Genomic DNA, 236,339 nt, shown 5'->3' with positions numbered 1-236,339 from the left:
AAAATAATGCACTTTATTGTTGACACATAAACATAATGATCCTATATTTACCCTTTCATTTCTGTGGCAACACCCTGACCAAGAGCTATAAATAAAACTCTGGACTCTAGGTGTGATCATGACAGCAACCAAAAGGAGAGAAGCAGGGAAGAGTGAAAGAAAAGATCCACAAAGAATGATAGCAGCACAGAGGAGGAGGAGGAAGACTGACACTGATGAGGAAGGTGTCCAGAACCTTTCAAGGTGGAACATTCATGCCGTTGTGGTTTCAAGAACAAAGTCCAATGATACTGAGAGGCACTATCCCCTAAGAGGTCAATAAAATAGTTAAATCTTTTTCAGAAAATGAATGTAAAGTGAAAAAAAGGAACCCTGTATCTAAAGATATCGATGAAAGCTCTGAAGAAATCTGAATGTGTAGAATCAAAAGATAATTAAGATAAATAAATACTTTTTAGTTTAGTCTGACCCATCTTAGGGTTCAGTTTAAAGACATTAAAATGAAGCAAATTCTCATCATTAGATTGACTCAATTCCTTGTGGGAAAGACAAATATGAGAAATATTGTTGTTGCTTTCTGGTACTTTAACAGATATATAAAAGTATTTTAATGGAATATGTATAGTTATTCGGTTTTTGAAATAATCGAGATGATTAGCTAATGATTAATTGAAACAATGAATCAATTCATATGATAATTTGTGGTTGACGATACAATTCGTAGTCGATCTTAATTCATTTTGAACGATCCAATTTGAACCGATTCATTCATCGATCCAGGACATCTTCAGCCAGTGTGACTCAGAGATAAATACCTGGGTATACTGAACAGTGAAAGTAACGTTTTTTCAGATTCCTTGCAGGCATGAAAAGAAAAAAACTGAACAATATTAGAACAGTCTACCACACTGAAAGGTCATGTCTTTACAAAATTCAAAGCGTTTCCACACATTGGACTGGATTGATGGACTGATCATTTTTTGCTGCATCATGTGTGTTTGTTGTGATGTACTGGTTTTTTTTTTTACGTTATAGTAACATAAACCTACTGTGTCTCAATCCAAAGAGTATTTTTCATTGTTGATTGTAATTGATTAATTTAATCTTGAAATGGTTTCATGGATCAATCCGATTAACAACTTTCTCAGACAGATCAGTCTGGTTGGATTGTTAGAATTTAAATCAATTTAGCAATTAAGACGAGACGACTGTTGTTGTGAATTTGGGCTATACAAATAATAAAATAATAATGAGGTCAATGAATTGTTACACCCCTAACGTAGAGAACTATAAATGTTGTTTAAAGATGCAATGATTACAAAAAAGTGTTACAGCTCAGAACCTTAGAGCATCTAAGGAATAAAAACATCCTCCGCTTTATTCACGAAGGAAATTTTTCATGAATTGTGATGTCAAATATTTTATTTTGGGGCCCACTTTATGGAACTAAGAGCCTTTTCAAACTGATATGAGATAATATTCTTTCGCTAAAGTTCAGCTTCGGATGAGAACTGTATCAACGAACAAATTATTAAAGAAGTTTCATGACAAACATATAGAAAATAATTTAAAAAAGGCCAAATCCAAATCAAGGAAGACTGGATTGGATATGTGTGTGTATATATGTGTTTGCTGTGGCATTCCTGGCCAATCAGAAGTCAGGTCCTGACTGTAAAATGGGCATTGAACATGACACCCTGCCCTGGGTGATTTGCAGGCTGTTGCCATGGTATTTATCAGTGAGAAATCTTTCCGTCATGTCAGATCCACCGTATATCTGTCAGGCCCAGGTTTGAACACCCTACGTTTAAATAAACATCTGAATAGAAAATTATGATTTAAATTAGCAATTAAATTTGTTTACTAGTTTGGATCAAATGGCTTAGACATTTTCAGACCACATGAAAACAAAAAAATCTGTGTGCAGCGGTGCAAAGGAGACAAGAGCCCTTATAAAAAGTGATGTTCACCCCTGTTTCATCCTCCACTACAAGCTGCTCTGCCTCCTCTGGTCTGATGAATATTTGATGGGAATTTGCTGCTTCATCTACATGCTTTAACAACTGGGTTGTGTACTACTGCAACACTGTTGGAGTCTCTCCTGCACCAGCCATTCACTCGCCCCACACGTACTCACACCAGTAATGAGAAAAAAGCTAACAATGTATAAGACCTGTGCGTTTTTTTCTCTCGTTTTTTCAGCATTCATTTTGTTTAATAAATACATGAAAAATTAAAAAAGGGAAATTTATGGAGCGGCTCTTTTATTTGTCCAGGTGCAGTTTTGCCGTCCAAACAACAGCACCTGTTATTAGAAGCATCCTCCCCATCTGCTGGTGCGTCTGCAGAAGCTGTCGGGAACAACAGGGCGGTGCGTGTATAGAAAATGCTTTTTGACATTGCAAATCTTTGATGTACAGCAAGAACCCTGAATGATGTGGTTATCGACACACTCCGGGCTGTGTTCAAGGTTGGGAAGGAAACAGCATCTTACTATTCTTTCACAACCAATAAGCCAAAAAGGGAATTACCTGTATGCAAAAGAAAAGAGATGGTAATGGAAGGAAAAGTGCAGACATATCAGAAAGATTTTATATATGCGTTACTTTAAAGTGACTAAAATAATAGAAGGACCTTTTTTTCTTATTTAATATATTTATCTGAAATATAATATGAAGGGAAAATGTTAAGGTTGGAGTAAAAAAAAAAAAAAAAACTCCAGACAAAAAAAGCTGAGAGAAATAAAAAAAAGAAACAGAGAGGAAACATGAAAAAGTGAAATATTTTTCTATTGCAAAAGAAGGAGTTTATTTTATCCCTTTTCCCCTAAGCCTAAAAGAATTGGCAACTCTTTTTGTTACAAAAAATGATAGATCAAGTCAGTATAGTGTTTTACAAACTAATACATTTAATTTATAAATACAGAACATGGTAAAAAAAAATTACATAAAGGGAATTGTCTGTTTTAAAAATGTAGTTCTTAGTGAGTGCTTGTTTAAATTCTAACTGATAAAAAAATATTAGAACAAAAATCAATGGGGCCAGACCAAAGATACGGATCTTTTCACAATGCTCCATCATTTTCCTTCATGTATGGAAGCATGAGCATGTTGAAAAGCAACTGAAGGTCTTATTGTAAAAGTAACTTTTTTAACATACTTTCAACCTGAAATAAAATGAATGAACGAATGAATGAATGAATGAACGAATGAATGAATGAATGAATGAATGAATGAATGAATGAATGAATGAATGAATGAATAAATGAATGAATGAATGAATGAATGAATGAATGAATGAATGAATGAATGAATGAATGAAACATTAATTCCATAGCTCTTTACAAAGCCATCATGGTGCTAAAGTGATTTACCATAAAAAAAGAGATTAAAAGAAAATTTTACTAAGTGTATCAAGAGCAAATATTTAAAATAAATGCAAAAACTTACAACAAGGAATAAAATAAAAACAGATAAGACAGATAAGAATTCAATAAAATGGGATAAAAAACTGCAGACTTTTAAAAGCCAATGTAAAAAAATACTTTTTAGGTTCAAACTTTTTAGGTCTGGTATTATGCGCAGTTCTGCTAAAATATTATATCATAGAAATAGTACGGTAACTCCAGTGTTTCTTTCGTGACCCTAGCTATGAAGCAGACACTGGTTGAATGACCTTAAAAGTCTGGAGTTTCTGCGAACAATTAAAAGCCCTGTTCAGTAAACGGGGGCAGGACCAGAACCACGGAGAGCCTTAAAACAAGCAGTAAAAGTATAAATTGCAGCTGCATTCTGAACTGGCAAAAAATGGTTAAGTTTTCACTGAGTGACATCAAAGTGCAGAGAGTTATAATAATCTATCCGAGAGGCAATCCGGACATGGATCACTGTTTTGCAATCACTACGGCTCATGGAAGGTCAAGCTTTGGTGTAAGCGTAAGTGATAAAAGCTCATTTTGACAACTTTGTCAATTTTAAAACAACTGTCAAAGATAACCCCTGTATAATACAATTCTAAATCAGTAATGCATCTTTATGCATCTTTATGCAGATTCTCAAAATGTCTCAAAAGCAACATGAAGTCCATTCATTCATTTTGGGTTCACAAGGTTGCTGGAGCCTATCCCAGGCCATACAGGGCAAAGGGGGGGTACACCCTGGATGGCTCAATCCATCACAAGACCATGAAATCAACACATTTTGTAAAATATTAACTTTAATAACACTTACAAATACTGTTGTAACAACAAATAATTATAACACAAAGCAGTGTATCTGCTATCTGTATCTTTATGAGCGATCTAGACTGAGTTTCATTGCACAGTTCCACAAAGACGTCCTGCCTTTTGCTGCAGAGCAACAGAATACTATCGGTACATGCTTTAGGAGCAAAGTTAAGGTACTTCAGTTATATTTCTTTCAGTTTTTTAGTTGAATGAACAATAAACAGTAAACAATGAAACAAATTTAGAATTAGACAGATACCAAATCACCCTCAGCTGATGTTTTTCATTCAGATATTCATGGATTTTTTTTTTTTTTAACTTTAGTGTAAATTTTTGCCTGAAGCCTGTAAAGTTTGGACACTTTAAGTTAAAGCTATTCTGGAGCCCTGCTGCACTGATTTCAGTTTGAAAGCACGTATTTCATACATGTTTTTTTTTCTTTATTTCAACAGATACAAATTTCAATATTAAAAAGAAGAGACTTTATAGACTTTACTGAGCTTTGTTGAACAAAACTTTTAGCATTTCAAAAACGTGAACCTTTTCTGGGAATGAAGCTAAAAGTTTAGTTCCTTTTTTCAGAATCTGGAGATGTCATTGACCTGTGTGTTTAAAATAGTGAGACCGTTTATTGTTGAAGTCATCAACTCTGTTCAGTGGGTAAGTGGTGGAGCCGATGGCCCCTTCCATTCCCTCACTGACAGTTTCCTTCCCAGCATCACCATTGTTTGGACAGACTGTGAAAGAGGAAATGGTACAGGACTGAGAACTGAGGGGTCCCCTAGAACATAAAGTCTGCTGTGGAAGGGAACGTCTTGACCCACCACTTTCTCCCCCTCCTTATGTATAGATGACCAGTAGCTCTGAAATTTTGGGCATTCCCAGAGCATGTGTTGAGTACCTGTAGCATCCTCACACTTCCAACAGGTAGATGTTTTTGACAATCCCACGTTATCCCAGGTTTTCTTGAGGGATAAAGTGTTGGTGTCAGAAATTGTCAAAAGCATCATCTAATAAGCCACAGCTTCTTATCCATGTCTGAATGCCGCTTTGATGTCCTCTAAAATGCAGCAACTTGATGAGTCTGTAGTGACGGAACCGAAAGTTGTTACTGACAAGTGCCGTAACCACAGATATCTCCAGAAGTCTTCGATTTTTTTTTTAAATGTTTAATTAATGTGACACAGAAGAAGACATTTGCGCTGTTCTTTTCAGGCTGTCTAAACTGAAATTTTGCTCTCTAATCAGTTCAAAAACATACAAAAAAAGGCACTTCTGTCTCTAAATTGTAGTTCTAGCTTTAGTTTCTTATAATTGAGTTTGTAGTCAGGGAAAGTTGAGGTTTATGACAGCTGTAACATTGTTCATGTCATGTTTTCTGTTCTGGTTTTGTTTTTCTTCCCCTCCAGCCATTTTTACTGGGTTTCGTCTGCTTGATGTCCACAGCTGTCTTAGATTACTTACTGTATTTAAAACCACAGAATAATTAAATGTCTGGTTTTTTGGGTCATCTGTTGTTATAGTTTTTGGTTCCTCCTTGGTCCAGAGTTTGACCGAGCTTGCGTTTAGTTGTTTAAATTTTTTTGCTAAAGTTTTTCAAAGCCCTGCTTCTGCCGTCAGTTCATTTTAGTATTTAGCAGTGTGAAGGAAAATGCAATGACATCAACAAATAAAAAGCCACAATCGTCCTTTTACAAAGCACATCGTAAAAGCTTTTCTAAATCACCCGGATCAAACAAGTAATAGGAATTCACTGGTCATACAGTAGAGCAAAAAGGTCTTGTCGATTTTTGCAAGTTGTCCCACGGAAAAGAGGTCTGTGTACAAACCCCCTGTAGTTCTGGGCTGTTTCTTCACCGGTCTCAAAAACATTTGTTTTCCACCAGGTGAGATCTTGCATGGAGCCCCAGGTGGAGGTAGATTGTCAGTGATCTTTTATTTCTTCCATTTTCTACAGCCAGTTCCAGGAGGAATTTCAGACTTTAATAGACTCTGATGGAGAACTCATTCATAACACAGTGGTGATAAGCAAACTAAACGTACCTGTTAAACCATTAAAACCACCCTGACACGTAAATGCCATCAATTGTTCCCTGATTCACCATCACAGCTCACAGTGCACCAATTAACATGACTGTTTCAGGTTGTCACACTGTGCTTGTGAGTTTCTTTGTTGTTGCTACTATGACTTCCCCTGTTATATTGGGATCTCCATGGCTGTGCAGACACACTCCTCATACTGATTGGTTCTTAAGAAGACTGTTGTCTTGGAGCTCCTCTTGTTCAATGAGCTGCAGCTACCATGCATGGACCTATCCTGGGTTCTCATCCTCCAAAACCTCCAGATGTCATTAATATCCCAGGTCTCAATCATCATGATCATGATCTAAGTGACGTGTCCAGTAAGTCTTCCTGCTGAATCTCTCCCTCCACATCGTCCATACGATTGTGCCATAAACCTCCTTCCAGGTTGGAAACTCATACTGATAAAGTTGGTAGTTTAAATTCATACAGTTGTACTGCGACAACAGAAGGTGAGGCCATTTTGTTTCTGTCATATGAGACATTTTGGTTTGAATTACAGTGCTTTGGTTTTGTTGACATTAAAATTAGCATGCTCTTTGCTCATCTTGATATGTTGCTTTTGTAAATATTGCCCCGTTTAGGCTTTCACAAGTTATCTTGTGAAAGAAGCACCAATTAGACTCAGTATACTTCCAACCCAATTGTGAGGCTGTAATGTCTTTCTTAAACGGTCTTTCCTATCCCAAATCCTGATTACACAACTGGACCACACAGCAGAACTTAATTAATAGCAAAAAAATAAAAAATGTTGTCTTTGCTGCCATCTTGAGGTTCTATTTTTTCTTCTTTTTTCTTGGTTGTTTTTATTTTATTTTAAGCATATTTGAGAATCATAGGCTGGTATTAGTATAGAAACTATCGTAATGCACCTGCATAATTAATTTGGATGTGACTATTAGTAATGTATGAAAATAAAAAAGGTTTTTCCACCAAAGTTCCAACTTACAAAAATTAGTTTTAGATTTCTTTATTTACCTTGCAAACTATTAAGCCTCAGCAATTATTAAGGACTGTTTCTAAATTTTTGCACTCTAAATAGAATGATATGTCTTTAGAATCTCAATTCAAAAAAATAGTAAAAAGTAGCAACTAAAAAGATTGATAGATTCAGAAATGCATGTGAGAATGAAGAAATTGCTTCTGTTGTTATGTCAGTAATCCAGCCCCCAAATAAATTAAAACGCAAATTAAGATTTAATAATTGAATAAATACACAAATTAATAGATAAATAAATAAATAAATAAATAAGATTATTTCCTTCATGTTATGTTTGTTTAAAAACCACACACCAACAAATGTTTTGCTCAGGTGTGAAGAATAAGAATAATAAGGAGATAGACATAGCAGTGAAAAGTCTCTACAATCATAAGAACATCTTGTTGTTGTTTCCCTTTTGGCTTTTCCCATCAGGGGTCACCACAGCGAATGAGTTGCATGGTAAACTTGGCAATGTTTTATGCTGGATGCCCTTCCCGACACAACCCTCTCAAGGCAGCTGGGCTTGGGACTGGTGCAGGGGTGGAGAGGAGAACAGGGAGCAGCCCGGAGTCGAACCCTGGTTTCACGGACGGAAGGCGCCGCAAAACAGCACGAGCTAAACCGGCTCGCGACAATCATAATAACATCTTAACGTGTTTAAAAAAATATTATAAGAACAGATTAAAGACTTTAAAAAAATATATGTTACCAAACTAAGACACAAATATGGTGAGATAGCTGAGTGGTAAAGACGATGACATTTGCAAACAGAGGTTCAGGTTCAAGACCAGTGTTGTAGAATTTTGTAATTCTTTGTTAGCAGCGTGTCCTAAGAGTTCCTTAAGAAGTCTCCAGCTTGTTCAGAACGCAGCACCTCGATTGTTAGCGGGAACTAGAAGAAGAGATCCCACTTGATTTTAGAACCAAGTTCAAGATCCTCCTGCTAACCTATAAGGCCTTACATGGTATATATTACATACCTCTCATTGCCTTACTAAACAGAACACTTCGCAAAATGCAGCACTGCTTGTGGTTCCTAGAATTAGTAAAAGTACAGTTGGAGGTAGAGCGTTTAGCCACCAAGCCCCTGTTTTATAGAATGAACTCTCAGCTCATGTAAGAGAGGCCGACACAGTTTCTACATTCAAAGTTAGGCTCCAACATTCCTTTTTGGACAGGCTTATTGTCAGACTAGCTAGTGTTCAGAGATTATTTACCTTACTCTTAATATGTTTCTTGCCTGCATCTTAACCCATCTTCAACATGACTCGACATGACTCGACATGACCCGACTTGACTCTTGCACCACACACACTTCAAGGGACGATTTGATCAACTGACAAGACCCCCCCCCAAGCCTAGCCCTGACCTGATCCCTCAGCTTAACCCTCACCAGAAGCCAGGGAAACTATGGTGCACAGGGGTTCTGTCCTCTTTTCTCGTCTACTTCTACTCTCCATCTCTCCACTTTTTTTTCATAATTTATTCATCATTTAGTTCTCCATGCCTCTGTCTGGTGCAGTGCGATTCATGTACTGTCCCTCTTTCCCACTCCCGTCCGGTGGAGTGGGAGTGCTTCCAGATTCCAGTTGGCTCGCCCGTGCTCCTGTACCTGACCGTGTACCTTGTCTCTACTACAGCTCCTACACTTGGCTGTGGATCCTGTGTCTGGCTCATCTCGAGCCCCCAGCCATCCCCCAACTCCATCTGGATGAAGCTCATCTTTTGGACTTTAAATGTGTAGTTTTAGAGTTAGATGTGTTAATTCTTCTCTATGAGTTCTGGCATTGCCTGTCCGTCATGGGGAGGATCCCTCCTTCATGTTGGCACCCCTGAGGTTTCTTTGTTTTTTCCAGAATCCATCTTTTTTAAGGATTTTTTCCTTACAACGAAGAGGGATCTAAGGAGAGGGGTGTCCAGTTTTAGTTTATTTAGTTCAGTTTAGAATCTTTCTATTGAATTGTGTGTTCATGATCCTTTTGATTTTATGTTTTACCCTACATCTATCTGCACAAAGCCCATCGGGACGACTGTTGTTGTGATTTTGGGCTATACAAATAAAATTGAATTGAATTGAAATATTGCCTGTTCAGCAATAACGGTTGAGAATTAAATCCTTTGTTTATTTATTTATTTTTACAGCTGTTTTCTTTTAAATACCATGTAGTTACACCCTCCAGTCCGCTAGGGAGCGGTAATGCTCAGCTGAGCCGGCTGCCAACCAACGAAACACCTCCGGGGAAGAACATTTCCACCGACACTTGTTTTGAACGACGCATCACGCAAGCTGCTCTTACACAAGCGTCTGCGCAGGGAAAGAGGTAGTTATTCCTGATTTTTGACTTTATGCCTCATTTTTTGGCTTTTGCATTATAAAAGTGCAGCATATGTTATCAAGCTAGCTGCTGCAAACAGTTTAGTGATATTGGTCAACGGCTATTTAGGTTTAGGACACTTTAGTGCTAGTAGTACTACTAGTAGTTGGAGTTTGAACCGATTAACTGCTGGCTAGACAGTAAATATACAAGACAGATAGAGCTTGTGATGATGTAAATAAAAAAAATGTTCGGATCATCATCATGTGTACTGTGGATGATGATCGGATCGCACAAAAATGTGAACGGTAACGGTCGATAATACAAACCGATCACCAGATAAGTTTCATATTCATTCCCGGTGTGAACTGAGTCACGTCCTTTTCTCATAAATGAAACTCACACAGACACAAAATAAAAAATAAAAACTGCGAGAGCCGAATTTAGGCCCTTGAGCCTGGTCATAATTGTTATTGTGAAGGACCATCAGGCATCTGGTCAGGGACCTCTGACGAACTGATTTTTATTTTTCCTAAAAGAGAAAATAAATTGTAGAAATTCCACCTGTTTATATTGGATCAGATTTTGGCTCATTTACATGGAAATTCATTAGAATAAGGTGGAGAAATGATCAGCATTGGATTCTAAAAAATATTTTAATATTTAGTGTACTTAAGTTAAAAATAAAGAAATAAAAAAGTCTGATAACATGTATCAAAGACTAACAGATACTAACAGCTGCAGATACAACAAACAAAATGATGCATGCTGGGGAAAAAAAGGCAACATTAAATGTTCCAATGGAAAAATACAACAAAACTATAGTGGAAGGGGAACTGAAGATTTACTCAGAAAAAGTAATTTTATAACAATGCACAACTCAAAGCAGAAACCCAAACTAAAAATAGTGTTTATTTGTTGCCATTTGAAGGTCTGAAGAACTAAAGTGACAAAACAAACAACAAACAGTATTTGTGTTTCTATGGCAGAAACAAGCATTTCTATGAATATTTTCTCTAAATTTTTATAAAAATCTGCATAGATCACACTATCTTTGGTAACAACTTTTCAAATCTACAAACCTAAACAGTCAACGTTTTAGTTATTTATAGAAATGCATTTTTTACATCACAAATATATAATAAAACAGAGAAATTTCTTGCATATATTCTTGAAAGATAGAAGGATGTTAGAGTTGTTCAGGATGGTGAGTTGTGCTTTAGTTGTGGAGGTGGGCCTGCACTACAAGGATCAGCTCTGAGCGCCTTCTTATTCGCTGCAGTGATGGACAGACTGACAGATGATGTCAGACAAGAATCTCTGTGGACCATGATGTTTGGAGAGGGCACTGGGATCTGTAGTGAGAGCAAGGAGCAGTCCATTGTGCTGGAATGGAGAGGAATAAAGTGCAGTTGTAGCAAGAAAGAGTGTGAGAGAATCTCAAGTGGAGTGATGAGATTACAGGGGGGGTGAGGAAGGTGGAGGACAACAGTCAAGAGCAGGGTTCTGCAAGCTGAGGCTCTGGAGACGTGTGTGGCTTTTTTACCTATCATTTGTGGCTGTCAAGTTTGAAAAAACTAAGACGATAGTCATTTTAGAACGTAAGGTATACTCATTTAACATGTTTGAATTTAGTCATTACACTAAATCAAAATTCTTTACTAGGAAAATTCTAATATCAAAAGTTTGGTAAAATATTTGACCTTCTGTAAGTTTTTTTTATTATTATATTGGAATAAGTTTCAATCACATATCTTGCTATCTGTAGGGGCTTACTCAAAATAATTATTTGTTAATGCTTCATAATATTTTCTATGTACGGTAATTATAGCCCAATTTTTTAATTCAGGTAACAGCAGCAGTAAGTAGGCACCAAGTAGGGAAAATGCCATCTTTATCTTGTGTTGTTTAAAACTTTGCATTGGAGTACATAAGCTACAGCAAGGTGATCCCTCCCATTTTGCACAGGATGTCTAATTTAAAATAGAACTAATATGACTCAATTTTGGAATTTTAGATTTGGACAACCCTACAAAAGTGGCTAACACACCATATAGTGCACTATGTACTGAACATTTTGGACATGACCTACTATTTCAAAATCCAGGGCCCTAAAAATTTCCCAGAAGTCTCTGCCAGTCTGCATCAATGCTCACTAGATTGGGTAATATAGACAACAATGCATTGTGTTGGAACAATTTTGCGTATGAAGTTATAGTTTATAAACCATCCAAATTTTTATTTTCAGAACATAGTGGGTTTATAAATAATATGTATTAGGTTTTTACTTCAGGAAATCAGTGACGCCATGTGTGCAGTTTAGAAAGAAAAGCGTTTAAAATTCAGGGCACTGGTTAGCCCCGCACAATATCATTTTTTAGTAGTTTGGTAGTAGGGAGAGATTTCAGACATATCCATGGTTCACATGGAAGTGTAGCTTTTTACGCTGGAACGTTTAACAGCCTTACTCATCTTTACTTTTTGTTTTCAGAGAAATAACTTTTGAGGATTCTGTCATGGATTCCCTGCATCCGGGCAAAAAGCCTAACTTTAATCGAGAGCCGAAGCGCAACCAGATTCCATTGCGCTCTCCCCGTCAAAAAGACGCCTATGCCCGGCTCCTTAGCCAGCATCGCACTGGCAAGTTCAGTGCGTTTTTAGAGGAGTATGCCAAGGACTCTGTGCTCAGAAAGGAGGGGGTCGCAGTGCTTGAAGATCAGAGTGGGAGCGTGACTGTACCGCCACAAAAAGTGGAGCATGTACCTCGCGATTACTCAGATTCCACTGACTTCTCGCCTCCCTTTGTGAAAACCAAAGAGTCCTTGTCTTTATACATGAAGAAACTGACCACTAGCATCGCTCAGGAGAGTGAAAGAAAACCAGGTGTCCCTGACGTGCAGCGACATGGACAGAGAAGGGACACGGCCACCAGCCAGGATGCAGATATTGAGTCTGGGGAGGAGCTCGGCTCTGTAAAACCCTCCCACACAAAAAAGCACCAGAAGCAGCAAAAGAAAAATAAAGAGTCAAACAGAGATGCTGCACTGAAGGAGGTTCAGCTCGCTGGTCCGAAAATGCCGTCTCCTAAAAAAGACTTTGCTGGTGTGCAGGAGCAGGACATGGGGAAGAAGCACAAGAGAAAAACGCAGCAGGAGCCCAACCAGGAGAGAATCCAAGAGGGAACTTTAAAATCTGGAGCTGATCCTCAGGCAGCAATGTTCAAAGACAAAACTCCTCAGAATCCCAGAGGTGAGTCATGGCATTTTTTGCTCTTTAAAAAACCTTAATATAAAATTCTTCAAAGGGTGTCTCTTTATTTGAGAGCTTTTACTAGAGATATCTAAGGTTGGAGTGCAAAAATGTCAAGAAAAATTAACCAGATCACACTGGGGGGCTGGCGCTGTAAACAGACCCGGAACCCTCAATTTATGCCATGAATTGAGCGTCGGAGCGGCTTTCGACATGGTGAATTCATTTTGTGCCATAACATTATCCCATAGCTCTCAGTAGGGTGAGTTTTGGTTGATAAAATGAGCGGATATGGGGCAGGAGTGGCTCTGAGCGCTCACTTCTGCCGTGAGCCGCACTCGATGAGGAGCTGTCACGCTGCAGGTGTTCCTTCCCCGGAGGGGAATCCACAAGCGATGCGAGGCCGGAAAGTTTCAACTCTGTCTCCAGATTTTATCTAGGCATATGATAAAAAAAAAAGGGAGTTGGAGTTTAATTAAAGCAACAATACAAAGTTTAGATCGATACTGGTTCAGAGTTCCGGTCTTCCATTTCTCACTCTGTAACTTTTCCGTCACATATGTTATTTATGCTTCGGGTCTAATTACCGGGTTTTATGATGGAGGAAATTGGGCTGTTTTTCCTCATTCTCATTTGATCATCAAACTCACACTACTGAGAGCTATAGGATAATATTATGGGACAAAGTGAATCCACCATGTCGAATGGCGCTCAGACGCTCAACTTATGGCATAAAATCACATTGAAGCTTTAGGTGAGCCGGCTCGCAGGTCTCAGCTCACGGTTGTCAGTTGTGACTCAAATTTCCACCAGATTTGAGACGCATCTCAAGCGTTCGTCAGTTTTTGATCCTTCGATGTCGGCTCTTCCTATCATTGTGAAGCAGAATTCCCCAAGCGTTGGATTGTTCACCCACTAATAGGGAACGTGAGCTGGGTTTAGAGCGTCGTGAGACAGGTTAGTTTTACCCTACTGATGATGACCCATAGATGTACCTGCGTGGTTCAACGTACCTGTGTGGTTACCTCAACATTCTGTGAGTTGCAGGAGTTACAACCCACAATTGCCCATGTGAGCATGTAACCCTGTTTAGGCTGTTTTAAACCTTCTTTTTTTTTAACTCTTGCCTCCTTTTTAGTAGGGAAAAATATAAATTTTAGCTCCAATAAAAATGTCAGTTGTTGAAGTAGGACCAGTACGGTCAAGAGCTTAGCTACAGCCTCACCTTCCCGTCAAAAAACCCACCCAGTTACTACAACTTAAAAATATCGTTCATATTTCAGATCTCCCCCAAAAAACATGTTTTATTTGCCTTTTAAATTACTCTCTGAAATCTTTTTCACCTTCCATTACCAACTTTTTCCAGCTGACAAGTGTAAGAGCAAAAGAGGACGAGGATTAAAGAAGCAAGTCTTTGAACCCTACATGACGTTGGAGGATGTTTCCCACGGTCTCAAACGAGGAGAACTCATTCAGGTGGGAACTTAAGTTAACTTAAGAAAGGGTTATTATAGTTTGAATGGGACTGTGGTGGCACGCCTCGCCTGATCTTATTAAATCATCTCTACGGTCCTTTTAAAATGTCTTATATTGAAAAATAAAACGTCCTGCTTCTGCGTTTCTATGGCTTCCTATTTATTAAAGGTCCTAGCGAACCTTAGTTAGCTTTCCCTTAACGAAAAGTTTGACACTTCTTATTTTTTGATCAAAATGTGAAACAAATAACCTTTTGCCCTAAAGAAAAACGGATAAACGGGTATTTGAGTTACAAATAATAGCTGTTATTAATCTATAATCTTTTAGCTGTTATTTTCCTTCACGTTCATTTAAACGTTTGTCTAATAGGTAAATTTTGTATTTATAAGCTACTATAACTGGCATAACTACTCAGACATGGACAGCTAAATCAAGTTTGATTCTATCTCTTTGACTGAGTTTATTTCAAAGCTAACCAGTAATCTTTTTAATCTGAAAAATACAAAACATTGACTTTTTTTCTTTTCTTCATAGGGTCAGCTAAGAATTAATCCCAAGAAGTACCATGAAGCTTTCATCCCATCTCCTGTAAATCTGCATCTCTTCTTGGATTGAAACAAGACTGAATATATCTGGATATAAGTCCTTCTAATCTTGACCTGTATAAGAAAGTTTGACAGAAAACAACCCACTTTTTTTTCTAGGATGACAAGTGGGATATTTTTCTGGAGGGGGTTGAGGCCCGTAACAGAGCCCTGAACGGTGACATAGTGGTGGTGGAACTTCTGCCTCAAGAGCAGTGGAAGGTAATCACTTACGCCCATCTTTCACAGAACTCTAAAAGTCTAGAATACGAGTGACAATGGTCTGTTTAGGTGGTAAAATCAGATGCAGACTGCGATGGAGCCAGTGAGTCAGAAACCTCAGTGGAAACGACTCGGAACAAGACCCGGGTCCCGAATCCCGATCCCCCCTCGGACAGCGATTGTAATGAGCTTGTCGACAGATGTCAAAAAGTAGCTCTCGTGGACACAGGTAGAGTGAAAGGACTGTAACTGTGTCACATAAAGCAAAGATTTCTCATTGTTATATTGCCTTTCATGTGATGAAAGCAGGAAAACCTCAGGAGGGTTCTTCAACACCACAGACTAATGAAAAAACACTTCAGAAAACGGCTAAGGTGAGCTTTTAAAAACGGTTTCTTCACTCAAGCTTTAACACAAAATGTTCCGTTTTTGAACTCGGTGTCACACAGCCGCTACATACATTTTGCAATTTTTCCACGTATGAAATTTCGGTCTTTCGGGATTCATGCGTGAGATACGACATTTAAAAGTGTTTTTTGCGTTTGTCGATGTGGGCAGATGTCTCTCGAGGGTTTCAGCATACGGGTCTTTGCTTGAAATCAGTTGAGAATTACACAGTTGCCATATTTTGTGTAGTTTATACCCAATTATTACATACATCTTACACAATTGTGCATTATTTTTGCAAGATGCATAAGCAAATTTGTGGCTTTCCACGACCATTCCATGTATGTCTAACGTACTTTTCACATATGTACCACCGATGGGTGGCCCTGCTGCAGCGGTAGGGCGGTCGACCCATGATCATAAGATTGCAGGTTCGATTCCCGCCTTGCGCGCCCATTTGCGAAGTGTCCTTGGGCAAGACACTGAACCCCAACTTGACTCTGGTGGTAGGCAGGCGCCTGTGTTTGGCAGCGGAGCGGCCACCAGTGTGTGAATGTGTGAGTGAATGTGAATGGGCCTGTGACTGTAAAGCGCTTTGTCCTTGTAGGTAGAAAAGCGCAATTTAAGTATACGCCATTTACCATACGCGAATGTATAATTTGTATATCACGTATTGGGTGCACATATCACGCTAAAGTTGCATGATCACCACTAAATTACAGATAAACAGCTCAATAATCACACACGGTTCATGTTTTATGTTGATTTATATGTCTTTTGTGTGGTTTATTCATACTTCTTCTGTGGTTTTAATGTGGCTCATTTGTGATACATCTGTGAACTTTTCATGTAAAGACCACAAGTTTTTTCACGTACATTCACATATGACCAATTTACATCAGTGCAAAACGCACAAAATGTTCGTAGTAGCAGTGTGACCCGACCCGACACAGTTATGTGTTTGATTTTTTTCACAACATTTTTTATTTTTTAAGGTGGTTTACATTGTTGAGAAGAAACACTCCCGTGCTGTGACCGGCTCCCTGAAGTTCTTTCCGGACAAACCTTTTGCCTTGTTCTCTCCTGTGGACCATCGGGTTCCTCGCATCAACGTCCCTCTTTCAGACTGTCCCGAAGACTTTAACATCCGTCCAGAGGTCTACGCCAACACCCTGTTCATCTGTCGGATCACTGACTGGACAGCCGACAACGCCTTCGCACAAGGGTAAATAAAAACGCTAAAAACTTTACTGTCAGTTTTGGTGTCTGTGCTAAATGGTATTTTTTTTCTTTTCTTTTTTTTTTCAGGCGACTTGCTAAGACGCTTGGCCAAGCAGGAGAAATCGAGCCAGAGACGGAGGGAATCCTGACCGAGCACAGCGTGGACTTCTCTGACTTCACACCGGAGGTGTTGGAATGCCTTCCTCAGCCACGTCCCTGGTGCATCCCACCTGAGGAGCTGGAGAAGAGGAAAGACCTGAGGTGAGGACTTTAACTAAAACACCTGGCAAAGTCTTTTGAATGCCCCTCAGTAAATCTTGATGAGTTTCACAAAGCTGTCTCCCACTTTAAGGAGGGACTGCATCTTCACGATTGACCCTGCGACTGCCAGAGACCTGGATGATGCTCTGTCCTGTAAACTGCTCCCAGATGGTGAGATGAAGACATTTTTACAGAATACTGATCAGGGATGGTAATGAAAGATTATATGGAGCTACGTCTTTGCAAACATCCGTATAAATAATTGAATCGCCTTTTTCAAAAACACAGCTGATTTAGTAATCAGATGGAAAACCTTTGAGGCCTGAAGTTCAACCATTTGGTCATTCATATGCCAGTGTTTCCATTCCCCTCACGGTGTCCTGATCTGTTCGGAGGTAACACACAGACCTCTGGAGAGTAGCTCCACCCTGTGTTTTATTACACCCGGGACATGGATTGCTCTTAGAGATAGCAGTGAGAGCTGTTCCACATCATCAGCCATTGGGACTCCGTCTGCCCTCTCTCCACATATCTGACTCAGAGATGCTGTCCTCAGGCAGGAGAGATGGAAAATGTTTCAAAACAGTAACACAACCAAGAACTCTAGAGCTTGTAAGCATTTGATTTCCACGGTAACACCTGGTGAAATGGAGAAAGGGAGACACCACCCACTATATCACAGGTGTCAAGCTCCGGGCCCCAAGGGGCCGGTGTCCTGCATGATTTCTAACCAACCTGCCATTGAAGCTCCTTATTTGCTAAACACACCTGGTCCAGGTAATCAACAGCAGATGAGGCAGGATTTCTGAAAAACCAGCAGAAGGTCGGCCCTCGAGGCCTGGAGTTTGACACCCCTGCACTCCTGGAGTTTGACAACCCTGCACTATATCGACCACTACATCTGCAGACGGCCAAACAGAAATACCACCAGGGAGGGTGTCATTGGGCAGAGTCAGCGACGCTGTCTGAAGCACAGGGCTTTAAGTTTAGGCTATTCTCTTCCTGTGTTATCATGAAACCAAGGGCTGTCAAGTAAGATGTGAGCAGCTTCATGCATCAGAAGCTCAAAGAGCCAGAAGTCTATATATTATGCCAAACTCATATCTCAGAGACACTATGATGGATTTTGGTCTTTTTAACAAATATTAGTGGGCTTAACAAAAAGCCAAATATCAGAACCACATATTTATGTTATTCGCCTGAAAGGGAATTGTAGTTGCATACTTTCCACAAGGAAGGTAAATGTAATTAGATGTTCTTATGTAAGGACTGAAAAGTATCTTGAGCTCCTGTGGCTTTGCTCTTGAAGCACCAGCAGGAGTACATTTTAGTTTAGCTGGGTTTTTTTGCTGTTGTATCTCTCTTTACCACTAGATGGAGATGTTTGCTGTGAAGTAAATGTCAAGATTTTCAAACTCCCAGGCAAACTGACAAAACTTTTTTTGAAGTATTTTTTCTGAACTTATTCTGACGTCTTATTTTTCCAAAGGTAATTTTGAGGTAGGAGTGCACATTGCAGATGTAAGCTATTTTGTGAAAGAAGACACCGCTCTGGATGAAGCTGCTAGCCAACGAGCAACCAGTGTGTACCTGGTTCAGCAGGTGAGCATTTTAGGATTTGTCTGTTTGACAAAACATTTCACCTTTTGTGTAAATTGTGCATTTGTGTTGTTCTGTTCAGGTGGTTCCAATGCTGCCTCGACTGTTGTGTGAGGAGCTGTGCAGTCTGAACCCCGACTTCGACAGACTCACCTTCTCTGTGATCTGGAAACTCACACCTGAGGGAAAGGCATGTTCTCATGAAACTAAAGGCTCCACCCAATAAATATAATAATAAACATTATGTATTTTATTCAAAAAGGGACTTTCAAAACTCCACACAAGAGATTATAATAACATATTTATAAATAAAAAAAAGATAGAGGTGAATAAATTATGACATAGTAACGAATCACAGTTCAGAAAAGTTTGTCCTTATAACAGGGATTTCAGGTGTGCTTTAATGAGGAGAGGATTCAGTGCTTCGGATGAAGGGCCGGGGTTCCAGAGTTTTGTTCTCTGTGGTGCTGAGATGGACAGAAAACACAGTGAAGTAGATGGAGGACAAGGGTCTGAGAAAATGAGTGGATAGGAAGGTAAACATATGGGAGTGAAGGAAGTCAAACATACATGGACGAGAGAGGTGGTGAATAGTCCAAAAAGCATAGAAGAAGATTTTAAATTGAATTGTGAACTGAACATGGAGCCTGTGACGTTTTTCAGGATGTGGTGAAAATATAGAGATTTGGTGACAATGCAGGCAGCAGAGTCTTGGATCAACTGGAGTTTTTGGAGGAAATTTTGTTAAGGAGCAAAGACAAAAGTGTTGCAGTAATCGGTACAGAAAGTAATAAGGCTGTAGACAAAATGAAGTGAAGACAAGACCGAAAACAGTCCGTATTCTAATTGTGTGCTTACAGGTGTAGCTATTGGATTGGTATGGTCCCGTCAAAGATGACACCCAGAATCTTATTCTGAAGGGGGGAAAGGCTGTGAAAGACTCTACACTGACAGAGAAAATTTTCATCTTTAAAGAATGTGGATTCCACCCTGAAAGGAGTTCAGTTTTATCCGTATTCAATTTGAAAAATTCAGATTAAACTGGGATTTCATCTTGAATAGTTGGTGAGAAAAGAGAAAGAGGGGATTAGGTGTTGTTACGGAGGAAAAGTTCATCTGTATTGGAGCTCCCATTCAAAGCTTTGGGGTACACCTAAACTGAAATATTAAATAGAAGCTTCTACTTTGTAATGCTTGAAAAAAAAAATTTTTAAAGCTTCTTTCAAGGGAGATTTCTGAAGAAAAAAAAAACAAAAAAACACTTTCCTTTGTCTCGTTTGTCTAATCTACCTGCCCTTCTTTCAGATTCTTAGCGAGTGGTTTGGCCGCTCAGTCATTCGCTCTTGCGCAAAATTGAGCTACGACCACGCTCAGAGTATGATTGAGGCTCCGGAGAAGCTATTCTCTCCTAATGAGCTGCAGCTTGACAACCCTGAACACCCCATTGACGAGATTCACGAAGCCGTCCTCAGACTGCACTCCATTGCCCAGAACCTACGGCGTCAGCGCATCTCAACGGGGACCCTCAAACTGGATCAGGTCAGCGCTGTTATCTCCTGCTTGTTTTGTGTGCCCAAAACTGTTGATTAGTTTTCATTCATTCCAAAAAAGATTTTCAGAGTTAAATTATTTTCTTTTCCACTTTTGTTGTCTTTTTCAGTTTAGTTCAAATCCACAGATGTGTTAGTCCTTTAATAATAATAATACTTTTAACCTTATAGATTGTTTTGTGTTTTTAATCCAAAAAGTTCAGCTGTCATCTGTGTTTTATGTTCATTTATGTTTGATTCCAGGATCTTTCATATATCTTTTTATTTACATGCCTGCATAATTCAACTTTTATAAACCGTTTTTTCTTCAGGGCGTAAATGGTCATTTGAAGTCAGAAAATGATCAATGATGTACTAAAAGAATTACTACAAAAAGATTTTTTTGTAATGAAGGAAAGAAGATACAAATAAATGTAATGCTGAGGTTTTTAGTGACTTGATTTCACAGAGGCGTAGCTTTGCCAAATCTACGCCTCAACACCACCTCCTCCAAGCTCAAAAACCTGTTGTTGTTTTTTTCTAAATCGTGGTGTTTCCATTAGGCAAATTTATCATCGCAAATTCATAGTCAGTGAAAACGTGCAGACGTATTATTTATTGACTTTAAATTTAAATACGAATATTTTTATTCTGTTGAGTTTTTCAGTTAAAAAAAAGTTCAAAATGGAAATTATGTTTGTCATATTATATATTTCAGATTTTCTTTTTGCTTTTATTTTTTAGGTGAAGCTTTCTTTCAACATTAACAAAGAGAGCATGATGCCAAACAGCTGTAGCGTGTATGAATACAAAGACAGTAACAGGTGAGCAAAATTCTTTCTTCAGTCAGCAGCTGTAAAAAAAAAATGTTTTTTTTTCACTCATAAAACATGTCTGCCCTTTTTAATGCAAATTGCTCCTATGAATTTCCAGGTTGGTAGAGGAGTTCATGTTGTTGGCTAACATCGCCACAGCACACCACATTCATCGCAAATTCCCCGACTTGGCCCTGCTCCGGCGTCACCCTCCACCCAAAACTAAGATGATGGAGGAACTTAAGGAGATGTGCAGCCAGCTGGGGATCGACATTGACTTGAGCTCTCCTGGAGCGTTGCAGGTATGATTACAAATACAGATTCACCAGTGAAGTTATAAATATAAAAAGAACTCTTCCACAATCTAAAAAGCAAAATTACAATATTTATGTCATTTTTTTACTGTGACGTGCAGGAGAGTCTGAACAACCTTACTGGTAAGGATGAGTACTCTGCCGCCCGAAAAGCGGTGCTGACACACCTGTGCTCCAGACCCATGCAGGTCAGTACTAAGTCTGCGTTTCTACTGTAATCCTTTCTTTCCTTTTTTTTTTTTTTTTTTTTTTTTTTTGGGGGGGGGGGGGGGGGGGAAGTAAATGTTTTCTATTCGTGTTTATTTGTCGTTTCTTTTGTTTCCCAGATGGCGCTTTACTTCTGTTCAGGCATGTTGAAGAACGAACAACTTTTCAAACACTATGCCCTAAACATTCCTCTCTACACGCATTTCACCTCCCCTATCAGACGTTATGCTGACATCATAGTGCACCGGCTGCTGGCATCTTCACTCAGTATGTGTCTCAAAAATGGACCAAAAGCTAGTCTTTATCTTTCAGAAGAATGGAAAGATTTTTTCTTTGATAAAGTATAAAAAAATAAGATCGTGTCAGACCTCAGGATGAGTTTGTTTAACATCTGGTCAAGGCTGAACTTCATGTTGCTGTATGTGCTTTGATTACTCCAAACTTATGTTAATGCCATCGTTTGTGTGCAGAGTGCGGGCCACATTTACAGCTGTCAGCGCAGGAAGTGGAAAAGCAGGCGTTGCACTGCAACAACAAGAAGATGTTGGCCAAGAGAGTCTGGGAGCTCAGCTCTGAGCTCTTCTTTGGACTGCTTGTGAGGGTGAGCAAACTGACTGTACTATTTTAAAGGGCCTATATCAGGGGTGGGCAAACCTTTTGACTCGCGGGCCACATAGGGTTCTAAAATTGGATAGAAGGGCCGGACCAGGAGCAGATGTGTGGAGTGAGAAAAAAAATAACATGGAATCTGGGTGAAAACATTTGGATTGAAAATTATATTTTAAAACAGAAAATTTTAGAGTTTTTAGTTTAAAACTTCTGTTCTTATTTTAGAGCCAAGGGCACCAACGGCTTGATGTACCTCGTGTAAAATTTAGAGAAATCCTGCCTTTATGTTGTGTTTGAATGATCAGAAGAATGAAAAACAACAAATCTTTCAACACCACATGGATGCTAGAGCGGGGGTCCCCAAACCTTTTCTTGTGAGGGCCAAATACGTCATTTTCTTTAAAACTTTAAACTTCTTTTGTCTTTCCTTTATTGTGAAGCCATTTGGTACCTTAAAAGAGTTTTGTAAGTGCTATATGAATAAAGTTTAATTCAATGATGATTGATGAAATAAAAAAAAATTAGACCAATTAACTCTTTATGATTTTCAAAGACAAAAAGTCAGGAAAAGAATACTGATACATTAAAAAAAAAAATTTTTTTTAATAAATAGTTGATCCTTTCCCGTCATAGTCCCGCTGAGACTTTGAGACTATGTCTTCTGCTGCAGCTAAGCATATATCAGTGTGACCTTTTCACCAGTACAGATTTCCCTCATTTATTGCAGGAGTTATAAGTTACGTTCTAAAAATAACCAGTGATCGGTGAAATCCACAGAGTAGGATTACAGACGTTTTATGGTAGTAAAACTCCTCACTGCACACTTTTCTCACACAGACATGAACATTTTCACACTATTCTCTTGTTTAAATCCTCGAAGTTCAAACATTCATTGAAATTAAGTCCTAGATTTTAGAAGTAAAAACAAAGATCTGTTCGCAATCAAAGATTTCTGTAGATCTGAAGAGCTTAGTGTTTCTGTACAGGAGACACGGCGGAGGAGATTGATTGACAGGTTCTCCAGCGAATCAGGACACAGAACAGTGCGCTGTTTTAAAAAAAAAAGCAGCATAATCGCTATAAAACAATGAGCTAAACCGGGAAAGATGAACTGCGACGTAGAAAGGGAAGACCGTCTTCTGTTCTATTTGACAGGGATTTTAGAGGGTTTCAGGCTGGAGCACAGACTGCAGAACTGTGGAATAAAATGTCACGTTCTATGCGGGTCTCGATCGTGTGGCCAGATTAAAAAAACATGGGACTCTGATATTGTTCAGTGGACCGGACCAAATATGGAGCCGGATACGGCCCGCGGGCCGTAGTTTGCCCACCCCAGGCCTATATCATGCAAATTCAACTCTGAGCTTAATTCCTCACTATAAACAACCACAAAGTGGTTTTTTTGATCCATTCAGGCATTTCTGAATATTCCTCTAGAAACCTGCGCTTTAGCACCTGTCCCTACTAATCCACAAAAACGAGTGGGTTGTTCCTGTTAGGGGCTGTAAGGAACGGCCCCTACCAGAAAGAGTCTGCGCTGCCACCACCGCCCCGAGGATAACTCACACGCCCACGTTTTCCGCAGAGCTAGCGGTGATCCGCAAAAAAGCTTTTCTTTTATTTGTACAAAATGCACATCCATCTTTACAAAATTTCACTAGAAAATTCATCATTTCAAGATGTTTGTTTTCGTGGGTGAGACGCAGACACACTGCTGAGGCAGACTCTTGTTGACTTCATGAAACGGGCGGAACCCCCACGGAGCGAAAGTTGGTATCTCAGAGATCGAGTCGTCTTACTTTCAGTTAGGAAAAAATGAACTGTGAAAATAACTCATATTTCATTTAAAAAACTACTGGATTCTCGCCCCACATCCGACTTATTCTTGACACAGGTCAAGTCACCTGGTCCCGTCACTTAATTAAAGCAGCTGCGCCGACTGCTAAATAACCTAAGTGTCTTTTTGCAGAACAGACCACCTAGAACAAACAGAAAAAGAACCTTTGGCTTGAAAAATCTGAAATTAACAGACAGAAACCAGGAGTCTTTTATTTAAAACATGGATTTATTGCTCCAGTGTTTCTCCCACACCCTAATAATATTGCATAATATTCAGCAACAGACTGTCCAATGCTGCGTGGATGCTGCTAATAAAGTCGCTCAAATGGTGGATTTGCATTTATTATATTTACCAAATGTCAGTTTTAACGAGTATTTTTTGTATTTATCCAACACACCTTAAAAGTCGAACGAAGCTGAAGCTGTCGTTTGATTTTTTTTTTAGCTTCTACTTTGACAAGCGTGGTTTAAGGGAAAATGTATCTCACACTTTAATGGTTCCTACACAAAATCTAGCACACAAACAAATATTAAAGCAGCTGCAGATATTTTTAAAGAGGATGAAGATAAACTTTACCTGCAAAGATTCTGGGAAACTGGAAGCTAAAAAAAAAGCAGACGCCGACTTCAGCCTCGTACTGAGTGGTTTGTGAAAATAGTCTGACCTTAAATCGGTTTGCGGTCTGTTAAAAGTGTGGACCACTGATCTAGAACACTCTGCCTTTGTATTGAAGTAAAAAATTAAGTAACTGAAGTCTGAGTATTTTATGAGTGCTGCTCTTGGCAGGAGTCTGGCCCGCTGGACTCGGCAGCCATGGTGATGAGGGTGCTGGATCAGTCCTTCGATGTGCTGGTCATCAAGTATGGCGTGCAGAAACGTGTCTACTGCAAGGTCAGCTCCAACTGTTTCACTGGTATTCCAGATTGTTATTAGATGATTTATGAACATTTTTTTGTTCACAAAAACGACCCCCAAAATGCCACTAATCTGAAGTCTAATACATAGGCTTTCAAATGTGTTTAGAAAAAGTTTGTTTCTAAAGTGTTGTTTTCTGCTCATGCAGGCCACTAAGGGCCTGCAGTCGTTCAGATATCATCAGGTGGGGAAGAAGTCTGAGCTCACTCTGGTTTGGTTACCAGAAAATCAAGATGGTCCCCCTTTTGAGCAGGTGAGAAATTTTAAAGCCTCAGCAGTTCCTGTTTTATCACAAATGTACACATATTAGTTGGTTTTTTTTTATATGAAGTTGTATGTTTTAAAAGTACCGGTAATTGTTTTATTTTTTGTCTTTTCCTATTGAAAGGTCATTTCGATCTTCTCGCTGGTGGAGGTGCAGCTGACATCCGAGGGTTCCCCTCTGAAATACACTGCTCTGCTCAAGAGACCGCAGACCAACGGGGCCTAGAAAGCCCTTCAACTTCAAACTGCGTTTTATTTTTAAAACTAAAAGAAATTTCAGCCTGACACAACTTGTGTGAAGTTTTTTTTTTAATCATTATTGACCTGATGAGGTCAGCTTTACATGGACATGGTAAAAGACTAATGTGTTAAAAAAAGGATATTCTAACGTCTTTTTAGTTTAAAGCTCCTCAAATCAAATTAGAAAATGACTACTGGTAAAATGCAGCCAAATTTGTGTTTCTATTTGTTGTGACAAAACATTAGGTGTTAAAATGATAAGATATTTGTAGATTATTAATCATATACGTATATATAGTCTGAGTAGTTTAGACAAAACATTTACCATCTTTCTTCAAAGCTTTTCCTTAGAATACTTGAATATTCTTTTGAAGTAAGGAGCACAGGCGAATAACAGTGATCAGTTTCTTCCTTTGACAGCCTCACAGAGGCTCACAGGATTTAAAATATCAACATCTGAATATTTCCTGGCCGTGTTTATGTAGTAAAACTTGTGATTTCCTCGTATGAAGTGTTGAGCATCAAAGCTGCTGTCGTGACGTGTACCTCACTGTATTTTCTTGATTTGCCCTTTAAATGAGGCTCATTCACCTACAGTTAGTGTTTTAGCAACATTATTTTTAACCACACTGAGGGAAAACCTGCCCTTGAACTGCTACTTTAAAGTTAATGGCCTTTATTCAAATGAGTGTCAATTTTATTGAGTCCTTTCTCTGCTGCTTTGTTCACACTTTTGTTGATGCGCTTTGTGTGGAACTGTAATTTATATTTATAAATTGACTTTTCTTTTCATAATTGCATAAAAAAATGATTTACTTGACTTTCTTTGCCTGTTTCTGTCCACCAGTCTGATTTTAGTGAAATATTGTCAGTTTTTTGTAGATGAACTGCCAACTTTGTACTATTGTCATTAACTTTCTCCTTTTATATTTTGTTTTGAGGTTATCATAATTAAAAACAAAATGCCACTTACAGTTCTCCTCATCAATTAACATGCAGAATTTGTTAAATTGTGATCATTCCTTAATAAAAACGCACATAATCAGGCAAACTTTCTTTTTTGGTTGGGATTAACCTTTGTTTAATTTTAAAACTATATCCTTTACTCTGAACATTATTGTCTATAATCCATCTAAATACCACCGAGTACCCAGAGAATTCTTTTTAAAAATTTAAATACAAATAAATTTTATTTTAAAGCACCTTTCATGTAAAGAAAACAGCTCAAGGTGCTGTACATAAATGACAAACAAGAATGCAAAAACACCAATCGCCATTTATGCAATAAAATAATTAAATAAGCCCCTCATATGAAAATACACGAGAACGAGCACAAGTAAAAGAGAAATGACTTTAAAAAAGAAAAACTGTTTGGGTGACGGTTAACCTGGTGACCGCCTGCGACTGGTCTGCAGTGAGTTGATTGGCACTGGAGAGGAGGGTCTCTTTTTCGGTGAGTGCATCAGCGAGTTTTACTAATTCATCCTTGAGCTTGGAGACGGTTTCATTCATTTGGTCACAGCGGCAATTTCGACGAGCCGTAGACACCGCCATGAGTGCTGAGAAATGAGGGAGGCCTTCACTTCTCTTTTAAGTTTTTTATTTTAGCAATTTGCTAATTTTATGCCTTTTTTGTTTGGAAAAGACATACATAAAATATGTTAAAGTTATATTTAAATGTCAAAGGGGTTTAATTTGACCTCAATAGGACTTAAGAGTTAAAAAAAAAATACACATTTGAATAGAGAAGGAACTTGGAATGATTCATGAAAATGTGAGGCATCAACCACTGCTGGGTGGAGTCCTGTTTAAGCTGCCCTTTTGTTTTGGTGAAAGGTTTTCCGTTTAGAACGTTTACAACAATAAATATTCAGACAGGTCACAAGCGGATCCCATCAACATTTACAGCCTTTTTGTTTCATCTTAATTTTGGTACTTTTGTCTAAAGAAGGCAAATTCAATTGTAGGATCATACATGACTTGGTTTGACCTTTAACCTAAAATAAATCTTGAATACCAAAACATGATAAGGACAACTGTATAAATACCTTGTATAGCTGGGGGTCAAGTTCTTATGATTTTACTTGTCATTCTAGATGGATCCTGAAGTTGACATGCGCTTTTAGTACATTTTCATGCTTCTTTTTCCTAATGACTGTGTTGGTGGAGTCACACTGGCTGAAGGGAAGGCAATACAAAGTCTAATCCACCTTAGATTAGAAGGCGAACTATGCGCTGCTGATGATTTACCCGGCTACAGTGGCACTGCCCTTTTGTGTTTAGTTTATAAAGCTGAGAAACAGATAAGCTCAGTTTTTATTGTCGACGAGTTTCAATATTATTACTAAACCATTTATTAAACAATTGAGGCTGACCAGAATCATGCAGCACTTCATCAGGTCTGCTAATATTTATATCCTCCTTGCGTCTTTATGAGGGCTGCAATTAGGTCAGAGTTCAGTGACTTTTCATTGGGGGAATTTAATCCCAATGCATGGTTGTTTCCTGTTTTACCCAGAAGCACATGCAGCATCAGCGATGACAAGTTTGAGCTCTCCACTTTGACCACTTTGTAGAAAAATACCTTATCACAGCTGGACATATTGACGCAAATGACTAATCAGTAATGGCAGCCTGCTGCCCTACACAATAGCTGCCGCCTTACAGTCATCAACACAATTTGTGCCTTAAAAAAAAGACCTCAAGGCCTGAAAACTCTTCAGAACCACAGCACAACTACCAAAGAATTGAGGCGTTTGTGAGGACGATGCATTGCTCTGATTTAATCTCATATGTCTATCTTTATTGCTGCTGAGGGGAGATGCTCTGTTGCCTTTTCACGAGTTTACACAGGCAAGGTCCAAAGGCGGCGCATAAATTTATTACAGCATTCTATGACCCTGGAAAATACACGTCAAGGTTGTTTATGCAAAGCCTGATTCAACATAACTACACAACTTCTTTTCTTTTTTTCCATCTTGCGCCACTGTCACGCCTTAAATTGATAGAAATTGGGGTTATTGTGCTGTAAGAAAGGGTGGGATGAGCATCCCGAAAAGGGCACTTCCTTAAAGGAAAGATGATTATTCACCTCTGTAGGTTTCATTTCCTTTCTGTCAGCCAGTCCAAAGTCAAAGCACCATAAAATCTCTGTGAACCAAAAAAAAGTATCATATTGTCCTTCGTCATAGAGATTTGAAACGACAGTAAGAGCAGGACGTTTAATGAGAAGAAACACACAACTGCTGGGTATTCGGCCTAAACTTATCCACCTGTTTGTTACATTTGAATCGCAGTGGAATTTACATCTCTTTTGGTAATTTTAATGTATATGGACTTCTTTTTCAGAGAGTTGGAAGCAAAGTAATCGGTCATGCTAAGGAAGGTGAGTTTCTGTACACCGGTGAGAGCTTTTATTTGGTAAATGGGCAGGTTTTTTTCATACATTTTTATAATTGCTGTTGTACTGAGATATAATTTCTTCAGCGGTTATTCCAGCATTTATTTAGGTGATTTGTTCCATATTAGACTGTATTTCCTTACATTAGAACCTTGAATGGGAAAAGACCCATTTGGTCCAGTTTCTCACAGACCAGCGAGAGCCTTTAAGTCCCTCTTTACAGTTTAAAAAAATACATTTTATTTATTTTTTGTGACCATTAGGCTATTCATTCATAAAATATAGCTTTTAAATATTTACAATAACTCAATTGTAACAGTGTTTTATTATTTTACATATATTTTTGAACTGCTTCTACATTTGACAGCAACACACTGAAGTTCCTTTCAAAATAAAATACAACCTGTGTCAAAGCAGAGGTTGAATGCAGATTAAAATAAATACAAAACTTAAGAAAGCTGAGTCAATCGTGGTATTTTCTAGCATTCTCCTTTAATAATCGAATATAAACACGACAGCATTGGTGTGAATTGCAGTGTTTAAAATATATATACTTTAAGAACCTCTGACAGTAGTTTACACTTTTTACCACAAATTTGCTCGTTTATCTGACATATTATAAGTCTAAACATAAATGTCAAAGCTTGATGAACTAAAACAAATTAACCAGAACAACAAACTCATTATTTATTCATATCATTGGCATTTTTGGCTGTAGCCAAAGAGTCCCAATGGAGGGATTAAAGAGCCACATGTGGCTCCGGAGCCCCAGGTTGCAAACCCCTGCACTAGAAGCAGGAATGAGTCCTTCTTTAAAAACTCAAATGTTCTTCTTTGTACAAAAATAAGAAGAGAAAGTTCTTCTAACAGGATTCTGATGAGAATGGGGCATCTGCTCTGTCTTTAGGGGGAGTGGGTGTGGGTGAACTCCACCATCGGAGTCCCCATTGGAGCCAGAGTCAAAGAAACACCTTCAGGCCAGCGGTTCTTAGTGGACGACGATGGAAAAGTAAACATCCTCAACCTTTGCAGGAAACACAAACTTATTTTTTTCAGGAGCTGGTTCACCTTACATCTCCTGCTCCTGTCTCTTCCAGGAGCAGCGTCTGTCCCCAGAGGAGGAGGCCTCTCTTAAAATCATGCACCCAACATCGGTGGAGGGGGTAGATGACATGATTTCACTCGGTGACATGACAGAAGCTGGCCTACTGAGAAACCTGCTGCTCAGACACAAGCGAGGCCTCATCTATGTAAGCCATACCTCGACTGCTGACACCCCTGTCATGGTTATGCAAAAAAACAGCTGTCAGAGTGATTTTACGGTGACAGGAGAAGCCTCACCAGAGCACTTCTCAGAATTCAATTTGATTTAAGTCCCAGTTTAAGTCCAGACTAAAATAAATGTCGTTGAATAAACTTTGATATACGTCCAAATGAAAAGGATTTCAAAGTTTTATTGACAAAGAGTTGTTGTCACACGTAGTAATTTTTTACTGGGCATTCTGGGAAGTATTATGGTAGTCGTAAAAAATCCAACATATAAAATTTCAACAAGCTTGTTTTTGGACCCTTATATTGATTTATTTATTTATTTTGACAGTGGAGTATTTTATCACAAATTGTAAGGCCAAATTTGTTGATGTTTTATACCCCATAAATGTAAAAATGTCATCCATGAGGTTTTGAAGTAGTTGTTAATATTGTTCATTAGCTATCCCATCTGGTTTTTATTAAATAAACTTAGATTAGGGCTGATTTAACCCCGTAACCCCTAATGATGTAAATTTAGAAATGGAAATAAATTCATGCATCAATGAGTTAAAAAAAATAAATTTCATCTGAAGTTGAAAAGGTTTAACAGATTATTCAAAATCATGAATTTATTTTCTTTTGAAGTAATTTCTCATATTTTAGGCAAAAATAAGTTTTAAGTTAGTTTTTGCCAAAACAATTTTACATTTATCAATGAAAATTCCATCTTTGATCAGTTCAAGGCTCTGGATGGGTCAAAACTGTCTTTTAATCCCAAGATATTATTGTGTGTACTGCAAAAACGGAATCTCTAAGAAAGTCAAAAGACCATTGTTTTACACAAAAATGAAAAATTAAATCATTAATTTAATAAATTATTTTCTGTCTCGCAAGAGAAATAATCTTAACAAGTATGTTTTTCAATAGAAAAATAATCTTAGTTTAATTAAACATGTCTTAGTGACTAGAATTATTTTCGTGAAATGCACGTTTTTGCTAAGACTGTTTTTCTTACCCTAATGCTAGTTTTTTGTTTGTTTGTTTAAAAAACATTTTTCAAATGTTAAGAATTTTAGACTTATTCATAAGGGGGCTGTTTTTGCAGTGTAAATAGGAAAAATAATTTAAAAGTTTTATCCAACTCTGTTGAATCCTAAAATGAATCAAATGTATTCATTTATTTTCTGGTTTTCTAGACTTTTGTTGGCTCAGTGTTGGTGGCAGTGAATCCATACCAGGAATTTCCTATTTATACAGCCGAGCAGGTAAGTTAGTTTGTAATAATCTCTTTGCCTATTTTTCATAACTGGCTCAGTCTCTGGACAAATGTCACGTCCTGCTTTTAGGTGAAGTTGTATCACGGCAGAAAGCTGGGAGAACTCCCCCCGCATATTTTTGCCATTGCTGAGTCCTGCTACTTCAACATGAGGCGTAATCTCAGAAGCCAGTGCTGCATCATCAGGTCAGCGCCTCTCACGCAGTGTCCAAGTCAACTAGTTTGCAGGCGTTCAGACTTTTCAATTGTTTTTCTTTCCCAGCGGGGAGTCTGGTGCAGGAAAGACCGAGAGCACCAAACTGATCCTGCAGTACTTGACAGCTATCAGCGGTAAGCTGTCTCTGCAAGAGATAGAGAAGCAGATACTGGAGTCCAACCCAATTCTCGAAGGTATAACATCATGCACATCTATTATTACTTTTACTTTAAAAAAGAAAATAAAAATCTTTTTCTTTTTTTTTTTAGCTTTTGGAAATTCCAAAACAATTCGTAATGACAACTCCAGCCGCTTTGGAAAATATCTGGAGATTTTCTTCAACAAAAATGGAGTCATTGAGGGCGCTCGCATTGAGCAGTATCTTCTAGAGAAGTCCCGTGTGTGCCATCAGGTGAGGCAGCTCCACCCAAGCAAAAGCCAGCTCTTATCTCCACTTAGTGAAGCTGTTGTACTATTCCAATGCAAACCAATAAAACCCCAAGTTATGCGTGTTACAAGTTTACCCAGCAAAGTTAGTGTTATCTTTGGCTGCTGTTACTCTGTGTTACTTGTGAAACATTACAAATACAGTCATCTGCAAATGCAGGCCCCAGAGGAGCGAAACTACCACATCTTCTACTGCATACTGGCAGGCCTCACAGCAGAGGAGAAGAAAAATCTCAACCTCGGAAAAGCCACAGACTACGCCTTCCTCACTAAGGTGGCGAAAGTCATTCAAGCACTTAAACAGGTTCTACTCCAATTTTCTTTTAATGACCTGCATTCTGTGTGCTCTGCTGACCCCAGGGTGACTGCATTGTATGCGAGGGCAGGGATGACGCTAAAGACTTTGACCGCATCCGTTCGGCCTTGAAAATCCTGACTTTCTCCGAAAACCAGTTTCAGGACATTCTAAAGCTTCTTGCAGCCATGTTGCACTTGGGAAATGTCACCTTTGATGGTGAGTGTTCACAAACTGCATGGATCGTTATATTTTAAATTAATATAACAATTGTAAAACTTCTGATTATAATAAATGTGTAAAAAAAAAACTGTTATTAATGCTAATATATCCTTATATCAAACATGATTTTCAAGGAAGGCGTTAATTTTTTGTTTTGAAAGATGATTTCAGGTTTTAGTTCCTTTCTCTTCACAAAGATTTCCCGCATTGCTTCCAAAATAAAATACCTCATCAAAAAATACAAATTTTCCGTCTTTACCTTCTTCCTATCAGGCACCGTCCAAAATAACCTGGAAACCAGTGAAGTCTGCAAGTCGAAACACTTTAGCAGCACAGCTTCCCTGCTGGGGGTGGGTGTCCTTTTACAGTTATGCAATCTTAATGCTATATTTTATTGATTTCCTTCAATCTTCATTGTTTGCACCTGTGTGGGTGTTGCAGGTGAAGAAGTCCACCCTGGAGAAGAGTTTGACCCAACGCTCCATCGAGGCCAACAAAGAAAGAGTCACCAAACCACTGAGTTCTCAACAAGCAGCTGCCTGCCGAGACGCTGTCGTCAAGGTAACTCGATCAATCCAGTGATAGTAAAACAGTGTTTCCTCATTGGATTTTGACCCAGAAATTTCCTGTAAATGTTATTGCTTGATGCCATAAAACCTCCCTCTGATGGGATTTAATTTCTTTTATAAAGACACAGTTAAACGGTTCTTTCGGATTCAGCTATAAATGTCACCTCTTTTCAAGGCAATCTTCAATAAACTGTTTAAATGGATTGTGGAGAACATCAACAACGTCATCTACAAACGGCTGGCCAACAACCCCAAGTCGTCTTATCTCTCCATTGGCCTGCTTGATATCTTCGGCTTTGAAAACTTTGAAGTAAACAGGTGAGGGGGATTTCTCTGCACACGCTCAAACCAAACTGCTCTTGCAGTCAGCCAGCTGATAGAAAGTGTGCGTGTGATTTGTTGTTTCCCAGCTTTGAGCAGCTTTGCATCAACTATGCCAACGAGAAGCTTCAACAGTTCTTTGTGGGCCACATCTTCAAGCTGGAGCAGGAGGAGTACATGAAAGAAGGCATAGTGTGGAACAACATCAAATTCAGCGACAACCAGAACGTCCTCGACCTTCTGGCCGACAAGCCGTGCAACGTGTTTGCCCTGATTGATGAAGAGAGCCAGTTTCCTAAGGTATGGCCAATTTAAATAAGTTTCAATTTTATTATCATTGAAGTCCACAGTGGCTCTGAAGTGCAAATTCCATTGACAAATCACCCAACGCAAAAATATTAAAGATCAAAGACTAAATACATTTAAAAAATCAAAACAATATTCCAAAAACCAAAGCACAATTTAAAAAAAACCCAAAATGAAATAATAATTAAATGTTTGTGAAAACAAAAGTAATTTACAGAAATACAATTGAAATGTTGAAAAATAAAACCCAATAAGTCACCAGAAAAAGTAGGTACTATGGGAGATCGCTGATTGGATGACGACATTAGGTGTCGCTTTATGCCAGATAAGTTTTGGTTAAATTGACGGAGAAACATTATCATCTGATCAGTGATGTCCCAAAGTACCTACCCTTTCTAATATTTCCTTTCTAAAATATTTCCTTTTTTTGTCTGATTTTTTTTTCTTTTCTCACGGAAGCTGGAAGAGGTAGAGACATTACTGATTGGATGATGCTGTTTGCCATCATTTTAACTGAAAGTTATTTAGTACAAAGCGAGACTGGATATGACTCTGTACTAATCATAAAAGTTGTGGACATTGAAGACACATTTGAAAAAATTTAAGTGTCAAAAATCAAACGTCATTATCCAATCAGTGATGTCCCTGTAGTACCTACCTTTTCCAGTGTTTTCTTTTGTTTTTGTTGCATTTTTTACGTTTCTTTTTTATTTCTGGACATTTGGTTTTCCAAAATGTGGCATTTGTATTTTGTTTAATTTTTTGGAAACATTTTGGTTTCTGGAATGTTAATATTTTTAAATGAAATGTTTTTTTATCTTTATTTATTTTTTTGCTTTTTTGATCGTCGTTGTGATCTTTAGTATGTTTTTACATTGAGCAATTTGTTGGTTGATTTACACTTCAGGGCCACCGTAGATGTCAATGAAAGCTGGAATTATTTCTAATTATCATTTATTTTATTTATTTATTTTACCTTTATTTATCCAGGCAAGACAGATTAAGAGAAAAATTCTTATTTTGAACTGTGGCCTGGCACAAAACTACACCTTTGAGAGAAATAATAATTCAAATAATTCAATAATAAGCATTTTTACAATGGACTATTTAAGTGATCATGAATTTACTTTAAATATTTTTCAGTGTAACCCTTTGTATTGAACCTTCTGCAAAGCCAAAAACTCCCTTTAAATTGTTACATTTCTGCTCGGATTTCACTTGTATCGCCACAGGGTACAGACCTCACCTTTCTTACCAAGTTGAACCAGCATCACAGAAGAGAAAAAACTTACGTTGCTTCCCAAAGTCAACACGACACCAACTTTGGGGTTAACCACTTTGCAGGGGTGGTCCACTACGACACCAAAGGTACACAAACAAACCAAACGTCATTCACATCTGATGTGATGCTTTTGCCCGTTCCAATGTACTACTTTCCTTTTCTCTTTTATTTAGGGTTCCTTGAAAAAAACAGAGATGCCATCAGTTATGACATCAAACACATGATTGAAGCATCCACCAATAAGTCACTGAGACAGCTTTTCCAGACGGAGCTCTCGCCTAAAGGAAACAACGTCCTCAAAAACAACAAGGTTCTCATGACACCCATTAGCTCTCTCAGGGTAAGAAAGATCGTTGTGGACAAAAGGGTATTTAGAGTATTCCAGTTTTATTCACTTTCTCACTCATAATAATTGTTTTGCAAGTGCTGAGATACAAAGAAATGAAAACAATCAGTTCTTTTTGTAAATTTACAGCTAAGAGATCATTTCCAAAAATAATATAATATTGGTATAGAATAATGAACGGATGCGGTCCAAATGAAGAATAATGATTGTTAAGCAGAATTGGGCACCAATACTTCGTGCAACAAACCTAAAGTATTTAAAAACAGACGTACTCACAGTGGCAGGTGGAGCTCACTGACTGTGGATAGAGAACTGGATAGAGCTGGATAGAGCAAGTGAGACGTCAGCCATAGAAAATGACTTATTCCGGTTTAAACCAAATAAAGTAAATCCAGTTGCCATTTGTCCGTCGACAGGTCGGAACCAGATGTCCTCAGTAAGTTGTGATTGGTCCATGTCGCTCTTAGGCTACATTTCTGTGGCAACCACACACATCCTGAGTGAGCATGTTAGAATGCCGCACCCACTAAAAGCGGGCTCAGGAGAATCAATCAAACGCTTTGAACGTTTAATGCGAGGCCACATACTTTGATTGAGGCATCTGATTGCTCAGTTTATAACTAAAGTAACTTAGCAAGACAGGTTATTCTGTAATAGCTGTTTATTTCTCTAGAAGTTTAGTGAACCAGCAGCTACTTCCTGTTTGGAACGCGAAGGGGGAGGGGTCAATCAGTCCAGTTTTCTGTATACAGTCAATGGTGAAGGTACCACCTTTTATATGGGGCGGGAGGGGGGGCAGAAGACTTAGGAAGGTGGCAAATGAGAACAGCAAAGTGAAACACTATTGCAACTGAGAGGATCAAAAATATGTATTTAAAGAAGTATGAATAATTCTTAAAGAAGCCTGTATTAATGATTTCTAAATCCTTGTCAATAATGATACTATTATTGACTCAAAATTGGGGGCGGGTGCTTTTTTGCTTAAAGGGCAGCGGCCCCCGCCCATTTTCTCCCATAGATCCGCCCGTGTAAACACAGTTGGTATGAACAGTTTAGTATTTCCTTCTATTAGTCATTGACCCTGTTTTAATTCAAATACGATTTATTCAACACATATGTTAGCAAATCCTTATTCACAGAGATACATATCCTATTTGGCTTATATTTCCAAAAATATTTTTACAGCAAATTGGCTAATTTAACTTAAATAGGTCCATTAAGATTTTCAATGACTAAAAAGATCTCACTTGGTCAAAAGACCACAGATGTTCAGCTGCAGAGCTTGTGTCTCTCTTTTAGTGTGTGGCAGCAGGGGTTATTTCCTTCTTTAAGGGTATCTGAATTTTTTTTTTCTCAAAAGAATTGACTTGAGAGATGAACTACTCTTTGAATGTACGTACAGCGCTCTCTGGCTTTCCAGAAATGAAAAACCGCCTCTTGGATTCTTACATTTTCCTTGATGTGTATTCCAGCCGTGAGCAGATGGTAATGACTGCGCTTTCAGTGTCATCATGAATCATTTATAAAGGAGATCCATGCTGATAAAACACCAAACCCCTGATAGAAAGACAAGTTATGTAACATCCACTCAGCATCTTCAGGATAAATATGAATTATGCAATACTTTCTCTGTCTCTTATCAGCGTTATAAACACTTAGTGTCAGTATGTATCCTCTTTATTTATTTTGACTTTTTTTTCTTCTGCGTTATGATTTTTGTTTATTTTGTGAAAGTTTCATTAGAGTTCTGCATTTTCTTCACATTCAAAAAAGACACTTTTAGTATGAAATAGACTATTTTTAAGGTTTTCTTAGGTTTGACACTAAAAAAAACATCTTATTTGAGTATTTGAGCATGGGGTTTGACCTTTTTTCTTACAGTGCAGTAAAAGATAGGTGAGTTTTAATCATAACTTCTTTCTTCTATTTGTCATTCAGGCCCAGAATAATAAAAGTAAACAAATTCCAACACTGTGCGGCCAGTTTCGTCAGTCTCTGGACTCCCTCATGAAGGCTCTGTCCATCTGCCAGCCTTTCTTCATCCGCTGCTTCAAGTCCAACAACGACAAAAAGTCTGAGGTGAAACTTCTGCAGCACAGGCGGCTGCTGTGGCTTTTCAGCAGCCACACAAACTATGAGTTATGTATGAGTTAAAGAGCTCATCCATAATGACAACTCTGCAGGAGTCTGCCCCACTCAATTTGTTCTTTTTTTTATTATTTTCTTTTAACTGAAGGGAAACAAAAATAGTTTAGCCTCACAGCTAAATAGTTTTTCACTGTTAAGGTGCTGGAAAAAGCTTCAAGGTCTAAAGAGTACTTTTTTGTTTTGAGGGTAAAAGAATAGTACATGACACGTTACTGAAGCAATTTTTAACCATTACATTTGGAAAAAAAGTTTCACTTTTTCTGTAAAATGCAGTATGTCAGCAGTCGCCCTTCCAGTTCCCCTCAGATCCTGGTGTCTGCTCCCCAAAAATCGTACATATTTTTAGTACATAAAAAATAAAAATAAAACTGGTAAAATGCTCAGTAAATCAAAACAGCAAATATTTAACTTTATGTTTTACATCTGTTACTGATTTTAAACAAATTAACATTTTTAAGCATGGGTCATCATTTAAAATTATAATTATTTAAATGACCCGAGCTGTAATCACGTCTATAATAATATCTACGCTTTTATATGAATATTTTTTACTGCTTACGCAGTTTACTTTTTTTTGGAGTATTTTTATTGCATTTTACTGTTTGGCATTAAACAAAAAGATGTCATCCAGACCAAAAATAGAAATTAGCCAGAGGGCTTTAATCTGAATTTTTATCTACAGTAAATACCTATTGAAACATACTCCTCTTCATGTTTAAGATCAGAGACCTATTTTGGACCTATTTTGGACCACAGGTGAGCAGACACTGAGCAGCTCTGGTGTTCTTTTCCAGGTGTTTGACAGAGAACTGTGCGTAAGGCAGCTGAGATACTCCGGCATGATAGACACCATCCGCATCAGAAAGCTGGGATATCCTGTCCGGCACTCCTATGAGGCCTTCCTGAAACGCTACAGGGTGCTCCTGAAGACCGCCATCTGTGACCCCAAAACTGTTAAGTCAAACTATATTTTAGAAAATGGGTGATTTTGTAACATGTTGTATTAGGAGGATTTTAGATGTTAAATACACGCTTTTATTTTGTCCCTGCAGAGTAAAGCTGCTACATGCTGCGAAGCCATCTGCAAGGCTGTGATTGGAGGAAAGGACGAATGGAAAATGGGCAGGACTCAAATTTTCCTGAGGGTACCATCTTTGACTATTGATATCATTCTACAGAAAAAAATGAAAAAAACTAACTAAACAAAAAAAAATGTTCTAATGTGAACCAGGACACCCATGATGCCGTTCTGGAACGGCGGCGGGAGGAGGAACTTAGCAGGGTTGCCGTGGTGATCCAGAGGGTCATGCTGGGACACAAAGACAGGTGAAGCTTTATAAACTAACACAGATAAGTGAGCAGATATTTTATTAGGCACCAATTAATATCCCTTTATCTCTTTTACTTTTTAATATACCATACTGTGACTGTAGATAAAAGTGTTATGTTGGCAAGTGCGTTGCTACAACAAACTGGGTGTTACACAAAAGATGGTTAAAGCGAAATTATGCTCGCTTTCAGAAAGTGCTTTGTGAAGAAGAGGAGGGCGGCTGTGGTGTTACAGAAGAACTGGAAGGGTTACAGGCAGAGGAAAGAGCTGAAAATGGTCTGATGCTTGACTTAATCTCCTAAAATTTCAGAAGTTTTATCTGGCACAACTGTAATTATTGCACACTTTTGTTTCACTTAGCTTTTGAACGGTTTTGGCCGTCTTGTGGCAATTGTCCGCGGTCGTAAGCTCCGGCGTCAGTACCAGAGACAGCAAGCAGCAGCTCTCACCATCCAGAGCCAGGTACGTGTTCCAGAAAACACACTTTTTATAATTTCCCCTAAATATAAAACTTTTTTTGCTCTTTAAAATGAAAAAAAACTTAACACTCCAAAATTGTGTTTAAACTGCTTTCTTGGATGTAGGTACGAGGCTACATAACAAGGAAGGACCTGAAGCAAAAGAGAGCTGTAAACAATGAAATCATTGCAGTCAATGCAGCCATTCTGCTTCAGGCTCACACCAGAGGACTTCTGGCAAGAAGAGCCTACAAAAAAATCAGGGAAGATGCGAAAATTGAAAGTCCTGATGCTGGGGTGAGAAGTCATTTGAGTATTTCACCTCTTTAAGAAGTCAACTTTTCCATCCTCACTTTACATTTCTTTGCCCTATAAAACTTATTACAGGCCCACAATTTACCAGATGAGACAGATGAAGAGGATTTAATTGGATTGCAGCTTCAGCAGCGATTGGAGGAAGTAGCTGCACAGCAAGCGGCTGAAAAATCGGAATCTGAGTCTGAGGAATCAGAGTCAGAGGTCAACAATTCTAAACTGGACCCTTCATCCTCAGATGAAAAATCTTCAGAGTCTGAGGTGAGGCCAGGAGCATGCTCAGTTAACATCCCCGCATCTTTCTTTAAACTAATGTCATCCAAATTCTTTTTCAGAGGAGCTCTCCTGAGCCGAAAGAGATCCCAGAGCAGAAAGATTCTGCCCCAGACACTAAGTCAAGAACTTCAGAAGAAGAAGAGGAAGAGGATGAGTTTGACGACGAGACGGATCCCTTTTCATTCTACAACTTTAGTGTCCGTTACTTCCAGCACAATGCCGACCACAAGCACACCTCTCAGAGGCTCAAGAAGCCGCTCCTGATGCACGAGGACGAGGGAGACGCTCTGGTACGTCCCTGGACTCGGCTCCTTCACTGTCCATGCCCGCCACGTCTCATTTCTTGTGTACTGTCCTTCACGCAGGCGTGTCTGACTGTGTCGTGGATTATTTTACGTTTCATGGGAGACATTCCTGAAGGTAGACATGCAGACACTGTATCTCAGCTGTCAAGCACCATCAACAGTGCGACCAACAGGCGTGGCCGAAGGCTGAGCAGCCTGGTGGGATTAGACCAGGTAAAAAAAAGTCAATAAAAAAAAAGAAAAGAAAACACTACAACAACAGAACTCTTACAGTCCTTTTTTATCTCAATTTTAAACAGAAAATACTAAGGAGGAACAAGAAAAAGCTGGGAGGTGGAGCCAGGAAGCCTTCAGCTATTCCTGAAGAGGTGGTGACAACTTTTCATTGAACCAGTACGTGATTTTGTGAGGAGCATTGTACGGGAACTGATTTTATCTGTGTTGTCTTAACCAGCCAGAGAACCTGCCAGAAGAAGAGGACCTTTTGGTCGGAGAAGGAACAACTTTGGATCGACCGCTTACAGCTCTGGAGAAGTTGCATATAATCGCTGGATATGGTCTGACAAGAAAAGACATCAGGTAGAGATGGAAAAGAGAAATCCTGTTAATGAAATATCCAACAGCAATGAAAATGCCCTCTTTTTTGTGTTTTTCCAAAGGGATGAGATTTACTGTCAGATCTGCAAGCAGCTGGTGAACAACAGGGACCGGAACAGCCGGGAACAAGGCTGGAGGCTGCTCGCCCTCTGCCTGGGGATCTTCCCTCCAACAGACCTTTTCATGAAGGTGAGTAAGAAGCCACACGTGTCATATAACCCCGGCTTTTATCACAAAATGCTGTTAAAAGACTATAAAAGCTTATTCTATGTTCAGCTGACTTGTCCATTTTTCAGAAAGATAAGAGTGAGCGAATTCGCTGAAAATGACCCCTCATATCAGAGGGGAGGCCAGGGGGATTAAGAACCGCAATTCACTTTGTTTAGGGCCAAAGATAAAACAAAGTTAGAAAAACTGTGTGGATGATTACGGATGGTCTATGTGCGGATTTTAGGTTCTTAAAAAAGTTTAAAAAATCCTTCAGGTTGATTATAAAGTAAAGACATGAGTCTGGTCCTTCTTTTTTCCCTTTAAAGCAACCCTCACATGGATCCTCCTATAAGTTTAACCTTAGTCAATAATCATTGTATTTATTTAATATAATGTGACTTAAGTGTGTATTTCATGCATAACTGTAAAAATCTATATTTAGGATTATGAATAATAAACTGCTCAGAGGATGGCATCTTCTCATATTTTCGTTTATTTGTATTTATTTTTAATCAATCCATTTCGTTCCTTCTGAAATAATTTTTGATACCTCTGTGTGATTTCTTGTTGTCTTTTTTACAATTAACACTTAAAATGAACCAATAAATAAAATAAAATAAAAATGTTCGGCAAAAATTAGAGTAAAAGAACTATTTTTGTTTTTTATTGTATAGAAACAAACGCATTAAAGACTTAAAATTTTTCTTTGGGGCATTTTGGAAGGCTTCTAGATTTGTATATGATAAAAGAAACATTAATATTATTATCATTTAGGCTCCCTTAACAAAAAGTTGATTTTTGAAAGGGTTATTTTGGAATTCTTCCCACTGGGGATTTAAAAAAAACATATATTTGAAAATATGTGAGTCTTACTGAGCTATTATCAATGAAATACAGAGAAAGAAATTACACAGAAAGATGAAAATCTGAAACGTCAAGGCCTGTGGGATACTTTGCTATACTTTTAGCAGAAATTGTAAACAAACTTTAATTTAAAAAAAGAGATTGCAAAATTACATTTTATTTTTTGGATTATCATCTTTTTTGTGGGGTTTTAATATGTTACAGTTTACACTCTCTATATTATGTCAATGATTCTGTTTATGTTCGTTTCTTTATACTACAAAAGAAAAAAAATCTGTAAATACATGGGTATGTATTTGACCGTTTGGGCCACATCCTGCCCACATTCAGATTCCCACACAGGCTGGTATAACAAAATCAACAATACGTGGCACTTTCTAAAAATTGTGTGTACAATTTCTTGCTTGTGATTGGCTAAATTCCGCTATTACTTTCCAGTTCAAAAAAGTAAAAACTCAAAAGGAAATTTGACAGTGAGAGCCAATGCTCGTAACATCTGGAGATTAGGGGACATTTCATATTGAGAGACAGTTGAAGCCAGTTTTAAATTGTTTTTATTTGCCTGTAGCGAACATACAGATACAATCTGACACCTCACAGTCACTAATTATTTTAGAGGACCGGTCAATGACATGAACGAGATCACGGAGCCTTAAGGGACAGTCATTTGTACTTCTCAATAAGTGCAGTCCACATGATTTACATTTAGAAGTTTACAGTAAGAATTTAATCATGAATAATATGTTAAATTTCAAGAAAATTTCCTGTTTTCATCTGTTGATGAAAGTTTATCTTTATTCTAGACAGACTTTCTGGTCTTAAAATGCAAAATTCACAGTAATTATGTCTTTTAGATGTATTACTACGAAGACCTGAAAAATATCCCATTGTCATAAAATTTTCATTATGGTTTATTTGCATTTGGTGTTATTAGGGGTTCAATGAAAGATAGACAAATGGTGGACCTCACCAAACCTTGTCCGCTTTGCAAAAAGTTTGGACACCCCTGATTTAAAGGATCCTATTTTGCATCAACTGTATTATATTTATTGAAACTTTTCTTAGAAAGACAAATTTTAGCGTAAACAATGTAATTCTCATGATGTTATTTGATTGATGTTGAAGTTAAGAAAAAAGGCTTTTGGTTTTGTTTTTAATGGTGGGATTGAGGTTTTTTTTCCAGACAAAAATGTGGAGTTTGCTCCGCAACTGTGGGATCACAAAACTGCACAGTTGATTTAAAAAAAAAAAAAACTTGCCCAAAAAGCTAAACTGATCTGGAATTAGGAATTTCTCAATGTTCCATATATTAATAAGTTAGTCTTAGAGTTGTAATTCCAGGACAGCTGTGACAAAAACAGCCTATTTTCTTGTACAGCAATGCTTGCTTCACTTTGTGGTGCTCCCTTCTGTCTCTCAGTATTTAGAGAAGTTTCTTCAAAGAGGCCAGCAGGATTACAAGGTGTACTGCACCAAGCGCCTGCAGCGCATTGTGGCCAATGGAGAGCGAAGAGAGTTGCCCTGTTGGATGGAGCTGCAGGTAAAACCTCCTGTCAAATAAAGCATTTTACTGGAGGAAAAATAACCTGATTCTCCAATGATCCGTGATTTTGCTCTCTACTTCCTGTCCTGACAGGCGTCTGTGAAGAAGGAGCTTATAAATGTTTCTGTGACGCTAACAGATGGTCGAATTATAAGTATGGAGATTGATTCAGCCTCCACTTCTGCTGAAGTCTGCCAATCTTTGGCTGAAGAAATTGGACTGAAAGACACATTTGGCTTCTCCCTGTACATCAGCTTCTTTGACAAGGTGGCCTTTCATTTCAGTTTTCTTGAGCTTTTCTGCTCAAGTTCCGTCCAGAGAAGCTGCCATGCATATGTTCTCTGTTCCTGTCCTCAGATGTGGTCCCTGAGCAGCTGTGGGAAGCACGTGTTGGATGCAGTGTCTGTGTGCGAGCAGGAGATGAGGAGGCAGGGCGGCGAGGAGAAGGACACTCCCTGGATGCTTTCCTTGCGGAAGGAAATTTTCTCCCCCTGGCACAACTGCTCTCTAGACCCCATCAGCACAGATCTGATCTACAAGCAGGTCATCAAGGGGGTTAAGTCTGGAGATTACACCTGTGAAAAGGTGGGGCCCTTTATTCACACTCCATTCATTAATTATCCCCTAAATACAGTTTTTTAGTGTGGAACAATAAATGCAAACAGACACATCCAGTTAGAATTTCTGAACTGATCCATTCCAAATCTTTCAGATGAAGAAGTTTAATTTGAAAAGGAAAAAAACTGAAATTGAAATTATGGCAGAACATGTGTCGTTCTGTATTGAAGCTGAAGGAAACCACAAACATATTCTTTTTGTTTTAAAAGTGCTTCATGGCAGTGAAACATACAGTAAAGATATTCACTTGTATTCCTTTTACGTTGTGAAGGTGTGCGAACCTGGCTGACCTGCTCTACCTCATAACAACTGTTTTATCAAGTTCTTAAGTAACATGCATACATTAAGAACAAGTGACCCTTTTTTCTTTGATTTTCCTGCATGTCAACCCAATAATGGCTCCACCTCTCACTCTCAAGTTGAGGTCCTAGTGTCAGCAGTCTTCCTCTTATTCAAAAACTCCTCCTGAAAGAAAAGGAATAAAACCGTCGTGGAGTAACTAAGTGTTTCTTGACAGAAGTCTATATGTATATGTCTCCTCTTCCCTGATTTGTCATAAGAACGAGTGAATATAATCAGCTTTAGCTAACCAATCAGGAAACAGATAAAGGAGAGGTCAGACGTCACAGAAAAAAACATTGATGACTGTGTCCAAATTCGAGGGCTGCATCCTTCAATGGCCGTGGCCTTCCCGGGCAATGTTGGCTGGGTCCTTCATCAAGCGGGTAGGTCGGATGTTAACGCCTTTAGATAATTCCAGCCGTTACATCGGCGAAGGTTCTGTCGCCTAGCAACTGTTAGTCCCGAACTGAGAGGAGTAGTGAACCAGGCAGGCAGCTCAAAATTTTCCTGGCTTATTTGATCCAATTTTAATCATGGATATGTAATTCTGAGTATAATTATCTCCTACTGCGGGTCCAGCTTCACAGTCCAAAATTGTTGTCAGAAAATCTCTGGGTTCTGCCACAATGCATCTTGGGATATGGACAGCATGGAAGGATACATCAGACCAATCCTTGAAATCGGGAAAAAGAAGCCCGCACTCGTTGGCCGTATTTGAAGCAGTCGTTGAATTTGGGCGGCACTTGTCGCTGCGTTGTGACGCAAGCAGCCTACAAATGCAGCCCAAGAAGAACGCAGCCCTTGAATTTGGCCACAGCCAATGTTTAAGTACTTAAAGACTGAAACACAGCTGAGAAGAGTGATGCTATGTACACAATGGGCATGTGTTGCTAATTCAGGAACGTACTTAACGGGCATATTGAACATGCTTTTAGCGTACGGTGTTCACACAGGTCTGTTGCTACCAGATACGTTGAAGCCTTGCAAATCTCATAAATCTTGCTCCAGACTTTTTCTTTCATATCTCTATTCCAATAAATGACAGACTTGGTGTCACATAATTCCGCCCAGGCACAAACCACAACTATTAGTTTCTCTTCGATGATTAATTTTCAAACAGTTGGCACCTTTGTGAATTAAAAGGGACGTCACTACCAAATCCGACTCCCTGATTCGTCAAAGATCAACTTGTTTAACTTGCACCTGCGTTCAAATGCCACGTGTTTTTTTATGTGGAGCCCAAAACTGCCTTAAAAAGCTGCGCAGCCTCACCTGAATGTGAGAGTTTTCAGCCCAAAAAAGCATATACATGAACTTGCATAGGCTTTTCATTGGAAGTGGATGCATGTAAGTAGTGTTAGATTGCAAAAAAGTTTGTTGGGGAGTATCATGAAAAATTCTTGAGAAGCTTGAAAAACTTGAGAGCCAATGACAATATAGTTAAATTTTAAATTCAAACTTGAATATATATTTAACAAAATATATTTTAAAAAATGCATAGCTGGGTTCTTCAAACATCTTGAGAAAAGGTTTGAGAAGTCGTAAATAGGGCTCAGACTAAAACTAGGCTTAAAAATAGACCTCTGCACATTGTGCGGGGATGTTTTTTCTTTTTAGGGGGAAAGAGGACTTTCTGTTTGCACATTTTCACCTGGTTTGCATAACATTTTTGGTGCATAAAGTTCTTACACAGTAATGAGGCCTAAGTGCTAAACACACCCATTTCCCATTCGAAAAATAAAATGTAATGTTGCACAATAAAATTACGAGATTTAAAGTCATAAATTTACAGTTATGACTTTTTTTCTTGTAAATTTACAACATAAAGTCGAATTTAAAAATATATATATTTTGTTTGTAAACTGGTCCTAAAATTCTGTCATACTAAAACTATTAAGACTAAGACTATTAAAATGCAGAGAATATTTTTTTCAAATTTTACTGTACAAGTGTTCCGATAATGCAAAACAATTAAAAGTCAACGATCAAACAACACAGGTGAATAAATGTCTGCATGAGGTCTGATAAAGCTCTTCTTGTTTTCTCAGGAGGATGAATATGTTTTAATAGCGGCGATGGACTGTTACATCCGGTTCAGCTCAGATCCCACTAAAGAAAAAGTCCAGAGGGTGGTTCAGGACTGCATTCCCACCACCCTTATTGAGAACAAATCCATGGCCAAATGGGTCCAGCTCATCACAGCAAAGGTCTCTGGGGTAAGTTACAATATAGGCCGGTGAATATGTGGTAGTGATCTCTGCAAGGCATGTTACAACAATCATTTCAGAAGCAAAGGAACTTTTTATGGAATCCTTTTTCTTAGGAAACATTTGCTCGTCAAAACCCAAGTTCAGAAGAAGTTAAAGGAGGGGTGGTGGACATTGCCCGGGAAAAATGGCCACTGGAATTTTCAAAGTTCTACGAAGTTACCATGACGTCAGGTCGGTTGCCCGAACGTCATTCAGGAGTTTTTGACCAACACTAGTAATACTGTATTATAAGAATCATTCACAAACGTTCTGCTGTATTTTCATGTAAAGTAACAGGCGCTACTAACACACTCCTAATTATATCCACAGGACCTCCTTTGCCAAAAAGTCGGTTTGTAATGGCTGTCAACTCAAGTGGCATCTTTTTCATGGAAAGAAAAGACAGGACATTCTTGGACATTTCCTACATAGAAGTAAAGAAAGTCGAGATGGCAACGTATGCTTCTTTTCTTTCTGTTTATTCTTTTTTTCTTCAAAATGTCAGGTTTTCGAACCATTCTCTGTTTGCTTTTGCATCAACTTTGGGTGTATGTGGTCTGCTTAGGGATAGTGTCCAGTCTGTAAATTTGAGCACAATCAGAGGAGAGTTTGTGCTGAAGTCAATAGAAGCAGACGACATGAAGGAACTGCTGGAAAATAATTTGGAAGGGCTCCGGAAGCTCTCTGTGTATGCAGTGGCTCAGCAGGACGTCAGTAAACCAGGTAAGAGTTTTTATCCACTAATCTTGTTGTTACGGTGGCCCTGAAGTACAAATCTCATCAACAAGTCACTCAACCCAAGAACATGTAAAAGATCACAACGACAACAAAAAAAAGCAAAAATCAATCATGTAATGTTTTGGTTTTATTCAATTCAATCCAGTTCAATATTATTTATATAGCAGCCCAATGTTGACAGCAATATTCATCTCAATGGCCTTCATACCGGTAATTGTGTAATAAACATGAATCATAAAGAACATAAAGTCCTAGAATTCAATAGCTGATTGCTAAACTAAACTAAACTAAACAGTCTAAGCTAAACTAGGCATCCCTGCCCATAGACCCTCCTTCGCAGTAAGGAAAAACTCCTAAAAAAAAGAACGGATTCCGGAAAAAATAAGAAACCTCAGGGGTGTCCACATGAAGGAGGGATCCTCCCCCAGGACAGACAGGTGATGTACCAGAACTCTTAGAGAGAATTAGCTCATCTAACTCTACAACTATTTATTTAAGTAGTCCAGTAGATGGGCTTCATCCAGATGAGTTTATTATTATTTGTTTAGCTTTTGTCAATGTGATGTTTTTGCGATGAGATTTGTACTTCAGGGCCTCCGTCAATATGCAACTGTTTAATAGGTTTGGATCACTTCAATTTTTTTTGTTTTAATAATTTTTTCTTATTGAAAACTCACATGAATATTACTTTTAATGTAAAATTGTAGCAAAAAAACAGGATATGATTATACTTACATAAAAGATAGTGCAGAAAGTTAGTTCATTTCTTCAAAAAAATATTTTTTTTAATTCATTTTATCCTAATTCGTTTGGGCAACAATATGTCAAATATCACATTATGTGTGTTTATTGCAAAACAGATGAATGTTAAAGTGATCATAAAGTTTTAAGTGGTATTTATGCACTAACTCGGTTAACTAGCAGAGGATAAACATCTTTTTTAAGGTTATTTTTTACTGAACTAAAAACCTTTCAAACTCTAGAAATACCCAATGTAGATTGGCCATAAATTCATCATGCTATCTCATCTTCATGGATACACTGATATACACTCACTGTCTACTCTAACTCCTGTGTTTAATTTCATTTGTGTTTCAAAATAAAGAAATGGAATTGAAATTGAATTGAAAAATACATTTAGCTCCATTCTTCTCAACAGTAGCTGGGTTCCATCGACTATAAAACTGCACAAATCGGATTTAATAATAATAAGAATTGATACTTTATTTATCCCACAATGGCGAAAATCTTCTCCGCATTTTGACCCATCCCCTGGGGGGAGCAGTGAGCTGCAGACTAGCCGCGCTCGGGGGGGCGACAGCTGGCTGGGGAGAACGGGGATCGATCCGCTAACCCTTTGGTTGTTAGACGACCTGCTCTACCGCCTGAGCTACACTACGATAATAAATTCACATAATTCACAACAATTTCGAGAGAAAAAAAATCGCGTTTATCGAAAAAACATTTTTGCGTTTGGAAGAGGTGGTTTTTGAGCCGTCTCGAAATTGACATATTTCGCAAAACGGCAGTGGAAACCCTTTTTCTGAATTAAATGAGTCAGGTGACCGTCAACATTGGGCACTACACAGCAGGCACTACAAGAAGACTTATCACCTGTGTTGGTTTTGTGTTTATTCACATAATTTTGATTCAGTGCAGTGTAATAACGAAATTGTGCTTTTTCAATATTTCTAGAATTTCTATTAAGTTTTCCGCATATGTAGCTGTGGGCTCCTCGGCCCAACACAAATTTTCCTCACGGGACAATAAAATACTTATTGATTGATTGAGTATTTGTTGAAATGTTATTTTCCTGATCAGAAGTTCGACTAACATAAAAAGAAAGGAAAACATTCAAACCTTTCTTTTCATTTGTGTTCCTCTTTCTGCGGATCCAGGGGACCCAATGTATCTGGTATGCAAACGAGGTGACTTGCTGTTGGTGAAAAAGGGTGAAAGTAACTCAGCCAGACAGGGTTGGATCCAAGCAGTCAACAAACGAAGCAATACTTCTGGTTCTGTCAAAGAAGACAACATCCAGTTTTTGCCAACTTTAACCGAACCCACAGAAGAAATGCTGGTAGAGCTACTTTTACTTTCCAAATGAACTTGTTTTTCAATATTAGAAATATTGGTTTGAAACTTCAAAAAATTCCAAACTTGAACTTTCAAATATTTTTTATTGCTTTAAGATGATAAATCTTCCTTTTTCAGAACCTCCTGAGTCCAAAACAGAAGAAAATGTCTATTGTGAACAACACCCTTCAGGGAGAAGAGACCGTCGCTCCTGTATCTTTGAAAGAATTTGCTCTGGAGAACTTCAGGTAAGATTATTTTGAAATTAAAATGTTGCAGAGAATTATGCTCTGGTGCCTGGAGGCTGTGAATGAGTTTGTGTTTCCTCTTGCACTTAGATCTGTCAGCAAGGACGGAGGTCGGCACAATTCGGGCAAAGGGGCCAACAAAGAGAAGCTCTGGGTTTCCAGCAAAGAGCCTCTCAAACAGCCACTGTTAAAAATGTTGCTCAACAACCAAGAACTCAGCAACCTGGCCTGCAATGCCTTCACTGATATCCTTTATTTGTTACTGGTGTGAATTCAGTTAGACTAGGTTTGAAAAAGTGAGAAAATGTAAGAGTTTAGTCAATTAAACAGATTCTGTGTTTTGTTTTAAAGAGGTCAGCCCTTTAAGAGACTGATTTCACTGACACAGTTTGTTGAACCCTTGACTTAGTCTACCCATCCTAAAGTACATGGGCGATTACCCCATCAAACATGCTCGAAGTCCAATAGAGCTGACTGAGCAGATCTTCGGTCCAGCCACTCAGAACATAGAGCTGCAGGATGAAATCTACTGCCAGATTATGAAACAGATGACTGGCAATGGCAGCAGGTACTCTTCAAGCTCTACCACTGGACCGTAGACCATAAAAAGCTTAGAAATCAACTTTGCAATTAACCATTTATCCCTGTTGTGTTCTCAGGCTGAGCATGGAGCGCGGATGGCAGCTGATGTGGCTGTGCACAGGCTTGTTCCCACCCAGTCTAAACTTGAGGAACCACACCAAGCGCTTCCTTGAATCTCGACCCAGAGACCCGCTGGCTGCTGTCAGCCTGCAGAGGATACAAGAGATCTGCAGGTCAGGCCAGAGATAGGAATAATTCTAACTTTTCCAACATGAAGCTGCACTATATTTGGTTAATAGTGGCACTTAAAGGACAGTGAAGAAATGCCAGATTTTTCCTTCCCCATGTAGTTGCTGACCATTGCACGCAGACTCTAGAAGTCCTGTACTACAGTATTTACTGTAATCTTTCAACTATACTTAAGCTCTCTAATATTTTAGAAACTCATGACAGCAATGTTAATGTCCCATTCCAATCATCTTTTGTACTATTTTCAAAGTGGTCTTTTAATTATGATTATGCAGCCAAAATAAAAAACCTGTGATTTTTTAGGACATCGTTTCTGCAGAGCAGCAGTAGTTCATTAGAAATTCTCCTTTGGGGCGAGACAGTAGGCGTGGAGTAAGCCCTCCACTATTTACTGGCATCTATTTGGTTAGACCCTCTCCCACTAGTTTACAGCCCCTCACAACCCCAGCCTAACATTAACGGAGCAACAAAAATGGTGAGGAATATTGGAGCTATCCAGTTTTAAGCCAGGTGCTAGCTGAAACAAGGAAAACAAAGACGTACATGGATCTAGTCACCTACAAGTGAATACATCAGACGGGAGCAGACCAGGGAACTTGTGGCACGCCCAGCATATTTTCTACGTAACAAAAACGGAAATTTTTTTGTCTGCTTCGGATTCACAATGACTTTAATAAAGGAATATTCAGTAGAGCAATTTTAACCTTAATTTTCTTTATATTTGTCTTCCATCATCAGAAAAATGCAATAAGAACATATATGTAATATAAAACACAAAAAAACACGATTTCAGTGGCATGGGTCTCTAAGCGGAAATTAATCCTTTCTCAATTTCAAGATTTTGTATATCAGCACAAAACCCAGTGTAAAAGGTTGATATTTTTAATTAATGCAGCTTTAAAATATTTTTCTATTATTATTAATTTGAAATGAATTGTGTGGTGTGGATTTGCTGATCATGTAAATCCCTTATTTTTCCCTTTTTAGCTCCTTTTTCATTGCTACATAATTCAACAGTTGCAAAACCTACCCAGATCATTACTCTTCCACCCCCATGCATAGTATATGAACTTGACTCTATGCAAATGCCAGTTTGCAAATTTCCCTAATGTTAGACGGCGAAGTGTGACCAGATAGGACCAACATGAACTCACCTGTGTGAAGAACTTTGAAATTTGTTCAGATAAAAACTTTGCAAAACAAAGTTTCAATACTTTGATTTTATGGAAACCTTTTCAAACGAATCATATTCATCCTGAATTTTGTAGGTTGCAGTGTTACTAAAATGTCATATTTTCACAAATTGTTGTGAAATCAGGCAGACAGAGAACTGGATACTCTGGAATAGAGATTTGGATTGATGTTTTTTGTTTAATTACAGTCTTAGCGCTTTACATTTAACAAAATATTCACTTTTTTCTCTTGAGTTGTACCTCTACACTCTGTGTGGTCTCTTGTTTGGGTTTTTCCTAATTTGCATGTTTTGGTTCCTTCAGTAAGGAGCCCAGGAAGCTTCCTCCCCATCAAGCAGAAGTGGACGCCATTCAGCAGAACAGTACTGTGATCTTTTACAAAGTCCACTTCCCAAATAACACGGATGACGTGAGTGGTCTCTCTGATAGATAAGTGTGTGGACGTTTTGTTAGAATGTCTTCAATGAACTAAAAGATTATTGTTAAAATAGAATTGTCAATATGAATTCCTAAAAGTGAGGCAATATAACTGCTTTAGTGAAAATAGTTGTTTAAATGTTTTCCGCTTTTATTTACAACAGCTTTTAATATAGACCTAATGGAGTATTCATCTTATTTTTTGCATTTGTTACTAATATAACTGCTATATAGATGTATTCATTCATTCATCATCTTCCGTTTATCCCTTATGGGGTCACGGGGCTGCTGGAGCCTATCCAGGCCACTTAGGGGCGAAAGCAGGGTACACCCTAGACAGGTTGCCAGTCTGTCGCAGGGCCACATATCACACACCCATTCACGCTCACACTCACACTCACGCCTATGGTCAATTTAGAGTTGCCAATTGACCTATGGAGCATGTTTTTGGACAGTGGGAGGAAGCCGGAGGCCCCGGAGAGAACCCACGCATGGGGGTTGGGGGCACGAAGAGAACATGCAAACTTTTAACTTTATTTACTATTTATTTGCATTAAAGACTGACGTTGCATGGATGCATTTGTCAATAATATAACCTTCATATGAAGTTTTATTTTAAAACGGATTTTTACACTGGTGTTTGGAGATTTTCTCCAGCTGAATGAACTAAGATGCAGACATGCTACATTTGCTCTCATAATATCTCCATTTTGTTTTTAATCATAAATCAATTGTGCATTGGTTTGCACATCTACATTACACATTTTGTTTACTTGAAATTTCTTAAGATTAGCTAGGATAATAGACAAATTGGCAACACCTATAAAAATGTCCTGGGCACACTGGTGTTTGCATTTAAAGCTTATTGTTGCAAACCAAATATTTCAAGTTAACACTCAGTCATCTCGTCGCTGTTCCACAGATATTTGAAGTGACTTCCACAACCACAATCAAAGACCTTCGTATAAGCATTGCCTCTCAGCTGGGACTAAACTCCGCTGATGGATACGGCCTGTACATGAAAACAACTCAGAAGGTTTGGACAGATTTCTATAAAAAAGGACAATCTGTGTTTCTTGATTGAGATGTTATTCTTTGTACATTAATGTCTGATATGAAGGAGCGTTTTTGGCCAACGACACGAGAAATAGAATTAACAAATCCATACTACATTGTGTAATAACTCTGGTCCTGTGCTAGATTGTGAGCCTGGAGGAGCAGAAGTATTTCTTTGACAATCTAAGGCAGCCATTTGAAGCACCTAAAAAAGGGAAAAAAACTAAAGAAGGTAAACAATCTTACTGCTTCCGCAGAAATATTTGGTGGTGCAAAAGTTAAAATTAAAATCTTGTTTCTTAGCCACGGTGGCAAACATTCCATGCCTGGTAATCTTTAAGCGGAAGCTCTGGTTCAACGTGATGCCAGGGAAAGATTTGGTCGCTGACCTCACTTTCCATTTTCCACAGGTAACCCATCCTTTGGATTGTGCTACGTTTTATTTCCATTTCAAATGCATGATTATAAATGTTGTGTTTGAATCCATGTAGGCCATGCCCAAATACCTGCGAGGATACCACAATTGCACCAAAGAGGAGATGTTTAATTTGGGTGGCCTGCTGTTCAGAGCTTTAGTAGACTCTGACAGATCGCAGTTTGTTATGATCCCCAGAATGCTGAAAGATCTGGTCCCCGCTGACCAGATATCAACCATGTCTCCTGAAGAGTGGAAGAAGGTAGAGGAAAAGCCCTCCAAAAACCTGACAGAAACCAACCAAACAGTTTTCATCCTTTAATCTTTATTTTTTAATTTGCAGAACATTATTGCATCATACAACAAGCAGAGTGGCATCACAGTGCAAGAAGCCAAAGTTGCATTCCTGCAAAGCATCTCAAGCTGGCCAACCTTTGGATCGGCTTTCTTTGAAGTTAAAGTGAGTGACTGACATGAAACCATATTTGAAAGGTTTATGAGAACGAAACAATTGATCATCTTGTTATGTTTGCAGCAAACATGTGACAATTCCTATCCAAGTCCACTTTGGATTGCTATCAGTAAGCAGGGTGTCAGCTTGATAGATCCAGTTTCAAAGGTAAGTCTAAAAAGAAATCCATTACTGGCAGTAGCTTTCATTTATCCGTGTCTTTGTAACTGCTGACATGCAGTTACAATTAGCTTGTTGTTATTGGCAATGACTGGCTATCAAAGTTTAATGCAACCCAATTAAACCTTTTAGGAGCTGCTGATGTTGCACCAATTTAGTCGGATTACAGAATACGGACATAAAGGCAACACCTTCCAGATGACCATCCGTACCCTGGTGCAGGGCATCAACTTTGTCTGTGAATCTCCAATGGTAGGAAGGGTGGCAGGAGGCGGGGTGTCTTTCAAATGCATTTTTTATTCTTGTTTTTTTCTTGTTTTTTATTCTTGTTTTCTGTTAAATAAGACATTTGTGAGTAATGTTTTTAAATGGTCTCCAATACTTTTTTTAGGCGTACGCAATAGAAGACCTCATCAGATCCTACGTCAAGATGTATGAAGGACAGAAGCAAGTGGTACGGCCGAAAAACAACCTGTTTTTTAGAGGCTTCAGTGGCAAAATAAGGGACTAAGCCATTCTAATTTATATCCCTGAAATGTCCAAAAAACACAGATGCACACTTAAAGGATGAAATGAAACCGCACATATACCTTATATGACTTGTGTTGTCTAATATTATGTGTGTTTTACATTTTGTTGTCTTGATTATTGTTTTTATTTCTGAAATGTCCGAGTAAATTTGTGTGCTACTTATCTCTATTAATAAACTTTACTACGGTCAACTCCTTGTTGTTGTTTTTTCCATAAAAATGTGCAAACCATATCACGTTTTTATGAGCCGCTACCATCTGAAATTTTGCGTTTTAAAAAGCAAGTTAGATTTGCAAAATATACTTCACCTCAGCATTTTATCTTGTTAATTAAACTGTGATAATTGTTTAAGTTTGACAAAGGGGGCGAAGAACAACAACAAAAAAAAGCTGCAAAATGGGTATGAGATCAGGGGAGCCTTACTGAGGTCTGTCTGGTCTCTGTATGACCGGTCAATCTTTGTTCCAGTACTCACCTATGGCCTTGAGCTCTGGGTTATGACAGAAAGAATGAGCTTTCCTTTTTTTTTTTTTTTTTTTTAGAGAAAACACTACGAAAAATTTCAATAATGCTTTTTTTAATGTAATCTCTTGATATGTGTGAATGTAGCACTCACAATTTCACACAATTAAATGAATTAAACCTACAGTTTTAACTAAATTTGAAAAAAAGAAAATCAAAAGTGCTTTAATGCAATACGGAAAATAGATTTGGATTTTTATAGATTCCATCATTTGATGCTTCTTCACTGAAAGTGCTGTGTCCTCAGCAGATTGCTGTAATATTAACTGGCAAATGCTAGCAACTGTGCGCTCGTACCACTCCATTTGAAAACTTTTATTTTTATATTTATATATTACATAAGGAACCATTACGGTCCTTGGCTGCAGTCGTGCATCTTAGCTGGAGGTAGTTGTGAAAATGTCAGCCAGCACTTCAAGATTTTCCATCAGGCATTTGATGTTTCTGAACTGTCCCGACTCTTTTTGAGCATCCGCCCCCCCCCCCCCTTCTCTTCATGCCTTTCCTCCGAGTGAACCTCTGAATTTGTGTGCAAAATGACATCACAAGCTCAGTGTTTGTATGCGGATGGTGTATAGTGGTGTCTGCCGCTTCTTCAATTTTCCTTATAGCCTGTCAAGACTATTGCTTTGTTACCATGGAAACGTGTGCCCAAAAAAATTCAGGTTACCATGGGCAGGTGCACATGAGGTCTGTCTCCATGTTGCAACATTGCTGCAAGGGAAGATGAGATTTGACAAGGAAACCATGTTACTTTATGTTTTCCATAACTTTCTATGTGCATCCCTATAATTTTGATCACAGCAGCATCGATTGCATGCATGCGAGATGCAGGCTCTATTTCATTTATTTAAAGCAACGTTTGTGCTGCCTCATTGTTTTTCAAGAGATATTTTTTGATGCACTGCACCAAATTCTGAACTAAAGACCTGAAACCCCAACCCACATCACTATCCTCCCACCTGTACCCAGTCTTGTAACCTTTATTCTAAGGAAAAAACAAAACACAAACCCACATGAGAACTCATGCAAGCACTGTAAAAAATAAACTGCTATAATAGCAAATTAGTTAAGCAATCAAATTATCCTTATTTGGGTCATTCCAAAGGACATTTGGGCTTCAAACTTAGCAAAACATAAACCTTCACTTTTCAAATTTTCTGCTATCTATGCAACAATAATGGGTAATAAACTGTTGACCAGATACCAACCATGTCTCCTGAAGAGACATGACTGATTGATCTGTTCAGCTCACAGATCAATTGTGCAATTTTTGTTACACTACATATTTGATGATTACAGGACTTGGTGCAACCTTGTTGCAAGTTTTGCAGTTAACAGGGTTGCAACTGTACTAATATTAGCTTTCTTTCTGGAAGCTAGTTTTTTAGCTGTTACTGATGACCAAAATGACTGATATGAAGAAGTTAAAATAGTAATTGTCTTAGATTATGTGGGTAACAAAGTTACATATACTGAGACATTCAATCTAGACTATGTTGTAAAAATATGAAAAATAGAAGAGGAGATACCTTTGCTCTATCATTTCTTTTGGAAAACTGCACATCATGTGATTTTCTGCTAGATCCTTCTTCTACCATCCTAAAATGGTCATGGTAACAGGGTTGCATGCATGTTGTGTGAGACACATGTTCCATGGATCATAATTATATGGAATATTTTGTTCGTTAAAATAAATGTTCCCGCGGTTACAAAATACACCAATGAAACAATCCATACCAAAAAAGGATTATTTTTAATTTTTATCTTATTTAAATATCAATTAAAGCCCAAATGTAAATAGAAAAATATCTGAGTGCAGAATGGATTTAGTGAGGACAACACATTCAACCGTTATTTTTTTGTGGAATGAACTTTTTTCCGTATTGCACAAAAAAACAAGTGCTGTAAGTTTACAAAAGTTTTAAAAAGCACATTTGAAGTAGTAGAATAAATTAAAATAGCGTCTTTTAGACTTTTTTCCAAAAATGTTTGATGAATAATCTACCCTTAATCTAGACAGAAAATGGTAAAATATTAAAGAAATTAACTATAGAAAAATTCATTACAAGAAAATAGCAAAAAATCATCCTGACTAAATTATTTTAAAGCAAAACTGCATTATACACATCTGTTTCAGATCCAAACGGAATCACCCTTATGTAAACAATCAACTGTTAATATTGCAGAATAGTTAATCGATCAAATTGTCTTAGTGTATTAAAATCCTTTATAAATAAGTACGTCAGTGATCGCTTTTTTTTACTGAAATAAAAATAAATTTCAAAAAAGCAATATTCCATCATCAAGTAAAGCCTAATAAGATAAATAAACAATCCAGTGCAGAAAAGATTTTGTGAGGTCGAAACATTTCATTTTTGTGCAATTAGTTTTTGTACAAAAATCCGTTAAAAATGAATGTTTAAAAAAATGAAAAGAAAAAAATGTGCACATAAATAAAATTAAATGGGGACAAAATAAAATATAGTAGCATAAAATAATTTTTAAGTCTTCTATTTATACAGTAACAGTCCCACATATTTGCCGAATCATCTGTCTTTATAGAAAATAGTAAAATATTACAGAAACTTTCAACTATAGAACAGAATCATTACAAAAAATGGCTAAAAACTGAATTATTTTAAAGCGAAACTGCGTATTACAAGTCTGTTTCCCGTCCAAAATATGTTTTGATTAAGTAAACATTACAGATCTCGTCTGTATTGGAGTAATTATGTCTATTCCATCCTCGTGCAATTCAGAACTTTCGGCCATGTTTTCGGGTGATAGTTGTTTTTCAACCCAACAAGAAGCTGTTCTCAGGTCGTCGCTAAGTGGTGCCTTCCGGTGAACCTCAAACTAGTTGGAAAGAGGGTGAAATGATCCCAGATCAGTGTCTGTTTCGGTGTCAGGCCACCCCTCCTCGCTGCTAGGTGCGCGCCAGCCTCGCGATAGCCTCGCCTACTAACCAGAATCAAAGCTCCTCTCGCGAATTGGATGCTGACAGGCGCGATCTGCGGTCATCATGCAAAGGTTACATTGGATCTGTTTCAAGAAGACGCTCCTCCGTCGGAAACGCTCGGGTCGCAAAATGCGGGACGTCTAGCGGTGCGAGAGCGGACTCGCCACCGGTTTCCGGGCCTCTTTGGCTGCAGCAGGTGTCAAACGATGGGCACATTTTCGGGAGTGTGTACGCTGGCTCCTCTCGGCCGTAAAGTGGCTTCATGAGTGTCCAAAGTAACAGTGGAAGTGGTGGTGGAAGTTTGGAGGCGACGCCATCTTGGTCGCAGCTCTCCTCGTCCCCAACGTTTTCTCAACAACATCTAACGGCGACCGCAAAGAGCAAGGAAGGTACACGAGCTCACCCCCCGAAAAGTCTGTCCTTTTTTTTTTTTTTTTTTTTTTCAAAACATATTTATATTTTTGGTCGTGTTTGTTCATGTAAAAGGGGGTGAAAAAATGGATGTCAAGTTCACTGATGCCATGAATTGGAAGCCAAACGTCAGCTGTCAGTTCAGTTTACGGCCAGTCTAAGTAGCAGCAAGCTAAGTCGGGTTTGCACAAAGGCTGTGCTAGCTTGTTGTTCTGTTTGTGTGACTCTCGGGTTGCACGTACCACAACCTTAATACTAGTGTGTGTTTTTAGTAGTTCGCCTTCTGACATCGTTAGATAAACGTCGATGGGTACACACCCGCGTTACAAACTTGAAAGTAGGCCCTGTAGAAGTCCTGAAGTCTTTTACTTTTATGATGGAACGTGACGTAACCACACAGATAAAATAGCAGCAATTGGTCCTGACGTTTAAGTTATCCACTACTTAAACTGATCCTAATAAGAGTGGTTAGTCTGTCATCTCTTGATTTTTAAATAAAGTTTGTTTATTCTGACGTGCATTGTGCTTTTTTTTCAAGCCCCTGTGCCATGGGCTGTGTTAAGATGACAGCCAGGAAATGTCCAATAATGAAACAAACACTTGCAGCTGCAGTCAGCAGGGAGCAGAGTGCTCTATGGAAACTGGTTGTTCTAGAACAAGCCCCAGTTTATTCAGCACGTATGACTAATGGTCTGCATGACACGTGCATTTTGGGAGATCAGATTTAAGGTGAATTATTGTGCCCTGCTTGGAGGAGTGACAGTTGCACCATTTTAATGTGAAAAGCAGGCCTCTGCGTAGCCTGTACAACCCGTTTAAAACACTGGAGGGGGGCCTCTGTAGCATCCTGCCAGTGTTTTTCCCCTCACCGATGCTGCATTTTAAATATATTTTGAACCACTTTTTTTTTTTTAGCTGTTCTATCTTGTAGTCCTAGAATACTAGAGGGCTGTGATGACAAATGGGCGAGTCTGAAGGTTTTTGTGTGGACAATTCAGGAGGCTCACCTCCCTTAACCTTACCCCTTTTCTACCTGACTCCCCTAGTTAGTACTCTGACCCCATACCTGCTTTTAAGTTATCTTCTGGTCAGGAGATGACAGATTTTATTTTCCTGTTGATCCTTTTATCTGTTAGGTAATCATGACTGCTTGAGTGTCTTATGTTACAATTACTCTCTGTCCTCATTGCAGCCCCCATGGAGGAGCTGCACAGCTTGGACCCCAGGAGACAGGAGCTGCTGGAGGCCAGGTTTACAGGAGCTGTCAGCGGCAACACAGTAGGCAGCACGGGGAGCACCAGCGGAGGTGCTAAGGTAACAGTCACCCAGAAAAAACGATTCCCTAAGAGATGCCAAATGTTCAATAAAAAGAGGGCACCCTCCAACAGGGTGGTAACAACCGTCTTCCTTTAAAGACCCACTCCAGTGAAGATTGTGGGTTTTATTTCACATGTTCTTGTGACATTGTTCTCACGATGGAGGACAAAATTGCATTTCTGGATATTTGTTGTGAATCAGGAACAGATGAAAAAAAATACCAATTGAAAAAGCTTGTAGCGGTGCCGTCGGGCTACAAGCTCCCTGCTCTGCCCCATTCTATGCAGACAAATAGATTCATCTAAGTCTTCATTTTCCTCATCCTCGCTGAATCTGGCTCAAAATTGTACGGCTGGAGAGTTCCAATATTGCTCGCCATTTTTGTTGCACCGCTAATGCTAGGTTGTAAGCTAGCGGGAGAACACGTAACCAGACGGATGATGGGAAATGGGGGGGCCACACCAATAGTTTCGCCCACAACTCAGAGGTGGAATTCTAATGAACTACTACCGCTCCACAGAAACTGTCTTAGAAAACGACAACGTCTATTTATTTATTTTTTGCTAAAAACTGCAAAACCTCACTGGGTACACGTTGAAAGTAGATCAAAAGATGATCGGAGTGGGTCTTTAATGTGTTCGTGTTTAATTTTGGATAAATATATATACATTTAGGAATTGGGACTTAACAACATGGATATTTGTAACAAGATATGTACATTTCAGACTAAAGATATCAAGAGTATGCTGGCTTGCTAATAAAACTGCTAAACTAATTATGGAGTATCAGCTTTTGTCTGAAACAGATGTGTCAGAGTGATGACTTTCATATCCCAAGAGGGGGGGAAAAAAGCCCTGCTTCCCATCACTGAAAAAACAGGTTAAAGGTTCTTGTCTTCCTAAAAAGGACTAGTGAGTTCCTGGAAATGTACATGTGTTGGAGAGGAGCCAAGTGACACACCTCATAAGAGAAGGGCTGCATTCCTGACAGACGTGGCAGCCTGGAGGGCCCGGCCTCATATGATGCTTTCACCATTGTTTGAATTTCACAGGGTCACTGACCTTGCTTACCTGCGCCGAAGCTCCTGTTGTGCCTGTTCAGTCATATGTTTGAACTGTCCTGTGTGTTCAGGGCTTGGCCAATGAATCCTCCAACCACAGCTATGGAAGTCTGGGCTCATCAAGTGATAAGGAGTCCGAGGTAAGAAAAAAGAAGAAAACAATGCACCCGATCTTGATTGTTCAGCTAATTCACAGCTCTCTTTTCTTTGGACAAAATCTTGTGGCCCTGTCCCTCCCACTGCTTCCACCTTTCCCCACTTTTGTCTTTCTAGAACTCCGATCTGAAAAGAGGGAGCTCCCCTGCCTACTCAGTATGTACCTTCTTCCTACTGCTCTGTCCTGCTGAACACAAGCCTCGCTTTCTGCTTTGTTAGGTAACACAAGGGATTTATGCGTGTTCTTTCACTCCTCTCCTTTCATATTGATTCACAGACCCCAGAGAAGAAGCACTCTGAATCGTCCAGGGGGAGGAAGAGGAAAGCGGACACCTATTCTGAGAGTAGTCAAGGTATGTTTGGCAATGCAGCAGGATACGGGTAAAATGTCAACGTCTTGCTCTGTGATTATTAACATATCTCTTATTTTTAAAGGAAAGACTTCCACACGTGGACCCAAAATCAGCGACTATTTTGATGTGAGTTCTGATAGATTTACTTTTGTAATGGTGCTCAATTGGAATTAGAGCCCTAAGTCTATTTGTTTGCAAAGTTTCAGGGTGGAAATGGTTCCAGTCCAGTCAGAGGCCTTCCATCTTCTCGCCGCTCGCCACAGAGCTCGCACTCGGCTCCAGGTTCGATGGTGAGTGAGGGTTGACTCCCAAGTTGAAGCCCGTTCTAAAGAAGCACTCCACGATGCGTCTTTGGCTCAAGTGCGGCGTTTCTGTGAAGTAAAGTTCTCTTACTGGAAGCAGCAACAAACAGGATCTTTATATGTCGCTTTTCCACCTAAATCAAGGCCCAAAGCGCCTTACAGTCGCAGTCCTATTCACACACTGACGCCCCACTGCTTGGCCATGTGGAGGAATGTGGGGTCTAGTTGCCCAAAGACACTTGGACACACGCAAGGCGGGAACCGAACCTGCAGTCCTCTGATCAGGCGTCGATCCCTCCACCACTGCACTCAGCTTTTATGAGCTGATGGAAGAGGAGCAAAAACACGCTTCAGAGGTTTATTGGTTACTCTAAATTGTCCATAGGTGTGTATGTGAGTGTGCATGGGTGTGTGATTGTGGCCCTGCGACAGACTGGCGACCTGTCCATGGTGTCCCCTGCCCCATGACCCCGAAAGGGAATAAACAGATTAGAAGATGAATGAATGGAAGATGACCACATCAGATCATGCCTTTCTGTTGCCTTAATGCAGCGCTCCATTTCTCACTCTTGCCTCCGATGTTTGTTTGCTCATGTTAGATATATGAGTCATGCTGTTTCCAAACACAGAAGTCCCTCTTGTCTCCCATGAACGGTGTATCTATCTGCCTGACGTGGTTTTAACAGTTTTTCTTTTCTCTGTAGATTCAGCAGAATAGCTCCTCCCCCACCAGTCTGAGTTTTGGGGAGCACAACCTTAAAGCCTCCTTGAGCAAATGTATTCAGGTATTTGATTCATCTAACGAAGGCCAAAGTAACACCCCAACCAACCAAACAAACTCACTCCTAATATCCCGTCTCCGTCTTCTCCCAGACGGAGCTGACGGGGCTAAAGCTCGCCGCCCTGGAGAGCAACAAGAGTCTGGACCTGGAAAAGAAGGAAGGCAGGATAGATGACCTGCTCAGGGTGAGTTCTGTTCCCGTTTCCTTTAGTGGTGCCAAAACCCAGACAACATTTCATGCTTTTTCTTTTTTTTTTGTTGCTTTGAAACAGGCCAATTGTGACCTGAGAAGGCAGATTGATGAACAGCAGAAACTGTTGGAGAAATATAAGGAGAGACTCAACAAGTGCATCACAATGAGCAAGAAACTGCTCATAGAGAAGGTCTGTGCCTGCTCTAAGGGTCTTAGGGACTTTTATTAACTCGTGTGATACAGAATTTATAATGTTAGTGTCATATTTTAAGATGAACGTCAAATAGGTTTTCACATCTGCTTTGTTGTGGTTTAACAATTCAGGTTGGGGGTGCTTCGGTTACAGCATTTTTTCTTAACGTTCAATTTTCTGATTCTTATTAGTGGACTGTTTATTTGTTCGACAGAGCAACCAGGAGAAGCTTTCGTGTCGTGAGAAAAGCATGCAAGACCGTCTGCGCCTCGGTCACTTCACCACAGTCAGACATGGCGCCTCCTACACAGAGCAGTGGACTGACGGATATGCATTCCAAAACCTGATCAAGTGAGAATCACTGCAGTGTTTATTTGATCTTTTAGTTCATGTATGAGGCAGCCAAAGGTGCAAAGCGAGCTGGAAGCTGCTTGTCATATAGTTTTTACTTCCGGGTCTGCTTTTTCTGCCATGCAGGCAACAGGAAAGCATTAACCAGCAGAGGGAGGATATTGAGCGACAGAGGAAGCTCCTCGCCAAGAGGAAGCCTCCCAACCCAGCGGCCCCCTCCCTCTCTGTGGCCTCAACATCCGAGCCCAAGCAGCGCAAAGCCAAGGTGGTCAACGGCAACGATTCAGATCCCTTCCTGAAGCCCTCCTTGCCCCAGCTGTGAGTAACTTAAAGAAGACGTTTACTAGCTGGACTTTGTTTTTGCTCAATCTGGAAACTTTTGACTTTTGACAGCCTGACCCTGGCGGAGTACCACGAGCAGGAAGAAATCTTCAAGCTTCGTCTCGGACACTTAAAGAAGGTCAGCGGCTGAAGAGTTGCCCCCCGCATGCAGGTCGAAACGTTTTGGCTGTGAAAGCTCAATTGAAACAATGTCCACTTGTGTGATCCAGGAGGAGGCAGAGATCCAGGCAGAGCTGGAGAGGCTGGAGCGGGTGAGAAACCTTCACATCCGAGAGCTGAAGAGGATAAACAATGAGGACAGTTCAGCGTAAGCGCACACACCTTCATCCTCACCTGCAGCTCAGTCTAGTCGTGACAGTGTAATGACTTCAATACAGTACAATAGTTTTATTGGGTGTTGTGTTTATACCATTGATCGTAAATTAGAGCTGGACTGAGTGACTCCTCCCCCGTCCTGTTCCGAACAGGAAGTACCAAGAAGCCAAAATCTCAGACTTGTCTAGAGAAATAACCAGCTAATACTCAGTCTTTATGTTAGTCAGAATAATAATATTTGCTCTGATGCATGTTTTTAACATGTTCTTGTTCATCTATTATTTTTTTTCATACTTATTCTGTTGTGCAAGTTATGGTAGTTATAAACTGACCAATCAGATGCCTTGATAAGAATATATGGTGCCCACTGGCTCCCATGTCAAGCGTTTGAAACGTTTGACAGATTTTATGGAGTAGGGGTGTCCCCTTCCGACAAGCTCACTCCTGATTGGTGAGAGTGGTTGCCATAGAAACGTCGACTCAGACCAACTCGGACGACATCTGTCTCCAATATTGCAGCATCCATATTACAAAAAATGGAGTCTGAATTCACGTAATTTGGTTGGAGCTGGAAGCAAACCGACACACTCGCTCCCAGATAGAGAGGTGGGACATTTGGACACTCGGAACAAGTCCATTTGACTTTTTGATTAGAACAAAACGAGCTGACAGCAGAACTATAAAGTTCTAAATGACTCTACAGAGGATTCAAACTGATTTAATAGATTTCAAAATACCACAAACACAAATAGAACACAAAACTGCTGCTTGGCTATTATGAAACAGATGTAAAAAAAAAAAACATCTTTATGTTGATTAGCCTACACAAGATGGGATGTAAATTTATTAAATGTATTGATTGTTTTTCTTTAACCATCCTTTTTAATCTATGATTTATCATTTAAAAATAGAAAATTGAACTAATTCTTTACTGCGCGACTTTTATTTAATCACTTCAAGAAAATGGCAGTGACATTGTGCTCTATGACTCATTTGTCTGATCAGTATTTGATAATTACTAACGCATAATCAACATATAGTAAACTTAGAGCTAAGTACTCTTTGATAGTAAAAACCTCAAGAACTTAAATAAATGTGTCCTTTTTTCTCCTCTATTACCAGTTCAATAACTTTAAGGCTAATCATGAAACACATCTGGTTGACAAAAATAACTTGGTGTGGATAAAAATAACTTAATTCATATTTATATTTATAAAATTGGTCAAACCTTTGGGCTAATTTCCAGGAAGTCATCTGTTCTGTACGTTCCAAAACAAATCATTTTATTATTTTAGTTTTTTTGAATGAAAGGCCAAATTCCTCATTTGTGAGATTTGGTGTAGAAAATTCCATATAAAGTATTTACATGTTTTTGTGTGCATTTGTAAAATGATTGCACGCATTAATGGGAGCCCAAAGGTACTGTCAAAATAGTTCTTTTTGACATTTTACGTTGTTTCCTTCTTCTTTATTCTGACATATGTTGATATGAAGTGTTGGTACAGGAAATCTAATGTTCTATGACACATAAAACACATTTTGTGAAAGTCCAATAATCAACTCTAATGAGGTTCTTTAATAGTTGAATTTATCCTCTACACAGTTTCAAAGACCACCCCACGCTGAACGAGAGGTACCTGCTGCTGCACTTGCTGGGCAGGGGCGGCTTCAGTGAAGTCTACAAGGTATCATCGTCTGTCCGAGGGATTTTTATATATTTATGTTTCCGCCCACAATTTTTCCTCCTGTATTCCTAACTGAATCCTTGTCGCCGTTTGCAGGCTTTTGACCTGTTTGAGCAGCGCTACGCCGCTGTGAAAATCCACCAGCTCAACAAGAACTGGAGAGAGGAGAAAAAGGAGAACTACCACAAGTAGGTCTAATCTACATAAAACCCCATCCCATTGTGTCTTTGGATCCACTAAGAACAAAGATTTTCAAAGATCCATTTGTCTCCTCAATCCATAATTTATTTTTCAGTTTCAGTTTAGCAAGAAGCTTTCTTAATCATTGTGAAGTATAGAAGTCATTTGCTGTAGTTGATGCTGTCAGTTTTCTGGCTTTGCTCCTGCGGAAATGTCCAACTATGCAGCTGAAGATGCTGGAATCATGTCCACAAAGTCTGGGAGCTTCCTGCACTCCGTCCTTCAGGCTGCAGGGACAGAACCAACTTAACTGCTACAAGATAATTAAGCGTTTTGGGGGGAACGGAGAAGATGGCGCGCCTCTGAGATTCATTAGCCAGCTGCTTGGTCTCATCTTTTACTTCGGAGGCGTCTTTTTGCTGTCAGTTTCGGAGCGTTGGCGTGTGGCGGTGCTGCCGTCGCCGCTGGTGGTAGGAAACTGTTGCCTGAAAGTCCTGCTGAGGTCCTGAAACCCTTTTTTGTTTGTAATTAAATGATTTCAAAGATGAGTATCGGCGCTCAGGAGGCCTCAGGTTGATGATATAAAACATGGCATCAGGAAATGTTTGAAGTCAGTTTAGGAAAAAAAAACCTTTCTTCTAAGGTTCCATGTCATCTTTCCCAAACAAACTTAACTGGATTGCTACTTTTCCTTCCAGGCACGCGTGCAGGGAGTACCGGATACACAAGCAGCTGGATCATCCCAGAATAGTCAAACTCTACGACTATTTCTCCCTCGACACGGACACGTGAGTCACCTCTGACCTGGATCGTTACGATCTCTCTCACATCCAGAGGATGCTCGCCTCACAGCGGCGAGTTAAAAAGCCTGATATGAAATGGCTCCCTGCGCCTTAGTCCAGGAAGAGAGCGGAGCGTTTATGTTCTGTCTGGAGGTATTGTTGCATCGTAATCAGATGGGAAAGAATGCATGATTCATTGTTGGCATGTCCTGACAATGAAAATTTGAATTGATGTGTTGAATGTTTACTTTCATTTTATTTTTTCAGCCCCAGCGGTAAAATCAATTGGATCTAGAGCTTTAAATACGTTAGGACTTGAACAGTTTTTTTTCTTCAGTAAACTGCTAACTAAAGCTGACGCCATGCATCCTGGGCACCAGACAGGCTTCACACTGACTTGTAACCTACATAAGGAGGGAGGGGGAGTCGCTGTCATCCAGGTTTTCTCGCCATGAAGAGACGGGCGCCTGAATTGTTTTTTTGCCGCTGTCAGGTTCTGCACCGTGCTGGAGTTCTGCGAAGGGAACGATTTGGACTTCTACCTGAAACAGAACAAGCTGATGTCAGAGAAGGAGGCCCGCTCCATTGTAATGCAGATCGTCAGCGCCCTGCGCTACCTCAACGAAATCAAACCCCCCATCATCCACTACGACCTCAAACCTGGTATGCTCTCATTAAAAAAAAAAACACCAAAAAAACCCACCATCCTCAGGTTTTTAAGTTTGCTGGAATCTCACTTGTTGTTTATCACAGGTAACATCTTATTAGTTGATGGCACAGCATGCGGTGAAATCAAAATCACGGATTTTGGCCTTTCCAAGATAATGGATGATGACAACTATGGTGTGGATGGGATGGACCTCACGTCACAGGGTGCAGGCACCTACTGGTGAGACACCAAAGTGCACCTTTTTACCCGTAAACCGCGGCGATGTTGCTGGTTTAACACGTTGTTTGACTTACCAGAGAACTTCTGCAGTTTATGCGACAAGCTATAATTAACATAAATCGCTGCGATTTATGTTAATTGCGTAAACAATTGAAGAGTTATGGCAGTCGACAGAATGTCAACACTATGTTTTGTTAAAAGGTTAATCCTTTATATTTGATGAAATGTAACCTAAGACACATATGTGAAAGTGAACCGCAGTCATCTCATACGCACGTATATCCAGGTACCTTCCTCCAGAGTGTTTTGTTGTTGGGAAGGAACCACCCAAGATCTCCAACAAGGTGGATGTCTGGTCAGTTGGAGTGATTTTCTTCCAATGCCTCTACGGACGCAAGGTACGCCAAAAGCTCCATGTGTGACGCAGCCCGTGTGCGAGCGCTGACAGCCCGGCATGAGGGATGACCCCTTTTATTTTGTGTGTGTTTTATTGTGTCTGCAGCCGTTTGGTCACAATCAGTCCCAGCAGGACATCCTGCAGGAAAACACCATCCTCAAAGCCACCGAAGTTCAGTTTCCAGCCAAACCGCAGGCCAGCACAGAGGCCAAGGTAACGCACTGCAATGGCTGTGAAGGTTTTTTTGATTTGGTGACAGATGTGTAGCAGTTTGCACCACAATTCACCGCAGTATCTAAAAGATTCAACTAACGATTGGTAACGATGGGTATTTAGAAAATCACCAACCAACTTCTGACACACCCAAAAGACCCTCAAGTTCACCTTTTTAACACCAAACTCTGCAGTTTGTAGGTAAAATGTATTTAAACTGCACTTTTCCCAAGAAAGTGAAAGTGATTTCCAATGCGAGTCAAAACAACTAAAACAGGAAAAAGTGAATAGAAAAACACATTAAAGACAAAAACATGAAGTTAAAGTCCTGCCAACCTAAAAACCCTTATTTAGAAAATAAAGACGTCCGTGGATCTATTTGCCTGCAAGTGGATGCATCTGATTGGAGGAGGAGCAGGGAGCTCGCAGCCCGCCGTTACTTTCTTGCCGCACTGCATATGCCATCTATCATGAGAAAAAGGCCACAAGAAGATGTTAAAAACATCATTTTCATTGCAGTGGGCCTTTTGTAAAAACTGCAATTGAGATTTTGGTGTTTAAAAGCAACAATACCCTTCAAAAATAAGTCAGTTACCAAGTTTTCAAGTACAGTAGTAAAAGCAATTAGGAAAGAAAAAGCCCACATGATCAGAATACCCCTACCATGCTTAACACTTGCTTGCTTGCTTATTTGACTATAAGGCTGTAGTTTGTTACATTTTTTAAATGTTTAATCAACATTTTTTAAGGAATCTTAAAGCCTTTTTCCTGTGTTTTTTAATTTTGTAAAGATTCTCCCTCAAAAAAGAAAAACATTCTAGATGTTGTGTTTCCTTCGGCTCCACAGGCGTTCATCCGGCGCTGTCTGGCGTATCGTAAGGAGGACCGCTACGACGTTCACCAACTGTGCTCGGACTCCTATCTCCTCCCTCACATGAGACGTTCGAACTCCTCCGGGTCCCTGCAGCCCCCGGCCCCATCAATCCCCAACTACTGACCGACGGGACGGGACCTTCTGGTCGACCTGAAGGAAAAGGTTGCTGTAATCGGCGGGATGACAGATGGCAATCCGAGCCCCGAGCTTCTCCTAAGATGGATATTTTGGCTACAGAAAGATTGGAAAAAAAGAAAGAAGCTCTGCGTTGATCAGAGCTCCGGCCTCAGACTTCAGAGGGGGGTAATAGTGTGGAAAAGGACGTAGAAAGAGTATTTGTTTGGAGGAAAAATATGAAAGCAAGTGGATTTGCTTCTGGACTAAATGAACCTCATAGACTTACAGCAGTGTGGTACCTCCTAGATTGGTCTGCAAACCCCGCCCCCTTGTAGCTCCACATGCATCTTCACGAGCACGTATGCCGTAATATAACTATTAGCTGACTAGCAGTTGTGTCAACATAAGCCTACTTTTCCAGTCTTGTTGCTTGTGAGAGCGGGTGCAGCGGTCGTGTCAAAGTTTACCCCGGCAACGGCGATTTTCATTTTGACAAATAGGACTTTTTAAAGTTTGCACTCTAAACCCAGATGACGCTCAGAGTCCTCTCGAAAGAACCACCGCATGGCCTCACTCGTCACAATCGGGTCCAGATCCGGGCGTCTTTCCGCCTCGCAGTTCAGGTAAAAGAGGCGGATGTTCCATGGTGGTGTGTTGATGTAGATGTCCATGCTTCCCTGCTGGACTACTTAACATTAGGCTCTTTTGAAAAACAAACAAACAAAAAAAAATCTGTATCTATATGTTACTGAATGGCAAAGCAGAGTTCATTGGACATTTCATGTGCAGGAAACACGACTAACTAGCAGATATATAACAATAATCCAGCTTTTTATGCCTCCAAGTGTCCGTTTGCTCCATTCATTGGTTTCCTCCTAAAAGCCATTCTCAGTGTTGCTGCTATAAACGTTGCTTTTAGTTTGTAACATGTGCATGACCTCCTCCCTGCATATGTGCATATTTGAACTGTGTTCAGCTGCAACCAACTTCATAAATGTCTGATGGGGGGGCTCTTTTGTTGTTTTTTGTTTACTTAAGCATAAAAGCCCGACAAATCTGATGTATCGAGCTAATTCCCAGAATTCTCCTCCTGCTCACAGAAGAGGACACGCTCCAGATCGGCTGTGTTATCCACTTCAGCTGGAATTCATGATATATTCAAGTGTTGTCATTGTGTAAATAAAACACTTATCTGCTCCATGATGTGATATTTGGTCTCGTTTTATACGCTGGAACCACTTTTTGTTGAAAAGCAACATGCAGGTAAGAGGTAAGGGAGACCTGAACGGACATTTTTTTATAGATTGTTTCATCCCACGTCTCCATTTGCTCAAAAGACAGGTGAGTGTTGAACTCGCAACCTGCACAATTAACTGGAAAGCAAGAGTCATGAATAAGGCAAGCTGTGGAAGGGGGGACAGCTTAGACAACCCCACCCCTACATTGGCGTGTTCTCCCTACCATGACAAAGGTGGAAAGATTTCATGTAATCCATGGACACCAGTGAAGATCACAAATCATTGAAGAAAAAAGCTTCAGAGCACTGTCTAGTGGGTCTAGATGACCCAACTTCCAATGTTAAACCGTTTTTAAATGTCTTAACGGTCTTGCGCCTTCTTATTTATCAGATCTTTTAGTAAGATATGAACCCTCGCGGAGCCTGAGATCCTCTGGCACTGGTCTGTTGACCATTCCAACTGCAAAAACTAAAACCTACGGAGAGGCTGCATTTCAGCACTATGGCCCCCGTTTGTGGAACAGTCTGCCGGAGGACCTGAGAGCCGCAGAGAGCATTGATGCTTTTAAGAAAAGGCTTAAGACCCATCTTTTTAACCTGGCTTTTAGCTAATTTTTTACTACTTTTATTTATTTATCTATACATTTTATCTTGTTTTATGAACTTGAACCTGATTTTTAACGCATTATTTTAATCAACTTTATTTTAATGTTTTATTGTTTTTATCAATATGTTTACTTGTTTATTCTCATTTTTATTCAATTTTATTTCCGGTGCTTCCTCAGCTGGATCCTCTCCCTCTGGGTCGGCTACTGTTCAGGCACTGCAGCTCTGGATGGGGACCTGCATCACCGCTTAGCTGTGGTGGAGCGGTCCCCGCCTGTGATGCTGCATTTGGCTGTCTATGCGGCTGTTCACGGAGGGGGAGGTTCCAATTATTAGCGTTTCCAGCATCCTGTTTTTGTGCTCAGCCTATTTCTCATTGTCCTTTGCTATCACTTAGGGGGTGGGAGGTGTGAAAGGAGTGGGGGGCTAGGTACGGGGAGGGGGGCCCTATTTATTTATTTATTAATTTTTATTTTATTTTTAATTCGTCGATACTTGTTTTTATATTTTGTTGTGTTTTAATGTAAAGCACTTTGTGTTATATTTTTATATGAAAAGTGCTTTATAAATAAAGTTTGATTGATTGATTGATAAAGTGCCTAGGATAGCACAAGGGTTAGAGCAGGGTTGCCCAAATCCAGGCCTCGAGGGCCAGTGTGCAATATGTTTTCCAACCTTCCTACAATTGAAGCTCCTTATTGGCTAAACACACCTGATTCAGGTAATCAACAGCAGATAATATAGCACATGAATAAACAGGAAGCCGGCCCCCCGAAGCCTGGATTTGGGCACCCCTGTTTTAGAGTGTCTGATAAAAAGTTGTGCTCAGTTTATACTTAGCCCTGTTGTTGTAAAGGTTCAGTTCCTGCTTCCCCTTGGCACAAAAGGGTTTTGAGAATTGTATGTACTTTCAACAGAACTGACTTAGGAACAAAAGGAATTAGTACTTTTAAAGGTAAAAATGGTCCTCGGGTCTGAAGACATCCATCATTCCATGTCAACATGTCTTTTTTTTCTTAGAAGTTGATCACGAAGATCTTCAAGGTTTAAAAAAAAAAATAATTATAAGCACAGCTCACTAAAGTCAACTGATTCCATATTTTTGGCGACACAAACCGATCGGCCCCAACCATGATACCACCTCTCGCAAATATTTGGCATTTTTCTTTCTTAAAAATGCCTGAAACCAAAAGAAAAAGAACAGCACAGACAGAACATAGACTCAGGTAAAATTCATTTGGCTTTTATTGCTCGCACTTTGCATTCTGGAGAGATTTTTTTTCCGGAGGTTTGTACACAAACACTTCACGGCCAAACTGAAACTCCTCCGCCCGCTTTGTTTCAGCTACGCAAGAGTGCCCCCCCACACACATTCACCCATGTACAGCAGGTCTGCATTGGTGTAACAACTCGGCCTTCAGTTGGTTTTAATGTGGGTTACAGCTCTGAACAGATGGGGGGGGGGGGTGGAGGACTGATAACAAAAGAAAGAAAAAAAAGTGGTGCAAAATAATGCAATGCTTTCACTGGGTGGAGATAAACTGATGCTTGAACTGAACATGTTTAATCAGTTCACTGGTTACAAGTGAAAAAAAAAATACACCTTTGAGATTGGCAATTCAAAAAAAACCCAGTATTTTTGTTTACATATATACTTTAATTACAGCAGTACAAACGTCTCCTTGCTTTGCTGATCCACTCTGACGTAGACAATTCAGTAAAAGGATTTTATTTTCCTGCCCTATAAACAAAGTTCAATAAAGTTCGATCAGAAATGGGGAATTGTGGCGCCAGAGGTGCTAAGCAAACTACAAACTGAGGACTAGGTCATTCCTGCAGCATCTGAATGCCTGTCAGACATCGCAATCATCCTCTTCATATCATCCACAAACTTCTTCGAGCATGGATGCTTCAAACTGTCTGAACTGTCTTCTCTTTCTGGCTAAATAAATAAAATAAAAAAAACAGCAAAGGAAGGTGGAGGAACCAAAAAAACAAAAAAGAAAGCCGGGTGTAGAACAGTCTACTGTGAGAGTTCGCCCCTCACCACGTTAGGACGACACTAATGCTTCCACAGGGGCTGGCGGTTCTGCGCCGCTGGCTTCTGTAAGGTCCGTGGTGACGGCTCGGTTCACTGCAGAGGCGAACGTGACTGTGACCGGCGCTGGGGGGGCCATGGAAGCAGGGTTGGGGGAAAAGTGAGTCGCGCCCTGAGAGAGCAGAGGAGGCATATGGGAGGGCAGCATGTTGGGCAGAGAGCCAAGTGGGGGCAGACCTGGAAGGTTCAGAGGTGGAAGAGGAGCCAGAGATGGAGCTAGAAGACACGCACAGATCACAAGGATTTATGGAAGTTCATTCATCCTTTCCAACCATTTCACTACTGTTACTGATCAGGTTTGCTTCTCACAGCAGTTCACACTGGTCAAGCAGGGCGGGGCTTCTTGTTCTTTTTCTACTGTTTAGTAGCATATATTTGTTGGAAGAGGCTTGATTCAAAACATTACAGAGGTGCAAAGCTTGCCTCAGACTTCGTTTCACAGCTCTACTCTGTTATATACAAGACTTAGTGTCATAAAATTCCATCCGTCATAAAAACCACAATTAATTGTGTCTCCTCTATGATTAATTTTTAAATGGTTCTGTTAATTAAAAGAGACGCCATCCATGCATCACTACCAAATCCGAGTCCCTGATTGGTCAAAGTTCATCTGGTTTAACTTTCAACGCACTTTCAATAGCCACCCACATAGTACACAAAACCCTGAAAACTGTCTGAAAAATGTGTGCGTGAACACGGGAGTTTTGGACGCGGAAGCCCATAAGGTGCATTCTGCACGTTTACATAGCCTGGAACGCTATGTAAAAGTCCCCCTTTTTTGTTTTTCATGACCTTGCTGTTTTTGATGTGGACAAGGTCAGCCTATCCGTGGAACATGGCGTCTCCTTTGTGATTTGAAGCCCTCATGGCGGTTAACCTGGTTCACAGGAGACATTCTAGGAATTTAACTCCAGGAGGGAACAGATTTGTGAAGGCCCTTACTTCAAGTGCTTTAGTTTCCCACATTGTTAAGCATTAGTCTGACAGTGTTTGAAGCCGTGCCTTGAAATACTTCACATGTCATCAATCAGCTTATTACCGCCAGAATACCCTCACTTCTAATTCCTTCATTTCACTGGAAATGCCTATGCATGCTACGATGAGCCGCGGAGATTTTTTTCTCTTTTTTTATGACTGCATCATCTGGTTGGAGCAGGGTCCTACCTGTCGTCCCTCCACCTGGTAACGTACCGCCTGCTAGTGACACTGCGCTGAGGTCTGGGAGTGGCAGGTTCAGGTTGGGAATGTTAGGGAGTGGAGGTAATCCACCTGGGAGGGGCATCAAACCTAAAAATGCACAACACTCACAATTTATCTTCATCTGACCTGCTGCGGTCTAATCTACTAAAATCAGGAAGAACAGTAAAGGAGAATAGACCCACCCGCTAGCGTTGTGGATGGACTGAAGGTGGTGGCGGCAGGATTCAGTGGAGCGACGGCGCTGAAGGTGGATGGGAGGAGAGGGACCGTGGGCAACCCTGAAAAGACAGAAAGCAATGTTTGTGTCCGAATGAAAGTATTTCCAACCAAAATGAGACCAAAAGAACGACCACTGCCCAACCAGCGGCTGTCTCAAAAGGGGCACCTGTCTGCAGCTCACTGGGCATAGGGGGCAGGGCTGAGCTTATTGACAGACCAGAGAGTGAGTTTTCCAGCCCAGACGGAATCGCAGGTGCAGAGGAGGGAGTGGTCACGGCTGTAAGTTGCACCTGAAGGAAGAAAACGTAAATAAAATGTAACACTGAAAAAAAAAGAATCCTCTCTGTCCGTTTCACAAACGGTGAAGACTACGATCAACCGACTCAAATGATCTCAGTAAATGTCAATGAAAAGTCAAAACCTTAACATTTTCCATTACATGGACTGTTTCCCATCAATAATACCCGTTTACGCAAAATCTTAGGGTTAAATCTGAAATCAATGCAGAGTTAAATAAAGTCCCAGTTTTCAGAGTTTCCTGACCTCAGTGAATCCATCCTTCAATGGACTGATGGGCTCACTCTGAGGACTTCCAGGGAAGCTGATCTTCTTCCCTTCCTCAAAAGGTCTGGTGGGAATCCTGTGGAGGTAGCCGTATCCAATCCCACATCCAAGACTGGAGGGGGGGGGGGGGGGGGGGGGGGCATAACATGTTAATCTGAGCTGAAGATCCTTTTGGATCTTTTTGTTGGTAATTGAATAACACTTAGGCAGTTTTACTTCCACATTACAGTGCTATAAAGAGAGAAAATAAACACACATAAAAACTTTACGTACTGAAGACGAGTCACTCAATGACCATTTTTTTATAGCACATGAATGTCATAATTTTCAAAAAGGTATAAACACAGGGCCGAGATCAGAAAATAATCCATTCTTGTTCATACAAACTGAAAATATGCTGTTTTTGTTGTAATTCAAGAAAATCGATCCAATAAAAGCGTGCCACAAAACCTTCCAAATGATCAACTACCATATTTTTCTGACTATGAATTGCTTCGCAGTATAAATTGCAGACACCAAAAAATGCATAATAAAGAAGAAAACATTCTATACAAGTTGCGCTTTTAGGAGAAACGTATTCAACAAAATACGGGTATGTTTCGAGAGGCGAATCTTAATAACGGAATAGATAAACAAAAATAGACGCTTCACTACCATCACCAAATGTAGCTTTGTGAAACACAGGAGGAATTAAGTTAACCATAGCATTAAGAACTTGCTTACAAGATAACTAAACTCTTTAAATCACTTTAACTCATTAAATCCAATTAATTCTTCATCGTCTGTGTCGCTTTTGAACAACTGCACCCAGGCTGAAAATAATGAAAATATGAGCCTTTTTTTTTTTTTAAATCACATACAAGTCGCATCTGAGCATAAGTTGCACCCCCGGCCAAACTATGCAAAAATAAATAAATAAATAAAACAATAAACAAAACTTATTCTATGAAAAATAGAGTATTCATTACCTTCCCTCTCCTCCCCAGGCACTGTTGGGTGTAATGACCACTTCCCTGCAGTTGTCAGTGTCTGTGTTGTAGACGTAGAGCTTCAAGCCTTTTCCCTCGTGGGTTTCTATCAGAGAGAAGAGGTCCTCCGACTGCAAATACATGACAACGACTTAGTAAGGTCGGCACAACACGACAGACACGGAGGGGCGACTAATCGCTGCTGGTGTGGTACCTCGTTCATGACCGTGTCAGCTCCAATGATGTAGTCTGTGTGTGGCCGCAGGCCTGCAAGGGCTGCTGGGGAGTTATTTTCCACTTCCTGTTCACGGGGGGGGGGGGGGGGGGGGGGGGGGTGTATAAAAGTGGTGTCATGTAAACAGAGATGAAACCATAAATATGGGTGTCTTAGTCCACATACCAGCACATGCCAAACATTTTCATTGGCTCCTTCAAAGCTGCAAAAGCGAATCGATACTCCAAGCAAGCCCTGCCCCCCCCACATGTTGCTGGGGGTCACTGTGCATTCACGCAGCTCCAAGGTCTTGGCGGAGTAAACCAGCATCTTGACCGGTTTCTCCACACTGGCTTTGAGCAAGTCCTTCAGAGTGTCATTGTCCTTGTTCTGTAGAGTTAAGAACAATGATGAGAACGAGCGAGCCTTAAACCCTTATCTTCAGTCTGGATCTGCTTTCTTACCAGTCTGGTGTTATTGATGGAGACGATAAAATCAAAAAAAGGCTCCAGTCCTGCCCGGTGACCCGGCGAATTCTCCTGAACCTAAAAACAAACAAACAACAGAAATGTGTGAGAGGCTCTAACTCAAACAGCCATTTCTGCTCCCAAAAATTATTAGAGCTATGAAATAAAACTGTTAGTGTCAAATATTGTAATTGGATGTTGTAGTGCCCCATAAAGTCCCACTCCAATCATCTTTTGATCTATTTCAATAGTTTTCCAAGTCGTCTTTTTTTATGATAATGCAGTTTTTAGCCAAAATAAAAAAAATCTGTGTTGTTTTCAAGGACATAATTGCTGCAGAGTGGAAAGAGTACATTAGAAATTTGCCTCTGACTTGTGGATAGAATAACCCTGCCTTATTTTCCATCATCCCTTTGTTGACACTCATTCCTACTAGCTTACACCCCCAACATACTATTACCGGCGCAACAAAAATGGCGAGAAATATTGGAGCTATCAAGCCATACAGTTTTGAGCATGATGCGGCTCGGACTAGACAACAAGGAAGTATTTTGATCCATTTGTCTACAAACGGAAGCATTGGAATGGAGAGGAGCAGGGAGCTTGTGGGCCACCGTCACTGTTACTGTTACAAGGTTTTTCCAACAGCATTTTTTTTCCCCTGCTCCTGATCCAGGATTCGAACATAAAAAATACTCAGATATGCATTTTTTAGTTTCATTTTTTTAGTTTATGTCATCCATCAAAAGAAAAATGCCACAAGAACCTGTTAACACCATTTTATGGAGTGAGTCTTTAGGTTAAGATGCTAAGGAATTGAGTAGAGACAGGTTATTCATCCAACAAGAGGATGGGAGCAGTCTTAGCTTTACCATTGAGGAATGACAGTCAACTTTACTATTCACTTGGGAATCACAGCAGAAACCTATGACAGTAACAAAGCTAACTTTTAGAAACCCAAACGTTTGTTTGGCAAAATAATTCAGAGATAACAAGATACACAGCAACAGTGTCCGATAATGCAAGTAAGGCAGCTGTCATTCTGCGGGCTGAAGCTAACGCAGCCTTTAGCTAACTCCACCACTTAACCCTAAATGTCCACTATAAAATAAGGTACAAATAAATAAAGGGCGACTTGGAGCTGAAATGTCCGTAGCTAAGCAATATTTTTTCTTCTATAAGAGTGTGTTTTCCTATAAGAAACCGTGCTGCTACTCATCCCCGGCCTCTTGTCAACACACTGACTGAACTGGGAATACTACGCTTACGGGATGCTAAGCTAACACCAGGCCGTTGGGGTTTAAAAACTCACCCGGAGGACGTGGTAACCCTCTGAACCTCCTCCCGGTATCTCCACGCTTTGAGAACCCCCCATGTTTGTGCTGCTCGACAACTGCTAAAGGCTTTCCAGCTGACTGTTACCCTGCAAGACTAAAGATGCCCCGTCTACTTCCACACACCGGGTACACGTCGCCAAATGACGTGGGGCGCATGCGCTGTTACGTGGCAGGAAATGACAACCCCGAATCGATACGTTCAATGTCAGTCGGATTTCTGATAACGTCAACAAATTCACTTTTATCTCCAACACAATGTCATAAAAATAATAAAATACTACCAAATCTATCATACATGACTTCCATCAACCTATATGTCAACAAATATATTTTGTAGATTTAATGTTACTTTTAGAAGATTGAATCACTGACTCTGTAACTGATTTAGCAAAGCGGAATATAATTACCTGCTGGTCCAGTTATACAGACACACTTTGATTTCAAAATGAATGGATTATGCAATGAACTCAGCTACCATAACAATAGTCTAAAATACAAATCATTTCCCATACATTTTGTACATTTAATATAATCAAATAATAAACTCAAACACAAACAAGGACTATTCTATAACATTTTTATTAAACAGGACAAATGTGACATAATCTTTAATGCTGCAAGCATATCTGCAATTTACTTATTCTTCCACTAGTTTTTTATTCTACAAAGTAAACATAAAGTGGAGAGATTGCATTTCTGTTTTTCTATACAGATGTAAACCACGTAATAAAACTTGACCCTTTGGCCTCATTTGTGACAGTCACAAGCGCCATCTAGGGGTCAAATGATAAACCTGCAACTTTTCCAATGAAAACTTTCTTAGTTTTTTGGTACCTTTTTTTTGTGCCTAATAACAATCATATTTTGCTCATTTTGTCAATATGAGCAAACTTTCATCATGTTAAATATTGATTGCTTGTTTTAGGGGATGAAACTATTTACATAATTGCTGTATGGTTAATAAAAGTGGGAAATACATGGTTCAACGTTTAGAAAAAGACAGTGTTGTATTAGGCCAGACTATGGAAGCATTTCTGGTTTTGAATTTTATTTTAAATTATGCTACACACACACAGTTATGACATGAAGAGCCTATTTGAAATGTTTTCCTTAACAACTGTGCCATCACCAAATAGCCAGCAAATTCTAATACCAAGAAATTCAAATACATTTCCAATATACAGTATCTGACTTTTAATTTAATTCACAAACAGTTTATCAAATTTCTTTTAAAAAAATTTTTTTGGCATTAACTAAAAAAGTGCTTTCATAAAAAATATTGCACAAGCAAGAAAGACATCAGAGTTTAAATAGTTTTGCAACTATGTTTGTTTGAAAAATAAAAAGGACTGCATTTGTGGTTTGTCATACCTACAGCAATAGGATTGGATATGTCAGAACAACAAAAGATCAATATTTCTAAGACCTTTACAACCACTTACATGAAATATGTAAGTGCGTTTTGGCTTGTTCATCTTTTGTAACAATATGAGACGGGGTCTGAGTAACTTCATGTAACTTAATTCTGTGATGGGGCTTTTATTGCATGTGAAATTAAACATTTTTACATTAGTTTGCTAATTATAGTCATATAAACTTTCCACAATTGGACAGCGTCATTCTTCTTTTTTTCAATCCCGATAAATGAAGTGGTGATTCGCTGTAGTATTCATTTTAACACTCGTTCGCATTTCAGATTGACATTTGGCAGAACAGAAAGAAAGTCTGGGTTTAATCTGAACTCATAACTTTATAAATATCAGCATGATCCCCCCAAAAAACAGCTGTGCAGACACAAACATGAAACACAGCTGGCGATGCAGCTATCTCTTTTCCCGCTCACGCATGCGCTCACATTCGCTTAGAGACATGCTTATTTCACTCCATCAGTCATCTCACGGGCAACAGTTTCAAAAACACAGAATCATTATTCCAACGTTCTCATGTCACTATGGCAAACTTATTTATGTAATTTTTCCACCTACGGCGTGCATTTCTTTAAATAAACTCATTGTGGGAAGAGATTGTTACTCAAACCCAATTTTTTTTTTTTTTAATCAAGCAGGTTGCCGACCCCTGGTATACTCCCTGAGCGTTTGTTTCCCAGTGGTGACATGACACATGTTTGCCCATAGGAAACAAGGGCGGAGCTGTGGGCCAATCCAACTGCTCCCTGTGCCCTCTTGGAAAAAGTTGTTGACTACATCCTGGGCCAGTAACTGACCCCCCACCCCCCAATGCCTTTAAGCATGGTCAAAAATAATAGCCTGGATTAAATGACTAACATTCAATGGGTATTATGAATTTTGAATCTCGCAAAATCTATTATCGTCAGTCTGCATGGACACCAGCATGAGTATCAGGTGTGGGAAGCAGGTATACAGAGACATCTCTTATTCACCCAAGCAATTCAGACTCTCATAGACACACAAAAACAAACATTGCAGACTGCAATGATTTACTCTCCTCATGATTCGATTCAAACCTCGATTTCTGAGTCAGGGTTTTGTTTCAGTTTGATAATTGATTTGTGTATTATAAAACAAAAGAAAATATTCAGAAAAGTTTTTTTTTAAAATTTGCTAAAACGTAAGTAACAATGAAGAAAAAATAACTTTAAATTGGCTTACACTAAGCCTGGTGTAATTAAAAAAAGTAAAAGTAATAAACAATAAATCCTTCTATAATTCAGCACAACGATTGTTTGACACCTAAACATACTCTTAAGCAGTAAGGAAACAACAAATCACTTTCCCCACGATTCGGTTTAATGGTGTAACAGATGGTACAGTTTTGGATAGAGGGTTGTGGCATCCCAAATGGACTCACGAGGAGGTCAATGAATCTTTCCACAGCGTGTGATGTTACAAAACTACCGCCAGATGGTGCTGTCGGCAGGTTTTGCAGACACGACATGAGTTTAAAAGACATAGTTGGTGGCTTGTATTGGCAGTTGGCAGAGTTTTAAAGCTTAATTTATTGTGAAAGCGTTGCGAAAAGCAAGTCCACCATGGACCTAAGAAAAACCCAGCAACTAATGTCATAAAAAAGCACATTTTATCTTTATTTCATATTATTTAGACTTTTGGATTTGCTATATGATTTGCACTTGGACTGGTAAAGTATGAATAACTCTAAATAGAGGTTAAGAAATGGATTGTAGATTTAAAAAAAGTTAAGTAAAACCCAATATATAATTACTTATATACATTGCACACTCTTGGCATTTTCTTGATGAGCTTCAAGAAGTAGTCACCTGAAATGTTTTTCACTTCACAGGTGTGCCCTGTCAGGTTTAAGAAGTGTGATTTGTTTTTCATTTGTCTTATAAATGGGGTTGGGACCATCAGTTGTGTTGTGCTGAAGTCAGGTACACAGCTGATAGTCCTACTGAATAGACTGTTAGAATTTGTATTATGGCAAGAAAAAGCAGCTAAGTACAGAAAAACGAGCGACCATCATTACTTTAAGAAATGAAGGTCAGTCAGTCCGAAAAATTGGGAAAACTTTGAAAGTGTCCTCAAGTGCAGTCACAAAAACCATCAAGCACTACAACAAAACTGGCTCACATGCGGACCGCCCCAGGAAAGGAAGACCAAGAGTCACCTCTGCTGCAGAGGATAAGTTCATCCGAGTCACCAGCCTCAGAAATGGCAGGTTAACAGCAGCTCAGATTAGAGAGCAGGTCAATGGCACACAGAGTTCTAGCAGCAGACACATCTCTACAACAACTGTTAAAAGGAGACTGTGTGAATCAGGCCTTCATGGTAGAATATCTGCTAGGAAACCACTGCTAAAGAAAGGCAACAAGCAGAAGAGACTTGTTTGGGCTAAAGAACACAAAGAATGGACATTGGACCAGTGGAAATCTGTGCTTTGGTCTGATGAGTCCCAATTGGAGATTTTTGGTTCCAACCATTGTGTCTTTGTGCGACGCAGAAAAGGTGAACGGATGGACTCTACATGCCTGGTTCCCACCGTGAAGCATAGAGGAGGAGGTGTGATGGTGTGGGGGTGCTTTGCTGGTGACACTGTTGGGAGTTTATTCCAAATTGAAGGCATACTGAACCAGCATGGCTATCACAGCATCTGTTCCATCCGGTTTTCGTTTAGTTGGACCATCATTTATTTTTCAACAGGACAATGACCCCAAACACACCTCCAGGCTGTCTAAGGGCTATTTGACCAAGAAGGAGAGTGATGGGGTGCTGCGCCAGATGACCTGGTCTCCTTAGTCACGGACCTGAACCCAATGGAGATGGTTTGAGGTGAGCTAAATCGCAGAGTGAAGGCAAAAGGGCCAACAAGTGCTAAGCATCTCTGGGAACTCCTTCAAGACTGTTGGAAGACCATTTCAGGTGACTACCTCTTGAAGCTCATCAAGAGAATGCCAAGAGTGAGCAAAGCAGTAATCAAAGCAAAAGGTGGCTAATATGAAGAACCTAGAATATGACATATTCACAGTTGTTTCACACTTTTTTGTTATGTATATAATTCCACATGTGTTAAGTCATAGTTTTGATGCCTTCAGTGTGAATGAAAATAAGGCAAACTTTTTGGACGAGAAGGTGTGTCCAAACCTTTGGTCTGTACTGTGTTTGTTTGTGTGTGTGTGTGTGTGTGTTTCTTTATCTTCTTTTGCCATTTTAATATATTCTTTCCAAAAAATTCATGACTGTTTATCAGAAGCGGGTAGTAATCCATTACATTTACAGCGTTACATTTTCTTAAGTAACTTTTTGGATGAATTCTAATTGTGAGAGCAGGCTTTATATAACATTAATTTTACTTTTGCTTGAGTAAAAGTCTGAAAAAACAAACATAATTTTTACGCCAATACACCGGGTATCTCAGCATCTGCAGCTTGTGAGAGACTCTTCAGTAATGCAGAGCTTCTTTTCACTGCTAAAATATCACAGCTTCACTGCAAAAACCTCAAGAGACAGCTACTGTTAAAGCTCAACTTTACTGAGTGAAAACTAAAAATATCTTTTGCAGCAACTCACATTGAGTCTATCAGGCTGTCCACTGTTAGAATATATGATTTCTTGTTTCATTCTAATTTTACACGACTAAAATCAAAGGAAAAGAGTTTTTAAGAGGAATGTCTTGGTAAAAGGACAATGCAAAAAAAAGGAGGGGAGTTAACTATTTATTGTCAACTTGTTGCGGCAAATGTTGCCAAATGTTTTATTCTACAAAACTGCATGTTTTTCCCAATGAGTTATATCGCTAGAGGAGACATCATGTGATTCCTCATGGGAGGAGAGCACCGCCATCTTGGTGAGGTCAAGTCACTGCTGCAGTGCATGCATGTGAACACATTTTTTGCAAAATGCCAGTTCATTGTGTGGGTTTAACTGCCAAAATTGGATAAATGAGTCCACGAAGGAGGAATGCATAACATTTCACAGGGAAGTATTATAATTTTTTCTTTTAATGCTGCAGGAGCTTCATTGATAGTACACATGTTGACATGCATGATGCTGCAGGGCTATTGTCAACATGCTGCATGATGTACGTATAATCTGCTGTCAACATAAATGTAAACTTTATTGTGTTAAACCTATATACAGTATACCAGGACTAGGCTATTATAGTAATATAGATTTATATGTTTCTGACTCAGTGACTGAACTTTTCTTGCAGCTTTCCAATGGATTCAGACTTAAGGAAAAAGTGGGCCTTAGCAATACAAAGAGCTAACCCAGATGGATCGCTGTGGTTACCAACTAGCAATACAGTTTGGCTATGTTCAAAACATTTTGTGGAAGCAGATTTTGATAAGAGGCCAGACTGTTTGCTTGAAACCCGGCACCAAACCATCTGTGTTACACAAATTGATCACTCACATGAATCAGTGGGGTAAATATATTGTTTTACGTTTTTTTTAGGGTAAATCTATTGTTAACTTTTCGACCTTTTGTTGACTTATTATTGATTTATTTGTTTAATTAATTTTTATTTATTGACTTATTATTGATTTTTTTATTTTTATTTATTGACTTATTATTTATATATTGTTATTATTTATTCTTGATATTTTTTTACTTACTATTGACTTATTGTAGGGCTTTTCTCAATAATTTAAAATACATGTGAAAGAGGTCTAAAACTTCTTAATGTTTAGAAATTATTTTTAAAATTCTTTGTAAAAAAATGTATTTGTAAGAAGACCAGCAACTATGCATTTTTCATTAAAGTTTGAGCTTGTGAGGCTGACTGCTTCTCTTTCTTAACAAAAAAAATGATGTATCTATATATATATATATTATATATAGTATAAATTTATATATATATATATATATAAATATACATATACATATATTATATAAAAGTTACTTAGTTGCCACTAAAGGCTATAGAAATCATTGTCATGTAGGCGCCGACGACCTCACCAAGATGGCGTCGCGCTCCCCCAACGGTGGCCAGGCTTCTCAAGGGGGCGTGTCTCCTCTAGCGATATTATTGTGCTTGTTGAAAGTTGTGGCATAATATGGCATTGTTTCTGAATTCAATCATTCTTTTATGACATAAGTAGGACATTACTGATTAATTATTTGCTACTTGAGTAGATTTTAATTCAAGTACTTTATTACTCTGACTCAAATAATTATTTGGATGCCTACTCTCTACTTTAACTTGAGTACTATTTTGCTAACATAACAACACTTTAACTTGAGTAAAGTTTTTGAATACTTTACCTACCCACCTCTGTTTATATATGTTGAGTGCTTGAAAAAATACCAATAAATGTTTTGCATATTTTGATAACTCTAGTTATGTTGTTAATGTTTCAAAAGGACAAACTCAAACTTAATTCAAATGTATTTATTTTTATTTTTTTTCTATGATGGTCTTTCGGTTAAAGTGCCTACTGAAAACGTCCTGGGAAAGGAATCCCTTACAGCTAGCTTCATCAAACCCAAGGCGGTCACTTCGGAAAGTCATTGGCAACATACAGTACAGATTCCCTTAAATATGACATTTGTGGTTGTGCCATTCACATACGGCCCCTAATAAGGATGAATATTTACTTATAATATATCTGAACACACATCCATTTACAATGGAAGAAAGACAGAAGAACAATGTGCAAAGACACCAACAGGAACCTCTATACAAGGTATTTCACATGGGCCCCTGTAACATTAACAGTACAAGTAATATGTTTTACAATTAATATATTATATTACAGTAAATGCAGTAGGATTTAAACCAATAAGACATCTCTTTCTTCCCAGCCCAGAGAAGCATACATTCTCACATCCTTGTGCTTCCCACTAAAAAATGAGAAAAACAAACAGCAGAAGATCATTCTACATCTTATCAGAAGGCCCGTCAGTCATTTCCAAACATTCAGCCAAAAACAATTCACAGTCACAAAAATAAACTCTATTAATTGCATCATAGTTGAAGATAAACAGGCAGAATTGTCAAACACCAACATTGCTTGCGAAAAGTACAGCATAAAAGACGATGGATTGCTCTGTTTTTCTTTCTTTCCTTCTTTCTTTGGCGAACACAATGAATCCGTATAGATTCCTTCAAAGTTAATGGAAGTGCATTCACTGACATTTTACAGGTAAGACGCAAACCGATACTCTGACAGCAAAAGACCTGAATCTGCAGCGGAATCGCAAGAAATATTCATCTGTATATTAAACTGTATATAATCTTGTAATCTCTATAGGTATTGCATAAATGCTTTGTTTACAGGACAAACCAGCGGTTCACAAGGACCAAAGTCATTCTAAATATTGATCTCATAATCAAGCTTCTACAGGAAAAGCTATTTTAGATTGTAGAACTCCTGCCAGAGGATACTAAAGTCTCTCAGTGTACAAACACTTCTACGCCGTATATGCATACATAGATTCATCCAGGAAACACGTAATGTATTTATCACACGTTCAGGACAAACATCAAGCTGTGAGAAGCAAATGTGTGATAAAATAAAATAATTTGATAACATTTTAAATAATCTGTGCATTTTTTTCCTCTTTCTGGGATTTAAAATATTCACTCACGCACACCCAGGCACACATAAACCTTAAGGTCATATCACACAGCCACTTCTTACATTTAGCACATATTGCATGAATAAAAACTGGTCATACGTGAATATATGTGGAAAAAGTGAGAAAGGTTGTACAATTTTATAGATGTATCACAAACAAACCACGTTAAAACCCCACAAAACGTAATTAATAAACCACGCAAAGAACACAATTTACAACAGGAACCGTGTGTGATTATGGCGCCTTTTTTATGCAATTCATCAGTGATTCATGCGTTAATTACATAATTTGAACGTGACATGTGCACCGTATACGTGATATAAAAGTTAAACATCAGTGTTACATGCCAGAAAAGTCAGTTACACACAGACTTTTCACGCAATCTCGCAAAAATCTTGCTAAAAATCACACACAGTGGCATAAGATGTACGTAATAATTGCGTATAAACTATGTAAAATAAGCATAAACTTCGAAATTCTAAACCGACATAAAAGTTTGAACGGCTCCAAACTGAATTTGCGTAGACTTGTCTGGCGAAATCCTTGACAGACATCTGCGCACATCGACGAATGATAAACGCAAGAAACACTTATGAATTACTTAAATCACGCATGTATCACGAAAGACCAACATGTCATTAGTGCAATAGGTGCAAAATGTATGTAGTGTTTTTGTGACATCGCCTTTAAAAGACAGATGTGTTTGGACCAGGAACTAGATCACGTATATTTACACATCAAAAGACTGAACAGCAGGTTAATATTTCATATTAAGTTTTTTTGTACCTGAAGAATTCAGTTGTGTACTTTTTGTAGAAGGAATTATGTGGATCATTGAGTGTTGGATTTCTTTGTGGCTGCAGAAACAGTCACAGCGCTCCAGGCAAAGACCAACTGTAGGGAAATGACCCGAAACGTCTTCGCCTGCAGTGTTGCGAACGTTCCTCCTCGCCAGGTTTTCTTTTTGACATAAATCTTTTTGAGTTTGGTCTCTGGAAGGGATGAAAGCTCGTGCGTTCTACAGATCTTGGCCCAGCCTTTCAATCTCATCGACGAGGAAATCGATGTCAGACTGTGTGACTGCCGAGTTGGACACCACCATTCTGAAGAAGTTGACTTTATTTCCTTGAGGCTGGTAGCCCACCATGGTGGTCCCTGACTCCATCATCATGGCTTTGATCTTTGGTGCCACCTGACAAAGAAGGAAAAAACAACAAAATGTGAGCTTGAAGTCCTACAGAAAGCTAATTAACGACCTGAAAATACATCAGAGAGGAGGATCGTACCCTGTGGAGTTTTTCCCGCCTCTCCTCGCTGTCGCTCATTCCTCTCAGGCTGGGTGGGACGTACCAGAAGCAAACGTTTGTGTGCTGAGGCTGCAGGCAGATAAAGGCACTTAATGCATAGCGCACACAAACTGATAAAATACACATTTTTCTTCCTTTTTATTTGCAGATGCTAATCAGATTCTTCAACTCTATAAAGCATCAACTGTGCAACAAAAGGGTAAACAGCTCACCACTCCATCAAACACCATCTGAAACCCCTCCCTGTTATTGATCTTGTTGTACAAGTACTGGGAAAGGTCCAAACACTTGTCAATGTGCTGCTCAAACCCGATGGTGCCCTGAAGGATAAACATTTTCCCAGTCAGCGTTTTTCAAGACAAAAATTCAGATGGATTAATATATTATTTTAAAGATGGTCCTTCCATCTCACCTTGGCTTTCCACATTAGCCAGAACTTAAAGATATCCACATGTCTGCCACACTGGATGGCTTTGTCCCCTGTGTCATAGGTGACATCGTACTGTTTGTCTGGTTGGAACAGGTAGCCAGCGCACATGGAATTACATCCTGCCAGGATTCCCTACAGGCAAACAAAGAACATGTCTTTTATCATTCATTCATTCATCTTCTAAAACCGTTTTGTCCCTTTCTGGGTGATGGGGCTGCTGGAGCCTATCCCAGCCACTCGTGAGTGAAGGCAGGGGACATCCTGGACAGGTTGCCACTCTGTCACGGGCACCTTTAATCATTTCTTTTATAACTCGGAGGAGGTCTGACTCAAGTTCCCACTTTAAAAGATGAGAGAGGCCTGTTTTTTTTAAAGAAGAAGTTACAGGTCTTTGAGAGCCAAAAATCTTGCTAGTTAGTGGGTAACCAAATACTCATTTTCAACCATAATTTACAAATAAATTATTGAAAAATCAGACAATGTAATTTTCTGGATTTTTGTTTTCTTATTTTGTCTTTCATAGTTTAGGTATACCTATGAAGAAAATTGCAGGCCTCACATTTTTTTAAGTGGGAGAACTTTTACAATTGGTGGATGACTAAATTATTTTTTGCTTTGCAAATTTCCTGTTTTTATTAACTGGACTATGCACTTTTTATGTGCATTATTATGCATTATTTACCATTTTTAGTTGTACATTTTTTATCATGGGTTGTTTAAGGTATAAGTGTTGCACAGACCAGGAAGAACTTTTAATTTTGTTGTACCTGTGACAATGACAAAAAAAGATATATTCTATCCTATTCTATTCTAGGTTTAAGGTTTTAAGGTTTGAGTTTGAATCAGGCATGTACAAAGTCCGACCTGTGGGGAAAATGTGGCCTGCGTTCAAATTTAAACTGGCTCGCATGCAGGATCCTTCTCACAAAAATCAATATGTGCCCCCCAGCACCTTCAAAAACGATGTGATTCCTTGAATGTGATTGGCTAAATTATGTTGTAAGCTGTTGTAAACCTGTGGCAACAGTGTCCTGCAATCCTTCTCTGACACCTTCTAACTAATTTCTAAAATATAAACTGGAAATGAAAAAAGGAAAACTGACCATGAAGGCCCGTAAAGGACATGTGGAAATTAGAATATTCTTTCAGTGAAATATGTAACAACTATGTCTGCCTAATATGCCAAGAAACTGTTACTGTTTTTAAGGAGTTCAATATCAAGCGGCAGACGAGACATGCTAACTATGACAAGCTAACTGGGAACGAACGGTGCAAAAAAATGGACAAATTGACAGTAATTTGGGTAAAATGTACTGGATGAAAAGTTTTCCATTGCAATGAAATGTTATTTAAATAGTGTCTCTCAAATAGACCTCTGTTGCCACATCCTCCATTTTCACCAGATCCTAACTCAGATGAGTCATTGAACAAAATGATATTTATTTTTTCTTCTTCTCCTAATACTTATTAATTTTACGTCAGTATTCATTTTCTCAAAACACATTAATTCAACAATTACATGTAACTTTCTCATATTTTTCTTTCTGTGAGCCACTTCTTACCATGTGTTTCAGATAATACTCTTCTCCTTTGGATCCAGGGCTTTCTTCTAGGTTTGGTCTGTATCAGATATTTTATTTTCCCAACTTTGTAAACTTTTCACACACTTGAAAACTATTTATTCAATTTTTTATAAAGTTTAAGTGGGATTTTATTTGCTACTTGTCATTTTTTGCACATAAGGTAAAAGGAAACCCTGTTTTCAAACCTTCCTGTGTTCATCTCTCACATACACATGCTTTTGCTTTAGAGCACTGTTTCATTGTGAGGGCTGGGTAATCAAGTGTGCCCTACTGGATTGGGACAGTCCAGACTGTGTGTCGAGTCAGTAAACGCATCATTACGATGTGTGCTTCTGTACCTTCTCTCTGACCAGGATGGCTGAACACTGCAGAGGGACGCCCATCATCTTATGTGGATTCCACGTGACTGAGTTTGCTCTGCAAAATGTAATGCTCTTGTTGACTTATTGTTCCACAAGAAAAAAATAACCCCACCCTCCAGAAAATACCTCTCAACTCCATTGAGTTTATGGCGATGCTTCCTGGACATCAGTAGTCCGCCTCCCCATGCACCCTGAACAAAAGAGGAGGTGGTGTTACAGAGCAGTGTGGCAGGTGATCTGTTAACCTTCATGGCAGCTGACCTACTCACATCAACATGAAGCCACAAGTTGTACTTCTCACAAATGTCAGCAATCTCATTGATGGGATCAAACGCACCGTACACCGTGGAGCCGGCTGTGGCGTTCACAAAGAGGGGTACGTAACCCTGCAGAAATCACATAAGGTCTTTTAAGAAGAAATGTGAAAACCTAACACAACGGGCAAGAAAATGTCAGAGAAGGTTGCTGACCTTCTGCTTCACATCAAGGATTTTGGCTTCTAGATCTGCAGGTATGACTCTTCCTCTGAAAAAAGCAGGAACATCATCAAAACTTGACATTTTGCACACACTGCATTTTAATTCCCCTTCTGTCCTTCTTTTGCCTTAAATGTTAATAAATGAATCCTCAACAAACCTTTCATCTGTGCTCAGCAGGATTACGTTATCTGTCCCAAAGCCCAGGGCAGCTCCAGCCTTCTTTATGGAATAGTGGCTCTGCAGAGACAAATGTTAAATCCACCACTGCACTTTTCCCAGACTTTATTTGAGCTGTGAAGTTTTGCTCTCCTTTTAAGTCAAAAACAGCTCTGATGAAAAATTTAAATAAATGGCTAAAACATTTGCTTAGAACAACTCATGAAAACTTGGAGAAATTCCTAGTATTTTCCAAAATACACTTGTTTTTACTGGTTACATACATGTTCAGATGTGAAAAGGACAAGGCGGGGAGCAGCAGACATGCCCTTGGTTTTAACTTCGGGGAAATACTTGTAGCGTGCGATCATCACACTGTACATATTGGAGATAGCACCACCTATCAAGCAGAGGTATTGTTATCATATAACATTAAGTGTCATGAAACATCCTATTAACCCTTCATAACCATTTGTATCATATTTGATACATGCCCTATCTCATTAGCATCATCAAGCATTCCTTGAAAACCCATTATCTTAAACATTGGTCCATGTTTTCTGCCCTGTAGTTCATCTTCATTCCACTAGGGGCGGTAGAAGGGCTTCCCAGGGTCATTTAAAAATGACTGCTTCTGTGAAATCTCAAGAACACTTGGCAGTAAAAGTTTGGCTTATTTTAAAATCTTTATGGTGAGAAAAACTCATCTATTGTCATATCTATTGTCATTTATTTTTTAAATGCCTACTTACTGTATTACAATAATGCAAAATGTGTTGATAATTAATTTATTAAAATACAGGTTCACCATGTTAAAATTGGTGCATCAAATTTGAGACAGTGGGTAAAAAACTAGCATTGTTGTGATAAAAAAAAAACTACCAAATCACCCAACGCATCATAATTGATACTATCTGTGATATTGATATCTGTAAAATGATATTGCAAAATTTTCTTGTAGATTTGATTGAAAGTTAAAGAAAAAATCTTAAATCCAAAAAATTCTAATTTCTCATCAAGTCTTGAGTGGAAATATTGCTGTGGTTATTAGGAACACACCCCTCAACCTCTTTGCTGATGATGTTCATCTGTTATTTATGGGTAAAAATAGAAACCAAACAATCGAAGCATAAATCTACTGTTCAGTGTGACCAAACACTGACTGACCTGGAGAAAAGAGGCCGTCTCCTTCTCCTGCTGGCCAGCCAATCATCTCCCTCATCTTCTTCAGAGTCAGCTGCTCCATCAGCACGAATACTGGAGCGATCTCGTAGGTGAACCTGTCAATCACACCGTCACACTTTATGGATGCGGAGCATGATTCTGTACTGCAGACAATTCACTGCACATTACAGAGCTGAAACACATGCGTGCTGCATAATAATTTTCTTTCACCTTTCATTTAGTTCAATCCATACAGCTCGAAGTGGAGCTGGTGCTGACTGGGCTAATTAAAAAGTGCCTGATAGGAGTCAATCAGCAAACATTCATATTCAAATGCCTCCTAAAATCACTGAGTAGTTTAATTAAAGCACACAAAGCCCTGATGTGTATCTGTCAGTTCTGCCAATCTCCACGGAGAGCCTGAATGGAATGATAGAATGGCTGAGAGGACCTGAGGAGCGGCTGAGGATGAGCACTGAGGATGTTTCAAAGAGATAACAGTGGCTGGTGGTCCCAAAAATACCAAAGATGAGAACGGGCCTGTATCAGTGGATTTCATAATTTCATTAAAAAATAAAAGATAAAGAAAAACAGAAAGGAGACAGAGATTACAAAAGTGTCAGAAAAAAAAGAGTGGCAGCTCAGCAGACGACAGTGTTAAAGGCATTTCAGAGAAGCCCCTTGTGGTGAAACCGGAGCTTTTTCTTCTCTTTACTAACTGACAAGCATTTTCCGAGACATACCCTCAGGACTGATCCCTGTTTAACCTGCCTCTAATGAGGCCAGTTACACAACACTTCACTGCTTCTGATGCTAGAACGGCAACAAAGTCAAAAAAATCTCGTCCCTCCCGCGTCACTCCTAATTAAATGGATGTTAAAAAAAGAACAAGGATCGCGGTGTGTTGTAGTTTGGCTATGAGAAAAGGAAAGATAAGGGCTCCAGGGAGGGGGATGTGGAGGGAAACAATGTGCTGAAGGAAACGGTGGCGGAGGACAACAAAGGAGGGTAAAATGATTTTTGTGAGCGTCCGGGGGGTGGGGGGGGGGGGGGCGACAGAAACACAACGAATGAGGCACAAAGAGGTGGAGAAATAGGTTGAAAATCTCCACTGAGGACAGAAATATAAGAGGAACAAATAATGGAACAAAAAAGGAAGAAGGGATCTGGACCTTGGTTTTCTATAACAAAGGATAACATCTCAGAGAGGACAAAATGCCTCACTGCCTCTCATTGACCTAATTTCATGATGTCATTTGATGCGCTGGACAAAAGTATCAGATACCCTTCAAATCCCACTTTCCCTTCCAACAAGCCTGGTTCCAACTGCAAAAAAAGGCAGAAAAAATGGTGCATCCATTTAAAATTCTCCTTGTCTCTGAGTCAGTTCATGCTGTAATAACAATAATGGTGATCATTATCACAATCAGAGCCAATCATTGGTCCTTTCAGGGTGAAAATTACCCCTCAGTCACCTGCCTGTCTCCAGAGACAGCCCCTAAATGCCCTTATTATCATCATCAAGGGCACTCCGTGTGTGTAGGTGAGTGGTTGAAAACATATGTGTGCATTTCCCTGTGTGTTTGTGTGTCTGTATATGACTAACCCTCTGACCCGAAACCGCACTTCACTTCCAGCCCCTCAAAGGAGCACTGAGTCACTCTGAATCCTCTGGGACAATAGAGCTGGAATGAGCACTCCGCGGGGGGCGGCAGGAGCCAGTTTCCACACCGTCACAGGGTTTTCTGTGCAGCCCCAGGACATTGTATGTTAGTGTGGGGCCCAGCTGGCCTATCTGCTAAGACCAGCTCACAATGAGCCTGCAGTCAATGGACTGGAAACCGTTGCTGCTGTATCTGGGACAACCAAGAGCTGGTGTGTGAATGTGCGAGTGTCATTATGAGAGTGTGTTCGACTGTGGGAAGTCATGGCTCTGTCTCCAGGGACATTCTTTCAAACTGGAGATGAGATGGCAGAGTTTCTCTGAGAGGGTTTGGCTTCTTAAGCTAATGTTTTTAGAAATGAGGTAAATGAGGCGTTTCAGTTTTATTTTGTATCGTCTCAGCTAATCTTTTCTCTTGCTTTGCGGGGATCTGTGCAGGATTTTATGAAGCATTAAAGCTGCTGTTTTTGCAGTTATATATGTTTTAAAGTCGTTACAATCAATTGTATTTCTTTAGCACTGTTCTTGTACAAGTCCCGCTTAAAGTTCTTCTGAAAAAAAACCGAGTAACAATATTAAACAGCAAATATGCATGATTACCTAAATATATCTGATTGATGTGAAATACATAAAAAATATCAGCAATGACCATGAATAAAGTTTGCAACTTAGGTGCAGACTTGTTCCAATAGAAACGTTTACGATTTTCACAATTGACCGTATAAGAGAACTGGACCGAGTGAGTGTGACGTCACCCACAGGAAAGGTTTTACATCCGGCTCCAACAAAAGTAATTCAATTCAGTCGCCATTTTGGAGCCAGACGACACGATTAAGCAGTCGTCATTTCAAGTTGGTCTGAGTCATTGTTTCTATGGCAACCACTCTTGCTAATCAGGAGTGAGCTTGTTGGAAGTCCACACCCCTACTTGAAAGCGGGCTCAGGAGAATCTGTCAATCAAACGTTTTTGAACGTTCAGCGTGGGGCCACCTACTTTTATTAAGATTGGTCAGCTTATTACTTGAGCTTATAACTTTCACTGGAGAAAAAATATAAACAAAAAACATTAGATTATCAAAAACGTGTTAAGAAACGGAAGCTATAACTCATGTCTACATGTCAATGTAAGTCTATGGGATTTTTTGGGGGGCTTCTTGGAGCCAGCAGGGACTTCCAATTTGAAACCCGAGGGGGTAGGAGTCACTCAGTCCAGGGAGGACATATTTCTTTATTTATCTGTTAAGGCTTTGTAACAGGCCCTGTAATGGACTGGTAAACCATACTGGGTGTACCCTGCCTTCGCCCAACAGTTGCTGGGAAAGGTTCCAACAACCCAGTGACCTAAAAAGGGGCTAAGCAGTTTGGAGAATTAATGGATAAAAGGACTTTTTAACAAATAAATGATCTCTGTTATCCATCAGTGAGATGGTGTGTTTTTCCCAACCAAAAGTCTGCCATGAGTTAAGTTACAGGTTGCATTTAACCAGGACTGTTTTCAAAACATACAAGTGAGTGTTCGTGTATTTAGATGTTGTGGTGTTGCTGATCCTCTTAACCTCTTATTTACAGCATGTTCACGTCGTCTTTGGGAGTATATGTATCTACACTGAAGCAGACGTGGTCCGTGCCCTCCATTCGACTGGGCCATCATGTTAGTCTGACCTGAGATCAATATGCAATCTAACAACCCCTGGGGCTCGTCTGCCTCCGATGTACAGTGTGGCAGTGTCATGGCCCCAGAACGCGTCAATATGCACTCCATAAGGGAAAAACATTTTACATAACTGGCCTCGGCAGCTGCTGTGACCTGTGTGGAACTAAACTCAAGGGACAAAGACTTCCGTTGTGCCAAAATATGATCAAGCCTGCCGGCATTTTCCAGTGGCCGACAAACAGGAGACCCCAGTTGTCCCATCAAGAACCTACAGATAACATTGTTTGGCTCAAATGCCCATATAAGGACAGCTGACTCACATGTTGGTGTTGGCAGTGGAAGTGAGCCACTCTCCAGCCAATCCAATGATGTCCAAACCAGAAGATAACTGGTTAAAGAAACGTGGGTGGCCTGAAAAACAACATGCACAAATTTCATGGAAGATCAATGAAAGCTTTTTTAAATATAATGACTGTAGCCAGGAGATTTACTCTGATGTCTTAATTATGATTTAAATGGATAGAATAAACTCTTCTTTGGTTCATTCTACCTTCCTGGTCAAGCGTGATACCTTCAGGATCTGACATAGCAGGTTCAGTATACCATAATTACACTGGTAGCAATATGTGACAACCACTTAGAGTTAAAGGTGCTTGCCTACGCAGTACGCCTGCAGGTACTCTATAGATAATTAATGTCCCTTGTAATAAAAAGAGGTTTGCAACAATAAAATAATGAATAAATTAACAAACATTTTTCTAAAAAAAAACAGAGAAACAAAGAGATGCTGTCTCTTTCAGTAACCAAGGACAGCTAACTCTAAAAGTCAGTCCTGGTGTATAAAACAAGAACTGAGGGGAAATATGAGGCAGTGAGGTGAAGCCATTTGGGCATCTGCGTGATAAACCCAGGGGACAGTTTGAGGATTGTCGTTTCAAACAGCTTGAATCCGTCTATTTTAGGATCCCCTCTGGCGACACTTGCTTTAATAAGTTGTGGGGGAGAGGAAAGTATGGTCACTTGAATTATGGGGGGGTGATAAATTAGGCAGCATTGTAATGGGCTGTATAGCTTATTAAAGAAAACACAAAAAGATTTGTTTTGCATTATTACAAGGAAGGAAAAACACATTTATGAAAAATAGATCATAAGCACAAATGATTTTTTATCAGCTAACTGAGATTATCTGATTCTTATTAGCCTACAGAATTGACCCACCTGTCCGGACTCCATATTTGAGCGTGTCCCTGCAGTCCACCAGGATCTGCTCCAGGGACTCTGGCTGGTCGGACAGCTCCAGGTTGAAGCCCTCCATGCCCTCAAGGAGCTGGTGAGGGTGGTGGAAGTCCAGCACCTTGGTGGAGCGGTCAAATGTTTTCTTCACATAGTTGGTGAGGATGTCAACCACCTCCAACAGGAACTGCATGGTGGCCTCTTCGCCATTTTTGGCCGGCAAAAGATCTGAAGCAAAAATAGGTCATTTCATGCATACTATTATTGTTAATTTAAAGTGGATCATTTTGCCTTTTTCTTTTCTCTGTGCATTACAGTAGGCCTACCTTTAAAAATGTTTGAGTTTCAAAGTGTAAATTCCTTAAAATTAAACTGTAAAACAATAATTTCATGGAACTAAATAAGCAAAAAGAAAAGGAATAAAATAGATGTTTCTGTTTGATATTTAAAGTTAATGTTATTTGTTCATAATAATGACAATTATAATTTTTTTGTCTTTTGATTTTTATTTTTTTACCTCTGGCATAAAGGTTGGAGAAGTCAGTCTCGGTTCGGCGGAACCAGGACTCCCTGCCGCTATTGTCGCAGGAGAGAAGGTTCTTATGGCCCGCCAGCCTGCCTTTCTCGTCCAGACTGTTGTTCTTCTGCAGGAACCCTAAGGTGTTGCACGGCGAAGACAAAGAGTTATCGCCAAACACCTCCATCCTATGCTAAGAGGAAAAGGCGAGCAAGTTCCGACGATGCCAAAGAAAATAAAGCGCTGCGCTTTTACGCAGCGGAAACCCGAGAGAAGAGTGATGGATCACAGCCTCCAAAAACCCAAAGCCTGCTGCAAACGAGATGCTGCGTAATTTAAATGGTGCGCGTCCACGCGACTGTCATCCATGTGACATCACAGCCCCTGTCAGGAAACACCCCACGCACTGATCACCTCGCTGACCAGGACAGATCAGCCCTAAAACGCGCGCTCTAAGAGCAGGTCAATGAGGGATGCAGGCAGGCCCGAGGCAGAACGCGCGGCCAAATGCGCCTTATGACTTATCGACTCTTTGTATGAAGGCCTCTTCTCGTCAGATTTAATTCAGGGTCTGCATGTTATCAGTAAAAGGCCCAGTCATTAAATATCATGTCGAAGCTTAAATTTATCTCATTTGCTACAAATTAAACAGTCATAATCAATATCTGAGGCTCCATAAACCTCCATAACGGTGCGTGAAAATGCCAATACTTTTTATAGTCCAGCGACGATCAATTTGATTATAGACTTTTGTTGGCCTTTACCTGGCTTAGACCAAGACAACCACATCGATACTTTCCTTTTGTTACAGCATCTATTCATTATGGTCGTGTTATTAATTTTAATGACCCTTAATAGGATATAAATCTTGAAGAATGAGAAAAAAACGTTTCATAAGGTTTAACATATATATATATATATATATATATATATATATATATATATATATATATATATATATATATATATATATATATATATATATATATATATATATATATTTGTTCAAGCTTGTCGTGATGATTTTTTTCTCTCTTTGCTGAAATGGAAAAGACATTTGGAGCTGGGGAAGGAGGTTGGAGGTCTGATCTGGGGCTCTCATCTCCGCACCTACGGGCTAATGTCCGCTGACCTTTGAGAAGATGCAAACGCGCAGTGACGGCGGAGGATGCTCTGAGGATGCATCATGACCTAAATCCGATGGTCCAAAAAACAAATCCAAATGGCATGGAAAACTGTGACCGGAAGATGTGAATGTGCCCAAAACAAATTCTTACCGCAAATCTTCATCCCCAGTTTCCGTGTGCATCCGTGCATCCACGCATATTCGTTGGCTAAAACAGATTGAGTATTTCAGTTTCTGTGCAGTAGGCCGCGATGAAGAAGAAGAGAAACGCGGATGATGAAGCACAATGAACAGTGAAAGAGTGATGATGCGCGTGGGCGGCGTTTCTGAAAGGCGTTTGGATTTTTTTTGTATTCATCCAATTAATAGAAGGTGTCACATTTGGTTACAAAATGTACCTAAGCCATATTCAATATTTTTAGAGAACATACCTTACATTTCCGAATTGATTTCAATGAGGACTGTCAGTGGCCCGCACGCCAGATCCACACCCAGCCAAGGGGCAGACTGGAGTTAATACCCGTGAAATGAGCTCACGGAGGAGGGCCGGGATTAATTGAGTGAAACACAGTAGACTATGTGACTGCAGGGTGCTGCAAATGTCTACGGCCTGGAAGCAGAAAACTTATATGCATGCACACGCGGTGTGCGTCCACGCAGGAGCGCAGAGGTGCAGTTGAACTAGGACGGGAGCAAAAAAGCAGAGCGCACCGGGGCAGCAGAATCCACGCGGGAAGAGGATGTACTTTAATAAAAAAAAAATATATATATTTAATTTGCTTCAATATACTAAAGCATTCCGGGATGCAGTTGGGGGGCCGAGGCAGAAGCACGCCGGGGCGCAAGCACAGACAAACAGCTTTAAGCGTGGGATGGTGCGTAACAGAGATGTTGCCAACAGCAATGAGTCTGACATCAAAAACAGTTCTTTCACTTTTAATTTCCATTTACTAAAGTTTGGTAAGTACATTCTAATTAAATTATATAAATAATAATGAAAAAATCCCACATTTGACTTTTGAGGACCCATCATGTTCTTCTCTGGCCTTGCAGTGCAAACGGAGTGAATCTTTTGGGTGAACCAAAGGTGTAAAATGATTTATTAACCACTGGATTGCTTCCTTTTTTTATTCTGGATCTGAAAGAGCAGCTGGAAGAAATTCTGGAAGCTCTGATAAGGTTTTATCTGCAGAGGTAAACATGAGCAGACCTCTCCATGCAGCATTTACGCAGATGAGAGAGGACAGGAAGAAACATTCAATTGTATATATTTCCCTTCGCCAAGAAAAAATAGCTGATATCAATTTGCAGTGTCAGCAGCCTGCTTTGGATCATTATAAATACCAAAGCTTTGAAAGGTGCAGTATTTCTGCTGCCTGGCACGCGCCGCTGATCCGCCAGACAGCGACAGGCAGCTGTGATGGCTCTGTTTTTAACCGCAATGATTAATGACAGAGCCCTCAAAGCAAATGGCCCGGGCTAGACCGTTTCTATCAGCCTGAGGAGGGGAGAGTAGGAGGGGGGGGGGGGTTTAAAAGCGAGCAGTGTGGGCGCTGAATGGGTTTGGTCCTTGAGCAAGGCACTGCTATTTTACTACTTTTTATAATCTAAAAATAATAAGAAAGAAAGAAAGACAGAAAGAAAGAAAATAAAGAAAGAAAAAGATTTCCCTAGAAGATGCGCGCAGTCAAAAAAGGAGTGAGAACCTACTTGCCGATGGAGGTCTTAAATTGGCTGAATTAGGGTCCTGGTCTCCGCCGGTGGCTCTCGGTTCAGATGTGGCCATCACTCCTGTGTTATCTGATGCCCGAACAGGAAATAACTCAGCTGCAAACAAAACGGTTACGTTTTTTTTAGACTCTCCGGGTCAGTGCATACAACTCAGACTGAGAACAGAACCTGTGGATTAAAAAAAAAAGATTTTATCTCCAAATGATTTACATTTTTTGTGCGTCGCGTCAGACATGCGGGTGGTCAGCAAAGGAGGACGCGCAATTTTGCGCTGCACCGATAAGGTGCGCCTGAAATGTCCCCCTTTTCAGACAATAAAACATATTCGTGGCCATTACAATGAATTATTCCCACTCCCCCATTAATCTATGTTTAAATGTGAATTAAGAATTGAAATGAACAACAGAAATTAGACATTTTAAAAGTTTCCCATGTGCACAAGCAGAAATCAATTGCACAACGAAGGATCATCATGTGCCTGATAAAATCTTATTATCGCAACAGTTGATAACAGCTAAAACATATGATTAAAAAAAGATGCATAATCTTCAGATCATTTAGAATTCAGATTCAGATTTTATTACATAAAAACGCACAAATAAAACACCATAAAGATCTTTAGTGCACATTTTTTACACATATTTTATATTTTTACAAAAAAACTAAATCAGAGACATGAGGAAAAATGTTGCATTCTATGTCAAAAATAAACCTTTAACGCTCACATTTCACCAATGATGAGGGAAAATGATCAGTCTGGAGAGCTGAAATGACAAGAGGACGCGTCTCACCGGCTCACGGGCGCACAGGTTGTCTGCTCCACAGAATGTCAATGTCACTGTTGCCACCCAAAAGCAGGTCAAGAAACAGTCCAGTCCCGATGGTGAAATATCAACAGAGCGCGCGGACAACTCCTAAAATTCCATCCGGCCACAGAACGCAAGTGAGCCTTATTCTCCCCCTCCTCAAGAAAACATTTTATTCGTTATTTATATCTACAGCTCCGCTGCTTATTGGTCTCTTTGCACGCATGAGTCACAGCCTCGCCTCCCTCTGACGAGCCATGATGCTTCCCTCAAATCAAGTGACAGCCACAGTTCAATTTAGGGAGGGAAAAAAAAAGAAAAAATCTCCGAATGCGTGGGTTCATGCTCACGCAGGTGGAGGTCGTTGTGACAGGAAGAGTGGATGTGAAATATGTGCAGGCTTTCTGCCTCGGCCACACAGAAAACGACCTTGTAAAACCAGTTTGGAAATTTCAGTTGACTTCAGAGGGACCTTGAGTCCAAATAGAATATAGTAAATAGATTCAAAATACCTGCCCCCTCAAAAAAATCCTCTAATCTAATCTGCAACATGATTTGTAATATCACAATCAAAGATAAAGAGACATGATTGGGGAGGAATGTACTATATATAGCATTCTTGTTTCAAAGCCGATAACAACTTTTTCAAGGTTTACTCACATAATATAATATCCCCTTTTACTTTATTTTACTGTTTTAAATCCAACAGTTAATTATGCATGACTTAACTTATCAATTTCGAAATAATAACATAAAAATTGCTCAGCTTCAACGGTTCTTCTGGTTTGTACTACCTTGCACTAACTATGCTTCTGGTTTGAATCCTGTCTTGGGCCTCAGAGGTCAGAGGTGCACGTAAACCCTGTGCCTCAGGTATTCCTTTCAGCGAGCAAAACGTGCATCTTTGGTTCTGCATTTTCTTGAGTTGAACAAGGTTGTTTGCCCCAGAGAACAATTACTGTAACATACAGGCAGAAGCCTGAAAGAGCAGCAGAAGGAATGGATGTAAAGTAAAGAATAAAGATGACTATGTCAACTTTTTTAATTTGATTCCAAAAAACTTGGACTAAAGCCAACATTTCTGTTCCTTAAAGAGAGATTTTTATTTGTTGTTGTTAACTTTTAGACTCTAGTTGTCTTTTTACTGGAAAAACAAAACAGTTTCTTTACAAGATTTTGTTAAAATTCAGGAGAACCTCAAATAAATATTTACGTTAAGCTACAATGGGATAATGTTGGAATTGTTGCAATAAAACAAATCATAATCCCTGAAACTGCAGCAGCAGTGTTTGCTTGTGTTTTTCTTTTTACTATCACCTACATCACCAGGATCTTCTTCTTCATCATTATCTGATGATGAAGAGGAGCAAGACCAAGTGGAACAGCTTGACATACAAGATGACCTATGGTCCCTTTCAGAGTCGTCTTCTTCCTCCTCTCCCTCACTGCTCTTTTCTGCACCTTACTCTAAAGAGGGAAGAACACATTTCTAGTACAGCCAATTAGAGGCGTTCTACAGAAAACAGCATGTAGCTTCCAGTAGCTTCTGCTGGAGCAGTGGGAGGATCTCAGAGGCCTCAAGGTTGGTCGGCTCGTAGATGAGAGCTGAAACAAAGAGCAGGAGCGGGATGAGCAGACTGTGGCGATCACCTGCCTGACAGGCTCAGCTGATTAATGAAGGATTCATACTCGTCTGACAGATTATGAAGGCCAGCTGGAAGTCTTTGTCTTTCAGAGCTCCGAGAAACTAAAACACCACAGTTTACGAGTGTTTTAAAAGGACGGACTCATGTTTACCAAAGCCACAAAGCACCAACAAAAAGCCTTTACCTCCATCAGGAGCCCCAACGGAGCCTCGTCATCAGGGTGCTCGTTCTTCCAGTTGACTTCACGTTTGGGGCGAGGATCAACCACGGGACCATCATCATCATTGTTCCCATCAATATCTTTATTATCCAAATCAGATAAACCAACCTGTGGCTGCTGAGCAGTGGCGGTTCTACACTAACTTACTCCCTGGGCGAGTAACCCCACCAGCCCCCCCCCCCCCCCCCCCCCCCCCCCCCCCCCCCCCCCCCCCCGCACACATACAAAATTTGACAACATCCTGTTGTGTTCCCTATCTTCTATTTAGCCATTTTACTCAAAAAATGCATGAATTTTCTAGACTCGTATTACAGGGGGGTCAAACTCAGTCACACAGGGGGCCTAAGTTAAAAACACGCTTAAGGTTTTGGGCCGAAGAAGATAAACATTTACTGAACACACTAAAGCTAAACTTTTAAACCTTTTAAACTGAACTTTTTGAACATAAATATGAATAAGAACAGGAACATTAATCCAGAATAACTGAAGTTAAACCTTAAATAACTTGTAATATTTTGTTCTCCATAGAAATATATTCTGTCAAAATTATACGAATATGAACGTGCTGCAGGACAAAACAAAGAAAGCCTGGAAATATTAATAAGAAATTACATATCAAATAATTCCATTTTTGTTGCTCTTTCATCATTTTTTGAGCATTTTTTTTTAGAGCTGGACTCCTGCTTCATTTTTAGCAATAATTTCTTAATGTGTGACGTCCTGTGTGTGTCTTTGTGAAACATATCAGAGGGATTAGATCTAAAAAATAAACCTTATTGTGATTAATATGTTTAGGTCTTATAAAACATTAAAGACTAAATCTTAGAACTCATCAGTGGGATTACTCCAAAAATATTTGGCATTTCCCTAAATTTGTGCAACACCAACAGTAGAAATCCTCCAAAAAAACTGAATCCTAAAAAAATGGTCTGCGCTCATCCCCCCCTCCCCTCCCCCTCCCTTTCCCTCTGACACACGCGGCTCCGTCTCTATGACGGGAGGCGCAGCTGCGGCTCAGAGTTGATTGGGAGTCCTTTTCTATCTGACAATCACCTGTTAGTGTGATTCAGCCAGCCACCGGCGAGTTGCGCTCCCCTCTCGAGTTTTTTGACTTATGTTCCAAAGACTACCGCAAAGAGGTGTGGCCGCAAGCGTCTTGCAGCAGAGGGCGGTGGTCACGTGCGCATCGGGTCTGCTGTGTCGGAGCAAAGAATTGTGGGAAATAATCTCCATTGCCTGCTTTCTTCGAAATTGGGTTGAGTACGGATGTTTGTTCTGCCTAATTCCTTTTCACGTGCCTGTTTTACGTTGTTTCACTCTGAGGTATTCTTTTTTTTTTTTTTTTTTTTTTTTTTTTTTGAACCATAAGTGTGAAGAGCAAATAGGAGGAAGACATTCTTAAGAGTCTGATGTGTCAAACCAACAGCATTAAGCGTCGATTGCTGAAGCATTTTCAAATTAAAAGCTCTAAGCTTCCTCTTTGAATATAGTATGTAGCACATTATGTGTAACGCCTCAGGCACGGCAAATGCCGCCCCCTATGTATTGCCGCCCTGGGCGACCGCCCACATCGCCCATATCAAAAACCGCCACTGCTGCTGAGTCTGCTGACTGAGACTCCATCAACGTCTGCTTTCAAGTTCTTCATCAATAAAAGCAGAGATCTGGGCGTCTTTATTCGTCCTGGAATCACAAAATATTCAAGAGGGTGTTGAAGCTTCTTTACAGGGGTTTAGATGTCTGAACTTTATGGCGTGATAATGAACTCTTTTGCAGCTTTAGAAGGTCAACAAGTGTGAGATTTTTCAAATTTTGATGATTATTAAAAAACGTGCACGATAAAACAAAACAGTCTTTATTCCATGTTCCGTTGTTCACATTTGTCTTTTTTCATAGATAAAACTTAACAAACTTTTCCTCATGTACTGGCAGTGGGATTATTGGCCACTAAAATGATATTTTTACAGTGTTTTCTGCACTGAAAAGCTTTTATTTAAAAAAAAAAAAAACACAAAAGTGCGTTTTACAATCCAGAGTGCCTCATATGGTTTAATTTTGGTTGTTTTTACTGATGTCAAAGATCTTTTGAGATTGTACAGTGCTCTGTTAAAAACTCAGTCTGTTTTTCAAGGTTACAAGTATTGTGAAAATGCTAATGTGGCCAACTCTTCTGATATGTTAATAGTTGTAATGTGGCTAACGAGCAGCAATGTCAGACTGGGTTTTCTTTATGTGGTTGGGAATAAGCATAGTCACAGTAACATTTGTTTCAGCAGTATCAGTCTGTTTTTTATGAGTTTTTATTTTTGATCTCTACTGCCATCATTTGTGGATCTTGAACCATCCATCCATTCAGAATCATCAATGAACCTCTGGAGCATGTTTTTGGACGAAGAAGTTGGTGTGCAACGCACACATGCACAGGGAGAACATGCAAACTCTACCCATAATAGGAACTAATCCAAAAAAACATATTAACTAGACATTAGCACAGCTTAAGGCCCACAACTCACTTTGCTTACATAGTTTCATTTTGTGTGTTTTTAGGTCACAGTGCTGAGGTTGCCGTTTCCTGTTGCAGGTTTTAGACACAGTATCTGCAAAACAGGAATTCCAAAAATTTTACTAGTTTTCGTGGGAAAAAATGTTTTGATGCGTTCTAAAAAAAAACGTGTGAGCGGAAAGTTACAATGCTCAAGTAGGCGTCTTAGTTCAACCCAAAGTTCTCATGTGGCAACCTGTTAAAAGTCTGGAACACCCTGTTCCTTGTACTAACATGTCAATTTGGTCACCTCTTGTGTAAGCATTTGGCAGATTCTGTGCTTTTAAGAAATGAAAAAAAAGAAGAAAAATGCTAAAATTGTCTGTAATTAAAACCTGTGACATTATAAATTATCTCTAAAAAGTCTCACATCATTTTGTAGATAGCTGCTGATGAGGATAGACAGAGTTAAATGCTAACAATAGTTTTTTGTCTTTCCAGTCTGCTTTAGATTTAAGTGATGCAGCTTTTTAGAACTCAAATACATTTTTCAGATTTTGTAATTGGCAGAGTCGTTGGTACTTTCACAATACCTTGTATAACTCTAATTATATTGAGTATTAAGTTGCGAAGTTGCACTTCCTGGTTTTATCTTCTTCCTTCTTCAAAGGCCCAGATTTGTTCAGTTTTAATTCTTGTTTTTTACTTATAGGGAAACAAATAATTAATATTTCACCTCTTTTGCCTGTTCTGCCTCTAACAGTGTCACTGAAGGTACATTGATTCCCTAAAGGCAGAAACCAAACCCTACTTTTACCTTGATACCTTGATTTTTCATTGTATCTGTTCAGTTTTTATCCCATCATCTTAGTGGTCAAACCCTGTATGCCTTCTAGCATGGACACCTGTACTCATAGCACACCTGTACAAATACCTCTGCAGGTTGTGGCCACACCTAAGCAAAGGTGCATGAAAAAGAACAAAAAAAACAGATAAAAGGCTGTAACAAGAGCTTTGGTCAAAGCAGCTGTCCTCTTCTTTAGACCTCAAACACAAAGCATCACTGGGCTGTTTTTCAAGAACTTAGATTAATCTTTTCAGTCCCAGTTTTCTGACATTTCCCATCCAAGTTAAATTAGGAAAGTTATCCGAGTGCCTGTATGTGTTATACTTTGTTAGAATCCTACCAGTGCAAAAAGCTCTAGTCTAAAAGAACATTTTATTGCTTCTATTTAATTGTTTCTTGTAGCTGCAGAGGCCCCTCTCCCTGTTCTCCTCCAGCCGCACAAAAAACTTGCAGAACATTTAAATGGACTGTGTTTTATCTGGCCTCTGAGAACAGATCTGCTGTGAAACAATCTGAGAAGAAACACATTGCTCTGATTCAATCCTGTCTTGTCACAAGCGAAACTACTTGTTGACTCAAAAGCTCACTGCATCCCGTCAAACCTTCACAAACACATGGAAGAGGAAAAAGGTGAAATTTCAACAGATTTTAATGGATATTGGGGTTTCTGAAGGTGTTCACCCATGAAACGTTGACAACATTACACAAATGACCTAAAGTTGGGCTTTTTTTGTCCTATTCTTTTCATAATAATAATCAAAACTTAGTGGAGCTGAGTTAACCAAGCAAAGCATGGAAACAATTCTGTTTCACCAGCAAGCATCTATGCGTCATAACAGGATCCTGTTTGTTTATCGTATTAGAATGTGAGACACTTTCAGTGCAGGGGCCACATGTCAGGAATACACACAGACCATTCCAGAATTACCATTCTCTTTTCATGCAGCACCGTTCTCGGTATGTGTGCAGAATGGGATTTTGGATTGCCTTGCTGAAAAATGCATAGAGGAGCCTGGAAACCATGTCATGAAAATATGACTTGTTGCTCCTCAATGTTACACTGTTTGCATTAGTTCTTCCATTATAAAAGTGGAGGTCACTTTTGCCAAAAAAAAAAAAAGCACTGATAACACCACAGACATAGCTTTTGGATTTGTGGATCACATCTTGTTGTTCGTTAACAAAAACAAATGTATGTATGAATCAATGAATGAATTAATGAATTAATTAATAAAAAGCACCATATTATGCAAACATGTGACACACTGCATGTCCAGGTCAGAACACGAGACGGACCCAGATGCTGAAACCCGGAAGGAGGAGGCAGGTAAATGGTTCGGTAAATAAAGAGATTTATTTTGCTGATCCAGGTGGTGTTGTGGGTTAGCGTGGCTGGAGGTGTTGACGAGGCTAAGGCCGAGGTGGGAGCAGAGGTCCAGACGAGGTTCTGTGGCGAACCAGAGTAGGGGCGAGTTGCGTGGCTGGAGATCTTGACGAGTGACGTGGCTGGAGATCTTGAGGATTGCGGAGGCTGAGGCTCTTGAAGGAGGGGAGATGTCAGCGTAAGTAGGAGGACAGCTGCTGCTAGAGGTGGTGTCAGACTCAGGTGACTCTCGTGGCATGAGAAACCTGAGGCACAGAACAAGGCAATGTTAGCAAGAGGTGCGAGGCAAGGGGTCCAGACGTAGAGCTCAGAGAGAGACTAGGCACCATCAGGGTTAACGAACTGGCAAAGAATGCTGGAGCTGGGTCTCCTTTTGTAGAGCAGGTGGTTGATGAGGTGAGTAGTCACAGTTGGTGAGTCAGGAGCAGAGCAGAGCTGGGAGGGGGAGGAGAACTGACAGAGGCACCATGACACTGCATTTATTTTTAGTTCAGAAATGTTGCCATTTGCAATTTCCTTCTTTTTGTATGACAAGTTTTTATGCTTTGAATTTCCCCCCAATCTTTTTTTTAACTTTAATCCTTGAAAAAAGAAAAAAAAATGAAATTCCTTTCAATTGGATTCTATAAAGATTTAAGTAAAATGGTAATATTTTGTCAAATTCAACATTTTTATTTATTTATTTATCAATAAATTTGTAATCTTCCAATACAGAAAACATATCATAAAAAGGATAAGGAATAATATGTTTATTAAAAAGCTAACAGAGAAAGAATGGTGATTCTGACTAATTAACAAAAACATAAATGAACGCATGTATGTATGCATGTATGTATGTATGCATGTATGTATGTATGTATGTATGTATGTATGTATGTATGTATGTATGTATGTATGTATGTATGTATGTATGTATGTATGTATGTATGTATGTATGTATGTATGTATGTATGTATGTATGTATGTATGTATGTATGTATGTATGTACGTATGTATGTTTTGATCTCTACTGCCATCATTTGTGGATCTTGAACCATCCATCCATACATCCATCTTCTGTACCCACTGAATCCCCTTCAGGGTCACATGGCTGATGGAGCAAACCCAACTACTGTTGGGCAAAGGCGGGGTACACCCTGTACAGGTCACCAGTCGGTTGCAGGGCCACACTCACTTTTCACACCTACACCTAATTCAGAATCATCAATGAACCTCTGGAGCATGTTTTTGGACGAGGGAGTTGGAGTGCAACCCACACATGCACAGGGAGAACATGCAAACTCTACCCATAAGTAGAACTAAGCCAAAAAAAAACATATAAGCTAGACATTAGCACAGCTAAAGGCCCACAACTCACTTTGCTTACATAGTTTCATTTTGTGTGTTTTTAGGTCACAGTGCTCAGGTTGCCGTATCCTGTTGCAGGTTTTAGACACAGTATCTGCAAAACAGGAATTCCAAAAATTTTACTAGTCTTCGTGGGAAAAAATATTTTGATGCGTTCTAAAAAAAACGTGTGAGCGGAAAGTTACAATGCTCAAGTAGGCGTCTTAGTTCAACCCAAAGTTCTCATGTGGCAACCTGTTAAAAGTCTGGAACACCCTGTTCCTTGTACTAGCATGTCAATTTGGTCACCTCTTGTGTAAGCATTTGGCAGATTCTGTGCTTTTAAGAAATGAAAAAAAAAGAAGAAAAATGCTAAAATTGTCTGCAATAAAACCTGTGAAATTATGAATTATCTCTAAAAAGTTTCACATCATTTTGTAGCAGTGACGTGCAGTCAGGAGAGGCAGGTGAGGCACAGCCTCACCTGTCATTATGGGAAGAAAAGAGAAAAAATAAATTCAATTATTATATTTAATCAGTAAGTTGTGCTTTGCGGTCATTTTCCATTTAAATGTACCATTTTTGGGTGTTTTTTCTTTTCAAAATCGCTGAATTCCCGCATTTGCCGTTCAGATACTAAGTGACCTGCGATGAGGCACCAGCCCGCTGAGCCTCACCTTGGATTGCGCAATACCTATGCAGTCAGACGGTACTGCTGTCTCTCTGTATGTCGGTTCAATCACTTGTACTATATGAGCTGAGTTTAAATAATTTAGCAGATGTATATGATGCACAGTGCTTGTTTTTATAAATAACTGTATGTGAGGGACGTGTTTCTTGTGCTGAGCGCTAAACGACGGCGAAAAAGCCGCTGGGTGAGGCCAGACATTCTCGTGCCTCATGTTGCAGTTCTCGTGCCTCATGTTAGGGGGCGCCGGTGAGCCCTGAGATTATGACGCTAAAAATACTAGAAGAAGTGATAGCAAGCGGCAAGTCATTTTCTTCAGAAGGAGCGGCGTATGGACTTTATTTACAACTAAAGGTAAGACGATAATAACGTTTGTGCTTTTTTCTATGCTGCAGTTTGTATATGAAAAAAAACATGTTGAAATTATATTTTAAACAAAACGTTAACTGTTGTCAATCAAATGGTGAATAAGTTACTCAGTTATTTATACTCATGGTTCATATGTTTGTAAATCTGACTGATGACGTCAGTGCCTCACCAGCCATTAACCTCACCGCACGTCACTGTTTTGTAGATAGCTGCTGATGAGGATAGACAGACTTAAATGCTCAAAATAGTTTTTTGTCTTACCAGTCTGTTATAGATTTAAGCGATGCAGCATTATAGAAATGTACCCAGATTGCATTGATATTTCTGTTTAAATTATGTATTTCTTTAAACTCAAATACATTTTTCAGATTTTGTAATTGGCAGAGTCGTTCACAGTCTTTCACAATACCTTGTATAACTCTAATTATATTGAAGCTGCACTTCCTGGTTGTATCTTCTTCCTTCTTCAAAGGCCCCAATTTGTTCAATTTTAATTCTTGTTTTTTACTTATAGGGAAACAAATAACTACCGTAATTTCCGGACTAGCCGCTACTTTTTTCCTGCGCTTACAGCCCTGCGGCCTATTCAGTGACGCGGCTAATTTATGGATTTAATTAGTGACCGCCATGTACGTACTTTCGAACTCAGTGAATAGTTTGAATTCTCTATCTAACACCAAGCACGGGGCATTTATATTCAACACACCTCTAAGCAGCCAAACAGCATGGACTTGACTTCAGGTCTTAGACACTTCAGTCATGGTTCAACAAAATGAAACACGCATGCCCGGCCGCATCCCAGAATCCTTTGGGGCCATTAGACCCAACGTGCACGTGATCGCCGCTACAATATGATGAAGCTTTCAAGTTAAAAGCAATCGTTAAAAGCAGCGTAAAACAGTCCACCGTCACCAACGGGTTTGGAAAAGCCGGTTTGCTGCGTGACGGAGAGAACAGCGCATGGAGTGAATTTACACTCCATTTACGGTTTCTAAGGAAACCGTAAAAGCGGAATTTTGCTTTGAAAAGCTCACAGCCTCCGTGTGAGCTGGAGACATCTTCTCCTGCTGATTGAGCTGCGGGGCCGATGGCAGTCTGATGGCTCCCACACGTAACAACGCACCCGCCCCTCATACACAAAACGTACAGTATTAAGTCCGATTGCTTTGCACAGAAACGATTTGCTCGGTCCACCGGCGCAATGGGGACGAAGTGCTCCTCCTTGAAGCCCTGGCCAGAGGTGTCGGAGTAGATAGGAAGGGGAGACAAGGAGCGCGCGGGGCGGGAGCGGAGCGCAGAGGCGTCCGCGGAGTGCAGAGGCTTCTGAATTCTGACGCACGCGCCGCACTGAGGCGCGCGTATCACGCTGAGGCGCGCGCTTTTCAGTCGCCGCTGCTGTATTTTACCGGTGTGTTTTTTAACCAGCCCTGTTACTCCCATAACGCTGCCGCGACACAAGCGGAAGGAGAGCTGTAACCGTTCACCCCTCCATGCACTGCTGATACTTGCTCATTCTTAAACACGTACAACAGAATGGCGAGCCGGGCATTGGCCCCGCCTTTAGCCCCTAAGACTCATGGGAAATGTGGAATCGCGGATGTAAATTTCCTCATCATAACTGAGGGATGTAATGTTGATTATATGGTTACTGTTTGTAATTTTATGTATGATACCTAGATTGTCAATAAGTAAAAAAAAATGAAATAAAAACACCATAACTGAGGAACTTGTGAACAGAATAAAGGTCCATGCTGTTTGGCAGATGTCGATACACACAAATACATGATCCAGAGGCAAAGCTGGCACCACCCACAATGTGCTAATGAATTGCACTCACTCTGGGATGCTGGCCGTAGTCTGTCAGGATGACAATATCGCCTAACACATGCGCGGCTTGTACTCTGACGCGGCTTGTGTATGTATAAAACTAATTAAACACGTGAAAACGGGTGGGTGCGGCTTGTAATCGGGTGCGCTTTGTAGTCCGGAATTTACGGTAATATTTTACCATTTTTTAATTGTTCTGACAATTTTTTTTTTCCATTTTTGCCCTTCAAAGGTCCAGCCTTTGAACTACTAAACTAGATTTCTCACAGCATACCATTTTGGAATGTACAGCATGTCTGGAATGAACTTGTCTTGACCTAAATCAATCAAGTTGACTATAACAAAACCTGACATTTTTAAATGATCGTACCATGTGCAGTGAAATAGAAGCAACAACAAAAATATTTCAAAAATATTTCATTATTTTCTTTCTAATTTAATGCTTTAATTATTTTTACTTTCATTAAATCTTATTACACCCTATGTTGCTTAGTTCAGTCTTTTTTTTAGCACCAATTATGAGTTTGATAAATGTTTGATTTTTTTTTAATATTGTCTACAATTAATGCTTGAAATATACCAAATAAATCAATCAATCAATCATGGAGAAGAAATGAATTACCGTATTGCGTTTGTGATCAGCCAGAACTGAATGACACCAAGTCTTTTGTATTTCCGAATAGAGCTGTGAAAGAAAAGCTTGAAGCAAGATTCAGAAGACTTCCACCACGTCGACATTTCGCATCAAGCCTCTTCCAACTGTAGGTAACAGCCTTGCGCTTGTATCAGGTAGCAACAGACCAGTGTGAACCTAGTATCAGTGACTGTATAAGAGAACTGGACTGAGTGTGACGTCACCCATAGAAACTGACTTGCTTCCGGTTCCAGCTTCCAATAAAATGAAGTCAATTCAGTAGCCATTTTTTTTTTGCGATACAGACGCTGACACATTGGAACCAGAAATTCTCAGTAAACAGTGCTTGGGAGAATGTGTCAATCAAATGTTTCGAATGTGAGAACACAGACTTTTATTGAGTCATCTGATCGGTCAGTTTATACTTGAATAACTTGCAGAAAAAATATCATAAAAAGGATTAGGAATAATATATTTATAAAAAAGCTAACAGAGAAAGAATGGTGATTCTGACTAAAATAATGATTGAGGAATAGCTGTTTATTTCTCTATAGAAGTCTTTGGGGTTTGGCATTTTGGGATCAGCAGCTACTTCCTGTTTGGAACCCGAGGGGGAAAGTTACTTCTTCCGGTTCTCATATATATAGATATAGATACAAATATTTTGCTGTTGAGAACTTTTACAGTATTTTACATGTGAGTTTAGTCATACTTTACTTGCACAACAACAAAGCTGTGTGTTAAAGTGTGTTAAACTGTAAAGCTTTCAGTTGAAATGTGAAGCACTGAGAAGGGTTTTCTTTGTTCACTCTCTCCACATCGGCCATATTTCATCCAATAAGTAGCTGTAACTGCTACATTAGCTGCGCATACATTGAAAGAGCTGCTCTGATGTATGTGTGTGTGTGTGTGTGTGTGTCAGAGAGTGTCTTTTAATAGGTTTAGGACTGCTCAGCACTTGACTGTATCGTTTCACAACTATTGTGATCTGGGGAAGATATAAATCAGATTGAGAGGCCAAGGACTCAGAAAGCAGTCAGGTTAAATTAGCTCATGACTGACAGCAATGTTTATTTTTTATTGCATCTTTCACTCCTTCCTGTCTACTCTTCTCACACACCTTTGCATCAATTAGGCAGTGCAGTGAAGTTGCACCGACTGGGCACTCCCTCAGGACTCTTTTTATGCACTTTGACTTCTCACTGAAGCATTCATGTGTGTTTTCAGGGATCACGTTCTTGTGTTGACTGGATGGAGAAAAAAAATTCCTGAGCTAAAAAGTGTTTTTTTGGTTACTAGAGGTAAGAGCACAAACAAGAAAAAATGAAAGAAAACCTTGAAATAATTTGATCAGTTTCATAAATTGACGATGTTCCATGTAAAATTAGCCAATACATCCATTTTTCTCTTTCTGTGAATTCAGAGCAGCTAAAACAGGCAGTAGTTAGAATCGAAGTCCTTGGAGAGTTATAGAGCCTGTCCTTCAGTGGGGGGACATGTCTTGAACAACTCGGCCACAAAGCGTTCAGGAGACATCGGGATCCGAATCTTCTCTGTGTGAAGATTGGGTGCTCCAATCCAAGCTCCTGCCTGACCATGCTCAACTTACCTCAAAGGGAGGAGCCACTGCTGCGGCTGAAGCTCATTCCAGCCGCTTGTGTCTTGGATCTTGTTTTGGATCTTGTCTTTTCAGATTTCTTGACCATAGGTCAATAGGTTTACCATTGGTTTACACTAACTGTGAATTGCCTCAGTGGAAACTGAATGTCCTGGTTCAAAGAAGCCAGCAGGACATTTCATCTACAAAAACAGGGATGAAAACCTGACACTATATCAGTTTTGGTCAAACTGAGCACGAAGAGAACAGATGACCAAGGGGATGTCTGCTGAAGTTCTACATCTTTGGATGTAAATGCTTTGAGTGAGTGTCTCACCTGGTCTCATTTGATGATTATCCACAGCAGTCTTCATGTAGGTCCCTCATCCTCAACGTATCTGCTGTTCAGTTAATTCTTTCCAGGTCATATTCCTCTCTACCTTTTTGTTTCCATGCCATGTTCCTGAGGGGAATTACAAGAGCCGCACCTTCATATTCCTGTTCTCCGACGATGGTTGCTCCTCTTCATGTGTCTTTTCCCTCAGGAAGGTCAATGGGGTCCCTCGTCTTCAGTTTCCCTGTCTCCGATGATGGTCCCTATCTACCTTCTTATTCATGTTCCCTGTTCCCGGGGAGGGTCTGAAGAGAGGGTCGCTATGATAACCCCCCATCCTTTTTGGCTGCAAGGACCTGGACTACTTTCTGGTTTTACTTATGTTTTGGTTTTCTTCCAGGTCCCCTTCTCCCTACTCATGTGGTGGGTTATGGTCCCTAACATCTTTAAATGAACAACAGAATTTGGCCAGAGAAATAGGTCTAAACCTGAAGCGGGTGTTATGTTTGGCATGTGTTTGTTCGGTTTTTGTGGGCGTTTCCCCTTTCTTTCAGTGCAGGCTGACTGTGGCTCCTCCCAACTGATCCACACTCTCACCCGATCTCTGCACAGGAGTGCACAGCTGTCTGCATTTAGCTGATTTAGCTTGCTCCCTATTTAGGTTGACTGTTTTCTGTCATCAGTGTTGTTTTGTATGCTCACTGTGTGTTTCTCAGGTCAGCTTGCTTCCTTGGTTTTGCTTTTTCTCTCTGGAGAGGTTTTGTTAGTAAATCATTAGACTTTTTGACTCGTGTCTGAGCCTCTTTCCCTGCATCTAGGTCCTTGCAGACCAGCATGTGACATCAGGAGTGGTTTTTGAATGCCCTGCATTCAAATTTATTATTGTTTTAGCATGTTAATTAGCAGACAAGCACAGTATTAGACTGGGAAAGTTTATTTCAAAAACCGTTTTTAAAAGGAACCTTACTGATCATTTTAAATAAAAATGTTGCTGTAAGCTAGTTTTGTCTCTAATAATTTAACAATTTTAATTATTTTGATGGTTGTCTGTGTTACTGTTGTTTGATCCTGATTGTTTCTGTGTCTCCTGTTACTACTTTTATTTCTCTTTCCCAAAAGATCTTGCCTTTTCCAGGCCACACATGAAAATAGGAATTTTTCTCAATCTGTCTTGCCTGGATAATAATAAAGATTAAATAAATATAAGTATCCCTCTTTTTACTAGAAAAAAAACCTCACCTTGTGATGTGTAGTTTGTTGAATCTTTGACCACACCAAAATGTCTTCTTTTTTAAGTGTCAGTTTTAATTATTAATTTCTAATTAGATTTGTTAATCTAGCTCATATAAAACTCTATATTATTAGCATCATGATGAAAAAGTGTACTTTGCTGGCAGGTAATGCATTTTTACACCATAAATGAGTTGTGGTGTTGTAAATGATCATTATCACTTAAAATAAATTCATGCAATTCCTAATAAAAAAAAAATGATTTTGCTAGTGCAATTTCAAAGATATATTCAACAGTGTCAAATTAGCTCTTAGATCTCACAGAACAAGTGCAGTCAAAAATCCACTGTCTGTGATCACAAGCAGATCATTTGTTACATCAGAACTATCACAGTGCTATAATGTGCTCTAAATTCTGATCACTGTGTCACACAGCCGCTTCGTATTTTGCTCATTGTCCACGCATAAAATATCTATCTGTCGTGAAACATGTGTGATAAACATAATTCATAAGTGTTTCTTTCGTTCCACATTTGTCGCAGATATCCTTCGAGGATTTCGGCTGATGGGTTTTTATGTGAATTCAGTTTTGAGTTGTTCCGAATTTTTGGTCAATTGAGAATTACACAGTTTATGCGTATTTAACGTAGTTTATATAACAAACGTAGTTTATACGCAATTATTACGTAAATCGTACACAATTGTCCGTAATTTTTGCGAGATGCGAATTTGTGTCTTTCCACGACCGTTCCATGTATGTCCATATTTCTAACGGACTTTTCACACATGTACCACCGATACATAACTTTTATATTGTGTACACATATCAAATTATGTAATTGATGCAAGTAGCAATATTAATTTGCATGTAAACAGTGCAATAATCACCTACGGTTCATGTTCTATGTGGATTTACGTATTTTTTTGCATTGCTTTTTGTACATCTTCCATGGTTTTAACGTGGCTCATTCGTGATACATCTGTGAAACTTTCACATAAAGACCACAACCTTTCTCCCTTTTGTCACCTATATTCACCATGAATAAGTTTTATCCGTGCAATATGCACAAAATAGTACTTAGTGGCCGTGTGAGATGGCCTGTAAATATGACTAAATACAAAACCTGTGGGGCTAAATCATGACAAGGTTGGAAAAAATGTGTGTCCTCTGTTCACCAAAACCAAATCTTTCCCTCAGACGGAGTGCAACCAAAACCAACAATAAACCTAAAATGAAATTATTTCCAACAAACTAAATCAGGATTAGCTCCTGTTTAGGGGTTAAATGTTTACCACGGCATCAATTTCCCTGATAAAGAGAGTCTATAAGAATCCCCTGATCAAGTTCAACATGTAGATAATGATTAACCCTACTTATCATTTCTGACTTTAAGAGTTTAGTCATTTTTAGTGGTGGTCAATATGCAATAAAAAATGAAACAATTTTAGAACTCTAATTCTTCAGTGTACTAAAAATGTCTGACAAGACTTGATCTTCCAGTTTTTCTTCTGTTTCTGTGAAATTCAGTGGCAAACACAGAGGCTGCTGGGACTCTGTCATCATGTTTTAATGCTCATCACCTGAACCACTCCAAGCCTATAACAGAGGGACCCACACAGCAGCCATCATCAGTATGCACACACACACACACACACACACACACACAGACATACATACACCAGCACCAGCAGCCCATCAGGCAGCCACGAGCACACCTGCCTCAGATGGTTGATGGGAAATTATATTCCACGTAGACCACATGATAACAGAATCATTTCACACTCCAGTGATCCTCTGCACACCTTCTCTGCGTGCATGTGTGGGAGTGTCTGTGAGCGGTAGCAGCACATATATCAGGACACCAGAGACTTGTATTTACTACATGTGCCCTATACAGACTTGTAACAGATCAGACAAGCTGACAAAATAGACAGCAAGGCTAGTATAAACGTGACAAAACTGTATTTCAAGGATCAGAACAAACTGCCCATGTCGTGGCTTTGCTAAGAGAAATCATACTTAACAAAACAAGGATGAAATGAATTATGACTGCAGGGTGCATGTGGGGCTTGTCCTCATGCGAGCGCCTTCGTGTGCAGGTCTGACTGCGTTTTTTGTTGTGCGACGATCCACCCTCGTGCTTCACAGTTCCTGACAGGCTGTTGGCTAATAATAAATGCAAATTACAATATGGGGAGGACTTCAGAGCCGGGGGGGATAATTGCTCCATTACGATGAAACACGTGCATCGTGTATAATGGAGAAAAACAGTCATGTAAGAGTCAAATCCAAAGGAGACCTATGATTGCATCGTTTGATGGAAAATTCCACTTTTCTATTGTGCATGGAGTGGAGATATACAACCAAATGCTGAAGCAGCACACACTCTTGCATAACACTAAAATGTTAAAACTGAAAACCTCTTTTATCCAACTAGATACAAGTACACTTATCATAGAAGATACATTTTTATTTTTTTCCGTCATGATTAAACCACAAAATAGGACTGGCCCATTTGGTCGCATCCTGTCAGTCTGTTAAAGCAGTTTTCTTTACCTTTAATTCACCTTGAAATGATAAAACTGTCCAAAAATAAGATTTCATCATTCGGCTATAAAAGTTTCAATTTACAAGCAAGAAAAATGTGTACAAATATTTCTTTTCATTCTATCTGCTTTAAAGCCTCTTTAATTTTTTTCTCATGTTCACAAACAAATGTTTTAACATTTAAATACCAATAATCTATAAATAACTTGGACAATAAATCTTTTTTTCTGAAACCTTTATGTGTAATTCATGGTCATAGGGACATTTCGGATTACATCAGTTAGGGTTCTTTCGAGGGGCAACACCTACACATCCTGTTTTAGGTTAGTTAAACTAATTAAAGTAATTTATTAAATTTATTTTCTGTCTTTTTTGACGGGGACCTTGCACATTAAAATGCATTTCTGCCAAAAAAAAGGGTAAAAATACAACTTAAAAATAAATGAGCTGCGTGAACAAAATGAACTGGTAAAAACCTAATGTAAATACAACAGAACAGTATTTGATAATCATTGTAAAGAAAACAATGTAAACCTAAAAAATGTGAAATAAATAACCCATTGATTAAAACCAGTGGACATTTTTGGTAGCACGGCTCGGTTGACGAAGGTCCTAGCCATAACATGTGGTGGTATGTCTGCCAAACTTAGGACGTTTTCATAATTACCTTTGTGATGGCAGTTCTCTGTAAATTAAGCATTCAAATCAGCCCTTGGTGTCCATGTACTTTAATGACCCCCCCCCCCAAAAACAATTTCACTTACAACCTGGTTACAAAAACTTAATTTTTTCTTTTTTGTTGGATTTTATGTGCAAGACTACTCCACGGATTTCCTGGGTTTCCCCTGGGTTTTTGTAAGCTTTAACTAAAAAAAGGGAGGGATGAGTCTTTTATTGGACAAACAGCAATCAAACAGACTATGTAGTGCGGAAATCCAGTGCTCTGGATTTAAATGCAATTCAGACAAACGCTCACCATTTCTTTTTTTTTTTAAAGGAAAATATAACATAATTCATTTGCAGAAGTAAAAACCCGATAATATGAACATTTTACCAAGACTATTAATGAATCCTCTGTATTGTCATGGTGCAGGGTGGCTCGAGAGCCGGTTGGACCCAGACACAGAGGCGGAGGCATGAGGATCAGAGTCTAGAGGGTTTAATGAACAAACAAAAAGCGCTGCAGAGCAGGATGACAAAACTGAACAAAACTCACTGTGGCGTGGAACAAGAAACGAGGAACATGGCATGACAAGGACAACCAGGACAGGAATAACTAATGGACCAACACAGGAGGAAGGCAGAGACAAGACTTAAATACAGACAGGGCAGACAAGACACAGGTGGACACGATCAGGGCTGATGGGGACCAAAGGAAGTAAAACTCAAGAAAACAGACAAGACAGGAGACTTTCAAAATAAAACAGGAAACAGAAACAAGACAGAACAAGGACCAAAAACAAGACAAGTTCAAATCATGACATGTATTCTGATAATGAAAACTTGGATAATTTATAAAAAAATAAATGTAAATACGTATTTTTCAAAAGGCAAATTGTTCAAATGCAATGCATTGTGGTCTATATTCACCAATCTAGTTAGTGTCGACGCACATTCGTTTTTCGCAGAGACTTCTGGGAAATTTCGAGAGCACTGAATTTTGGAACTGTAGATTCGGACACCCCTACAAAATAGAAAACGCACTTTACTGTGCACTAAGTGGTGAGTAGTGAAGGAATTTGGACACACAACCATTGGAAATTTTTGTCTGTCCTCCTATTTGTGCAATTCAAGTCAAATTTTTAATTTTGCAGTGTTTGGAAGAGGTGACGATGATCGTGGAACACAAAAACACCCATAAGCACCATATGTTTGTATATATCCACTGACCTTTCCAGAAAGATCACTTCCATCATGAAGCTACATACACAACATATACCATTCGATTTACGTGAGTCGAGGATTAAATGATTTGCTTTTCTCTTGCTTGTGTCATAATAAAGTGAGTCAGTGATTTTGATTAAACTACTATATCTCATTCTACACTTGCACAGTTTTTATCATGAGATCTATTTATGAGACTGACTCCGCCTCAGGGTGTTTTACAGAGTGTGTCATCATCACTTCAGGCATCTTCCATTTCTCTGCCGCTGATGGAGCTGGCCCATCTGCCCCTCTCTTTGAAACCTCTCCACCATTTCCTTCTCCATCTTCATTTTCTTTCCTCACTCCAGTTTTGCTTTTCCTACACTCATCAACCATTTCAGGGAAGATTCTTCCTCCTGTCCTCCGCTCCATCTGCCTCCTGCTTCTACATGTTTCCTCTGGCGATCTATTCCCCCCCTCCTCTCTTGTCAACTGGCCTCACATCCATAGCTGAAGATATCTCCATGGATGAGCCCATTATGTGAGCTGTCAAGACACATTCTGAAACATCCAGTTGGACAGAATGAAATGAAATTGTTATATTTATTTAAAAAAAAAAAAGGTATGTTACATGAGAAGACATTTAGGGTTTTGATGTCAAAACCCAAATTCTGTTGAAATGACAAATACACCAAAAAACACTCAATTTATGAACTGAAACCTGCAAAGCGGTAAATGGAGGTATTGTAAAGTTGTTTACCATAAAAATGATTTCTACCATATACCAAGCCCAAACTGCCAAACACACTGATGCGACATGAACTTAAATAAATATCTGGTTTATGAAGCATCCAAGCATTTTTTGTGGTCCGCCTTCCATTTTTATGATGGTATAAAAACCATTGAGATGTTCAGTACTTCAGAGCTGCGGTCCACAACTGCTGTGGATGTGGAGCTGTCACCAATACAGACCACGTTCCATAGATGAGTTCTAATATTTTAACTGGATGACAAAAATGTTTAAATTATATGTTAGAAAAATTGGAAAATATGTGGAAAAAGCTGAACGTTTCAGACTCATGTTGTCATGTTCTAACCAGATAATTACTGTAAAATTCTTACAGAGGTTACCTGGGATTTTATGGTCTGTCAGTCAGCAAAATACATGATCAAAAGGAAGACAGCAAACTGGACAGATGTCAAAATGATTACAACAAGCATACTAAACACAAAGCGTAAATAAAATAAAGAAAAAAAAACTGGCGATCTCAAAGTGCTGTATCCAAAACAAGTGGAAATTTAAAGTCATGCCATCCATCCATCCATCCATCCTCTAAACACGCTAAATCTTATTCAGCGTCATGAGGAGAAAAGTTAAATAAAAAGACATAAAACATCTGCAGATAATTGTAGTTTTGAGAAAACGTTTGGACCAAAAACCACTCAAGAACTTGATGCCAACTCTTAAAGATGATATGATTTAAAATGCTGAACAACTTTTAAACCACAAATTCAGATGTGTATTTCCTGTGACAAACACAACAAAGAACCGACAGACATAATTTCTGTTACACCACATTTTGTGACATATGTGTATGTTTGAACTAAAATCAAACAACATTAAAATGTTACACACTTATAAAACACTTTTTGCATCTTTTCTGATTAACTGACTGAAGCGGAAACTTATTGTCCATTGATGAAATGCAAAATTTGACCTATTTATGCCTAAAGAGGCCAGTTTTGAAGTAAGTATTGTTCCATTACATGGAAGTATGAATATGGAAGATATTTTTGTTGCGAACCAAAGATTTTTTCTTTTATTTGGGGATTTTTATTGTTTTTGTATAAAGAAATTTAACTGTTTCTCACAAAAAAGATTCTTTTGCGACTTTAATTTCAGGACTCTGTTAGTCGATAATAAATAATTAGAAAATCTTTTTAAAAACCTGATCTCATTAAAGCAGAGAGGAAACTTAGAGTGATCAGTATTTTCAAGCAGCTTTGCCTTGGTTTCTTGATGAAATGCTGCTGTCATTTTTTTTTTTTAAGGCAGATCACTATGTATTTGATTACATTTATAAATATCCTTTCATCTCATATTTAACAGTCGATTATATTTCAGTTTTCAATTATTTACTGGTATTCATTGAGGATAACAGTATGGTTTGATCTGAGGAAAGTCATCTAAAAGTAGTTTATGGTGCTCATGCACAATTAGCACCATAGACTAAAGCATAGACCAAAGCTCATACACAATAAAACCGAAGCCTTATACAAAAGTTTTAAGTCAATCTGGCATTTTTGTCTTATACACGCAGTTGTAACTTCTAAAGTCAAGAAGTGGAGTGTCATCTGCATAAAAATGTCAACTATGATGCTGTGTCAATAACAATTTTGGCACAATAGATTTAGAGAAATAAACACCATATAACTACTAGGGGACATATAACTACAAGGCGCTCCATTAATTAATGGTATTTTTCAGAAGTTATTTCATAGAAAAGACGTATCAAACTGTATAGACGCTTTAGGTGACACAAAAGAGTTAGAGATAAGTCTGTCAGTCCAACTTTATTAACTGTGTTCAGAGGAAATCTAGAACTTGTCTGTAACACGCAACACGTTAGCCATGTTAGAAACATTAGTCACTTTAGAAGTGGTAGCTGCATTAGAAGCGCAAGCCACATTAGCATATTAACAATACCTGTAACTCCCAACCTTTTATGCTGTGAGTAAAAAAACTAGATTGATTTTGCTATAACAAACAATACTGTGACTACGCTAACTCCTAACCTTGTTAGTAATATGTAAAAACACACAAGTCCAACACTGCTCCACGTTAGCATATTGACAACAAGACCAAACATTTTACCTGAGATTATAGGACACACTGTTGTTTTTTGAAAAAAATTAAGGCTTTCAAGTGTGAAAAATATGGTAGAGCATAATCCACTTTCTCAAATCAGATTTTCTTTTCTCTTAATAAAACATCTCAGTGTGCCCTCCTCCTTTTCCTCCCTGTTACCTGCAGCTGATCAATGATGTCTTTTGACAGACAACCAAGGTGCCCATTTAAAAAAGCATGAAGGAGACAGACAGCCCAGATCAGCGGCGTTGGCTCAGCTGCTTCCCCTGGTGAGTGGAGGAGATTATAAAGATTTATGCTCCAGGCACTTCAGTGGCACTGGCATGATTATGATACCATAACACAAGGTGCCATAAAGAAAATGGTGTCGGCTAAATGAGGAGCAGAGTGCTGAAATGTGCCGGCCATAACATAATCAATCATGGCTGTCATTACTGCAGCCTTTGATCAAGAGAGCTGTCACTGTCAGCTGTTCCTCAGTCGTTTCCTTTTTATTTATTTTTTTAGATTCTGCGTCTTGTGCTCATCTGTGTGTGATTTTGAGTCACTCCGGTCTTTTGTTTTCAGGCGGCCACAAGTCTCGCACCTGCAATACCTCATGTGAGCTCTGATAAGAGATGACCAACCAAATGTTAGCCACATGCTGGCGGAGATCACACACACAGGACTCTGCTCTAATATTTCACAGGTAGGAAGAAAAGAATGCATGAATCATTCTGACACAGCCAGAATGGAGAGAGACATCCCTCCGTTATCTCCACAAACACTCGCACTGTCAGAGATTTATGGAACAAGGCTTTAATGGTGCCCTCACACGCTTCTTTCTCTTACCCATACCCCTCTTCTCTGTCGCACAAACACACACGCATCAATCACTCCCTTCCTTCTTCTTTTGTTTTCTTCCGCTCCTCCATCTTCTCTCTATCTGCTGTCCATCTCACATTATTCTCTGCAGCTTTTCTCCATTTCTCTAACCATTTTTCCCCCTTCCTGACTGTCCTCCTTCTCTTCCTATCTCATAATCCCCCCTCTTTTAACTGGCTTTAATTGAAAGTACAGTGAAAATAAAGATGTCAAAGTCTAGCTGGGCTCCAAGGGGTAAACGCTTCCAATGTACCCTGAGGGGGAAAATGAGTGTTGGGGCTGTCACATAAAGAGGAAGAAAAGCACCGCCATATGTATGCTTGTTTGAATAACTGAACCTCCAAATGTATGGCACCCTGACAGCCATACATGATTCCTTAATGGGGGTATTTAAACCTTATACAGAGGCCGTTTAACTGTGTGATTTATGGGGAGGTGAGGCAGCCATAAGACAGAGTCCATCGTCTGTGTACCTGGTGGAAAAAGTGCTGGTTGTGACACAAAATGTGCATAGTTTGTTTCTGCAGAGATGAATAAATTCCCTCTGACCACCCAAGGTTGTATATGTGCATTTTTTATCATCTTTTTTTTAGTATGTCAGTTTACAGAGAAAAATTCCACACATGACAAACATAAAGTTGCTATTATCTTCAACATACCAGCCATCTTTTTCTAGCTTCTGATTAATTTGCAACCTTCAAAGCAAAGAACAGCAATCTTGCAAATTTTAGACGCGAAAATAGTAGGATAGTACACAGATTTTTGCAGAAGAACTACAGCAAATAAAACTGAGCACTGATGTTTTTGTTACATAATTAGTGAGATGCAAAGTCGTAGCTCATGATCATCCTAGGTTTTTTAAGTAGGTCTGTTTTGATTGGATAGCAACCCAAGCACCAACAACATTCTTTAAAGTAGTTCTAATGTTTTAGTTGTCAGGCTAAAGCCAGTGGACACAAATTATAGAATCTACCAGGAAGGAATGTGGAAAAGGGCATTTTTTTCTTTGAAAGCTTTTGTAAAATTAACTTTTAAAAGGTTTATGAGATTTTCTTTTTCAATTTTAAAACCACTACAAACACCATAATCATTTGTACCTCACAATTGAAAGTCTTTTTTGTTCAAGTTTTATAAGTTTAGTTCAGCAGATTTATCTCTGATATGTTGGGGGGGGGACTACAGAACTACTAGAAAGATGAATTACACTCAGGTGCTGTTAACTTAATCTTACTACAAAAACAAATCATCAGTTGGTGTGTTGCCACTGTAAAAGTTGCTAGTTTTCTTATTTTGTTAAGGCAAAAATAAACCGAATCAACAATGTTCTGGAAAACACCAACATAAATGCTCTATTGGAAAGCACGGTGGATGAAGGATGATGATAACACAGATTTGTTTGACTGATTTGAAATGATCAATAAAATAGTTTGGAATCAACAACGGAAACTGAGTGTGACGGTCCAAAGCATGCAGTCGCATTCATAAAAATGAGCCTTAAGAAGTCAAAGTTAAAAGTGTGCACTGAGAAATTAATGCAAGCGTTTAAATTATTTCACAATAAAAAGATTGTTTCAAAGTGCTGAAGCACAAAGTGATGAATAAATCAGAGGAAAGCAACTTCTTTCTATTGTTTCCCCTTTACAGATATATGTTTAGGAGGTCTTATGTTTTCATGTTTTCAAAATTAAGGCTTTCAAAGGATGTTTTTGGTCATCTGCATAACAACTCAATTAACAAGCATGCCATTCATTTAAAAACAACTAAAGGAGGCACACCAATTTTTTTGCCTTATGCATTACTTTCTTGAATTTCAGCTGGTTCTTTGCATTTCACATCAGCTCTGTATAATGTGGACAGCCTCATCCCCAGCCCACCCCCACATAATCGTGTTGGAGCTGCATCATCGCAGCTCCGCTTGCAGATAAAATGACTAGAAGGAACTGTCGTGACCGTTCTTTTGCAGGTTTTACGTAAGAGTTAGAATTCAGAGTGTGTCCCTCCATATCTGTGTACTTGGAATCCTCTAAGCTCCCCTGACTATTTTATTTAAATGCCTTAGCACTGTATATCATTCATAGAGGTCACAGGAGACACATTTTCTCCATCTTTGTGGACTTGATCACCATCAGTTGTGGCCTCTTAAAGCAAGCAAAAATGTCTGTAATATCATGGCATATGTTTGCTTTTCTGTTGAAATTCTACCTGAACCACAGTTTCTGTATGCAGAAGTCGTCACGCTCTCGCCCACAGACACGCACATCACACTCTCACGTAGGCACGCCCTCTCGCCCCTCAATACAGCCCTATAATTTGCCAGATGCAGGGAATTGCTGGTTACTATGGCAACAACAGAGGAAAGAAGGTCTGTATTTTTTCCCCCCACAATTTTGGCAACAGGGTTGCACACACGGATGCACACGTCATTGCCACGTGATGGTGCTTCCAGCTTTGATTAGAATAAAAAAGACGACTTTGGCTCTGCAGCCAATGGATAGCGACCTGAGATGATGTCGACTGTGATTGGTGACGGAAAATCACTCTATAATTAAGTGACGGGTGTTCATCGTCAAGTGCAGCTGGACTTCAAGTGACAAACTGGCGGAAATCAACGCAAAGCATCACAAATTTAAATTAAGAAAGAAGCAGAGAACTGGAAGAGCTGAACTAATGCACTTAGACAAGCTCACTGGGTCACTGTTTGCTAACACTGCACACGCTGATGCTTGCAAATGTATCAATGGATGCAAACACAAGCCGGCAAGTCCAAAAGTCAACGCTTTTTCCGAAATGTCACTCTAAGATGCTTCATGTTGTAATTACTGTTTCACTGTTTAAAAGACACAACCTTTGGAAAGCTAAAATAAACCCCAAGTCATCACCTACACCAAAAAAATAGGTTAGTGACGAGCCAATCAGAGGCAGGGGATTATCCTCATGCATGCACAAACACGCACACGCAGCTGCATCTGGTTGGAGCTGATAAGGAGAATTTTGTTCCCCCTTCTGGGAATCCAGCAAAAAAAGAAAGAGACGAGGATTGAGGGGCTGACAAGTAGGGGGGAGGGGAGGGAATAGGGTGGTGAGTGACTGCTCAAAGCTTAGGCATGTACCTTTCCTGCCGACGCCGACATTAACAGACACAAGGGTTTGTTTGCAAGCGCAGGATCTCAGCTTCAACCGAAAGGGTGGCTCTGTGTTTTACAGGCTGATTTATAGAAATGGCAGCTAATCAATAAACAGCATGTAAACACTGCTGCATCCTTCAGCTGATCCACTTAGTGAGAAGCCACATCATTGGTGACTTTGAAGTTAAAGATCTTCTTCGTTTGTGCTCGACAGGGGCTTTGTTGCAACAAAAAACAAGTGAAAAATGGAGGATTACCACACTTCCCCCTTCAAATAAAGTCCTAGTTTTGTAAGTGCATGTCAAAATTCTGCAAGGGTGGGGATTTTACGTAAATCTGACGCCAGCCGTCCCTGCAACGTCACAACTTCCTTCAAATTCAGCTTTTAACTCCCCTTAGTGGGCTTTGCGGGGGTTGCCATGCTCTGGCCAATCAGACGCCAAACACCATAACGGAAATTTGCATAAATCTGCACAGCTAATGTACTGTGCAAATTGAAGGAGTGACGGTGTGACTTCCCTTTTTTCTCAGTGATGATATAACACAACATCTGACCTTCGTCTGAAAAAGCAACAGCCTGATAAATCCATTCATTTGCCTTCTGGCCAGATAGAGTGGAAAACAAAGTGCATTTGTTTGTGTAATTGCCCATGAGCAAGAAAAGATGGAAGGAGTAAGAGGAGGGGATAAAGTGTGCGAGTGGGTGTGTGTGTAAAACTACTGAATAAACAGAGGAGATGGATGAGTCTATTAAAGCAGCTCCTAATCCAGGCTATTAAGAGGCAGAATGAAGAAGTGTGGGAGAAGGGGCTACATACGGTGGGTTAATGGCACTAAATACAGACCTAAATGGAGTAAAGGCCTGGGAGAGATTATCATGAATGCACCCTGGGGTGTCACGAAAAAATTATGACGACGACTTTGAACCAGCCTTCGTAGAGTCATAGAGGTCCACCAAGGGCCAACCTCCTTAAACTTCAGCCCTGTCATGGCTGATTGCACCAATTAGCCGTTATAACCTCTTTACATGTTTATTATGTGTTACAGTGACCTCTGAAAAGCATTGATATATCTATTTTTTTGTTTCTTTGGGATGATGAAAATCACATCTGTTGTTTGGACAACATATTCAGCACTGGCACGATGAATGCATTGGCTACATTTCTCTAAATCGTATGCTTACACACATCCTTTTACGTGTTTACCTCCTAAAACCATGCAGTAGCTACGGACACTGGGCATGTGATGCGTGCTCAAGAATGCGCCAAAAACAGGTTTTTGAATGAAAGTATGGCCATGGTGTTCAGACTGGACAAGCAGGGAAGGGTTCTTCTTTTTCTACTGTTTACTACTGTTTACTTGGTGCAAAATGTCGTTGTGCAAATCTTGTAAATCTTGCTTCAGGCTTTGTCTTAGCTCAGCTCTATTCCGATATATATTGTGTCATATTATTGCCGAGGGGCAAAAACTCAACTATTTATTTCTCCTTCATGATAAATTTTTAAACAGTTTGCACTTCCGTGAAATAAGAGGGACGCTATCCATACGACACGACCAAATCCAAGTCCCTGATTGGTGAAAGTAAAACCCGGTTTAACTTGCATAACGCGTTTAACGACCACGCATTTTGAGCCGGTCGTAAAAACGTACATAGCTATGTGTGAACACAAGTCTTTTAACTCAGAAGCCCGAAACATGTGTTTGCAAGTTTACATAGACTTTTCATTTAAAGTAGCTATTCAAACACGTGTTTTTTATTAAAGGATAAAACTAAATGCGCACACGTTTTGTTTTTGTTTTTTTGTTTTTTTTTCTTTAGGTGTGTCAAGATTGTCTTTGACTGTGCACTTAATTTGACCCGTGCACACAACTTTATTTATCATGTTGTTGCCATACCATTGTAGGAGATCTTGAGGTAGAAGTGCTACAACATCCTGATTCATCATCATTTTGAGCTCAGACAGGCGGTAAAGGTGTTTTCTTACCAGATGTTTTCAATTCTACTATTTATTTTGCAATCGTTTTTCTTTTTCTAGTCTATTTGTCTTCTGAGTAAATATTTCTCAGGTTTTCACTCTTAGTGGCAAGTAAGCAGACTCTGACAGTCATCTTCTGGGACTTTATAAAGCTTGAATCAAACCACCGTGTGACAGCTTTAAAAAACCTGTCAACACGCTGGTCCTTCATGCAAAGACATTGAAGAATAAGATATACAATGATGTACAGTGGAAAATAGCAACATTGTTTTTTTTTCCTCACATGACTGTGGATTGGATTGTGTTGTTTGATGCTTTTGCTTTCAGAAACCAATAAATGGAACATTTATCTTATAGCGTCCGTTGTTTGATGCTCATGACAGAATGTAGTTTCTGCAGTTTCAGCAACAAAATGCAGAAGTGTACATCAGTGCCTCATCCCTCCTGCTGTTTTTTTTTTTTTTGTGATGACATCAAGCGAAAGCTATGTCAAATACTCGTTCTCCTTTGCAGGTTCAAATTAGTGCACACTCTAAAAGTTATACACCAGTAGATGGAGGTTACCATCATGATTTGTAAAGTTGTAAACACTTATGTTGTATATGAGCACCTTCCACCATCCCATAACTGCATAGTTGCAAGTGTGATGATGCTGGTCGGGCAACATTTGTATTTGCACCCAACGGCACCACCAAGTGGGGTCAGGGTGAAGAAATTTGGGGTAAATGTGTTGGATGTAGTTCTTCATTTTTACTAAAAGAAACAGACTTGTGATCTGTCCAGGATGTACCCCACAGTGCCGGGGACAGGCTCCGGTAACCATGGAAATGGATTCAGCAGGTTAAGAAGATGGATGGATGGATGGATGGATGGATGGATGGATGGATGGATGGATGGATGGATGGATGGATGGATGGATGGATGGATGGATGGATGGATGGATGGATGAAAAGTTAAAGAGCAAAAAAAAACGTATTTTGACTCAGTCTGCAAATGAGAAAATGGCAAAGTTTCATCCATTCAATCCCCTAACTTTACATTGTATGCTCACCCAAGGAAATATATGATGTGACTTGGGATCATTATGATCCATTCGAGCTACATATTTCTTGCCTTATCCATTTTTGTGCTGGAAAAATATTAAGCTGCTGAATAAAGCGGATTCAAGAGTTTCTTTGTGTTGGTCATTTATTCCACAGGAAGCATGCTGGGCACAGCAGGGACTGAAATTACAGCAAGGAGGCCAGATTCCACAAGATTTACACATTTGGGCACTCCTATAAAAATGTCTTGCCACTATAACTTTTTCCTCACTAGCTATTCGTTTCCACCAAGTAAGTTTTATTTATGTGTTGATAATGTGGTTAATTCATACTCGTCACCCCTTAACATCACGTATCGCCATAAAATCTTTATTTATTCTCTTTAGTCAGAGGCGGACTTAGCAGTATGGGGGCCCCAGGCGAAAAATGATATGGGGGCCCTCTTCAGCTGTTGTATTAATCATTTTTTAAGAAAATCCTTACATAGGTTAAATCATCAAATAACTTCTTCATTGTTCCACAAGTAGACAGAATTAATGTGAAGTGTTTTGGAAGCATTTAAAAACAGAGATAATTTCAAAACTTCCATGCAGCAGACCTCGCAACCTGCACTGAAATTGAACAGGAAATGTGTAAAAAAATAGTGTGATTTTGAGGATAGATATAAAAATGATTAGGATTAAATGTATAAATTGCCTTTTTTTTTGAACAGGTTAGAGGTCACATATTTATTTTATTATTAGTAGGCTATACATCTCATGACAGCAGGTGATGGCGCGTGAGGCACTTCTTCACTTGCCACCCCTGCCTGCTTGCCAATGGTTGAAACATCTTTCGGTAAGGAACTAAACAGATCCCAAACCCGCCCAAATTATGTCTATCTGCCCAAAACAAATTTTACCCGCAAATTCAGATTCAAAACCACTCAATTGGGTTGAAAATTGCCCAATCTGGGTGAGCTGAATCCTCTGCTCATAACTTGCCATTGGAATATCCCATTGCTGCAGAGGGATGAGGGATAACAAAACACTTTCACATGATCAGTCTTTTGCCATTTCAGGGATTTGGGGTGGTTGTTTTTATGACAGGGTTGAATAATAATGGGCGTTAAACGTATTCGAGACACTTTTATTAAGTGTTCAGCTCGTGGCCCCTAGAGTGTTGGGGCGCCCCAGGCAATCATCAACCTTTGTCTAATGGTAAGGTAAGTAAGGAGATTTTTATTTCTTATGATTTCAGCTTTGTCGAAACCTGAAGTGTAATCTACAAATTTGTTGTTTTACTGTTAACAACTGGCATGTAAGAGAAAAAAATCTTGTGCTCAAGAAATTGGACAACATATAAAGAGGCATTTGACACCTTACACAAGTTTTGGGGTTTTAATGGATGGTTTTCCAATTAGTGGATCACCTACATACAAGTATCAGCTACCGTGAAACAGTAAACTCACTAAAATTGTCAGGAATGTTGTTGCTACATGTGCTAAACAAGCTGGGACGACATACATAATTTTCTTAGAAAATCATATCTGGTTTTGATGGAGAAAAATATTTATGAACCAAAACATGTGTGACACAGCTCTAAAGTTTCAAGTTCCCCTCCGATCATCTTTTGTAAAATCGTTCCCAGTGGTCTTGTGAAAAAACCTGTGTCGTTTTCTAAGACATATTTCTGCAGAGTGGCAAGAGTTTATTAGAAAACGAGTTGTGGGCAGTACTGTTGGCGCAGAGCAACCTCGCCCCGCCCTTTCCCTTCCATTTTGGAGCACCGAGCTTGTGGCCTGCCCAAAGTATTTTCTGCATCACAAATATGCTCCGTTTCCAACTGCAATTTTTTATCTGCTCCTGATTCACAAAAATTAGGATAAAGAAATAATACCATTTTAAGCTGAATTTCCTTTATATATGTCCTCCATGATGAGAAATATGCCACAAAAACATGTCAAAAACATAAAAAAACATTGTCACCATGTTTATGTTGGTTTATTTTTAACAAAATAAACAAAAGAAACCCCACAAAAATAGATGGATTTCAGAAATACATAAACATTCTGTTTGTGAAGGTAAAATGTCAGTGGAGTGTCCATGAAAAAGTTGTAGCAATTGAATTACCCCACAATTAACCAACAGTTTACACAATCACAGTGGATGTATACATTACCATTGGACCAACTTTAAACCTGGTTTCACTCATTTTTCTTACTATTTCTTCACGTCTAGACAGTGAGAAACATAAGTAGTGGAAGAAAAGCTAAACAAAAAGACACTTAGACCCATTGATCACCAATAAGTGTAACAGATTTTTTTTTTAAATCTCAAAAATACTTTAAAAGTCTTGTGAAAAAGTCAGACAGGATTCATAGAAAAATTACATTGAACATGGAAGAAATCCCAGTAAATTACAGTGAGACTCTTAATTTAAACAACGAAATTAAGAACCCCTGTAAACAAACATCATGGATTTTTTGGAAAGGGGTTAGGATGAATGCCATTCACAGTTTTGTTTTGGTTTTTTTACAATTCAGTTCAGTGATTTAAAGCTGTTTGAACCACACAACAGGATCAGTTGAATTAAGACAACAGGAAAAGACTTTCTGCTTAAAAACAGATTTAGATGAGTGATATTGAGCATCATATATATATATATATATAAAAAAAAAAAAAACGCCACATCCACCACAACGGCTTTCCTCTGTTCTTTATCCACCACTACAATGTCTGGTTGGTTCGCCATTACCATCCTATCAGTCTGGATCTGGAAGTCCCACAGGATATGGATATATATATATATATATATATATATATATATATATATATATATATATATATATATATATATATATATATATATATATATATATATATATATATATATATATATATATATATATATATATATATATATATATATATATATATATATATATATATATATATATATATATATATATATATATATATATATATATATATATATATATACCTCTCAGTTAAAGAAAGAAAGTCCAACATTGCTCTCTGAAACCACTTGAAACGTTCAAAAGTAACAATAAATTAAAAAAATTTGAAAATTAAATAATCAAAATCAGCCATTACTTTTGAGTTGTTGATTAACAGAACTATTTAAAAAAACAAACTACTGAAATAGGGCTGGACAAAAATGATGGTACCCATAACTTAATATTTTGTTGCACAACCTTTTGAGGCAATCACTGCAATTAAAGGGTTTCTGTATTTGTCAATGAGCCTTCTGCACCTGTCCACAGGTATTTTGGCCCACTCCTCATGAGCAAACTGCTCCAGTTGTCTCAGGTTTGACAGGTGTCTTTTTCCAAAATGCATGTTTCAGCTCCTTCCACAGATGTTCAGTGAGATTCAGATCTGGGCTCATAGAAGGCCACTTCAGAATAGTCCAACGCTTTTCTATTTCTATCCAGAATGCCTTGATAATCTTGAGATTTCATTTTACCTTTTACAACTTCAAGACACCCTGTGCCAGATGCAGCAAAGCAGCAGAACTGAGCCTCCTCCATGTTTTACAGTAGGGACAGTGTTCTTTTTGTTGTATGCTTCATTTTTGAGTCTACCAACATAGAGCTGATGTGCCTTACCAAAAAGCTCCAGTTTTGTCTCATGAAAAACTACAGTATTATATTTATGTGATGCAGAACAGGCAAATCTACGATTTTCAGCAAATTCAAGCTTTTGATTGTTGCTACAGAAAGCCACTGGAGTTAAGTTGCATAAAAAAATGTTTTTCATCTTAATATAAAAAAGGCCAATTTTGTTTTAGATGCATCAGAAAAGCAGTATATCATGACCTCACTTTCACTGTTCAGTCAATTTTCTTTTTAGAAACAATAAAAATCCTTTTGTAGCGTTGTCAGCTGTTTTATTAGAGGTCAGTCTTCAGGGTCTGCACCTTTATTGGGGGGATTTCCAGTGATTTGTTGACTGTGAGCATTTTCAGATAATACCCTGTTATCAAGAATGCTCCAATTTCAGCCCTTTTGAAGCCTTGATACCCACCAAAGTCCTGCTGAAATGGCATTCCTAAACCAGTACTCCACTTCTCCAAAGCTCTCTTGTACTACAGTAGTAATGCAAAAGCAGACTTTCTGCTGTTTATGGGGTGGGATGGGAATTTATGACTATCACAAGCATTGACCTTTAGGAGGTAGAAATGCTGCAAGCAGAACGTCAAGTATCTACTGGTAAGAACATGTTGTGCAAATTGCCATGATTGTTTTTTAAAAACCAGATGTCTTGGAAAAAGTAGGATGGCGTTCAGCTATGCAGCAGCACGCTGCGTTAAAGAGGCGGTTTTCCTAGAGCTGCAGGGTGTAGGAATAGGGTGGATGGTCTGTCGTAGAGACAACAAACACTAACTACAGTGGACAAGGCATCGCTTCAGATTAAGTTCATTGGCGCCCTGAGGATGCCATAAAATATTTTATCACCGGCAGAGACAAAGAGAGCGTGTTTGGGTTGTTTGTGCTCATTACACAACTTTTTCTGCTTTACCAAAGTATAAGCTCAAGGCCGAAATGATCTGAATCTCAGTTCTTATTTAGAAAAAAAAAGAAGCACAATCACAGAACATATGATAAAGGAGGAACAGGAAATTGCAACGACAACAAAAGCGGATTGATGGATTTTCAGACAGAACTCTTTTGTTAAATGGGGAAACAATGAAGGGGTGGGTGTGTTTAAATTCTTCAAGTACAATTGTCTCCATTTATACCCCCCCTCCCCCTCCAACCACCATTGCACAACACCACAGGTGTATTTCCAAAGAACAGGTTTCAGAGGAAATGTCCTCATTGACTCAGAGTTCATGTTTGAACAACTAATTTAAAGGTTCAAACCAGTCTGTGGAAAATTTTTCTTTTTAGGAAAAAAATAACACGCGCATGCAGGTTTTGTGCATCTATTTCTGCAGACACACAATCAGTTATCAGGCCTCTATCTTGGAAAAATGAAATAAAAAACACAAATCTGTTTTTGGATCAAGTAAAAATAGAAAAATATATCAGTGTTGTCATATTTTTGCTGTTTTATAGCCTTTTTACTAAACAAAAACATCTTAATTCACCAAACCCTTAAATGTCTGGGGCCTTTTGGAACATTGTTTTTTTTAGAGATATTTATTTCGGTTATGTTAAACAAACAAACTTAAAAAAAAAACATCAACATAAGCATTGACACTGAACTTTACTACTTTACAATTTGTTCTAATAAATTAAACTTTTTTCTATGGCAATGCTTGATATCCATCTTTTTAGTATTTTTTTTATAAATACTAAGTAGTAAATTTGACCATTTTATAATGCAGAAATAGCAAAAATTGAGATCAAATATTTGTTTTGGTTTTATGACAAAAGATCAAACATGTAGAAAGAAAATGAATGTATACATATATATATATTTATATGTATACATTTATAAATTCATATAAAAACGTCTAAGAAACAGTTGCCTCAAAATATTTATTTCAAGAGTTATCCCAATTATGAGTCATCATTACTCTTGTTATTTTTGTTAAATATAAAATCAAATCTAAAAACCTTTTGAAACCTTTATGTTAAATTCTTAATGAAAACTGTACTAATGGGGGGGTCGGTGTCATTTTTACAGTAATGACAAACATACGGTGAGTTCAGAAGCTAAATCCATCTTTCCAGACTGTTAGACCATTTTAAATACATATATTTAACCTAAAGATCTAATCTGCGCTTTGATCAGGTTAATATAGGGCATGACAAATCATTTTTAAAATTAAGCAAGATTTAAAAGGAATATTTTTGGGTCAAATAATGACATTGAAGTTTGTTTTTTGAGTAAGTTTTAATGATTTTATTGATGTTGTTTATATTGTTGATTTACATCGTTTGATTTAAAGCAACAACTTTTTTTTTTTTCAAACTTTGTTTTGGAATAGAAACTGAAAAAACGTTTGAGTTTTGGTGATGTTGTGAATCTGAAAGGGAATCAGTCCAGAAATCTGGCAAAAATGAAACATGCAGCTCTTTTCAGACTTAAAACTGTTTTCTTGTATCGAAAAAGAACAACATTCACATCCAATGGTGAATTTATGCTGAGATATATATATATATATATATATATATATATATATATATATATATATATATATATATATATATATATATATATATATATATATATATATATATATAGTTTCTTTGTTAAAGTTTCACTTTTCAAGAAGTAGTTCATGTTTTTTACTTTATGTAAGTTTTCCTGCTCAGTGTTTTTAGGTCAGTGGTTTATCAGTGCTTGTTAATTCATGAGAAACTCTCGCCGGCTTTTACGCACCAGTTGGATGAAGCTCTGTCCTACTTAAAACTGTTTGTGGTTGTCATCGTTTGACCGTAAATGAAAGGAACTGGAAATAAGAATTTGTTGCGTAATTTGAGCTTTAGCTAAACCAAAAAAAAAATTCCTCAATGCCGAGAAAATTCCTTCAAGTTGTTTTTTTACAATTCACACGTTCTTAGTTTCCATCTGGAGAAATTTGAGCTCAGCCTCCATATTGGTCTACAGATTTGTGACCTTAAGTCACCTTCACTAACTATCAAACACTGTCTGCTAGACTCCCCCCCACAAACACAACAAAGCATCATTTATTCCTAAGTCCATAAGTGATGATCTGTGGCATTAGAGCGATGTTCCTGTAGTCACTCAAGGCAAATGCAAAACACACACAGGTGTCCTTTTGAACTGACATAGTAGCATTAACAGATAACATTTGATGCTACAGGACACACTCATGTGCAATGATGAAATAGTGAGATTTGCATCAGGATATCTCTTTGTACAGTTGTTGGCACATCACAGTACTAACGTGAGACCAAATATACTCCACGTTTCTCTCTTTTTTTTTTTTTTTATTAAAACAACCGAATTGTCTCCTCTGGTTTTGCAGACCACCAAACGCAGATTAATCTCCCTTTCTGTCTCCCACCTCTCTCTATACACTCCGTTTGACAAATTGCCACAGTAATGTTGCCATTTTGTGCACACCACACTTCCTTCTGCTTATTGGTTTCAGATAAAACGGCAATATTTCCATTTGTCTATTTCCGCTCGTAGATGCTGCGACCTTGCAAATGCCACACACACTCTCACACACACACACGTGAGTGTAGGGTTGAACGCAATGAGACACACACCATCTCCTTCTCCTGGTCGTTAATAACGCACCCATGGCAATTCTCAGGCCAGTTACCCATACGCAACCCATTCATCACGCGGTACAACTAGCATATGATCGCAATAAATATGCTCTAGATAGGTGTGTTGCAGTCGGGAGAGCACACCCACAAACTGAGAGCAGAAGGGCAAATATGATGAAAATCAGATAAGCTGAAGCTGATTGATGTTACAATGAAATACATCAGTCTTGAAAATCACTGGTCGAACCGACCATAGGGAACCTAGGGAAAATCTAATCTGGAACGCAGTTTCAGAAAAGACACACACAAAAAAAGTTCCTTTTTGTGTGACAGGGAAACAGCCAACATGAGCAGATGGTAACTTTCAGCTTTTTCTGAGAACCAGGCTTGTTGGTGTTTCTCTGTGGTGCTGCCCTGACCTCTACTGGCCAAAACATAGAACTACAAGTAAAAACAACTGGTCAGGTCCAGTCATCTGCTGATTTTTCTTTTGATCAAATCCAGTCTTTAGGATGGATTAAACTAATTATGATAATGATATACCAAATGTAATGACAAAATCTGATAATGATAAATATAGTTATATAATGATAATAATGCTGATATTTCAGGTAAAATAAATGTAAAACGTTAAGTAAACCATAACATGGTTAATTTCCTCCCACTCCTTTTCAAGCAATTAATTAAACTCCTTTTGACAAACTTAATAGTTAACGGTTTTAGTGTGTCATGTACTGTAAGAGCTAATATGTCTATTTATGATTAAGAGTAATTATAATTGATCATCGGTATTGTAGTGATGAGCCCGGTGGAGTGATATGTAGTCCAAAAGTGCGTTGCTTTTTAAAGTTAACCACATATTCTTTTTCCTTAACCAGAGAGCAACACTGGAGGGGTCAAAGCCTCTAGAGCATCAGGTTGCAGACCCCTGTTCTCAATGTTCATAGATGATGGGAAATGCATTGTGGTACACCTCAGGTTCAGACGTGATGCTTAAAAGTAGCTTGAGGAATTTCAAACAACTAAATGGACTGTTCAAAATAACCATTACACTTTGACAATATTTCTTCTCTTATGGGGAATTGAAGTACTTCACATTGGACTGCAGACGGTGTTAATGACTTCCTTTCTCACTTCAACCTGTAAACTTAACCACTCTGCAGTTTCATCGACAACTATGATTACTCCCAAACTTACCAGCACTATTTTCTATGGTTTTCGTCAAAGCATTTAATGAATGAACGACGGGTGACACACTTGTCCAGCTTTAATGGGTGAAAGGCAAGACAGCTTGTAAAATGTTGTCCCACTTGTGGATGACGTGGTACTCTGTGCGCCCTTCTGTCGACGACGAGCATTTTTTTAAATCGGGTTTAGTTTCTCACAAGCAGTTTAAGCAAAAGCAGGTTGGACTACTTTGGGAATCACAATAAAGGTCAGTAGGTCACTTTAAAAAAATAATTTTCCTTTGTGTTGCAGCTGTAGAATGTGCTTTTGTAATCACAGTGGTTAGATGTAATTTTCAAATCAAATCAATTGTTTGATTTGATTGCAGCTCTAGAATGTGCTTTTATAATCACAGTAGTTAGATGTAATGTCCAAATCAAATCAAAATGGTTTGATTTGATTTGATTGCAGCTCTCATTTTATAATCACAGTAGTTGGATGTAGATTTTGTCTGTTTTGTCTTCTTGAAATCTCTATTTGATTAGCCTGAGCTCCAGTATCTAAATTGACAGACTTATGCTCGTCATTTATCTGCCTATCGTTTCTTCCCTTATCAGATACTTTCTTTGCCATCTGCATGAAGTTCTTCTCAATAGCTGTGTGTTTAAGGTACTCTGAGCTGTATTTTCAAATGGCACAATGCTTATCGGTTTGGGATTTATTAGTATTATACATATGGGCCAAGCATCCTCAAACTTTCATGGTGGTTGTATGAATGTATTGTTTTCAACAAGGTTTTATTGAGTCTACTACAATGGGAGGAGGGCAAGTCTTGGTCCCCCAGTAACGGTACCCACCCCAGATGAAACACAGGGTTGTGTAAGGAAGAGATCTTGTGTACAAACCACCTTTGTGAATCAGTGAAAAGCTGATTCACCCCCCCCCCTTTCTTTTAGAAACACTTCTACAAAGCAGGCCAGGGAGAACATTTGAAAGTGCCAGCAAGCAACTGTAGAGTAAAAAAATAAAAAGTTAGAGCCTGACACCATCAGGTTCCAACTTCAAGGTTTTTTCAAAATATTCAAATACATTTCAGGTTGTCCTCAACTATTAATCATCAAAATCACAAGGAAAATGTTTAAATATAGTTTATATTTTAATGCATGTGTAATAATTTCATAAGAATTTTGTTTTTTGAAATGATGTAGAAAATAATTGAACTTTTTCCTTAATATTCTAGTTTTTTTTTGTTAGCTGCACCAGCATATCAAGCAAATAAAGGCTCATACAGATGGCATCAAATCATTTGTCTTTTACTTTTTAAAAACTTCAAATTTAAAGAAAAAAATAGATTAATTTAAAATGTTTTTATTAATTAAATATTTTACAGAACAGATCCTCCTCCTTTGTGTATTTGTGTACTAAAACTAAAGTTATTTCATCTGATTTTAGACAGCAGCTCCATTTACTTCATCAGATAGTTTTAAGATTATGATTGTAAATTTGGCTCATACTTAAGTTGATGCTTAAAAACAACATATTAGATAACAATAAGATGCTTTTAAAAAAAAGGAGGTCCTTCAAAATAAATACTTTGAAGCTCAGCATTTGTAATTCAGTTCCAGATTTTGCCGTTTTTGCGTAGGACTGAAAAGCTTTCTGTGTTCAGCTTCACAGTTTTTTAGGTTTTAGGTTCGGGGTAGGGATGGGGGGGGCGTGTCAGTGGGCATGATCCGAGCTAGAAATGTTTTGTACCAAGGAAGCTGAATCCAGTCCCAGCAGTGTGCCCAAGTACGACTGCTCTCGAGGGTCCAAAATCTGCTCGGGCCTAACCGGGTGAACAATGTTGGCGGGCTGAGGGGTGAGGGTGTACTTCTCCAAAAAGGCCAGGTCTGTGGTGGCTTGGTAGCCAGAGTTTTGCTGCTGTGCCTGAGCCGGGATGCTGACCACACTGTACGACGAGGAGGAGAGAGCTGAGGCCCTGTGAGCGTGCGCGTCTCCCTGCGCCGCCCCTGCCACGGACACGGGGACTAAAGTGACGGGTATGCAGACATTTGAAGGGGTGCTCTGAAGAGACGCCTTTGGTTCACTTTCGTAACCCTTAGAGGGTTCCTGGAAAGGAGCGGAGGCGGGTTTGTCCATGCCGACCGGCTGCTCCGTAAAGCGGGCGATGTGTACGTGGTCGACGTGGTACTTGAGTTTGTCTTTTCTCTTGAAGGTGGCGCTACAGTGGGGGCAGTTAAAGGGCCGGGCGTCTGAGTGAATCACCATGTGCTTCGTCAGCGTCTTCTTGATGCGAAATGTCTGATGACATTCTGGACATCTGTGGGGTTTCTCACCTAAAACACAACATTTCTGCTTTGAAAACTCTTTCTTCATGTATCCAGGAAACTTACAGTATTTCATCTGGAAGAAGTGAACAGAACAATGACATCATCCAAAGGACTTTTCTTTTCTTATTTCCAAGGCATTTTAAACATCCAGTTAAAGCTTACCAATTATTGATTAAAAATATATATATTTTAATTCTTATCGGATTTCATCAAATTTGGTTAAATCATTTGAGCTAAAATCCAAACAATAATTATTTTATCCCATTTACAGTAAGATCTGCTCAAAGGGTGCTGCTGTCTGACATACAGTCAACCTGATGACAAGTCTTCCTTGATTTACATTTAAATTAACCCTTGAGCTGTCCTAGGCACTTTAATATTGGGAGTTGGGTCATCTAGACCCACTAGACAGTGCTCTGAACCTTTTTTCTTCAATGATTTGTGATCTTCACTGGTGTCCATGGATTACATGAAATCTTTCTACCTTTATCCACCTTTGTCATGGTAGGGAGAACACGTCAATGTAAGGGTGGGGTCATCTGGACCCCATAGGATAGCACAAGGGTTAAATGACCATTTTATGAGTTTATTATTTCATATGAAATTTTTTTTCTAAGGAATAATCATTCAAGGCATTATTGGATATTTTTGCTGCCGTTTTTTGAGAAGAATGACACATTATTGTGCTAGGAAAGCAAAATAAATCAAAATATGAAAAAAAAAACAGAGATTAATAGACTAATTCAGATTTTTTAGCAGATTTTTTCTGGATTTACTTCTCAGCTTCTAGCTTTCCCACTACAACTCCCAGCTATCGTCTTCCCATTAACTTTTACCAGCTCACTGCTTACAATTTAAAGATTATTAAAAAAGAAAAAGGTAGTTTTAATGTAATGCTGTTTTCTTACCAGAATGGGTTCTGAAGTGCATCTCTAGACTGGACTTTCCTTTAAATTCTTTCTTACAGACCTCGCACTGGTGCACTGCAGTTTTATACCTGAATTCAAAAGGACGGTGTTTTACATATTACAGCTACAATATGTCATAAAATACCACCAAACACAAGAGCCTGTGCGACATACTTTTGCCAAACCTTTTCTCCCAAATGAACACTTTTGTAGTGAACCGTCAGATGATCGTGACGCCGGAAACATTTCCCGCATTCTTCACATTGGTGTGTTTTCTCCCCTATACAGAACATGAATACCATTGAAGCAATATAGAGCAGTTATTTCTTCACTGAAGTGGAGCATATGCAAAGCAGTGCTACTAGAAGTCAGTTCAAGTCAGGTTTCTTTTAATATTTTTCTAGACAGTTAAAATTCAAATCACCAATTTTTAATTCATTAATTCATTCTTAATTATTTCATTCATCTTCTAATCTGTTTTGTCCCTTTCGGGGTCACGGGGCTGCTGGAGCCTATCCCAGCCACTTGTGGGCGAAGGCAGGGGACACCCTGGACAGGTCGCCAGTCTGTCGCAGGGCCACAAATGCCTTAAATAGTGTCAAATTAAACATAATTCTGCCATTAAAGAGAAATATAAAGATCAAATATAAGTTGTTTTGGCTCATTTGCTTCTGATATTATTCCTTTTTGCATGTAAATACTGAAACATGTTTCCAGTCACATCTAAAAGTAGGTCGATCTTTGCTGAACCTTTGTAAAAAGATGGTTTTAGAACACACAAGAGGTGCGTCTACTCTCCTTTTGTGTTTATGGACCCTTAACACATAGTCTGCTGCTTACCAGAGTGAATTTTTTGATGTTTTGTTAAATGGTCGTGACGTATGAACGTCTTTCCACACTCGTTGCACTCGTAGCGCTTGTCGTCACGGTGCACTCTCAGATGCAGCCTGGCCAAATGCAAAAGACATGAACTTCCATCCGTGCCTCTATTATGGAAAAAGCGTTCCAACTGCCTAATGAGCTTAATACCTGTACGAGCTGCTGTGACGAAAACTTTGACCACAAATACTACAGAAGTGAGGTTTTTCTCCTGTGTGGATCCTCAGGTGTTCCCGTAAGGTCGTCCTGCAAGTAAAGAATACAAGCATTTGTCTCAAAAAAGCTTTTAAAACATCTGCTTCCATTCAGAGAGACAGATGGAATTAAAAAAAATACCTTTCTCTTACTGATTTCCCACAAATAAAGCAGGTCCATTTTCGTGTCCCTCCATGTGTGCACTCGATGTGCCTCTTTTTGTTTCCTGAATCGTTAAACTGGCGCCCACAGATCTCACATGGAAACGGACCTGGGAGTGGCACAAAAACTTTCTTTAATTACTGCATTTAAATACTTACCGTAAATTCCGGACTATAAAGCGCACCCAATTACAAGCCGCACCCACCCATTTTCACGTGATTAACTACTTTTATACATACACAAACCGCGTCAGAGTACAAGCCGCAGGCATTAGACGACATTGTCATCCTGACAGATCATGAACTGATTCCTAGAGTAAGTGTAATTCGTTGGCACACCGTGGGTGGAGCCAGCTTTGCCTCTGGCTCATGTATTTGAGTACACCTACATCTGCCAAAGCATGGACCTCTATTCTGTTCACAAGTTCCTCAGTTATGGTTTTTTTATTTCATTTTATTTTTTTAGTTTTTTTTACTTTTTGACAATCTAGGTATCATACATAAAATTACAAACAGTAACCATATAATCAACATTACATCCCTCAGTTATGATGAGGAAATTTACATCCGCGATTCCCCATTTCCCATGAGTCTTAGGGGCTAAAGGCGGGGCCAACGCCCGGCTCGCCAAACTGTTGTACGTGTTTAAGAATGAGCAAGTATCAGCAGTGCATGGAGGGGTGAACGGGAACAGCTATCCTTCCGCTTGTGTCGCGGCAGGGTTATGGGAGTAACAGGGCTGGTTAAAAAACACACCAGTAAAATAAAGCAGCGGCGACTGAAAAGCGCGCGCCTCAGTGCGGCGCGTGCGTCAGAAGTTTCCTTCCACAACAAACACTGTTGCTCCGCAGACGCCTCTGCGCTCGCCTCCGCCCCACAGCTCTATGTGAACGAGCAGCAGGAATACATGTCTCCAGCTCACACGGAGGCTGTGAGCTTTTCAAAGCAAAATTCCGCTCAGTCCTTAGAAACCGTAAAAACGATCACGTCGATTTGTGTTTCCAGTCGTGTCCCGACAAAATAAAGGCTGATGTTATTCCCACATATTTACGTGCAGCCAGCAGAGTCACTATGACTCAGAGGTAAATTCACTCCTGAGCATGCGCTGTTCTCTCCGTCACGCAGCTTACCGGCTTTTCCAAACCCGTTGGTGATGGTGGATTTTTTTACGCTGCTTTTAACGATTGCTTTTAACTTGAAAGCTTCATCATATTGTAGCGGCGATCACGTGCACGTTGGGTCTAATGGCACCAAAGGATTCTGGGATGCGGCCGGGCATGCGTGTTTCGTTTTGTTGAACCATGACTGAAGTGTCTAAGACCTGAAGTCAAGTCCATGCTGTTTGGCTGCTTAGAGGTGTGTTGAAAAATAAATGCCTTGTGCTTGGTGTTAGATAGAGAATTCAAACCATTCACTGAGTCCGAAAGTACATACATGGCGGCCGCTAATTAACTCCATAAATTAGCCGCGTCACTGAATAAGCCGCAAGGCTGTAAGCGCAGGAAAAAAGTAGCGGCTTATAGTCCGGAAATTACGGTATAAATAAAGAACTTGTGAACTAAAGCAGTGCAGCAAATCTACATTAGAATGGCATAAACAATAAAAAAAAAAGCTACAGAATATCAAGCTCAACTGAATTGAAAGGCTGTGGTGGGACAACAACAGTCGAGGCTTTATGTCTGCAAAGATCTATAACCATCACTGCTGGGGTGATATTTCTCACCTAAGTGAAACTTTTCCTGGTGCTTCAGCCTTGCAAACCTGGACTTGAAGTATTCATCACAGAAGGAGCATTTAAAGGGCCGGTCCTGGGTGTGCAGGATCATGTGCTCCTGCAGATGAGGCTTCCGGCTGAAGGTCTTTGAGCAGACCTGTGTCAGACAGACAGCGGGACATTTGCAGACATCAGATATTGCTTTGATTAAATTCAGTGTAAAGGACTAACTTTAGAACCAATTTTGGCAACATTTCCCAGGGCAGAGTGGATCCTTCATGAAAACGTCACAAAAAACTGAACGTTTGAATCATGTTTACTGGAAAAGAAGACGGCCGAAGGTGTTTCAAGAATTCAGGCAGGAAGGAGCACAACTTTGTGTTTTTGGAAGTTGCCGATCAAGTGCGAGCTACTATGTGAAAACACAATGACCACAGCAGTGGTGAAATCTGAAGTTTTGTCGTCAAATTACTTTACTTGACTTGATGTTGATAAACCAAAGTTCTGCACGATGACCTCATGATGCCAACAACAGAAATTCTGATTTCTGCTAATACAACACACTTTCAAATGTTATTTGGGAAACTAAATTTTGCTAAATATCTTTTTTAATTTATTTTGAATGTAAAAACAGTCACTGATAGTCCCAACATGGTTTCTATTCTCTCACTGCGTACGATCTCTTTAAAATTTGACTTATAGAAGTATATTCAGTAAATGCAATGTGCATAAATAGAAAAAAAATAGCACAATGAGCATTACAAGGGATTTTTAAACTGAAACAAGTCCTTACAGAACATTCCCAGCTTGCACTTTTCCTCTTCCTCTTGTTCAAAAACTCTTGAGTGCAGTCCGGATGAAACCTGGATAGAAGGAGGAGGACAAAAACACTAGATCTGCTCAGCTAATGCCTTCAAATTTAGCAAAACTGTGTCTGCTGTTTTCTTTTATCCAAAAGACTTTGGCTTGAAAGGTGGTGACACTCCGGCGCCACCATGAGGCCAGAGACTAGAACATCATCAAAGACCTCTGATGAATGGATTTCTGAGCAGGATTCACCCCGCATCAGGCCATGTCCTCTTAAACACCTATTCTGATGACAACCGTGTTTTTAACAGGTTCTTGTGGCTTTTTTCTTATGATGGAAGACATATATTAAGAAAACTAAGCTCAAAAATGCATTTCTGAGTCTTTCTTTGCTATTTGTGATGTACAGCACACAGGTACAGCACCGTCCACAACTCAGAGGCAAATTTCTAATCAAGTCCTGCCGCTTTGCAGAAACTATGTCCCAGACAACAACACAGGTTTTTGGATTTGGCCTAAAAACAGCATCATCATAATGGAAATACCTCTAGGAACAATTTCACAATGGATCCAAAGATAAATCTAAGTGTGTCTGTAAATAATAAAACACATAAATTATCCAGGTGGGGCCAAATGGATGCTATTCAAATTACATTCTTGCAAGTAGAGATAACAATACATTTGCTTTTACAGGATATATAATCAATTAAGTCTGTTGGCAGATGTTTCCTATAGTACAAAAGAGGGCATCAGGTTTACCACTTTGACATTTATTGATGTAGTTTATGCCCAATAACAAATAATTAAAAGTAATTATTGACTGCCTGATAGATTTTCCTACAAACTGCTATATGGCTCTAATTGGATTAGCCATACCAAACAGCAGCAGGAAGTGATGGACATTAAACAAAATCTACAAATAGGCTTCACATATAATTGTTGTTCTAAATTTAGAATAGGATGGCTTGGAAGTTTACGATGCTCCTGATCACGCTGCAAAAGTCCAAATCCCCCCTTTGACGCGTGACGTGATAAGAATCGACTCACCTCCGGACGTGCTTTGCCAGCGTTTTCTTGCTGGCGTGGAGTTTGTTGCAGAAGGGACACTTGTGCTCCTTCTTTGGGAAGGAAGCATCACTGGTGTGCTTCTTCTTATGGACGTTCAGGTTGGATTTGGTGGAGTAGCACTGGAGGCAGATGTCACACTGGAATGGCTTCTCCCCTGTGTGCACTCTGGTGTGACTCTCATATTTACCTTCAAGAAAAAAATAGAACTTTAAAGAAAAAAAGGAACTTATTGTTTTCTTTCAGTGAAACAACCTTTTCTCTTGAAAAAAACAAAACGTGTCTTTGAGCATCATGCTCTAAAGAACGTATCTTGGAAAAATACATAATATTTGTAGTTAGCAACTAGGTATAATGCTCTATAAGGACAAGTTCAGTAATGACAAACTTTGTGGTCATGTGACTACCATGGCTTATATTTTCCCCGTTTGAAACCAGGTAGGAACCTCTTGCGTCTATTGTTTGAACCATTGACTGTTTATGACAACTGGACAGGGCGAGTGTGAACTCGCACACAGAAAACGTCTTACTTCCGAATCCAACGAAAAGAAGTCAACTCAGTCGCCATTCTTTTCGTGATACGTACGCCGCCATGTCGGAGCCAGACGACACAAGTAAGCAGTGACTGCTCCCAGTCGGTTTGGGTCAACGTTGCCTTGTCAACCTTGGCTCACCATTCAAGAGTGAGCTTGTTAAAAGGCCACACCCCCTTCCATTTGAAAGCGGGCTCTGTCAATCAAACGTTTCAAACATTTGATGTGAGACCACATACTTTCATCCAGGCATGTGATTGGACATTTTATGACTCGACTAACTTGCACTACTGAAATAATGTCACAAAAAATAAGGGCTTCCCAAGCAAGAATGGTTATTCTGACCCATAGAATGACTGAGTAATAGGTGTTTATTTCTCAATAGAAGTCTACCGGATTTGGCGTCTTGGAGTCAGTGGGTACTTCCTGTTAGGAGCACAAGGGGGGGGGTAAGGGGCCACTATGTCCAGTTCTCATAATACAGTCAATGGTTTGAAGACACCCCAAACACTGGAGAGAGATTATAGCAAGCCATCAGTAGATGAATTTCTATATCAAACTTGAAACACAATTCACTTGCAGAAAATCCTGCACTGTAAATTCAATAACAGAGGTGACAAAAAAAGTGGTGGAGTGTGGGGCCTCATGGGGGTAAACTCATTTGGCTCCTCTTTTTTTTTTTTTTTTTAATCAACCTGAAGCGTGGCTGGTCCCCACCTGCGCGGTCAAACGTCTTGTCACATTTGGGGCACTTGAGCGTCTTCTTGTTGGAGGTCTGGATGATGACTGGATCAAGCCCCTCAGGATATGCCGATGTGCGGTTAGAGCTTCCCGCTGCAGACACGAGCCCTCCTGGCTCCTCCACAGCCTGGAGGCTTCTGTTTGCGTCATTTACCTCATCAATGCTCTTCTGAGCAACATTTCCAGAGTTCATCTCCCTCTGCATGTCATCTTCTCCATCCTCGTGGATTTCGTCGCTCCCCCGGGTTTGTTCGGAGCTCTCATTCCCAACCAGCAGCAGCGTCGAGCTCTCCAACACCAGGTCTTCTTCTACTCGTTCTTCATCTTCCCGCCTTGGTGTTGCACTTTTTTCTTTTTCTTCAGACGTTGTGATGGAGGACTTTATGTTGTCTCTTTTATATTTGGTGGGTGCTCTTCTCCTTCGAGCTGATCTTCGAGTGGTCACCCCTTTCTCTTCTGCTTTTTGTGCATCCTCAGCTGGGGCCACAATTGCACAAGGAGCCAAACTGCTCTCCAAGGAGGTGTCAGTGTGAAACTGTTGGTTGAAAAAAGCATTTTTTTCTTCAGGTGGGCACTGAACGTTGGTGTCAGTTCCTGTGGAGTCACTGGAAATAACTGCCTTCCCAGAGATCTCCATCATCTCAGCTTGAGTATGAATCACTCCGACAGAGTTGGTCCCTCTTTCTTCACAGACCAGCCTCAGTACATCCATCATGTTCAGAAACCGGGCTGCCTCAGTGAGGGCAGGCAGATCTGCTTCAGCCACAACACACTCCGCAGTGTACAGGAACCCCAGCAGAAGCTGGAAAACTGAATCCTCCACGTGGTCCAAAGTCACCTGAGCCGTCGCAGCAGAGCTCTTTGACAGTTCTGCGTGGAAGTAGCTGCTGCCATGAGCCAACACCACCTTGTGGGCGCTGTAAACCTTCCCACCCACCACCACGGAGACATCGCAGAACTTCTGCCGGGTCCGGTCCTCGTTCAAAAACTTCAGGAGGCTGTGGCTGTGATGGGGCATGGCGAGGTGTCTGTCTTGTGGCGGTAACGGGTATGAAGTGTGGGCGTTTGTCCCGTCAGAGGATGGGTCCACTGGGAGGTTAATGCTGCTCATCCTGCCACACTTGGTTGGGACGGGGCGATGGCTTTTTCATAACTTGAGCATTTGAAATGCAGCAATAAATTAACCCTAAAAAGCAGAGATAAAAAACTTTATTGACAATTTTGTCAACTGGTTAATTTCAAAGACTCCAAACACAAATCTATTTAAAATGTAGCACATTTTGGATATTAGCACAACAAGGAGATTTTATTTTAAGTTTTTTTTCCAACCGAAACACAAAGAGACTAGATGACGGTCGTGCATTAAAAACCGTTTTCAATTTTTCTAAATAAAAAGAAAAAGAGCTTAACAACATTAAACAAAGCAGACCGTTTCCTAATCAGCCCATCTGTTAAAAGCTCCAAATTTGCACCCCACCTTAAGGACCCCTAACGTCTGACGGGCGAGCCCCCCCACCGAGGAGAGTGTTGACAAACGACCTCTTACCATTCCACCACCATTTAACAACCCGTTATCGTCACGTGACGGGCATGTTCTTACCCAAAACGCACGTGAGGCCATCACATAGTTATTTTTTTTCCAACGTTATCAAAACATACCGACGAAACAAAAGGAGGAAAAACAATTTCCTGAATATCTGCAACGCCCCACCGGACAGGCTGGACACAGAAATAAGCTCCCCGGTGATTGGCTCCCGAGTTCCTACAACGCTCCTGCTCATTGGCCTAAAGCTAAAATCAGAGAAAAAAAACAACAACAATATCTTAAGAAAGAATAATTGATTGAACACTAGATTATTCATTATCAGATAGAATAATAGGTTTTGCATATTTTAATTGGTTGTTCTTGAAATATGTACAATAATACACAACAAATAAACCACGGTGATGGAGTATAACTTCAAAATGCAACAAATTCAGACTTCCGCAGATTTCCTAGCGCTGCTGCATCTTGGGAAATGTAGTCAAAAGTATTTTCCAGCTGTGTCTGTACGATTTTAGACTTTTGAGTTTTGAAACTATGCTGATTTTTTTCCTAATTATTTTTCAACTCAAATAATAATCATGTCATTTAATTGTTATCTTGCTGTTGTGTTACTTTGTGCAAGTTAAAAAATACAAAACTGTAAAACACAAAAAGTGACATGAAGCATCTCTAGCAAGAGGAACAAGAGGTCACAGGTGGCTGTGAAATACGTTTCTTTGCTTTAAGGTATTTATTAACAACTATTACTTCACACTGAAAAAAACAAAGATATTGATCATTGATAAAATGAGATTGAACATATTTTACATAAGTAATAAAATAAAAGTTCTTACAAAAAAGACAACATAACAAGATATTATGGAAGCGTAGGGCCAACAAAATATATTTTTTTATCCCAATGCTAAATATGAGTTGCCTACATGACCAAAAATAGGAAGTTTATAAAGTGTTGTCTCACTATACTCTTACTGTTGACTATATCAACAAGTGATTGAATATGCTTTTTTGTTGGTCCATCCCAACTTATGAATATGAAACTTGGTTATTCTAATACTCAAAGACAGGAAAACCCTTTTCTCTTTTAGATGTTTCTTTAAAGATAGAATTAAAATGTTGCTCGGATTTTGATTAATCTAATTGCACAAACTGCCTCCTCATTTAATACTGCATTTATACATCAATGATACAGTTATGATAACCTGGTGGAATATATAAAGGATTTTTAAACCATGCTGCTCCAACATATAACTGTCACTACACTACCCAATTAATGTAGTGAAAAGACAAATGTAAAATGGTTTTTCTTTCTTTGCCCAACTAAATGATATTTTCAATAATTTGTCACGGCCATGTAACATATAAATTCTGGCACTAAAAGTAGTAAAAACGTAAACTGAACAGGCACAGAGTACACTGTGTCCTTAAATTGTGTACTTGAATGATGTAAACTGTATAATTTAAATATACTGTTTATCTCATTCAAAGATTGCCATGTGGTGCAGCTTTACAGTAACTTAATCTGCAGTCCATATGTGTGTGCACGTGTCTGTGTTTACATGTGTTTCGGGCAGCGCAAGGCTGACTGCATTCCAGTTTTTTCTCTGCTGGACACAGATTTTTTTTTATGATCATCTGTGCATAATTTATAAAAAGTTGCTTACATATAAGCATTTCTCAATTCAATCTGATAAAAACTTAAAGTTGCTTAAATTAGCCTCCTGTCCACACGCTCCTCTCCCTCCCCCAGCATGTTTAAGACAGCCTAAGTGCATTAGCTTAAGCCCTCTTGTCTAGCGTGCATCTGAACACTGCAGTCAACGCGTGCATGAACTGAGGAGCAGAGGTGAAGATGAACCTGTGCATGCAAGTGTCCTCCACCTGCGTTTCATGCAAAATGTTATGAAGTATATGCGAGCAGGAGGACTTTCCCAAGAAAATGTTCAGGTTTAGCATCCAGGTGTGGGCGCTCGGTCTGCTGTATGCAGGTAACTGTTGGATTATATATCTGTACTGTACAAATATTTGTTTGCAATAGTTTTTGTCCACTTCAAGAACACTATTAGTGGTTGCAGTTTATTTCTTTATTTGTTATTTTAGCATCTAGTTTTTGCATTTAATAAAATCTTTTGAGCGTGTAACCCTTGTGCTATCCTAGGCACTTTAACATTGGGAGTTGGGTCATCTAGACCCACTAGACAGTGCGCTGAACCTTTTTTCTTTAATGATTTGTGATTTTCGCTGGTGTCCATGGATTACATGAAATCTTTCCACCTTTATCCACCTTTGTCATGGTAGAGAGAACACGTCAATGTAAGGGTGGGGTCATCTAAGATAGCACAAGGGATAATAGTGCATACTTTGGTGGAGTAAAACAAATATTGCATTTATCTTGTTGGCTTCAGAATCTAGCAATGCATTTGAATTTTTCCCTCACAGGCTCTCTGTCTGCTGAGGAGATCGGTGCATGTGAACTGCAGCCCTGCCAGAATGGTGGTGTCTGTGAGATCTACAATGGTGGCCACAGATGTCGTTGCTCCCAGCAGAGCCAATATGGGCGCTTGTACGGCGGGGAGAACTGTACGGTTGCACTCTCTGGCTGTGATGCAAGCAAGTGTGAGAATGGAGGAGTTTGTTCTCCCCTGCTTATAAATGACCAGCACACGTACACCTGCATTTGCCCTCCTGGCTACGTGGGCCTCAAATGCCAGATTTCGACAGTGTTCTCCTTTGAGTCCAGAGGTCACATGTATGTTGAGACGCAGCATCTGGATCCAGAGGCTCCTCTAAATGTGACATTCAGTTTTAGGACAGACAGGCCGGCTGGCACACTCTTCCAGCGAAGAGTGGACAACCTGCTCCTCAGCATTAGAATAATAGATGGACTTCTCTGCCTCCTCAGCCAAAGGGTCCAAGGCTCCAGCACCCTGGTTCAAAAACTCCCAGATTATTTGTCCAACGGGATGTGGCACACTGTGGAAGCCTCCCTGGGTGGCGTGGTCAGTCTGATACGGCTGTTGTGCAGCGAGGAGAGCTGCCCCAGAGATTCCAGCGCTGAAGTCCAGCCACTTGACGAAGCTACAGCCCTCCCTGACCTGGGAACCGCTCGTCAGAGCCTCTTCATTGGAGCGGTTGGGCTGAACTGGGCTCTAGACAGAGGAGTGGAAGATTCCCCTCCGGCTTTTCTGGGCTGCCTCAGAAACGTCTTTGTGGACTCACATCTGGTACTGCCTGCCACGGGACCAAAAGACTCAGACGCCCACACAAACGTCACTGTGGGGTGCAGCGACAGAGACAAATGCGATGATAGTCCGTGTCAAAACAGAGGCCGCTGCGTGAGCCAGGGCTGGAGGAGGTACGTCTGTGAATGCCACAGGCCTTATGAAGGAGACAACTGTGAGGAGGGTAAGTCACAACATCACATAAAACTGACCAGTTATAGTTCAACAGATTTGCCAAATACAGCCAAAGAGGAGAATAACCTGAAAAGACGATAGGAATTCATTCTAAAAGGGTAATTAAAAGAAAACTAAATTTTGTTTCAATTTATTTCAATTTTTATAATAGTTTTACGGTTGATAGAAAATAATGTCTTTTGCAGATCTAGGTGAATAAGCTCCCTTCCTTTCGTAGGGAGTTGGATGCACTGAACAAACTTGAAATTAATCTGAAAGAAATAATTAATATTTTACTTAGGGGCCTCAAGAAGAAATCCTCAAATTTTTTTTAAATTCATATCTCCTCAGAGAAATTATTAAATTAAATCCTCAGAGTGAGAAGTAAAACAAAAGTACCGTATGCAGTTTTGTAGATTTCTTTAAATAGAGCAGATAAAGGTTTTAGCAGCCTCTGGAAACACCCTGACTTTTGCATGTTCACCTTGACCGGTGACATCACTGAGTTCAGCCTCGCTCATGTCCTGCTGGATGTCTCAGTTAAAGCTCTGAGGAAAGGCCACGGAGCAGGATAAAGTGAGTTAACGTTAAACTGCAGTCGTTAAAGGAGCTTATGGAGCCAGCAGAAATAGCTCAAAGTCCAGCCAAAGACAATTCTAAAAGTATTCAGCAACACCTGCAGCAAGGATTAAAGAAACGTGAGTTTCCCAGGTTCACATGAGGGGTTCCTTGTTTTTACCAGATTACAATATATTATGGATTTGTCATCCATGATATTTGGTTTCTGCTTAATAAGCATAAACATACTTCAAAGATAAGAAATAATAAAAAAAAACTAAAATTTCCATTTACAACTGTATACCAAGTGTAAATCAGACAACTGATTGTTCTTTTCTACAATTGCTTTGCAGGAATTTGTGAAGCATTTAAAAAATAAATTATATTTCAAGTTCAATTTTGGGATTTTAAGGATGATTTTGAGTTGACGGAAGCTTTTACTCACCCCAAACATTTTCATCCCACTTTTAATAAAATTAGTTTTTGTTTTTTTTTTAAACTGGTGTCCTTCTCCAGCCTCGTTCAAAGTATTTTAGTAATTATCACCTAACGTTTCACAGCTTTGTTTTTATCTGGTATCTTTCAAAGAATTTCATTTGCTTTTTTTGGAAACAAAATGTTTGACGACAACAACAACAAAAAAGTCAAGGGATAAATTAGTTCTCTGTCAAAGTAAGAAATCATCAAAACACTTGGCAAAGTACAAAGTTGGTCGTTTGTTAGATCTACACAAAATCACCAAAAAGATGGTTTTATGGAGGCAGATATCTGGAGGTGTATTTATTGAAGCTTCTTCTGAAAATGACAAATCTGGACGCCCGGAGCCCGGAGTTGGACGTGGTGACCTGGCCAGCGGCGGTTTATGGCCGCTCTTATGACATGGATGCATGAATGAGTGTGAATGAATGAAGAAAATATGAAATGCTCCACATAGGTAGGAGCCTTATCTAGATTTGACTCAACATCTGGTGCATCTAAATAGATTACACCATTACTGCAAAAACCAGCCCCTTAGAAATAAGTCAAAACATCTTACCGCATTGGCTCATTTTCTTATCCATTAGCTAAGCAAACAGAAAGAAGCTGAGAGCTTTTTGTGAACTGTTGTAGAGTTTTAAATCTTTTTGTTGTGCTTGAGAGGGATATATACTTCTTTAGTATTTGAAATAAAGCTATATTTCTTATATGCTTTAGACAGAACAGAGAGCATAGAAAGGGACGTGATGGGGAGTGGGGTTGTTGGGTGTCGTTGGGTAAACATGGACAGTTGGGGCAAAAATTAAGAAGAAAAACAACAACAAATTTATAAAAAGTAACCACAAACAATCTGTATGGTTTTGTTGTTCCCACATACATTGTCACACCTTCCACAGATGTCCATCGGGAAGCTTGTTGAGCACGGCTTTACAGCTTGATAAAGGTGATGTGTTCATTCAGCGCGATGTGGCTTCAGCCAACACTGTGAAAAGTAGGAAAGTCTGGTTTGGAGCCCATAATATCTCTTTGATTGAGCACAAACTAACCTCAACTCCATGAAGAACTTCATGTTACACCACGACACTGCAGTAACACACGCAGAGCGAGCCCCACCAAATATAAGTGCCACGCATGTTCATTATAGGCTCAGTTGACTGCATGCAGGACTGGCCCATGGGAAAGCCAGGGTTCAATTCCTAGGGGGCACGATGAGTTTTCCTACTGGAAAACAGCAGTTAACTAATCCATATAATCAAATTTTTTGACCGATTTGTGTAAAATATTAATATATTACTGTATTTAACATTGTTACCAGCTAATATTATACTGGGTATTTTGGGGGGGATATCTAAAGAAAAAGCCTGAGTTTGTCCAAAGAATCAAGTCAACAAGTTCTGTCTTCATCATTTTCTTTAGATTTAAAAAAAAAATGTGATAATGTTCATTCTTATAGAGTACATCACTGCTCGGTTTGGGAACCAAGACCTCAAGAGCTATGCTGTCTTTTCATTGGACGAGGAGCCCGAGGACACGCTGGTCATATCGTTGTTCATGCGCTCCAGACAGTTAAATGGGCTTCTCCTTACTCTGGCGAACAGCACCAGTCAGTACCTCCGCCTCTGGCTGGAGAAGGGCCGACTCAAAATTCAGGTGAACAACTTTGAGACCCTCACGGGTCAGAGTCCAGTCAGTGATGGCCACTTCCACCTGGTCACTGTGAAGCTGGAAGGAACCACAGCCAGTGTGTCTCAGTCAACCCAAACCCAGGGCTCTGTGGTCACCAGACAAATCCATACTCACTCTGGAGATAAGGTTTTTGTTGGAGGGCTACCAGACCCAAGAGGTTCTGCATCTTTTGGGGGCTACTTCAAGGGATGCATCCAGGATCTCAGGATAAACAGCAGACGACTGCAATTCTACCCAATAGCTTCTAAAGTGGAGTCTTACAACCTGGAGGAGCTGGTTGATGTTGCAGAGGGATGCAGCAGCAACAACGCATGTGCTGTGAGTTGCAGTTCTTAACTAGAAACGTATATTTTGTCCTGTGCAAACATCCTTGCAGAATGAACTTGAGGACGGATGTCTGCTGTCCCCCCAATCCCCCCCCTCCCCCAAATCAGGTCAATCCCTGCCTCAATGGGGGGGAGTGTTACTCTATGTGGGATGATTTCATCTGCAGCTGTCCACCCAACACCGCAGGCCAGCGCTGTGAGGAGGTCAAATGGTGCGAGCTGTCTCCATGTCCTGCCTCTGCTCTTTGCCAGCCCCTCCCTCAGGGTTTTGAGTGTAAGTATCCAGGAACCCGCGCCTCTTCGTACTCCATTATTGTTTTAATGTCTGAAAAACAAATACCTGTAAATGGATTTAAAATGTTCTGTACATGTTCCATGTACAGCGTTTTATGGTCACAAATAATTTCCGAAATTCAATAAAAACAAAACGTTTTTCATTTTAATGGCTGTGGCTAATTACAGGAGGGAACAGAGATGAGGCAGGGATCCCAACATTTAATTACTCTAAGACGTTATAATCAAATTAGGACGTCCACCACAAATGTACGTGGTTGTTAATAAAGGTGTGTCTTCCTGAAGAGACCACATGTTCACCACCAGAAAAGGAGGCCCTGACAAAGACAGTCAATGAAAGATCTGATCCCTTCTGTTTTTCTATGCAAACTGTCAGATTTATACAAGAGGGGTTTTTTCTAACCCCTTTAGTGTATTAAAGCAGGTGTATCTTACAGGATCACATGATACCCAGAGAATGTCACAAATAATATATTGTTTTAGACATGATGTTAAACTACTATCATCCAACTATGATCAAACCAAACCCTGGTTCTACTAACTGAGTTCATGATCAATAAATATGCCTTTTGAATTCATCTAATCTCTTAAGTTTGAGAAAAACAAGCCCAAAAATGCTTTATTCTCACAAAAACTGAAGGTTCTCCTTTTTCAGGTGGTTTTGAAGATTAGTCACAGCATTTGGACGTAAAATGTTCTTTCTTGAGACATATCACCACTGATCCAAGTGGCTTCATTACTCATTTATGCTGAGTTATATGACTAAGCAAACAAATACATTCAGGGTTTGAAGATCCACTATGATGAAAATTCTGTTTTGGGTGTTATAAACATTTCATTGTACCATTTTTCTAAAGATGGAGGGAAAATATCAAGAAAATTAAGCTCAAAATTGCATTTCTGAGTATTTATTCAAATTGATCAGGAGCAGATGAAAAAGAGCGTGTAAACAGATGGGTGATGGGAATTGGGGTCCCACCCACACTTCAGAATGGAATTTCTAACAAACTACTCTATAGAAACTATATCCTAGTACCGGTAAATGGCACTGTTTTTTTTTCTCCTAAAAACAACATAATCATAGTTAAAAGACCAGTGGGAACGCTTTTACAATAAACCAAATATGATTGGAGTGGAACTTTAAAATTGCTGGCCTACCATAAATTTAAATGTATTAAATGGGTAGCTGAGAAAAACAACTGAACTATTCTGAAAAACATTTTCGTTCTTTGGCGTTGAAAGCCGGAAATCTATTTGAAAGCATCTGCTCCACTGTAAAAGACTGACATTTTTGAGACCCTTTAATGTTACTTGTTTAAAAATTGAAAGAAAATTAAAGTTTAAATCAAATATTGCTGTTAATTAAAAAAAAATAAAAAAAATAAAAGTAGAATTAAAAGCAACATATTTTGAAGAGCCCGATGTTTTTGAATTCTCGAAAGATTTTTAAATTTGCTTTAAATAACTTAATATAAAAATAAATCATAAAAGGTACCAAAAGATTTTAGCAGAATGGCACTGAAACTGGACCTTGTCATTTCTCATAGGTAAAACTAAGTTGATGTTGATTTAGGTAAAAAGTTAAAAAGTCCATCTTTCCATCTTCTTTCACTCATCTGAAGCTATGGACACACTGGGCACAAGACGCACACTCAAGAACGCGTTAAAAACAGGTTCTTTTAGTCAAAGCACTTAGTTCGTTTCTATAGACTTTTCTTTCGAAGAGGTTGAGGTTGAGGTTGAACGAGCGTTGCAGAGGGCGTTGTGAACGCAGCTTCACTTTTAACAAGCAAGTGCAATTGATGGCTTGAAAAAGTATGACTCCAAAAAGATCTTTTGAACTGTGTGAATGCTGACTCAGCACTTTCACAAACAATTGTCTCAGAACTCTGAAAGGTTGAGCTCATGAAAAAATCTTTTGCTTCTTTTTTTTTTAGGTTTGTCCAATGCTACATTTCGGACGGACAGCAGAGTTTTGCACTACAGCAGCGTTGGTCAGATCAGTCACAGTCTTGTAAACATCACCCTCAGCTTCCGGACCAGGCAGACCTCTGCTACCCTACTCCATGCACAAAAAGGCTCAGATTACCTGACTGTTTCTCTAATGAACTCCTACTTAGTCATGGAGCTCCAGGTTGAGGCTGACAAAGTGACAGTTCAAAGCTTGGCTCCACTCAGTGACAGAGACTGGCATTTTGTGGAGATAAGTATGAAGAACCAGACGGTTTCTTCCAGGTGGACTTTGGCTGTAGATAAAGGCAAAGAGGTTTCCAGTATGGCCAAAACAGCTGTAGAAGTTCTAGACTTTCTCAAAGAAGGTGCAAACATTTTTCTAGGGGGACTTAACCTGGACTCTGGGGTGAGCTTGTCTGGCTGTTTGGGTCCAGTGAAAATCGGGGGTCTTCTTCTCCCCTTTTACCCGGAAACAGAGCTAAACTTCCCCAGGCCTCAGGAGGAGCAGTTTGTGAGGAGGAACCCCAATGCTGCTGCTCAATACGGCTGCTGGGGCAAAAGTGTGTGTGCGCCAAACCCCTGCCACAACGGGGGCTTGTGCGAGGACCTGTTCGACCTGCACGAGTGTGAGTGTCCGCCCGAGTGGACGGGTCCTGTGTGTCAAAACCTCACTGACAGCTGCAACTCCAGCCCCTGTGTCTTTGGAAACTGCACCAGCCTGGACGGGAGATTCAAGTGTGAGTGTGAGCTGGGCTTCACTGGTGAGCGGTGTGAGGTGGAGGTGGACATGTGCGAGGTCAACAGCTGCAGCCACGGCGCCACATGCCTCCGAGGCTTCCAGCGCTACACCTGCCTCTGTCCCAGGGACATGACGGGCCAATACTGCGAGTGAGTTCCCCACTCCTGAGATGACTCGTAAAGGGTCAAATGAGGATCAGTTATGAATGAACAAAAAACCAGATTTTAAATTTAAAAATTTTAAACAGTTTTAAGCTCATAAGTACTCATTGTAAATATTAAAATAAAAATTACAATTTGAAAGTTGATTTAAAAAAAACTATAGGCCTAAGTCTGTTTCCAAATGAAAGATAATGTTAATTTGTACCAGTTACTGGTTTGTTTTGTCAATTTTTCTTTTATCACTTCTGTCCAAGTCTTCAGTTTACCTTGTAAATTTAGACAATTGACTGTATGTGGAGAACTGGACTGAGCGAAACCTTCACTCCTGTTTTCCAAACAGGAAGTACCTGCTGGATCCAAGAAGCCAAAATCCCATTGGCTTCTATTGAGAATTAAAGAGCTATTTCTCTGTCATTCTTTCGGTCAGAATAACCAATCTTGCTCTGATGCCTTTTTCTTAACATCTTCTTGCTAATCCTCACTTTTTTTAATATATTTTTTTCTTTTTTGCAAGTTATTCAAGTTATAAACTGGCCATTCAGATGCCTCAGTAAAAGCATGTGGTGCCCGCCGGCCCCCACCTTGAACGTTTGATTGACAGATTCTCCCGAGCTGCTTTCAGTGGAAGGGGTGCGGACCTTGAACAAGCTTACTCATGACTGGCGACAGTAGTTGCCATCAAAAACATTGACTCAGACCGACTCGGACCAATCACTGTTTTCTGGCTCCAACATGTCGGACGTCTGCATCGTGGAGGAAAGGCGACTGAATGGGCTTCATTTCGCTGGAGCCGGAGGTCCGTTTTTCTCTATGGTTGATGTCCCACTCACTCAGTCCAGTTCTTTGTATACAGTCAATGATTCAGACTTTTCATTTTTGGTATTACGCCAACATTTATGTGGGGGTCAGGCTTTGAGCCCACTGGCTACCAGGACATGACTGACAGTGGGTGAGAGAGGTTCTGGTGGCGTCATTTCCGCTACAAAACAGATGAAAATAGAAAGCAGTAGCTTTTACAAATACCTGTAAACATTATCTATCATTTGAAAACAGTTTTTGGTTTATTTATTTTTTTATTCAAGTTTCCCACTAAGTTTTTTTTAATCAAATGTTCAATACTTCTTTAAAGTATATGCATTTTTTGAAATTAGCAGTTTTATTTTAAAACTTAATTCGTTTTCAAATTTACTTTTTCCCCCCAAATTTGTGACATTTCTTTCAAGTTTAAAACTGTTTTCAAATGTTCGATTTATTTCTTTAAATTTCAATGTCTTTTTTTCCAAACTGACAATCTGGTTTTTCCATCACTTCAAGCTGATCTTGATTTGATCCCAGTGACTCACACATGAAAAATAGAAGAAAAAAAGGATGTTTTAATGATCAAACTCGTCTGTTGTAGAGAGAAAGTTCCTGAAATTCCGTGGTACATTGAGACAGCTCCGTAAGTTTCTCGGAAAAAAAAAAACAAAAGAAGAAGCAAAACCAAGATATTTACAGGGGATAATGGCCTTGTTGTTTCTTCAGACTTCCTCAGTTGCCCTTATCTATGTGTACGGGGACGAGGTGGAACTACAGCTGCTTTAATGGAGGAAACTGCTCTGAAGTCAACAACAGCTGCTCCTGCCTGCCGGGTTTCACAGGACAATGGTAAGAAATGGACATTGACATGTCATATTTCTACCCACACAACCAGTCTCCACTGAAAGATCTAGATCAGGGGTCTGCAATCATGAAGACTTTAAGAGCTATTTGGGTCAAATTTTCACTCACCTCAGCCCAGTGGGAGCCCCAAAGTCTTATTAGAAAAATGCGGCACTGCTTTGTATTTATAATGTTGTCACTATTATGATGAAAAGGAACCTGTTTTTGGCATGAAAAAAATCTAAACATATAGAAATTTAAATGTGAAATAGTTTCTAAGTTTTGTCAGTTTTTTAGGCATAAATTCGTAACCCCAACTAACCAAAATTAAACCAGAGCTAACTAAGTTACCCTCAACATTTTTTATTTCATTTTAAGGCACACTTTAAACCCTTTGATTATTTTAAAAATGGAAAATCCACTTTATAATCTGGCGCACCTCAGCGCTCAGAGACTTTGATCAACTACAGAGCCTTCTATTTGGTTTCTCTGCCAGTGTTTCGGGCTGTGAGATTCGGTTGTCTTCAGAATCTGTGGTTTCTGCTTTGTCTGTGCAGGTGTGAGAAAGATGTGGATGAATGTGCCTCAGATCCATGTATGAATGGAGGCTTCTGCATCAACTACGTCAACAGCTTTAAGTGCATCTGTGACATGAACTATTCAGGAGTTTACTGCCAAATGGACGTCAGCGACTTCTACATGTATCTGTTCTTGGGCCTGTGGCAGAACCTCTTCCAGCTCGTGTCCTACCTGGTGATTCGCCTCGACGACGAACCAGAAATTGAGTGGGGATTCAACATGAATGATTAGACAGATTCTATGTTTGTCTCAAACTGTACAGCTATTGGAAAAAAACAGTTTTTACTGGCAGGTACAGTAAACACATATTAAGAATTCTAGTTTTACTTGGTTTTTGGGAGTATATGCAGGGCCAGAGACTCATATTGTATATCCTAAACTTGAAAAAAAAAAGGCTAACGTCACAGAAGTTTGACTTATAAAGACTATATACCAAATATTTTGATTGCAAAAAGGACATAATCTTTATATTAAAGGAGTTTAATATAAGAAACTGTACTTGAGAGTTTTTGAGATCCAGATCTTGATGGATTGGAGCCTTTTTCCATGTCTAGGAGGAGAGGCGTTTTCTGTCATCCTGGAGACACACGATGGAATGCTGCAGCCGGTCAAACACCGGCTATTGCTGCAGCAAATCAGCAAGCAGATGAGCCAGATGATGGAGAGTCACAGAACGGAAATTGGGCGGGTTCTTCCTAAAAACTAACATAATCCCCTCTGTCTTGAAAGCTCCGATACTGGAAAGGAGGTACATGAGAGTGGCATCTTTAGCAAACTAATTTGACAGATCTTAGTCCAAACATTTAGGTGTACAGAGGAGAGACAACACAAATGTCTTAGGATGACAGAAAGTCCACGATCCACCAGTAGCCTGCTGCGTTTGTCAATGTAAAGTCTTTGTTTGTACTTATTTCATTTCAATTTTACAAAGATTTACATCAAGAACTACTTTTGATTACTCTTTATTTTTATGAAGAAAAGTCCAACCCCAAATAAACATTGAGCCTTTGAGCAGAAACACTTCACGTCATGTGATCTCCGAGTAGACGTGAAGGATTTTTGACGAGTCCTTTTCCTTCTGTCAGAGAAAATCCTGCTGGATATGTTTCAAGGTTCAGTGTCAGACTGACCACATCTCATTTGACTTAACATTATCACAGCATACAGAGATACTGCAAAATAAGCCCATATCATCACACCTCCACCACCGTGCCTGACAATTGGCTATGATTATATGTGTAGAGTGCAACAACTCTCTTGATCTTGTCTATTAAAAAAATGAGCTGTAATATTATACTATTTTTTTAACATAAGGAGCATAAACATGAATATTTAGCAGGCTAACTGAGACTTGTTTGGTCTGAGATCTTGCAGCTTCTTGCTTTTATTAAACAGCCTCTAAACTGATGCACTGCACAAAAAGATCAACTTTTATTTTTCCCTGCTTTGCATTGTGTTGTCATGAGAGGGCCTCTTATTTGCTGATGATCAGTTTGTATTTGATCATCTGTCTGCTGCTGAAGCCCTTTTTTATAATAAAAATCAATAATCAAACAAACAAACAATAAATAAATAAATTGGGGTACATCACACAAGTTCCATCCATCCATCCAATTTCAGAACACCATGAAGCCCTTTTTTGGGGGGGTCATGGGGTTCCAACCCAATTACTGTTGGGTGAAGGTGAGGTTACACCCTGTATAGGTGTCTAGTCTGTTGCAGGACCACGCACTCACATGCACAACCACGAAACCCCACACATGTACAAGGAGAGCATGAAAACTCCAACAAAAAAAAACCTGGCTCAGATTTGAACCAGGGACTTCATGCTAAGGGAAATTTTAAGTTCAAGAACACAATGAGCAGCATGCTAGAGGATATTTACTGGGCAGAATCAGGAAGTTATTACCGTATAGGTTGTTCCGGCTCATATAGCGGTTTGAGTGAGATTGACTGACAGACTAGCACCGCATTTGCAATAGCACTCATTACTTAACTTACATGTAAATTAATGTTGATAGTCATACCCTCATCTATAGCCATAAGCCGTGGGTCGTGAACGGATGCTCAGGATCACAGGTACATGCAGTAGAATTAGCGTTTTTTTCCCCTCAGGGTGGCTGGAGTTTCACCTAAGGGTGAGAAGCTCCACCATTTAGCATAAACTCAGAGTAAAGTTACTAATACAGATTTTCCTTCCATCCATCCAGACATGCAGACGGATTACTGTCACCTCAAAACCCAACCATATCAACTTTTTGCATAGCTTTTATGAGCATGTCTCTCCAAAAAGCAACAAGGACTGATTGTTTCCACTCACTGCTTTTCATTTTCTATGTGCCCATCCTGAAAGACGTGAACGTTCACAGTGCCTTAAGCATCAGTCCTGTATTTGCTTTCTTAATCTGGATATTTAAAATTTACGCCTTTAGATAGGATTAGGTTTCAGACCGATATTGAAGGAGTGATGTAAAAAATACACAGAATAAAAGGATTCAAAAAGTATGTTTTTTATTGTAAACAATTGTCTTACTTCTGAGAATTAATCAGAGAATTAAGCCTTCAAGACGATGCCAACACAAATTCTGACTCATACAATCACAATTTTTCAACAGAAAATGAGTTAAAAATCAAAACATTAAAGTCAGATCAAAGCTGCTCTGCCCACTTATAGACGTCATATTTGTGATCAGGCGTGCATAAATAAGTAATGCAAATGTGCACACAGTGCTGCCGGCCCAAGAGGGAGCAGTCATTTTCTCCTCGCAGCAGCAGGATCCATGGCAGCGAAGGCTTCAGTCCTGCAGCTGCAGCTTGCAGTCACAGAGCTCTTTGTAGATCCTCTTTCGGATCTTTGGGATGTCCTTCTGCGTGAACTGGAACGGTCTGGACAGGGCGAGGCACCGAGAATACTACGGAAAAAAATCACTCATCAAGGAACTTTTTAAAATAAATTAGGTAAAAAATATATTAAATATGTAACAAACCTCTAAGACAAAGACTCCACAGTCATTCTCATTGGTCTGTTGAGGGATTTTCTGTGAAGAACAGCAAGGGGGGATGGGGGGCAAAAGTCAGGCTGACATTAAAGAGCTGCTGAACTTTTTTAAGTCATAAGACCACAGACATGCTGCTACTTCATACGTGTCTCAAGACGTTCCACAAAAATGAGCTTTATTCAGTAAAACTTTCAATGAAAAAATTTCAAGCAAGACAAGAAACAAAAAGGTTTCAGTGCCCAATCCTTGCTTATAGGAGGGTGTTATAATTTAAATGAATCTCTATTTACTAATGTTCAATCTGAACTTTTATCTTTTTTTGTTTCTTTTTTATGCAACCTTAAAATAACTCATAAATTGATGTGACTGAAAGTTAATCTAGACCAGGAGTCAGCAACCTGCACCACTCAAAGAGCCAATAGATCAGTTTCCCACAGAAATGAAAGCACAGGGGTGTTAGAAAAAAATGGTTTCACCGATATATCATGATAGTTCATTTGGAAATACTTGTATTGATTCAAAATGCTGTCAGGATCTTTATATAATTATTTATTTTAATTATTTTGGAGCGTGATGTTTCCTTTGATCTTGTCCATTTTCACCAACCTTAAATAGACTTTTCCGTCTGTCAAACACCCAGAGTTAAGATGAGTGAGATGATGGAAACAAATTTACTTTGATGCAGACTCCTTTCTATTTCTTTATTCTTTAAATCCAGTAAACCCAATAAAGTATATTCATTTTCTGGATGAGAACTATTTTTTTATTAGAAAGCAGCTGGTAGTTTGTTGCAGGTCTGGAATCATGAGCGGTGAGTTTAAAGTCCCGCCCCCGCCTCTCTACCTGTTCACATCCTCTGCAGCTCCAAGTTGTTTTGATCTTCTGTAAAAGAGTTCCCAGTGGTCTTTTCATTTTGATCATGCCATTTTTAGCCAAAATCTAAATTCTGCGTCGTTTCCAAGGACATAGTTTAGTTTCTAGACATTTCTCCAGAGCAACAGCAGTGCATCAGAAATTCGCCTCCGAGTTGTGGGTGGGACATTTGCACGTAAAAAGCCCAACCCTCCTTCCCGTCTTCCATAGCTGAGCTGTCTGTTTACACGCTCGCCTGCTAGTTTGCAGCCTCCCACACCCCCAGGTTCTGAGCCAGCTGCCAGCTTGGAAAAGAAAAACGACGACAGACATGATCCATTTGTCTGCAAGTGGAAGCATCAGAATGGAGCGGAGCAGAGAGCTTGTGGTCCATCCAGCGTCTTTTCTATGTCACAAATTAGCTCTTTTTTTTTTAAACTGCATTTATTATGTCAGCTCCTGATTCACAGCGATTTAAATAAAGAAATACAGAGAAATGCCATTTTTAGATTGTCTTATTATATAAATACTATGTCCTGAGGAAAATTCCTCAAAAACATGTTAAAACCACAAAAAAACAAAATAAAAATGGGTCTTTAATGAGGTTCAAATAAATAAGATATATAATCATGGTGTGAATAGAAACTGATGCAGAGTTTTGGATTCTAAGCAAAGAACTCATTGGAAGACAATGGCTTAGTAGGTAAATTTCTGTCACGTTCCACTGTAATCCAATGAATGTCTTCTTATTTTATTAAAATATTGTATAGAAGAATGTTGGTGTGTACAGATTTATTCCTCATCTCAGTCTGCAGCTACTGAGCTCTCTGAGCAGCTCAACATAAAGCAAGGATTAAACAAATCCTTTCACATTGAATCAATCTTAGACAATCTGTTTCATCAAATCCACAAATCTATTTTACTTTAAAGTAATTATAGTATTTCATAGTTTTCATTCTTTGAATTCAAAAATGTATAACTTTGAGTCACAAGTCATGTACAGACCTTTTGTCATAACTAAAGTTAGTTTGAATGGACAATTAAAAACATAAATCCATTTTAGGCCTACACAATAAATCGCAAATGTATCATTATCACGACATCAAGCTGTGCAATACGAATATTACAAAAGATGTCAAAAATTGCAAGAATTTGGTTACCTTAAATGTGCTAAAACAAGCTAATGGCAGCTTTAAGTATTTGAGTCAAATAAATCAATTCATGCATTTGACCAATCGGATGGAGCTTGTATGTTAGATGTTTGCCTCCTGTGTAGACGAGGGTCATTTGAGTGTCATTTTTCAACTGTTGCAGTGAAATGCAAATGATTCTTTTGTGGTTGTTTTGCTATTTGTTCATGTCCTGCAAGTTATATCGTCATCGCAATATTGATCATTATTATTGCACATTAAAGGTTTTCCTCATATCCTGCGGCCTTAATCCATATTAAATCAATTTAAACTTGCAAATCAAAATCTAATTAATTTAGTGTTTCATTGTTTCTATCCATTTGCTTAAATATTCCCATTTTTTCACAGAGCCTGTCATTTTCTGTCACGTCAGGTCTATTGATTCCAATCCCTCTTTGGCTCTCGTCTCTGCTGCTCTGCCTCCACCGCATTGATCTTCCCCGGCTGACTTCCCTGTGCCCTTCAGATCAGAAAGCTACCACAGGCGGCCGGACTGCATCCCATCTGTACAGCTATGACCACATCGTCGCCATTTTCACGTGTAAAGCTGGTCTAGCAAAAGAAACCAGATCAAATCCCATTGAGCTACACCAAAACGTTCAACAAACCTCGTCAAATGACACCGTCCAACCACTTTGATAGGCGCTTTGATGCTTCCCCTTCGCTTCAGTTATCAAGTATTTCAGGATGTTCTATTAAAAGGAAAACAAACCATACAAAGAGTCAGAATTTGGACAAAACATTTGCCAGCAAAACAACAAGAAAAGTCAAATTGTTTGAATTACCCTTCCAACTTTCTCCAGTGCATTCCCTTGAGAGTCATAAAGGCAGATCTTCTTTGACGCCACGTCAGCTGTAACGAGACACCAGTGCACTTCCAGGTGGACCGGCACCAAAAGAATGCTCTTGGAGAACAAATCCACCTATGTGGACGTGGACACAGTCAATTCCTCATGCTCTGCCCCTCACATGGACAAAAGGCGGTTAGTTTGTCACATAAAAAAGCACGTTCCGTTTCACAAACTGAAGGATCGAACCTGTTTTGTCCATCGCTTTACACCCTCGTATCCTTTGGTCATGAGCTGGCGATGGAAGAAACTGTTGAGGAAATGGACCTAAAGGAGGGAACCAATGAAGTGTTACGGAAAAGCCAGACGTCAGGAGGATGAAAACGATTACAAGAACAATGAAGTTTATGGATTCAAGGACATTTTTGATCAAGTAAGGCAAATTTATTTTTAACAAATACCAATGTGACTAGGCCTGCACAATATACCGCAAATTTATCGTTATCACAATATCCAGCTCTGCAATAGGCATATCGCGAAAGACTGCGAATATCGCAATAAATCGTAAACCCAAAATGTGTTAAAACAATCTTATGGCAGTTTGACGCATTTAACGAATCAAATAAATCCCTTTATGCTTTGACCAATCAGATGGACTCCTTCCCATTGTTTACCAATCAGATGGACGCCTATTATGTTAGATGTTTGTCACCTATGTCGATGAGGGTCATTTGGAGTATAATTTTAAACTGTTGCAATGAAATGAGAAGGATGTTTTTGGCATTTTTCTATTTTTTTTATATACCGCAAATTATATCGTTATCGCAATATTAATCTCTAATATTGCATATCGCAAGTTTTCCTCATATCGTGCAGCCCTAAATGTGACAAAAGAAATGTGGTGAAAAAAAATAAAATAATACCATTTACATATTTTGAGATTAATTAATGATCTTGCCAAACCTGGACTCACAGCCTGCATGTCCAACGGCACTGTACATGGCATTTTCCTGACTTGAATTTAGTCGTGTAAACATCCTTCACATTCCTGCCTTTTACTCTGGCCTCCCTCTGCTACCAGGTAACATCTTCACCTTCTGCATCCCAATTGTTTGGTGTTCTATCATCCATTTCTACCATCTATTTCTATTAGTTTCATATCACTGGAGTCAAGGGGAAATATTTTTGAATACATCTGAAAGATTTTCTATTGTTTGCGGCACTTACCGTAATATGTACAAAAAAGGAGCAAATGGTACTTGTTAGTTAAACAAACACACACACAAAATTGAAAAATTATTTCGAAAAAATGAAAAAGCTGCAAGTTTTCGAATTATTTACAAGAAGAGGTGGTGAGGTTTTTAAGTTGAAATCCCCTTGTAGTTACAACAATTGACCACTAAATGAATGTTAACGGAATATGGCAGCAGAGAGCACGACAAAGACTGATACTGCATGAGCAATTTCCACAGAAACCTCAAAATTTCCACAGAATTTCAAACTGCATTAAATAACAAAATGACTTTTGTAAGATGAAAGCCAGTCAAACAGCTGAAAAAGCAGGAATATGAGATTTCAGAGCACAAAACAGAGACCAGAGTTCCTCCTCCAGGGTCAAATACCAGTGACATGGTGTTTGACACCCCCCCCCCCCATGCCCTAACCAGCATTGCTTTGTGTTGACATTCATTTTCCGTTAACGTCTTATCTGCAGCTCACGTGGAACCTGCATTCTCTGACCTTTTCTTTTCATAAAAGAAAAAGGTGAGTGACTTCTTCTTCCAGGCTGCTGTTTGCTTGGCTGGATGTTGTGAAAGAGCTCTGTTTGCTTCTGCAGGTATCCTTTTCATCTTGTGGCTTCTAACTGACTTACTAACTGAAATGTGGCTTGAACTGCCAAACTGTCTCTTTAGCTCTTGCATGACTAAATGGTTGGGTAGTTAGTTAACCCTCTGGAGCTTTCACCTGCTTGAAATAACTTTTATATGAACAGCATAATGGTGCAACAACATTCTAAACAAGAAGAATGACCTGAATCTTTCAGTTACCATTTGTGTTTTGATCCAATTTGTTCTTTTCTGCTGCATCCACAAAGGAAAAACATTAAGCCATGAATCTGCTTTGATGGCAGGACATTGATGTTCTGTTTAATATACCACATCTTTGCACAATACTCGTTACTGTACTCTTTTGGTCTTGTCTCAACTGTACCTTTTTGTTTGTTTGCACCGTCTTGTCTTTGTATGCACCTCACTGCACATTGTGCACTTTAATAAGGCCTTGAATTATATGTTTAAGCAGCACCAGGCCCTTGAGAAACATCGTCTCATTTCACTACGTACTCTGTCAGCTGTATGTGCTTCAAATGACAATAAAGCCTCCTCAATCATGAGGTAGGTTTAGCGATGTGTAGCTAATGTGCATCTGCAACCAACCTCAGCAAAATCCAAACGAGAGCATAAACACACACTTCTGAACACCTGAATGCACTCCTTGACTTTTATAAATCTTTTAGTTGTTAACAACTAAACTAGTCAGCAAAGCAAACCAAAATTTCTATTTGCAAAACAAAAATCTGAATAATTTTACAATTCTAGTTATTTTTTTTAATTTGAACAAATTATTTACGTCTTTATGAAAATACCTTGTGATGAGACGACTCCATGATCAACTCTCCATACATGTTCATGACCTTCAGCATAAAAACAAAACATAAATACAAACCAGTTACAACCAAGCCACAAAGGCAGACACTACTAGACTGTCTGCCGCTTTATAGTGTGAAAAAGTCTTGGTGACGTTGGTCATAACCTGATCATTGAGCCAGTTTTGATCTGCAAGCGTCAGGAGGTCCTCCAGAGTCAGAATGTGTTTTTTGTAGACGACCTGGAATTGGGATACAGGCATCTCAATGAGTGCAGTTTGGTATCTGGCTGCCGCTGACAAGATTAGGGTTTTCCTGCAAATCCGGAATGAAAGTCTTTACAAACAAACTTCTGGAAACTGACAAGCACGTTATGGCAGTTTGGGTCTTACCAGTCACTGAAACCAGAGTTAAACCTCCCTTTTAGGTGGCTCAAGATGTCGCTCTTGCAAAGTGGAATGAAGCTCCCATATCTTCTGTAGAAGCTGTCCAGAAAGTCTAGAGATGTGCAGTGGGTCATATCAGACACTTGTATAAAACAGAAATAAAATTCAGTCTAAAGCAGTTTTAAAGCACATTTTTCAAACATAATGTGCTTTACATAAACAAACAATTAAGTAAAATTAAAATACAAAACAAAATGTTAACAATAAAACTGTAAAAATCATAATCTGATCAATATAAAATGATTTTTTAATGTCTTGCCCAAACAATGGCCAGGGGAAAAAAGTGTTTCAGGACGAAGACCTGAAACTGGAACTCTGGGGTTCACTCTTGTTGGACCGTTCCCTGGGTTCAGAATGAGCACGGAAAGGCCTAGTCAGCTTTAATCCCAAATCCAGAACAAGCTGGAATCAGTTCATGGACCCTAAAGTTCATGGGGGGGTTGTAAATTTGGAAAAGTTCAAAATCTAATTTTAAAAATTAACTGTTTTTACTTACAGCAAACCTAATGAATGTTACATTTCCAACAGGAACAGACAGTTTGGTACAAAAAGTGTTTTTTGCTCTTTTTAAAAGTAAAGAAAAAAAATTACTGCCAAATACAACATGATGCGTTCAATGACATCTGAAAACAGTTTAGAGCTGTAGTCACCTGAAATCCACATACTTGAGCTTATTTTGGGGGGATTTTGGGGATTCAAAAAGGTTTACACTTCTTTCATGTTAATTGTAAGAATGATTGAAGCCAGGTCAGTTCCCCATGGAACCACCAGGTGGCTCATAAATTAGGCTAAATTCACATTATTGTAAAACAGTCAACCTTGTGACCCCACAGTGGGTTTTTTCCCCCACTTCTTCGGTTAGATATCTTTTCCAGCCCAGCTATACTGAATTCAACTTTGTTAAACTTTAATATTTTGTCTTTTATCTCTCATTTATACAAAAATAAATCAATAAAAACATTAGGATAGCCACGGACATACCTTGAATGTCCCTGGTCAGCGTGTCTGGGTCAACATCAGTCCTACAGGAAGCTTTTTTCCAACAGACAGCGTCATTAGGATTCTGGTTCTGACCGGAGTGGACAGAACTGTGCAGCTCTAGTGGAGCATTATCTACAGGTGTGTGTGCCTTCTGAGACTCCCAGGTGTTACTTTCCTTTTGCTGCTGGGGTGCGCCAGCTTCCCTGAGCTCCGCCACATCCTCTAAGCGTCTCCGAGTGTCTGGACTGACTGTTCCAACAGAAACTGGCGGCAAACGGGTGGAACTAACAGGTTCTTCTGGAAGACTGTCTGATTCACTACAAACAGAACCCAAGTTCATTCCTTCAGAGTTTTGTCTTTTTGTTTCGGGGCACCCGAGCAGATGACCGTTTTGTACGTGTGACCTGGAGCTAAAGTACAGACCGGAGCCAGAGCCGGAGCCAGTCCTCTGTCTTCTGTAAAACCAACATTTTTGATTCCAACTCCTCCACGCGTGAAACCGCCATTTCAGATGAAGGCGTCTCTTGTCCCGCTTGGACAGACGTGAGATTCCATCGTCAGGTGAGGCTTTTGGGCTCCTTAAGGATTCGGTTTCCTTCCGGCTCTTTTTCTGCATCTTGCAGAGTCCCACGTGACACCATTGAGCGGTGGGAGCCGCTCTATCTGATGAACCAACCACGCGCTCTGTGGATGAGGTTTCCGGGCACCGGCTTCAGCTCGGCCTCACACTGCGGGTACGCCAGTGCAGGAGCTGCATCCTGAAGGGCCGATCACAGCATGAGAGATCCTCATGGCTGCTACCTCCTGTAACAGACACCACCTGCTTTATCATTAAACAACACATAAAGAGGGAAAAAAAAGAACTTTGTTCAACTTTTTTTTATCAAAAAGAATAGTAAATGCGCTTATAGTAATCTGATTTCAGTCTTTCTCATATTTATGACCACTATTTATCATTGTCTTCATTAGCCATTTCCCTACAAACCTGGACTTCATTGATTTTTTATAGTTATTTGCTCTTACCATCAACTGTAAAAAGAAAAAAAGAAGTCTACTAAGCAGTGACATTTGACAGTTTAAAAAAAAAAAGACTAAAATCCATTTGAACTGTTTAAAAGCTTCTTTTTGCAACATAAGTTTACCAAAGACTCCAACTCAATATGACAAAAATAAAACAATTAGTCGTTTACTGTGACCAATCCAGCATCTTTACTTTATTGGTCACTTTCCTTTCTTGGGATGTCACTTTTTGCTGTTTTTGGATGTCTGTTTTTTGCTGCCGCAGACAAAAAGAATTTCCCCATCGTGGGATTAATAAAGTCTATCTAATTTAATCTAATCTAATCATCTAACATGGCTTTTAAGATTTCTGTGAACAGATTCCTGGAATCTGTTACACCTTAAGATTTTCTATATTTATGGGGCCACCATGAAAATATATAAATATATAAAAATAAAGTCAAAGCTTTTTGAGAACACAGTTGTAAATTATGAGAAAAGTTATAATTTCATAAATTATGAATTCAGAATTTAAGAGATTAAAGTCCTAAATTTCTGAGGCAAAAGACTGTTTACTAAGACAAATATAACCAACAAAAAATAAATATTCAATGAAATATGAAATATTCAATAAATAATCAATATTGTGTTTCAGAATGAGAGACGTGGAGTGATTATGAGCGGTTACCTCAGCATTGGTTTTACAAATAAGAAAAAACTAAATATTATAGTGAGTCAAAATCATTATAGGTATAAGGACATTGACAAGAATTTGCAGAAAACTGGGCCTCTTCTGAAGAAGATTCTTGACCCACAAGAAGTGGATTTCCAGTAGGCGAGTCGCTGTCGTCAGTATTGTTGCAGAGGTCCAAATGCATTATGGGACATGGATTCCTATGTTAAACAAAAGCATCGCCATAAATTGCATTTTCCTTTTTAAAAGTTACGACTTTTTTCCTCACAATTTCTACGACTTTATTATGGTAAAACTTTTTTATCATAATCTTGTGCTTCTATTCTTGTAGACTTTGGGCATTTTTCTCACTTTTAGGACTTTATTCATCTGCATCCATTCATTTTTTGAATGTGACAAACCCATGCATGCACAGGTTTAAAACATGCAAACTCATCACAGAAAGGTCCTAGTTGGGATTTGAACCAATGCCCTCTCACTGTGAGGCAAGGTGGTAAGCTTTATTCTTGTATATTAACTGATTTTTTTTTCTGTCATGGTGGCCCTAATGCTCCTCTCTTTGAATTTCGGTTAAAAACTTTGTTTTAATCTTGTTTCCAAGAACAGTATTTGGTTTCATGTCAATCTTCTCCTGTCAAACCCTTTAACTTTTTGTTGCATGTTCTAATCTAAATTTAGGATTTGATTGAACTTATTCTAAATCAACCCTTTTTCCTGTTTTTAAACTACGACGCCAAATAGATGTGGTCAACTGAATTCAATGACGGACAATCTGATAATCTGAGTGTTGTGGAGTTTATCTTTGCAGCCTACAATGTCTGCAAAAACACATCAGGGTCAGTGTTGCTTCAGTCTCAAAGGCAGGAAAGCTACAGAGGTCAGGGACTGAACCACTGACCTTCTGGTTTGCAGTTGATAGCACAGATGCCCCCAGGGGGTCACAAGACTCCAAGGCCCTTTATGCTTGTCTCACCTTCCAGCTGCAGGTTAAATTCCACATAACGGGGGACGTCAGAGGTAGGCCGCAAAGTGAGCATCCAAAGACAACTGTTCCTTCACCGCTTCAGTACCACATGCTGCCCTCAAAAGATTTGCAGACACAGTTTACACGACAATACGAGCAGCAGATCATCTCTAGGGAGAGAGATGTGAAGATGAGATCCTGCAACCAGTGGCAAACCCATATCTCTACAGGCTAGGCTTGAAGTTTATCCATCAACAACGGAGTACCTCAGGAGGATGTAACAGAAGTTCTGACCCAACACCTGCTTAACCTACTGCTTCAGCGTGCAGTTCATGCTGCCGAACCACATTGGCAAACTAAGTGTGTGTTCAGCATTGGGAGGTGCCAGCCTGTTGAGACTGTGTATGAATCCCCCACCAAAGTCAATGGTGGATGCAAGTTTTCTGAGATTTGGCAAATTCTCAGAAGGTGCAACCCCCTGCAGCTCATCCTACAAATACACGCTCTGCTATGAAAATGGTGATTACGTGTTTCTAACATGTTCTTGTGGCATTTTCTCATGATGGAGGACATACTTTAAGAAAATTAAGCTTAACATTCCATTTCCGAATATTTCTTTATTCAAATCGTTGAGAATCAAGAGTTGATGAAAAAATGCTGTGTTAAAAAGCTTGTGAGCATGACAGAAGCTACGACAGCGGGCATCCAGCTCCCTGCTCCGCTCCATTCTGATGCATCCCCTCGCAGACAAATAGATCCTTGTACATCTGCTGAATAGCCCCAATATTACTCACCATTTCTGTTGCACTGCTATTGTTAGGTTGGGTTTAAAGAGCTAGCGGTGAGCACCTAAACAGATAGATGATGGGAAGAGGGGGTGGGTCAACTCTGCGCCAACAGCCCGGTCATGGCTGCAGAGGTGAATTTCCACTCTGCAGAAACTTTGTCCGAAAAAGCAACACCTTTTTAAAAGTTTTGGCTAAAAACGCCATAACTAAAAGACCACTGGGAAGGCTTTTAGAAGTAGATGAAAAGAGAGGATTGGAGTGATGCTTTTAGAAATTGTAGCACAATTTAAAAAATAAATAAATAAAAAAGGTCGTAATCAGGGTTTCTTAGTGAATTAAATTAAGCATGAGGATCAATTCAACCAAGAAGCATCCTGAAACTGTTAGTCTCGCAAAAACACTTTACGAAATACTAGGTTTCTTACTTTTGAATGGGACATCCAGAAAAATGTGGGGGGGGGGGCTGACACAAAAACTGGGGTATTTAATTAGGGAAAGGCTTGATAAACAGTCAATTACAACTGACTGCACCCATTTTGAAGACTTTTGACAAAGAATGCTCTCATTGCAACATGTTTTTTAAGACTATTAGTCAGAAATACATGAGATTTGTGTAGCTTTTATCCTATGTATTCATTATCATTAGCTTCATTGTGACTGATGATCAGATTTACTGTATTTGTTGTAATTCAATACCGAAGAAGATCTACCATTGAAGATGTGAACATCAGGGATTTCGCGCCCACCTGCTCACTTTACTACACTGTTGTTACTGCAGGCTATCGGAACAAACGGCCCTCTCCGTTTTTCTCTGCACACGTGTTTCTCAGAGAAGACTCGTGCCCAGTTTGTATGGTGTCAAAATAGAGCCTAAAGTATTGCGCATCAAAACAGTAAAACCGCGCATCAAAACCCCAAATCTGCGAATCAAAATGCATAAATTGAGAACCAAACCCCACAATTTGCAACCAAAAGCCTTTCCCCAAAGCACAATCCTATTTCTCAGCTGCCGATTTGTTTTCTCGCCATTCTGAAATCCTGTTTTTGAGTTGCAGTTTTATTTTGAAACTGTCTTTTTGAGTTGCGCTTTTATTTTTTGAGTTGCGCTTTTATTTTTTGCGGTTTTGATTCTAAAACCTGTCGACACGTAAAAACAGCGACATGTCAGTCAAGGGGAGGGGAGGCGGGACATCCCTGATATCCAGAAGCTCATTGGCTACCGAATAAGACCGAGTCTTACGTCAACAGACCAGTTTAGAATGTGCCGGTAAGTTTCTCATGTTTTTCATATCTTTTACTATATTAAAAGATCAAAATTGTACTTTATTTAACCAGAGGACGCCAGCACATTCAGATGAGGAGCTCCACCAGTAGCTGCTAGTGAAAAAAGATGTTAGAAAGTTAGATGTTGCATGAAAAACTACCACCATTGTTCTCCTGTGTTAGCATGCTAGCTAGCTCAATGCTAGCGGGGTATCCAGCTCTTCTCATGACTTTTGTGGATTAAACAAAGTACATTTTTTACCACAGTGTCAGGATCGGTCATGTCAACCTGGGAATAATTGTCCGTGAATTGTCACTAGGGTTAATCAAATATGTTATAACCTATAAGGTTTCTCAATATTTTTCAGGGATACAGACAGAGGGAATTATTGAACAGAGAAACAATATTGCTGTCCCATATTATTCAAAATGTATGCGTCTGCACTATGCAGACTGGCAGAAGTCCGGTATTCGAGTGAATCAGAGCAGAGTAAATTGTAGCAGACCAGCAAAAACGTGTTTTATTCCACTTAAAATTATTCCAGTATTAGACATCAATAGAATTATTAGTATATTTAATTGGGTGGTGGTTTTAAAATTGACTATTGCTGTATGTCTGTTGTTTTCTATAAGGGCCGTTGTTATGCATGCCATAACAAAAAAGGCAGGAATACTGAGGCAGCTACGACGTGGATGTCTACATCTTCTTTAAGGTAATGAAAAAAAATTTAATCTTAATTTTTCTCTTCTTTTTTTGGTTAATTAACTTTGCTGTTTTTGTTTCTTTCCAGATGCAGGCCCCAAAGACGTCCCAGTGTGATGCAAAGGCTGTCCAGCAGGCTCACAGACATCTCCTGTCAACTGAAAGAGAAGCCTTTAAAATAGTTGTCCATTTTGACCACACTGTCTGCTTCCCATTTCTTAGTGCCTGTACGAAAACAGTGACTTTTCCACCTCAAGTCTTTTAAGGAGTTTTAAAAACAGTTATTTTAATTTCTCTGAATTGTGGTTCAGAATTTCACAGAATCTAATGCACTTGACTCTGTGTTTCAAAGATCTTTGCAAAACCATCAGTCTTTTGTACAAAACACATTCAATGGTCAAACATTAAAAAATGAAGCTTTACAAAATACCAGTGGTGATTATTAGCCATTTATTTTCTTAAGGGGGGCAGTATTTTGTAAGGCAGATGAGATCTGTTCACATTGTTAGTTTTTGTTACATCCTGCTGTGATGACATGCATAGATCAGTACATAAATGTTAATGTCTTGGCCATGGTTTTCTGATGTCCCACAAGGGTTGAACAGGTCTGAGAGGAGAGAGGACAAGCCACAGAGGGAACAACAACTCCAACAGTTTCCTGCTCTGCCTGGTTTAAGTTAGTCTGTCGTCCAATGTCCACAGCATCCTGCACACAAAGAAAAATGTATTTAAGACAGTTAAAATGAGTGTGTGTGTGTGTATATATTTATATATATATATACACACACACACACCTTAATTGCTACTCAGTAGCTGCATATTGTGAAAGGTAACTTCCTGTGTTAACCTGCAATCTTTAAGGTTGAGAAAATTATTTTGGAATACAGTTCAGAATCAGAAAAACTTTATTGATCCCACCTGTGGGAAATTTGCTCTGGTACTTCAAATAAAAATTGTGTTTCTTTTATTTATTTATTTTAAATAGGGATTAACTTGATCCCAAACTAGGAAAGGTGTCACTTTCTTGCAGCAATATGTTGCTTTGTTGTTCAATCCATCTGTGTAATCCCTAAGGAAATATTGAAAAACCTTATATATACATGATGAATGTACTTCTTAAAAAACTATTTGATTAACCCTAGTGACAATCCACGGGCAATTATTCCCAGGTTGACATGACTGATCCTGACACTGTGGTAAAAAATGTACTTTGTTTAATCCACAAAAGTCATGAGAAGAGCTGGATACCCCGCTAGCATTGAGCTAGCTAGCATGCTAACACAGGAGAACAATGGTGGTAGTTTTTCATGCAACATCTAACTTTCTAACATCTTTTTTCACTAGCAGCTACTGGTGGAGCTCCTCATCTGAATGTGCTGGCGTCCTCTGGTTAAATAAAGTACAATTTTGATCTTTTAATATAGTAAAAGATATGAAAAACATGAGAAACTTACCGGCACATTCTAAACTGGTCTGTTGACGTAAGACTCGGTCTTATTCGGTAGCCAATGAGCTTCTGGATATCAGGGATGTCCCGCCTCCCCTCCCCTTGACTGACATGTCGCTGTTTTTACGTGTCGACAGGTTTTAGAATCAAAACCGCAAAAAATAAAAGCGCAACTCAAAAAATAAAAGCGCAACTCAAAAAGACAGTTTCAAAATAAAACTGCAACTCAAAAACAGGATTTCAGAATGGCGAGAAAACAAATCGGCAGCTGAGAAATAGGATTGTGCTTTGGGGAAAGGCTTTTGGTTGCAAATTGTGGGTTTTGGTTCTCAATTTATGCATTTTGATTCGCAGATTTGGGGTTTTGATGCGCGGTTTTACTGTTTTGATGCGCAATACTTTAGGCTCTATTTTGACACCATAAGTTTGCTTCCGAGCTGGGCTCTATGACAACACATGCTAACCGACACGCACATCTGTAGCCTTACCTGTAGTACGGGGGCTGTTTCTGCCTCGGTGAAACGTCACCAAAAAAATGGTGAGCTCGCCTTTTATTAACCGTGCTTAAAGAATGCAGAAATACGGGAGGTTTCGACTTGTAAACATCACGTGGAATCGCAGAATCCAGAAGAGAATTTAGCAGCAAAACTACAATATTGCAATATCTCAAAGTCGCGTGAGTTAAACGTCACGACCATGCCGACCAATCAGATGCTACTTTCCTCCCCAATTTAAATGTTACTAGTTTTTCTGGGGGGCAGACAAATAAATGTTGTTAAAATGTATTTTCTTGTTTAACACAGGCAAGCAAAGAAGTAGCTGAATGTAGGAGAAATAAAGTGGGATACCTGACTTTCAATTAATTTATTAATTTATTTTTAAAGCAACTTTCATGTTAGGAAACAAAGCACAACTACTATTCCCCACATGTGCAATAAAATACTAAGATAAAACCCTCATAATATTGTACACAAACACAGGAGAAATGAATATATCAGAAGAGAAGCCACATAATGTTGATGTAATTAATGCAATATTTCAGGACACAAGGTCCTGTTCTAAAGTAAGAAGGTAATATTTAAAAGAAAAAGTTGGTTAGAAAGAAAAGCTCAAAAATCAAAGTTTCCTTCTTTCTTTAATTAAAAAAACAAAACAAAGTTTTCTTTCTGCAATCATATGAGAAATATTAATGGAGAAAAGTCAGAAATTCAAACACAGGAAAAGTCTGTAATGGGTAGAGTACTGAGAAGCAGAGACTGAAAAATGCAGCCCAATGAAAGGTACATGATGCAAGGGATTTTGGTAAATGCATCTTAGTAAATGTAAATTTTCACGTAGTTGCAAACTATTTCGACCAACATTTAATGCTATGAATGTAACTAACTGTCAGCATTCTGAGGGGGGTACAATTCTGTAGCCGTAGCCTGATCCTATAGTGATGCTTTAATTTAACACATTTAGAGGATTAAAAATAAGTCAACTTTGAGGGGAGTCAAAAATCTAAAAAGTTAAAGTCAGACTTCCAATGTGTTTTCCAGACGTCTGAATGTTTTCTTTACAGGAGGAATTTACATTTAAAAAAGTCACACTTCTGAAATCAAAATTTTACATTGATTACCTAAAAATAAGCAATAATGAAAATTAAAGATAAAATTGGGAGCTTTCTGTGGTTGTTTTTTATCTTTTTGACAATAGCCTTTTGGTGTGGCGTTTGTCAAAAAAGCCCAAACAGATCTCTGCTCTAAGAAGTGACTTACACTGAAGCAGCTGGTGGTGGACACATGAGAGGGTGTTTTGACTTCATGTGTGACATTTTGACTTTATTTTCTGCACTACAACATCCCTTTACTGAACCCAGTGCTCTTCTGCATTTTTTAACTTGTTTAAGTTTGGCTTGTACTTGAGCCCAAATAAAACCTCATTGCAAAATTTATTTTGACCTAAACTAGTTTGGCAAAAATCAGCAAGTTTAAATCAATCTGATTAGAATTGTATTTTGAAGATGTCAATTTTATTTTTCTCATTTGATTCATATTTCTTTTACACATCCATATGCACAACCCAAATTTCTGTGAAGTTCAGACATCAGACATTCATTCATTTATTCATTTATCTTCATAGCCTGATGAATCTTTTTCAAGGTCACAGGGCCGCTGGAGCCAACCCCGCTGCAAAAAGAAGAATTTTCAGTCAAAATTTCATTCACAACAAAAATTATCATTTAAAAAAGAGTCTCCGATATCTAACAGTAGTTGCTGGGACAGTGGTATTGCTTTAACATCTTCAAAACGCTTTGAAGATGTTAAGATTGTCAGTTTGCGGTGAGAGATCTGGCCAGTGGCACCGGAATTTTTGTTATACGAAGTTATGTCGTTGGAACAACAGCAGTCTGTGGTTTTGCGTATTCCTGCTAAAATCTAAAAAAAAAAAAAAAATTCTCTGAGATAGCATTGGGATGGCCGTGGGGCTTAGGTAGAGCGGTCAACCTCTGATCGTACGATCACAGGTTCGGATCCCACCAGTGTCCTTCGGTAAGACACTGAACCCCACATTGCTCCTGGTAGTTGTAGGTTGACACCAGTAGTAAGCAATGGAGTCAATGTATGAATTTGTATATGCTTGGGTGGATGGGACTGTGATTGTCAAGCACTTTGAACCTTCGAAAAAGGTAGCAACGCGTCATACAAGCATATGTCATTTACCATAGGTGTCATCTAGAAGAGAGAAAGTGGCCATCTAGAACCCTTTCAACATCAATGTTCCTTCCAAAATTTGCAAACTGAACACATTGCATGAATGTGAGCATCCCATCATCAGAGGGGCTGTTTTTTTTAACTGAACACTGAGAACATGCTGGACTAGTTACTGTTTTCTTTGGCACAGAATCCCCAGTGTTTGTGATGACCACAGATTACATGATAGATTCTATTCATAAAATGGTTTCTAGAAGCCTGGAATCATAAAGAACTACAAAAGATGCATGAAATTTCCCAAATTTCTCTAACTCTATAGCTGATGTTGTGTACCCTAGATGGGATTTGGAAAATCTTAGCAGTTCGATGTTGTGGAACCTTGATTTTAAAGTTTACCATAAATGTTATAACAAGCTCACAGACTGGAGAGCATCTGCACATCTCTACTTCTGAGAGCCTCTTATTAATTCCTTTCATAACTGGTTTCAGACCTGACATAAGCTAAGTTCATGAGTATTTATCAATGGTCTCCATAGTGAATCTTTGTTGTCTGAGTGTCTTCTATTTTCAGACCTGTAACAACCCCTAAAATGTCAAAATTAGCTCACTTGATAGATTTAATGGATGAAAATGTTAAATTTCTTAGTTTAAACATTTGTTGTCTCTGTTTGAATAAAATAGTGGCTCATGGGATAGTTAAATTTTCAAACATCCCAACGTTATTTGGATTTTTGGTCTGCAATATTAGTGGAGCTGTGTGAATTTATCAACATAAATGCCAGAAACAGACAAAGCAAAACTTTTCAAAAGCAGAAGCCACCACTGACTTGTTCTATGGTTAAATTTATTGATTTCTAATGATATTACTTCACTTGCTGCATAAATTGAAACGTTGATTCATGATTTTTCCTAATGTAATTTTGCACATATTTTAAGTTTTGATACTTAAGAATGTATTGCTATGAAGATTTTTGAAACAGTGTTATGTCTATTTTACCGATATAGTATTATTTTTCAATCATATAAATGACTTTTATAAGTAACATAATCTGCATACATTTTGAAAAAATGATCAGCATTTGCCATGTTGATTTCTAAAATAGTTATTTTTACATAAAAATTAAGTAATTCATCTTTGTCATGTGCTTTATTGATACCTAATGATTCTTAATTCTGTCTGATAAAAGTTATGGACCGGATATTGATAAATCATGTAATAAAATTGTAACGGTAGAACTGGGGTGGCATTATTTAAGTTTTCTTACTTCCACTCCCTTTCAAGCAATATTTATTAATATGTCTAATTATCCTAAGTTTGATAGGTCATTGTATGAACGTATAACCACTGATTGTATTGTTTTTGTGTGTTATTATTTGATTGCTTGAAATAAAGCATTTCAAATCAAATCAAATCAAACATTAGGAAAAGCAGCAAACTCTGAAACAAAGAGAGAAACCATTGGAGTCAAACATAAAGTGGATGTCTCTTGTTGGTGTTTGACCCCTTTAGAAAAGGGGAATTTTACTGGAACCTGTATTTGTTTGCAGTCTGGTCCTGACCTTGAGTGACTTCAGCGTATTGTGCAGATGGTCTCATACGAAACAAACATGTTGGTGGAAGCAGTCGTTGTCCTGTAAATATGCAACCCCCGGTGACAAACATCCTTTTTTCTGAAGAGTCATTGAGTAATCCCCTGAAACCCTGCTGGCAGAGAGGCCCAGCTTTGCAGCGCTGACCTCTGTGGAGCCAGACAGCTGATTATACAATGTGAAGGAAGAAACAATTGATTCATTTGTATGACTTTATAGACTTTTAGATCTGATCTCCTGCTAAAAGCAAAGGCTGGTTTCCTTCATGAAAATGTCCATCTGATCTAACTGAACGTAAAGACCTCTCATCTCTGGGTTTTGTTTGCATTTCCTTTTTTTGGCCATACCCCTGATGCAACCTATGTGTGACGCATGAGTCAGGAGGGGTCGCGGTGGTATTTAACTTGGCCCTGCTTTCATGTTTCAAGTGCTGGATAAATACACTGCAGACTGCAGGACATCTGCCTCTTCCTCGTTTTATCCTCTGCTCTGAGACGTCGTCGAAAGCTCACACAGACATGAATCCTCTGGGCTTCGCTTTGGTTCTGGGACTCCTCGGGGCGATGCAGGCTCAGAGCAATGTGCTGCGGCCTCTGTGCGACTCCCCCGAGGTGGAGGAGGCTGCTCTGGTGGCTCAGGATTTCCTCAACAACCAACACAACCATGGCTACAAATATGCACTGAACAGAATTGAAGATGTCAAAATCTTAACTGCAGTAAGTCAGCACATCTAATCTTAAACTTCTACTTGTTTAAATGCTCCTTTTATGGCATCAGAAATCTATTCGTTTTTCTGCATCTGCCTTGGAAACCAAACAGTTTAAAAACTTTCTTTTGGGAAAAAATGTTTTTGATTCGACTTTGTTTGTTGCTTCAGCCTGATGGAAGCAGCACATATTTTCTGGAAATTGAATTACTGGAGACACAATGTCATGTGATGGACCCCACTCCCGTGGCTAACTGCACAGTTAGGCCCAAACGTTTGACGGTGAGCCAGCAAACCATGCACCTTTTTTGTGCAGAAATGCAGGGTTTGAAGATCTTAAAATAAAACCCTCTCCAATGTGTTGTGATTCTGTCTTCGTGCAGGCAATCGAAGGAGACTGTGATGTGGTGCTGAAGAAGGTCAATGACACCTTTACCGTCACAGCGTTCAAGTGTAAAACTGAAGGTAAAAGTGCAGATTGCATATAATCATTAGGGCATTGCTTACTTTTTTAACCCCTTAAACCCAGCAACTCTGTTTTCTTGAATCCTTAGAATCATCAGAAGACCTTTGTCTGGGCTGCCCCGAACTGCTTCCCTTGAACCACACTGCAGCTCTGGACTTTGTCCATGCATCCCTGTCAAAGCTCAACAACGAGACTGAAAATGTAACCTATACCTTAGTGGATGTTGGAAGGATGAGTTCACAGGTGAAACTAAGCATACACAGAAACAGTTTTTACCCACTGCTGTGCATTCCAAAAAATTTGACATAAATTTCTTTCGATTTTTCTATATTCAGGTGGTGTCAGGTGGCCATCAGTATATCGTAGAATATGTTTTCGTTGAGGCTAACTGTCTCAATGATACCTGCACGCCCCTTAATGACACCATGGCTGTAAGTAGCAAAAAGAGCAAGATTTGAAATCCTAATCCTAAACCCTAATCGGAATGCCTTTTCTCCATTTAGGCTCGTGGAATTTGCATTGCAACTGGTTTTCAAACAGATCCTGCTGTGAACTGCAAGATGTTTTCCTATCTGGTAAAATAATGCATATGGTTTCCTGGATTTTCTTTGGATTTGAGGAACATTTAAACAGCAGTCAGCGTGATCCCTTGCTGATTTTTTTGTTGCAGATTCCCATCGTTGATTCCAACAGCACCGTAGCTGCAGAGCCTGCCTTGCCTCCACTTGTCCATGTTCACTCTGGTGGTCACAATCACGGCAGGAGTCACCACAAGCTAACTGCCCTCCATGACCCTCACATGAGCGGCCTTTTATCTGCAGAGTCAGAGTCTGCTGAAACTGTACCTGTAGCCCCTGCTGTAAAAGTCGACGCTGCAGTCGCTGACCCCTCTTTGGCTCCGCCCACTTCTTCCTCCTCAGCTTCAGATGATTCAGCCAGCGTCGAGGTTCCTCTTTCTGTGGTGAAGAGAGCAGCTGAAGCACCTGCAGCTCCTGCTGCTCAGACAGACCTCGTTGCTGTCGTGCCCCCGTGCCCAGGGAGGATCAGATTTTTCTAGGCGTTCACGCACTAAGGACTCAATATTTGCTTCCTTCATCTACGCTTGTGCTAGCATCTGATGTACAAATACGCATTGTGGTAGGTAGATGTAATGTCAGTAGATCAAAATGAGCAATCTGCAGTTTGAAGTTGAAATGGCATGCATTATAGAGAAACTTGTTACAAATGGTTGTAGATTTGCATGTAATCTTTAATAAATTTGAAGACAAACCTGGTATTACAGCTTCATTTTTTTTTAAAAATCTAGTTCAGCCACATTTTCACCAAAAGGATTCTGCTTAACACCAGATATTCAAGAAAATTAAAAATTGGACAGAGTGATTACTCAATAAGTTCTGATTCAGTATTATTTGCAGCACTGCACATCCCACAATGTTGAGGCATAGTAAAAACCTAAAGGTTTAACTTTTTTATATAAATTAAAAAAAAAAAGGCTTAAAAAGCCTGTTTAAGGGCCACGTCAAGTTCCAAGTTCAAATTCCCCTCTGATAAATGAAGCCAAAAAATTAAATATCTAAAGGTGTTTGAAATCAGTCAATTAAAGTCCGTTTCAAGGTGAAGGTTACACTAAATTTAAGGTTTCTGCCAATCTTTTCATTTAGTCAAAGAAAATACACTAATTGCTTAAACTTTATGAAAGTTTCATAGCAAGTTTGCCTTGGCTAAAGATGGCAAAAGCTTACATCTTCAGATATCAGGCATTTGATTACAGTAATGAGGTCTAGATTTTACTAAAGAGTTTTCTGCTAAAAGTCTGTAGTTTACATGAGAATTAGTACACAACTGATGCACGTTTGCTTTTCCAAATTATGGCCTTCTGAACCCATTGACATTATCCACTTTATGAGATGCGGCTCAAGGTTCAAGGGCTCAGTGTTAAAAACGTGGATTTAAATAGTCCGGGTCGGCCAGCATAATCCTATAGGCAGAAAAACGATCAAAGATGCATGGGTACCCCGAAAGAACGAGTAAATTCAAGTTTGTGTTTACACAATAGGTCAATGTTCAACAAGTATCAGTTCCCTGTGAAGCAACACAGGTTCCCAATGGCAAAGTTCATATTTAAGCGGATGTTAACATTTAAAGTAGACATTACAAAGGGGGGAAAAAAAAGTTAGTCTTACACAAGCTTGCAGAGTTTGTAACTTTTATTCAAAAATAAAGGCAGCTCATCTCGTTTTCTCATGTTCTGCATGGGGAGGTCTACTCATTCCTAAAAAAGAAAAAAACAATTCATTAGAGAAAAACTTGATTCTGTATGATCAATTTAGTATATTAAGACAGTCATACCAACTGCTGGTTGTTCAGCTGCAAGGCCAAATTGAAACATGTTTCCTGGAAAGAGTGGAGGAAACATCTGGCTAGAACCTGAAAGTCTTTGAGATTTCCATAGATCATCAGGTTTTAATAATGCTGAAGTTTGGGACTGTTCAGGAGATGAATGCACTTGAAGAGGATCGTCAGCTGCAGAAAAAGGCAACTGGAATCCAGGTTCATCAAGCCTTGGCATCAAGTTGACATTTTCAAATAAGGGATCAGGCATTCCTTCGAACTCCTGAATGTTTTCCTGCAAGGGCTCCTGAGTCAGAGTGGTACCATCAATGGTTCCTTCAGTGTTGAGCTTTTCTGGATTTTCACCAAAAATCAGGTCTGCATAAGATACTGGATCATTTAAACTGCTAGGCTTCCTACCTGGTGGGCCATGCTGCAGCAAGACAAAACTCTGCGGCTGAGAGTTCAGAGTCTGTTCATGCTTTGTGAAGTTTTTAGAAAATATTTCAAACAGCTTTGCCTGTGAATAGTTCAGAGGTACAGAACCATTTTGAGTAGGTACAGGTGCATCCTGGGGCATATAGTGGGGAGAGAAGAACTGCTCCATTTCACGTTGGGAGTCGTGTAAATAACGTTTTTGCTCAGTAGTCCTTTTGTTCAATGACTGAAGTTCCTTGGCAGCAGCTAAAGATGGATGGATATAAGGCACGAAAGCAGGACTTGAGGGATCACTTCCAACTGAATATTGACTTTGTTTCTGCTTCGGCAGACCAAACTGATGAGGCTGATACTGCATTACTGGTTTGTCCACGGACCAAAATCCAGAGGGATCGTTGTAATGACCGACGGAAGGGCTTTGCAAGTTTAGCCCACCCATATTTTGTGACAAGTATGTCCAGAAAGGATGTAGCGACTCTCCCAGAAGGGGATCAAATGGCAACTCATTTTTAGCCTTGTTGGGACCACTTCCAGGTAGTGCAGTAGGATTGCCATCTGGTGGATGGAGCTGTGATGGTTTTACATCCATTTTTGGAGGGGACTGAGCTGCTTGAGCAAAACTGCTGTGCGCCATATTTTGGGATGCTGTTCCCTCAGAAACCTTTTCTGAGACTGGGGCAGCTTCCAAGCCGTTATTAAACTCAGTATATGCCATCAAAGACATCAGTGGTAGACCTGGATAGAACCAAGGTGCATCTTTGTCAAGACTAGCAGGAGCAATATGTAGATGTTGGTGAAATGCGATCTGTGGGCAGCAGTTTGAGTATCCATACAGGCAAAACTGAGAGCAGTGTGCAGGGTGCAAAAATTGACCACTTAGCTGAGGATCTTGTGGAGGAACAGCAGTACTCTGTACTGGAGAGGCTGGCTGTTTTGGGTCACCTAATGACATAATCATCTGTTGAACATTAGTATTTGGAGGAAGTGTTGCATACTGGGACTGTAGGGGATAGAAGAGGTAAGGATAAAACATTGGGCCTTGCAGAGGTTTTGCACCTGGTATTTGCTTCTCCACAAGGGTTCCACCACTTGTTTCAGAGGAAGGCATCTTAAAAGGCTGGCATGGTCCAAGTACTTGACCAACTTCAGTTGCCGACCCCGGAGCACTAACTGGCATGTTTAGTTGTCGACTTTGATCTACCAGTTGAGAGTACACACACATCTGCTGGCTTTCTAGGTCATCAGGGGCTCCAGGCTGTGGCTTTTGAGGAGCCGAGGGTTTTGAAGGAGGTTGAACTGCTGGCCTTGGTGGAGGCCTTGGTGGTTGTTGAGCCTGAGAAGGCTTAGGATGTGGTAACTGAGGAACAGCTGTGGAAGTTTGTTTCTGTTGGTTATACACATAGTAAGGGTAGAAGAACTGATTATATTGATCATGAGTTTGAGGATGAGAACCCCCAGACGGTTTTGAGGCTGGCTTCTGTTGACTATACAAGTTGTAAGGGATGTACGGATGGTACATTTGACTGTAAGGTTTTGTCTGGTTGTAGGGATGGAGCATTTGATACATTTGCCCACCAGGTATTTGAGACTGCAACGGTTTTGATGTCTGAAATTGTTTTGAGGGTGGATCTTCTTTGCCATACATGTTAAAGTAGAACGGTTGGTACATTTGGCCAAAAGATGAGTCAGGCTTTGATTGATTGTACAAATGAAAGGGGTAAAATGGAGGTGCTCCAGGCTGTGACGGCTGAGAGACAGAAGGCTTCCCATCAGGCTTCTGTTGATAGTAGTAGTAAAAAGGCTGGTACTCTGCCTGTGGTTTCACATGTGCTCCGGTATGTGATGGCAATGGCTTCTTGGGCACTTTTTTAGGATCCATTGGTTGTAAATGGGGAATATGAAATTGATGGTGAGGATGGAAAAGAAATGGGTGAGAGGGCTTTGGTTGAAACTTGTGCTGGCTTGAATGTGGTCTGGTAGGTTTTTGTGGATAAACAGGTGGGAGTGCAACATGACCCGGATGCAATTTATCTTTACCTGGTGGTTTGGTAACAGATGGCCGCCTTGAGGGCATAACATTTATATGTGACTGAGGATAAAAAGGAGGAAGATGGGGATTCCTTGTACCTTGAACAACTGGTGGAAGTGAAGGAGTTTGTGGCTGTACTGTAGGTGGGGCATCTGGACTTGTATGGTGAGGGTAAAGGAAACTTGGATGCAAATTATAATACGGAAAATGGGGATAAGGCATCTCCTTTGGTTTCTGATTGGGGATGTTCAGATTTTGCAAGTCTTGAGGAAAACCTGGAATTCGTTGCATGTTTTGATCAGGAGGAGGAGCAGCAGGTTGCTGTGGACCATCTGTGGCTGGGCTTTTTGTGGGCCCTAGTTGAGCCATATACAGTGATGGACACGAGATTTTGCTTTCCTGATCTGTAGCCAGTTCAAGTCTGTACAGTCCATCCTGCAGAGAAATTAAGACATGCATCAAAAATATAATCCTTCAAATTGTCGAGGTCCATCTAAAACAGGGGTCCCCAAATCCAGGCTTCTGTGGCAGTGTCTTAAATCCATCCTGACATTGAATCTCCTTTATGGTTAAACACACCTGTTCCAGGTAATTAACCGCAGATAAGGGCTGGCCTCCTGGTAGGGAAAACTAGCAGGAGGCCAGCCCTCGAGGCTGGGATTTGGGCATCCCTGATATAAAACCATACCTTCATCACAATGCATGGGGCATAGCGAATGGAAATGACCACACCATCTGGATGTTCGACAATACTAAACATGCATCTTTTTGTTGCCTGAAGTAGAGGCTCCCATTCTCCGTTCACTAATAAATAAATTAAAAACAGATTAGACTAAAATATGCTCAATGAAGTTTACATGTCACCAAGTATTTAATTGGGCCAATAATTTACCATTTACTCTGATTTTAGCAGCAGAGTTTGTTCCCTGTGTTGTCACAACCATGCCCCCACTGTGACAGGTGACCATCGGGGGGTTAGTTGACATTTGTCGCATCAAGGGACAGGACATCCTTACTTGAAGGCCACACCAGCGTAGTGGGAGAACGTAACTGTCCTCCTGCAACCATAAATGGAGAGATTGCCAACCATGTACAGGTAAGTTTTTGTTTCTAGAACAAGACACTCACCTCAATGGAGACAAAGCAACCACTGTAAGGAGCAACTAGGACCAAATCTCTTCGCGTTGACCTGACAGTGTAACCACAGCTTGATGGCAACTTTGACAGCGACAAGGGAGATAAGTCACTTCCTGAGGAATATTGGGAGTATCACAATGTGTGCAGAAAATAAAACTGAGCAGAATTTCACACATGTGTATCAAGAGTGAGCACTCACCACGGTCCACAAAGAGGAGAGTTGCAGGGGTTGAAGTGGCACCTTGAACAAGAAGTTTCATCGAGTCTCCTGTGCATTCAACTTTGGGTTCCATTCTAAGAAGTCGCTCTATTCCCAGTGGTTCCTGCTGCATTCCTTCACCTAATTGCTTTATCTGCCACCATCCTATACATAAATAGAAAATTTTTAATCCATAAGAGTTGTATTGCAAAGTTATTGCAAAGCAAGTTGAAAAGCCTCAGTTTTAACATATGTTCAACATACCCATATCAGCTTGGTAATCCGCATCATCTTCTAGTACCTCCTTTGTGGAATTTGTTTTACTGAGCTTGGCATCAAGCTGGGATTTCAGTCCAATCAGTAGTCTTCCATGGTGCTGATGACTTTTTTCAGCTTCACTTTGAGTTTGTGTTGACTTCTCATTTGATTCATCTAGTGCCTTTAACCTTGTCAAACTTGTACATTGGCAAAGTGACGTTACAAACCCTAAAAGCCCTAAACACAGTAAAATTATACTGCCCCCACTATCTCGACACGCCATTAGAGCAAAGAAAAAAAGCACTGCACTCAGGCAAACAGCCTTAGCAGTGTCTCATAAAAGGTCAAACCTGTTTCTAGTGAGTATGTTTGAGCCTAAGTGAGCTGACTCCACTGTCAATTAAAGCTAATCAAACACCTGATGGCAGCAGGTGTTGCCAATTGTTGATGACATTTGGACAGAAGTGCTAAGTCTTTCTTAAATACATTTTGACTGTTTGCTAAATAAAGTTTCCCCTACCATATAAATGGTGCATTTAGGACGTTGTTAAGTCATGTAGGGGTTTAAAAGAGCTTTAGCAGAACAATCCACCATTACAAGCACATTTCACCTACATACAGACTACATCTTAAGAACTTTCCAATAAGTCTTCTGTTTAACCCTTGTGCTATCTTAGATGACCCCACCCTGACATTGACGTGTTCTCCCTACCATGACAAAGGTGGATAAAGGTGGAAAGATTTCATGTAATCCATGGAGACCAGTGAAGATCACAAATCATTGAAAAAAAAAGTTTTAGCGCATCATCTAGTGGGTCTAGATGACCCAACTCCCAATGTTAAAGTGCCTAGGATAGCACATTACATGTGCAAAACGTCCAAATTTTGCAACTAATATATAATATTTAAGGTGGATGTTATTATTCACAAGCAGATGAATAATGATTAAATGACAGCTTGATATTTTATTCTAAGTGTGTGTGATTTGAATCCTTTAAAAGTAATATGCCCTTTACATTGTTCACTTTTAGGCATGCCCAGTAACAGGACACTGATTTGTAAAAGTGGTTCGGCAACGATTATTACAACGGAAGCCCTTCCTGGTGCAACCCTTCATTTTATCTGGGCTGGGCTTGCAGCTGCACAGTTAGGCAGTAGCACAAGGGGTCTTGCCCAAAGACAAACACTGAGGCTCATTGCATCCCCTGGGATTTGAACCCTGACTTCCCATGTCCTGTGCCTTGTACAGTCCTTGTACTCAAGTCCATCTACAGCGGCACATCTTCACATCTGGGACATCATAAGAAGTCATTCCCAACTGTATCAACACAGTATCTAAAAACTATTCTCTCGAACACATGTCAAACTCAGGCCCGGTGTACCGGTAATTATAATTGGCCTGCGAGATCATATCAAATGTGCATTAGAGCTGGGCCACGGCATTTACTGTCCCACTAATACTACAAATCCCACAATGCTTTGCTAGTATGATTTTTTTTTCTTTTGACGGCCATGCTCCACATCGGACAAATTAATTTCATCCTCCACAAAAATGACCAAACAAAAGATGAACAGAAGCTTTTAAGACAGGTGGGAGACAGATTATCTGTTCACGAATTATAAGGGAAAGACCGGTTTGTCTTGTGTGGAGCTAATGTGGCAAAAGAATATAACATAAGACACCATATGAAAAGGTTAAACATTACATAAGTTCATTTTACAATAAAAACTGAGTTTTGCCCATGACTTTACTTCACTGCTTTTATTTTGACCCATTGTGAATTTGACTCCCCTGCTCTAGAATATCAAAGTTTATTTTCACTTACATGATCTACCCAACTCTTGTGATTTGTACCACTTATTATAGTTTCAAAAACACTCAATTCATTTCTGGTTGGAACATTATTTTTTTTATTTCATCTGTCAGTAAACAAGACATCAATTCATGGCATTTTCAAACATTTTGTGGCATTAGCTTCCAACTCAAACAAAATACTGCAGGTGTTTTTTGTTTATTTCTGTACATTTCCCACAAAATCTGGAGATGACTGATGCCAAAGTATCCTTCATGAGAGTGCCATTAATAGCAATTTCCTTCAAAATGAGAAAAAAAATCTAACTTGGAGTAGCAACAAAATTAGATATTGATTTTATGGCACAGAATACAGGTATTCTCAAAATTTCACAAGACAGCTTTACAAATGTTCTAATTCCAACCAACACCATTTTCAATACGTTTAGTGAACACAGCAACAGGTTTTTTTTCTTTTTAAATTTACTTTTCAGTACCATACTATGACAATATGTGAATACACTTTAAATGACTAAAGCACAAGGCAAAAAAAAAAAAAAAAATCCCCAAGGTGGAGGTGGAGCCCAGCAGCCTTGGTTTACAGTCAAAAATGCATTCATACTGTAGTAAAATGACAATGCCGTTTGATTAATAGTTGAACAGGAAGTCAGCAACAAATCAGTTAGTAGTGTATGGTTTTAGTCTAAAGAAGCAGTTTTACAGTCATCTGAAGTTGTGCAAGTAATTTACAGTCAATGGGTGTTGCCAACAGCTGTCAATCGGGATCAACTGGGAGTGATGTCTCGTACTGCAAACTGATCCAAATGAGAGGGGGCAGGGGAGGAGAGGACCTCACAAATATGATTGACAGCAAAAAAAAAAAAAAAAAAAAAAACAATTTACAGATGGACAACACCGACACCTCTCAGCTGTCAGGGGGAATGTCCACAGAGAGATGTGATGTATGACAATCTCAATAAGGCCGATGTGACAGCCCGACACCACGCCAATCACCTTTGAGACCACATTCAGGTCCAACAGTGAAAGTAAAAAAACAAAAACCCATGTGGTTTTTCCATGGAGGTTCTTAAGTTTGAGGATGGGAGGCAGATGAGAAGATGGTTTTGGTTGGAACACCGGATCCCCGTTGGAAGGGGGGGGGGGGGGGGGGGGGGGTTGAGCGGGAGTAGATGCACTAAAGGATATGCATGCATGTAACTTTTGACTGCCCCACATGCCATTTAGGAGAGAACAGAGATGGGGAGTTTTTTCGTTTTCTTTTTTTTAAGCATTTCCTAGCCCTCACCATTACATTTGCCCCTCTTCATAACAAACAACAATTATTGAAGCTGTGGAAGTCCAATTTTTGCTTACAACTTTTATTATACTTCAGCGTTTTTAACAAGACATTTTGGTTAAACATATGATAGAACATGCTGTAACGGTAGTGCCAAAAAGAAAAGACAAAGATTAAACAAAGTGGGAGGGACAACAATGTAGTGAGAGTTAAGTGAACTACAGGCTGCATATAAAAATAGACTGGGTAGAAAGAAACAATGTATGCCACCTAATCATTAAAGTAGTGTCAACACAATATGATGAAAGGTAGTGAGCTTCTAAGTAGAGGAGGTGGCGATGTTGCTTAATATCCAGACTTCCTCAGGTACTCAGCCATTGCATGTGCTTTCTTGTTTAATGTTCCACCATGGACCGCCTCCTTTCCCATCACTAAAACCATTACTGGAGCACACAGGAGAAGGAGGGGGGGGAGAGAAAAAAAAAAAAAAATAAAAGAAAAATGAACAAAATTCAAAAGTCTCCCCCTTTCAGGATGTAAGGGGGGGAACAAAGGTGACACAGTATCTTACCACTCTTCATTGCTATTAAAAAGTATCCAAGACATTTGACTGCTTGAAGGAGAAATCTTAACAGCAATCTTTCTTCTTTTTTTTTTTGTCCCTCAGTTTTACCCAAGTAAGCTCAAAAGCATTAAAACCCTGAATCCCTCAAGTATTTTGCCATTGAGTAAGCCTTCTTATTCAAGCCGCCTCCATGGACCCCTTCTTTGCCCATTACAAGAACCAAAACTGAAAGAGAAGAAATAGAAAAAAAGGGGACAGTTAAGAAAAATAAAGGATAAAGAAATGTAAACCCCCCAAAAGGCTCATTGCAACAGCTTCTCCACCATGCAGGGCAAAAGGTCAGATGCAGCTGAATTCTGCAGCATCCACACATTTCCTGTGATTTTCCAGGACAGTGCATCTTTCATTGGCTTCCATCAAAGCTACATGAGTGATGAGCCTGTTGGTACATGTGTGCAAATTGCTTCTCATTCAAAGAGTAAATGTGCAGAACAGATGTGAGGGGCTGCAGCACAAGCATAGATGCCCCCATTAAGGCTGGGCGATAAATCGATTTAAAGGATTAATTCAAACTTGCTTTGTAAAAAGATTTATTTTGGGGAATTTTTATTCCCCCAGCCCCCTGCTCGCTTGGATTTAGAGTAAAGGCAGCCTGCCCAAAATAGGACTTAATAGAACCTTAGCTGCCATCTTTAATTTTCATTGATAAATGTGCATTAAGCTATTGTATTAAATAGGCTTATGAACGTCTGCCTCTCAAAACCACATGGAATCGGGTTAACAGGCTGGAAGCATTCAAGTGTTAGTGAAATATTCAGTCTCTGACCAGATTTGTTTTAAGTGAAACAATTCTGACTGCCATCTTATAATGATTCTGGCACTTGTAGCAAGTGTCCCTGGGAGAAAGGAAAAAGGTGGATGCTGGAAAAGCGGGAATAAATTGGAAGCTTTTCCAGAGATTCTCAGGTAAAGTTGCAGAGATTGACTCAGATAGAGGACAGCAGCCTTTCAAAGACTGTTAGAAACAATCAGGTGATTCCAGTAAGATGCAAGTGAAGTGAAGGTAAACAAGAAAAAGTGGAAGGGAGGAAAACAAAATGGCAAAACCTGAGCGGAAAAATGGAAGAGCTAAAGTGTTTTGAGGTTCTCTGCATTTGCAGCTAAAACTGTAGAAATCACTTGTGCAGATTACTTGGACAGTAATAAACTTCGTGGAGCTGGAGACTTTTCCAGGTTTGGTTCTTCTTAAATAGCAATTGGTTTACTAAACCAACCTAACTCAATGGATCACCAGTATTTGTTGTATCCATCTCCCAAATCTTAAAATGGCATAAAGTAAGAGCACATGTTTAAGCCCAGGCTACCAATTTTGTCTTTTGCTTTGGAAAACTTGATTAAAAACCAACAGATGAGTTATGAAATGCAGCTATAGCTCATTACCATCAAAGCTCAGCCTGTAAAAGTCACTATATATTTAGCAAACATCAATCTTATTGTGAAGCAAAAGCTGTTATCGCCACCCTTTAATTCTTTAAGGGTGATGAATATTTAAAATAAAAAATAATCCTCACAGATGACTTATATTGTCTATATTTTTGTTTAAACTTTTTTAATCACTTGGATACTAAGATGTTGCAAATCAATAAGCTGGGCTTAAACTAGGTAGTGCAGGCAAACTTTTACGCTCCGGGAGAGACAAACAAATAGGTTCCTTCTATGTAGTCTTTAGACTCATTTTGAAATTTGTAACAGAAATCTGAAGAAGAAAAAAAAAGAAAATCTCCCTTCATACAGCCAAAACATCACATAACAAAAACAATGGAAGAATGGGAAGAGCAGGTTGATAAATGGAGGACACTGTGATGGTGGAATTACCTTTTCCTGCTCTCCCAACAGAAATATTGTATGTCGGTTCTCCTCCTTGGCTCTTTGTCCTGATGTCCATCGTCCAGTCGCCCTCGTCCTGCAGACTGTCGCGCAGCACCGAACACTTCTTTGAGCCCAGAGTCAGCCCGCTGGTGTAAAAGGTCTCTCTGTCTTTGCCCACAAGCACATCAATTTCTTGAGACTGGAGAAAAATCACAAATAAATAACACAAAAGGACACATTATTGACAAATTGTGTGACAAAGAAGAGGTACAGTAGTTGAATTGATTGACTGTGTGTGTGTGTATATATATATCTATCCATCTATCGACTCATTCCTCCATCTCCAGAAGCAACCAATGACTACATTCTCTTAAATGTATAAAGTTTATACAAAACTTTATGGCATAAACTGTGTCCAAATAGTTAAAGAAAAAAAAGTTAATATTTAGAAATTGACTACATTCTGTACATTTACAAGCATCAAGAAACATTTTTATTATTCCTCAAATACAAAACTTTAAAAAATCTAAATGTATAAGAATAAAAAGCATAGCACAATAGCTTTGTGAATTACTGCCAGCCTGCAGATCTTAGTCCAAATCCCCTGCAGCAGCTCTCGCCCCTTATCCATAACCGGGCAGTCGTGAAGGCCAGCAACGGAAGTAATGTGACGTCAGCGTCTCGCTGCAGCCCTAACGCCACCCTCACAAATGAATTAAAATAAAACCTATAGCTTATAGTGATAAAAAGGTTTTTTTGACCGGCATATTGTGTTGCTAAGGCTATTTTTGTCGTCCAGTCTGATCACACAGACGCCGGACTAGGTCTTTTTCCAACCTCAGGTAGCCGGTAAAGCAGCTTAGCTGTGTGTGTGAGGCACACAAAAGCATGCACGCTCCTTTCCAACCAACTAGCCGCTTTTTTAAATTAGCATGAACAATTAGCAATACTAATTAAGTTTATTAATTCCCCCAAATAAATTTGAGATACGCTCACAGATGATTTGCCTAAACCGCAGAGGTTTAATCATCTAACGGTTTTTTTTTCTTCTTCGAAGTATGCAGACACACAGGCCACCGACATGCTAGCTAGCCTGCTGAGCTAATTCGGGACCGTTAGCCCGCGAGGTAGCGGTTTTGTCGCTGTTTAGTCTGGGAATAAGAATCTGGGAAAGACAGCGTTTAACAGCCCCACACCAGCATCCTCGTTATCCCACCTTCCCTCCTTACCGAGATGTTGTTGAAAGTCCCACCAGGATGAGCTGCCCAAACATATTTGGCGTCCGTATACCCAACAATGGCGCTATCCTGACAGCTGCCATCGGCCATCAGGTTTTCCACGTAGCTTTGCCAAGACATGCTCAGTGAATTAATGCTACACTTAAAAATAAACTACACTTGCTAAGGCAAGCTTGCCAAAGAGACAGACAGAGGAGGGAAGAAGAACCGCGGCGCGATTTCAGTCTCCAACCCACACTTCAACGCTGACCACCGCGAAGGCTGGGGCAGTGAGGCGGCGGCTGGGTGTAGTCCGTATCAGATCACTCCGCACAATGAGCTGCCGGCGCTTTTATGGCTGCATGCGGCGGAATAAAAGACGGATTTCTCATCTGAGCCGGGCAGGAACACCGCGTTACACCCACACCAGTGGAGAAGCACTGATTTCATGTTTCAGCATTTTATTCCATTTCCACTGGTTTTCCATTATTGTACCACCATGTGCTAAGATTGCAAAAGTGTCGACATTTTATGGTCTTTTTTTTTTCTTAAATCAATTTTTGATGCAAAACACCGACACAAATCCAGCCATAATTAAAGACATTCAATTTATAACAATCTGATTTTAAAATAAAAAGTTCTTAAAATAATCTAGGGAAAGTATAATGTGTCATTCTAGAATGCCAAAAATTAATTAATAAATAAATCTGACCATAATAACAAAAACCTGCAAGGTAAGAATAGTAGAGCTTAACAGAATAAAATTGCTTTATATTCGTAGTTAAGAATGGATAAACTGAACTCTAAAAAACAAGTATCTACCATATTTTCCGGACTATATGTTGCAGCAGCCAAAAGCTGCATAACAAGCAATTTAAAAAAAACAGTCCCAATTTTTAAACTGAATGCAAGAATCACAACAATGGAATAGAATCAGAATCCTTTTATTGTCATTGTACATGATGATACAATGAAATTGCAGCAGCCTTGGAGTGATGAAGATAAATAAAATAAAAATACTGTGACTCACATCTCTAAACAAAAAAATGTACAATATGTACAGAAATAGTTAAATACTAAATACGTATGAATAAAATAGAATGAATGAAAGTCAAGGAATTATCAATTCTGATGAATTATATGGATAACTAAATCATAAAGAACATGCTGAAAAGACAACTAAACTTTTTACATAATTTCAAGTCACTAAATTCATTTGAATTCTTCCTCCTGTGTGCCGCTTTGGAACAATTCCGCCAAACGAACACTACCTTCACACTAGGCTTGGCAGCATGTGTTCAAGCCAGCACTGTCAATGAAAAGTCCATGTAAATGTGTCTGAGTGCTTCAGGCTTCAGTGTTCCAACCTCTTACATTCACTCATCTACCAAACAGTGAGGCACATTTAGAAAATCTAGTATTGAAAAAGCTGATTTTGTGCGTTACTCCCCCAATACAATAAGAAGCAGAATTTTTTCTTTTATTTGATCTATTTTGTCTTAGTTGGGTAGTTAAAGGGCTAAGTCTGCAGAATACGAGGCCATTGAACACACATTAGTTAAACCAGTTGAACTTTGGCCTATCAGAGACTTGGATTTGGTAGTGATGTATGAGTAGCGTCCTTTTCAAAGCACTCAAGTGTCAATCATTTCAAAAGTGATCATGGAGGAGAAATGAATAATTGCAGTTTGTACTGGCCGGAATTTTTTGACACCAAGTCTTTCATACATCGGAATACAGCTGTGAAAGAAAAAGCCTGGAGCAAGATTCATGAGATTTGCACCGCTTTGACTGTTTGCACCAAGCCTCTTCAGGCTCTGAGTGCGCATGCTATTTATATTTATATTGGGTAGCGACAGTCCAGTGGGAAAACCTTACGCTAAAAGCGTGGTCAAGAATGCCCGTTTAAGCGCAGTCTTGAACGCATCACACGGCAGACTGAGCAGCGCTTCTTCCTCCGTTTTGCCATCAGTAGTAAATACTGATACACACATACATTCATTCATCTTCTGATCCGTTTTATCCCTTTTGGGGTCACAGGGCTGCTGGAGCCTATCCCGGCCACTTGGGAGCGAAGGCAGGGGACTTCCTGGACAGGTCCCCAGTCTGTCGCAGGGCCACAATCACACACCCATGCACACTCACATTCACACCTATAAACAGTTTAGAGCACAAGTGTCAAACTCAAGGCCCGGGGGCCAAATGCGGCCCGACATGTCATTTCATGTGGCCCATGAGAGCATAAAAGTTTTTAATTTCTTAAAATAAAATGTTTCTTTAGTTGATTACATATTATTTATGTGTAGCTCCTGTTGTAATTATTCAATGTTTGCAGGTCTTATGTGCGTATGCAAACAAATTGTTGTCATCAAACCATCAGTTGGATGCAAGGCTGTGTGCAGCCTTTTTTTGTAAAATGTTACACGTGTTCTTTCTAGCTCAGTTTTATTTTACTTTTCTTTATTAAGTTAGGTCCTTCCTTACTGGAGTTATGGGGGTTTTAATGAGTGGATAAAATTTTAAAATGATTTATGTTAGAGTAACAAGCAAACATTTTTTCTATGCAACTGTAATTGACACTTTAAAAAGTTATAATGAATAAGTAATGATTTTTTTAACATTAAGGAGTAGTTACGTTTATTTTTCATTACATTTAGTTACATGTATTAGTTATATCTGGCCCTTTGAGGACAGCCGCTATGCTGATGTGGCCCTCAGTGAATGATGAGTTTGACACCCCTGGTTTAGAGTGACCAATTAACCTGTGAAGTGTGTTTTTGGACAGTGGGAGGAACTGCGCCACTGCGACACACATACAGTGCCTTCTAATAGTTGTTGCCATTTATTTTATATGAAACACAAGTGATACCTAAGTATAGAGTCGCATCCTTGACCAAACGATGCAGAAATTGCGACTTATACTTTAAAAAAAATAGTAACATGTTTAAAATCGGAATTTCAAGTCAGAATTTTCAAAATAAAGCACATACTTTAAAGCAACTACTGCGAAGCAAGTTCAGAATAACTGCATTATCATAAGAAGCATGATTTCTATGGGGAAAAGAAAACTGGAGAATGTGGAAATTTAGAGGCTAATAGTTTTACTGAAAGTACAATGTTTTACAGTCAACGTAAAAGGGGAATGTTTCCATGACGCACTTTCAAAATGTAGAATTTTTCTGCAATACAACTTAAAATATTTTTGTTGTTACATAACATCACATGTATCTTTCACATTAAGTAAACAAGTATTGGATAACTTTTATCTGACTTATTAACAGAAACCTTGAAGGATATGTTTTGCAACATAAAGCATTGGTAATTCTGCATGAGCAGTTTAGTTTTGTTCATGTTATTAAGGATACCAAAGCTCACTTGTAACCTTTGTTCACATGATCTAAAGAGGCAAATATTTGAACTGATTGGTGCTGCTGTTCTTTTTCCAGGATGTCCAATGCAAATCAAAACAATCATGTTTAAGGATTTATAAAAGTAGATATGAACAAAACACTGCAAAGAGGCACTAAATTTGTTTTTTGTCCACCTTGGTTTGATCCATTTGACGTGTGATGCAATCAGCAGACAGGGCCGTGTCTCTTATTTTGACACTAAAATGTTTTTTAAAAAAGGAGCAGTTTCAAGTGATTTGAAACTGCTTTAAGTTACTTTCATAAATAAATCTGTTTTTTTTAGCTTGCTTTTGAACACAAAAATTCATTTTCACTGCTCCTTTATGGTAATTTGTTTGTTTGTATTGATTTCTAGATTTAAAGGAAAATAACAGGGACGAGTTGAGAGTTTTAAAGAAGTACTCATGAATGACCACTGGGGGCAGTGTTATCCACGATTTGAGTTCAAAATGAGGGGGGGGGGGCAGGCAAAACTTTTTTTTAAGAGTAAGTAAAAACAATAAAACTGGAACTATTCTGTTTTGTTTTGAAACAATTTCAATGTCAAACTAGTCATATTTTCCTGGGTGACATTTTTTTCATTACATTTTTGCAAAATGATATAAGTTTTCTTATCTGATTACATTTTTTATCTTGTTTTGCCTTATCATAAGATCAGATGAGATTATTAAAAAAAACTTATAAAACTTGCACAAATCCTGTACATAAACAATATGGGGAGAGTCAAAGAGTCTTTCCTGACTAATTCGAATTTTCTTTCAATTATGTGGATTCAGTCCATGCGGTTTGTGTTTTTTTATCACCTGTTCATCAGAAAAGGCATCCCAGTACACTTCAGACCAGAAACAAACAAAATCTCGTGCTCTTTGTGTAAAATGACTCCCAGATTTAAAAACATATGGCTAAGATACCTTCTGTTTTTAAGGTGTATGTGTTATTTGATGTATCAGCCCTGTATGTCAAATGTTTGTTGATTTATAGACATCTTACACAATGTGTAAAAGAGTTTTGAATCAAAGAAGATCTAATGCATCGCTGATATTAATTATAATCATTTCAAGAAATCCAGAAACTGAAGAATTGGGTATTACACAACTCATACAGAGTGCTAATAATATCAGAAATACTGTAGCTTACAGAAATGTTGCAGAGGGTTATGAAGAAAGAGGTGATGCCTTCAGGTGTCTTCAGGGAAGTTTGGCAGAGAATATTTAGTTTTGATGCCTGACCAAAGATCATGTTCACAGCTATACCAAACCATTCCAGTACAGACGGAACTTTTTCAAGGGGAAAAAAAACACTCAGCATGAAACAAAAAGAGAAATTCTTGAAACATAAATTATTCACAAAGGTTCCACATGCTAGTAATAAATTCTGTTTCAACTTCCATGAGGATTGCATGACATTCATCTGGTTTGCGCTGCTTTAGTTTAGCTTTGGTATGTTGGAAAATAATGTTACATGAAATAACCATGCATCAAACCTTCGGACGAATTTAAGGGTTGAGAACGACTGAAACTTTTTCAGGAGAAACATTATCTTTGCATCCTATGTCATGTGCCTGATCAAAGATTTGGTTTGTTCTGTGTCACAAGATTTAAAAGAGTGAGGCAACTAGCAAATGCCATGTGAATTTGCAGACAAAGACAATGAATCCAAACATGTTTTAATGACATTAACTCATGCAGAAAAGCGGAAAAATACACACCAGAGTTCAGTTCATGAGTAATCATACTTCTGTGTCAGCACAAGCAGTGAAGGAAGTAGATACTTCCTTTTCTTACTAATACCATAGCATAAACATTTCAGTCTATATTTTAATACTTGCTGGAATAAGAAAAAGGACAAAATGTCAGTACTTTATGCTTAAAGTTCAGAAATTAAAGAATAATTCCACAATTAAAACCAAACTGTGACCCAAATCAAGAGGAAAGTGAATTGTTGCATCCTTTCTGAATATTTACATTTAAAGTGTCAAATGTGTATTGGGCTAAATTTAAAGAGGATTTATTGTTTTATTACATTAAACCAGGCTTAGTACAAACCTACTAAAATGTTTTTCTTAGTTTTTACATCCCATTAGCAAAATAAAAAATATTTTTTCTGATTTTTTGTTTTATTTTGTTGTTCTGTAATTCAAAAGTCATATATCAAACCGAAACAAAACCATGACCCAAAATTAAAGAGTTGAACCAATTTGTGAAGAAAGTGTATCTATCCCAATGTAAAAAGAAAAGCAACAAAAAACTTTCAATTTTTTCCACTCCAGTCATCTTTTGATCATTGTAAAAGCATTCAAGGGGATCTTTTGATAACAATATGACTTTTTACAACCAAACTTAAAAACCTGTTTCTGGGATATAGTTTCTTCAGAGAGGCAGAAACTCATTAGAAATTCACCTCCGTGTGGGACTGTTAGCGAGGAGTACGTCTTCCCCCATTTTCCATTATCTCTCTGTTTACAAGCTCTCCTGCTAACTTAAATATGAAGGCCCCTCATCATCCAATATTGGAACTATCCAGTCGTACAGTTTTGAGTCAGATGCCACATCCTTAAGAGAAGCCTTGGTTGGTCTGTAATTTTAAACTAATTCTTTGTATAAACTAATTGCATTTGAAACTTTATTAAATATCGGTAATCTTTAAACTAGTGATTTCTTCATTTTATAGATATCAATATTCTACCGTATATAAAACTGGGGTGCAGCAATTACCTTAAAATACTTGAAAATTGATTACATGAGTTATAGATAAAAGCGCGCCTTTTACTGGTCAATTTTATATTTTGGATTAAGAAATTTGAGCTCAAAAGTATTTTTCCCCCCTGAAAATTGAAATGGAGATTTGCACTGATAAACGCATGGTTATGCTAGTGGGAATACTAGTGTTTTCTGAATTCTCATTTTTTCCGAGGTTCCCTGAAAGCGTCACCAGCCTTTGGAATTCACAAACAGCTTCTACGTAAAGAATAGAGCGCGCATCATCTACCCACGATGCAGCGCGGCGGCTGAAGACAACATAGCCATCTTGTCAAGAGTTCTCTTGGGTGAACGAGACGACTGCAGGCTCCCAGAAGATTATTATTTTTTTCAAGCCTAAATTTTGGAAGAGGGTTTATTTTTTTCTTTGCCGCTGATATTGTATGAGGAGCGCTTGGCCGCAAACGACACAGAACGGGTGGAGAGAGGCTACGCAAGACCGCGTTCTGGAAGATGTCTCGCATACTTGTACCGACGTAGGGGGAGTGTACGGCAGCCAGTTGGTGTGAAGCGTTAGCTCGCTTGTTGAGTGAAGGGCTCCGGGCCCTCCTCAGCCCAAAGCAGCCCCCAGCTGCTGGGGAGCACACCCCGCCGCAACAGCCCGACGACCACCGGACAACCAGGATACCAGCAGGCCGGCGTGGACTGCTCCCGCAGCCCCTCAGTGCTTGGAGTCCCGGACAACTAGAACTGCGAAACGCAACAGGAGACCAACAGGAAGAGAATGACGCAGATTCATTTTGATAACAGTTAAGTAGACCGAGAAAACACAACGATAACGTGCTGTTGATGCTAGCACAGCTCGTCTTCTTTTGACCGACTCGGAACCAGGCTGTCATTATGTCGAAAATGCCGGCGAAGAAGAAGAGCTGTTTTCAGATTACTAGTGTGACTCAGGCCCAAGTGGCGGCTGTCGGTGCCGGTGACGACACCGAGAGTCTGGACGACCCGGACGAAACGCGGAATGAGGACGTCTCGTCTGAGCTATACGAAGCGCTCCGGGTAGAGCCCGCCGACGAAAGAGGCTCGCCCGAGGACGGCGTGAATAACGTCGGGGAGGTCGAGGCGGGCAGCGCTGTGGCTTCTTCACCAGGTGGAGAGCCACGCAAAGGGGGAGTGTCCGGCTCCAGTCAGGGTGCTCAGCAGCAGCCGCCGCAGCCTCAAACACCCGGTGTGTCAGCCACCACATCACAGCATGCTGCAGTGACCAGCACCGCTCCCCCTTCCACCACCTCCACAGTGAGCTGCTCCTCTCGTTTCAGGGTCATTAAACTTGATCATGGTACTGGAGAACCCTTTCGCAGGGGCAGATGGACATGTACTGAGTTCTATGAGAAGGACTCTGAAGGCTCCCATTCTGGAAGGACTGTAGATAGTATGAGACACGGCAGCATAACACTGGACCCGGCTGCAGACAGAGACAGTGGGCTTGGGCTTACGGGAGGTTCAGTTGTTTCTCCTGCAACACACTCGAGTCTGAGCTTGGGCTCCATGGCAGAGGTTTCCCACTCGTCCGCGCGCATGCAACCAGTGGAGACACTACCACAGCAGATCGTGCATCCGAACTATAGTGCCGCCAGCTTGATGCCAGCCGTTACTCCGGTTCAGTCAGTCGAAGGAGGTCTTCAGAACATACTGCCTGTTGGTCAGAACGGCCTGCCTCAGCCTGTTCTCCCTATTCAAAAGTCGCCCATCGTGACTCCATCAGCCCAGCCTCTTGTGTACCCTCCCCAGCAGCAGCAGCAGCAGCCGCTTCCTGTTGGCCACCATCTGACCGGTCAGTCTTCGGGGCTCGTCCAGAACCAGATTGAGTACTATCAACCTTTGGGGCCTGCTTCTGGCCAAACACTCCAAGTGTCCAGACTTTCTGTTGGACAGGGCTCCATTCCAGTCACGGGATCCACATTGGGTCAGGTTGAAAATGCCGTTGTAGCTGGAGCAGGACCTGTATCTGCTGGACAGACGCCATTGCTGGGAGGAGCGGGAGGCTCCATGCATGTTGGAGGATCCATTGTGCCCCCTGGCCACCCGATGTCCTCTGTTGTACAAAACGTGCCTGTCGTTGCAGTGAGCTCCAGTGTGCCCAGCACAGGGCCCGCCGCCGTGCTCAGTGCCTCCAGTGCAGCCATGCCAAATGCAACCACCTCCAGTTTACTTCCCGCTCAAAGAACTGTCAACAAGGCTCCGGGAGTGCAGGCCTCCCTCGTTGCTGGATTTGGACTGACTGAGGGCAGCGCTGGACGGAAGTCGGAGGGAATTATCTATGCACCGTCTCTGGTTGTCTCTGGCAGGGAACCGATGAAGTCCCTCATGCCTGAAAGCCTGCAGCTTGCCACCCCGACTGTCAACAGCCTTTTTGGGATCCCCATATCTGTCGATGGGGAGGAAGACAGGTAGCATTTTATTTTGCATCTTTTCACAAGTGCCTACTTGAAATCTCTTTTCACTTTTCCACCCTCCTGACATCACAGCCATCTGCTTTGATTATTAAAAAAAAAATCTGCTTAGCTTGTCAAACACATCGGGTTTTCCCCCCTGTGAAGTTAGGGGCAGTAATGGAGGCAGGGGAACGTGTATGAGGAAGAGAGCAGTAGAACACGGGAAGGAAACATGTTTGTTGCTTCTTATTAAGCCCTAAAGAAGTAGGTGGAGTGTAGAACGTCTGAGGCACCCGTGGCTTCCACAGCTCAAGCAACAGCTTGTTAAAACACACGAAACTCCTGTGTTCCTGTTTGTAAAAAGCATGTACATTTGTGCTGTGTGTCACCCTCCAGCCTTTAAAGCAAACATCAGCGTGTTGCTATGAGTCAGGGCTAAATCCTTTCAGCCTAATAAATGAGCTCAATTCCTCATGTTTAATAACTTGGTTCCTGCAGTTCCTGGCGAAATGCTCTTTTGACTTCAACCTGCAGATCCTCTTCAACAAGAGCTGATCACATTTAAACCAGTGTGCTCTGAAGTATTTACAAATCCTTTTCACATGCAGTAGTAGCTTTGTCAGAGCTGAAGGGATACTGAAACCCAGTGTTTTAGTCTGAGTACATGCAGCAAAAGCCTTTTGCAAGAGTTTTAGTAGATGGCACTCGCACGCGGAAATGATAGTGTCGGAAATCTGTAGAGGTGCCACAAAGTAGAACAGACAGGAAATGCAGCACAGGAAAGAACGCCACACAATTTTTGGAGTTTTGATTGGAGTGTGTATTACACACTTGTGATTATTTTTAAAACACAGGCCTTTTGTCTTATAATCAATATGGCATTTAAAGTATGACGGTCTGAAAACCACAAGGCTTCAGTGTGCTCTTATGTCTTAAAATAGTCAAAATTGATGAATAAATAGTGCAATTATAGACTTGTTTACCCCCTGTAATGGGCTTGAGCAATAGTTTCTGAAGAACTTGAAGTTCTTGGGATTGTAGCTCTTTTTCCTTCTCTCTGTATTTTTTTAGTGTGGTTTAATAATCCAGCTATTCTCAGAGGATTCAGTCAGTTATTCTATGTTTGTGCTCCTTTAAATATTACTATTGGTTTCTTTTTATTTTATTTTAGTAGTTTAATAAATATAATCTTTGTCAAATACTGAGATCTGAAAAATGAGTAATAGTAAATAAAATACATCTTGTTTACCTACTTGAGCTAAAAATGAGTATGGAAAAATCCCAAAATATTCTTTATCAAGCTGCTTTGACTCGTATTTCCAGGGTTTTTGAACTTCATCTTTTACTGTTCATCTGATGAGTTGTTTTCCAGTTTATAAAAATGCATTTATTTAAAAATATACATTTCACTGCAACAGCTCGCACATAGGATGTATTTAGACTGGGTAAATCTGTTCCAGATCGAGTCCCAAACCTTGCGTTTGGTCTGTAGTCAGTCTGGCATCAAGCAGCCCGTTCTGTTACGGACCAAAGCTTGTGAACAAAACCATGTGACTAAAGATCTCTTCAGTCATTGGCCAGGAACTACGAGTGCAGGTCAAAACGAGAAGAGAAAGAGAAAGTTACCGGGCTTTGCAATTTTTATCGGGATAGTTAACTTATTAAAACTTTATATATCGCTTTCCAGTTTTGAATGTCGGGAACAACATTTTTTACTAGTTTCTTTGGTACTGCGTAGGCAAGCTGCAAGGCGGTTACTCGCAAGGAGGCGTGCAGTGTTTGCTTTAACTCAGAGGATGGTAGCAACAGCAGTGATGAAGAAATGTCAGGTATAAAGGTATCTTGTGTTTATAACGTATAGATTGCCGGGAATACACTGAGAAGCAATGTGTGTCGTGTTAAAAGTTGTTTTGAGGAGCCTACATTCATCCAACCATATTTCAAAGAGTTGCTGTGTCTCATCTAGGGGTGTGCCAAAATATCGCTATGGTGATATATCGCGATATTTAGTCCTGTTATTGATTCTCGGTGCGTCTTCTTAAAGTATCGACCTTTTATTTACTTTTGAAGGCCCTGTAAAACTAATATTAATCATCCTTTGTTAAGACAATTCTTCGGAGGGTAGATAAGGTGCGCTGGAAGCGTGATTGGCGGTCGCGGACGGACGAAGAAGAATACACATTCAAAAAAAAAAAGGTGGAGGGGGAAAAAACAAGGAGAAGAGCGAGAGCAGCAAGTTAAAAGACGTGCAGGCAGCATTGAAGCTGCTTCACCCGGAGTTGTGTGAGAAAGCCGTGGCTGTTGCTGACCTGAAGCCGACACAGCCCGGCGTGGATACCTTTTTCCAGGCGAAGCTGCCACCGTCTTCTGCGAGAGCAGAGGCAATAACAAACGGGATTGCTGTTTAAATGTAAAAGGGGCTCCGTCCATGCAGCGAGGTGGAGAACGAGGGATTTTGTTTTTTATTGAATGCATTAGAGCCACGCTTTGACATTCCCTCTCGGAAATACTGAAAAAATGATCCCCACACTGTACGCCCAGACCAGAGCTATGTTTGAAATGGAAACAGCAGAAAGAGGGGCATCCTAGCCCTTAGACCCCCCTTCTCCTCTAAGCAGCGGTAGACGAGCGGCGTCGTGACTCTAAAAAGCCTTTGGTTCTCAAGAAAAACATGAACATATAAACATACATCACATGCCGCTTTTCACCAAACGTTTTGTTCACAAAGATGTTTACTTTTAGATGCACTTTAAGTTCTTCAGGTATTTTATCCCTGGTCATTTATTTTGAAAGCAGTTTATGTCTTAAATAACTTAAAGGAAAGTTCCTAGCTACTTGATTTTATTTTTCTGGGAGAATTTTATTTTTGTTTACACAACATTTGCACTAAATGGTGTCATTTATTTTTTAACGAAGACACTATGATTTGTACACAGAATTAATATCTGATTCACAGCTATTTTTTTCAAATAATGCAATGACTATGGCTTTGTTCAAAAGTTAATACCAATGTGCCTGGCAGCTTCTTGACTTATTAATTTTTTATTCTGTTTACAGCAATTTTGTACTAAATAATGCCACTGCTGGTAATGTTCACTATTTTACAGATATTTCCAAATGAAAATTGTCATTTTTTGTCAAAGACAGAGTATTACTGATTTCAGCAATGTTAGACAAAAGTCTGTTATTCATTACACCAAATAAGACACAAGTTGTTCATTATCATTGTGTTTAAAAACAAAAAAATAAATGGCGAAATATTTTCCAAAAAAAAGTTTTTCAAGTTCTTCTTTCTTAAAGTTTGATATATCGTGATTTGTTAGAGACGATATATATCGATTATCACAGTATCGCCATATCGTGATAGTATCGTTATCGTGAGCAATTTATCGCGGATTGTATCGTGAGGTGCCCAGTGATTCCCAGCCCTAGTCTCATCGTTGTGCTTTTATGGTGTTTATTTTAAGAGAATTATGTTAAGGTAACTACAAGGTAGGATTTAGGGTGACATCATGAGCGTGTGCCACGTAATGAGAGACAGAAAAGCATGTAAGAAGCGTTTTCAGCTGTGTTAAAATAAACGCCCCATCAAGTAAAGAGTTGAGCCCTTTTTTCCTCTTTGATGAAATGACAATTGTTGCTTTACATTTGTCCACAGCTCATCTGTTGCTACATTCCTACTGTGTTTACATCACGTGACCACCCGCTATGGTGGCCGTTTTGGTTCAGTAGTTCCGCTCAGAGAACGGATAGTATTGAGACTGAGGAATCTCAGAGCTCAGAAGCTCAGTCCGATTTGAAACAAACCAAGACCATCTCCAAAGACAAGAGATGGCATGGCAGAGAGCGGTTCCTGGTCCCGGACCAGGGTCTGATTAGGTGTTTTCAGACTGAAACTTGTTCCAGATTATTGGAGAAAACAAACTCTGGTTCTTGATTTTATTTATGGCTTCTATGAGGTAGACTGCAGATCAGCAGATAACGTATCTCTATTATATGTAAACTATTTTTATCCTTCGATTTCTACATGGAAAAGAAAAAAAAAACTTGATTTTTATATATAACTATGTAAAAGTTTTGGACAAGAATACATCACAGTAGCCGCGTTTACATGGGCAAAAGTAATTGGAAAGAACGCCTGATCCGAAGGAAAATGCGCCATGTAAACACGCCGTTTGGAATAGTCTGCCCAGATCAGACTCGTTCGGATCAAAATTTCTTTCCGATCGAGATAGGTGGGTTATGCCGATTGTTGATCCGATCGTTGTTCATGTAAACGGTTCATTCCGTTCGTGTGTCACTTCTGCTCTGGTTTAACGTCATACATAGACGGTGTCTCGCTCCAGAGAAAGCTTTGGAGCTCAAACAGGACCGACCAGCTGCTCTGCGGAGGCCCGGTGCGAAGCGCCGCTCCGCTCTCGCCCTGCTGGCTCTCCGCCTCTTCCCTCTCTTACACCCCTCACGAGGGGGGTGCCAGGGAGTAGCGTGACCCTGCGCGGTCCTGGGTCGTGTGTCGGTGGTCCGAACGAACTGTGTCTCTGAGCAGAGCAGCTGGATTAATAACTGTGTGTTTGAGGGGAGGGAGGATTATGCTTTGTTAAGGCCCGTACACACCGGGACGAATATTCGCCAGGCGTTATTCGCCAGCGTTTTTCGCCACGTTTTTTGTGTTCACACCCATGCGATTTTTGCTGACGATGAGCCGAGCGAACATGCAATTTCATTCCCTGACATTAGATGGTGCTTAATGTAAACAGAAATACTCCTGTACACAAGGTGGCGCTGCGCAACTTTACGCTTCTTAAACTCGCTTTTCCCTCAGAAGAAGAGAGCAAGTATTTACGCGCTTGTCAGAATCATACAAAGAAAACATGAATATTTGGTTCGGGGATATTTTAAAATGTCCGTCATTATTTCGTCGTGGCAGTGTAGACGCTACTTTGCGTCTATCTTCTTCGCTGGTATGTGTGCTCAGAAAGGCTGTTTTGTGTTTGAGCGCCCCCAAGTTGTGTTTTACTGTAACTTCAGAAGCTCCAGACACGTGTGCAAAAGCGCTGTTCTCATTGGTCGTATAGATTCAGACGCGGCGCGTTGAACCAAAAAAACGAACCCGAGGCGTTTTTTAAAAAGTGACGCTTTGACGCGTGGCGTTTTTTCGCGTCGGTGTGCACACTCACATTGGTGCCCTTTGTTTAGGCGCGAGGCGTTAAACGTCGGCGAAAATTGCGGGCGAAATTCGTCCCGGTGGGAACAGGCCTTTACGTGTGCATTTTGTTGTTTGTGTGTGACTGCGATCCGTCCCGCCGCTCTCGGTTAGCTGCTGTCAGGAGAACCGTGTGTTCGAGCAGAGCTCGGACTTCCAGCTCACACAGCGGCTTTGGGGCGGTGTGTGAGCTTAAAGCAGAAATGTCGCTCAGTCCTTAGAAACCGTTCAAACAATCACGTGGATTTGTGTTTCCAGTCGTGTCCCGACAAAATAAAGGCTGATGTTATTCCCACATATTTACGTGCAGCCAAGATGCATATTGCGGTATATCCCAAATGAGTCATCACACAAGACTAATGTTGTTAGCGCGGGTGTTAGCCTCTCCTGGGAGCTCCGTTCTTCTTCCACAAAAAAAGCACTGAACACACAGATTTAAAATAAAATGATGAGCGAACAGGCGCTTCATAATATTCATAACATTAATAAAAACACGCTTGGAAGATCGTCTCGTATATTACCGAGCTGCTGCATAAATGTCTATGACAGCAAAGGTTTGTTTTACTGTGGGACTCATTTCCTTTTTCCGGTATTTTCAACACTACTGCGCATGCCCAAATGATTCATTCCGACCGAAAGTGTGACCATGTGAACGTTTGTTCTAATTGTAAAAAGTTTTTCTGTGACCATGTGCACGGTTGAATTTTAATCCGACCATTGATCCGATCAAGATATTTTGCCCATGTAACCTACTGTTTTGCAACAGGAGAAAATCACACCATTAAGTTCTTCAGTAGAAAAACCCATCCTCATAAAACGACAACCAAAATAAAAAATAAAATAAACAAAACAAGAAAACCTTTTAAAAAACATAACAACATAATTGATCAAGAGTGAAAAGACTAACACAAAATATAAAATAAAACTAATGACAAGTTCCCTACAGATCCATCAATCCATCCATATATCAATGTTCTTAACCCGCTGTATCCCTTTCAGGGTCACGGGGTTGCCAAAGTCTGTCCTGGCTACTGTTGGGCAAAGGCAGAGAACACTCTGGATAGGTCGCCATTCTGTGCCAGGGCACTACAGATACACTATACAATACACTACACTACAGAAAATACACTACAGATTTAGGACTAAAAAACCCATGACAGAGTAATGCACATTTAGAACAAACAGGATTTAAAATGACAAAAACCTATCAAACAAAATGAGCATATTTAATGAAATTTTGAAAAACCTAACTAAAGACTCCAAACCAAAGGCAAATAAAAAGTGAACCCTTAACATTTGACAATGTCAACTAACAAAGAAAAGAAAAACAGGGTTAATAACTATAGGACTAATTTTTGTCCGTACACAGAATAAAATGGAAAGGAGGAAATAACTGAAATGAATTGTATTGCTCTCAATATCCAAGACGGGTCATAGCAGAGGAAAACTTGTAGAAAATAAGAAAAAAGAGAGAGAGAGAAGAAAAGAAAGGTAAACGGGAGAAACCTGCAAAGAAACTTCCACCATTCAACGAATTCGAAAAATAATCAAACCAATGCAAAGAGCCATTAAGAGGAGCAACAAACGTCTTAGATGAAAGGACAAAATTATGCCCACCCAAAAGAAAAGTAATGTAAATTTATGCAATATAGTGTAAGTGTTGTAGAACAGCATTTTTTTGTAGAAATGAGACATGTTTAACACAGGAAAAGGGACCATATAAAAATGAATGTGATTAAGAAACTGCTGGTAGACTTATAAGATTTAAAAAAGCAAAAAAAACTTCAAGTTGGCCACATCAGATCACTGCAAAAATAAACAATCACAAAATGGATTAGGACTACCCAAACGTAGCAGGAATATAAAACAAGTTTATACATTAGTTTAAAGAAGCCATAAGAATGCAAAAACGTGATGAGGGGTGTCTTTTTTGAAGACTACAACCAGACTTAGAGGGATGTGGTCACTCAGGTAGACTGGCAGGTTTGTAATGCAGGCCACGCCCTTCACAAACTGTTGATAGTGTCAGGTCATGGCAGAAACCTTGTGAAGAGAACTGCTAGCCAGTATTTAAAACATGTTGCGGTAACTGCAATTTGTCTGGGGGGGAAAAAAATCCCAAAAGTGAGCTACTGCTTTTCTGGCTAGTCTTTCAATTATCATTTACTGTTGAGTACTTTCATCACCTGGTTGCACCATGATTACCAATGAAACATTTCCAACTCCCTCTTTATTTGGCTTTGATAGATTTGTACTGTCTGCAATTTTCTTTCTCTACTTGAAATGCGCGTTCCTATCTCACTTCCACTAGTCAGCTTGTTTACATTTAATGATTGCTTTACTTTACCAGGGGTCATTTTCTGCTTCCTAGAAAATGTCCTCCTTTGGTCTGCACCAGAGTTTAGTTTTGGTGTAGTCGTACTGCCTGACCAGCAAACTGCTGGGGGTGTCTCTAAACTACGGTAATCTAGCAATACTTCCAGTAGTAACCCACTTGAAAGATAAATCCAGGAGTCATTACGTCGAAAAGGTTAATTCAATTTGACTCTGTGGCCCATACTTACAGTCCAAATCAATGCTTGCTGAAAGGCTGAAGTTCTTGATCCTACTCTGTGTACAGTGTGTCAACTAGGGGTTGCACGGTTCGGATCGTGTCACGGTTGTAGAGTCACGGTTCAGACCATTTTTCGCATCAGTAAAATGGATAAAAAAAACACAGGATAAAAAACAATAATAGTCTACAGTTATTATTTTTTTAAAGCTTCATAACATAGATTTAATAAAGCATGTATAAAGTACTTCAAAACATTTACACACAGACACAAATGCCCATATAAACAAACTTGCTTTAAGACATTGTATCTTGAAAAGAAAAAGAAGTGTTTTAAAAAGTAAGAGAATCTGGGATGTTAGAATTGATTACTATTCATTCTTTCACTGTATCCCCTACTGCTATAAAGCCCCTCCCACTGGTTCCAGACGGAGCAGCGACGCTCTCCTGCCAGAGAGTCTCTGACTGAGTTCTGAAGGATTTCATAGAGACATGCACTGACACTTTCATTTATCGTTGTCACATGATCCAGCTGTGTAATATGCATATGGCAAAAGTCGGCGAAAATCTAGATACAACCTTAAATGTGCTAAAACAATCTTATGGCACCTTGAAGTATTTAACAAATCAAATAAATCCCTTTATGCATTTTACCAATCGGATAAACCCCTTTTATGTTGGACGTTCCCCTCCTATGTAGACGAGGGTCATTTGGAGTTTAAACTAAGTTATGTTGACTCTTATTTTAATTAAACTGTTGAGGTGAAATGGAAATGATGTATTTGGTTGTTTTTCTATTTATGTATTTCAAGTGATATCGTCATTGCAATGTTGATCACTATTATTGCAAATTGCGAGTTTTCCTCATATTGTGAACCTGACATTTGTACAGTCCCACAGCTGAGTTAAGACTTAGAAGAGCGTGGGTCACGTCTGCATCTCAATGGTTTGATTTGATTTGTGTAAAGGGAAGTAAGTTGTGTTGGAGTTGACTGATAACAAAATGTGATGACAGAAATATTACTTGCACAGCCTGTGACGGAACAGCTTAGCTTGAATTACAATTCCATTACCCCCCCCCCCCCCCCCCCCAACAATTTAAATAATTCTTGGTTTTTTTATTGTTGTCGTGCAGCCAACCAGCTCTTGCTTCTTTCATTTTTCATGTAAGCCATCATGTCGTCGTCATCGTCGTCCCTCCACCTCAGTAGAAGTCACTTATTTTTATGAAGTCATTAAATAAATGTGCAGGCTTCGCTGTGAAGCACATTTTAGTTTTATCTTAACAGTGGTTTGATGTTGGAGGTGCATTTCTGCCGCAAGTGCAAATAGAAAGAGAGGTTCACTCCTTCATTAAACAGATTCAGTTTCCTGATTATTTTTACACTTGAAATATACCTACTTTTTAAAACATGAAATGGTCACCTTAAGTGTAAATAAAACAAAAGCTTAATGATTCTTGCTTATTTGGTGCTTTTCTTGGTCCGGTTTTGAGGTTCTAATGACAAATGTCAAAGAACGCCCCATGGCATCAGGGCTTTTTATATTTTTACCGTTCCATACATCTTTCTGTTTGTTTGTGTGCATGGGAGGAGGATTGGATAGCTACATTTACCTATATCCTCTGCTCTGTTCGAAGGTAAACTACATTAAAATGGCTATAACTTGTTTTTTTTCCATGTCAGCTTGAAGTTTTAAACTTTTCCCCATTTTTCCTGACAATCAAAACATACGGTAATTTAGATGTTCTGGATTTTTGAAGCATTTATCACACTAATGTAGTTTTTCTTTCTCTTTTTTTTGGGGGGGGGGCAATCAAACCTGGGGATAGCCAGAAAACTCTAGCACAATTAAGACTTAAGGCAGCTTCTGATCTGTGTTACAGCTGTTGACCTGATAAGTGGGGCAACTCTGCAGGTTTAAAACAGAAAACTAAAACCAGGATGGGCCCTGCTTTGTTTTAGGTTATATGTTGAGGTTTAGAAGACCCCTAAACTACATTTATTTAAATGCTCAAACATAGTGAGACATGTGCCTTAATGAAAAAGCTGTGTTGTAGTTTCGGCCCCTAGATTTCCATATCCTTCCTGTGTGATGTTGGTTGCTAAAATCTGATAGGTAAATGTCCCATGAGGCATTGCATTTCACTTTCCCCCCCTCAGATCAGCCAGATAATACAATAGCACTTTTGAAAATGGTGGGGGGGTAATTTGTGCAGAAAATTCCCCTTTGATGTTATGGAGTTTTGTTTAAATGGAGGGTTGACAAGCACAAAAATATTTTTGTTTTCTGGCTAAATGCATTAATGACACGCTTTTTTCTCACATCCAGGTTACAGATCATTTTGTGTGAATAGTTTTTTGAAGAGAGGCTAGTAAATAAGCTCCAAATTGAGGTCTGGGACAACACTGCTGATTTCATGCAGTGTGTTTTGGGGCACCCATGTTTTTGCTTGTGAGGGGACCCAGCTGCCCTGTCGATAAGAGCAAGGGGCTCTTGTAACAGCATGGTCCTATCAGACACTGAGCAGTAGTCTTTCCACTGAGCTCCTGTTCTGCTGATAAGAGACCTGACAGTGGGGAGTGTCTGCCAACTTTTCTTGTTCTCATGCATGCTTCTTTTTCATTTTTAGTGAAGCTTCGACTCAATTACTTGTGATAGGTTTGAAAGATGATGAAGCCACGATTGACCTGTTGAACTCAAAGCAGTGGCATCAGTGCAGCTGGAACTGTGCTTAAAGCCGTTCCTTGCTTGGTAGGCTGAAATGGGATGCCAGTTGTTAAAGCACATTTAAAGTACTAAATGACATTCTTCTGCTGTGGTATGACCATTGGACATCAAAGGAAGCTGCAAAGTGCCTACACTTTTGTTTATTTGATTCAATTTAGCTGCACTTAGACAGTCCAACTTTTCCCTTTCTACTTATTTTTATTTTTTATATTCTCTCCGTACTGTAAGTTGTCGGTGTAGAATTGGTCGTAGGCTCTTACAACAAAATTGTAAACATGGCAGTGACTTTTTGGGCAGACTTACACCAGGTGACCTGAGCTATGGCTTCTGTTTTCACTCTATTCCATGCTCTGGAACACTTGACACTTAAATCGCACAGGATGCCATTTTTCAAGCACTATGATTTCTGTGTTGCATATAAATTGGTTTGCTCGGATTTAATAAATGCAGAGTCCATTTTTCCTCAATCCTTTGATTTTTTGCTTTTAAAGAATTAATACAATTGACAGATTATATTACTCAGATCACTCAACGCCGTGTTAATTCAACATCTGAAGATGATGATGGACCATTATCGGGTTAATGGGGTCATTTTGTAACCGGGGGATCACTTGTATACATATGTTGTGGCTGAAGTCTATTTTCCCCATTCCGAGGAGGTTTTTTTTTGTCCCCCACATCAAGAGAGCTATTCCATTGTGAATTGAGAGGCCCTGCTTCTTTATTGGGTTTATTGGGGGTGTGTCTTCAAGGGGGCACATGTGCTCATGTAAGTAAAAGTATCCACGTTGGGGGCAGAGAAAACCTGGCTAATGAAAACCACTTGCTGAAACAAAACGGTTGGTTTGAATCTATCATAGCTCTTAGGGAAATGTTCTTGGTGGAAGTGTGACAGAAAGACAATCACAGAGATAAAACTGTCGGGTTTTTCCCTCCGTGACCTCTTCTCTTAACTTCTGCATCCTGTTTTTACTTGGCGTCCCTCACACTGCTCTCCACCTTCCATTCAGCTGAGACCCCTCTCTCCGTTCCCTGTTTTCCGCACTGGGCTCGCTGGTCGTATTGAATGACATTTGGTGGCACATTTTTATTCATAGTGCTTCACTCAGATGGAAGGTGATACTTTTTTTCCGATTGACATTAGAATGATCTCTAATAACGCAGTAAAGCACTCAGCTTTTCATACATATAACCACATACACTTACGTACACTTTGAGGGCCATTAACCCGCTTATACCGTGGTCACTTACAAAAGAAATAAATATTCAATCAGTTTTTAGTACTTTATTTTTTTGTGTGTGGTTTACATAGCTTTTTTCCACAAAAAAGCGACTATTTGTTATGTGGTTGTGATGTTACTGTGACAACGAGCCGCTTAGACGGCACCGACCTTGATTGTGTTTTGTCCAAACAATGAAGCTAAAGTTTGTCTTAAAGCCAGAAAAGTTTGTAGATTTGTCGCTTTATTGAACATTAGTTGTTTTTGGGTCTGAGAAGATGCCAAAAACAGCAACAAAAGCTACCAAGTTGGTAACACTGATCTTTAGCTATGTTGGTGATCTTATTGCTTAACTACAACAAACTACACTACCAATTTACAACAAGAAAAACAAAGGCTTAAACTCAGAGAACTAACTCAAAACATACATGCTCGAAAAAAAAAGAAAGTAAGATAAGAAAATGTCTTTAATGCTGACCGATTCCAAACAGCTGACAACAGTGACTTGAGGATACCATGTAGGGCATGGATGTCCACATCCAGGCTTTGAGGGCCATTGTTTTGCGTCTTATCCAACACATTTGCCCTCACTGTTTTTTTAATAAGGAAGTACCGGTGATCCGTGTAATCAGCAGCAGTCGGTAGGGCAGGGATAACCGCAAAACCAAGAGGACCTTGGATTTATTCACTATCTTAAGTGGTTTTTCTATTTCTTTTAAGTCAAATCCCAGTGGAGTTGTGGATCGCGCTTGGAGCTTGTAGGCCAGTTCAAACACGAGTGAAAGTTAACTGGCAGGCCTTCCGAATGCAGCTGATCCTCGTGGGCAAACATTGGAACTGTATTTTGAAAAAGATTAAGCACTTCCTACAGTTAGAAAAAGCACCACAGTTTTATCTTCTTGGTGCTGCACGATACAATCTCCTGTTTTTCTTCCCATGCTGCGTCTGTGTTGTTTTGACATCTTTAAATGTGTTTCAGATCCATTTTTTTAAAAGTAACATTTCCATGGAATGAATCCAATTTGTGGTGTACAGTTTCATACTGCAGTCAGCTGTTTTATTTATGAATTATTACTTTTAATGAATGTTACAAACAATACACGTTTAATATTGCAATAGGTGTTGAGATGCATTGACCTGAAGGTAAAACCCGCTGAATCTTTTCCAAAAAAAGTGCATGTAAGATGAAGCTGAATAATTTTTAATGAAAGCTTTCTTCTGCTCCAGACCTGCAGCTTAATAGTTTACCCCCCCCCCCCCAACCTTGGTGTGCAGCAAGAGAACCGAAAATGTGCTTAAAATGTGTCCTGTAACAGCACCGCTGTCACTTTGCTACCTGAATGACTACATTCATCCCTTTTGTGCATACAGGAAATGTTTACACAGATTACCTCCACATGCAGGTTTCAGGAAAGTGGAAAGGCACTAAAAATAAAAAATCTATTATGTAGTTTTTGCATCTCATTTTAAAAAGTCACAATCCCTTTGAAGAAACTTTTTAAACTAAAATACATTGTAAGTAATTACCCAGTTATTTAAGTTTGTAGCAAAGCATTGGACATGCTGAAATCTCATAAGCAGTATATTTCATGTGGCCCTAAACATTTAACATTGTAATCATGATATGTGCTAAACTAATGTAAAAAAGGATTTTTTTCCCCCTCACTTTTCTTTAGATCCAGCACAATGCAATGACCGTTTTGGATCTAGCCATTGAAATGATATAACTTGGTGTTATTATGTTCAAAACTGGCCTAAAGGTTGGATTTTTAATATTTCTTCAAAGGCTCAGACTACACAGAATCTGTAATATTCTGTCCACCAGCTGAACTAGATCTGAGCAAGGCTGTTATAAGTACCGTATTAGGCCTTGTTTTTTAAGGACAGGCAGTCATTTAAGTGGTTCTCACATTGTTTTAGTTACATATATACCGTAGTTTCCTCCATTTTTAGAATAGTCTGTTATCTTTTGAATACATTGTTTGTGGTTGCTGATCTGCTCATTCTAGTATTCTTTCAGCCTTAGATCAGCTTTTCAAAAAAAAAAAAAAACTTGTTCTGGTCTGACTGATCTTCCTGGTCTGTCATCTTCTGCTTCACTCATCATCTTCACATGGCGTAAAGAGACACAAAAAAGAACACCACTCCAGGTTTTGAACTGCCTTTTTAACTGGGGATCAAATTAATGCTGCCGTAGATAGCAATCATGTTTTGAACTGGTCTGATGATCTTTGTTTTACATATGAAGCTTCAGTCAGGTTCAACTAGACTTCTTGTTGTTGTGGCTGAACAATGCACATTTATAAAATGTATTCTAGTAATGATAAAAACAAGTGCTTCTTTTATAATTCATTGGTTCTTTTAAGAGCTGCCTCACACTTGTCAGTATGTACAATATTCAAGATGGTTTGAACAAAATGCCGTTCCGTTGGCTAGTGGGGTTACTTTATTCCATCCCAAAGCTTGTTTAGGTGAGCAGTAGTGATGAGGAGGAAGAGGAGGACCTGAGCAAAGTTTGGCAGCTCAGTGTACATCCACAACAAAAACAAACTTGGAAACCTCTGTTTTACAAGACAGACCATCAAGGAAACAAACACTCCCAGTTCAAACCAAAGCAGTAGCGGCACATAAGAGCCATGTCAGATCAGATGTGGGTGAGCTGATGTTTAATCAATCTGACAATTCGCACCAGAACGCCATATTCGATCTTATCAAATATTCACTCCAACCTCAAATTAGGAAGAAGTTCTTTTATAAGTCTCTGCATCAACTCGCAGAGCTACCTGGAGGAACACAGGTAACAAGCTCCAAGTGACGAAATAAACTTTTACAAAATAAATGTTTTAGAGAAACATAATGGGGATGTAAACAGTGATCATCACATCAAGAACTTCATTCAATGTTCCACAAAGGACAACAAAAATGGTATTCTTAAGGTGGAGAAATCGAATATACTTCATGATACGAAACACTGATTTCATAAGGATAATGTAAAGGAGAAACACTGGCGTTTAATGGCCAAAACATTTGACCTTAACAAAGAAAAAAAATCTGCAGATATGCAAGTCCAAATGTAACTCTTGGTGTGAATTTATGCTTTTAATTTGGTTCTGGTTTTATTTAAAAAAATATATATATACCAAATATCCATTAAAAGTATAACGCTGTTTTTATTCTAGTTTTGCAACTGATATTTAACATTAAATAATTTTAAAGTAGGTTCTAGTTTGCTTTCCTGTCAAAATAAAGATCTCCTGAAAAACTAGTTTAGAAAATAGCATTATTAGATGGCTTGGATGACTTGTTTTGTTAAGTTTTTTCTCATTTGTTATATTTCTGATTTTTTTTTTTTAATCTAGTGTTTTTTTTTAACAAAACAGAAGTCAGTTAATGGCCAACAGAATTCTTTAGGTGCAAAGAGGATGATTTTTAAGGGGAAATGTGGGCGCTGGCCCCACAGAGGTTTGAATAGGTAAGAAATGGTACTATAGCATGGATCGGTACAGCCTAACTCCTGGTTGGAGTGGGTCCTTAGGTCTTATTACCTCCTTACTGATTGATTTTGACATGTAATTACAAGACATGCACAGGTGTTTTAATGTTGGCTGCATTCCATTTGTGGGAAAGTCCTGCTGTTATGCACACTGTGTGCCTTTTCATGTTTTTGAGAGGAAAAAAGGAGCATAGCCACCATTTATTCTGTGCCTTTTTTGATGAGATGGTTGAAAATGACTGCAGGGGGAAGAAAAGGTAAATTGAGGATGACTGCTGACATTACAACACAGTGGATTGTGGGTCAGCATTACTGTGAGGGTACAAACCAGAACAAAGCAATCTTGTGATGCCGGAAAACTTGATAAGTGTTAGGGCTGCACGATATGAGGAAAACTCGCGAAATTTAGGATTAATATTGCGATAACGGTATAATTTGCGGTATACAAACAAATAACAAAATAAACAAAACATCATTCCCATTTCATTGCAACAGTTTAAAAATTATACTCCAAATGACCCTCGTTGACATAGGAGACAAACATCTAACATAATAGGCCTCCATCCAATTGGTCAACAAGGTGAAGGCGTCCATCCGATTGGTCAAATGCATAAAGGGATTTATTTGATTAACGTTAAATGCTTCAAGCTGCCTTAAGGTTGTATTAACACATTTAAGGTTTACGATTTATTGCGATTTTCACTGTCTTTTGCGATATGCATATTGCAGAGCTGGATATTGCGATAACGATAAATTTGCGGTATATTGTGCAGGCCTAATAAGTGTACATCGTGTGCAACCTGACCTCCTTTCTTCCATTCCTGTTGGAAAAGAGTAAACAAAGTATCGAAAGCTGGTGCCGTAAATCTTTTGGCCCCCTTTCAATAAGGACTCTAAATGGCCGAGCAGGATTTGGATCAGAAATCCTTAAGTTTGACGATGTGTCAAATCCTGTTATACTTTTAAAACTTCTATTTGTGTTTTAAGTAAAAAGATCAAGAGCTGATACTTAATCCAATTATCTTTCAGGTTGTTCCAGTTTTGTCTAGTTAAGTCCAGTTCAGTATTCTAGTTCCACTGTAAGTCTACTTAATTGAACCTTGTGTTCTGAGTGTCAAAGAGGCAGTCGGTTACTATGAAGAAGAACCAACTTTTTTTTTAAAGAAGAAAAAACAGAAATGGGGAGGGAAGTCATTTGCCTGGAAGTAATGGGTTTGGACATAGGCAGCAAAAAGAACATCAGATCAACTAGAATTACATGCCAACAGGAAAAGAAAACATTGAGGGCAAATCAGTTTCTTTTCAGTAATTGGCTATTTGATCATTCTTAGCAACAAAAGAGGATATTTGCTGTCAGTTCTGCTTAGTGCAGTGCTTCTCAATTATTTTTTGCAAGCCCCCCCCAGGAAAAAGAAAATGTTTCTTCCCCCTAACCCCCCCCCCACACACACACACACTCGCCGCGGTGACAATATATTAGTTTAGTATTCAGAGATTTTGTAAGTATACCTAAAATTGTATCTTTTACACATAACCGCACATTTTACACATTGTCCGCGTTCCTGAGCCCAGTAAACCCTCCCCTCTCTTTCTCACAAACGCGTGTGTGACAGGAGCGTGCACTTCACGTGTTTCAGGTTGTTACAAACTCTGTCATATAACCGATAATAGCAAACCAATAGGGGCGCAGATTTTTTTTCAAGCACTGAGCCGCTGTCACTGCCCCCCTTTTTGCGCCCCGAGCTACTGCCCATATTATCTGTACCTAAAACCGCTACTACTGCCCCCCCGGCATCGCATCCCCACTATTTGAGAAGCACTAGCTTAAAGTTTTTACATGGTATTTACAGTTGATCACATGTTTTGCAGTTGACCACATGTTTTTTTTACACTTTTGCAGCTGTATTTATTTAATATTTAATATTTATTTACCGTATTTAATACAAATCTCATTTTTGATAATAATTTTCATAATAATTGTATTAATACTTTTAGTAATAATTTTTAATAATTTAATATGAATGTCATTTTTGATGTCCTTTTTTGAAGTTATATTATAAAGATTATTTCTGAATGTCGTTTTTGCTGCCACACATAAATGAAATTTCCCCATTGTGGGATTAATAAAGTCATCTATCTATCTATCTTAGTGTAAAGACAACAGTGGGATTGGTATCATTAAGTTATTTTTTTGTATTTTTTGGCAAAGTACAATCGTTTTTACTGGCCTGTAAATATACATGCAGAGTAGATAGATATATAGATTTGATAGATTTATAATGCCTATAAAAATGCACATTTCATCGCCAGCTGTGGTGCAGAGGTAGAGTGGTCAACCTCTGATCAGAGATCATGGGTTTGGTTCCTACCTTAACCAACCTTATGTCAAAGTGTATTTGGGCAAGACACGAAACCCCTCATTGCTCCTGGTGGCTGAGGTTGGTGTCATGTATGGCTGCAGATCCTCCATTGGTGTGAGCGTGTATGTGCATGGATGAATGGGACTGAGTGTTAAGCTTGATCCCTGTATAGTGGGATTATAGATGTTTCAAGGCTGTAAAACCCTTCACTACACACTTTTTACACTATCAGACATCTATGAAAATTTTCACAATTTACTCTTTTTTTTTAACACTCAAAATTCAAACGAAGAAGTCCAGCTTTAAAGAATGAAAAATAAGATCTGATTGCGATCAAATATTATGTACATTTGGCAAGTTGGACACATTCTGTGCAGGAAACAGCACGAATGAGATTGGTTGATTGACAGTGGTCTTCAGCCAATCATGATGCAGAACACGCAGAACCAGTGCTTTAAAAAAAAGGTATAAAAGGAAAATTTTAATGTTAAAAAATCCATGAAACAGCAAGACTGCAAAAGATTAACCTCAATATAGCAAGAGATTACTGTGCAAGTATACACCATTTACCATAATTGTTCAGCTTCCTCAGACTTTAGATCGTCTACAAGAGCGTGGAAGTGACTTTCAGAATTGGGAAGTCCTTGTTGGCCGCTCTGACTATAAATGTCCTAACAGACAATGGTACATTTTAATGGGGTTCACAAGATAATTCTGTGTAAACAAAATCTTTTAATCACACACACACACACACACCTATATATTTATATATATATATATATATATATATATATATATATATATATATATATATATATATATATATATATATATATATATATATATACACACACACACACACACACACACACACACACATACATATATATATATGTATATATATATATATCCTGTACCTCTGAGGTACAGCCACCAAAAACACAAGTCTGTCATTATACGTATCTTATCCCCCCTGTATGGGCGAAGGGGCTGCTCACATCAAGTTACTCTGGTGGTAGCTTAATGTCCGTTCTTGGTCCATGCACACTAGGCCTGCACAATATACTGCAAATTTATCGTTATATATCCAGCTCTGCAATAGGCATATCGCAAAAGACTGCGAATATCGCAATTAATCGTAAACCCAAAATGTGTTAAAACAATCTTATGGCAGCTTGACGCTTTTAACGAATCAAATAAATCCCTTTATGCTTTGACCAATCAGATGGACGCCTTCCCATTGTTTACCAATCAGATGGAGGCCTATTATGTTAGATGTTTGTCACCTATGTCGATGAAGGTCATTTGGAGTATAATTTTAAACTGTTTCTAATGAAATGGGAATGATGTTTTTGGCATTTTTCTATTTTTTTATATACCGCAAATTATATCGTTATCGCAATATTAAGGCCTGTTCACACCGGGACGAATTTCGCCGGTTAACGCCTCGTGACTAAACAAAGGGCACCAACGAGAGTGTGCACACCGACGCGAAAAAACGCCACGCGTTAAAGCGTCAAAAAAAAAAACGCCTCGGGTTCGTTTTTTTTTTTTCGACGCGTCGCGTCGAAATCTACTCGACCAATGAGAATGGCGCTTTTGCTCACGTGTCTGGAGCTTCTGAAGTTACAGTAAAACACAACTTGGGGGCGCTCAAACACAAAACTGCCTTGCTGAGCACACATACCAGCGAAGAAGATAGACGCCAAGTAGCGTCTACACAGCCGCGAAGCAATAATGACGGACATTCTAAAATATCCCCGAACCAAGCACCAGTTGGAGCTACTGATGCTTGAAATATTCATGTTTTCTTTGTTTGATTCTGACAAGCGTGTAAATACTTGCTCTCTTCTTCTGAGTGAAAAGCGACTTTAAGAAGCGTAAAGTTGCGCAGCGCCACCTTGTGTACAGGAGTATTTCTGTTTTACATTAAGCGCCATCTAATGTCAGGGAATGAAATTGCATGTTCACTCCACTCATCGTCAGCGAAAATCGCCTGGGTGTGAACACAAAAAACGTGGCGAAAAACGCTGGCGAATAACGCCTGGCGAATATTCGTCCCGGTGTGTACGGGCCTTTAATCTCTAAAATCGCATATCGCAAGTTTTCCTCATATCGTGCAGCCCTAATGCACACACATTCATCAGTGTGTGAATGTGTGTGTGTGCATGAATGGTACTGTGACTGTAAAGCTCTTTGGGCCTTCTAGGGAAGAAGTATAGCGCCGTGTAAGTATCTGCCATTTACCATCTAATGTGTAACATGTGAACATCTAGAAGGTAGCAGTTGTTACAGATTTTATTGAATTTTTGAATGAAATGTTTTATTGTTAAACTGAATCCCCCAAATCTGCAGTGGAGTTTCATATTTCCAGTCCATGTTTTCGTGCTCTCCAGTTTGTTACCTCATCTCTTGGATAATTCACTTTGGGCAAGTTTCTTCTGTTACAGACTTCCACCCATGTTTTGAATTAACATATCTGAAAACTGGGTTCTTAATGAGCTGCTTCCACTTCGGCAGAACTTGTAAATCACTCAGGGAGGGGGCTGTTCCTTAGAACAAGAATTTGACCTTTGCTTTAGCCATGATGATGGTATCGTTTCTTAACTTGCACTGACTGCTGCTAGCACATGTTTGTTGTGAGACCATTACCATGCAGCTTCTCGCTTTTCCTTAACTACATTCTGAAACTTGCTGAAAGATTTCCTGATTTATCTCACCTGTCCGTTTCCTGCCTGCACCACTTTGGTTATAATCCCTTAAGCCTCTTGGGTGTATCTGAATACTATAAAAAGCTAAAAGTGGGGGGTTTGGAGTGAAAACAAAGTCACAATTGGGCCTTGTGAGCCGTCTCCTCATGGGGTTTTATTTATTTATTTATTTAAACAAATACATTTAAACAATTATAATAATAAAAAAAAATTCCTTCACACACACACGCACACATACATATACACACACACACATATATATATATATATATATATATATATATATATATATATATATATATATATATATATATATATATGCTTTTGATCTTGTACTTTGTATGTTTATGTTTTTTATTTCCCTGCTTGAGTTTTTCTGTTTCCCCCAGATTAAGCTCTTAGCTACTTTGCAGACTTTGCTCTCCACTAAAGCTCTGTTTAGTTTTCATTGTAATCAGCTTTTTGGGGCTCATCTGTGACTCAAGCAAAACAAACAAAACAAAGCGAGTGGAATGGGGCTGTGTCATGCTCTTACCAGATGGATGACATCGAGCAGTAAAAATGTGCCAGAAGGTTATTTGGGTCATATCTGGTTAGGCTTGACCAGGCGAGGCCATTGTTTTTTCAGCTTGGCGTCCGTGCCTTGAGCCAAAGGCTTAAAGAGAAATAAAAGGGATTTTTCTTGTGCCGCACATAAGTGCCAGGTTATGTGCTCCCTCCTCGATCCTGTACTTTGGCTTTATGGAGAAGACAAAGAGGGGCTTTCATAGATGGATATTGACATCCTGCGTTTTTGGACTTATAAAAGAAGCCATTGAGTGGGGAGCGTTTGCCGCTTGAAAACAGGGAAGGATGAGTCCTGTGTTTACCTCGCAAATGGAGAACGATCCTAGTCATCTGATTTTTGTTGATTTCAGCTCATGGCTGGCTAATGCAGAGCTTTCAGCTGAGAGGAAGAGAGACTTTCTATTGGGGTGTGCGTCTGCCTATAATGAGTGTTTGTGCAATTTTTTTGCACAGATGCCCACAAAGTAATATTAAGCAGAGCCAGAGGAGCGAGTGAGAGTGTTTAGTCATGAGGTAATGTGACAACAGCAGTTTGTGCCAGAGATTTCTAGGAAAGCTGCTCTGGCTGCTGTAATATTCACACACACACGCTGTAAATCGAGTGTGTGTCAGTGTGTGTCAGTGTGTAACCTTAGAACACGGTGTCCTTCTGGCTTATGAAGGCATTTATTCCAAACTTCTAAAATGTTGCAGCTCATCAGATTTCTTGGCAACAGTTGGAGGAAATGTTCAAAAAAAAAAAAGAAACATGAAATTTTATTTACTTAAAATGTGTATTTTTAATAAAAATACAAAATATTTTTTGCACTTGTTATTCAACAGATGAATCTAACACCAGTGGATCGTGCTCTTTAGTTTTACATTTTTTGTTTTAGTATTTGCTAGCTCAACTTGTATGACTGGTGAGCAGTGTGCTGCAGTTACATGGCCTGAGGGAGGAGGCCCTTAAAGGGAACTTGCTGCTTAAATGAGCACTTCTTCTGCAAGTCAGCATTTGTTTTTGTGACTTCTGCCACTACCAGCTAAAAAGAAAAGTCCGTAAAACATTAGGCAATCTGTTTCTACATATAAAGGTTTACTTGCATATTTTATTTCCTATTTAAAAGGACTATTTAAATCCTCAATCCTCATTTTCAAAGCGAACAAAGCATATTTTGGCTATGTCCGAATTCCCACCCTAACCCCTAACTACTTTAAAACTATATAGTGCCGCACTATGCAGTGTCCTGGATGTTTAAAGCAATTCGAACACCATGCTCACAATAGTAAAAAGTAAAAATCTAATTAATATGAGCGTTTTAGGGTGATCATTTATGAATCCACTGTCTTCTTCTGTATTTTTTTGAAAAAGTCTGTGTTATACGCTTAGTGGAAGCTTGACAGAACATGGTATTTTTCACACTGGTCACAGTTTTGATTTAAAAAAGGTTTTACACAAAAATATATCTGAAGAGCGTGGTATATATGTTAAATGGAACCAAAGAACGCCCACAATCTGTAAGCTAAAATAATCACTAATTAAATTTAGAATAGGAACTAGTATATTTTGCTGTATCTGGGGGAAAAACCGATTCCTGGAATAGATTTTCTATTCACATCACACTACACCAGGGTAAAGAAAGTGACTATTACACCGTGTAAAATGAACGCTGTGTGTTTTTGAGTAGATGGCTAAGGATGGTAATCAGTGTTGTATAAGAAACCTTATCTGGAAAAATATTTAAAAAGACTTTGATAGTTTTTTTTTCTAAATAAATTTTAATAAACTGAAGTTTCGAAATGAAACTTCAGTTTATTAAAATTTACCATAAAATGGTGAGAAGACTGTGCACCTGCAGAAAGTCAGGTAGAGCATGCGTCATTTAAGGTGGAGCAAACTTTTATGTTTATTATCAGGAAAACACAACCTGTTTATTCTATCTGGGCTTGCCTGCTAACTGGACCAGCAGTTATTGGAGAGAACTGAACAGGGCTACATCCTTGTTTTTTTGTGTTTTTGCTCTGGGCCGATTTGTCAATTATACTCGAAGTACACACCCTGTTCAATCAAGAGGATTTGCCCAACTTTACACATTTAGCAAATATTAAAAGCTGTCATTTTTGCATTTTGCTGTTCTACGAAATGACAGAACATGCATCTTCAGTTGTGCTTTAACTTGAAGGTATTAAGCAGCTCTGAAGGAGAAAGCGAGTCCTCTAAAGACTTTCATCTTCTCACTGTCTGTCTCTTCTCTTTTCTTCGGATGTGGTTGACACAGGAACCCCTCCACAGCTTTCTACCAGGCCTTCCAACCTGGAAGCCGGTTAAGAGACTCAAAGGCTCACAGCGATAGGTACTGTACTCTGCTGGATTTGGACTGGGCAGGCCTGCAAAGACTGTTTCTACTGACTTTTCACACAGCAATAACTCTACAATTGGGTCCCAAAAGATGACCAAAAGCAGCTCACCTCTGTTCCTTTTTGATAAGTCATGCAGGTGAAAACAGAGGCGATTCAGCGTTTTATTCGTGTGCCTGCAAATCCGTAACTACCTCTCCCGTCAACTTGGAGGCTGGTCATTCGACACCTCCACGTTCCCGCTTCACTGGGACGGCACATCAGTCCTGCTTTGAACAGGCTGTGTGAAAAGGAGCATTGTGTGTGCAGTGTTCAGCAGCAGTGAGCTTTGCTTTCCACATGTGCATGGATTGAGTTTGGAAGCAAAGCCGCACGCGCAGCCAGCGCAGGATCGCCCACTAGAAGTCTGAAAAATCTGCTTTGTGACTCTCCCCCTGGTGTTGTCAGTGACAGTCATGTCAAGTCTGTGTAACTGTATACTCTGTCTTGTTTTCTGCCTGTGTGTTGTTTGCCAATGTTTGGACTTTTCTCCTTTTTGATTCTTTTAACACCTGCCTTCTTTCAATAGACGCACATAGAAACAGAGTTGAGCAGAGCAAAACCGTGCATGTCTGCAGATACTTCACACAAACAAGTATTGTATTTTTTTGGAGTAAAACTAATGGTTTTATAGTATTTGTTTGGCCAGATGTGTGACTTTAACTCAGGTGCAACTAATGTCTGATTTAAAAAAAAAAAAAGAAGCAACAACCACTAGAGAGCAGTGTAAACATGTGTAAATGTCAATTTTTCCTACTGACAACAAAGCAGAAGAAGAGCCGCTCAGTTTTATGCCAAGCTTGGTTTGTTCAGAAGCGACACAGAGGATAAAGAATTCAGTGGATTTAGACATTTGGAATGATATAGAGTTTATTTGACTTGTTAGCATGTTCTTTATGCTAAGCTTATCTTAATAATTGTTCATGTGTTGGGGTAATATATACAATTTTTCATGAAACTAGATACGCATCGATGTGTTAAAGTTGTGTAATGTGTATATATCAAGATGAAATGTCTGTTCTTGGTCCTGTATTTGTTCAATGAATCTCTCCCAAAAATGCGACTTATACTCCATGTCTGATTTGTTTGCCTTCTTTTTTATTATGTATATTTGGCTGCTGCAGCTTATACTTTGGAGAAACTTATAGTCAAAAAAAGAAGGTAATTAGAATCTCAAATACCAAATCAGCCAACCATTTCTATAGCCTCATGGTTAGTTTCGCTGAAAGACTCACTCCGACAAAAGTCATGTTTTTAACATTGTGACATTTTTCTAATGATGCAGGACATATATAAAGAAAATTAAACTTTAAAATTACACTTCTCTTTATTTTTGTTCAAATCATTGGGAATAAGGTGCAAATGGAAAAATGTCGTTATTTTTGCGACGTATTTGCTACAGTTGGCCAGCCACAAGCTTCCTGCTCTGCTCCATTCCAATGCATCCACTCATGGATGACTAGATCCATGTTTGACTTTGATTTTCTGATCCTGGTCCAAACTGTATGGCTGGATAGCTCCAACGATGCTCTCCATTTTTGTAACACCAGTAAAATGTCTGATGAACCTCTGTCGCTCTGCAGAAACCGTGTCCTAGAAAACGACACCGATTTATTGATTTTGGTTAAAAACCGCATAATCCTAATTAAAAGGCCACTGAGAACACTTTTACCATAGCTCAAAAGAGAATTGGACTGAGACGTAACTTTTTTATTAAACTGTTCTCAGTTTTAGATCAAATCAGAAGTTTTCAGAGGTTAAAGGTGTGCAGAAATATGAATCTTTTGGTTTGAGCATTAAAATAAAAAAAATGGAATAAATGTATAATTTATTGGAAATATTATATATACACTCATAGTTTCTATATTTACAAAATTATTTTTGTAAATATATAATTAATGAAGAACTTCATCCATTAAGAATGTAGTAACTTTGACTTTTGTTCTCAAAGAGTCCATTGTAAAATTCTAAATATCTATTAACCCCATTCACATTCTTTCTACTAATAAAGATGAAATAAAATCTGCTATGACTGTTTCTGATGACGTCATAACAAAACTTTGTTTGAAAGGAACTTCCTTTTGTTTAAATACAATGTAAGCGCTGCTACTTAAAGCTCTAAAACTGTGACTCTCTGTTCTATTAGAGTTCTGTTTGGTAAAACTGTCTTATCATTTGCATTCCAAAAAAAGAAGACAGGAAAGATGACAATCTTTAGATGTTCTTCAAAATGTTTGCAAGTTGCAGGAATAACAACAGAAGCACATGAAAACCATGTGAGAGTGACTAGAAATGAAACTATTTTTAGAGAAATGTACATCTGACACTGTTTGCAACTTTTTCCACCTCGATTTGGATGCAATTCAAGTGAAGTTGAACATTGATGGAATCTCACTCCTTATAGTTGAGTTGCTGCATGGATTTCTAGCAACTTCAGATTTGTGAGTCTTTGTTTGTGAGCTCATGGCACTGATCTTAAATGGGTAGGATTTTTTTTGTGTGTGTGTGGTTCTTGTTGAGGGAACCACAGCTTCCAGAAGAGGCTGTGAAAGTGGAATCAGAAGTATGCTGGACTTTTGAATTCCTTACAGGTCTCTTTAAAACAAATAGTTGTTTCTAGCGGAATCGCATGACTGCTCATTTCTGTTAACTCTTTAACTCAAATGTCATTTTTCCTGAAATGTGTTTGAAGGGGAAGGGGGCGGGGGGGGGGGGGGCAGTGGGGTAGTGGTTAGCATGCTCGCCTCACAGCAAAAAGGCCCTGGTTCAAATCCCTTCTGTGTGGAGTTTGCATGCTCTCATCGTGCTTGCGTGGGTTTACTCCAGTTTCTTCCCACTGTCCAAAATGACAGGTTAATAGGAATTTAAATTGTCCCTAGTTGTGGATGTTAGTGTGTGTACACTGGACTGGCGACCCGTCGAGGCTTGACCCCGACTCTTCCTTAACAGTAGCTGGGATAGGCTCCAGCAACCCTTAAAGGGATTTGGTTGGTTCAGAAAACGGATGGATGTATTTTTGAAGCAAGTCTTTAGAGGAATGTCATTTCCAAATCCAAGATCCGGATGAGTTTGATCGTGGATGCTCTGCTGAGCTTTGAATGTGTCATATGTGGGCGGCCGTGGTGCAGCGGTAGGGCGGTCGACCCATGAACGTAAGATTGCAGGTTCGATTGCCACCCTTGCACGCCCATGAGTCGAAGTGTCCTTGGGCAACACACTGAACCCCACCTTGCCTCTGGTGTCAGGCGGGCGCCTGTGTTTGGCAGCGGAGCCGCCACCAGTGTGTGAATGTGTGAGTGACTGGGTGAGTGACTGGGTGAATGTGACTGTAAAGCGCTTTGTCCTTGTAGGAGAAAAGGCGCTATACAAGTATACGCCATTTACCATATGAGTGATGCAACAACCTATGTTGTGTTAATGTCTCCGATATGCCACCAACTCCACCGTAGGTAAGGCATTTTGAGCGGTCCCGTGTATGGATAAGTTGTCGCCCCCATGGTTCTGGCGTCACAGACTTCAGGAAGTGTATAGGGTTCTCATTTCAACTTTACAGTTTTTACAGTTAGCCCCGCCCACACAAAACCCACTAAACAGTGGTGCAGTTTACAGAAGAGCGGGTTGCGTAATCACCAAGCCCTCGTTAACATTCTATTTGAGCTCAGCCCTGCCTGTGTGCCTCTGAGGCTTGACACACAGCACTCGGATTGTTTTTGTAATCCCCAAAATACAGAGGAGGCTTTACAGTGGGTTCAGCTGCGTTGGGCTGGATGTCAGCTGCTTTAACTCTAGTCTTGAAGCCCAAACAAGTTTTTGTGCCTCAGCAAAGCTCCCCAAACTCCTTAAACATATGCCGATTCTAAAGTCTTTGTTCTCCTCACTGGTTCCAGCTGTTCTTGGTTGTTCTGCTTCGAGCTTGCTTCATCCGCGTAAATACTATATTTACAGCTAAAATTGTGCGTGTGTGCTAGCCATCCTGCCTAAACGGTTTGTTTCTTGCCGAGGAACCGGAGCAGCGATTCATCATCTGTGTGGCCCTGGCAAAAGTGAAAAATCGAGCTGAGTCCTGTTATTGTGTTCCTCATGTTTTCCATGTCTCCTTAGTTACAGATTCTCTGCTGCCTTGTCACATGTCCCACTGACAGCATCCACGTCTGTTTTGATTTCTTTTCTCCTGGTTTATTCCCTGATGTGATTTGAGCAATAAAACCAGATGGAGTACAGCCTCCAAAGAAAAAGCTTCACTCCATTCAACAACAATGAGGTCACTTATACGTCTCACAAAAAGTCACAACAGCGCAGCGTTCCCCTCAAGTGGGAAAATATTGGCAAAAATATTCCTCTGCAGCAGATTTCTTTTTCTTTTTTTTTTCATAAATTTTTGATGGGTTGTTCTGGGAAATTGTTTTGGATTAAATTTAATCCAACTGTTTAAACTCTCAAATGGAAATGTTACTGAGAGGAGAACACACTAGCAAACACAGCCATCAGTTTGATTGATCAATCAGTGGAAAAGAATTTGTTGTTGATGTTTTCTTGGTAAAAGCAGCACAGTAGAACTATCTGTACACAGCAAACGCGCAGCTAAAAGCTTTATAAAAAATTTTTTTTTAATTTTTCCTCAAAATTTTTCCTCAAATTTAGTTGTTTGCCAGTTTCCTGGCACCACATCACTCTCTTTTAAAGTCACTGCAAACTGATGAAAGAAAAATCCTGAAAATTGTGGAGTGAATAAAAAGTAATAAAAATACACTTTCAGTTGTTGTTAAAGGGATTCCTATTGGACACTTAGTTTCCAAGGTTTTATTCTTTAATTTTAAGTCATTGTAATAATGTTTTGCAAATATTGGTAAAAAGGACTTGGTGTGCTAAGAAGCAAATAAGAAAATGGCTTGGTGTTTATGTGGGGAAGTGTTGTAATAGAGAGCGTGCTTTTGTTTTCTGGGAAGCTGCTGGTTACCCAGCAAATGCACAACTAAAGGTCCATTCATGCTCTGTGTTTTATAGACTTAGATTCCTCTGGTTACAGGCCTGTTAAAACATTTCAAGAGGTGACGCCTCATTTAAATGAAATGCACATTTGTGCTTTTTTTTCTTCTTTAAATCTACGCTTTGAGTTATGAAACCACTCGTCAGGGGGCTGTCGCATAATGTGTGGGAGGGAAAGGAATAGACTGCTCCAACGTCCAATCCTGCTTATTTTCTTCTTCTTCTTCTTCGTAAAGCCATGGGCGTGTCGCCCCCATGTGTGCCTTCTTCGATACATCCCTGTTTCTTAAGGGTTTGATGGCGTGGCGAGGAGATATCACCGGACGTCATCAAGGCTGAGGGAGATGAAAGCGAGTCGACAGGAGGGCAGGGCTTTGAGTGACAGGGTTTGATTGCCGCAGAGGTATGGGGAACATTCCTCCTCCACCAGCTGATAACAATCAACGGAGAGCTTCCGTCTGCCTCTTGCTCACTAGTTGGATGTTTTGGAGGAACAGATAATCTTGCCCCCAGGAGTCAGCTTCCCTCCACATTGCGGGGCGCTTTAGCTGAGGAAGACGACGATTCTCTTCATTTTTGAGCTAGTTCTTTTCTGTTCTGCAGTGCTGATACCTGTTTTAGGCAAGAATGCTATTTATTTCATGCTGAAACTTGGGAGAAAAACTGTCAGAGATGCAGTTTTTGAACTTAAAGTACGATTTTTCCGCACTCATAAAGTTGCTATAGAAGATTGTTGTGGCCCTCTACTGGAGAAACTGTTATTTTTTAAAATGATCTGCTTCTTAAATATTTTTTCAGGCTATAGAATAAAGAGTTTAAATGGGATTCAAACCTTTTTTTTTAAATATTATTATTATCACATCTATGTGGAAATATAGATTTAAAAAAGTTGTATCGACTTGTATTTTCTCAGAGTGAACTTAATTCATTCTAAGAAAAAAGTTCTGGAAGGTTCTTTTGTGGTGACCACTCTCCTGTCTGACATAAACAATTCTGTTTTTATTGAAAGGATTTTTAAAGTTAAATTGCATTGATTTTTATGTAATTATTTTTATTTTTATTATTATTTATTTTTATTTTTGCTCCTATCATTCTCATGTCATGTTTTATATTCTTAAAGTCTTGATTGAAGTGATTAATTTCTAACACGCTGTGGTGGGGAAACGGTGTTGTGGTGATTCCTCACCACAGCGTGACCGGTATGTCTGGAGGTGGAACAGGAAGTGGCTCTAGAATTTAGTTCCTGGCATCGTGGGGCTAGGAACCAGCTTTCACTCATCAGTTGTTGTGTTTTCATTTTGTTAACAAGAAGAGATAGTTGTCCTAAATCTGTACAGCTGATCAGAATTTTTTTTTTTTTTTTTTTGGGTGAAGTGGACCCAAAGGTTTAGTTCCTACCTGTGTTGTGGTGGTCTCTGTGGGGCCGAGTGTGTCAGTCCAAACAGAAGTATGTCAGGTGTTGGCTCCATAAACCTCCACTGCCTCCAAGGGAAAAACACTTTCACTTTCTCTGGAATGACAACAAAAGTAAAGTCAAGCCAGAGCAGTTCCACTTGTGACCACTAGTGGGCCTGTCACACAAGTAAATTACATCAATGCAAGCGTATTTACAAAACCAGTTTTGTTGGTTAAAATGGCAATAGCTGCCAAAAAGTGGACCCTGAAATATGTGATTTATTGCAGGAGGCGGTAGGCTGTAGTTTAAGCTGAGCTCATCTACCGTTTGGTTGACTTAGGTTATAACTACTCTAAGAGCACACAATGGGCTACTAAGTTTATTATATTTCTGTGCTTTCTAAGATTTGATCATTTGATTGACAGGTTAGTGTTGAAGCCTCAGCTCTACAGTGATCTTACTGGGCATGCTCCATCAACTTTAACCTTCCTGTCTGCTTGGTTTTATTGAATGTCTGTTTTGTCATGACGTACTGTACCTACAAACAACAGAAAAACTCTTAAATGACTAAGACAAACTAGTGGGTGATGTCACACCCCATCTGTGCACCTGTACCATTGACTGTATATGAGAACTGGACTGAGTGACCCCTCCCCCCTAGCCTTTGGGGGGGAGGGGTCAATTCTACAGATTTCTATTTAGAAGTTTTTATTTCATGACTTTTTTTTTTCTGTAGTGGGAGGGGTGAGGACTTCCAACAAACTCAGTCATGATTGGCGAGAGTGGTTGTCATAGAAATGATGACTCAGACTAACTTGGGCCAATTACTGCTTATTGGCAATTTCTGGTTCCAACATGATGATGTCCATATAGCCAAAAAAATGGCGACTTAATTGACTTCAGTTTGTTGTAGTCGGAATTGAGCCAGGTTCTATGGGTGACATCACACTCACTCATATACAGGAACACACAAGCAGTGGGTGAGGGCATTCACAGGAAGAGGCACTCCAGCTGCCGGATCGTAGCCTACCAGGGTCTCCGTCTCCCCTGTCTCTGTCAGAAAGGCTGCTGGTGTCCTTTCCAGATGTTGCTCCTAGCCGTCACACACATCATTTAAAATTCCCTGACCTACATGCTGTCTGTCTGATCTGAACAGGAACTTGTGCTGGGTTTTAGTTCTTCCAGATCAAAACATGATATCAAAATTGGTACTGTTGGTGAGCATTTTGTCAAAGGTATCTGAAAAAAGACTCAAAGAAATCGGATTAATTGTCGCTTTTTTCCCCCTCTTTTCCTGCAGTGCCTCTGGAACCAACATTGTTGCCATTGATAATAAAATTGAACAAGCAATGGTGGGTAATCCTGGAATTCTGTTTTGTAATATTAGCATTTAAAAAAAAAGAATTGTTTATTTCAATTTACCAATAGCTGTTCATTTTAATACAAATCTGTGTTGTTTCCATCCTGGTCTAACACTCTGTCACTTCGTCTTTTGTTCTCCAGGACCTGGTGAAAAGCCATCTGATGTATGCAGTGCGGGAGGAGGTGGAGGTCTTAAAAGAGCAGATCAAGGAACTGTATGAGAGGAACTCTGTGCTGGAGAGGGAGAACGCTGTGCTGAAATCTCTGGCCAACAGCGAGCAGTTGTCCCAGCTGGCCACCCAGTCAGCCGCCGGCTCCGGCGCCGCGCCTCTACAGCAAGTGCTCAGCCATCCTCAGCCTCTCCCTCAGCCCCCCATACCCCAGCAGCCTCAACCGCAGCTCGATTCCGGCCAACAACCACAACCCAACGTCACCTCCGCTTGAAATGCATCAAAGAAAACTACAACAAAAAAAAGAGCTTATTCTTGTACAACTTATTATGATTAGTGTATGTGAAATAAAAGAGAAGAAAAAACATGTCTTCTTAGCCACCAGCTTGACCACAAAGTACAGTGTGTGTAGGGGTGTGTGTGTGTGTGTGTGTGTGTGTGTGTGTGTGTGTGTGTGTGTGTGTGTGTGTGTGTGTGTGTGTGTGTGTGTGTGTGTGTGTGTGTGTGTGTGTGTGTGTGTGTGTGTGTGTGTGTGTGTGTGTGTGTGTGTGTGTGTGTGTGTGTGTGTGTGTGTGTGTGTGTGTGTGTGTGTGTGTGTGTGTGTGTGTGTGTGTGTGTGTTTCAAACGTGAGAATGAAGTATGTGTACCGCGGGCCTTTCCAGTGTTAAATGCAATCATCAAGAGCTACGGAGGGCATGTCGGGAAGGGGAGGCAGGACGCAGCAGCAGCAGGTGGGGTTGAGGCCAGAGCCGAGCCAGCCTCGTGGTCAGAACCTACGCCTGCTGGTGGAGAAAGGGGGCGGGTGCGAGTGATTGTTCAGAGCTAAATATTTTTGTAAAGTAAAGAGCGGGTTAAGGGGATTTGTAAAGCGAGAACGCGGGAGTCTGTTTTTTCGGAGGGCCACACTGCTGCCGTTACTCTTTTCCCATCAGTCTTTTTTAGCTTCCACTTCTTTTTTTTATTTATTTATTGCAGGGCTGCTGTTTTCATACATGAACAATTGGATACTTTTTTTCTTTTCTTTTCTTTTACGCAGCCCTCTCATTCATGTTTCCTGTTTTTTCTTTTACAGTGTTTTAAACTGATCGGCTTCAAAGCTTTGTGAAAAAACAACAAAAAAAAATAGTAGGCAAAAACATTCTGACAAATGTTCAACACTAATATTATGCTGCAGTTGTCAATTCATAGCTCAAGCCTGATTTGAATGTACATTTTTGTATA

The 236,339-nt window shown here is 39.5% G+C and overlaps 12 protein-coding genes and 2 long non-coding RNA genes across 30 annotated transcripts; 8 read left to right on the top strand and 6 right to left on the bottom strand.

Moving 5' to 3' along the window:
- The first annotated feature begins 9,455 nt into the window (after positions 1–9,455).
- dis3l2 (DIS3 like 3'-5' exoribonuclease 2) lies at positions 9,456–26,310 on the top strand. Of its 4 annotated transcripts, none has more exons than XM_011486416.3 (21): positions 9,456–9,610; positions 12,096–12,853; positions 14,220–14,329; positions 14,864–14,917; positions 15,034–15,135; positions 15,205–15,364; positions 15,445–15,509; positions 16,518–16,747; positions 16,831–17,004; positions 17,096–17,175; positions 18,494–18,606; positions 18,686–18,793; positions 19,909–20,142; positions 20,877–20,956; positions 21,066–21,249; positions 21,363–21,449; positions 21,588–21,735; positions 21,939–22,069; positions 24,704–24,808; positions 24,981–25,085; positions 25,221–26,310. In XM_011486416.3, the coding sequence occupies exons 2-21, from the start codon at positions 12,121–12,123 to the stop codon at positions 25,320–25,322; spliced, it is 3,105 nt and encodes a 1,034-aa protein (XP_011484718.3). In that variant the 5' UTR covers positions 9,456–9,610; positions 12,096–12,120; the 3' UTR covers positions 25,323–26,310. The 4 variants fall into 4 exon arrangements, with proteins under 4 accessions (XP_011484718.3, XP_011484717.3, XP_023820852.1 ...); XM_011486415.3 differs by having other exon boundaries at positions 15,442–15,509; XM_023965084.1 differs by having other exon boundaries at positions 9,458–9,610; positions 12,715–12,853.
- A 2,208-nt stretch (positions 26,311–28,518) lies between these two features.
- LOC101167989 (unconventional myosin-VIIa) lies at positions 28,519–54,829 on the top strand. 2 transcript variants are annotated; one of them, XM_011486414.3, is made up of 50 exons: positions 28,519–28,585; positions 28,685–28,721; positions 29,644–29,745; positions 29,834–29,986; positions 31,184–31,252; positions 31,334–31,449; positions 31,526–31,653; positions 31,729–31,871; positions 32,067–32,180; positions 32,267–32,420; positions 32,697–32,773; positions 32,865–32,984; positions 33,168–33,310; positions 33,403–33,613; positions 34,852–34,987; positions 35,075–35,241; positions 37,186–37,326; positions 38,190–38,348; positions 38,448–38,540; positions 38,627–38,721; positions 38,917–39,001; positions 39,086–39,187; positions 39,310–39,480; positions 39,571–39,759; positions 39,834–40,064; positions 40,140–40,292; positions 40,379–40,447; positions 40,534–40,658; positions 40,739–40,865; positions 43,171–43,290; positions 43,387–43,560; positions 43,651–43,878; positions 46,302–46,469; positions 46,577–46,694; positions 46,833–46,959; positions 47,068–47,225; positions 49,139–49,320; positions 49,455–49,564; positions 49,655–49,809; positions 49,979–50,132; positions 50,224–50,379; positions 51,892–51,997; positions 52,928–53,041; positions 53,206–53,293; positions 53,365–53,471; positions 53,553–53,738; positions 53,820–53,936; positions 54,012–54,095; positions 54,240–54,359; positions 54,499–54,829. In XM_011486414.3, the coding sequence occupies exons 2-50, from the start codon at positions 28,710–28,712 to the stop codon at positions 54,616–54,618; spliced, it is 6,477 nt and encodes a 2,158-aa protein (XP_011484716.1). In that variant the 5' UTR covers positions 28,519–28,585; positions 28,685–28,709; the 3' UTR covers positions 54,619–54,829. The 2 variants fall into 2 exon arrangements, with proteins under 2 accessions (XP_011484716.1, XP_011484715.1); XM_011486413.2 differs by lacking the exon at positions 28,519–28,585 and having other exon boundaries at positions 28,594–28,721.
- A 3,150-nt stretch (positions 54,830–57,979) lies between these two features.
- Positions 57,980–70,236, top strand: LOC101169144 (serine/threonine-protein kinase tousled-like 1-B). 4 transcript variants are annotated; one of them, XM_011486410.3, is made up of 22 exons: positions 57,980–58,511; positions 59,726–59,847; positions 60,982–61,050; positions 61,184–61,222; positions 61,344–61,419; positions 61,502–61,545; positions 61,620–61,709; positions 62,426–62,506; positions 62,595–62,687; positions 62,775–62,885; positions 63,103–63,239; positions 63,366–63,557; positions 63,633–63,699; positions 63,791–63,888; positions 65,500–65,581; positions 65,678–65,769; positions 66,460–66,549; positions 67,037–67,206; positions 67,297–67,432; positions 67,719–67,830; positions 67,935–68,042; positions 68,890–70,236. In XM_011486410.3, the coding sequence occupies exons 1-22, from the start codon at positions 58,385–58,387 to the stop codon at positions 69,037–69,039; spliced, it is 2,286 nt and encodes a 761-aa protein (XP_011484712.1). In that variant the 5' UTR covers positions 57,980–58,384; the 3' UTR covers positions 69,040–70,236. The 4 variants fall into 4 exon arrangements, with proteins under 4 accessions (XP_011484712.1, XP_004078954.1, XP_011484713.1 ...); XM_011486411.3 differs by having other exon boundaries at positions 57,984–58,511; positions 61,626–61,709; XM_004078906.4 differs by lacking the exon at positions 61,184–61,222 and having other exon boundaries at positions 57,981–58,511.
- Positions 70,237–72,098: 1,862 nt separating this feature from the next.
- LOC101167738 (Golgi reassembly-stacking protein 2) lies at positions 72,099–78,103 on the bottom strand. The gene is made up of 10 exons (XM_023965217.1): positions 77,919–78,103; positions 76,604–76,684; positions 76,326–76,529; positions 76,140–76,226; positions 75,926–76,056; positions 74,937–75,069; positions 74,560–74,683; positions 74,357–74,452; positions 74,139–74,261; positions 72,099–73,190 (listed from the first exon to the last, which is right to left on the bottom strand). The coding sequence occupies exons 1-10, from the start codon at positions 77,979–77,981 to the stop codon at positions 72,928–72,930; spliced, it is 1,305 nt and encodes a 434-aa protein (XP_023820985.1). The 5' UTR covers positions 77,982–78,103; the 3' UTR covers positions 72,099–72,927.
- Positions 78,104–84,759: 6,656 nt separating this feature from the next.
- Positions 84,760–100,368, bottom strand: LOC101168897 (glutamate decarboxylase 1). 3 transcript variants are annotated; one of them, XM_020710874.2, is made up of 17 exons: positions 100,095–100,368; positions 99,349–99,465; positions 97,790–97,846; positions 96,513–96,650; positions 95,981–96,223; positions 95,083–95,173; positions 91,449–91,561; positions 90,566–90,681; positions 90,283–90,362; positions 90,117–90,171; positions 89,916–90,032; positions 89,773–89,837; positions 89,623–89,701; positions 87,684–87,833; positions 87,484–87,591; positions 87,251–87,340; positions 84,760–87,156 (listed from the first exon to the last, which is right to left on the bottom strand). In XM_020710874.2, exons 2-17 carry the CDS (start codon positions 99,422–99,424, stop codon positions 86,983–86,985), a joined length of 1,752 nt encoding a protein of 583 aa, XP_020566533.1. In that variant the 5' UTR covers positions 99,425–99,465; positions 100,095–100,368; the 3' UTR covers positions 84,760–86,982. The 3 variants fall into 3 exon arrangements, with proteins under 3 accessions (XP_020566533.1, XP_020566532.1, XP_020566534.1); XM_020710873.1 differs by having other exon boundaries at positions 100,161–100,367; XM_020710875.1 differs by lacking the exon at positions 97,790–97,846 and having other exon boundaries at positions 100,161–100,368.
- Positions 100,369–111,167: 10,799 nt separating this feature from the next.
- On the top strand, positions 111,168–123,411 carry LOC110016834. The gene is made up of 3 exons (XR_002292161.2): positions 111,168–111,725; positions 122,232–122,311; positions 122,610–123,411. It is a non-coding gene; the product is annotated as an uncharacterized LOC110016834 (long non-coding RNA).
- Positions 123,412–138,652: 15,241 nt separating this feature from the next.
- Positions 138,653–148,481, bottom strand: zbtb41 (zinc finger and BTB domain containing 41). 3 transcript variants are annotated; one of them, XM_011486406.3, is made up of 11 exons: positions 148,295–148,481; positions 146,725–147,934; positions 145,457–145,664; positions 144,396–144,465; positions 143,612–143,759; positions 141,869–141,998; positions 141,683–141,778; positions 141,494–141,600; positions 140,828–140,933; positions 140,654–140,742; positions 138,653–139,751 (listed from the first exon to the last, which is right to left on the bottom strand). In XM_011486406.3, the coding sequence occupies exons 2-11, from the start codon at positions 147,857–147,859 to the stop codon at positions 139,132–139,134; spliced, it is 2,709 nt and encodes a 902-aa protein (XP_011484708.1). In that variant the 5' UTR covers positions 147,860–147,934; positions 148,295–148,481; the 3' UTR covers positions 138,653–139,131. The 3 variants fall into 3 exon arrangements, with proteins under 3 accessions (XP_011484708.1, XP_004079013.1, XP_020566531.1); XM_004078965.4 differs by having other exon boundaries at positions 148,349–148,481; XM_020710872.2 differs by having other exon boundaries at positions 148,408–148,477.
- Positions 148,482–150,038: 1,557 nt separating this feature from the next.
- LOC101167238 (protein crumbs homolog 1-like) lies at positions 150,039–161,118 on the top strand. The gene is made up of 8 exons (XM_011486447.3): positions 150,039–150,279; positions 150,731–151,696; positions 154,175–154,725; positions 154,842–155,007; positions 156,965–157,868; positions 159,280–159,321; positions 159,405–159,527; positions 160,079–161,118. Exons 1-8 carry the CDS (start codon positions 150,231–150,233, stop codon positions 160,329–160,331), a joined length of 3,054 nt encoding a protein of 1,017 aa, XP_011484749.2. The 5' UTR covers positions 150,039–150,230; the 3' UTR covers positions 160,332–161,118.
- A 1,476-nt stretch (positions 161,119–162,594) lies between these two features.
- Positions 162,595–177,567, bottom strand: LOC101166989 (sentrin-specific protease 5). Of its 3 annotated transcripts, XM_020710871.2 has the most exons (11): positions 177,347–177,567; positions 172,592–172,673; positions 170,001–170,804; positions 168,966–169,071; positions 168,741–168,888; positions 168,574–168,621; positions 166,179–166,256; positions 165,927–166,064; positions 165,750–165,833; positions 163,088–163,138; positions 162,595–163,012 (listed from the first exon to the last, which is right to left on the bottom strand). In XM_020710871.2, the coding sequence occupies exons 3-11, from the start codon at positions 170,614–170,616 to the stop codon at positions 162,896–162,898; spliced, it is 1,386 nt and encodes a 461-aa protein (XP_020566530.1). In that variant the 5' UTR covers positions 170,617–170,804; positions 172,592–172,673; positions 177,347–177,567; the 3' UTR covers positions 162,595–162,895. The 3 variants fall into 3 exon arrangements, with proteins under 3 accessions (XP_020566530.1, XP_020566529.1, XP_011484707.1); XM_020710870.2 differs by lacking the exon at positions 172,592–172,673 and having other exon boundaries at positions 170,001–170,820; XM_011486405.3 differs by lacking the exon at positions 172,592–172,673.
- On the top strand, positions 174,675–175,840 carry LOC111949044. Of its 2 annotated transcripts, XR_002875068.1 has the most exons (3): positions 174,675–174,712; positions 175,342–175,421; positions 175,500–175,840. It is a non-coding gene; the product is annotated as an uncharacterized LOC111949044 (long non-coding RNA). The 2 variants fall into 2 exon arrangements; XR_002875067.1 differs by lacking the exon at positions 174,675–174,712 and having other exon boundaries at positions 175,137–175,421.
- A 3,996-nt stretch (positions 177,568–181,563) lies between the features above and the next one.
- LOC101168652 (alpha-2-HS-glycoprotein) lies at positions 181,564–183,589 on the top strand. The gene is made up of 7 exons (XM_004078904.4): positions 181,564–181,857; positions 182,019–182,129; positions 182,231–182,312; positions 182,402–182,556; positions 182,649–182,744; positions 182,817–182,888; positions 182,984–183,589. Exons 1-7 carry the CDS (start codon positions 181,660–181,662, stop codon positions 183,368–183,370), a joined length of 1,101 nt encoding a protein of 366 aa, XP_004078952.1. The 5' UTR covers positions 181,564–181,659; the 3' UTR covers positions 183,371–183,589.
- A 913-nt stretch (positions 183,590–184,502) lies between these two features.
- LOC101166745 (proline-rich protein 36) lies at positions 184,503–189,085 on the bottom strand. Its single transcript, XM_020710869.2, has 7 exons — positions 188,712–189,085; positions 188,448–188,612; positions 188,240–188,361; positions 188,004–188,169; positions 187,800–187,915; positions 184,663–187,546; positions 184,503–184,585 (listed from the first exon to the last, which is right to left on the bottom strand). The coding sequence occupies exons 1-7, from the start codon at positions 188,986–188,988 to the stop codon at positions 184,542–184,544; spliced, it is 3,774 nt and encodes a 1,257-aa protein (XP_020566528.1). The 5' UTR covers positions 188,989–189,085; the 3' UTR covers positions 184,503–184,541.
- A 1,507-nt stretch (positions 189,086–190,592) lies between these two features.
- On the bottom strand, positions 190,593–195,779 carry LOC101166499 (profilin-2). 2 transcript variants are annotated; one of them, XM_011486404.3, is made up of 3 exons: positions 195,458–195,779; positions 194,235–194,427; positions 190,593–192,584 (listed from the first exon to the last, which is right to left on the bottom strand). In XM_011486404.3, the coding sequence occupies exons 1-3, from the start codon at positions 195,584–195,586 to the stop codon at positions 192,487–192,489; spliced, it is 420 nt and encodes a 139-aa protein (XP_011484706.1). In that variant the 5' UTR covers positions 195,587–195,779; the 3' UTR covers positions 190,593–192,486. The 2 variants fall into 2 exon arrangements, with proteins under 2 accessions (XP_011484706.1, XP_011484705.1); XM_011486403.3 differs by having other exon boundaries at positions 190,593–192,237; positions 195,458–195,776.
- A 6,059-nt stretch (positions 195,780–201,838) lies between these two features.
- On the top strand, positions 201,839–235,484 carry tsc22d2 (TSC22 domain family member 2). 2 transcript variants are annotated; one of them, XM_011486402.3, is made up of 4 exons: positions 201,839–204,007; positions 227,086–227,160; positions 234,886–234,937; positions 235,089–235,484. In XM_011486402.3, exons 1-4 carry the CDS (start codon positions 202,455–202,457, stop codon positions 235,389–235,391), a joined length of 1,983 nt encoding a protein of 660 aa, XP_011484704.1. In that variant the 5' UTR covers positions 201,839–202,454; the 3' UTR covers positions 235,392–235,484. The 2 variants fall into 2 exon arrangements, with proteins under 2 accessions (XP_011484704.1, XP_004079008.1); XM_004078960.4 differs by lacking the exon at positions 227,086–227,160 and having other exon boundaries at positions 201,840–204,007.
- Positions 235,485–236,339: the final 855 nt, after the last annotated feature.

Source organism: Oryzias latipes, chromosome 17, assembly GCF_002234675.1.
Source record: "Oryzias latipes chromosome 17, ASM223467v1".
NCBI lineage: Eukaryota > Metazoa > Chordata > Actinopteri > Beloniformes > Adrianichthyidae > Oryzias > Oryzias latipes.
The sequence above is the reverse complement of the archived record's forward strand: the minus strand, read 5'-3'. Positions and strand labels throughout refer to the sequence as shown.

What these genes read in the sequence shown, in the direction of transcription:
- dis3l2 (XM_011486415.3), top strand. Translation starts at nt 12,121, where the DNA reads ATGGATTCCCTGCATCCGGGCAAAAAGCCTAACTTTAATCGAGAGCCG. An exon ending in AAGCTTTCATCCCATCTCCT is followed by an intron (nt 14,918 to 15,033) that starts GTAAATCTGCAT and finishes TTTTTTTTCTAG; the next exon opens with GATGACAAGTGGGATATTTT. An exon ending in TGTGCTCCAGACCCATGCAG is followed by an intron (nt 21,450 to 21,587) that starts GTCAGTACTAAG and finishes TTTGTTTCCCAG; the next exon opens with ATGGCGCTTTACTTCTGTTC.
- LOC101167989 (XM_011486414.3), top strand. An exon ending in TAGTGGACGACGATGGAAAA is followed by an intron (nt 29,746 to 29,833) that starts GTAAACATCCTC and finishes TGTCTCTTCCAG; the next exon opens with GAGCAGCGTCTGTCCCCAGA. An exon ending in AACCCACAGAAGAAATGCTG is followed by an intron (nt 49,321 to 49,454) that starts GTAGAGCTACTT and finishes TTCCTTTTTCAG; the next exon opens with AACCTCCTGAGTCCAAAACA.
- LOC101169144 (XM_011486410.3), top strand. Translation starts at nt 58,385, where the DNA reads ATGAGTGTCCAAAGTAACAGTGGAAGTGGTGGTGGAAGTTTGGAGGCG. An exon ending in AGAAACTGCTCATAGAGAAG is followed by an intron (nt 62,886 to 63,102) that starts GTCTGTGCCTGC and finishes TTTGTTCGACAG; the next exon opens with AGCAACCAGGAGAAGCTTTC. An exon ending in TTCTCCCTCGACACGGACAC is followed by an intron (nt 66,550 to 67,036) that starts GTGAGTCACCTC and finishes TGCCGCTGTCAG; the next exon opens with GTTCTGCACCGTGCTGGAGT.
- LOC101167738 (XM_023965217.1), bottom strand. Translation starts at nt 77,981, where the DNA reads ATGGGGGGTTCTCAAAGCGTGGAGATACCGGGAGGAGGTTCAGAGGGT. An exon ending in CCATCAATAACACCAGACTG is followed by an intron (nt 76,530 to 76,603) that starts GTAAGAAAGCAG and finishes TTAACTCTACAG; the next exon opens with AACAAGGACAATGACACTCT. An exon ending in ACCAGGTGGAGGGACGACAG is followed by an intron (nt 73,191 to 74,138) that starts GTAGGACCCTGC and finishes CGTGTCTTCTAG; the next exon opens with CTCCATCTCTGGCTCCTCTT.
- LOC101168897 (XM_020710874.2), bottom strand. Translation starts at nt 99,424, where the DNA reads ATGGCCACATCTGAACCGAGAGCCACCGGCGGAGACCAGGACCCTAAT. An exon ending in TCCACTGCCAACACCAACAT is followed by an intron (nt 91,562 to 95,082) that starts GTGAGTCAGCTG and finishes TGTGATTGACAG; the next exon opens with GTTCACCTACGAGATCGCTC. An exon ending in TCCTTGATGTGAAGCAGAAG is followed by an intron (nt 90,033 to 90,116) that starts GTCAGCAACCTT and finishes TGATTTCTGCAG; the next exon opens with GGTTACGTACCCCTCTTTGT.
- zbtb41 (XM_011486406.3), bottom strand. Translation starts at nt 147,859, where the DNA reads ATGAGCAGCATTAACCTCCCAGTGGACCCATCCTCTGACGGGACAAAC. An exon ending in CTGGCAAAGCACGTCCGGAG is followed by an intron (nt 144,466 to 145,456) that starts GTGAGTCGATTC and finishes CCTTCTATCCAG; the next exon opens with GTTTCATCCGGACTGCACTC. An exon ending in CCAGGAAAAGTTTCACTTAG is followed by an intron (nt 141,999 to 143,611) that starts GTGAGAAATATC and finishes TGCCACTCCCAG; the next exon opens with GTCCGTTTCCATGTGAGATC.
- LOC101167238 (XM_011486447.3), top strand. Translation starts at nt 150,231, where the DNA reads ATGTTCAGGTTTAGCATCCAGGTGTGGGCGCTCGGTCTGCTGTATGCA. An exon ending in GCAGCAACAACGCATGTGCT is followed by an intron (nt 154,726 to 154,841) that starts GTGAGTTGCAGT and finishes CCCCCAAATCAG; the next exon opens with GTCAATCCCTGCCTCAATGG. An exon ending in ATGACGGGCCAATACTGCGA is followed by an intron (nt 157,869 to 159,279) that starts GTGAGTTCCCCA and finishes CGTCTGTTGTAG; the next exon opens with AGAGAAAGTTCCTGAAATTC.
- LOC101166989 (XM_020710871.2), bottom strand. Translation starts at nt 170,616, where the DNA reads ATGCAGAAAAAGAGCCGGAAGGAAACCGAATCCTTAAGGAGCCCAAAA. An exon ending in CACTGGAGAAAGTTGGAAGG is followed by an intron (nt 165,834 to 165,926) that starts GTAATTCAAACA and finishes TCCTTTTAATAG; the next exon opens with AACATCCTGAAATACTTGAT. An exon ending in GGACGGTGTCATTTGACGAG is followed by an intron (nt 163,139 to 165,749) that starts GTTTGTTGAACG and finishes TGTTCTTCACAG; the next exon opens with AAAATCCCTCAACAGACCAA.
- LOC101168652 (XM_004078904.4), top strand. Translation starts at nt 181,660, where the DNA reads ATGAATCCTCTGGGCTTCGCTTTGGTTCTGGGACTCCTCGGGGCGATG. An exon ending in GTTCAAGTGTAAAACTGAAG is followed by an intron (nt 182,313 to 182,401) that starts GTAAAAGTGCAG and finishes TTGAATCCTTAG; the next exon opens with AATCATCAGAAGACCTTTGT. An exon ending in TTGGAAGGATGAGTTCACAG is followed by an intron (nt 182,557 to 182,648) that starts GTGAAACTAAGC and finishes TTCTATATTCAG; the next exon opens with GTGGTGTCAGGTGGCCATCA.
- LOC101166745 (XM_020710869.2), bottom strand. Translation starts at nt 188,988, where the DNA reads ATGGCGTGTCGAGATAGTGGGGGCAGTATAATTTTACTGTGTTTAGGG. An exon ending in GGATTACCAAGCTGATATGG is followed by an intron (nt 188,613 to 188,711) that starts GTATGTTGAACA and finishes ATTTATGTATAG; the next exon opens with GATGGTGGCAGATAAAGCAA. An exon ending in TCTCCTCTTTGTGGACCGTG is followed by an intron (nt 188,362 to 188,447) that starts GTGAGTGCTCAC and finishes AATATTCCTCAG; the next exon opens with GAAGTGACTTATCTCCCTTG.
- LOC101166499 (XM_011486404.3), bottom strand. Translation starts at nt 195,586, where the DNA reads ATGTCTTGGCAAAGCTACGTGGAAAACCTGATGGCCGATGGCAGCTGT. An exon ending in GGACTTTCAACAACATCTCG is followed by an intron (nt 194,428 to 195,457) that starts GTAAGGAGGGAA and finishes ATTTTTCTCCAG; the next exon opens with TCTCAAGAAATTGATGTGCT. An exon ending in TGTTGGGAGAGCAGGAAAAG is followed by an intron (nt 192,585 to 194,234) that starts GTAATTCCACCA and finishes CTTCTCTTTCAG; the next exon opens with TTTTGGTTCTTGTAATGGGC.
- tsc22d2 (XM_011486402.3), top strand. Translation starts at nt 202,455, where the DNA reads ATGTCGAAAATGCCGGCGAAGAAGAAGAGCTGTTTTCAGATTACTAGT. An exon ending in GTCGATGGGGAGGAAGACAG is followed by an intron (nt 204,008 to 227,085) that starts GTAGCATTTTAT and finishes TGGTTGACACAG; the next exon opens with GAACCCCTCCACAGCTTTCT. An exon ending in ATAAAATTGAACAAGCAATG is followed by an intron (nt 234,938 to 235,088) that starts GTGGGTAATCCT and finishes TTTGTTCTCCAG; the next exon opens with GACCTGGTGAAAAGCCATCT.